The sequence below is a fragment of the Tachypleus tridentatus genome, chromosome 9 (assembly GCF_004210375.1).
Source record: "Tachypleus tridentatus isolate NWPU-2018 chromosome 9, ASM421037v1, whole genome shotgun sequence".
In the NCBI taxonomy this organism is placed as follows: Eukaryota; Metazoa; Arthropoda; class Merostomata; order Xiphosura; family Limulidae; genus Tachypleus; species Tachypleus tridentatus.
Genome location: NC_134833.1, coordinates 98,844,649 through 99,133,006, shown reverse-complemented (window position 1 = coordinate 99,133,006; position 288,358 = coordinate 98,844,649). Strand labels below are relative to the sequence as shown.

Here is a 288,358-nt window from a genome sequence, read left to right as displayed (position 1 = left end):
TGATAAATAACATTACTGGGATTAGGTACAGTGATGCTGCTGAAGGAGTAACAATTTTACTCATTGATGATGTGTTTAGTCTGCATTAGTTTATCTTTATTAAAAAAGAGACGACAAGCGTTATTAAATTTAAAACTGAAGATATAAATAATTGCATTTTTAATTTTATGATATTGATAATTTTGGGACATCAATGGCATGTTATTATTAATACTAGTAAATATTCATGCTCCCTGTAATTTGTAAAAGCTGTATACTGGTGCTACAAATAGTGTGAGAACGAGTGTACAAATTTTAGTAAAGCATATATATTATACGTTGATTAATTTGTTTATGAAAAAATTCATTTGTAAATTTTGTCAAATACAGATAAAAGATACATGAATATTAACAATAACAGTATGATAGAATGGAAAGAAACTGAGAAACCTTTTGTTTTTAATTTCAGTGATATCTTGATTTTAATATGAAGTTTTAATTGAATACTGTACATATTCTGTATTAAAAGATTTTTTATATGGTTGCTTAGTTTGAGATCAGGCAGATGTGTAAAAACGTTTAAATACTGAAAATGCTCTGAATTATAATACATTTAATGATGATACATAGTCATATTCTCAGTAAGCATAATACTACTAACACTCAACAGAAAAGAAATGTGAGATTGAAGATGTGAAGTGTAACTTGGATGTTTGTGTCAACAGAGAAAAAAACTAAAAATATGATAAGAACCATTTTAAAATAACACTTAGTAGTTGCTTTCTCAAGACATGATGTGGAAACACAAATTTGCCTTTAAAGTTTGTTTTTAATTTTTCTTAGAGGTTTCATACTAATGTCATAATGATTAAATTAAAATGAAAACCTGGAAAGTGAAATATTTTGTTTAAGAATTAATAAGACTATAGCAATTCATACTTTTTACATGTTATCATAATTGTTTATTTTTGAGGACAAGTATTTTCAGTTGAAATGTTAAACTTTTTTACTACTAAGGTATTATTCTTACTGATCAGGGTAAAGAGGGAATTCCCAAACTGACCACTTTTCTGTAAAGGGTGGGAAAGATTATTCCATAAATTATATCTACAAACAAGAAAGTTTCAGAATCTTTTTGAGAATAAATATTTTGGTTCTGTTTTTAGTTAATAAGTCACTGGATTTCATTTGTTTTAATTACCAATGTATGACTGTTTTTAAAAAGATAGAACATAAGGAAAAAATTGGAAGGTATATGTAGTGTTAGCAGTGATCTACACGTATCAATGAATATGTGTAATGCATTCTGCAAACCACTTACTGTGCTCTGAAAGGTCATTTCCACTGGCAAGTGAGTTTGTTTTTGGCTGTAAGTAGCAGAACTAAAACTTTCTGTTTAACCTTGAAATATTGAATGTTGGCATTCTTGTTAAAGAAGTTTCTGACTATCTTGGGGTTAGGCTTTCCTGGTAAAACTATTTTCCTAGGCCAAGTTCAGTACTCTTTTTCCAATCCTATGTTGTTTTTTCCTCTTTGTATTGTCCTTGTATTCCTTTTGGGCACTGTACTGAAGTTTCTGTGGTGAAAGGTCTTTCTTCTGCTCTTCCTTCAACTTTTTACTGCCTGGTATGTTTCTTATCATTAAGTGATATATTGGTCTTTTGATGCACATGGTCTCAGGATCTCCTACGTAATATGGAGTATCCATCTTAATTTTTACTATGGGAACATTTCATACTATCCCATTTTTTCCCATTGTTTCATTGCAACTATTTATATATCCATCATTTAGGCCTTCTAGAAATATCCATAGCCTCAACATCAGTAGATTGCAAACACAACATCCAATAGCCTCAAGACCAATGAATTACAAACACAAAATAAATAAATTAATAATACTGCCTGTTTTAAACAAACTTTTATACAGATGACAGATTGTTTGCTGTGTTACAACATTGCAGGATTACAACTTCAGTGCACAGTAGGGAATATTGGAAATGCAGAAAAACTCTTTTTACTAGCTTTTTATAGAATGTCTAGATCCTGGACATAATGTTGGAGTTAGATTCCTACAGTCTAACTATGTTTGTTTTTAATCATACAATTAAAAACCACTTAATGTTTTTAATTAAGTGTATGAATTAATTAAACTGCCTCAATTTGGATATTGAGGCACTGTCCTCAATTGTATCAAAAAACAATTATTTTGATAATCTGTTATTATAAAAGATGTTTTATAATAAAACAGTCATTATAAACATTTATAATGTTTATTATAAATAATAATACATTATTATTTAAGTAATAATGCTTAAATATCCTGTTTAAGCATTACAAACAGTTTGTAATGTTTAAATCTTAAACATCTCACCATGGAAGCATGTAATCTTTTATAATAGTTTGATAAATTAGGATTATAAAAGGGATTGAAGTACCATTTTTACAATCCCCACAAGCAAAATGCCCAATGTGTGATGAAGCTTGTGGTTCAGAGATCTTTTTAACTCCAAGATCCTTCAAATGTTATGCAGTATGTGTATCAGAAGATACCATTTGCTACAGACATTTTATGGACTTTACTGACTGCATTGTTGCAGGTGTGTAGTATTATGCCTGTGTGACTCAGACAAGAAATTCTCTATGCAAGGGAAAGCTCTGAAGTAAATTCTCCTTTATAGAGTACAGCTCTGATTAGTGTTGTAATCTTCTCTGAAACTGGCCCTGGTATCATTACTACCCGATTGGTGTAATCAAATTATTAAATGTGCTAAATCATATTCACTGGCTGATACAGTGGTTCTAACAGTTACCAATGAAGTAGTTAAACAGTGTACATCTAATTTTAGAACATCAGATGAGATTCATACTGGTCAAGAAACAAACGTCAATAATAGGTTGTTTGCTCTGCTAAGTAAATACTGGCTGTGTTGAAGATTCCTATTTCATTTTATTGACGTAAGTTTAATGATTTGGTTGAGCACCAGAGCAACAATCCAGTTGTTCTCCAAATAGTAAATAGTTGATTGTGAAGTTATGCTTCCTGTTGATATCACATGTGACCTTTACCAGCTGTGAAATTTCCACAGTGTCTACAGAAAAATCTGTGTTGACCAATGCCAATGAGTTTGAGAATAAAGAAATGATTTATTGTAAGACAGTGAAAGAAGAAGTTAAACAAAGAGGGATTGTGACTAAGCAGCATGTAAACTACTCAAATTATAGTGAACAAGATGTTCTGCAGTGATACAACATGTCAGGCTTTAAGACTTGATGATTCTAGAGCATGTAATAGATGCCACCTGAGTTTACTACAGTGATGATGTCTCCCCATTTGTTATGACTGAAAGTGCAAATAGGTCTCAACAGTTATTATGTTGTGTAATCTGTATCCTGTGTTTCTATGAGATCAGCAGCTTAAAGAAAATTGTTTGTTATTTTCTGAGGCATGTCATGATGTTCTACAGTGAAATATTTCTAGAGTACTTTGTGTTATGCACTTGATTTAATTTGATAACTTTATGGTAATAGTGGAACAAGGTTGTTTGTGGTTGGTGAACTGAAAACAATAGCTGTAATATTATTGAAACTTAAATGTTTTGTATTCATACTATCTGTGTAGTGAAACTGTTATGGGAAAAGTGGAGGTTAAACATGAGAAATATCTATAATCATGCTTTGAAGGAAGAAATAAATAAGTTTGGAAATAATAATTATACAGTGAAGATGTGTTGTGCAGTTTAATGAATAATTCTCAATATAGTAAAATATACCTTTATATATACACATTTCTGCTTGAGAAAGAGGATAGAAATATCTGAGAGTAAAGTGTGCATGTGTTCTCATTAGGTGTACATAGTGTCCATAAATTATCAGAATAAATTAATAATTTCAAAAATATTATAGGTAGAACAGTACAGTTTATTTAACTTGATGAACAACATAAAGTTATTCTTCTGCAATTTTTTTTGTGATGAATTATTTATATTTCTTAGTAGTAGTATTTTTATACTTTGAAATAGCAAAATAATGTGCTAAACAGTTGGGTTAAGTTCAAGTCTTGCATGAAAATTTGCAGCATTACAGCTTTTCTCTTATTGTATTTAAAATCACTTACTAACCAAAATCTGTAGGTGTGTTTTCTCTGTATATTCATATGCTTACTGAAGTATGGTAAGTATGAATGAAATTAAATAAATCAATATGGCATTCATAGCACCCAAATATAACAGAATAAATACATTAAATTAGAAATAAGAAATATTATTAAGTATGATTGTAAAATATGCAATGAAAATTTGGTATTTATGTATTTGTTGTGCTTATACAGTATTAACACAGTAGAATACAACTTCAGAAAAATAGACAAAGTATGTAGTAGCTTTACATAATTGTGTAAAAGTTTGGCAATTTTTGGATGTTTTAAAACATACAAAAAAAATTTTCTTGTGTCTATGTAGAATGAAATTTGCAAAGTAAAATTTGAATACTCTATCTTCTTATTTCTGTTGTATAAGCTGGAAAGCAAAAATTAATATTAGTGCTCTGGTTACTGCCATGTCTTCAGGTCAAGAGAGAGGTTAGCAGCATGTGATATCATCAACAGGCCAGGAAACAATGCAAGTAATGCTGTATTATATATACAATCCATTCATTATGACTTCTGCTACAGTGATTTGATTTTAAAGTCATGGTTGCATTATTATAATTGCATTTTATTCTCTTTTTAACTTTCTTGTGCCACTTGGTAGAGTGCCATGTGGAATGGTGTTTTTCATACTCTCTGAGAACAAGGCTATTAGTCAGCAGAAAGAACAACACTTAACCACATATCAGTACACATCTAAGTGAACAATAGAAATTTGTTTAAAGTGGTATACAGATCCACTAAAATTGATGCAGCTACAGTAATTTTAGGGTGCTTCAGGGAAGCTCTTGACCATCATTTCAGTGTTTGTTACTAGCTTGGAGGGCTTTTATTATTTTTTTTAAGTTTGTATTTTATATATATGTATATATATATATACGTACATAGTAATTTTTCTCTTACCAACCATTTATATTTTGATTTGGCTCTATTTTTTTATATGTTTTTAGCTCCTGTTTTTTATTTTGTTACTTCATAACATGGTCAGAAGTTCAGCTCCATTTTTTTTGTTTGTCATATTTTTTACACTCTTTCCAATTTCTTTTCATTGTAACAATAACAATGGTTTATTGTGTGTATATACTATTTAAAGATACTTAAGATAGTTTTATGCATTTTAATTTTTTTGTAAGATACTTAAGATAGTTTTATGCATTTTAATTTTTTTGTAAGATACTTAAGATAGTTTTATGCATTTTAATTTTTTTGTAATATGCTTCCAAAGTTCATTTTCTGCATTATAATATAAAGAGTTGGTGTATCTGTGTATGTTTGTAGTATTTCTTGTATCAGAAAAGTTTCATTTATTTTGTTAATAGTTTCATGTAAAAGTCTTTATTTGATAATTTTATGTTTTAAAAGATTTTTATTATTATTGTATGGGTCTGACATACCCAGTTGGTTAGGTTGCTCGACTTGTAATCTGAGAGTTGCGGGTTTGATTCCTTGTCACACCAAGCATACTTGCTATTTCAGCTGTGGGGGCATTATAATGTGATGGTAAATCTCACTATTGATTGGTAAAAGAGCTGGTGGTGAGCAGTGATGAATAGCTGCCATTCATTTATACTTATGCTGCTAAATTAGGGACAGCTAGCTCAGGGCTTGTGTAGCTATATGTGAAATTCAAAAAAACAACAACAAAATTATTGTATGTTAGATGTTTAGTCAGTAGTAGTATTAACTATGAGGATACGTTTGACCTCTTAACATCCTGAAATAGTCCTAACACTTCCAGTTGTCTGTCAGTTTGTGTTATTCTTTTTAATTTATTAACAATGTCTGCTTGTCTGTCTTAATACCAAGTCCTCTGCTTTTTTAGATGTGACAAGTTACTACCGTAATCTTCCACATAAAAGCCCTTGAATTTCCAGTTACTGTTAAAGTTAGATGACTGTATGTTAGGTTTATCCTTAGATTAACACAATAGTAGGTTTGATACCTTATTATTGCAGTTTGTTTTCATAATATACACTGCTGTAATTTTTTAAATTGAGTATTATACTGTATGTTGGTGAGTTTTAAACTTGACTTGGTGTGTATATTATTTTTGATTTATTAAGTTGGAGGTATGGAAATATAAAATGGCAGTTTTGATAGGACAAATTTTATTTTATTGTTTTTTTATTATTAAAAACATTATTCTACGTGTGTATGTATGATATGCACTTTGTAATTATTGGTGATCCTATAGAAAATAATGCATATACTTGTTTGGTAAAAAGAGCAGGTAAATATTATTTAGTATCCAAAAATATTTCAAAATATAACTGATGTTCAAAGGGTTAACATTAGTCATTTTAATCAAATTATTTATAGTTCTTAGTTTATGAAATGAAACAAGTATTTTTATGTTATAGTCACTTTCATTTATATTTTTTAAATTTATTTACTTCCTATCTTGCTGGTACAATGCTGGACATGCCTCAGAAGTTACTGAAAGGAAAGAAAACAATCTTATTTTATCTCTTCTTTCAGATGATTAAAATGCTAACTTCATGTACATGTAAAGAAATAGATTAAGAGAATGTTTTTAGAGCTGTATTTTTTGTGTAATACTTGTTGGTTCAGACATCAAGCTACATTATGGCACATCTATTTGTGTTGTAATAAAAAAACAAGAAACAATACAGTAAGTGTTGACTATATTTGTTTCGACTGTGATAATTCAGGTATAGCAGACCTTTCTTTTAGCATTGAAATATATTCCAGATTTCCCAATTGTTTTATCAACTTAAATCTGTAAGAAAAAAAGAAAAAATTCAAGAAGCTGCATACATAAAAACATTTGTTGTAAGTATCACTAACCAAACAATAGTTTAACAAAAACAGAAAATTTTAAGGTCTTGAAGTTATTTTTTGTGTACATATTTTTCCTCATAGATGCTGGCATAAAATAAAGAATCTTAGAGCATTGGTTAGGTCTTTGTAATTGCTTTTAATTTTAAATAATAAGTTTTCAATTTAAAAAAAAATCATTGTCAGCTACAATAAATTTAAGTCTAAAGTTGTGGTGAGGGGAGAATTTCAGTACAAGTTGTTGTTGAAGTTAATATTCCTTATGTGATGGTTATTATCTGGAATTATGTTTCATCTAGCAGAAACAGTTTCTGGAGTAGATTTATAGTGCATATTAGTTTATTTCTTTAATATGAAAAATTCAAATGTTAATACCTTGCAACCAGTCCCTGCATGTCAGCACTATGTGAAATGATTCTACATCAGCAATAAAAAATGTTGGTTTCTTGTATCTTTAATAATAATGCAGTTGTATGTGTGTGTAATATGTTTATGTATAGCATACTTAGATTTATAAACACAAGTGCTATAAACTTAAGTCCCTTTTGAGGATAAAGTTACAATAGAAGGAGTCATATTTTCTTGGAACTAAATGTAATTAGTCACATTGAAAGCAAAGGCATAAGGTTAATTAAGTTAGATTACTTTTTTTAAAGCAACATGATTTATAAAATGGCTTGTTGTGAGCTCTAGACAGCATTAAGTGTAAAAACAAAGAAGAGATTGTGAGTAACTGTAAACAAAACATTGTTTGGGGAGGGGCAGCCAAGAGAGTAGTTTAGCAGAGATCAAGTTTTTAAGCAACATTCTGAATTAACAGTATTTCAAACTAGTTGAACTGGTGAAAGTAGACTACTATCATTGGCTAGGTTGTACTTAATACTGTTGATAGATATTTTGGTTTTGCAGATGTGTATTTAATGACATCAGTAGTATTTGTTTACTGAATGTCTTGTTATATGAGAACTTTATTTAGCTAGGGTAAGTATATGAGTAGTGCTAAATTTCTGTTTGCTTTTATATCATACCAGTATTGATTTAACCATTGCACCTTGTACTTTATGAGTTAAATGTCAGTGTTTTTAAATCAAAAATTGAATTCATGCTTCAAATGTGTTTAAAACATTGATTTCTATGTTGCAATTTATAATGATAAAACCTAACACAAAATTAATTGAAAGAATGTATACTGCAGAACATTACTAACATACAAGTTTTCATTTTTAGTTTATTGTGATTTTAACTGATGTGGTTTACATGTCAAATTAATTTTTATAACAAGAGAAGAATAAATATTATAAATGTTTCTAAACAGCTAAGGGACTTTCTTTAAAACTGGTTAAATTTATGATTACTATTTTATTAGACTATCAGACTAAACTATAGAAAAAATAATAGTAGAGTAGCAGAGAAAGCATATTTAGCTTTATATATAAAATTGTATACATTTATTAAAGTTTCAGGCTAAAGAACCCTAATAGGTAATACATTGTTGAACATTATTTTGTTTTTTGTAATGATTTTTTAATAAACCAGTGACTAATATGAATACCTCAATAAACTTTCTTTAAAAAATATTAGTATACAAAGATACCAGGTACTTTCTATTTTAACCAATAATAAGGAATTCCAGCATTTAAAAAACAACAGAAAAATTAGGAATTACATTTTAGAAACTCTCTCAGTAATTTTTGAAACATTTTTTTTTAAATTTTGCATTATTGTAACATTTGCTTATACACTGTTACATATTTCACCTTTTACTGCATATAATATTTTACTTGTAATAAATTACTTATGCTTGCAAAGTATAAAGATGATGAATAACAAAAGTGCTGTTACATGTTTAACAAAGTAACAAATGTTTTCTTTTATCAAGTACATGTGCTGTTGTATTAATAATAACCTCATTACATTAATGATTCATTTGTGTGAATTTTCAAGAAGGAATCAGTTAAAAGAAAATTGCTTTGGTAAATAGAAGACTTAAATGGTAAAGAAGGAATGAACTATATAAGATATATGTATCTGAAAAACTTATTATTCAGACAAAATACTTCTTTTACATTCAAATGCAACATTTACTGTTATATGCTGTGTGTTCCTGTTAAACTGCAGCAGTGGCAGAGCATGAAATATGAAAAATTGCATATTTTAGTATAGTTATATTACGTACAAAGTATTTCTTATTCTTTTTACATTTTATTAGGTTACGTTTTAGATATTATAACTGTAAAGTGTAGGTATTTTTTATTGAGTTGATGTTATAAACTTTAAATTGCTGAGAAAGAAAAACCAATTGTAGATGGATAAATAATTTGTCTCCAGCAATGTAACTCATGAATGAGTGAATTATCATACTCAAACAAAATAAAACGTGAAAGGGCAAATTATCAGGTTTTACAGTGTTAACATTAGATAATGGATTATCACATGACATTGATGTAAAATGGAAATAAATGAGTTGTTAAACTTAAAAAATGTAAAATATAAATTGGTACATTGTCAGACAAACTCATAAAATGTTTATAATTGTGTTTATAGATTCCTTTGTATCCAAACTATGGAACTGTTTTCTTTTATAAATAGATTGAACTAATAGTGGATCAAACCAGACATACTAAACATGTGAAATTGAGGTTTTATCCCATAATGGTTGATAACAGCCAAATGTAATTTGTTTGAGTTAGTAGTGGTATGAAATAAGTTGATGAGAATTTGGCAGTAAAATGTTGGATATATTTATGAGTGGTATTTATTGTTTAAGTTAATGGATAATGTTTGCTTAAGCTGAACCATGAAGACAAATTGTTTCATTAAAGTAACAAGTCAATTTATTTTCCTACAGAATTTGAACTGAAAGTGGATTATAGAGTTCATATTCATGAAGTTGATATATTTTCAAATTCTAATCAGCTGATGACAAGTATGATCATGACATAAACTGCATTATCCAAAGATTGTGACTGAAGATGAGCCATATGTACATATTGCCAAGTGCTCTTGCTTAGACTTTAAATTGGTAAACATTGAAAGTCCATCCTAAAAAGTGAAATGCTCAATCTGTAAGCTTGCCACAAACTTTCAGAAAATCATGAAATCAGAAGAAAGTCTTGCTGTACATCTCCAGAACAATCTCAAAGTGAACAGATCACAGAAAGTTGGGAAAAGAGGTTTGTCTAAAAGATCACGACACTCTTTCAAGGTTGTGAGGAAGACTACAGGAGTAGAGGTAGCAGGAATTGATGTTCCTGACCATGTGCTGGTATGTTATTCTTTAAATCATTTTTCAAACACAGTAAAGTCTTGTATGAAAACTTTTTGCTGTTACTTCAAAATGTTTTTAGAATTAAAACGAGGAAAGATTTTCCTTATGAAGTTGCTTTCTTGCTATAAACAAAAGTGACTAAAGTCCTGAATGTTCTTAACATGAAACAGAGCAGGTATCAACTTAATCTTAGTTTTGCACTCTCCTTCCTTCCCCATTACTGATTGTATTTACGTAAAGAGGACATATATTTATGTCCTGCCTTCCCACCGTAATCCAGATATTCTTGTTGATAGTTGCACTGTTAACTTTGCTACAGTGTATTTTAAAATCAACATTAATTCTGGTGCAGATTCTTTCAACAATATCGTAGCTTTTCTAGAGGCTGTACTTATACAGTCTGCATCCTGTATAAGTGTATTTGAGTAATTTATACCAAACTGTCTGCTTTTGTATTTGGCAAATTTAATTATTTTGATGAAACTCAGATTATATAACAGTTGTAATTTTTTCATGATTTTAGTCCCCAAGTAGGGCAGTGGTAAGTCAATGATTTAGAGCTAAAATCACGGGCTCAGTTCCCCTCTGTGGACACAGCAAATAGCCCAATGTGGCTTTGCTGTAGAACACATACTAATGATTAAAAAAAATTAGTCTTTTGATCAGGCCTACTTGCCTTCAATACATGATGACAAGAAAACCACTTGTAGAGAAAATTATATATTTAAAAACAGCTGGTATGGGTAGAGAAGGTCTTAATAGAGGTGCGAACAACATTTCGACCTTCTTCAGTCATCGTGTTCTTAACTTTAATCTCAAAGAAGAAACCGCTGGTCACATTTCTCCTTTTTTTCATATATTTGGTATTTTAAATCTTTAATCAATTTATTTTGCACCTGAGGGTGTACTGTCATGTGCAGACTGACTTACTCCTTCCATCCATTTAGCTTATTCTCCTTATCCACAGTTTGGATAGGATTAGGGTGATGGCAATTTTAACAAGCTATCTTCCTCAACAGGGTTTGCTCTAGTCACAGCTTTGTCTATGGAGGAAAATCTTTGCTTTTAACATCTCTTTTGCATGATTTCACAGGTATGTTATTTTTCATTTTTTTTTTATTCCTCCTGTGCTTTACTACATGAAACTCATATTCAACATTACTTTGTCTTCATTTCTTATCTTGATCTATTTGTTAAACACCTTCTCACATGCATTAATATGCCTCCATCCTCCTTGTATAATTGTTTCTTCTTTTTCCTGTCTTACAGTTATTCTGTATTTCTGCTTCTCAATTCTCCTTCTTTGAAATTTATTTTGCCTGTTTGATAAGGACCCTGCAACTTTTATTTCCCTTTCTAGTGTTTACTTTTTGTGCTTTTATCTTTCTTACCACTGATGTGTATTACCTCTTGATACTTCACCTTTTATCTGAGGCATTTCTTCATGCTCAGGAAGATAAGAGTTTTTCTGGAGAAGTTTGTTCTTTTCTTTTCATCACATTGTCCTGCATTTTTTCTTTCGTTCTCTCTCCTTACTTGGTTTCTTTGCTGTTGGAATGAGATCCTTTTATAGTTAATGTACATTTTCCTCATGCTTACCTTTATTATTGTCTTTGAGTTCCATTTCTTTGCCCTGAACCTTTTTTTGGATGTGTCTGACTCACTGGAGGCCCAAGCTGAGGTGATCTGGTATCAGTTCTTGTTTCCTATAGTTTCTTATCTTTCTCAACCTTACCATTCTGTTCCTGTTTCCAGACCAGACAATTCCATGTCTCTTTCCATTTCAGCTTCCCAGTTTTCTTCTACTTTCCATGGTCAGGATTATCATTTATCTTGTCAGTAGTTACATTTTTGGGTCTAGATTCCATCTATCTCTTTTTTTACCAGCATTTGTTTTCCATTTTTCTGACAAATGGGTTCTTCATGTTTTCATGCACAGCATATCTATCCACTTCTCTACACCCCACCTCTTTTCTGTATCTTTTTATCCTCCTCCTGTTCTCCTTTATCTTCAGAGTCTTGACAATGTCATTTCAGATCTTGTGGCCAAGCACACTAAGAATGAAGGGTTAGAAAATTAGAAAGAATGTAGATGACATGAATTTTTTTGAATTTTAAGCTAAGTTATTTCATGGGCAAGTGTTAAAAGGAGTTACTGCACAAAGAGATTGTGTTTCCCTTCTGTTTATGGGTGGCTGTTTTCACATGATGGTGCCAAAATAGAATAGTGAAGCTTACATTAAACGTATGATTTTTATGTGGGACTTGGATCAAGAATAGCAGCATGGAAGTTTCATAGACAGATGCATGAGTGATCAAGTTGTTCTTTGCATGGAGGTATTTATAGGAAATATATTTTCAGATAAAGAAAATGTTAACTTCAAATATAAACTGAACTACATAGTTTGGATCATGACAGTAAACAAGAGCTTATGTAGGTCTTCCTGATTGAAGTACCATAATTTAAGTGGAAGGAGGGAAGATGGAATATTATAGATAAGCTAGTTATTGCTTGACTTGCATTGTGTCAAAGACATTCATAACTTTAGTCACATTTTTATTGACAGCAGAGTAGCAACTCAACAAGGAAAGGCTTTTCTTATTTCAGTATTAAGTGTGTGGTTAAAATAAATTTCAATTCTAAAATTACAAAATTTAATGTGATTCAGATTAACATTTAAACATACCAGCTTTAAAACTCTTTCTGAAGCTTATGGAATACATAATTTAACTGACTATAATTTTCAGTTGTTTCCTTTATTTTCCATTTAAATTAGTTATTTTTCTAACAAGTAATTCTTAGTTTTACTTTCACTTTGATACTATATATCTCTATAATATTAATAAACATGAAGGAACATGTCCATGTACATCAGGTTAATGATGGGTTACATCCAGTTTGTCCCATTTATAAGCTTTCACACTCTTCACATATAGTGCCTATAAGTGAATTAACTCTGAGTTGATATTGTTACACTTCACTTACTTGCTAGCCTAATACTGTTTACAAGATAATTTTTTTTCCAACAAAGGTATCTAATGTCTTCAAAGAAGTACTAACATCTAAAGTTAATCATGCTTGTAATGTTCAAAATCTATAAACTTTGCTGGTCACATATCTTTAGTTTCCCAATTAATAAGCTTTTATCATAGTTATAATATACTAGCTGTAGTAAACTAACAACATCAAATTGTCTATTCATGTTGCTGTTGGTTAACTTTTGTAAGCTTTAAGGCAAGGTTCTCAAAAGTTCAGTTAGCAACAATACCTGCAATTAGTAGAATTACATACACACACAGTACAATTGATTTTTACATTCAAGAATCTCCTACAGATTTAGAGAACAGGTGTGACTTTTGCAATACACATTTAATAGTACAAGTTATATGCATTTCTAAATATATATTTAACTAAAACAAACATTGATATTAAGATAAATACATAATAGTAAAATTGTTACACAATCATAATCATGTACATGCCAGTGCTACAGAGTCTCAGTTTAGGGTGCACAGACCTCTACCATTCCAAAACGATTATGACTGGGGTGGAGTGGGGTAATGATGCTGTTCCAACAGGAGGTAAATGGTAATGTTTCAGATAAGACAAAAGAAAAGGCAAATTTGCCCTTTCTTTATTCTCTATTCTGTCAACAAACTTGAATTTCAGTGACAGTCTGGTTCCTTCAATAAAATGCATATGGTGGGATGTTGGATCTGTTATGCACATTGTACTCGTGATCTTTAGTATTTTGCAGCTTTGGTAAATACCACTTTTTTGATATCGGAAACAAGTGACTTATTTCCCAAATGATAACTAGGATATTTTGTAGGGTAGTTGAAATGAAGAATGTTATATTTCTATGATTTTTATCCCAACATTTTGCCATCCAATAAATGATCCTGCTTGTGACCTTTGATGATAACTTGGTTGATATAACTTACAAGAATTGGGACCATTCCTGCCCTTAGTTAAGTATTTCAGTGAAGGTTCCATAATTCAGCAGGATGTCATTCATCAGATATGTTTTTCTTTAAGTATTTGATGTATTGTATCATGTTTACCAGTTAATTTCACATCATATATCACTTATGACATGATATGCTGCCAATTTTCTTTACTCATTTCATTATTTTTCTACTTTATTTTTTACAAAATGATGTGCACTGGTTCCAGTTTTGTTTCTGAAGTTATCTTGGGCAGTGTAAATGAACCATTGATCCATCATGTTTATGCATACATTGATATATTAAGAGGCTAAATTTCAAGGAACTTGTTTAAGTAGTTAAAATACTAAAGTTGAAAATGAAGAACATTTTATAATATCAAATTAAAATCTTTATTTAAACTAATCAGTGGTTATAAAAGTTATTCCATATGCTTCAGTGTGATTTCACATGTTTAGAATGTGAAATGTTAAAAACAAAAGTGAGAATTTTGCATTAGCTGAATGTGTATGTTATACTGTACATGTCATCCAATGAAACAAAACTGTTGTTGTGGTTCAATCAAATAATATGACTGCTGGAAATATTAGAGAAGCCCTTGAAATAATGCAACAGAGCAAAAACAACTTATCTTAAATGAGGATAAAGGGTTAGAAAATGAGGAAGTATGTAGATGGTATGATCATTTTTTAATTATAAGCTAATAGTCACATTATCATGACTCTTGTAGTTATATAGCACACACTAACTCTTTTTCATGCTTCTGAAAATGATTTGAAACCCTTGAAACATATTGAGTAACTTTTACAGCTGTTGTTTAAATAAATATTTTAATTATGAATAATAAAACATGTAATAATATTTACTGCCTTAGACAGCTGACAACACCAGTAACCAAACTGGTAAGATATTGTATTACCATTCACAAGTTGATTCACACACTTTCATTGAAATTTGAAAACAAATACATGTAAATCCAGTATAACAAAGACCTTTTTATGTGGACCCATAATCATCTGATTTAAATTCTGTGGTGGAAAAGAACACAACTCCCAGATATCACATGGAGAAATTACATACACTTCGTTCCATGTAGATGAATTTTGTGAACTTTGTGTAATTTATTCTACCACACTTTTGTCACTAATCAGCTAGACAGGATGAGCAGTTTTTGCATAATATCAGATAGCATTTTGCTCCTTGATACAAAGAGATTCAGTACTGCTCCATGTATCACCACCTTCATCAGATTTTATTTGCTCTGATAAAAAAAGTTTAGGCAAGCAAATACAGTCTACCAACAGCACCTTCAGTTTTCCTTAGATGATAATAAATGGCATTGTCCAAAGCGAGGTTTGACCTACTTTGGCATGCAAGTGCTTGGGAGTTATGTAGAGATCATTGTTCCAGTTTCTGACTTGCCAAACCTTGCATTAATGCAATTATTTTTGGCATTCTTTTCTTGTGTGCTGAGGTTAAACCTCAGGCCATTCAGGATGTACCAGATACCAGTATATCTTCTTTTTTTGGCAATTTTTGCTCTTCAGCACCTAACTTTCCCCTGGTTATAAGCCCTTCAACTCTTGGAAAATGCCATTTCTTTGAAAGTGGAGTTTCAACTCAGTAATGTGAGAGCTCATTAAGAGAAAAAACATAAATCTACACAAACACATCCTGTGCTCATGACATCAAAATTTCTCCATCCTACCTACTCTGTGACATTCTCAGATTTGTTGATTTCTCTCAAAGTAATCAGATTGAAGCTATAGAATAGCAAGAGATTTTGATAGAAAATGTTTTAGGGAACAGAATATGAATTCTCCTATCTCAACTGTGTTTTAAGCAAGTTAAATCTGTATTTCCAACAAATGGCAATCAAGGTTTAAAACAAGTCTTTTGCATATCTTTACTGAAGAGCTAAGAAATTAGTCTGTAAACAAGCGAATCATGTATCCTGATTTGTCATCTAATGTTATTTCAGACTGAAAAAAATGCATTATAAAACAAAAAACAGTGCCATTCTTCTTAGGATGAAGAGAATGGTCTTGTGGGATGTTGTATCTTTTCTGGAGTATCACCTTACTTATCAGTGGAAAAGATTTCTGTACAGTGTGCCCTATGTAACTATAATCTTCTCCATGATAAAGTACATGTGATACTGTAATTGAATGTCCTTGTTTCACAAGTAACTGTGGCAAGGGGAACTGAATGGTAAATATTATAGTAAGCTATTTATACTCAAGTTCCAGAACTCTCTTCTTTTTTTTTTCAAGCCTGTCGGTGTGGATTCCTGTACATGATGAGGGAACCTCCCAGGGAAGGTTCTGTCTGGTTACCTTCTCTGGGATCTAAACATCCACCCACGTGTTTGCCGTGCGTGGCTACCCGTGAAGCGGAGGAGAGGATCCTGGTGGTTGAGGGGTCCAACCCTAACACACCACTTTGGCCTTGAATTCCTGTAGATGGGCAGCCTTTGGGTGGCCCCCCTTGGGTCAGTCGGCTGGTCAATTTGGGCTAGAGTCAACCAAGTACCAGTGTTGGAAGTTCTCAACGGGTGTTGTGGACATTGTGCCTGATGCTGGTGTTTGGGTATAGTGCTCACGAAACCCTGGCGTTGCTGCATTGTCCTTGCATGTCTTTGTAGTGCGTCCCCTCGTAGGGCTCCATGGTGGGTGGGGTCAGTGGGTACCGAAATTTTTCTTTTTTCCTATGGATCCTCCTTGAAAAAATTTAAATAAAATAGTGAAAAAAGAGTTAATGGGTAAGCGACCACATCTTGAAGACTCTGAACAGCAATCTTCAATATCTGTAACACACGTACCTCATATTCTTATATTACATTCTATTTTGGAAAAACCTTTAGGGCAATTGTCCCCCTTTTTGATTCAGAAGGGACTAGAGGGACTTGCTGGCTCTCCAAAGTCAGTAAAGAAACTTTGATCTGGTGACATATTGGTTGAAACATCCACATTTCAACACAGTGAACTCCTTTTGAATTCAAAGGCAATCAGGGATATACCAATTGAGGTTACCCCCTCATTCTACTTTGAATTCATCATGAGGAGTTATTGTTGAGAGGGATTTGAAGAACGTCGCCGAGTCAGAGATTCTTGCTGGTCTCTCCACTAAAGGAGTTTCTGCAGTGAGGCGCATCTCCACTCGCAAAGATGGAGTTACACTGCCAACAAATACCCTCGTTTTGACATTTACTTCATCACATGCACCTGCCACCATCAAGGCAGGTTATCTCATTTGCAGGGTACAGCCATACATTCCAAACCCTCTCCGATGTTTCCAATGTCAGAGATTCGGCCACTCAAAGACATCATGTTGTGGTTCCCTGACATGTGCTCGTTGTGGGGGCAAGGACCACGATGCCTATGAATGTGACATGGACCCACATTGCATCAACTGCAATGGTTCTCACCCCTTCTACTTTCGTTCTTGCCCAAAATGGTTGGAGGAAAAAGAGGTGCAACGTTTGAAAATGATACATAACATTAGTTATCCTGAGGCTCAGAAATTGCTGCCCACCACTCCATCTCAGACATATGCTGCTGCACATCATTCCACAACTACAGTGGGAGTGCAGACAGATCTCTCTGTGTTTCCAAGAGAATCATTTTCAGAGCAAATGAAAAGCCTTTTCACCTCCATGGTTAAAAAAAAGGTTGATGAATCAACTTCCACACCCATCTCTGTTCCTCCCATACATTCCAACAAACCTCAAGATCCACATCCTTCAGTTTCAAATACAGGCATTTCTTCTGATACATCTTTTTCTCCCACCCCAAGAGGCAAAACAATCATTCGTTCGCATCCTCAGTCACTGGAATCCCCTTCCAATAATAAAGACCTGCCCACTCAACCCAGGGCAGGATCCATGGAGGTTGATATACCTCCTCCGACTAAGGACAGTAAGGAAAAAAGACGTGGTCGTAAACAGAAGTGTCTCCAGCCACTTCACCTACCCGTTATTAAAAATGGCCACCTTGATACAATGGAACTGTCGAGGTTTACGTTCTAATCTGGATGATATCAAAACACTGATTGCTTCCTACCATCCTGTTTGTCTTTCCTTACAAGAACATTTCTCAAACCTGCTGATACAGTCACCATTCAGCAGTTTTCTCTGTACAGAAATGACAGGCTGTGTGATGGACAAGTACATGGAGGGGTGGCACTATTGGTTCATCAGCATGTGCCCACCCTGTCTTTGTCACTCAACACACCCTTGGAGGCCATAGCCATCCGTGTTTCCTTGGGTCATACCATCACTGTTTGTTCTCTCTACCTGTCCCCTGGAGAGACATATGATCAATCAGACCTTGATGCTCTCGTTGAACAGTTGCCGTCTCCTTTTCTAATCCTGGGGGACTTTAATGGACATCATCCCCTCTGGGGAAGTGCTGCTAGTGATGCGAGGGGTCGCTCTGTAGAGTGTATGCTCTCTGATCACAATCTTTCTCATTTCAATACTGGTTCTTCCACTTATTTTCATGCACCTAGTCAGTCCTTTACCGCTATTGATCTCTCGGTTTGCTCCCCTTCATTATTCACTCATTTTTCATGGAGGGTTGACAGTAATCCACTAGGTAGTGATCATTTTCCTATCCTTTTAAGAGAGACTGGCCGTGGTTGATGCCACCCTACCCGCGTGCCCCGGTGGAAGCTGGATCAGGCAGACTGGTCCACTTTCACTGCTCTCGCAGAACTTGATCCTGCCATCGTAAATCAGCCATCAATAGACGACTGTGTGGCAGCGGTAACTGGCTGTATTATGCAAGCAGCTACTCAGTGTATTCCTTAAACCTCGACACGTTTTCCACGATATCTTCGTCCGTGGTGGAATCCTGCTTGCCACTTAGCACAGAAGGCTCAAAAACGGGCCTGGGATACTTTTTGTAGATATCCCACACTTTTGAACCACGTCGCTTTCCAACAGACCCGTGCACATGCTAGGTGGGTAAGATGTCAAAGCCAGAAGGAATCTTGGATTAAGTTCACAACTAGCATATCTTCTACCACCAGTTTCAAGATTATATGGGACAGGATTTGAAAGGTTAATGGGCAGTACAATTCTGTCTCCCTCTCGATCTTTCTCTCTGATGGTCAGAAGGTGGCTGATGTCCAGAGCATCGCTAATACTCTAGGTGAAAGCTTTTGCCAGGTATCTAGCACTTTTGCTTGTTCCTCCAACTTCTTGGCCATCAAGACTCAGGCAGAGCGTTCACCTCTTTCCTTTCAAGTTGACTGTTTTTTTTACTATATTTGTCCCTTTACACTGGTGGAACTGAAAATGGCCCTTCATTGGTCTGCCAGTACATCTGTTGGACCTCATGATGTTCATTATGACATGCTGCACCATCTATCTCCTGCTTTTCTTGATGTCCTTCTGATTGTCTTTAACCAGATCTGGCAGGAGAATGTTTTTCCTGATGCCTGGTGCCAGGCTATTATTTTACCTTTCTTTAAGCCAGGGAAAGATCCCAAGATTCCTTCAAACTACCGTCCAATTGCTTTGACGAGCTGTCTCTGTAAGACCTTAGAAAGGATGGTTAATGCTCGTCTTGTTTGGTTCCTTGAATCAAACAACCTTCTCTCGCCCACCCAGTGTGGGTTCCGACGACAGCACTCCAGCATAGACCACCTAATTCGACTTGAAACATCAATCAGAGAAGCCTTTCTCAAATGCCAACATCTTGTATCAATATTCTTTGACATTGAGAAGGCTTATGATACAACATGGAGGTATGGCGTTTTGCGAGACCTCCATACATATGGGTTACGTGGCCATTTACCCATGTTTATTAAAAAATTTTTAATGGACAGGAGATTCCATGTTCGTGTGGGTTCGACACTTTCCCGTTCTTTTGTACAGGAACTTGGAGTCCCTCAATTCTGTGTTTTGAGTGTCACACTCTTCAGTATAAAGATAAATGCCATCACTGAACAACTCCCTCTCACTATTGCAAATGGGCTGTATGTCGAAGACTTTCACATCTCATGTCAGTCGTCAAACATGAGATATATTGAGCAGCAACTACAAACTGCCCTCAATCGTGTACTGAAGTGGACTATGGTGAACGGCTTTAATTTCTCTTTAGCCGCCAACGGGGTATTCACCCTGATCCTGGACTTCATATCGGTGAAGTTTCACTGCCAGTGGTCCCTGAGACCAAGTTCTTGGGGCTTATCTTTGACCGTAAGCTGACCTTTATACCACACTTAAAGGAGCTTCGGGTAAAATGCACAAGAGCACTGACCATCCTCCATGTCCTCTCTTCTACCAGTTGGGGCGCAGATCGATGTTCAATGTTAAAGGTATATCGGGATCTTATTCAATCAAAACTCAACTATGGATCAATGGTCTATGGCTCTGCTAAACCTTCGGCCTTAAAGATGCTGGACCCCATTCATCACCAAGGACTTCGACTCTGCACTGGGGCTTTCCGTACCTCTCCAGTTCAAAGCTTATACGTTGAATCTCATGAACCTTCTCTGCACCTTCGCCGTTTGCAACTATCTTTACAATATTCTTTGAAACTTTGTTCCTTAACAAAGCATCCCACCTGGGGATGAGTTTTCCTTCCTCGGTGGGCCATACTTTTTCAGAACAGACGATCTGCCATTGCTCTGTTTGGCCTTCACATTTGGGTGCAATTGGATGAATTGGGTCTGTTCTTGGATAACATTGCAGATTCCACAGGTCAGCCCATCCCACCATGGCTTATTACAGCCCCCAAATGTGACCTTTCTTTCAGTCATCTGAAAAAGGCAGATACTCCAGATTGGAAGTACCGTCTTTTATTTAATGAACATCTTTCGAACAATCATTCTGTTCCCATTTATACAGATGGTTCCAAATCAGGTAATTCAGTGGACTCTGCTATGGTTTGCTGCGGTTCAGTAGTCACGCGTAGAATGCCCTCTACAACTTCTCTGTTCACTGCTGAACTATATACCATATCTCTTGCCCTGGATCATACTGCAGCTGAGCAGTACTCCAACTGCACTATTTATACTGACTCGCTTAGTTCTATACAGGCCCTGGAATCGCTACACACGTTGGCTCACCCTGTTCTTGTTGATATTCCAAACCGACTGGCCCATTTCTTATTAACTTCTACTTCTATCCAGTTTTTCTGGATACCAGGCCATGTTGGTATTTGCGGGAATGAGCTTGCAGACACGGCAGCTAAATCTATCTGCTCCGGCACTATCACCACTGTGCCTATTCCATACATGGACTATGGTCTTGTATTCAAGGCTTGGCTCCATGCCAGCTGGCAGTCCACTTGGAGTGAGCAACGCGACAACAAGCTTTTTCAAATAAAACCCTATATTGGGCTTTGGCCATCTAGCTTCCGTAAAGTTCGGAAGGAGGAAGTTGTTCTAACTAGACTACGCATTGGTCACAGTTTTTTAACTCATCGTTTTCTTTTATCTGGAACTGATGCACCAATGTGTAGTTTGTGTAACACTCAAATCACTATCAGCCACATTTTACTTTCTTGCCATCGTTACAATTCTCAACGACGGCAATATTTTAAACATGTTTTTTCCCAGGGTTTATCAGTAACATTGGACAGTGTTATTGGTGATGGTGACACTGTCCACCTTGATAAAGTTTTTAGTTTTTTAATGGCCATTAATCTTTTTAATCTCATTTAAGTGTTGGATGTTTATTCATTACACCTTTCTAATTGTGGTTCCTTTTTTACAGTTTCATTCTCTATAGCTCAATTTGACATTGGAAAATGGCCAGAACATTAAATAACTTGACACCAGGACTGGAAAGGCCAACTTCAGGTGACTAACGCTGCTGTTTGAACTATCCGTTTGAACTACTCGTTAGTCGTCCTGGCAAGTTGTTATTATACTTTTGATGCATATCATTTAACACTTTTTACTACTTTACCTTTTAGTACTGGCCATAATGACACATAACCCTGAACCAGGACTGGAAAGACCAACTTCAGGTGACTGACGGTGATTCTTATACTTACCTGTTAGTCTTCCTGGCGGGTTATGATCATTACCATTCTGCTACAGGAAGTCCTTTACAACTTTGTAGCTGTTATTACACTTTTGGTGCATGTCATTTAACACTTTTATTACTTTACCTTTTAGTACTGGCCATAATGACGCATAACACTGAACCAGGACTGGAAAGACCAACTTCAGGTGACTGACAGTGGTTCTTGAACTTACCTGTTAGTCTTCCTGGTGGGTTATGCTCATTACCATTTTGCTAGAGTAAGTATTTTACAACTTCTTTTACTCTGCTTTCTCTCTTAACATTGTAGACTAGGTGTCAACATTGGTTTTATACTTTTTCTGTGTTTCAATGATGTTTTGTTTTACCTTCATTTGCTTTTATGTATTTTACTACAAATACTTTATTTTTACCTTTTTACTGGATGTTTGGCACAGATAGCCTAGCTGCTTTGTGCCATAAAACACTAAATCAATCAATCAATCAATCAATTTTTTTTCAAATATCACATCCATTCATTTAATAATTACATTTGTACCTAGTCTAGTAAAGTATTTCAGCATAACTTCTAATTATTGGTTACATTGATTTGTGTATATACACTTATTTTTGTAGCCTGGAGATGATAGAACTAGTTCTCTTGAAGTTGATGAAGAAGAATTTCAGTGGCAGATGTTGGCAGCTGTTCCAAGTTTAACAGTTCCTATGGCTATGAAGAGAGATTTTAGGTAGATTATCATTCTTTTGTATTTAGTAAATGTTATTCTTTTAGTTTCACAGAACAAATCTAAATTGAATAGATAAAATTAAAAGAAAATATGTCAGTTGCAGTAGAACAGGTAACATTTAGAAAACTTTACAAATCAATGAAAGAATACTTTAAAAGTCTGACATGTTACATGGTGTGAAGAAAGGTAAATATGTACAGATGTAGATACAGAAGTTTTTTGAAGGGCAAAGTTCAGCCTGTAAAAAGGGGCAAACATAAAAGAACAATAATATATTTGTGAATTTAAAATGTATATTTGCGAGTTGACAATTTGAATTGGGGACGGAGTATTTAAGAGAAAATTTGCTGGTGCAATGAATAGTCAACCTTGAAAATATAATTTTTTTAACATGCTTGTTTGAAATTTCTACTTATTATTCTACTAAGTATTTTAATTTTTCGAGGGATGTGCTTTGTGACTTTAGGTATAAGATGCTCATAAACCTTTGAAGTAACATACTTCTTGTGTATTAGGGCAGTTTGATGTGTGCATAAGGGTGATATTAAAACATTGTTCATTATTTTGATATTTTTGATATATATCTTACACTACATTTACTGACAAAAGTAATCAGCATTTCAAAATGACATATATATATACAGCTACATACATGAACAAATCAAACTGAAAATAAGAGCTATATATTTCAAATGCATACAAGAGACTTTTTAAAAATAATTTCACAATTAGTGCTCAAAACTTTAAAGTAAAGTATTATTAAAAATAATCATACTATTCAATCATATAAAAGTTCCATTCACCTGAAAAATTAACAAGCAATAAAATTTAGATTGTACTGAATGAGTGCTAGTAAACTTTCCTCTAAAAAAACACTTTAATTATAAGAACTGTCTCTGGTAGTATAAATGCAACTTAATCAAATAACATATCTTTATCACATACATGTATTTTTTTTTTTAGAATATTCTCTCATTACATCACCAGTGTTTATCTGAAGATAATGACAAATGATTATTAAGCATAGACCAGCTAGTCGTGCTTCACCCATTGTACTCCTAAGTACACTTTAGTCTGACTAAATGTCTGAAGTAACAGTTCAACATAGATTTTAAAACAATAAAATATTTTACAGCATTTGCCTTGAAATGAGTAGATGGTCTTAATATGAACAATTCAAATTTATTTTTGGTGAAATTATATGAAAAAGACAGTAATTTACATGTGTTTTATTAACTATGACATTGTAACTACCACAAAGAATAAATCTAAATTATTTGTTTTTTCTAACTAGAATTGCTAGAGATTTTAACAGAAAATTACAATTATTTATAACATTATGGCTTCAGAATTCTTTTATTCAGTTATTCAACTAAAAATCTGAAATGTTTGCACACACACAAAATGAAATGCCTAAAACATGCATATTTTACCTAGCTTTTTAATAAACATAGAAATGATTTCAAATGATTCTCCCACCTGGTTAAGCAGAGCTTCAATAGCACAATTTTGGGAAAATGTCTCTCAAATGTCCAAATTATTACTGAATCTCTCAGACTATTAGACTCTATAGTTGTCAGTTCATTGAAATCTTTACCTTTTGTTAATTACAAGTAATACAATAGCAAACATCAGAGAATATTTATAACAAGGTTAAACATGAGGCTCAGTGGAAGGCATGAAGTTTAACCATTACTTTGTTGCTGATATCTGCATAAAGCCAAAACTTTATCTTGTTAAAAATTTATAGTTTAACCTGAGGATGTGTATAATGTAAGTGAAAAATTCTGCAGGATGTTATAATGCCTTAGAGGGTAGAAGTAAATGCTGAACTGAAAAATTGTTATGCTACATACAGAAAGTGATATTTAGCATGTGTGCATTTTTAAAAATACAAAATTGAAATTTTTATTAAAATTTGATCAATGAGATGTTTTAATGCCAAGTTTATTAATATACATTGATAATAAAGTATTATAATTAAATTTTAAATGTAAATGTAAAAGTTCATGACATATGCACTTTGACCTATTTGTTGAGAAAGGGTTAATATTGTGAGAACAAGTTACTTACTACTAGCAGGTAAATCTGTCACCTTATATGGTAAAATTTAGTATACTAATGTATTTTGAACATGGATATGACCTTTGAATGGATCAAATGTTGTACTCGTGCTCAGAGTACAAGCCACAACCCTCATGTAGTAATAAACTTAGTATTTTTCCAGAACTACAAAATCAACAGCTGTAAAATAAGGAGGAAGAGGCCATAAACATACCTGATTGTCACCAATCCATGCAAGAATAGAACTAAATAACAATAAAGAATTCAAGCAAGTAAAATTGAGAATGGACTAATTTTGGAGTCAAAAGAGACATATTAGGTTAATGTACTTATGGAAATCTTTCATGGACATGCACTTTCAGGACAGACAAATGTTAGGTTAATGGACAAATGGAAAAAAAAATCATAAACAAGCATTTTTTTAAAAATACACAGTTTTGAGGAATTTGTCCATTTAATTGGACAGCTGATGACCTCGAGTCCATCGACAAGTACACATTCAACAATTGTTTCTTGCCAGTTTAAAAATATGGTTACATGAACAAGGGCACATCATGAAAGTGAATGATTTTTTCTGTCATCTTTGGGAAATGGGATTTTTAGCTTGCAGTACATAAGCATATTCAATTTGTTTCTATTTATTAGGATTTCCTCACAAGAGAAAAATGATGTAATGAAGTTGCTTTTAATAGTGATTGTTTTCTCAGTTTTTAGAAAGTCAAAGAATGATAAAAAATATATTGCATACTGTGTGCACTTTCACATAAAAAGGGCAGGATTTGAACCCCTGGAACTTCACCTCTGTATCTGCTGTTGCTATACTTACCCTATAACAAGCCAGTATGACTAATAAAAATAAGTATTACTACATTGATCTTGCTCTATTTTACACCACATGACTAAATTAGAGTGTAGTTTTTGGCATCATTTTAGGTCTAGTACATGCCCAAAAGTTAAAGTAAATGTTAAAACATATGTTTAACAAGTTACAAATGGAAACATCAAGTTATTTTTGTCTTTCAGCTATAATATAAGCATTAGGTATTACATAGTCTTTTGTTGGTAATTCAGAATACCTGATGTTTTTCCAGCATTAAATTTGGAAGCTTTTTACTTGTTTTTTCCTATACAAATGTATTTTTTACATGTAAAGTTTGTCTGCTACTTAACTATTATGTGGAAATTGTTTATGAGTAAATTTCAACATTACAATAAAAGATGTATTTCCTCAAATTTTGTATAAGAAATGAATAATTTTTTTAAACTGTGTCAGAAATGTTCTGAAGGCTTTTCAAAAGGTGGATATGATAATTATAAAATGAGACAAAATAATATCCTTCCTTTCTGAATAAGAAATTTTAGTGTAAATTGTTATTTGAATTTTGAAGAGATTTACAATACAGGAATTATTTGTCATCAATGGGAAAAATATATTTATGATTTAAGAACAGGAAGCAGATTCTTTATTCACTTACCTTTTATATCTGTTGTATTTTTATCACTTTTTTTAAGTGAAGATGATATTGTTGAATAATTTTCAATATTGTTATCTACTCAAACAATTCTTTCATTCTTAGAGATGGTATTGTTGCTAAACCAATCTTACTTCAGCTCTGGTTTTTAATGTGTTAATCAACAATGTTTCTTTTATACACAAACTATTCATCATCATCTGTAATGAAAATTTTAAAGATTCTGTGATTTATGACAACACATTTTTCTAGCATGTAATAATATATATATATATATATTTTGATTTATTATTAATTACTAAATTAAACTTGCATATTTCTTTATGCATGTTTTTAACAAACTAGTGGTCAAACCAGTATTCCTGGAATTATATCTATATGTAGTTAATTTCAATTCAAATATTATGTTGGTTGTTTTTAAGTATGAAGCTTTTTTTCTACCTGGAAAAAAAATATTTCTGCTCTTGGGTTTAAAAGTACTAATTATTCAACTCAGGATGCAGGGTTGAAAGGTCTCCATGTGATTTACAGAGGCTTTAGTGTAATGATTGAGCTCCACTTGGTACCTGATTACATGTGTATACAGCCTCCAGAGTTATTGGGGTGGGGTGGGGGAAGAGAAACATACAATCTGATGTTCACTATCCTTGAAAATTTACTCCTAAACCCCATCATATTTAGATGTTTATTTATTTGTTTTTATATGTGAACATTGGGGTGGGGTGGGGGAAGAGAAACATACAATCTGATGTTCACTATCCTTGAAAATTTACTCCTAAACCCCATCATATTTAGATGTTTATTTATTTGTTTTTATATGTGAACAAAAGGCCGAAGAAGTGAGTAATATTTCTTTTTGTATTTATCTTGTGATTTGTCTATGAAGCATTTTACTACCTCTACTATAACTAAAAGTATACGCTAAACAATAATTATTTGTGCCTCGAAATAAACAGCCTTTTTACTAACCACTACAGAGTTAATTATTGAATTACTTCTTACTAATGAACACATATTGATATAATGTTTACATACGTAAATATAAATATTTTTTTGCAATATAAGAACTGCCATGGATGCATTACACTTCTGACAAATCATATTGTGGTTACATAATTACCATAGAATGTGTAAATCATCATCTCAGTTAACTGTAATTTGACAGTTTACTGCTTAACCATTATTTCTAATTAAATGTTTTATGATAAATCATGTATGCTATTTAAAGTCTAACAGTTTATCCCTATTTATAAAATAATCTATTATACACCTTGCTTAATTTCTTATTGTGGATGTTTTATACAGGCCACTGATGAGTGATTAAACTTAAAATTATTCTTACTTACCAAGTATTCCAAGAAATTTAATATTGCATCAGAAACAATACGTATGATGTAATACAGTTATTGCTGAAAAAATCCACACTGAAACACAACTAATTAAGGGAATAAAAACCAAAATCTTCAATATACTAGAACTTCTCATTGGATATTTTAGACTTTAACCATCATCAACAAAGTTAATAACATTTTTAAGATTATTTCATATCCAGTCATAAAAAAATTGTGGTTTCACATGAAATTAAGACTAATCATGAAATATAAAGCACTTCAAAAAAATACATATAGTTCTGAAAAGAGCGTGGTTAGTGAGAATCAAAACAACACATCTAAAAAATTCTGCTAATGATAGTAATACAACTTCTATTACATTTAATCACAGCTGAGTTGTGACTTTTCTGTCAGTAGAATTTACTTTTGTTAAAATAGCAGTAAAGTATCATCCAGTTCAATCAGTTCTTGATGAAACAAGCATAGGTGTATTTTAAATAAGCATCATAACTTCATAAGCATCCATTTTGTAAGGTGTATCCCTTATCACTTGATACATTAAACCAAATGACTATGTGGTATGGCTAAGTATACAGCTTCACCACACTTAATACTACACATCTCAAAGAACACTTAACTGTTGAAATTAGCTTTCTAATCCATGTGAACCTCTTCAGGTATTTCAAAGAGGCCATTCAGTGTTCCATCAATGCATCAGCCTTAAACTGTACTGAAGTTTTGACCAATGAATAACAGTTTCCTACACACAAGATACAACTAATCTGCAATAAGTAGTACACTCAAGAAGTATTTTGTCAAGAATAAATTGAACATGAACAACAAAGAAAAAGCAAACAAAAATGGTAGGATAGAATAAGCATCTTTATTCATAAATAAATATATATACATTTGGATTTGTTTCAAATTTACCATTTTCTTTATTAATTGTGTGGCATTTGGAATGATAATAATGCTACACTTTCAAGTCAGACAGACATCCTAATACAGTACTGAGCAAGACCAAGTTACCCACTTCAGTTATTAATTCCTATATATATCCAAGAGAGAGAGAGAAGTGTGATAACTTGTGTGAGTCGTTACACTATCCTTTGAAATGAGCCCAACTTAGCTCTACGTGAACATGACACAAAAACATAAATGAGTATGATTCTTACAGAACAATCACTATGGTTTATTACCTAGTGGATTAGCACAAGTTTACAACCTTTCCACATCATATTTGTAAGAGCACTAAGAAACTACATGTAGAATACTTGCATAAAAATTTAAGATGTCTTAAATATACATATGCAATAACTATTAATTGTTCAATGAAGTGAGCAATTCTTTCATCTAAGATGTGGAGAAAGGGGAAGATTTGTGTGGCATGTATGACTTAAAATTGTTATTTCTCAGTTTGACTTTTATTCCATCTATTCTGTGTATTAAATACAAATCAGTGTACTAATATAATCATAGGCTTTTGTATTTCCAAAAATGTAATTGTATGGATGCTAGATGATAAAGTACTATATAATCTAATAATGAAGCTGATTATGTGAATAAATACTTGTTGTAAAATTATTATCAATGTTGTAAGTGTAGCTATTAGTTTGACCACAAATTTTGATTTCATTCCTTTTAATCACTTGCTCAATCCTTTTCTAGCTGCACCTATTTTTCACACCAATAATGTTTTTTGATTAAATTACCATAATCTTACAAGAAAAGATTGTGGTTGATTTTATTAGATTCTAGAATTGTAAAGGAAAAAAAAAAGTGTAGATCACCTTTATGAACTATTGTTATGTCTTTTGAAATAAAATAAAAATAAACACCTATTAACTTTTAAATAGTGTTGGAGTAGTAATTTTTGTGGTAATTGGGAAATCAGTAACTGTCCTACACCTCATTGATATTGGCCTGTAGACTTAGGTTTTGACATTTATGGCTGGCCAATGCATTTATGGCCAATCTGCATGTGCCATCATGATTAATGGTATGATTGGTAAGAACATGAAAAAGTTTCATCAGCTTATTGCTGTCTTCAACTTCATTGACATCTGGGCACAGCACTTAAGTTCAACAGAAGTGCTGTGATTGATCAACAGATCATTCACTTTCCTTAAATTATACATATATATTTATATGAAATATTTATTGTGTCTGTTATGTTTCTTCAACATAGTTGGCAGTTATTCTAGGCTATATGCGTAATTAATGAATAACATAATACACACAAAAATTATATTGTTGATCAACCTGAAAAATTGTAAGCCACACAGCTCTTTGTATTGGGTAATTCATGTTATGATACAAATATGTTTCAAAACACAAAAAATACAGTAAAACAGTTTCATGTAAGCATACATTTTACATATATATATATATTATCAGGCAACTAAGAAAAAATTTATTTAAAATGAAAATTCAATGAAGAATGTTTTTTCTTAATGAAAATTGCTTCTCCCACATAAAGCTTCATGATATGTAGGATTTTGATACTGTATTTTAATTTTTGTTCATGTTAAAAACTTCAGACAATAAAACTGGATTATCTGATGTAATCAAATTGAGATACTGATGTGACTACATATTTTTGACAGTACCATGTTTTTAAAATCTGTGCAAACAGAATTACTGGGCTTATTTAGACCTTTCAATGTTTCATGCACATCTATAGTTCTTTGTATTATGTTATTTAATTGAAAAATTAAGGTTGTAGAAAGTAGTTACAAATTTCAGATTTCTTGTGAACATTAAACATTTACTGCTTTTGTTATCCTATAATTTATAAGCTGTTACAAAGTTTAGCTGTAACTACGACAAATACATTATTGCCATAGCAACTATCTTCCAAATATACTTGAACTTTGGATTACACAATCGCATGCAGTCTTTATCATTAAACCAGTGAGTTAGACAGTATTTTTTTTAGCTCTCTTGCTCTGTTTTAACAAAAGAACATATTACTAAATTGGAAGATTTCTTCAAAACAAAACAAAATGGCTCATAGAAATTTTCAAAACTTTGATAACCATGCATATGAATGTGATGAGTATAAAAACATTCATCCATTTGATCATAGTAATTCAAGATATTGTGTTGAAAGGTTTTCCAGAAGACCAAACATAGATTTTTCTGTTAACTCAAGAAGACCACTTGAATCAAGTTATGAAAGACCATCTGATATTAGACACGGATTAAGAAACTCTGAATTTCCGGTAAATATGGAAAATCCTTCTGCAAGGGATTGTAACATAAATGGAGATCCTGAAATTCTGATTCAGCCACAGAATTTATATGAGCTAGGACCTTCTAGAAATGTATATAATGACTCACATTGGAAGGGCCAACCTATAGGATATTCAGGAGCATGGAAAAAATGGAATTACTTTGCTGGTCAAAGTCCTCAATTATCTGATATCAAACAATCTGACCAAGGAAGTGCAGATTTAAAAAGATTTAGCCGTTATCATGGATATCAAGAACAACTGGACTTCCCGTATTCCACTAACCAAAGGAATCGTCCTGAGATTGATCAAGATATTTTGGATCGACCATCCACAAGTCAAAATACGAGTCTTCAACAACGTAGAAGTAATTCAAAAATGTCAAATTATTATTCAGCTTATGATCTTGTAGTTAATGATGATGCAGTTACTAGAAGTCAAAGTAGCTATACAGACAGACCAAGATTGTTAGATACTTTTCAGTCATCTGACTCAGCAGATAATGTTCTAACTGTAAGAAGACCTCATACAGCCTCAGAACCTGCAATTTATAGTCTCAAACATAGGCAGTCAGCAAAGCACACAATGAAAAAAGCTAGGCAGATTGCAAGAGAACTTGGACTCTATTGCAAAACAGAAGAGGTCAGTAATGTAGACAACAATTCCAGTGAAATGAAACCAGAATCCCAATTTGTCACCACAGGCCATCAAGATGGTGAAGGAACTAAAAGAAAATGCTGGGCAAGAATGTGTCAGAGCACAACATACCATGCTCACTACACTAATGCTTCGAAAGAACTGGAAAACAGGTTAAATTATAATATGGGATTATGTGTGGTTGTTTTTTTATTATAATGAAAGGTCAAAGTGTCTTGTTCCAACAATTTTTTTAATAAGAGTAAGACTGAGACAGCATAGAAAAAAGTTGTCTTAGAAATGGTGTATTTTAATGATTGATCATTTTAGTTTTAAAAGGAAGTTAGACAAAGATCAAGTGTGTAAGTCCCCACTAGATATTCTAATAAAAATGTTATAAAACGTAATAAGTATGATACTTGCACTTTATGTAATGATTCTTTATAGAATTTTTGAAATTTTTGCAAATGTGAATTAAATTTCTTTATATGTAGGTGTAGTGTTAACCAGTTGTTCTGCTTTGCTTCATTAGTTGTGGTGTTTTGTTTTTTGTGAAAACCGTAAGCCTTTTACTTACTGTATTGTTTGCAAATTGATGGTTATTTGTTTTGTTTAACACATTTATATCCAAATTGTTAGGTTAGCTTCACAACTAAATACAATAGTCTTAATACACATATTTTATCAATAAAATATTTTTGAAGTTTAATATGAGGGTCAATACATTAAAATGTTAATAATTTAGGAAAAAAAAATTATGACAGGCTTAGTCGTAAACTAAATATTTAAAGATTTTGTGTAATTTAGGTGACATTTTATAAAATTAAATATGATCTCAGGAATGTGTCTATATGTACTTGTTTATATTTGAAATTGAAAAGAAAAAATTTGGAAAGTAAATTTCAAAGAAAGGAAAATCTGTAAATTAACCTTAACAAAGATATGTTGAAATTGGCATACTGACAAGTCTTCTTTCAATTATTTTTTCATTTTTACCATATAAAACTGACTTTAATAACATGTTTTCTTAAACTTTTAAATCAAAGCGTTTAGGTTGTAACATTGTATTTTACTACAGGAGCTTAGTTTTTTTCTTTACCTTCTAGAAACAAAATTAAACAAGCTCAAGTCAGTCCAGCAGCAGGTTTTGCTGCCTGGGAACTAAGGCAGCAGAAAGTATGTGTGAACTTTCTAATCTGTTGAAATTAAAGTGTAGACAAATAATATTTACTGTTAACATCTGATTTTAGTTCTGCTATAGATTTATTTAAAGTTTTCTGTATTATGGTATTTTGTAGTTAAATAAGGTGACTAAACCTTTCTAGAAAGTCACTGAAAACAAAGCATGTATAGATAGTTGTTAGGAGTCACACTTTATAAATCTGTAAAAGTTCAACTAAATATAACAGATAAATATTACCTTTTTGAGTATAAACTATGTAAACAACAGTTGTATGATAAAGGTGGTATATTAACTTCTTAATAATCATGTTAAAGGCACAGTCACAAGCCTGAGAAATAAAATATTTATTATAGACATTATAAAAATATCCTAAAGTGCAATACCAACATTTTTCACATATTTTGTGATAAGAATTAAGTGTAGCTGCAAAAGAATTGGAAGGACTACTCAAAATATGTTTGTTTTATGGGCTTGTAACTTTAAAATATGGTTCTGAACACATAAGTACTAATTATAGAAATGAACATGTTAGGTGAAATAATACACTTATTATTGTATGACTGTTAGGCTGTCATCGTATGTTGTAATGGTAATATATATATGGTTATTTCATTATTGTTCATTCTTATCTCTGTTAATTACAGTATTAACATTACTATAATAACATGATATTGCATTCTATCAAAATGCTAAATTTATTTTACTTTAAGACTATTATAACTGAAATTAAAGTTCATGGGTCTATGCTGTGCAAAGGATCCACCACTAAGTGGTTTTTACTTGTATATAAAAACATCAGTGAAGCTTAGGAATGTATCTAGTATTGCTCATCAAGTCCTAAAAGAATGTGTAGTTGGTGTTAATCAATTTTTGTGAAGTTGAAAATGCATAGCATATGAGAATTCTAGAAAGTTTGACATTTTACATTGTAGGGTTCATTCTATTTCTACATTTATTTTGGTTATTTTGATATATATTTAATATTGTATTCCGCTTTTGCATGTATTCTATTTTCAGCAACATTATTCACCTTCACAGAACAGTGAATTAACACTTTATGGAACTGCCAAATCTTTTTGAGTATGTGCCAAGCCTTTGCATGAATATTTCTCCCCTACACATAATAACGTGTACTGTGGTGCCATTTTGTGATGCAATCAACATTAAACTCCATGTGTAATACTAATCTAGAGAGTACTGGTAGCTCATTCTTTTTTTAGCAGTACAATGTTCAGTTACATTCGTTTTTCATAAAGAATTACACAGTTTTGAATTTATTAATTTTTACTTTTTATTAGAATTTGAAGCATTATCTTTAACTTCATTTTCTTGGTTTTGAAAGAGGAGGATACAACATTTTAAAGTAATTTCAGTTATAGCTTCTGATATAAATTATTATCTTTACTTATGATACTTTGGCTCTTTTTCATAACAAAACTGTAATAGCTTGGAGCACATTCTTCCAGAGTCTATAATATGACTTCTTCAAGAGGTATCTTCTGTGCTCTTGTTGAGCTAGTAGGAGCCCTAAGTAGCATAGACATATCAGACCTACAGGAAAAAAAATTAAAGTAATAGTAATATTAAAACTTTCCATGATATTTTGCTTTGCGTTTCTTTGACCAGCTCTTCACACAACCTCCATTTGCTTCTGTATGGCAATGATCAGGTAACACCTACTTTTATCCTTCACATTTCTGAAAACTCAGACATGTGTTATTTATTTTATTCAAGTTATTTGTCATGATTATCAGTAGTTGCATTATTTCAGATTTATATTTTATTTTGTGCTGACTCTCAGTTGCCACATCCTTCCCAAACTTAAGACATTTTCTCTGTGTTTTGTGGTTAGAATTGTTATTTTCTAGTGCTCTTATCTTTGAATCTCTTCTCCCCCCACCCGTGCTTGGGAATTTTCTGCTCCAAATTTAATGCTTTTACCCTTTTTATTTGAGACTTTTCATTGCAACTCCAAAAGCTTTACTGGGGAAGTTCTTCATGCTGTCCCATTTACATTTTTATCTGTTGCCTATTTTGCTTATCAACTTTTTTCTCTAGGAGTTGTTTCATCAGGATGCCTTATTTTCTTAAGTTAGGCTCCCTCATTTTTATCTTGAGGAATTCCATTGGCATTTTTCCTTCATGCAATAGTTTTTGGTGGTTTTTTTTGTCCTATGGCCCCTTCTTGGTGTTCAGTGTCCTGAGAATTATTTAAGAAAAACTAGTGTAAAAGCCACATGGTGAACCTGGGTAGCCAAACCTATGTCACACAAGGTAAATAAAAATGGTGGAAGCAGATGAACAAGAAGATAGATATAAAGTGTCATTCACAATGTATGTGTTTGAATTTGGACTGGGAGATTATAATGTGTCTAATATTGGCATGTCAGCTGAAGAGGACTGGCAGTTGTCTGATTTTTTTTTTGGTATAGAATTATTTCAATAGTTATATGCTACAATGTTATAAAAGAGTGGTGTACACTGCTAAGGTCATGAAAATGGGACAAAATAGCCATCAGTATAGTCATGTGGGCAATAATACAGTAAATCTATTAGCAAATTTAAGTCAGTATATGTTTTTCAAGTGAAATATTTATATCTAGATGTAGATCTAATATCAGATGATGGACTTCGGATACTGTATTCTGTGCATGCTTTGATTTGTATGCATACAGCTAAATATACATGAGAACTGGAAGGCAAACACAGCTGGGATCACATTTCTCTACACAGTGTTGTAGCTCTAGCATTTTTTATGTTGCATATTGACATCTCCAATGAAAGTTCACAAAAAAGTGTTATAAACATGAAAAATAGATAAATAAAGCAGGCAATTGTTTGTCCATACCCTTTTTTTGCTAAATAATACCTGAAGGTGAAATTTCATAAACATTTTACATTTTAAGAGATCTACTAGTGTATTTGTAAAACCTGAATGTTTACTGACAATTCTATATTGCACTTAAAACATTAGATAAAGCTTGAGCTTACCCTGTGTGCCTCTCATTATCAAACAGATGATCAGACATGATTATCATTGCTAATATCAGTCAGTAAGTAGGATTGTAATGTGTCCTTTGCATAAGCTTAGCTTTTGCTCACTGCACTTGATGGGTTTCCCTTGAACTTTGAATATACACTGGCCACTGTATCTTTCTTTAGCACCAGCATTTTGCAAGTCCCATATCAAATTTTAGTTTATTTTTGAAGTCTGATTCCAAAAAGTGCTCACTTCATACATGACAGCTTTTGGTCAAACTCTATTTGTCACAAGATGTTTGGTATGAAATTTGATTATGTAATGTACTGTTTTCTGTCTGACCTAGGTGGTAACTTATTCTGAGATGTCTCCCTTTCCTTGACAATATTCCCACATCCATAAACAACACATGCAAAAAACATACTTGTTTACTTGGGAATAACTATATTCACAACATCTGTCAAATGAAATATGCCCAGATGAAAATAAAATGAATTGTTTGTACATAAATAAACCAACAGTTTTACATGCACCACAGAGAGGAATCTGACTGTGACTGGCTTTGTTTACCTTGAGTAACATCACTTGCCTCTGACTAAATTTTTTTTACCAAATGATCACAAAGGCTGGCTGTTGTACAAACTTTGAGAGCTCGCATGATCATGGCAGAAGCAACTTAGTGAAAATTGATTTGTCCATAATTTTTAACATATATTACTATTGCACTATAAATATAAATACAAAAGTACTATGTTTTAAACTGCCTAATGTCCTTAATTCACAGCACCTCTCATCATATTTTTCTCATTTTTCCTTTATGGCTAATGTAATCATAGTTTCTGATCCTTCAGTTCTTGAGTCTTTATCTATTCCATCTTGAAGCCCTTGTTACATTATCCTCAGGCATCCATCTCTCACCTTAGTTTTCCACACCTTCATCTTCACATGTGGTTTTTGTCTGGTCCCTTGTTAGATAGGCAGATTTTTCTTGCAGGTTATCTGATTTCCTTCTTATTCTTGTTGCTTATCCTACCATACAGTTTTTCACCACAACCAGATGGTTTATGGATGTTAATCCATTTGCCATTTCTTCTGACTCTTCCTTATTTTATATTTTACTTGTCTTTTCAAAGCCCACCTATCCATTTTTATGATCACCAGTTAGAAAGCATTCTAGTCAACAACCTTTTGTCTTTGGTCTTGCCATTCTGTTTTTCTTTCTCTAGTTATTATGGACCTCTTCTAATTAGTTGTCCATCTCATCCAATCTCACTTTAGAAATGGAAACTATGTTTAATGGTCTTCATTCAAACCTTTGGTTGTTGTTCTCTGTACCATCTTTCTCTTAAACCTTTCACAGCAGACTAGTGCAATTTACCGAAATAGAATCACAAATTTTACTTGTAAAACAATACATATGGTAACTCTAAGATTTAATATATCCTCTCAAAAACTGGTAAGATTTTATTAAAAATCATAAATATCTTGTACGTGAATGACATTATTATAATTGTTTTTACTAAATATACTTAATTCTCTATTCCAGTTACTTGCATTCAAAATGTTAAGAAATCAAGTGCAAAGTGATTTTCATTTTATGTATAAGAATACTTTTCTTTGTCTTATAGTTTTCATATTTCATTTACATAATCTCTAGAACCTGTTAGAGATATCTAAAGATTTTAAGGTAAATGTATGTATTTCATTCTTTATCGTATCACTAACTCTAGTTGTTATCACCAACAAACTATGAAATGAAATAATTAAAATTAGGAAATAAAAAATACATATCTTTTAGTTTTTAGAACATCTTCAAAGGATTTCTTTTTTTAAATTCATAATTTGAGGCCTATTCTTTTTTACATATAATAATTATTAATGTTTTATTTTCCTGACTTGTCCTTTATCACTTATTATACATCTCAACCCAAGTGAACAGTGCTTAGGGCATTTTACAGTTTCTTTTGGAGACATACTCAACAATTCAGCAAAATTTTCATTCAGAGTGTAATATTGTAAGCCTTGAGAAGAGATACAAAGTATGATATATATTTGAAAAATGTGCAAACCTTTTATTTATGCCTTTTAAAACAAATAATCTGTAATTTCCTAAAATGTAATAGTAAGGCCTAAATTTAAACTATTTCTCTAACTATAGCATATTAAGGAAACAACTGTAAGTGATATAGTTGATCAAGCAGCCAATAATACTACAGTCAGTTACATATAATCCATGACGACAACTGTGTACCAATTTCAGAACAACCATTGTTAGGTTATAGTGTAAAATGAGCTCTTTCTAGTTATTATACACACATTTATGTAACATTTACTTCTAGGCTATAAAGCTCAAATAAGTCTGTTGAAGGTTGGCATAGAACCTGTTGGAGGCTGAAAAAATGTATTGCTTGTTTCAACTGTATACATTCAGAGAACTTTTAATTGAACAAGACAAAAGGTTGTGTAAGCATTTTATTGTCTAGATGCACCTTTACTCAACTACCACTGTAGTACTGAAGATTCAAAGAGCCAAAATAGAAAACTTTCACAGCTTGTTGATCAAGTGATAATACACAGGAAGTTTTAAATAGTTTTTGAAGGTCTATTTTAAAATAAAGGACTTAAAATTGAATAAAATAAAACTCCAAATCATAAGATACATTATAATAGTAATTTCATTCACATACATTAATAGTAAATGTATTTACTCAAATTGAATATAACACAGTGACGTGCAGAAAAGCATTTAACCATATCGTTATGGGTATCTAGGGGTCAGAGAGCATGCCATCATGTTTGAAGACTTGCATTTAAAATTTTATGGAACTACTATTTTATGAATGTATTTCAATAAACTTTGTATCAAATTGTAGATTTTAATTCAAAATTTGATATTATACATCAGTTAATTTCTTACATTGAAAGTAAATATTAAAATAAGCTAAATATTGATGTTTATGTGTCAGATTATATTTTGTGACACACTACAATGTCCATAGTTTTGTATGAATTATAGACCCAATTTCTGATATTGGCAAGCTACAATATAAAATAATTCATTACCATTCTTACACATATTCTTTACTACAGAGACAGGTTGATTTTATTCTCAGACTCTCCTTCCTTCTCAAGTCTGGATCAAGCTTGGTGTGTGATCAAGTATTTTCTTCAAACACTTGAACTTTATAGCCTAGAAGTAAATATTGCATACATATGTGTGTAATGACAAGAAAGAGCTCATTTTACACTATAAACTAACAATGGTTATTTTGAAATTGGCACACAGTTGTCATCATGGATTATACAGTCATGTGAAAAAGTTAGGACACCCACTGAAAGCCTGTGTATTTTTGTAACATTTTTGAATATGTAGATATTTAATCTCAATTTTAACAATACTGAGAGATTATAGGAATATAATTAAACAATTAAAACTGAAGAAAAGACTTTTCAAGATCTTCTGTAAATGTAATTCTACAAAAATGCATATTCTAACTGAGGAAAAAGTTAGGACACCCCCACACTTATTCCCACTTAAAATGGCTCAACACATACACAGGTGTATCACACCAGGTGTACGTGATTAGAAGATCGTTACTCAGCATTTTGAATGAGGTTTGGCCTATTTAAACCTCAGACATTTAGTTTTGTGTGCTCCTGACTGTTGAAGTAAGAATGAGCACCATGGTGAGAGCAAAAGAGCTGTCTGAGGCCTTCAGAAAGAAATTTGTAGCAGCTTATGAGTCTGGTAAAGGATTTAAAAAGATCCCAAAGGATTCTGAAATCAGCCATTCCACTGTCCGGAAAATAGTCAACAAGTGGAGGGCTTTCAAAACAACTGCCAACATGCCCAGGTCTGGTCATCCATGCAAGTTCACCCCAAGAGCATACCGCAAGATGCTAAAAGAGGTCTTCAAACACCCTAACATGTCATCACGGGACCTACAGCAGGCTCTGGCTACTGTTGATGTGAAAGTGCATGCCTCTACAATCAGAAAGAGACTGCAAAAGTTTAACTTGCATGTGAGGTGTGCAAGGAGGAAACCTTTGCTCTCTAAGAGAAACATCAAGACCAGACTGAAGTTTGCCAGAGAGAATGTAGACAAAGACCAGGACTTCTGGAATAATGTTCTTTGGACAGATGAGTCAAAATTTGAATTATTTGTACACCAGAACAGAGGACATGTTTGGCATAAACCAAATACAGCATTCCAGGAAAAGAACCTCGTATTAACTGTGAAGCATGGAGGTGGAAGTGTCATGGTTTGGGGCTGCTTTGCTGCAGCAGGACCTGGACAGCTCACAATCATAGAATCCACCATGCATTCTACTGTGTATCAGAGGGTGCTTGAGGAACACGTAAGTCCATCTGTAAGAAAATTAAAGCTGAAGTGGAACTAGACCCTGCAACACGACAATGACCCAAAACATACCAGTAAATCCACCAAGGACTGGCTGACAACTAAGAAATGGAGAGTCCTGGAATGGCCGAGTCAAAACCCAGATCTTAATCTCATTGAGATGCTGTGGGGTGACTTGAAACGGGCTGTACATGCAAGAAACCCCTCAAATATCTCCCAGTGAAAGAATTCTGCATTGAGGAGTGGGGCAAACTTTCTTCAGATCGATGTCAGAGACTGGTAGATGGCTACAAGAAGCGTCTCACTGCAGTTATTTCAGCCAAAGGGGGAAACACTAGCTATTAGGGGGTAGGGTGTCCTAACTTTTTCCTCAGTTAAAATATGCATTTTTGTAGAATTACATTTACAGAAGATCTTGAAAAGTCTTTTCTTCTGTTTTAATTGTTTAGTTATATTTCTATAATCTCTTAGTATTGTTAAAATTGAGATTAAATATCTATATGTCCAAAAATGTTACAAAAATACATAAGCTTTCATAGGGTGTCCTAACTTTTTCATATGACTGTATGTAACTGACTATTATTTTTGCTGCTCGATCAACTTTTGCACCTACAGTTGTTTCTTACCTGTGGCCAGTTATTTTCTTCAACCACCCTTCTTTCCATTTATTCTCTGTATGATCATTCAGGCTTTGATTATCTCATTTGTCATGATTGATCAGTTAGCTGTTATTTCTTTTGAACTACTGCTTTTTGAGTCAGTTAATTTCTTTTTGCTATGAAATTCCTTTTCTTGTGACTTATCCCTTTTTACCCTCACTTAGTGAATTTCTCTGGCTTATTTATTCCTCTGTGGGAGGTAACTCCTTTAACATTTAGCATTTCACCTTCCATGAAGTTCATTGTCCTACAACTTGTCTTGTCATCAATGTCGCCTCAAAGAGAGATTTTAGGTAAAATGTGGAAGACCCCCAGTAAGTGTACCACATTATTTATACCACATTTTGGTTTCTCCTCTCCTCCAGTGGCCATTCTACAGTCTTTCTAGAGCTGAATTGTTAATTGTTTCATTTTCTCTCTGCTTCAATAAAAATTACACATATATTGGAGACAACAGAACCAGGTATATAGACAGTGTTGCCTTACGGAGAATAGTTCTCTCTCCAAAAAGCTACACCGAGTAGAGAAAAACAGAAAGTGTTAAATTCATCTTTCTGTGCATTGTATTTACTGTTGAGATGAATTTTTTCCAAAAAATTTCTTTGTCAGTTTATACATTTTACATTTAAAATCATACTGCTACTTCTAAACAAACAAGCAAAAATTGACATTGGAAGTAGTTCTCTGTGGTTACACTTGGTTAGGTATGCTGTCCCAGTTTATTGTGACTCAGTATACAGTCTCTAAATGTTGGACTTAATGCTGGTGAAAGATTATTCATGTTTAGTTCACCACCTCTCTGTTCTTCATACATGAATTATTTATTCCCACCTTTTTGTATAGAGGGAGAATACTTGCCTCCAAAATACTAAGGGAGGTTGAAAGGAAGAATTTTTTTTAAGGTTGGTGTAATCCCATTAGTATTGAGACCAAGTAGACATGCCTCTAAATAAGAAGTAGGGCAGGAATGTTAATCTCAAAGTATAGGACAAGCTACTCTCTAAACTAAGAATTGCAACATTCCATTGATTGTGATCAGCTAAATTGGTCTTGCATTCTTTTGATCTGCATGTCTGGGTGATTCATTCCTGTACCTGCTTATTACTGGTAAGTATATTGTGTAACCGTTTCTGACATAATGTATGCATTTACTTATTAACTTTATCCATAGTATATGTAAATGGTGTGCTCACTTCCTAAGATACACAGACTGGTTAAGAAGTCACCATATTCCACCAACTTTTGTGACACTAACACCATTTAGGAAGTTCTTTTGACAGTACTTTTTGGGTGATAAGAATTCCCTACATGAGATGAATGTGATATCCTGCCAAATGTGCTCATATTTGTATTTGAGAGTACACTCCATGAGTCTAGTTGTTCAGAGTCTGTATTGTTAGAAAGAAGCTAATTTTTTTAAATTTCTTTCTCTACATGGGTTTGTTTTTCATTTTCTCTTTGTGAAATTAATATTTTCATTACCTGAAATGTGTATGAGTTGGAGACTTGTTCAAAGGCTTGGTACCTATGCAAAAGGTTCTGTATAAATATGTACATCTATCTGGAATACAATTTCAAGAAAGGAAAACTTTGATTTTTATGTTATTATTAAGTGACTTTTTTCCTGCTTTGGAGGACTAGTGGAAAACTACTGTTGAATGTTTTGTAATTTTCAGGCAAAGAAAAAACTAGGGGAGACATGGAAGGAATTAATTTCTAGCTTGAATATTTGGTCACATCCACTGAAAAGAATTGAAGGTACAAAATGTGAATATGAGTAGAAAAAAGGTTTATATTTACACAACTAACATTTTTTAAATCAAAAGCACAGTGTTAATCTATTAAATTGAAGTTGGTGTAAGTAAATAGCTTATAAAGTTTGATAACTAAAGGTGTGTTGAAATATACATATAGATGTATGTGTGGGGTTAAAAATATATACATGACATGGTTTATTAATGTGTGTTCACACACACACATACATACTTAATATAGGTAAATCAAAATAAAATTAAATCAAAATTAAAGTAGGAAAAAGATGGAAAGACAAAAGTGATGCAGTAGGCACCTTAGTTCATGGCTTTAGTTTTTCATTTTTGTGCATTTATCTTTGTTTTGTGTTTATGCTTTATAAATAATTCTGTATAGGATTACATATTTCAGCTAGAAAGAAGTCTTGTTCTGTCCATTGTTTCTTTACAAATTATGTTTTCAAGTGACAGAGTTTTGCTTTTTGGTAAACAGTTTTTGTTTTAGTTTAATTACAAAATCAAAACAGATTTGTTAGGTTATATAAAAAACAATGAATTATTTAAGCTTTTATTATTGATTGTATTATTATGCAGAATTTGGAAAATGCACTATTTAAAGGGTATGTTTAACAAATAACATTATTAATTTTAGAACACAATTATTATGTTTTGTTTATAAGTGTCAGAAAGGTGTGTTTGTTTCAGGTACAAAATATTTGAACTTGTAGAGTTATTTTAGTTATTCTATGCTTATTACTGAAATGTTAGTATGCAGGGGCTATGATGAAAGGAAATGAGCACTGTGTGTACCAATTTTATATTGTGATAGAATTCATGGAAATTTAAGGCACTGAAACTTTAAATGATTAGTATGAATTGTTAAAATGCAAATAAAATAAACAAGTTTATTAGTGTGAAAACATATGAATATAACTTTGTTAATTATTGAATATAAACCTTCTAGGGAATATGTTTCAGTCTCTTATTTTAAATGTACAGTCCATGTGAGTTATTACATATTTATCCACTTGGGATGTACAGGTCAGAGAGTGGTTATCTTCATAAGTATAAATAAATCACCACTGTTGGTTTGTTTACTTTCAGCCTTTGAATATCTTATAACCCATTGTTGTAATCCAATAAAAATGAAATTAATGATCTATTTTTTTTTAAATTTTCATTATTATATGTTTCAGGTTATCATGGGACTGGAGTTGTTTCATACTTTTTGTTTCTCCGCTGGCTGCTGTTCTTGAACCTTGGAATCTTTTTTCATGTTTTTCTCTTCATTCTTCTCCCATATATATTTTTCAAACCCTTGGAAACCTCAGAGTTAGAAATAGAAAACAAAACCCTTACTACTAGTAACTATTTTCCCAAGCCAGCAGCACTTAGAACTTATTCTTCTAGTGACTTCCTCTCAGATCTTCCAGATGAATTTTTTTCTATCTTCCAAGACATTGGTGGCAAAGCTTTTGACAAAGCATCACAAATGACCAGTCTTTTGCCTTCAGCTTTCAAATCTGATAAAGCTTTCTTTACAGAAGAACGACTAAAATTCAGTCCATTTTGTTCAAAAAATTACACAATTATGGTTAACAATTTCAAAAGTAAAGAGGTTGATCTAGTGCTTCAGGACTTCATGCAAGGAACAGTAAGTGATATTATTGTCTTGGCATTTTAAATAATCAAAATCATATAACACTGCTGTCTGTAGTTTTTTGTGGATGAAATTGTAAGTGACATTAGCCATATGCAGTTTTTATTAATGGAATTTTTCTAGGGAATATGGTAGAAATAATTTTTAATACAATACATAACATCTTATCTCATATTTTCTACATTTCAGTGCTGCTTTCTTTATGCAAACTTTTTCTCTTACCACTAGCCTTGAGGCTCCCATGCAATCTTACACATTTCCATATGATATTAATGCCTTGTTGCATGCCTGCTTACTTGCAATAACCTTCAATCAGTAGGAGTGCAACAGTGCTTCTTAGCATAACTGGATCCCTGTATACTGATTTCTCAATCATTACTTCTCAATTTGGCACTCGTGTGTGAAGACTCAGAATGTGTCTTCTTTTTTCACCACACTTAGATCTTTCAATATCTCCATTTGGTTGACACAGACTTCTTTCCTCCTATAATTCCCATCTATAAGGACACAGATTTTATGCATTTTTTCCTGCCACTTAAATCTGAAAATAATTTTTCCAGGCAGATATAGATCTTTCTCAATATTCTGCATCCTTCTGTACTTTTTCAGGTATATTACCTTTTTTTTTCATTCACTTCTATTTCTTATTATTCTCTACTTTCCCTTCTTCATTTGGCTCTTCCTTCAGAATATTCTTTTTTCTGATTTTCAAGTTCTTGCTGAAAACATTTTTTGTTTCAACTTCATTGTGATATTGGTGTGCCCCATCCTTCTTGACAGTTTGCACATATATATGCCTTGGCGTACAAACTCTGGAGTCTCTTCTTCAGGCTTGGGGTTCTGATCCATTATCATCTGTTAGTCTTTCTGAAGCTCGGTTTTCTTTCCTTTGCCTTACCCTCACTAGCTGTTATGTTATCTATTTTCCATTCACCTGTTTTTGGAAACAATCCACAGCTCACCAGAGAGGTTTTTGATGAAAATTGTTACCTTTCTTTTTTTTCTTTGGCATATTCTTCCTTGACCTTGACTCTGGAAATATATTTCTGATAGATATCTCTTCTCACTCTTCCTGTCTATTATTGTGTTTATTACTTTCTTGCTCAGTCTCAAAGTGATGATTGAACAATCAATACAGAGGGAGCAAACATTTGCATGAAACATGAGGTTAGGTGGGAGCCTCAAAACTGCTGATGAGAAATGAAGTTTACATATGCAGGGAAGCACTAAATTTGGAAAGCTGAATATGAGTAAAGTTGAGCACCAGTTGGAAAGTGTTAACCTTAGTGAAGTGGTAAATCAGAAAATTTCTTTGGATTGCTATGTTGATACTGACTACATTCATTTCTTATTGCTAGACCTTTTTTGTGCCAGTATGAAAGTGATAATAATCTTAATAAACTCTTAATCTGGAATTGTTCTTTAGGTCTTGAAAGATATTGCTTGTTACATTGATCTTACATATGATAAGTGACACTAATTTCATTAACTATTTTTTATTCATCATTAGTAATGACTGACTCCAAGTTTTTAGCCTATAACCAAAAAAAATATATATATTTCATAAATATCAAACAGAAAAATTAAATGTGAATGTGACAGGTTTTCTATTAACCTAAGTAAACAACAACTGACTTAAGAATTTACAGAAAGGTTCTTTAAACAAACATTAAAAGAAACATGTTGGTTTACATAATCTTACTCACCAACAGAAAGTAATTTTTCTCAGTGTATCTTTCTGGTCAAGATAGGTTTGAAGAATTTTTAAAACAATGAAGTTCTGAAAAATTAAAAATTGTAATAACGTATATTATTTTCCCAAAATTCATCAGGTCAGAGAGCTTAAAATGGCACAAATCTGTCAAATTTATATGAATAACACACTTAGATTTATCTTTCTTGGAACTTTCAACTTCCTCAGTTGAATGTTACAAATCCCGTATGATTAGAAAGGCCATATCCAAAGAGCCTGGATTACATATTGACCTTTAAATTCAGAAGTGTCTTACTTGTATCTTGATTTGTCAAACTTTTCAGTGCAATAAGTATGGTTCACATTAACACAATTTCGTTGTTGTCACGTGACAACTGGCTTTGATTTCATCTTTAGTTTTATTAGTTGAAAAGTATTTCATACAAACAACACTTAACCAGCAAGTAATTTCTTAAAAAAAGTATTACACTAAATAAAGTTTCTGTTGGTATTCTTGATTTATTTTGGTATAAAATACGCATGCGAAGTTTGTTCAAAATCATATGCTTGTTACTTTGTAAACATGCACTGAGATGTTTCTGCATATTCAGCTAAGTTTATTTTCATTATGACATCACATTTACTTTACTTTGGAACAATATAGCTTTGGTTCATTTCATAGACCTTTTAATTTTTTTAACACGGGTTTTATTCATTGTTTTTGTGAGTTTTGTTGTTTCAACTTGTAAAACTGTGTCATACACTGAACATTAATAACGGTTTCATATTCTGCACACTGTTAAAAATATCGTTACTTTGCTTTATTGATTTCTTTATATGTAGTTTTATTAAATAAAATTATGTAAGTGTACTTTTATTAAATAAAGTTATGTGTACATGAATTTGTTTCTCTGACTTCATAAAATGTTTTCAAGTAAACCAAGATTTATTTTTCTAACACACAATTCCTGCATGAAAGTATGGCTTAAATGGCATGTGTGATAGTGATAGAATGAAGAAAATTCAATAGAATGGCATGGAAACTACTACAAATGTTTTGCAGGTTGTAGCTAGTATTTATTATTGTTATTGTTAGGTTAGGCAACTTGATACATTTAGCAATCAGCTCATTATTATATTATTACACACATACTGCATTGTTGTTATTGTTTAGCTCAGGATTTTTCAACAGTTGTTGGAAGTAAATATTATAATGATAAATGAACAGGAGCATGCACTTCACTTGTTTTCAAAATAATATATGTATATTCAGAATTAGTTTAACATATGTAGAACATATTATTTGCATTATAATGATCACAGAGATATTATAAATACCATACAGTTCTCTACTTCTAGTCAAAAGTTCTCTTGGGCATATTCAGTTACTTTGGAATTTCAGGTGACAAGCCAAACTACCTTTCCCTGTTTTTATTACACTAGTATTCTGTGTATAAGTCACTTACAAAGTTGGCAAAAGTTACATTCTTATCTCTTTTTCTACTGTTATTCTTACTTTAATGTTAAATGTTAGACCCATGTTAATTGTTAGGCCTATTACTTCTACAGTTAATTTTATGCTGAACTTTTCCTTGGCAGTGGCTTTACTCTCTTCTTCTGTTGTCTTTATCTGTCTACTGTTTCCTACTCATCTCATGCTATTTATATGTTTAATAATAAATCATCTGCTCACTATATTCTCAACTTCAATGAGTTACATACACAACTTCCAATAATCATCTACTTTTAAATCTCTTATAATAAGAAAAAAGTCTAATCAGTCATAAAATACTCATTCATAAAATAAACATTCATAATATCTGCATTAAACAGTCTTTTATATCATGACATATACTGTCATATATGAAGAAATACAACCTTTGTGAAAGTTACATGCCAATACATTATAGCTCCATTGAAACAAAGCACCTAGCCACACACTCAAGTAAGACATTAGCTACTCTGCAAGACACAAATAGAAAATAATACTATTCCTTTTGTAAACATTTTCATAGACTTCTTTCTCTTTCAGTTGCTGAAATGAGCACTATGAAATTGTTTAAACATAACTGATGGGCTTTGGAAAGCATATAAGGAAGAGAAACATGGCATTGGTCTCAGTGTATTGCACAGAGGCTTCTTACATTGAAAATTGTACTGCAGAAATAGTCCATAAATAGTAACAGAAGTGTCCATAAGGCCAAAGGCCCGATTCTTCTTATTGTTCCCGTAGATCATTAACATATCTGTAGCCAGTATATGGTGGGAAGTAATAATTACAAGGCTACAAAAATGGACCTATAAATAATGTAGCAAAAGATTGTGTGACGAATAAGTATGTTTATTATGTAATGTACCAGAGAGCAGTTATATTTTCATCATGTTGTGAATGTGCCTGTTCTTTTCTTTTTATAGACACATAAAAACTCTTTGAAGTTTATTTTCTGCTGTTTTTACTTTTCTTTCAGTTGGTCACTATTAACACTTTTTTGGTTATAAAAATTAGTTACAGTTAAAATAGTTCATTATATATACTTTCATTTTTTAGGGTTGGATGGAGCTGACATTGTTATTCTATGGTTACTATAACCATTCTAAGTTAAACCTGTTTGGAACTGCTTCAGTCTACAACTTCCCACTGGCCTATCTTCTAACAACTTTGGCCTATTTTTTAGTTTCTCTGGTATTGATGGTTGGTTAGTAAGTATTCCAGTACTGGTCTTTTTCTTAAGTTTTTTTTATTAGTAGTTATAATGAACACCATTGACAATTCACAGAATGAATATATATGTATAAAATTTAAAAGGGGGGGTTGAACATTTTTTATGATTTAATATAGAGTGACAAAATTGCAGGCAACGTACATTTTCCTTAAATTGGATATATCGTTTACTTATGAATAGTCCAATGATTCTAGGTACTGCATAGACATGAATCAAGGAATATTGTGTTTCATTTTTACAGTATGACATATTAGTGTTTGATACCTTTCTAACCTTCAGCCAACTCATTCACTAAAATATTAGTGTTACTTTTATTGTGTGTAATATCCTGACAGAAGTACAGATTACTAGAAAAGTTATGGTACTTGTAAATAATGTAAAATGTAGACCATACACCTAGAAGAATGGTACTGTTACATTGTGTGTCTGATATCCAAATAGAAGATTACTAGAGGAGTTGTGGTACATAAAGATATCAATAAAAAATGTGGACTGTAGACCTAGAAAGAAACAGTAGTGCTACTGTAGCTTGTATTTACAGTAGGTAAAATATGACAAATCTAGTCTTTATTTTATAGGTTGATAGGAGCAGACTCTGCTGGGAGGAATTAACTTAAGATATATTTTAACTTCAGACAGAAAACCAAGTAAAAGAACAGTATTACTATATAAACTGAAACTATCTTCAGAAAACAAACCTAATCAAGCAGTAGTAGTATACTTTTTGGAAACCATCTGATCTAACAGCTGGTAATGCTAGAGAAAAGTACTTCATTCTACCTATTAAATAAAAGAAAAATTGTACTCTATAATTATAACTATGTATGTGTATGTATATATATATATATATATTGAATTAATAAATTGTTAATAGCACAACAGAAGGTGTAAAAGAAACATTAATGACTTCAGAAAGTCAGCTTCACAAGTACTGTAACATGGTTTTTGCTGGCTGGGACTTCTGCATTGAGGATAAGAAGACAGCTAGGTTAAAACACAACAGCATTACTCGAGAGCTGAAGGTAAGACTACCTAATGCATTACTTTGAAAGTACTTTTGAACAGAGGTAAAAGAAAAAGTACATCAAATAATATAGATATAGTAAATTTTTCTCATGATCTAAAACATTAACTAACTTCATTATAAACTGGTTTACAAAATTTTAAAAATACCTCTTTGTTAATAAACAAGTGACTGTTTTGTGATTATGGAGGCCTATCAATTAATTATAAAACTGGAAGAGGTTTAAAATTAATGCAACCATGTAGGAGGGTGCATCACTTTGTATGTATAAAATGTTTCAAATAATAAGACTTTAATTTACAGATGTGGTAAAAAGGACACAATGACATTCTTCAAATCCTACTTAGTTTGAAAATTGTATATATCATATTATTATTTGTGTTTCGTTTTGTTTTTCAATTTCAGGTATTGATGACACTAGACTGAAGAATTACAAGACATGATTTTCTAGAAGTGTCATATCTCTTCCCCTCACCAGCAGGTGTCTGAAATCTACTTTAAACAATAATAAATTTCAAAAGAAAGCTTTCATTACAAGAAAAAAAACACGCAATTACAACAGAAAGACAATATTGTGTTCTTTAACCGTGATTTATTTTAGAAAGTTTAATATGTATAGGTGAGATATTTATTTTCTATGAACATATAGAGAAGAAAAATAATTGCATGAATTCTGTGGTTATGATTCCAATAATGTCGAAGTAATACTTTATTGAGTTCACTTCACTAGTTACACTTTAGATATTTATTTTCTGAGAATGTAGAATAAAAAATGTGGGGTTGTTTTCAGTTAATATATATAACTTTTGTTAGGGATGTCTTGTATTTGATATTGAGTTTAATTGAAAATATTTAACAAGAACTTGTAGTGATAACTTTTTAATGATTTCTGTTCAAATGTATTTATCTTTAATGCTATTCAGACTACAGATTATGTTGCTGATGTTTTGTGTATTTTGTAGGGGCACCTTGCTGAAGATCAACGAAATGCTGAACTTTCCCAGTGGACACGCAAAAAGAAAGCAAAGGTGTATATAGTTAGAACAATTGTTAATTTAACTGTACTGGGCCTTTTAATTGGATGTGGATATGCACTTTTAGTTGTGTCCAATCTGTCCTTGAAGGTGAGTTGACAATGTGAAGTATGTTTTATCAGTACAAGGAAATGTTCTATATTTGTGTATGGAAAAAAACCCTTTCTACTGATTGTATTTAACAATAGTACACAAGATTATCTATAGAGTTTGGTAAATTTTTTATATTCTGTGGTTATTCCAACAAATGAGATACTATCTGAACTTTATATTTTTAGTTTATCATTTTATGTACTAAACTTAGATTTCTATTAGTTTTCCTTGATCTGTAAACTGGAATGACAGGTTAGAATTACATGGTAAGGTGTGAGCTTCACTTAGATTGATATGTAATATAAGACAACTCGTGTTTATGTGCTAGACTAACTCTTGGTTGGAGGTTTATTTAGATTCCCTTTATTTTTTGTCCCTCCTCACAGTGGAAATACTTAACCAAATTGCATGAACCTTAGTACAAACGTTTGTTTTAAAATAGTGTTTATTTTCTATTTTTAAAAAGTTTATAATTTGAGTTAGTACTTCTACAGTTATTATGTTGTGAAATTTTTTGTAAGACACTTTAAAAAACATTAAAGATATATATCTTTGTGTCTTAGAATTTCCATTTTTATGTATCTGGTTAGTTGTAACTTCGTTCATATCCATTAAAGTGTTTTTGAATATTTGATACTTTGCCAATAGAAGCAGTTGCTATTTCTAGCTATGAATCATACAACACATGGCAAAACTGATAACAATTTATTACTGATCAACAACTTGACCTTTTCAAATGGTGTTACAATTACTTTTGTCAAACATTATCATATTTTTGCTAACATTATTTTTGGCCAATATCAGTTCATATCTAGTTTGTTTCCAATGAATAAATAATAAACTGCTTTATTTCTGTATATGTTTTGAATACAATAAATTTAACAGTATGTTTAATAAAAAGTCTGATCTTACTTATACTCACAAAATGTAACTGATACATTACTGTAGAAGAATATTTCACTAGCAGATATAATTCAACATAAAATCATTACTAGTAATAATATGAATGTAAAAATAAACAAAATTTTCAGATTTGTAATTTGTTCTTAACTGAATGTTGTAAACTTTGCATTAGAATATTTAAACACCCATCCACAAGGAGTACTTAATGTGTTGCCTGACTACAGATTTATATGTTTGGTATATTTCTGTTGTATGTGAAGTCTGTTAATTGGTGTAATGTTTTTTTGCATGAGATTTATTTCTTTGGAATGTAGTCTGTAGTCACATAGTTTAATAGTTCATGGATAATCTCTTAAGTCATCTTAGTCCAACTGTATGTTTAGCTGTTTTATATTTCAGTGCATAGTCTCAGTCAAAGTGTTTGTGTCTGTTTTAAGTGAGGCAAGTTATATATACATTGTGTATTGTCAGATTAAATAAGATATTTCTGCTGTATTGAAATGAGTTATTCTCAATCTGCATGTTTTCTAAGCTATTTCTTCCACGTATTGTTTTATATGTACAGAGTTATTTTTAGTGTTAGAATGTTTTAGCTAACTTACATATTGATATTAATTATACCTTGTTGTTATTCTAATTTCCTAAGAATTATTTCTATTCTGTCTGTTGATGTGAGTTATGGATTCCTGTTTTATGTGTTTAATCTATCAGTTAAGATTACACTGGGGAACACTCATTTTGTTGCATTTAAAAAAAGACCTTTCTATAGTCAATTTGAGTGTGTTGATTTCAAATCTGAAGTCGGTTTTTGTCTGCAAGCTACAGATTTTATGCAATTTGAACTTCAAAATATGCCTTGTAGGCACGCTTGACGAACGAGGATATGTTACGTCTCTGACGATTGAGTGTGTAGCATCCACATATGTAGCAGAAGGCATCAGGCTTGTTTCTGCAATGATATCTATTTTTTGGAAGCCATGTTTGAAACAAAAGAAGAATGATCAAAATATTAGAAGATATCTATATATATGGACATGAAAATGCTTATACATGGTTTACGCAAGTTCACATTTGTACAATTTCATTAACCTCAAATTGCATACAAACTAGAGCTTGTAGAGAAAAACTAATTTCAGATTTGAAATCAGCGCCTAAAATTCCTTCAGAATCAGTTAAAATATCCAATGCAACTCAAAGTTATTGAAAAAGTGTTCCCCTGTGTTATTTATCTTTCCAGTTAAATTTTAAAGATTAAGCAACTTTGCTGAACTTTCTTTGCCATGTAATTTGTTAAAGTGATTGCATTCTATGTGTGTATGCTACCAGTGTTTGATATCTGTTATAAATATTCCATTAAAGCTGATTCTTTTGCATCTGTTTTATCTGTTGTTTGAAATATTCTAGATTTACTGTATGTTGCAGTGATGGAATATATTGCAAACATCACAAAATATTTCTTAAACTCTAAATTTTTATTTCATACCAGAAATCAGGTGAAGATAATGAAGGTTTTCTAGCTGTGGTTATTCAGTTATTACCTTCACTGACCATCACAGGACTCAGCTTGGTTGTTCCTACAGTGTTTGTAAAAATGGTGACTTTTGAAGAATACTCTAAAGACTTTGAAATTAAGATAACTCTTATTAGGTAATATTTCATTTTAAAGAAGGAAGATTTATTGAGATAACTTATTAGATAATATGTCATTCTTTAAGGAAAGGTTACTGGGATAGCTCATATTAAGTAGTATGTAATTCTTTAAAAAGGATTTATTAAGATAACTCAGGTTAGGTAATAAGTAATCCTTTAACTCTCTCAATGTTGGCTCAGTCAATTTGACCAACCACTTGACCTCTCTGTAATTATTTAGTCTTTAACTTCTAACTTTCAGTGTAGTGTGTTTAACTTCACAAAATTTTGCAGTTTTTCAGTTAATATTATGTCTTTCTCATACAATATATCATACTTTTTAGTGAATAATTTTTTTAAGAAAATAAAGATTTGTTCATGAATATAAGGTGTATTTGGTTTGAATAGTCCATGTGCAAATTAATTTTTATTTTAAAATTAATAATACTTTACCTCATCTCAAGAATCTGAGATTTCCTTTGTGTAATCCTTAAAACCTCTTAAATGCATTTCAAACGTTTTTTCAGTAAAACTTTATAGTTTATCTGTTACTTTCTCTACCCTTATCTGAAAGCAATATTGGTCAATTTGACAAATCTTGTAACCACCAAAAAAGAAATCTAAATTACCCATTTTTATGTCTGGAATGATTTCAAGTTGTAACATGAAACTACATTCCTTTATTTTAAGTAGTTCTGAGTTTATAACAGTATACATTTAGTTATAATTTAATTTTGTTTTATTACACTTTGAAATGTGTCTAACTACTGTCCATGCCATTATAAGTTGTAAGTCACTCAGAGAATGTGCAGCTCATATTATGCTAACAAATTACATTACCCAACTGCATTCAGCAACAGTATTTAGAAACACACACTTCAAAAGAGCAAGTAAACTGCTTTCCCATCTAATCATGTACATGAATACCTCCTTATGCTTCAAGCTGTATTTCACCAAATTCCAACGTTGTTTGTGGCTTCTGACACAAAACAGAGAGATTTCATTATTGCTTTTAACACTTCTCATGAAATATAGGAATGAAAAGTAAGATAATATAAACCTTTGAACTGTAATTTACTTAACAGTAATAATTTCATTATATACCTTGATAGTAAAATGGTCTAATTAAATTTTGAATGTAATTTTGTGACATACAGAAAGGAGTTTAAAAGTGCATTATTGCATCATTGTTAAAGGGTTAAGGTGATTCATATTAGGTAATATATAATTCTTTAAAAGAAGGTTAATTAAGGTCACTTTTAATAATTAACCCTCTTGCTATAGACAGGTCTAAGTGTGCATGTCACAAATGTTTAGAGTTACATTCAAAATTTAATTAAATTACTCTTTTATCATTGTATGCAAATAAAATTTGCATCAAAACTTAGTTAATAAACAAAATTCTATATTATTTAAGTTTTAATGTTATATAAAAATATTTTAGTATGAGAATTATGACATTTGCCTTCTAGATCTGTCTTCATTTATAATTTATTTATGACCCTTCTAAGAAGTATGAACCTTATTACAAGTTACTTATTATAGTGTATGTGTGTGTGTGTTATATATATATATTCATTATAGTGTGTGTGTGTGTGTTATATATATTCATTATAGTGTGTGTGTGTACACACACGTATATAAGGCAAAGCATAGTTTTTATACCCTCCAATCTTATATGATTGTGCATGACCTGACAAGCTTGATATTGAATAGAGAAGTCTCTATCGACTAGCCAAAGTTGTACAAATCTGAGTTTGATTAGTACAAAACACGGCACAGAGTGGTTGGAGGGAGTAATGGTAGATGATAATCATCAGCAGAAGCTTTTTCACTAGCAGTTGAGATAATGGGCACAGACCAGTGGTGGGCTGTGGGGCAGTGGTGAGCTTCACTGTGATGGAAGGTATACTGCCAAGCAATCATGGAAAAACCAGGGATTGTGCAGAGCTGATGAGCAACCTATCACTAGTAACATGCTGTTCTGTGACTTCAAGGTTAGGATCTAACATTTGTCCAAGTATAAAAATTACAGCACTAACACGTTCTGTCACACCCCTAACATAGAGAAGGGTTCAGACTAGTGTGGTTCATGGAGGAGAGGCTTATACTAAAATTAGGGTTAAAGCTGATGGAGGTAAAGCAGATTTTTTCTCAGTGTTTAATGGTGTGTTCAAGGAGGACCTGGACCATTTCTTAAGACATTTCAAGTTTATTCAGGAGCAGGTGATGAGGCACCAGTTGGTCTTTAGATATATTGTTACTTCAAAGGAGATGGTTTTTGTGATGATGAGATTTGTAGTCATGACTGCAGACTGATCACAAGAAACAATCTGTGGTGAAGTGGCTATATGGTGGGCACACAATGTGCAAACACAGATAAACCATCTTGCTGTATATTCAGGCCCTGTTTGTTAATTAAAATATCCTGGGTCATGTTTTGGTGTAATAAACCATTTCATCTTTGATGCCTTATTGAATCAGAGCTATGCTATAGAAAGTTCCACAAGTGACTGAGTACCAAGACTAACTCAGAAAGATCTCTGGAAAAAGTAACTGCAGAACCCAGAACTAGAATTGATACTCCTTGGTGTGCAGCGAGGTGAATTGTTGATAAACATGAGACTTCACATAGTCTGTGGTACACGTATGAGTAATTAAAGGTTTTCAATGACATGTTCTACCACTATTATCAACAACTTAAATGTTATTCTTAGTCTTTAATACAGCTAAGGGTCCCCATTAGCTATGAGGCAGCACATTCTTCAGAATTTCCATAATGCAAGGACTGAATGTCATCAAGACATCACATAGACTTGTGCTATTGTGTGATGGTGGTTCTGCTGGCTGAATATGAATTGAGATCTTGAATTCTGGTGTTGGCATTATAAGGTGTGTGCTGGCCACAGGGGAAACTGGCCTTACAATATAAATTCCAGCAGAAATTTATTGGTTCTTTATCTATAGACATCACTGGTCCTCCATCAGAGACAGAATGGGGTAGTTGCTATATGCTAGTCATTACTGATTAGTTTCACTAAATGGCCTAAGATTTATATGTTGATCCATACATTGATGCAGTTCATGGCTGATGTATTGAATAACATGATTCAATACACTTGAAGAAATTCATGTAGGTCAGAGAGGTGGTATCAGTAGCCAGATGTTTCCTAAGTGGAATAAATTTCTGAGTTTGGTAAAGACACTCACCTCATCATATCAACCTCAATCTGATGGACTGACAGAGTGAGTAATATAAACTATAAATTTAATGCTTGTAAACTTTCTTTTACCTGGACAGACTGACAGGAGTGAGCACATATCATACATCATGATGGTATAACATACAGTGTGGCAAAGATTAATTGGGTTTTCATCAAATATGGTAATATTTGTTTGGAAAATACTGCTTTAAGTGAATACGTGCATATGTGTCTGTGAGCATACGGGAAGTGGCTAAGGTTTGGAACCAGCTGATGGACAAGAGTTTGAGCACCAGCACTACTAGGGAAGGTTGTCATACAGCAGAAGAAATGTTGCAACAAAACAATCAAGAAATAGAAGACCAGCTTGGAAATGGGATATATCTTTGAAAAGCACCAGAAGCAAAGAAGCAATGTATTTCTGACTGGACAAATCCATGTTTAGTATTCTGACATGTTGGTAGTCATATGGCATACTTAAGTAATGGTATGTTACTGAAATGAAACTTTTTTTTTTTTCTGGTTTGACCAGGAATTAGAGATTGAGTCTAAAGTGTTGGAGGAACATGAAAATACTGTTTCAAAGCATGTCAGCTCAGCTCAGTTACAGAAGGAAGATGTTACTGAAAGTGCTTTTTCAGGCACTTCTTCATCTGGCTTATCATACATGTTGCAAAATAACTCTAATGATTGGTCATGTCATTAATAATATTATTATTGGTGTTAACTGCTTGACCAGCAGCTAGACACTCATTCAGTTGAGAAACCAAAGACTGAAAGGATGTTGTGATCTGAGCTGTTAGGTGATGTTTCATATTAAATTTATAGACTTTATTTTGTGATTACTTTTTGATCATCAGTAGTCAGGATATAGATGAATTGTAAGATCAGTAACAGAAAGATATTGAGCAGAGTTTTACTTTAAATGAGATCTGCAGGTTATCAAATGGTAGTTGCTCAATCATTGCACAGTTTAGGATAGCCATGTTTACTGCAAATCTAAATAGAATAAGTTCTTTGAATTTGCCTAAAGTTTACTTTTCTTTGATGCTAACTGAAGCAAGTGAATTAACCTGTGTGTGGTGATAGTGTTTTAAAGGGTCTTGTGTTTGTATTTAAAGAATATGTATTTGTATATGTTAAATGATTTCTTACAATGCATTTTTTTTATTTATTCTCTTTTTCCCAAAGAAAATAGTTTATCATTGTTAAATTGTTTTATTATGCTTACTTTACACTCTTTTGTGTTATTTCTGTATTTTCAGAAGTTAGTTTCACAATGTTGCTGGTTTGTCTTTACAGGCAAGTGTTACAGGGATAAGGGCAGGTTAAGCCCACCTCTTGGCTGATGATTCAAGAAAGTTTAGTTGTTTATTTTTTAAGTTTTGAAACTTAAGGTGATGGGGTCTGATCTGCCTGAATTTAGGGGTTTGGGGGATGAAAAATAACATAATGTTTGGGAACAGCAAAGGACCAATTGGTATATTGTGACTGTCCTATCCTCTAAACTAAAGCAAAACTGTTAAGCAAATAAGTTTAAAAACTCATAGAGCCAATTTTTATTATTCATATTATTATCAAGCTTTTTTATACACTCACTTAAATTTATTGCCTCCACAGCATCCAATGTCAACCTATTCCAGAGACCAACCATCCTGTTATAAAAATGAAACTATCTTGTCAGAAGATGACAACTACCTTATCAAAATTTTATTTGTGTCTTATAGTTCTGCTGTAGTCCCACTGTTCCCCCCATTAAGTATGAAAAAGATGATGCATTAAAGCTATTAATTCCCTCTATAATTCTAAATACCTCAGTCAGAACCATTCTAACTCTTCTCTTTGTAAGAGAAAACAATTTTAGAGATATTCATCTCACCTCATGTGATAACCCCCTCTATCACAGCCAACATTCTAGTAACACTCCTCTGAACCTTTTCTAACAGTTTAATGTCTTTTTTTCATAAGGTAAAGAGCCCAAGTCTGAACACAACAACACTCCAAATATGGCATAACCAGTGTGTCTTTAGTCTTGTATTCAATATTTCTGTAGATACAACCTAAAATCCTATTTGTCCTGTCACTAGCAACATCACACTATTTGGATGGCTTAAGAGACTAACAAACCATTACACCAATATCCCTTTCTTTCATGTTACTGTTAAGGTTATTTCCATTCAAATTATGATAACCTACATGCATTATTTTGCATTCATTATAAATATACCCATCTATCATTTATTTGCCCAACTCACTAAATGATCTAAATCCTTTTGTTAAGGAGCAGTGGTACCCAAGACCTTAATATCATCAGCAAATTTAATTAACTTATGGACCATTCTTTCATCTATATCATTAATATAAATCAAAAACAGTAAATGATCTAAGATTGAGCCCTCAGTTATCCAACTTGTGACATTAATCCTGTTTGACTGAACTTCATTTATAACAACCCTCTGCTTTCTTCCATCCAGCCACTCTTCTATCCATTTAGCTAACTTATCTCACACAATTAGAGAGAGAATTCTTTTTTACAAGTCTCTTATGTGACACCATGTCAAAAGCTTTCTCAAAATCAGGTACACCAAATCTTCAACCTTACCCTCATATAGTACAAATACAAGAAAGCTGCTTTTTCAAACCATTTAGACATTTGAATAGTGATGATGTATTGATATATTAGTCTGCATCAAAAACTTTTGGTTAAGTAAGTATGAGTGTGTTTGTAAATTTTATGATTCTTCTGAGGTATTATAATGCATTTATGAATGATTTGTAAAAATTATAATATATGTATAATACTAACATATATTATAATTTGTTTTACGTATGTTAAAAGAGTCATAGTTGGTATTGCATTTTGAGCATACAGTGTGATCACTTAGTTTGTAATGATTTATATCTTTGGTGATAATTCATGATTCTGCAAAGCAAAATATTTTCCTCAAAGTAATGTTTAGAGCACAGCTATTGTCAGTGTGTAACTATGTTCTCTTTTATTTAGAATTAAGTTATATATACTTGTCTGAATTGTTCAATTGTATTATTAGCAGAAATTATCATGTCAAAAACTGAATTACACATGATGCATGTTGTATTTATTTGATAACCATTTGCTGGTTAAATATAATCAATTTTCTTTTAAACATTTAATTTCTGATATCTAATGAATAATTCTTCAAGACTGACTCATTCTGTAACAAAAGGTAGTTCTTTGATATATGTGCATAAATGTTATTGGAATTGTGTTAAAATTTCAGTATTTATTTTATTATTATTTTTTACAGAACAGTTTTTCTCAGGTTGGCTTCAATTGGAATTTTGATTTATTCCTTCCATCACCAAATCAGCTGTCCTGGAGTCAGTTTAGATTCATGTAAACAAGGAATAAACAGCTTAGGCTGTAGAAAGCCAATGGTATGAATTGATAAAATGTTTGCAGATGTGAGTTAACCTTTAAAAATGAAAAGAAATGTGCTCTTGCTGAACAGAAAACTTAGGTTTTTTTTGTATTTTACAATAGAATTAATTCATACATGAATATAGATTACATGTATGAAAGAAAAATTATATACATTTCCACATAAGATGGTATTTATTTCATCTCTGCTTAAAATGTTGTTTTTTCCACTTTCTTGTCATTTCTTCCAATTAAGTACAGCTAAATTATGTATATATACTTAGATATAAAGGTCCGTATGTCTTTGATTAATCAAGTTTTAATTATCTTTCAGAAGTATTTATCACAATGAAATCCAAAGAATGATGTTTTAGAAACTAAAAATAGTTTCAAGTTTTTTTTAATGGCAACTCATTAGTGAACCTATTTTTAATTTTGTCACTGTATGTTAACCACAAGACAAAAATGTTCATTTATATGTCCTTAATATCAGGAATGGCTAACTTTAATGAAGAGTATAATTAAAATTTAACCTTTTTGTTTGTAAAGATAGTTTTAATTATTATAAAAAATATAATTTTAAAATTACCTTTTTAAAAAAAATTTAAAACCACTTTCATAAGTTCAAGAAAATGATTACCAATCAAGGACTACTTTCAGAATGTTTAATTTTGGGTATAATTCATTATGTTTGTGTGGTTTTATCAAGAATAAACTTAAATGAGATTTTCATGAATCTTATCACAGTCTTTCATTGCCCTTTATCTAGTTTGTGTTTTTCAAATTACAAACTACACTTAGCCTCAGTTCCTTAATTGACTTAAGAAACACCTTCTGTAGTCACATTTACTTCTGGCACTTTCGATGGACAGTTAATTTGTATTGCCCCATTTAGTGAATCTTAGTTTGTGACTCATTCAATTTTCTTTTAATTTAATTATTTATTGTTTGTACACAATCAGTTCTTCATCAGAAGTTTTATGGTGTATAATTTCATATAATTAAACACATAATTTTAGTTACTATGTTGCTTATATCAATGAACAAGATGGAAACATTCTCACCATCTTTATTTTGAAACACTAAAGCTCGATTTCTGAGAAATCAACTCTTTTATTTGAACAGAGTTTTTTTCTACAGAGTAGACATTTAACTCTTTTACACCCTGATGGGTGCAGTATGCTCAAGAGAAAAATTACACAATTGAATAAGAAAAAGTATAAAAAATAAATGTACAGTAATTTCTCCAGATAATAAAAAATAGAATGCTCCAGAGTTGAATCTATGCAATAAAGTTTTATTTGTTTAATTTTTATGCATAAAGCTTTTAAGAAAAGCACAAATTTCAATTTGAAGCCAATTTAAGTATGGTTCCAATAACATTATTAAGTGTTTAAGAATTTACTAAATTTTATTCAAGCATAGAGTATAGCACTCTTTGCCACCTAGGACAAAAGTTATAATAGTTTTGAGTAGAACATCACTAATTTGTTCTTATAATTTGCAAGTGTATTTTAATCAATTTTTAGGCAATCATTGTTCTCAACCTTAGTTGTCATTGATGTGATGTAATACCCTATCTTTCAGTTTTTATTAGGTAGCAGTTACTGATCTAAACACATCATGGAAGCTCTTTTTTTTCATTATTTTTAACAATAAATGCTACTAAGGCTCCTGGTTCAGCAGAAATTTATGTAGAAATTAGAACATAGTGATAAAAGATTAGCTTGGTCATATGTTGATGTAAAAGAAGGGCTTTGTTAACAGTTTCTGCAACAGTTATAATGTTTTTTTTCTAAATCATGCTTTGTCATTTTGTGATATTAATATATGATAGGAAGATAACGTTTTTGTGAAATGAGGTCTGCATAGTTAACTTACCTTGCACCTGATTGTATCACATTTAATTTTGCTTATAAGGCCATTTTTGTTGTTTGTATTAAACCACATTGGTTTGAGTAACTATTTGAATGGGCAAAAATCAGTTAGAAGAAATCTAAAAAGATGTATAAAGGTTTAGAATTCACTACACATATGAAATGAAACCTTTTGGTATAACAGTTTTAAAAAAAGTAATTTAAGTATAATATTAGTAAAAGTTATTTTTATGGTATACTGGTGACTTTTAAGCATAATGAAAGTATGCGAGTTGATTAAATAAAAACTATAGGAAAGTTATAAAAAAAGAATGTAGGAAAACATAAAAAATGTGTAATTTAAATCTACAACAAATGTAAACATTTTTTACTGTTTCTTTAAAAAATCATAGTGAAATCTTATCACCCATGTTTTCCAACTCATCTGTTTGTGTGGGGTAATTTTGATTCTTCTTATAAAGTGATCAGGCTTTTTATACTAATTAAAAACTTCAGTTTTTCATTGCTCCTGTACAAGCTAATTCTTTATGTGGCTTTTCTCTGTTTCTTTGTGTGCTGTAAGTCTCTCTGACAATTTGATAGATTGCTAGTTCTCGTATGCCACAGATCAGTATTTCTTTTTTATTATATCACATGGAAATTTTTTTTTTCAAATGCTACATAAGAAATACCTTAGTCAGCTGCTGTCCTAACACTTGCAGCATTTACTTATGCAGGATGTTGTTGTTTGGTGAGTGTATCTTAATCTTGATCAAGCCTTTTGGCTTAGTGCTTGTTGTGCAAAGCAGGACCACCATTTCTTCTCCTCCTCTTATTTTTTGTTCTTCTGAAATCACCCATAGTAGGTGAGAGATTGGACCTAGATTGATTCCTGTCTAGTTAGTGATGTATCGTTTTTACATTGCTGACACTGATCTCATTGATAAGGTGTTTCCACAAAAGTGAAGGAGACAGAGAGAAAGAAGAGCTCAATAGGTTTAATTATTGATACAACCAGAAGAATAAACACAGTAACTGTATATGTAAATATATATTTTCTTCAACTTTCATTTCACCCTAAAATGTTAATATTCATCTACAAACAGAATTATTTAGTATGATATTTTGTATGAAAATAGAGTTTGAAGTTTTATTTATTTCAGTAATTTCTTTCAGTGTTGGGAAACATACATTGGTCAACAGTTATACAAACTAGTCCTAATGGACTTCCTTGTTACAGTATTCAAGACATTTGTAGTGGAACTGGCTCGGAAGTAAGATTCTTAAGTCAAATTTTGTTTTTTTCCTAACACTTAAGCTAATTATCATAAAAATATTCAACTGGTATTTGAATAAAATATTCAAACTATCCAGCAGACAACAGTAACATTTTTTAAATGGTTAAAAATGTTAATGATTTTTTTATATTGATGAAGTTAGGTAACTGATTTCATAACTTTTCAGTCCAGTTACAGGTCTCTTCATCACTGAAAATATTTCTATACTGTATTTATAATCAAACAGCTTTTAAGTTACTGTGATTTAGAAAGCAATTTGTTTACAATAGCTAATAATTAGTAGAATTATTTGTTGTAAGTAAAATTAATTGTATAGGTAATGAAAATTGTTATAAATATGAACATTTGTACAAATTAAAATTATTTCAATAAAATTGCACTAGATTTATTGTAAAGAAATAGTTATTGACTCTTCACTTTAGTAAAAATTTTAAAAAGGATTGCTGTGAAAGTTTGAATATCAAAATAAATTTTTAAAGAAAAATACTTACACCAAAAAAAATATTAAGTAATATATCCTGGTGTTAAATTCCTTTTTTTTCTTCCTAAAACTTAATTTCATCAAACTCACAGGAGTGGGTAAAATAATTCATTTCTACTTTGAATTTAATCCATCAAATTGATGTTCTTGAATGTAGACTAACAAAAAACCAGTAAGGAAGCCATGTGGTTGGAGATTTTTGTTTGTTATATAATTCAGACTAGAAACAGCATTTTATTTTTTTAGTCATTTTTACTGTAAAATGAAATTTTTAAAAAAATAGTTAAAATAATTTTAGCAAATATAATAAAGAGCATTGATGTAATTGTGTAAACACGTGTACAAGCTAAGTTTGGAAGACATGGGGTAGATCAGAAGGAGACTAGAGGTTGGATTTTATTGTTGATTACACAATGTAACAAAATTTTTACTTTTTCTTGTTCCTGGGCATAAAGTGTTATTTCCCAGTTGCTTATGCCTGAAGTAAATGGAAAAGACCTATTTTTCTCTTCAAACTTTACTTTTGTGACCTAGGAGCATATAAGAAAAACATGATAGGAGACTGTATTTGGGGACTGATACGTGAAAGTGATTTACATTACAGTCGCAAATCTCAAAAACTACTCACTTCTAAACACTTTTGTTCATTTTGGTATAACTTTAGTATAAATACATATAAATCTTCATTCATTTGTTGTTTTATTAAGATCTTATGTAAATGAAAATGTGCAAATTTGCCCATATTTACATAGAAAATAGGTTAATTTCTAAATTTCATTATCCAGGTCACATAAGCAAAGTTTGAAGAGAATAATGGCCATTTTCTGTACTTTTACAACATAAGCAATTAAGAAATAACACATAGTATCCAAGAACAAAATTTATGTTACATAGTGTTATTCATTGTATGATCTTTTCTTGTGAAAAATGAACTAATATGTTAAAATAATAATACTCACTCTTATTTGATATTAAATATATGAATGAATATTATATAAAGTTTTTACACTTTATATTGAAATTGATTAGATTTTAAGTTTAAAATTAGAAAAACAAAATGCTGTTACATATATTATTATACATATACAAAAAATTGAGGAATTTTATAAAACGTTAGATGCAAGAATTGTGATGCATCTTTCATGGAAGGTATCAATGCTTTGTTTAACACTATTTTGGCACTAACTACATTACTAATAGTTGTTAGCTAGCTTAATCATTTGATTAATTTCTTCTAAAACAAGCTTTCAGAATCTGGTTAAAAGACATAATAATATTTCAAAATTATCTCCCAAAACTGTAAAATTTAAACATCTGACAAAATTGTACAAAACATTGTTGATGTAACTCTCATGCATGAAGCAATTTTGTGTAAAACGACTCTGTTGATGTATGCATATCTTTTAAAATTCTGTAGTTCAAATATTTATTAAAGATGTATGTTCATTTTTTTCACATCTTGGATCTACAGTATTGTACATTTCATATAATGGACTATAAATGCCAGAGAGTAAATTTATAGTTTAATTGTATTATATATAAAAGCAAAGTTTTTCAGTTTCAGATGCATGAATTAGGAATTTTATATATTAAATAGCACAAACATATATAATTGATACCATGTATTTTTATATTTCAGGTTAATTGTCACTCATTGCACCTGTGCTAACAAAATTGGCAGGCAGGAGTTTGATGTTACGTCTAATGTCTTGGATCTAGTGTACTCTCAGACACTTTGCTGGTAGTAAAAAGTATTATTATCCTAAAAGTGTAATAACATATGTATTCTCAAGTAAATGACGTAGATTTATCTTCAGTATTCTAAAGTTGCAATATCTATATTTTTCTGTATGTATAAATTCTACTGTAAAATAATCCATCGAAGTTCCTTATTCTGAACCCTAACCAACTTTACATGTGTATACTTAAAATATTCCACCAAATTTCTTTATCTTAAATTTGCAGTAATTACATTTACCCTTATTTGTGTATATATATAGTTTAATCTATAACACTGCAGGTGCCAACCAAACATGTGCTTCTAACAAGATGTATTAATTTGATTTGTGTGTATATATACATTGTATACCACCAAACACAATGCTGGCATTGATCAGAATTTTGTATCAATCTAAATTTATGTTTGTTTATGTGTGTACCTAGCATTAACTCAACAAAACTTGTGTGCTCTACTATGCTGAAGCTATAGTATTTGTATTTAAGTACTGGTGTTTTCTCAAGAAGTTTGTTGATATTAATATGAATTGTGTATCTTGAAGCCTTAAAGATGTATCTGCATAGTCCACTCTCACCACTGCTAGTGTTGATTGAACTTCTATATACCTTAGCTGTATAACCTGCATTTGTTTATACCATGTATTCAAACACCTTTTATTTTAATTGAACAAGTAGTAGAGAAGTATGTGAAAAGGTCTTGGTATAAGATTTTCCTTTGCTCCTCCCCACTAAACCATCTCTTATGGCATACGTTCAAACTGTTTTCTTCTAATGATGTCATGAAAGATTACATATTAACAAATATTTTACAAGTTCACTCACTCCTAAAAGTCCTTCTAAACAATGATAGCTTTAACTAGATGTTGATGCTTGCAGCTTGCTTTCTTTGAAGGCAGAACAGATATCCTTTGGCCACCCAGAAGTAAATACTACTCATTTTTGTGTTGTTTTTTTGTAGCATCTTCAATCTTAACACAGAATTTACAATGTTATTTTAATAATCAGTGATGTCGAGAAACCCACTTGTTGAGAAATTTATATGCAAAATAAACACAAGTCAAATAATAAGTCAAATAAACACAACATAACCATAGAAAACACTCAAATACTAAATAAAGAAACAAACATAAACAAACGCAAAATTAAAGAAGCCTTACTTATACAACAACTTAAACCCAAAATAAACCAATATAAAGGAACGCCTTTATACCTATATTAATATAATAAAATAAATGAAATTATACATTCAAACATCTAACACTGCCCTCTATATTCCAACACTCAGTTACACAACCCCTTTCAAACATGTGGTCAGCTTCCGGTCAGTTACCTCTTTCTTTGTGAACCTGACGATGACCGAAGAAGGTCGAAATGTTGTTCGCTCTTCTATGTAAAATATTTTCTCAACCCAAACGAGCCGTTTTTGCATATAAATGTTATTTTAATGTTCTTTATCATTTATTTTTATGTGAAACTTGCCTAGCATTTGGTACATACTTTGAGTTCCTGTGTCTCTGAACCCTAGAACAGTTTCTTTCCCCATTTGTCTTATCTATTCTTGTGCCACTGGATCAGATTTCTAGTATCTTAAAGGTGGACTAGTTGTGTTTCTGTGTGTGATGTTCTCAAGTACTTTGCTGGCTTTTATTAAGCTTCTGTACCCTTAAAGCATATTAACTGTTTCTTTGACTGGAAGTGTTAGAACTTCTTTACTCTGAAGCTGTAGTATAAGGTACTACTGATATTGATTGTCCTGAAGATTTGTTTGTGTACATAAGCTACTCTCTAAAACATTATTCTGTTTTTACTGAAATTTATTTTGAAGCTATGTGTGTGAATGCATACTTAACTTGTGTAGAAATTTTTGTATTTTTATATTCTACTCTAATTAATGTTCTGTTCTGATTAAACTTCTATACCTTGAAGATGTGTTAGCTGTGCAGTCTCAAACATTCATCTGATTGAAATTCTGTTTACTAATGTTTTATGAACTACATTTTTTTTGTGTGATATACCATGTACATAGTATGTTCTCAAGCTCATGTGCTATTGATTCAGTTTTAATATCCTAAAAGTGTCATAACTATGCTTATCTGTGTATGTTATGTACCACATACCATTAAATGTTTTGATATTTAGTTGAACTTTTATATCCTGAAGATGTTTCAACTGTATTTGTCTCTGTGTATGCAGTCACACTGCTGGTATTGACTGAACTGTCATCCAAAAATTACTAATATTACCCTTGTTATCTGTTTGTGCATATCAGACTCAGAAATACAACTTCTACTGAACAAATTTCCTAATCCTGAAGAAAAAAAAATGTGCATGTTTATTGTGAAGAACTATGCTGATATTGATTATGTAGTAGTTAATGGTATTTGTGTTTGGATTTAATCATTAACACATGCTTGCTGACATTTATTGAACACCTATATGTGGGTGCTTTAGTTAATTTGTCAGTGTGTACATGCCTAGTCTACTCTTCAACATTTCACTGATATTGATCCAACTTCTGTATCATGAGGCTATCATACCTTTATCTCAAATACTCAACTCATAATGACTGGACTCTTCTTTTAATATATCTTTGTCTTTATTGGTCGAACTTGTGTGTTCTGAAGTTTTAATGGTTATTTGTGTAGGCACATCCTATATACTGTCATGCAATTTGCTGATGTTAACTGTATTTCCAAATCTTAAAGCTACAGTAGTTGTCTGTGTATAGTTTTATCACATTTTTTTTATGCTGTTGTATTTATGGCTATACTTGTAACTGTTTCCATAGTTTTAACATTATTTTGTCAGCTGAAGTTGATGTTTAAAAATAGTTATAAATATTAATATTTATAAATATTTTATAAATCATTGTCCAAATATTTTGAAATCACAAGAATGTGTAAGACCTGTGATGTTTCATAAATTATTTCAGTTTATATAACAAGTTCTATAATTTTCTTCATGAACATATAGCCATATAAAAAAAAAATTGTTAGTTGTTGTTGTCAAATATTTATGTGACCTTAAATATAAATTGAACAAAATTATGACAAATTACATTATTTCATTTCATTAAATAAGAGATATGGTAGTCACATAGTTAATAAAGTTGAAAAACTTTTAAAGCTCTGTTAGTGGAGAGTTGTACCATTGGCTCAGCAGTAAGCTTCAGAACTTGTAAACTTAAAAAGTGGGGTTTTGCTACCTATAGTGATTATGACACAGATAGCCCATTGTGTAGCTTTCCACTTTAAACAGAAACAAATAGTATAATGTTATTTTGTCTAAAAATGTAGTTGTTTTGTTGATACTTTGTCATTTTCTTGTGATGTGTTATCATCAAACATTATTTTTGTATTGGTATGTAGTTATGTTAATTTGCTTGCATTTTTTATGCCTCTAGGCTTGGTACTTTCTATAGTCCACTGCTTCCAGCTATCACTGTAATTAAGCACTTCATTTTGTTCTATATCAAACAGGTTAGTTCTCTGTTAAAAGTTTTATTTTTATTAAGTCACATTAATTTTATTAAGTATTTGTTCTGCTGCAGATATGTTTATGATTTTAACCTTTATACTTCTGTTTCAATACTTGAAAAATTTAAAGTGGTTTGAAAAGAGAACAATTATAGTAAATTGTGATTTTTGTAAAAATGTAGACAGCAAATTATTTCCTGGGTTGTATTTTGGGATAATTAATAATTAATAATTACTGAAAGTGAATCTAAAACACCTTAAGTAAATACATTTTTACTTTAGCTATTTTTAAAGTATTTATTGTAGGTTGCTCCTGAACAATAAAACCAATTCTATTTAGGGAAGAATTAAATCATTTTGTAATTTTACAGTTTCTTGTAATATTAAAGTCATGTTATATTACCAAAATCTGATTAACTAACCTATGAATGGAATTAATCAAATGATCAGAAATTAGATTATGGTGTGTAGCAAAAACACAGCACTCATATCATGTATGTTAATTAGTTTAACAGCACAATGATTAACTGTCATTCCAAAAATCAATGCAAACTCATTTAGAATTGGGAAAGTGATACTACTAAAAATTGACAGATATTTCTCTATTAGGATGGGCTTTCCTCAGAATCTCTCTTGGGCCTCCTGTTGCTGCTGTATAATGTGCAGAATAGTATTTCTATGAATCAATGTAACTTTTCAAAGTCAGTGATTTAAAGAATATTTCTATAACTATCATCGTCAAAAGTGGTTAAATTTTTAGAACCCTAAAATGTAACATATAGAAGATAGTGTAGAAGTCAAGTGAATAATTCAGAAATTATGATGTTGTGAACCTACCCTATGGCAATTCAGGTTAATCAAGGTCATGTCCTTCAGAAAATTTAGTATATATCAATTACTTAAAATATAAATAGGAAAGGTGTTTACAATAGCAAATAAAACATTTTAAACCAAGGATTACCAAGTTACTCCCCAAGAACAACATTTTGCACCCATTCTATGCATAAGAAATAGTGCCAAAGAACAAAATCTGACCATAGCAAAGCTAGGTTTCAGATACAAGATCAGAAGTTTGTGCAAGTAAGTCATTGCATTTTAATAAAAGAAACAGAAGCTAGTGAGTTAACCTTTTTAGCCCAGTTGATAAATAAGCTTGGAGGTATTAGTGATGATACTTTATGGAATACTAAAATATGTTTATTGTCATAGTCTGTAAGTAGCATAAAATCAAAACATTTTTCAAAAGCAACAATATAGTATGGTTATGGATAATATGAGCCAAAAACCCAATGTAAAACAAAAAAATATTTAACATCCTTTTGCGAGTATAGACTCTAATGCACTGGAAAATCATAAATAGACATGCAAGACTGATCTATTAGCAACACCCAATTGATTCAAGGAAGACCATACAATAGATAATATTACTAAAGTAATAAACTACATTAGAAAAAATATATATAAAGGAAGCTTTTTACATCCACCTAAATGATAACACAATAATTAAACTACTGTTGAAGCCATAAAAACATGGATACCACTCTTAAAAACATTTGAAAGGTTAGTTGATTGAAGTCCCAATTAAGTGAAAGCCAAGATGTAGAGACATCACTCTTAGCTTTCTGACAGAAAAACCAGGGATTGAAATTGAGCCACAAGTACTAAATACAGTTCTTTGGAACATCCTGAAGACAGCAGTAGATTAGCTGTAAAATATAGGATGTAATGTAAATTGGTAATTTGTTTTTAGTTAAAAGAATTACCTTACCTTAAGTGCTCTTAATACACATTGGTAGTAACATTTGAATATAAAAAAAACTTGCTAAAAGTTTTTAATACACTGATTTTTTGTTTTTAAGTTTACTGTGATGGTGAACTGCATTCCTTCTCAGATTCCATACAGAGCTTCCCGCTCCAACACTTTCTTTATGATTGTCTTGATGTTATCATTTGTCTTATGCATCATTCCTTTAGGATATTCTATTGCTGAGTAAGTTTCAAAGTTGCTTCAACTTATCTTTATTCCATCCAGGACGAACTGAACTAGTTAATCATTGTACCAAGAAGCCTTAAATAGACAGTAGTTTGTCATACACGTAACTTATTATATGTTTGAAAATCTGCAATGATGAGAAATCCACTTGTAGAGAAGTATATATTTAAAAACAGGTAGTATGGGTAGAAAAGCACTAGTAGAGAAGCGAACAACAAAGAAGGTCGAAACGTTGTTCACTGCTCTACTAGTGCTTTCTATACTTATACCAGCTGTTTTTAAATATATAATAGTTTGAAAAATAATTTTTGTTCTAAAAGTCACTGCATCCTGAAATTATACATTAGGCAAATTTTCTTAATCAATTTGTTTTCATGTGGCACTACAGATAGAAAGCATAATCACAAAAATATTACGTTAAAGCAGTTTATACTTCAAACAGAACATTAAATTAGAATTTAAGAAAGTCAAAATGTATTCTCTTTGCATCTCCCATCATTCATATGGGTAAAAGGTTGGAGAAGTAATTTAATACTAAATATTAGATTAGGTAAATCTAATATTTTAATTAAATAAATCCCATTTTTCTACTGTTTATTATTTTAGTATTCCACATGTTATAAAAACTTAAATTTATATATAGTTTGTAAATATAATAATTTTTGTGTATGTGAAGGGTTTCACCATCTTTTGGTTGTGGTCCATTCCGCATCTACTCAATCATGTGGTTACCAGTTAAAGAAATGATTCATACTAGGCCAACTACCTTACAGAGCATTTTAGACTTCCTTACAAGTGCTGGATTTGCTGTACCTTGTTTCATTATCTTGTGGTACGTTTGAAGTTTTATTTTTAGTGTCATAGGTACTCCTGAAAATTATTAATGTTGCCAAATTCTATTAGGTCGTCAAAAAATTAATGTCACTTTGTTTATATGAAAAAAGCCAAACAATATATATATCAAAACAAAACATTTATTAAATGAAATAGTCTTCATTCTTATTGATGATGCTTTTCCATCTTACAATCAGGATGCATTAATACCATGATTAAAGGAATCACTTGGCTTTGGAACAGAAAAACATGTTGATATCCTCTTTAACACCTTTCATATTTGCATACGTTTTTTTTCCATTTATATGGTATTGCAGCAAATGAAAATGATAGTCTGATGGTACCATATCTGATGAGGAATTTCTGGTGTAGGACTTGATTTAAATGCTCCCATTGCTGACTGTAGATCTCTGCATTGATAATTCACTGTGGATTGAGGAGTTTGAAATAAATTATCACTTTTTGTAGATGGAGTTCAGGTTTTAGGGTTAGAAGTAGTTTTTGTCTGAGGCTGAGCCATCATTTTTGGCACAGAGAATCCATTTTTCATCACCAGTGACAATTTTCTTCAAAAATCGTTCACTTGCATTATGCACCAGAAGAGATGAAACAACATTCACATGTTGAAAAACTATGATCATCTGAGAGTTTGTGAGGCACCCAACACTTTCTTCATGGTGTTTTCCTATACTCCTAAGATGTTTACGTATTGTTTCATAAAATACATGCATTTTCAGGGCCATTTCATGAGTGTATTACCTTGGGTTAGACTTAACAAGTGTTTTCAGATCATCAATTTCAACATGTCAGCCCCTGTTACAACAGTTTTTAAAGTAACCTGTAAAAAATTTGCTGAACCATCATTGACACTTAGAAATGTTCAAAACATTTCCATAAACTTGTCAGATATTATTTGTGGCTACAGGGACATTGTTTTCCTTCTTGTATTCAAACAGCATTACGTGCCCAATTTGTTGTTCCGTCATCACTATAAGGTATTAGAATGTACTAAACTTTAAACATTACGTAAGCTACACTAATATAACATTTAGGAACTACTATAAATGATGTACATTTGTTTGGGGTTGGTTTATGAAAGTGTTAAAAAATGTAGCATTAATTTCTTGATGACCTAATATATATTGTACAACTTCAATTAAATATTACATCAATAAAAATATAATCAAATGCTCACATACAATCCAAGTGAAAGTCATGTTCTTGTTGTGAGAGAGTACTTTTATTCAAAATTATATTTGGTTCTAAAGAAATAGTTGTTGCACATATAACAGTTATTTTTCTAATTTTTTGAATCTCGAATGCCCAAAGTGGGAAAATTTGTTTATGGATTTTTATTTCTAGTGCCATTCAATACATGGCACCACAGTGATAGATAGATATATTTAAATGAAGTTAAATAAGTAAATAAAATCATGAGGAAGGATTGTGTTAGAAACAGCAAATCCCAGCCTCTGATTAACACTCCTACGAAAAGACGTTTCTAGTCCTGATTTCTCCAAGCCCGTTTCCCTGGCTGTGGTTTCGCTAGATAGTAGATAGGGACAGTGGGAATCTCGTTAATCCATTCATTAATGGATTTAAATGGCAATTTCATTTAAATACAAAATTATTAGCCTAATATTAATAACCTTTCAAGTTGCTCTGGGGCCTATTAGGCCCCACTTTTCGTAGGAGTGTTATTTATAACCATAATTTTTAAAAGCCCAAAGCAAAACACATTAAAATTTTAAAAAATTAAACAAAATATGGTGCATTTTTAAATCTTTTTATTTTTTAAGTGCAACATATTTTAATTTTTTTCAATTTTACTGTGTTTTGGTTCTAACTTTTACAGAATTATGGTTACAATATACACACACACAAATACTACATATACATTATAGTGAGATGGAGCAAAAATATGTGTAAAAATGAACGTATGGTAGAAACAAACATTTTTGTTGTTTTTTTGAGTAATTGATCTTTTATTATTCAAGCAAAATATAATGAAGTTTTAAACTTTAAACAGCATTTATTTTATATGTGGCACAGGTCAGACTGCATTAAACTATAGTAACATAACCAACTGACAATTCTAGTTTTGACTAATGTTACATCTCTTCAGCCCATTTCTGCTCCTATTAAGAACTTTATAAATGGTATTAAATGTGTTTAAGAAAGTTTTAATATAATCCATTTTGTTTTCCAGCTTGGCTTTGTATTATTATTCTGCCCAGACTTCAGCTCACAAGCATATGGCTAATGTTTTAAAAGATCAACTTGTTGATGAAGGAAGAGACAAACAATTTCTATTAGAGAGATTATCTGAAGTTGCCAAACAGCGAGAACTTTTAACAACTTAGCACAAGGAAGACTTGTATTAACTATAACTTTTGTGCATACATTTCTTATAGTATTTTCACTATACAGGAAGTTGTTACTACAATTATTTTTTATATAATTAAAATTTTAGGATACAGTTTAGTGTAAATGATGTATGTCATACTTCATATGTTGTACTGAAAGAAAATAATTTCTGTTAAGAGATTATCCAAGTGTACTTCAAATTTGAGATGGATATCAAATGGTTGCAGCCAAATCAATTTTATATATATATAGTATACACAAACAAAGATGGAATATAATTTTTTCAGAATCAAAGTTGTGTGTAAAATCAAAATGTGATTTACTGACACCCAATATTCTAGAAGGCTAAGCTTTTTATCTTTAGATTTTAAATTTTGTCCAATATTACTTTACAGGAGGGATGGAGTAATAAGCTGTGAAGTTTTCAAATTTTTATAGTAAAGAGGTGTTCATGTTTGACCAACAGTACTAAGACTAAAATATTTATCTTATTCAAGTCAAAACTATAAATTTTGTATAATTTACATCCCCCAATGCAAAGGTATTGAAAAGCAAATTAAGCAGTACAATAGATTATTAAATCACTGAAATCTGTTGCTGTTGTATGTTTTTATAAAATTACAAAGTGTTAAACTACACTTTGTGGAGTGTTTTATTGCACTAGTACAAATTATTGTTTATAAAGGAACTTATGATACCAGATTTTAGATATTTTAATTTTTTCTTTAGTGTTGCACACAATAATGGTAGATTTACTATATCTTCTAAAAACAAAGTTCTTATAAAATTTTATATTAATCAGTTCCACAGAGTTTTAGACAAACTTCTGTTCAAATTATAAGAAACATTCCCACAGTTTTCTTGGTGACTTTATACAATGAAAATATGCTGAAACCTTTAAGAAACAATACTACTACAAATTTAAACTTTACATCCTCGAATTTTACTTAAGAAAAAATAAAAAAAAGGTTTAAATACAATTAATAATTTAGAATGCTAGCATGGGGTTATTATAACCCCATACTACCAGGTGTTAATTACTGAAAATTTAACTCTTAAACTTCTATTCAAGCAAGCAAAGTAAATTACAATTTTTTTATTTCTGACATTTGCAACTTTTGAGCAATCAAAACCAAAACAATACCCTGCACTGAACTATTCTTTTACTAGAGGTATAAGTAATGCCTAACTTGATACAAACTTTAGCAAAAGATTGCAAAGCACAAGCAAGTAATGTCTAGGTTCATGTATAATTTATAACATACAATTTTAAGAGTTATGGTATGAATTGATCATGACCATTCAAACTACATTATTTTAGTTTTATTGAATAACAGGATGAACTTTACTATTTTACCTATAATACAAATTTGACAAAATGTTTAATTTAAAACTCAAGTTAAACAGTATCAACCAATTTGAATTTTTTTTCCTGGGGTTCAGTAATTACATGAAAAAATTTCTTATACACCACATCTGTATTTCTATTTGCATAAAACTTCTGAACCCATTCATGATCCCATCTTGGTCGAAGCTTCTCACAGGTCACAATAACTGTACCTTCTTCTAAAGCATAGAGGGTGCGATCATGACTTATCCCAACCTAAGTAAAATAATATTACCAACATTATGAGTATGAAAACAGGTAGTCTTGTACAGTAGCACAAACACATTCATTTCATCAATGCATTAGACCAGGTTACTATATAATCTACACTTAAGTTCTTATCATTTACACTGAAAAACAAAAACTTCAGACTTTCCACACAATATATTTTAACTATGCATATAAAATTTAAACATTAAGCTTTAGAGCTTTCAGTACTTAAATATATAGTAGATTCCTAATTCCTGGAGACATAGCTGATAATAAAATTGCAAGTAGATCAAGCATTGAAACACATGCCTAAATCACAAAAATCTTAAAATCCTTTTTTGTTTCACTTCTAATAGCATATCAATTACCTAGACTAAAGACTTGAGTATTGAAAATTCTTGAATATGAAAGGGATTATTCAGTTTGGTTCTTATAGCCTAACTAAGATATACTGTTAAATTAAATGTTATATAAAAGTACTTAAAAATTCCTTACTAGTCTGTATATTACTTCTTTCATTATACAATGCTGGCTAAAATCTTAAGGCCAATGAACATAAAGAAAAAATGTGCATTTTGCATTGTTAGACTCAACCATTTATTTCAGTAGAGCTTCGAAAGATGAAAAGGGAAAATATAAACACTATGAAATTAGCCAAAATACTAGCTGGTCAAAAGTTTAAGACTATACCAAAAAGAAGTCCTAAACAGGGCAGGAAATGCCCAACAAGAGGTCTTAGTAGTGAGTTGCACAGCTGTCATTGTGAGTAACTTCAAACATTCGCTTTGGCATGGTCGATATAAGCGTTTGCAGAAGGCTGGCTGGAATGTAATTCCACGTGGTGAAGATAGCTTTACAAAGATCATGCACTGTTTGGAATTGACGTCCATTTCTATAGACTTCCCTTGCCATTCACCCCCACACATTTTCAATGGGGTTCAGTTTGGGCAAACATGCTGGATGGTCCAAAAGAATTGCATTATTTGCCATGAAAAAGTCCTTTGGATTGCAGCATTGTCCTGCTGAAAGATCCAGTCATTTCCACACAAGCGAGGGGTTTCAGTCAATAAGGATGATCTATTCAACATGCCAGTGTAGCCAGGTGCTGTTTGATGCCCCTGTATAACCTGAAGCTCCATTATTCCATGGAAGGAGAAAGCACCCCAGATCATGATGGAACCTCCTCCACTGTATCAGGTAGAAAATGCCTCCAATGGGATATCCTTATCATGCCAGTAACATTGGAAGCCATCTTGACCATCCATAAGAAAACAAAACCTTCTTCCGCTCTTCTACGTCCCATGTTAGGTGCTTCTCAGCAAAGTTTAACCAAGCTGTTTCATGGTGTGGAAGGAGGTGTGGCCTTTGAAGACATTTATGGTTTTTAAAGCTTTTTTCTTGTAGATGCCATCTTATTGTTCTTGAGCTGCATTCTGCATCCATGAAGGCCTTAATCTGGTTTGACAATCGGTTAATGTCTTGCCAGGCAACCCGTTGAATCCTCAAGCTCAACGATGGCGAAATTTTCTTGGGCCAACCACTTGAAATTGTCGTTCTGTATCCCTCAGGGTCTTTTAAGAAATTTCTAACAACAATTTTACTACATCCAATCTCGTCAGTGATGGCACGTTGAGAGAGACCTTGCTTTAGCAGCTCGACAATTCTGCCACGTTCAAACTCTGTCAACTTTTTAGACTTTGCCATGTTTTTACCCAATGTAACACAGGAGAGGTCAGTGGGAGATGTTGATAATGCTAATGCTTGAACACAAATGACTAAATTTTGTTACGTGTTTACCGATCAATGCTTCGTTTCAGTATGGTCTTAAACTTTTGACCAACTAGTATTTACGCTAATTTCATATTGTTCACATTTTCCCTATTAAATGCTTAATTTTTTTTTCCCCCTTTTCTTATTTTCATCTTTCAAAGCTCTACTCAAATAAGTGGTTGAGTCTAACAACCCAAAATGCATAATTTTTCTTTATGTTCATTGGCCTTAAGATTTTGGTCAGCAGTGTATACAATTCCAAATTTAAGAAAGACAATGTTGCAATTCTTTATCATATTTCACATTTTCTTGTGGAAAATCATAGGGGTTGTTTTGAATATATTTAACCATGTGTCTATAATGCAGCCTTATACAGTAAGTTACAATACTTACATTTAACCCAGGATGAAATCTTAATCCTAACTGACGAACCAATATCATGCCCTTTCTAACAAAGGTACCATCTTGTTTTTTCCATCCCCTGTGTTTTCCCTTCTGAGGTGGTCTCTGGTTCCTGGCACTACCTCTAGCTTTCTTACTAGCAGCTCTGACTTGAGCCTGTTGTAAACCTAGACATGCAAAATGGAACACATTAGAAGTCTAATAAAATCATATCTGACTCCTCACAATAAAGTATCTGACCTATACTATGTTGAAGATATATAAAGACTGCAATAAACTAAAAACAAACCACTTCACAACGATGATCTACCTTTATGCAACATTAAAATTTAGTATTCGTATTTTACAGCTGTCAAATTTTTACTCAATGTGTATATTATACAAAAATGGAAAAATTTCGAAAACACTTTAAACAGAACTTTTAAGAAAATATTTTTTTTGCTTAAATTTATATGACTATTCTTTCCATAGATAGCATCACATAATTTCTTGTCAAAGAATACTAGTCCACATACTGTAATAAAGTACACAACTTGCTAGAACAAATTATGCATGCAATGTACATATACCACAATGTACAATACATTTCATAAGGTATTGTATGTTGGTTGCTTATGCATGTAGCCGAGTCACATATCACACAGAGTACAAAGTATATCCCAGAAAATATTTCACATATTTTCAAACTTCTTAAGAGAAGACAAAAATGTTTAAGGTTATTGGTTTTAATGTTACATTAATGCAAAACTGAGAGTAACAAATTTCAAATGTAACTTGCAGGTTTGGAGTACTACAACTCTGAATATTTAAGAAAAAGACTATTAGCTAACTTTTGTGCCACACACAATATAAAGAGTGAATATTCCCTAATTCCATCAAGACTCCAGACTGAGAGTTGGTACAAACAAAGGACAGTGTGCACCTCATTGTCCAACCTTACTGTGGTCCTCTTGACAGTACAAGTGATGTTTAAGAGCAATGATTCTGAGGTTAAATGCTATAAATTTGGCTAGAGCATAAAGAGATCTTTCCAAAAATTGTTTAACATTTACTGTAGCTTAAAAAATACAAATTACTCATATTTTTATTTCAGTGGTTTCATACAGAAGCCATTTTAGGTCAAATCTTTGGGGTCCTGCCAAATAAAACACCATTTGACTTAGGGATGTGTAACCTAAATCTCTCATATTTTTGGCACCAATATCCCTGCTAAATAGCATAAAAAGCAATCAGGCTTTGGTTTTGAGGGCTAATGGCATGCCATGGAACTGATCCTATTGTCAAGATGCATGGTCATCATACAAAACATTTCAGACTTTGTGACATGAATTATAACAACATGGTAAGGCTCCAATGTTATTTTAATGTAACATAGTAAACCTTTTTTATTTACCATATTAAACAGGTATATTCACTGAAAAAGCAAAATTTATACTGAAAATATATTTATGAATGAAATATGAAATCTTACAAATCATTGAAAAGAAATGAAAATTACAATAGTGGAATACAGCAAGAACTGCAAAGACAATGTTGAAAAAAAAGGTCTTGGGAATGTTTGGATTAGCAATGAATTGGAGTATAAAAATAAAAACATTTACTTCAGGGAATAATCATGCATATAATAACAAGAATCAAGAAATTATATTTTGAAATAAATTATCATGTTGCAACAAACTGGAAAATTATTCTCTTTGTATGAAACAACAGGAATAACTAAAGCTTTCTGTCTGTAACTGCTTTTTACTATACTTGTACCCGAGATCAAACAAAGTGATAGAAAACTAATAAGGCTACCATGGTTACTCATTCTTCTATGAACAGCCATAAAGTGTAACATTATTAGTATATGAGCATAATGTGCTTCTTTCCTCAAGTAACCATGGAATGTCACCAACAACAGAAATTATGAAACATTTGCCTCCCATGGTATTTTTCATATGCATTTCACAGTGGTCACTAGATATTAATTACCCATTTTTATTTCAGCTTTCATATACTTAACTCATTATCTTCATGTACAATTGTTACATGACAACAATGAATCACTGGGAGACATGCAATAATTTTAACTATTTTTAAAGATAGTGGTAAAAGTTGTACTGGAACTTGTAGGCCAGTTCTGTAACAGGAAAATGAGGTTGTTTACTAGAGTTGTGAAAGGAAATTCTATTCTTCTCATTTAATCATAATTTGTAGATGTTGTTATTATTATTATTAATTACAAATTTTCATACTAGTCTCATCTGAGAGATCTTAACCATGAAACTTGTCAGTATGTAATCAGTTAGCAAGATAAGTACTTAGCTATACTGAAAAGATTAACCCAATTTAGATAAGTTTGACAATCTGTCTGATGTTGAACAAGTTCAGCAAGATAAAAGGACTCAGGTGTTATGGATATTTGAAATCAATTAAATTCACAAGCAACTCATGTGTAAACCTTGCTCAAAAATAATTTTTATATAATATTTTTCATGTATTATTTTAATTCAGTAAGTTTCTAATTTTTACATTTTAGTTACTTATATAACAATAAATGAAAAAAATAATAAATTTAATGCTTAAGCAGGCCTGTTCTATTGCTCTGCTACAACTACACTATAAATGTGTAGTTTACTTACAATATCACATAAGGATAGTTGAAATCAGGAAAAGCATAATTTGTAGCAAATAAAGAGTAATGCAGATGAAATTTTAGAATTCATTTAAACATTTCCTTTTGAAATTAAGGAGCTAAAACAAATAATGTTAAAATGTGAACTATAAACTTTCTTAATGCCAAGTTTATTGACATACATAAATTACAAAGCAATCTAATTCAAGTTTGAATATAACTTGGTAATGTGGATCAAGAACAGAAGCAAGACTGAAGCTTTAGTTTCTAAAGAATCTTGATCTTTGCAAGGAAAACTTGTATCTGTGAATGTAAAAGTTTTCAATAATATATTTTCTCTTCCAGTCACAAAATAGAAAACTAGGTGATCTTCTAACTGTTTAAAACACATGTACAAAGTACAATGGGAATGAAATGGCTTAAAGGTGAATTTTACAGAAAAAAGAAAACTTTGCAGTCAAAAGAACTACTCATACTAATTAATTTTGTAGGTTCACATTTTTTATAAAAAATATGTGCTAATAAATGAAACATAGAACTTGGTGCAAAAAGAGCCCTTTCCGAGTGGCAATCTGAACGTTTGCCACTAGGAAAAGCACTGTGACGTAATAGTTGCCAAACAAACTGCCAATGCCAGCTCGTTGAATGTAAATAAACATGGCCAGTGCAAACAGAGAAATAGAGGCGGAGTCTGTTTTGACTTTGTGTTCTGAACAGTATCGAGTAGCGCCATATCAATTTGAACCTACTCTGAACGAACCTAGAACAGTTACTTTTGACACAGATCTGACAAGTTCTAGTGATGAGGGCAGTTCCACGAGCGAGAGTAGCAGAACTGTGAGTGTTACTGATAATGCCCAGGCTGGTTACGAGTTGGTCATACCTCCAGTGGAAGAATGGTAAGCCTAAGTCATGACAACAATTATGGTCTGTACTATTTCACGTGCAATTTTAAGCATCTTGAAACCTGTTTGGTGTTTATAAATTATTGGTATCACAGACTGGGTTTTATTTGTTTATACTTTACTGACTATGGTAACTAATAATCGGCCCATCCACGTTCATTGTACCGGGTATTTATGACTCGTAACAAAATGAATTTAAATTATACCTCATAATTTTGTCTATAAAATCAAACTAGATGTAGCAGTCTGAATTGTTAATTTAATATTTACCATAAATGTATAATTTATATGACACATTCCGTATGTTTGTGCAAGGTGTAGGTGTGGTTTATGCAAGCAGATGCCAACCAGGAGAGAGTGCGTTTGTTGTCGCTCATATGACAAGGTGTCAAATCGATTAAAAGATGAAGAGTGCATTTCCCAGACTAGAAGCTTTGATGGAAATTGCCTGAATATAGATGTCTTGGAAGCATCATACTATGAATTTGTTGACTTGAATGGTCCCTTCGGTGATGAGGAGCCAAGTCACGAGTGTGTATTTATCAAGATGCAGTTAAACCTATAATAGTATATTTGAGTGTAACCTACAATTAAATATACTGTTTATCCATAACTGTGATCCTACTTAAAACCCATGGAATCCAAAACAGTGGGATCCGACACAAAACATGAGCGTTCAAAGTGATCTTGACAAAGCTTTGCATGGTGTGAAGGAGTCCAGTTCTTCCTATTGACCATCCGCACCCACTGTCACCACCTTGCCGGTTCCTTCTCCTTGTACGGAAATGAAAAGAAGCTTTTGCCCGATGCCAAACCGTTTTTACAACCATAAGCAATGCAGTAAACCATGTTATCATAAAACAAACATAAAGTAGCAATATCAAGACAAAAAATAGTCTCACAAAGTATGTAATCCGAAAAAACACCGATAGATTTACATAAAACACCAGCACTGAAAGGAACATAATGGTCAGAACGCAACGAAGCGTGTTTGGCAACTATTACATCATAGTTGTAAAATGTCATGGAAACAGCCGAACGACCGAGAGGAACTTGAGTTCAAGGACCCCCATATTTTGTTTCATTTTTTTCCTCAAAAACTAAAGTGTTTAAAAATATGGCAACCACACAGGAATTATACCCAACCAAAGTACAGTTTTTAAGGCAATTATTAAATCTTTTGAAAATTCACCTTTAAGGGTTTGTGACAAAAGATCCTCAACAAAGAAACTTATGTGGCATAAGATGGTATTCTATGACCATTTTTGTTTCTTTCTGGACTACAAAGAAGCAAATGGCACTTTTAGGGTTCAGTTAAACCTTATTCACCAAATGTATACCCAATGTGTTAAATTCATTATGATTGACACTGTATATGTCACATACATTTTTGAAGTTTTGTCAGAACAAAATGTTTTCCATTAAATGTTTAGCTCAAATTTGCTTTAAAATTCTAGATAATTTTAAACAATCTAATAATTATAATTTAACATTAGTACAAGACCATAAACAATTTTTAAACCAGAATTTGTCTGCATCTGCAGATTGTTCCCTTGAGAGGAAGCATGTACTATGAACTCAGCAGTAAGTAGGGTTAATTTGTGAGAGTCAACTGAAATGCTCATCTAAAATATGCCTACTGTCTAAACAACTGTTCAGAAATTGGCTTATTTTCTATTTACTACAATACATTTTCAAAAACTGAGGTCAAGTTAATTTTATAGGTTGCCTCCACCCAAATTAAAATTCTAGAAATGCTACTTGCCTTCTCATCATATTGTTTTCAGAACTTAATACAAAGAGGTTAGAGCCCTTGTTCTATTAATTTTCCAAGTAATCTTTTGTACTTCAGTAAGGTCATCTCATACCCTTATTTTTTCTGAAGTGAAAATACAGAGATTTTCAGAAGAAAACTCTATCATTCCCAGAAACATCCTAGTGGACTTCCTCTAAATCCATTCTAATATGTCAATATCTTTTCTTAGATGAGGAGACAAAATTTATAAAGTGTTCCAAGTAAACCCCAACAAGTATTTATATAAATATATTTCTTCTTTTGACTTGAAATCGATGTCCATAAATATGCCCTAAAATTTTATTGGCTTTAGAACTACCAGCAACAAAGCAATACCTCGGTGGTTGGTTGATTTAGTGTTTTATGGCACAAAGCAGCTAGGCTATCTGCGCCAAACATCCGTTAAAAAGGTAAAAGTAAATGTAGTAAAATTCATAGAAGGAAATGAAGGTCAAACAAAACAGCATTGAAAAACATAAATAGCATAAAAACAATGTTGACATCTAGTCTACAATGTTAAGAGAAAAACCAGAGTAAAAGAAGTTGTAAAAGACTTTCCGTAGCACAATGGTAATTATCATAACCCGCCAGAAAGAGAGAGGTAGAAACAGGTAAGTAAAAGAACCACCGTCAGTTACCTGAAGTTGGCCTTTCCAGTCCTGGTTCCGGGTTGTGTGTCATTACGGCCATTATCAAAAGGTAAAGTAATAAAAGTTTTGAAAGACATGTCACAAAATTGTAATAATAACTTGCCAAGCATCCGGTAAAAAGGTAAAAGTAAAGTAAATGTAGTAAAATTCATAAAAGGAAATGAAGGTAAAACAAAACAGCAATTAAAAACATAAATAACATAAAACCAATGTTGACATCCAGTCTACAAAGTTGTAAAGGACTTCCTAAAGCATAATGGTAATTATCATAACCTGCCAGGAAGACTAACAGGTAAGTACAAGAACCACAGTCAGTCACCTGAAGTTGGCCTTACCAGTCTTGGTTCCGGGACCTCGGTGGTACTGCATGCATACTCACCACTAAGTGAAAATCATTTTCCTCATAGTTATGCTATTGAGTGGATTCCCACCTTTATTGAACCTGGGATCCAAATTAAAATAACTAAATATAGTATCTTAATCTTACTGTAATTAAATATCATTTGCTAAATATCTAACTAACCACTATATTCAAGTCATTTTGTAGTAGCTCACTTATTTTATTTACTGATTCACTTTAATGATGTTGATAAGATCATAATTAATAATATAATGGAAAGGCAAAACTACTGACTGCTGAGTCACTACAATAATAACAAGGTTCAGTTTGACTAGACTCCATCAACCACAATTTTTTTTAACTTTTCCTCATACAGCCATCCTACAATTCAATTTATTGATTTTTCCCTACTTCAACCAATAGGACTGTCTACTGTCTTAGCTAATCTTTTGTGTGATAACTTGTCAAGCATTGTGAAAATCTGAATTCACAAAATCCATTCAACATGTAACATCTTTGGAAAAAGGTTAATAGATAGGTAATGGAAGATTTTCCTTTAATGAATACACAGCAGTATTTTTTTTCACTAAATTATTTTATACATTATGCTTTATCATGTAATCACTATATTTAAAAAATTACAAACATATACCTTATTAAGAGAAAATGTGTGTAATGTTTTGCACAAGGTGTTAATTGGCTTGTAATGTAGTGTTATGAAAATTACACTAAACATTTGACATGAAGTTGGTGCATTGGAATTTTCCTACACTGACAGATACTGCTCTCTATCACCACAAATTTTCAGCACACTCCACAAGCCTTCCAACTCCTGTTTCTGTATATCCACATGCAACCAGTTGATCTCCATCAGTAAGACCACTACACCACTCCTATTGTAACTAGCACCCTCTTCACACCTGCACTCATTAACCACTTTAACAAGACTGGCCAGAAAAGCTGCACCATATATCATCAGATGCAAGGAAGCTGTGTAGGAAATGGGAGATAACTATCTATTGGAAATTCAATTCAAGAAAATGCTAACTTCTGATACATCTTACCTCATCTCACAAAATAGCTTGAATCCCATGCTGAACTTGTGGAGGGTCAATAAAAACATATAATCCCCCTTTAGAAGGTGCCCAAAGAAAGACCAGGATGTGTGGAATCAAGAGAGTAAACATCACATTTCAGTGAAAGGCCACACCACATCTGATCCAGGTACACTCTTTGCTCTTTTATGTGAGTGTCATGAAAATAAAAGGTGAAAACATTAAGACATTACATAATATGTATGATCGAGGAATGGGACTCTTGCATATTGAGTGGTTAGGATACAGACTGTTATAGTTGTTCAACCTCAACCAACACTACATGGTATCTAGAATAGAACATCAGATCTTCGATAAGTAGAATAACAGCTACTCTACCCTTTGAAATGGGAATTGGTCAAAAAGATGAACTTCCGTACTAAACCTCACTACCACTTGCACTCATTTATAACTCAACCAACACCAGCAGATGATAGGAAGGTGGAAGGCATCTTGGCTTACTGGTAAATATCTCGATACATCAATATATAATATGATGCTAGTTGCAAAGATAACATAATATTAGAATGTACTTAGACGTAGAGATTACAAGTCAAAATAGGTAATTACCTTTCTTTCTCAAAGCACTAGTTAAGCTTTGTGCAGAACACTACACATTTTTAGTCTCTTTATCTATGAAAAAATACAAATTAATTGGAAAGAGGTACTAGGATGACTCCAAGGATGGAAAAGTTATCATTAAGGAATAGGTTTTCTTAAGCAGTACTATTCTTATTGAAGTTTATAAAATTATTCAGGGGATCAATAGAACAAACAAATCTGGTTTTTCTGTGCAACTATCCCAAGGGTGGGTGTTCATGAAACAAATGATTTTTTGTTTCCACAGGTAATGTTATTTCAAATTTCAACTCGCCATTATGAACTTTATTCACCCTATAATATAGTGGTTTATGATATATGTACTTAACTTTAATACACACATTCTTCAGCTGTGGGTTTCCTCAGAGCCTTTTATTTGACTTTACAACTATTATTTAGTATTCCATTCAATTCTAAAAGTTGATTTCACAATATCCCATACTTATGGATAAAATAAGTAATTTCCTCTACTACATTTACATTAGTACATCATTTGTGAGTAACTAATTACTATACATGTAATTTGACAACAATCCTGCTATATAATTTGTGAAAAAATAAAATTATTGAATGATAAACTTGCAACATTTAAACTGTAAGATACACCCAGTGAAGGTTCATAAAACTAAAGGAAGAGATTGGACAAAAAGGATAAAAAATGGATTAAAAGACATTATATAAACAGTAGTTCTGGTAATAATGTTATACTTTAGGCTTTCAACATCATTATAGCATTCAAATATATATATATGCACACAGTTGCCACATTCATTACAACAGACTATTAACAAGGTGCCATATAAAAAATTGGTAAAAAATGATATCTTCAGGTATGTGGGATAATTTAAGAAATGGATAGAAGAGTAGCTAGATGGAAAAAAAGAGTTGTTATAAGTGGAGTTCAGTGAAACTAGAATAATTTCACAAGTTCAATACCTCAGGGTTCTCTTTGATTTAAGGTTGTGGGGTTACTACCTGTGAAGAAGATGAAACTGGTTTACGAAAGAATTTAAATCATTCAGCAAGTTGGGCAAATAAATTGCAAATGGATTTTAATTATAATAAATGTAAGACAAAGCATGTGGGTTATCATAATTTATATAACTTAATTTTGACAGGAATAAAAAGTGTCAGAAAAGAAATGGATCTTGGTGTAATAGTTGATCAGTCTCTTACGCCATCTAAGTAATGTGATGTTGTTAGTAGCAAAGCAAATAAGGTTTTACATTGTATATACATAAAAACTGAATACAAGTCTAAATAGGTTGTAATTTCATTGTATTGGTTAGGCCACATTTGGAGTATCATGTTTAATTTTTGGTCCTTGACTTAGAAAAACATTGAATTATTGGAAAGTGTTTACAAGAAGGTTTCTAAAATTATGCCTAGGATGGAAAGGTTATCACATGAGGAGAGATTAGAATTTCTGAAATTTTCTCTTGCAAATAGAAGTTAGAGGATGTCTGACTGAGATACTTAAGATTTTAAAATAAATTGACAGCACTGATGCATCATCTTTTTTCATAATTAATTGTCAAGATGGTAGGGCGAGGGGACACAAATATAAATTTTGATAAGGTAGGAGTAATCTTCAGATAAGACAGGGTTATTTTTCTAACAGGGTAGTTGGTCTCTGGAATAGGTTGACCTTGGATCTTGTGGAAGCAGTAAATTTAAGCAAGTACAAGAAAAAGCTTGACAGCTATATGAAAAATAAAGGCTGGCTTTGGGAGGGGACACAAATATAAATTTTGATAAGGTAGGAGTAATCTTCAGATAAGACAGGGTTATTTTTCTAACAGGGTAGTTGGTCTCTGGAATAGGTTGACCTTGGATCTTGTGGAAGCAGTAAATTTAAGCAAGTACAAGAAAAAGCTTGACAGCTATATGAAAAATAAAGGCTGGCTTTGGGATTTTTTGGTTTATTTATTTAATATTTTTAGTTAATTTCAAAGGATGAGACAACCAAAATGGGTCAATAGGTCCCTTGTTGTCCCTTAGTATTTTTTTATGTTATTATACATGAATAAATAAAATGTATTTCACATCTTTAAACATAATAATGCAATGTATGCTACACTGTATTAACAACATGAAAAATAAAAAAGTGCAAACACAAAGAGAGATAGAATACAGACAAATGTAATCCCTTCCATCAATTGGAGAATTATTGTATCAATAGAAAAACAACATAATAAAACTGATTTTCTCATGAGTTCCTGTACATCCTGGTATTATTAGATTTTACTTGAACATTTGTAAAAAAACTAACCACAATTAACAATATTACTAATAGTAATAACTAATACCATATAAATATTAGTAATTTTGGTGTATTAGTACATGAAATTCACTTCACATTACCAGTGTATCATTACCACTGTACCAATAACAAATTTAAACATAAGAGGTTATGAGTAAGTAACTACAGTCTGTGTATTTGTCTAGTAATATGAAACTAAAACTATAATAGGCTAGATGGTTAGTTTTCATTTCGTAACCCAAGTGAGAAATACTTCAACAATGATAAACTATTAACATACATGTAAATAACATACAAAACTACAATAATGACACTATACTTAACACGTTCACAATAATAAGTACAAAAATGTCATAAAATAAACATCAGCAAAATACCGTTTACTATGGGAATGTGAATACTAGATTTTCCAAATAAAGCATTAGCAAGAGGAGACCCATATCTGAAATAAACCGCCATCTTTGTTTATCTTGAAGCATGCGTAAAGCGTATAAATAAGCAAGTCAAGAAAAATATAAAATAGAAAAATTATTAAATGTTTGTTTTAAACAATACTGTTTAATATTTAGTTATTTTAAACTTATTCCAATAAAATTCAGATGACGTTTATATAATAATCCATGTTAAAATTTGAATATGTATTATTGTTTGTTTGTTTTGAATTTCTCGCAAAGCTACTCGAGGGCTATCTGCGCTAGCCGTCCCTAATTTTGCAGTGTAAGACCAGAGGAAAAGCAGCTAGTCATCACCACTTACTGCCAACTCTTGGGCTACTCTTTTACCAACGAATAGTGGGATTGATAGTACATTATAACGCCCCACGGCTGATAGGCGGGCGTATTTGGTGCGAATCGGATTACGAGTCGAGCGCCTTAACACACTTGGCCATGTCAGGCCCGAATATGTATTATTCATAGACGTTTTATGAACCAATATTATCTGACTTGCCGAGTAAATATGCAATACAAAAATTTCATGAACCACTTCCTGTATTAATAATTATTTAAAATACTTTTATATTACATTGTAAAATAATATACTTTACGAGATATATTTTAAAATGCATTAGTTGTAATTTTTTGTTTAACTGTCTTGCGAGCCGACTGAAATTCTCACGTGAACCGTCGGTTGGGTGTGTGTGTGTGTGCGCGCGTGTGTTTTTCATATAGCAAAGCCACAAATGGCTATCTGCTCAGCCCACCGAGGGAAATCGAACCCCTGATTTTAGCGTTGTAAATCCGGAGACTACTGTACTAGCGGGGTGCCCGTCGGTTGAGAACTACCGCTCTAAAACACATTTTTTCATTTTTTTGCAAAAAATGTTTATTGGTATATTGTTGTTGCGAGCTATATTTTCAATGTTTTAATTTATAAGTTAACTAAAATTCGCAAGTAAATATGTGAGAGTACGCCTAAATTGTTCTAGATGACGACAAGAATATTTAGCAACTTTGCTACAATGTAAATACAGTGATCAGCTAGCAGCAAGTCAATGTTTAGCTTTTAGTAGTAGACCACAACTGAAGTATTTAGATTGAATGAAGCCCCAAGAGTTACAGCTGTATGTGTGTGGACTTACGTTGCTAGAAATTGAGTTTCGATACCTGTAATGTGCAGAGCGCAGATAGCCCATTGTGTAGCTTTGTGCTTAACTACAAATAAAAAGTTTGAGTAGTTTGAGTGAAATATTTGGATCACCAGGATCAGTATTAGTAATCACGTGTGTTCAGGTATTTGATTTATTAAGCGTGAATAAGCATATTTTACATTAATCGCAGTGCCGTTAACTTTGTATTTGTAAATGTAAACTTATAAGTTATTACAACTTCAAGTTGCAACAATTTTTCCAGTTTGTAGAAACATTAAAGAAAAAATGCACTAATCTGTCATTGTTATTTTGGGAGAACTTTAAATTATTATCACCAAGTAATTTATGAGAATCAGCTCAATCAAATAACATCGTTACATGGCTGTGGTATCTTCAGACTTTGCGGCAAAGCAGAAAAGTCCAGGCGCAAAAACAAAGTATTTGCGAATATCATGTGAGGGTGTGTTTTCCGATTGGTACTAACTGACAATTCAAGGTGACACCGCAGATTACACAGGGTAAGTGATCGTGCAGCTGTAAAAGGTGAAAAAAAAATGTGGCTAGGAGAATCGTTGAAGATTTATTAAAACAAAAACTCTGCTAACGTATTTTCTTCCTCCTGTAACAGACATCAGCATAGAACTGACTCTTACAATAAGAGAGAGAGAATTCATATTAATCTATAGATCCAATTTTTGAAAAGAAATAAATAAAGAAAATAATACTAAATATACTAAATAAAGTTACTGCATATTCACTCACAGGTGAAGTTATATACAATAAACTAAACTTATGGTCGAATCCATTAACCCATATAAATACAGTAGCCTAAGCTGGAGTTAACTCCACAGACACTGGAGGACTTGCAACATTTTCAAAAGTAAACTATAAAAAAGTAATAATATATATATATCCTTGTTACGAGAGAGGAAGGCAAGAACTTTAAAAATTTTCAATAATCGAATTTAATTTTTTGGGGTAACTCACTGAAACTTAGTAGCAGTAAATCATATGTAAAACTGTCAAATATCAATGTATAACCCTTGTAAAATTCTATGGCAGATTCTCATAAACTTGTTGACGTTTGTGTCAGAATCTAGGTAAAATCTCTGAAAAGTTTATGGAGAATTTAAATTTGAAAAAAAAACTGTTAAAAGTCATGACAAACATTATGCCTGATTTATTAACGAGAATAATTCACTATACTAATGAAAACGCACATTGTTATTCCTGCAAGAAAATTAGATAATAAGGTGCCTAATCTTACTTGAAACAGTTAGACCCTGGGAAAAGTTAAAGTTAGAAGCTAGTTGAGAAATGCTATGCTCTAATACAGTGAACTATATGAAAAAGAAGAAAACTTTGTAAACGTAACTTTTAAACTAAAAGGAGTAAAAACATGTAGCCCAGCTCGATACTACAGTCCCCCTTTCTTTTCACACCATCCCAAACCTAAACATTAACATAACAGTTAGATTAAGTTTTACTTGCAGAGTGCTCTGTTGCAGCATGAGTTGTTGTCATATCTCATTTGGGAGTTTTACCAGAAAATTTACCTTCTATAATCTGTCCCCTGCAGCCAAGAGTAATAGAATAGTCGATTAAAACATCTTGGCACCAGTCATGGTGGTCCATGAATCATCCCTTGAGAAAGTACTTTAGTTGCTTACTGTAATGTTCTAACTTACATTGTTTCTTATTCGTTTTATGTTGTTTTTTCTGTCATCATCTTCACGTCAGTATGGAGAACTGTTGGGGTAAACAGTTGAATGATTGACACATTGGACGTCGTGGGCTCTTCTAAACTCACTTTCTATGACTCCTTAATGTAATTTGGTGATGAAACGACCAACTATTAAATGGCAAGTGGTGTTTTAGAATGTTCTTGAGCGATAGATCTGCAGTTGCTGCCTTCTAAACCCACACGTCTCATGCATTGTATAGTGGTGTATCTTCCTCCATTAATTTAGAGAAAATTAAAACAGACCCAACCCTAGGCGTGAAAGCCAGTATTAGAGCCTCCACATTATCACAGATAAAAGATTCATCAATATTTCATTCCGTGTTACAATTCCAGGGGGCTATCTTTAACAGAGAACACTAAAACCATAGCCGGCTGGTTTAAAGAATGAATAGAACAGTTAGTTTTAAAAACTGCTATTAAATAAGCAGTCATGATTAAAAATGTAGGATCAAACAAACTCAATTGGATCAGATGAACTGAGGCAAAAGTGTGGGTTAAAGCAATACCATCTTCATTACAAAAATAAATTTCATTCTGGATTATTCGTCCTAACAAAGCAAAAAATAAAATTAAAACACGGAATCAAACTTCATGTTAATGAGTAGCTTGTGTTCACATGCGTATGGTCCATATCTTGAGCCCTACTCCTTATTGACACAGGCATCCTTTGATAACAAACTCAACCACAGCCTTAGCTGCGTCTGAAATTAGTGCAGCCTCACTAATGCTCTGAAGCTTCATGTTATCCTATTAAATTCCCTCCACTACCATCGGCCCGGCATGACCAGTGGTTAGGGCACTCGACTCGTAATCCAAGGATCGCAGGTTCGAATCCCCGTCAAACCAAACATGTTAGCCCTTCCAGCCGTGGGGACGTTATAATGTGACAGTCAATCCCACTATTCATTGGAAAAAGAGTAGCCCGACAGTTGGCGATGGGTGGTGATGAATAACTGCCTTCTTTCTAGTCTTACACTGCAAAATTACGGATGGCTAGCGCAGATAGCCCTCGAGTAGCTTTGCGCGAAATCTAAAAACAAACAATCAATCCACTACCATCTGAATGTTAACTAACAGAGCCCAAATATTCAGGAAAAAGTGGAGCAGCGAGAGCTTCCATGCTAGTGACCAATAGTGTTCAACCACTATATAGATGTTGACCTGATTTCTGTCTCTATGAAAATTCATTATCACGACCTCCCTAGCTGAAACGGGGAAGATGCTATTGTGGTTGTGGACAACCAATTATTACTCATATAGATGTTGATCTTTTCTTACAAGATCATATAGGTGCTCAAAACATAAGATCATGTTTCCTTTTCAGACGCCAATTTTTCAAACAAATTATAATTCTAATTTGGTTGTTATCTCAACCAAGTGATCCGCAAGTTGTCACGAAGCTGCTGCTTTCTATTGACATCTTGGTTAAAACAAGCCAAGAGCCTTGCAGGCCCACTTTAAGAAATTTAACTACCTGTTTCCTGTTCTACTCATATTAAGCAGTACTCTGTCTGAAAACATGCAGTACATTTCCCCGAAATCTTCAGTGACTTTTCTCTCCACTGTTGTCAAACAGATTAGTCTTGACTCTATCACAGATTGGATTGGAAATGTCACCAAAATATCTGGCTTCGTAATACTCAGAAATCTCAAAGCATTTCTACTCTCATTTCAGGGAGGATTCACGCTTCACACAGAGATTAGTTGTTGCCTCATTGGCAGATAAAGTGACTCCCATCAGCTGTACTTTTCTTCTCCCACTTTATATGGAGGAGGTAGTATATGTTATTTTGCTAAATGATGAAACAGACTACTTAAATATACCTTATTCTTTCTCCATGATGGATCAGCTGGTTATCTCTCTTCTTAGAAGAGTTTTCTATCTCATAAGGTGCGTACCTCAGCACCAGAGTGTTCTTCACTTTACTTATTGGCAAGATAGCTTCTTGTGGTAGAATTCACTCACCCTCAATGTTTTTCGGTTTTTGTTTTTTTGCCGATACTCTCTGTACATGGGCTCTACTACTAAGGTTTAATCTCGAGGAAAAAATATTGTGAGGCTCTCTGGGTGATCCTAGTAGCACTTTTCCCTCTGATTCCTGGCACCAAACAAATGACCTTTAGAGGTTTTTTCAGCAATAGTAAAAATCCCACGTCCAGAAGAATGTCCTCTAAAACTGATCACTCTACTTTTCACCATTCTTAAGCTCGTGACTCACCTTTCAACAGGCAATAAACCCCTCAACGTATCTGGTAAAGACTCTATGGAAAATCTAGGTAAAAATCTCTGAAAGTGTATAGAAATTCCATGACAAAATATTTTTCTCAGGCCCTAACGCTGTTTTAAATTGGTGTTTGTTAAACCGATTGGTAAATTGCAGTGAAGATCATGAATAAAGCCAGCTACAATTACGTCCTAACTTACAGACAAGAAAGAGTAACTCATTGTGTAAATTAAAAATCACATTGTTATACGTGCAAGAAAATGAGAGAAAAATGCACCGAGTTTCCAACTAAATCAATTAGCCCATGAAGCAAGTTAAAACTATAAACGTACTTCAACAATGCTACATTTCAATGAGAGGAACCATAGAGAAAATAAAAAAAAATGTAAATCTAACTATTAAATTAAATGGCGTGGAAATCATATAGAACAGTCCAGCACTACAACACTATTTAGATAAGATAACATAATATAAAGTTGGATTGAAAAGTAATCTTTTTTTGGATTTTAGCCTTTTTAACTCATTTTGGAATTATATGGTGTGCAAAGCATACTTGTGATTTCTTTCTCTCTAATGATCATCGAAAATGATTTTTCATAGATACATACACAGAGTCGTGAATGTATGTTTAATAATAAAAACTAATTCTACAATATATTGAACTTGTAATTGCCGTATCTATTCATTGTTATAGGTCATTTCCCTTTGGCTTCCCTAAGACTATTCCATCGAAGTTGCTGTAGAACTATGTATATTAGTATACAAAATATTTTGTGCAGTGGCTTTATCTGTGTCTCAGAATTTATTGAGATGAAGAGTTTATATCCTCCTTGATTTTGCTGATGGAATGACTAGTGAAGTGTCTAAAGTGTATGCTCCAGAAAAAATGAAATTTTTGTGTTTTTCACTGTCATTGCACTCTCTCAGTCTCAGAGGAATTGTTAAAATCCCTTTTGGTAAGAGTCCTCTTTAATTTAGAAATAATTGTTATATTGTGTTTTCTGTATTAATAAGTTTTGATCGTTTATATTGTAAATAAAGACTCCTTTTGACTTTTTTACATTTTGTTTGATCTCTTTCTTCAAATTCAATCAATAAAATATTCAGAATTGATTTTACGAGTCCCCTGTTGAGACAATGGTAAGTATATGGTTTTGCAATGCTCAAGTTAGGAGTTTGATTCCCATCGGTGGACACAGTAGATAGCCCAATGTGGCTTTGATGTAAGAAAAACACAAAACATTCTACCAAATATTCTTACTTATTATTTCTGCTTGTGCAGTTACAATTCTGCCTCTAAGATAAATTGTTGCACATGAAAATTCTACAGAGTAAAGTATTAGGTAATATTTGGGTGCCATGACTATAGAATCACTTGATAAATTTACTTTTCTCGGTTCTTCTTAACTCTTATGTAGCATTAGTTTAAAACTTTCATATATGACGAAAATGATGCTACACAACTTGAAATAATTCATATATTTGGGCTATACAAGAAAGTAGTAAGGTACAAGAGAAATCTCCAAGGTGCAGAACCTTTTCTAATACAGTGAAGGTCCATGACTAAGATCTTAATACAGCCACAGGTATAGAAACATGAACCATGACATGGAATTTTCAAAATTGCTGAACAGATTCTATCTGCAAGTTTTGTCTCAGTTCAGAAAAAGCATGGATGACTGATAGCCAATTTGATTAATTGTAGGTTGATGGTCTTTGATGATTGAGTGTGGGAGGTTTTATACCCAAGCTTTCACCAATTAAGATAACCCACCCCATTGCCACTTACAGCCAGCCAAAAGAGGCTGGAGGTATTACTGATGGATAAAGTTCTTCAGCCAGAACTACTATTTTAACAGGAGAAAGAGCAAACACTGAGTAATGAAGATATTGATCTATGGTAAATAAGATATCATAATAAATTATGAGAAACCCTGTGGTCGTGTAGAGCTTAAAATAAAGTTTTCAATGATTATATATTCTCCCAACCTCGATTATGAATCAAACACTGTAATTGTATGTGTCCCAAATATTCAATAAAATACTGAAATTGTCATTTAAGGTATAACAAAAAAAAAGACTTGGACAATTGCTTTAAACATTTCATATGCGTCACTTCTTCAAATAGTTGAACTAAAAACAGCCAATGCTACCACTGTTGAGTTTTAATGGTTAGGTGTAGAGCAACATAGTGAACAGGACATAGTAATTTGTGTCAATATCTTGACTCGAAGCAGGGTTTTCTATTCTAGTTGTCCAAACGAAATACCACTAACGTATGCCTCTCTCTCTCCATATGATGTTTGTATCTGAGAACCAAAACATCCTCTTTGGTTGTGAGCTGCTTGTCACTTCTGAATGAACTGCTTGTAAAAGTAAAGTAATTAGCTTGAACCAAAAGTTTTAGTTTTTAGCCAAGTTCATTTATGCTGACTGGTGCTTGGTATGTACCACAAAAGATACCTAGATATGAGGCGAAGTTCTTACTTAAAACACAGAAGCTTTGGTTGTAACAAGCCAGTTGATACATGGTTCTTTCTCGTAAATGGTAAATTAACTAGGTTTGAATAGAAAGGCACTTCTCTCAGTATGTATTGGTAATATCACTTGTAGGATGAAGATGGTTGTTCTTCAGTTTATGTTTAATTAGTGAGCTCTTGAGGATGGACCAACAGTGGAAACTGTCACTAGGTCAATTCTATCCAGATTGGATCTAAGGGTGATAAAGTGTATGAACATATGTATAAAAGAGTTACAGTGCCTATGAACACATAAGTGTCATACAGTTTTCTATGAACAGATTCTAGCGTATTACCACTAGTTGTGGTAATGGGGCCAATAAATTTCAGATGATTTGTATAGATTTCTCATTATGTCATTTGGCATGTATATTGTACCCACCACTTTTTGGTTCACAATCAGGTTTACACTGGGAAGGAGGCAATGATAAATAAACCTAATTTAAATCAGCGTATAGTCACATGTTTCAATGTGATACTGTGTATAGTACTTCAAAGGATAAGAAAAGCAGGTTTGATATTAAAACTAGGAAAGTGTTTGTTTATCCATGTACAAGTAGAATTCCTCGGTAAAATTGCATAAAGAGATAGATTGATTAATAACTCTGTGAATATTGTACTGGTAAAAGATTGGTCCGAACCTGTTATTAAATAAGAGACTTACCATGTCTGCTCTCAAAGCTTACTTTACTGTTATTCACTCTGGCTAAAGTCATAATGGATTTTTAGTGGACTGGATGATGTGCTCATTCATTTACAACATTGAAGTGTATTTTAGTAGAAGCTTTAATGCAGTGGTTCCCAACCAGGGGTGCGAGATAGGTTCCAGGGTGTGCGAGATAACATTTGTTTTGGTCACCTTCACCTTTATTTTTAAATAAATGATTACTGTGAGGGGTGCGAAAACATATTAAAAATTTTTAGGAGTACAGACCATAAAAAAGGTTGGGAACCACTGCTTTAATGCTAGCAATCTCGGATGAGACTGTGTTTGTACTGAATATTGACATTGGCAATAGTAAAATTCGAATGGTGTTATTACAAATTGAGATGGAGTAAAATGTTTAATGACATATACTACTTGTAAATGTAGATACTGCATGACAACTAAATTGACACTTGTAGTTATAAATTTTAAGTTATATTCTTTATGCTGTAATTTGTATATTAGCCAGAGTGCATATAAAATTAAAATCAAATACATCTGTGAAAGTAGGCCTAGAATATTATAAATTTACATCACAATACCTGAGAATATCTAAAGGATTAGACACAAAATACAGGTGAACTGATTCATAACTTAAATAACCTTGCAAAATGAATAAATAAAGCAAAGAAGATAAATAAATAAAGAAGATAGTTCAAAAGATAAAATGTTATTTTCTAATTGGTAGAGTAAACCGACATGTTTTTATTTGTTTGCCCTCCCACCAGTGGTTCAGAAGTAAATCAGTAGGCTTGTAGCACTGTAAAAATCGAGTTTGATACATATAGTTAGAGAACAGTTATATCATTTTAAATTTTGTGCTTTACAAAACAGGTAATTTTATTCGTGTTAGCTATAACTCACATGAAATTACTTTTTACAGATAAAGTGATTTTTTTTACATTAATATAGTGCATTAAGCATTATTTCTAAATGTGATCTAAAAGTTTCCACAGTATTCAAACATGTAAAAACATTAAGAAAGAAATTAATTAATTTGTTTTCATTTACACTGATTGAATATACCATATAAAGTAATCTGCCAACGAAAAAAATACGAGGTGTAATCAAAAAGTCCTAAGACTTAGCTGTTATTCCGAATAATAATGTACATACATCAGTATTAAATGCTACGTCCTTTAAAGTAATCTTCCCTCAGTTGATACACACTTGTTCCAATGTTCCTGCCATTTTCGGAAGCAATGCTGGAATTCTTCAACTGTTATGCGACTAAGTTCTGCTTTCACATTATTATGGGTGGTTTGAATGTCATCAAATCTCTTTCCTTTCAACTTAATTTTGATTTTTAGAACAGAAAAAAATCATTCGGAGCAAGATCGGGAGAATATAGAGGTTGTGGTATCACAGGAATGTTTTTTCTTCCAAAACTTCTTGAACAAACACAACAGTGTGTGAAGCCGTGTTATCATGATGAAGACGCATACAGAGTTTTTCAATTAAAATCGCTTGACACGATCCATAGAAAATGTTCAGTTGAGCACTAATTTCGCGAATAGTTAACCATCGATCACTTCGAATTTTTTATTTTACCTGAGCGACCATTTCATCAGTGGATGATGTCGACGGTTGTCCAGAACGTAGGTCATCTTTGACCAATTCCTGGCCATCTTGAAAGCATTTTATCCACTGATAAGTGACAGCCGTACTTAATCAGTCATCACCAAAGACAGTTCTTAACATTTCGAGAATTTCTGTTCCTCCTTTACCATTTTACACAAAATATGATGTAAACACGTTGCTCTTCTTTTCTGTCTATTTTTATTACAACAGTGGCAAGAAATACGTCTGTTTTTGAACACGTTTTTTGCAACACGGGTATAAGGTCTGCAGAAATGGTTTGTTAGTGGGGTAGATCACTATTTGTACTTTGTACACACCTCAGTGAAGCTCACTGCCCCTGTACTGGGCACCTGTAATAGGAGAAGTCTTAGAACTTTTTAATCAAACCTCGTAATGTTACAACATAAGTATTAGAAGTGAGATTAATTTGGTGAAAATGAAAAAATACTTTGAATGTGCTTGAAATAAAACTTCAACTGGTGAAAATGACGGTCAAAAGGTCAAATAGTGAAAACTGAGCATTGCTTCATATGGTACAGTTATGAAGAAAAGACCAGAAAGAAAAAGATGAAAAATGAAAAAAAAATCAGAATGAATGATTCAGGGAAAAATGACAGAAAATTTAAAGATCTGGGAACGCAAGACAGAAAATGTAAAGAAAACAAATAATAAAATTACAGAACATTTTATAACTACCAAGAAGAAAATAAAAGATCAAGAGGCAAGAGAAAATAATGTAAGAGAGGAGTTACATGAAACAAATGTGCATCACAAAGTTTAGTTGGTTTTGAATTTCACTCAAAATTACTTGAGGGCCATCTGTGCTAGCTCTCCCTACTTTAACAGTGATGGACTAGAGGAAAGACACCCCACTACCAACTCTTAGGTTATTCTTATATTAACCAATATTGGGAATGACCATCAGATTATAATTTTCCCACAGCTGATAGAGCGAGCTTGTTCGTTAACGGGAAATCGAACCTGTAACACATATAGTGAGAGTTGAGCTCCTTAACCTTCTAGCAGTGCCACACCATGATCTAAGGAAGACTAAAATCAAAACTAAATCTGATAGAAGAAAGCATAGATGAAACTATTGGAGATATACAGAATGTTTTAAGAAGTACAGAAAGATATCCATAAAACGAAGAAAGCTGTGACGATAGAATTCCACCAACTGTAAGCCAACAGTTTCAGCATGGAAATACTCTGGCTAAAGGACGTCCAACCGCCGGAAACAGTCAAGCTGAGTTGGCGAACAAACCTTCTCAAGCAAAAGTCCAGCTGCCGAAGTCGTATGCAGAAGTGCTCGCAAGATTAAAAGCAAAACGATAAGAGAGGGAGGTTCGGTCACCTATACAATATGTGAACTTGTGTGAAGTTATAATCTATTTTGTAACTGAGGTTACAGAGGCATCAAAAAGAGACCCGTCCCTTGCAACGGTCTTCTATCGTGAAGTTTGCCAAGCAGCAAGTTTCTACTTCCAGCTCCTAGGAAACCGCCACGAGACCCTGAAAATGTTTATAGAGGAAAGACGCTATATAGATGCTAACAGTCCCAGGTAAGTATGGTTTCCATTCTACACGTAAATATTCAAGGAGGCTTACATCACAAGAAGTTTGGACTATATGAAACATGTCGCGTATGGGGAATTGATATCATATGTATAAATGGAACTTTTCATAACAAAAATAGATTATACCACTATTTCTAGCCACAAAGCCAATAACAGAAGAGGTATTGCACTACTTCACAAAAACAATATCAGCGTAATATACGATGAAACAAGTAGTGCCAGTCCCAACGAAGTTCTAGTATGTAGAATTGTCCCTGTTAACACACCTGTATTCACAATAGTTTCAACACACGTATCCTCACGTTTGCCTGTAGACATAAATCTATTCCAGCAAATTTTCAACAGCAAAACATTAGTAATTTTTATCGGAGATCTCAATTCTAAACACAGCAACTTTCTCTGCAACAAAACAAACAGGAACAGAACTATTCTTAATGACCTCATTGAAACAAATGACCTCTCGATCCTTAACGATGGTACACCAACACACATACATGCAGACGGCTCACAAGACATTTTAGATCTCGCCATTTGCACACCGAACCTCCTGCCACATATATCTAATTTTCGTGTACTTCACAACATCGGAGTGATCATGACCCCATCCACTTTACATTATACAACCCAAGGTCAATAAATTGCGATCCACACCTTTAATTTTCGATAACGCCAACACTGACTGGGACCAGTTTCACACATATCTTAATTCTGCTTCTATTCCAACAGAATACAACTGTCTCAACGAAGCCACTATTAACAACCTAACAGACAATATAATCTCTTCTATACATAACGCGATCACGGCATCTGTCCCATTTAAGAAAATATCACGTGAATTCAATTCATGGAAGCTAACAACTGAAATACACTCACTTAACAAGCAGAGAAGGTGGTTACGCCGTCAGTTCATTGTCACGCGCGACCAACGTATTAAAATACTCATCAATAAAGAAAACAACCTTATCAAATCACTCGTAAAAAGACAACAAGAAATCAATTGGGAAAACATTTATATCTCAATTAATGAGAGTAGACACAATCCAGCAGCTTTCTGGAAAAAGTTCAAATCAATATGCAACAACTCTACGATGCAAGCCAACTATGTCATTACATTCCGCGGCGCAACAGTTACAACAGACTCAGGTAAAGCCAGTTTATTCGCACAATATCTCGAGTCTGTCTTTCAGACACCAAACCTACCGTCTTTCGACATTAACCACTATCATACAGTCAATACCTAACAACCAAGATATTTTCCAACCCAAATTCGCACACTTATCTGACAAGGATGCAGCTCACACCCACGCTGATATACCTCGCCTTATATCATGTGTTGAATTTAAAATACACGTTTCTAAACTCAAGAACACTGCCTCTGGCGAAGATAAAATTAAAAACATTATTATTAAAAACCTCCCAGACACATACATACGCTACCTCACTTTACAACTTATTACTCTCAACAGGGTATTTCCCTAAACACTGGAAATCAGCGATAATAAGTCATCTCTAAACCAAGCACTGACACACAGAATCTCGCTAGCTACCGACTTATAAGTCTTCTGAATTCCACAGGTAAACTGTTGGAAAAAATTATTGCCAGCCGACTCCTGTTTTTCTTAGAAATCAATAATATCATTAACGATACTCAAAACACACCCCGACACAAAAGACAACATAGCGGCTATTTAGTTCGACTCACTGAAACAGTATTTCAAGCTTTCAACCGCAAACACATGACAGTAGCAGCGTTTTTAGATGTCAAAAAAGCATTTGATAGTGTCTGGCATAACGAACTACTATTCAAATTACACAGTCTACAAATCCCACACATAATCATACGGTGGATATCAAGTTTCGGCAAAGGTACGAGTGAATCAGGCACTCTCACATAGTTTCGCACTTAAGACCGGCGTCCCGCAGTGGTCTGCCATAAGCCCATTACTCCATATTATTTACGTTTGTTTGTTTTTTAATTTCGCGCAAAGCTACTCGAGGGCTATCTGCGCTAGCCGACCCTAATTTAGCAGTGTAAGACTACAGGGAAGGCAGCTAGTTATCACCACCCACCGCTACTCTTGGACTACTCTTTTATCAACGAATAGTGGGATTGACCGTTACATTATAACGCCCCCATGCCTGAAAGAGCGAGCATGTTTGATGCGACCGGGACTCGAACCTGCAACCCTCGGATTACGAGGCGAACGCCTTAACACACTTCGCCATGCCGGGCTCATATATTATATACGTTAACGACATCGCATATTTAAAGCGGATCGGAGGCACCCTTGCTGGATGTTCTCCGGAATCCATTTTCATAATTTATAAGGCATATATTAGGTCACTAATCGAATATGAATGTATGGGCACATGTAACATGTCACACAATATCTTGAACAAATTAGAATCCCTACAATACGGTGTGATCAGAATAGCTTATCGCTTACCTAAATATACTCCCCTACCATATTTACACTCCCTGCAGACACTACCTAAAATAAACACCAGGATCCGCAAACTTGCAGTTAAATATTACAGGTCTGCGAAAATAAGAAATTCTCTCACGAAACAGTTTTCTAAATTAGCCGCTACACCAAGCTCATGGCGCATCTACAAGTCTCCTTATCACGTTCTTAACACCTAAATTCTATATGTATGTACTAACCTCATTCGCTATTCCAGGTTTCACCTCTAGTTCCTCGATCCAGCGAATCAGCTCAGGCACTTCCTAAATAAATTGGTCTGGAAAGTGAAAGTGGGTTTTCTCGGAGTTCTTCCGTTTCCCCCACATCAAAAATTTGGCATCGGATTTATAGATCCACGCCTCCCTGAGTGACCCTAAGTCATATATCAGCCGTTGATTTTGTGATATTCACGAAGATAGGGTGCATGTGGTCGGTTTTTCGCTTATATCAGCTTGCCTACTATCACGATGTCAGTGTCATTTGTTTTAGCATGATTTTTTTTTCAAATAGTTAATTTTTTTAAAATTTTTCCCTCCAAAATTATATATATATATATATTTGGGTCGCTCGATCAAACTCTCAAATCAAGAGTGAAGCGAAGAGAAAGTTCATCTTTCTGAGGGTGAACACAACAATGTGAAGCGATTCCAGAGCCAGTAGAGAACTAAGCGAGTCAGTATAAATAGTGCAGTTGGAGTACTGCTAAGCTTCAATATGATCGAGGGCACGAAATATGGCGTACAGTTCAGCAGTAAACACAGAAGCTGTAGAGGGGATTCTGCACGCAACCACCGAACCGCAACAAACCATGGCAGAGCCAACAGAGTTACCTGATTTGGAACCATCCGTATAAATTGGAATGGAAAGATTGTTTGAAAGATATTTAATAAATAAAAGACGGTACTTCCAATCGGGAGTAACTGCCTTTCTCAAATGACTTAAGGAGGGGTCACATTTGGGGACTGTAATAAGCCATGGTGGGACGGGCTGACCAGTGGACTCTGCAGTGTTATCCATGGACAGACCCAATTTATCCAATTGCACCTGGATGCGAAGGCCAAAAGGAGCAATGGCAGATCGTCTGTTCTGAAAAGGTATGGCCCACTGAGGAAGGAAAACACATCCACAGGTGAGATGCTTTGGTAACGATCAAAGTTTTGAAGAATACAGTAAAGACAGTTGCGGACAGTGAAGGTGCATAGGAGGTTCATGAGACTCTACGAATAAGCTCTGAACTAAGGAGGTGCGGAAAGTCCCAGTGCAGAGCCGAAATCCTTGATGATGAATGGGGTCCAGCATTTTCAAGACCGAGGGTCTGGCAGAGCCATAGACTATTGATCCACAGTCGAGTTTCGATCGAATAAGAGCACGATATATCTTTAACATAGAACATCGATCAGCTCCCCAACTGGTGGTAGAGAGGACAAGCAGGATGTTCACTGGTCTTGTGCATTTGACCCGTAGCTGCTTTAACTGTGGTATAAAGGTCAGCTTATGGTCAAAGATAAGCCCCAAGAACTTGGTCTCAGGGACCACTGGCAGCAAAACTTCACCGATACGGAGTTCAGGATCAGGGTGAATACCCCGTTGGCGGCAAAAGTGCATGGAAACGGTTTTAGAGAGAGAGAAATTAAAGCCGTTCGCCGTGGTCCACTTCGTGGTACACGATCGAAGGCAGTTTGTAGTTGCTGCTCAATATATCTCATGTTCGACGACTGACACGAGATGTGAAACGTTGACATAGAGCCCGTTTGCAACAGTGAGAGGGAGTTGTTCAGTGATGGCATTAATTTGTATACTGAAAAGGGTGACACTCAAAATGCAGCTCTGAGGGACTCCACGTTCCTGTAGATAAGAACAGGAAAGTGTTGAACCCATACAAACATGGAATCTCCCGTCCATTAAAAGATTTTTAATAAACATGGGTAAATGGCCACGTAACCCATATGTATGAAGATCTCGCAAAATGTTATACCTCCATGTTGTGTCATAAGCCTTCTCAATGTCAAAGAATATTGATACAAGATGTTTTCATTTGAGAAAGGCTTCTCTGACTGACGTTTCAAGTCGAATCAGGTGGTCCAAGGTGAAGTGCTGTCATCGAAATCCACATTGAGTGGGCGAGATGAGGTTGTTTGATTCGAGGAACCAAACAGGATGAGCATTAACCATCCTCTCTAAGGTCTTACAGAGACAGCTCGTCAAAGCAATTAGACGATAATTTGAAGGAATCTTGGGATCTTTTTTAGGCTTAGAGAAAGGTAAGATAATAGCCTGGTGCCAGGCATCAGGAAAAACATTCTCCTGCCCGATCCGGTTAAAAACAATTAGAAGAATATCAAGAGAAGCAGGAAATAGATGGCGCAGCATGTCATAGTGTACATCATCTGGTCCAACAGATGTATTGCCAGATGGATGAAGAGCCAGTTTTAGTTCCACCAGTATAAAGGGACGATTGTAGTCATAGAAACAATCAGTTTGAAAGGAAAGAGGTGATCGCTCTGCCCGAGTCTTGAAGGCCAAAAAGGCCAGAAGTGCTAGGTACCCAGCAAAAGTTTTCACCCAGAGTATCGGCGATGCTCCAGATATCAGCTACTTCTTGGCCATCAGAGAGTAAAATCGAGAGGGGTACAGAAGTGTAGTTACCCACTAACCTTTCGAACCCTGTCCCATATGACTCTGGAACTGGTGGTGGAAGATATGCCAGTTGTGAACTTAATCCAAGATTCTTTCTGGCTTTAATGTCTTACCCACCTAACATGTGCACGGGCCCGCTGGAACGCGATGCGGTATGAAAGTGTGGGATATCAACGGAAAGTATCTCAGGCCGTTTTTGAGCCTTCCATACCATGTGTCAGGCAGAATCCCACCACGGACGAGGATATAGTGGAAAACGTGTTGAGGTTTTAGGAATATATTGAGCAGCATTTTGTATAATACAGTCAGTTACTGCTGCAAAACAATCTTCTATTGATGGCTGACAGACAATGGTAGGATCAAGTTCTGTGAGAGCAGTAAAAGTGGACCAGTCTGCCTGATCCAGCTTCCACCAGGACACGTGGGTTGGGTGGCATCGTTCACGGCCAGTCTCTCTCAAAAGTTTTGGAAAACGATCACTGCCTCGTGGATTATTGTCAACCGTCCATGAAAAATTTGAAAATAATGATGGGAAGCAAACTGAGAGATCAATAGCAGTAAAGGACTGACTCGCTACATGAAAATAAGTGAAAGAACCATTATTGAAAAGAGGAAGGTTATGATCAGAAAGCGTACGCTATACAGAGCGATCCCTCCTATCAATAACAGCACTTCCCCAGAGGGGATGATGTCCATTAAAGTCCCCCAAGATCAGAAAGGGAGACAGCAACTGTTCAACGAGAGCATCAAGATCTGATTGATCATATGTCTCTCCAGGTGACTGGTAGATAGAACAAACAGTGATGGTATGACCCAAGGAAACACGGATGGCTACAGCCTCCAAGGATGTGTTGAGTGACAAAGACAGGGTGGGCACATGCTGATCAACCAACAGTGCCACCCCTCCATGTACTCGTCCATCACACAGCCTGTCATTTCTGTACAGAGAAATCTGCCAAAAGGTGACGGTATCGGCAGGTTTCAGAAATGTTTCTTGTAAGGAAAGACATACAGGATGGTAAGAAACAATCAGTGTTTTGATGTCATCCAGAGTAGAAAGTAAACCGCGACAGTTTTATTGTATCAAGGTGGCCATTTTTAATGACGGGTAGGCGAAGTGGCTGGAGAACCCTTCTGTTTACGACCACGTCTTTTTTATTTACTGTCCTTATTCGGAGGATGTCTATCGACCTACGTGGATCCTGCCCTGGGTCGTTTGGGCAGGTCTTTGATGTTGGAAGGGGATTCCAGTGACTGAGGACGCGAACGAATGATTGGTTTGCATCTTGGGGTGGGAGAAAAAGATGTATCTGAAGAAATGCCTGTATTTGAAACCAAAGGATGTGGATCTTGGGGTTTGTTAGTATGTATAGAAGGAACAGAGACGGGTGTAGAAGTCGATTCATCAACCTTTTTAACCATGGAGGTCAAAAGGCTTTTCATTTGTTTTGAAAACGATTCTCTTGGAGGCACAAAGAGATCTGTCTGCACTTCCACTGTAGTTGTGGAACGAAGTGCAGCAGCATATGTCCGAGATGAAGTGACGGACAGCAATTTCCGTGCTTCAGGATAACTAATGTTATGAGTCCTTTTCAAACGCTGCACCTCTTTTTCCTCCCACCATTTTGGGCAAGAACGAAAGTAGGAAGGGTGAGAACCATTACAGTTGACACAATGTGGGTCCGTGTCGTACTCATAGGCATCGTCGTCCTTGCCACCACAACGAGCACATGTCAGGGAACCACGACATGATGTCTTTGAGTGGCCGAACCTCTGACATTGGAAACATCAGAGAGGGTTTGGAATGTACGGCCGTACACCGCAATTTAGATAACCTGCCTTGATGGTGGCAGGTGCACGTGGTGATGTAAATGTCAAAACGAGGATATTTGTCGGCAGTGTAACTCCATCTTTGCGAGTGGAGATGCGCCTCACTGCAGAAAACCCCTTGAGTGGAGAAACTAGCGAGAATCTTTGACTCGAGGACGTTCTTCAAATCCCTCTCAACAATTACTCCTCGTGATGTAATCAAGGTAGCACGAGATGTAACTTTAATAGGTATATCCCCAATTTTCTTTGAATTCAAGAAGAGTTCACTTTGTTTGGATGTGGATGTTTCAACCAATATGTCTCCAGATTGAAGCTTCTTTACTGACTTTGGAGAGCCAGCAAGTCCCTTTAATCGCTTCTGAATAAAAAAGGGGGACATTTGACCTAAAGGTTTTTCTGAAAGAGAATGCAATATAAGAAAGTGAGGTACGTGTGTTACAGATGTTGAAGATTGCTGCTCAGAGTCTTCCAGACGTGGTCGTTTACCTATTGACTGTGTTTTCACTATTTTATTTAAATTTTTATTAGAAGAATCCAAAGGAAAAAAGGGAAATTTCGGTACCCACTGACCCCACCCACCATGGAGCCCTACGAGGGGACGCACTACAAAGACACGCAAGGACATTGCAGCAACTCCAGGGTTTCATGAGCACTATATCCAAACACCAGCATCAGACACAATGTCCACAACACCTGTTGAGGACTTCAAACACAGGTTCTTGGCTGACTCTAGCCCATGTGGACCAGCTGATTGACCAAAGGGGGCCACCCAAAGGCCGTCCATCTACAGGAATTCAAGGCCAAAGTGGTGTGTTAGGGTTGGACCCCTCAACCACCAGGATCCTCTCCTCTCCTTCACGGGTCGCCACGCACGGCAAACACGTGGGTAGATGTTTAGATCCCAAAGGAGGTAACCTGAAAGAACAGAACCTTCCCTGGGAGGTCCCCTCACCACGTACAGGAATCCACATCGAGGGTAGTTCAATGGAAATCTATCCAGAGAAAAAAAAACTGGAACTAATCACAACGTAATAGAATCGATTTATTTTTTATTGCAGTGTATGCATGTGTATTTTCTTTTTGTTTATTAAATAATAAAGATTATCTTACTTTACCAAATTTTACTCATACAAAAAGGGCTCAATTAAGTTATCTGTTCAGAATCATTCCCTTTATTTCCTGAACAAATTTGCAGTTACTTGCAAATTTATCTGTTTTATAATTGCCCCCAGTGACTCAGCGGTATGTCTGTGGACTTACAACGCTATAAACCTGGTTTCAATATCCGTGATGGGCAGAGTACAGATAGCCCTTTGTGTAGCTTTGTGCTTAATTCAAAACAACAACTATTTGATAATAACCAGAAAATTGGCATTTTTATTTGAGAACATCACATAAGATATTCTTGGAAACTGAGTGTATCTGTTAATTATTTTCTTTAAAACTCACGAGAAAATACTTAAATTTTAAATTGTACTCATTCAGAAGGTAGGAAATTTTCATGGAATGATAAGAGTAGCAAAGAGGCTCACAATACATTTAATAATACATTTATGTAAAATAAAAATACTTTTATGGTAAAAGTAGTGCAATATATTTCAAATGAATTAAATTAAAATAATTTAGAAGACGCATTTACCAGTAATATGTGAAATTCCCACACAATGGCTTAAATTCATGAACTCAGTATACCCTGTGTCTTATTTATTTGTAACACAATATTTTCAACCATGCAGATGAAAATATTTAGAAAATTACACATTATTTTAAATATTTTAAAGATTACTTAAGTACAAGAAAAGTATAAATGTGCATGAAAATACAGACTATAACTTACTAGGAAAAAGCTGAAAATAACACTCATGTAGAGAAATCTTGTAAATTGCATCATCAGGATTAGTAAATTCGTAACTGAAAGGAGATCCCTAAGGAAAGACAATGAAAGTGTTAGTACATCATAATGGTTAAAGTAATGGTTAGTATTGACTAATCCTAGTAAGCAAGGTGTTTTAATCCGGTTTTATAATATCCATGCTTTCTATTGCTAAGACATCGGAAATACAGGGCAGCACAGTTAGCAAGTTATTAGTCAAGTGCAAACCCAATTAGGTCCGTAGGCAAGCAGTTCACAGGGGCACTAGGAATACCATAGAAATATCTCTTGACCAAGGTGGTTCACATATATTTTTCGCCCCTAATGGTACATCTTAAAAGAGAGAGAGAGATGGTTGTAACTAGGTGGTTATGACTCTCTCTAAACCTACATACCTGGCTGACCTTTGAACATTTGGATTTTTGCTATTTAACATCCAGTTTCAGACTATTTTAGACTTTTTTTAAAATTAGCAGTGCTATTTTTCTGTATTTTGTCCCAAAGCATCCGTTATTTTAAGCTGATATAGATGGATAAAGTTATAATGAATAAATCTACACTCAGAATTTCATGTTTAGCAAGGACATAAATTTCTTTGCTGGCCTAAATACACTTGAAACTACCTTTTCATTTCATGTGACAAAGTCTATAGATTGCGATATTTATTATCTTGCCAATTCGAATTTTAATATAGCTCTGAAGTATCCAGAGACCAGGTAACTCGAGTGCAAAGAACTATCCAAGATACCACCCCTGAATAAAAACGTCAATATCAAGTTAGTCAAGCCTATCAGTCTTAGTCATTGCCACAGGATGGAAAGACATCAGTAGTAAAGAAGGGGAAACAGTGGAATCTCACCATTGGGAGCCTATCCTTATATGCTCCATCAGAAGGTGTCTGATTATGGTAAAATTTAGACCCAAATATGTAGCTATCTTTATATGGGTCACTAAATCAAAAAAAGGAAGAACTTACCTGTGTTAAGATTATTTCAAATGATGGAAAGAAAAGACAAAAAAAGGACAATGCTTGACTACACAACTACTTTCTTCGATGGCGAATTAAGCAGATACCATTATAAGGAGCAACTCTGACACTGCAAACTCTGTACCCACAACAACTCCACCATCATCAATGACAATGGGAACCTCTGAGATGAACCAAATGGTTTACATCTTGAAAGTTGACCACAAATATCACAAGGATTACAATATTCCAGGCCCAATAAATCATGGGATACTGAAAGTCAAACAAGCTCCATGAAAAAGACCCAGGAGTTGCCTCAACAACAGCCAAAAGTCAAGCTGCTGATTACCCCACCAATCACCATCACTTTAGTACTGATTGTAGTTCAGAACCAGCTACTGAAGTAACATAGCTAAGAAATGGACAGAGAGCTAGGTTTTTTATAACTGGGAAAAAGGACATATATTACAATGCTCAATACCACCTTTCACTAGTTTTCCATAGAGGTAGAACAAACCAGGCAGACTATGGCCAAGGCCAAAATAATTATTCCAATAGGATAGTAACAGTCAACTGTTACTTTAGAAGATCTACTGTTTCACACAGTAAGAGTGAAAGAAGTTGAGCCTTGTACTGGTCAATGAGATAAGTATATATTTTACATGTATTTCTCTTAATTTAATGGTATTACATTACAATTGCATTTTGTCTTTCTTCATTTTCTTTTATTACAAACCTGTATAACCTTTTCATATGAGTTATGCTGTATTTTGTCTCAAAAGTAGTAGTTGCAGTGTTTACATATGCAAAATTATTGTTAATTTAACTTTCTACGAAATTCCAAGGATGTTTTTGTGTAATAATAAAAGATTTTTATACATGTATGAGTTATTCTTAGGGCGTTTCTGGTTCTTTTTCTTTTATATATGATTTTGCTTCTTTTAGAGTTATATATACTTTGGAGGATTTATTTACATATGTGTGTTGCATTTGAATTTTTATATTTTATATTTTAATATTTATCTTTTGATTTAAAAAGTTATTTGTATTGAATTATACTTTTATGACATGTTCTGTCATTGGGTGAAATCTTGTGGATTTGGTAATGCAAGAAAAGGAATAAATCAATTTTTCAATAGCATTTGTCACAGTCAAAACTCGCTGGTGGGTCTTCCTTCAAAAACAAAATTTCCAACAAAAATTTAAAACTAATGCACATCTAACTTATTTATAAACCTACTTGCAGAATTCCAAAGCTAATCAACGACAAATTCCCAGACCATTTCACTATCTTATCAAATGGATCAATAGATGAATGGATTCTCACTGGGTAACAACTAAAGTGAATGACTGACCTATTATTATTATTTCACTTTAATACAGACTAGAGGCTTCTGGATACTTCAAAGGTTTTAATTTTCATGAAATATCTAGATTTCGAGTCATTACAATGTTATAATAAGCACTTTCTAGCAACAAACATCTAAATTAAAATATTAAAAGTATAGCTTATAATTTTACATAGAGCTGTTTGTTTATATGATTACTGCGGAATTATGTTTTTGTTAAGGGATTTTTTTTTATAGTTGAATTTTCAACATAGTATATTAGACGTCCTCTCCAAAAAAGGTGGGTAGGTAGTTATTGTTAAAATTGTTCTCATGTTATTTTCTGTGTTAAATGGTATTTCACATATATGTGTGCGTACACGTAGTCTTTACAAACGTTTTTTATATTACCTATCTTTCTTTGTTCGAGTGATTTATTTTTGTATCAAAACACACTATAGTGTGTCTTGTATCCCCCCGAAGAAACAACAACAACAAAAGCTACAGGACATATTATATGTTATTAACAAAAGTTTATCGATATTCCACCTTCTGTAGATCGGGCACTGGTAATCCAGATTACCACATATTTTCTGTGGTTGTGTTCTACTGCATTTTTACTTCACGTACCAAAGTTCCAGGCAATCCATTGAAAATACCTGAGATATAACATTTCCAATTTTGATTAAGTTTCTTTTTTCTTGGCATCAAAAGTACGAAAGATTTTTTTGATAGATAAAATACTTAACTCCTTGATGACGAGAAAACCCACTTGTAGAGAAAAATATATATGTAAAAATGGCTGGTATGGTGGATAGAGAAAGCACTACGTAGAAGAGCGAACAATGTTTCGACCTTCTTCCGTCATCGTCAGGTACACAAAAAAATACACCAAAAAACATGACGATGACCGAAGAAGGTCGAAACGTTGTTCGCTTTTCTACATTGTGCTTTCTCTACCCATCGCCCGGCATGGCCAGGTGGGTTAAGGTGTGCGACTTGTAATATGAGGGACGCGGGTTCGCATCCACGTCGCGCTAAACATGCTCGCCCTTTCAGCTGTGGGTGCGTTATAATGTGACGGTCAATCCCAGCATTCGTTGGTAAAAGAGTAGCCCAAGAGTTGGCGATGGGTGATAATGACTAGCTGCCTTCCCTCTAGTCTTATACTGCGAAATTAGGGACGGCTAGCGCAGATATCCCTCGAGTAGCTGTACGCGAGATTAAAAAACAACAACAAACAAACAAAATCTCTACCCATACCAGCCGTTTTTACATATGTAAATATGCTTAACTTTTATAGATTTTTTTTTTAATTTGGTACATTGATAGATTTTTACAATCTACAATTAGGAGTCTCATTTGGTGTAAGTATAAGCCACACGTGCAAGGTTATTCAATAAAAACTGCTCAAATTTAACTTAAATTTTTAGCACATTTACGCAGGCCCGGTATGGTTAGGTGGTTAAGGCACTCGAGTCGTAATCCCGCCCTCCTGTAGCTTTGCGCGAAATCCAAAAACAAACAAACACTTACTTCAAAGCTCAACTTCAAAATACATTTAAAACTCACTCTGATCCAGATATGAATACATATTTCTACAATAAAGTCACCAACCATATACTAATTTGAACCAATTTTCCCAATAAACATAACTGAGACAAACACAAGACCTATCACAAACTATGAAAACTATAAAAACACGATTCTAACGAAAGAAATATCCCTACAAGAACTACTTGAAGCAATAAAAAACATAAAAAACAAATCTCCAAGTGAAGATGAAATACAAGCCATCCTTCTAAAAAATGGCACTCCGAAATTGTTTGACCACCTAAAAACGTTTTTTAATCTCTCTCTATCCTCAGGATACATCCCAGTTTCTTGGAAGCTCGCTTATATATTAATGTTCCATAAGGAAGGAAAACCAGCAGATACACCTAGTAGCTACCGACCAATCAGCCTGACCAGCTGTATAGGCAAAACTCTCGAAAGAATAATCAGTAATAGACTCTCCACATTCTTGGTGATAACATCAAAATTACCAAAAGAACGAAATGGATTCAGGAAATTTAGACAAACGACAGATCATTTAATTAGATTAACCGAAACTATAATAAATAGCTTTAATAAAAAAGAATGCACTGTCGCTTGCTTCCTTGATATCGAAAAAGCATTCGACACTGTATGGCACGATGGTCTAAGGTTCCGAATGAATGAAATGGGACTACCGCGTGGAATTATTCGCTAGCTATCTAACTTTTTGGAAAATAGAAAGTGTAGAGTGAATGATGAGGGTACATTTTCTGAGTACTTTACTCCAGAAGCTGGTGTCCCTATGGGAGGGGTAGTTAGCCCTATACTCTTCATCATGTATGTAAACAATATGCCATTGAAGAATCCAAATCATGGATTCTCTTCACAGTTCGCAGATCATGTGACAGTCTGGAAGTCACAACACCAACAATAGCAACCACCAACATACAACAGTAACTAAATAGAATAAGCTAAAACTGTCAAAAATATAGGATAAAAATAAACACAGCAAATACACACAGCTAGTAATTTTACAAAATTGACAAAACATAAAAATCAACAGCCAGAAATATATATGAACGGCACACTACTTCACACTGCCCCATCGGAAAATTTTTTAGGTCTAACCTATGATTCAAAATTAACTTGGATCAATCATGTCAACAAAATTAAAAATAAAGTCTGGCAAAGAACTAACTATGTTAGGAGTCTAACTGGCAAAAACAGTGGAGCATCTACAGACAATATACTACAAATATACAAAATATATGTTAGACCAGTAACAGATTATGCAGCTCCAGCATGGGTAACTGTAAGCAATAAAATAATTAAAACCAAACTACAAAAAAAAACAACCAAAACACACTCCTCACAACAGCATACAGAGTTCCAAGAACTATATCATCTCAATTCATTCACAAATATTCGAACATACCAACCATACCAGATAGACTCCTACATAGTACAATAACGTACTTCGATAAGAATTGGATGAAAAATGAATTACTATGCGAACTAGACAGGTACCTCATACATGATGAAGTTAGTCCTAAATATCTCTCCCCAGTCAATTTATATTTTAAACATAAATATAAAAATAGATAAATAAATAAAAATAGTAAAAATTAAAAAAGTGCCACCAACAAACTTGACATTCTGCTGATAGAGCAAAATAACAACCATATATGTACCACAATACATGGACATTGCCCTGAAAATGATCAGAATAATATTCAGTTCACTCTGACCTAAAAATAAAATAATTACAAATTTCAATACTGCAAAACCACATAAGTACGGGGAGGAGGAAGAGGCCAAAGAGAACCTGATTTGTTTGTTTTTGGAATTTCGCACAGAGCTACTCGAGGGCTATCTGTGCTAGCCGTCCCTAATTTAGCAGTGTAAGACTGGAGAGAAGGCAGCTAGTCATCACCACCCACCGCCAACTCTTGGGCTACTCTTTTACCAACGAAAAGTGAGATTGACCGTAACATTATAACGCCCCCACGGCTGGGAGGGCGAGCATGTTTGTCGCAACTCGGGCGCGAACCCGCGACCCTCAGATTACGAAGCGCACGCCTTAACGCGCTAGGCCATGCCAGGCCTAAGAGAACCTGAACCTCCAGGGTATGAACATATCATACCCAAACACCGAGAGAGAGAGAGATAGAGCGAACTTACGCAATGAAGTCACATGAGCTATTAGTCTAACATATTTACTACAGCTTCATGCAAGAGTAAATTGTTTTTAGTTTTTTTTATAATTCGAATTAAAAACGGATGATTTAGACCAACAAAACTATAAGGAGAAAGGGAATAAAGATGTACAAGTATTGATCAGGCTAAGCAAACTATATTAGTACTTTATAGCTCAAGTTTTCAAAACAATCATACGGGTGGACATTATTATTGATTGCTAACTTTTTAGCACATGTGTACTACGTGTTAAGAAATTTTCTTAATTAAAGAGCGTTTAGCGACACTTGATATTAGCTTAAACAATTAGCGTAAATAACAATGCTTAATGTGGTTGTTGTCAATGCATGAGTGTGATGACAAGAAACTATTTATATAAATTCCATGGTGTTAGGTATTAAAGAGTTATTAACACTTTTTTAGACAGAGAAAGTTACCACCAAATATTTTAAATTATCTACTTGGTTCTGTAAAGTAAAGGTCTGTTCCAAATAATAGGGTTGTGATCTTTAGGCTATCGTCGGTTAGTATGGAGTGTCACGTACTTTATTATTATTATTATTATTAAGGCCTGGCATGGCCGAGCGCGTAAGGCGTACGACTCGTAATCCGAGGGTTGCGGGTTCGAGCCCGCGTCGCGCTAAACATGCTCTCCCTCCCAGCCGTGGGGGTGTATAATGTGACGGTCAATCCCACTATTCGTTGGTAAAGGAGTAGCCCACGAGTTGGCGGTGGGTGGTGATGACTAGCTGCCTTCCCTCTAGTCTTACACTTCTAAATTAGGGACGGCTAGCAGAGATAGCCCTCGAGTAGCTTTGTGCGAAATTCGAAAACAAACAAACTTTTTTATTTGATGTGTATTGACACAAATTCATGGAATATAATCAAATACACCTTAGCTTTGAAAACCCTTGAGCCAAACTTAAAAGAATTAAATCAAAACTGATGGAGACACTTGTGGCACTGACTATAATTTTCATAAAACGTTCATTCATTAGCAGGGGCGTAGTCAGAAATGGCCATTGGGGGTTTAGTTTGCGTGTTCGATGCAAACGCCGCAGGCGCGAAGCCATGCTAGGGTTTAATAAAAACATAAAAGAAAAGCCTAAATTATGCATTCTGAGACCACCTTTTTGGCAAATTTCAGAATGGCACACTGAGGTGTTTGTCTTATTTTTTTTAATCATAAATAAATATATAGGCCTATATATATAATATATAACTTAAAGTTATCAGGCCCAGCAAAGTAGGCCTACAGTCCTGTCATCAACATATGAAATATAGAGTCAGTCAGGAGAGTGCAAAATATATGTAGTGTCTATAATCTGTATTCAAATATCATGGACAGTGTATGTTCAGATTCCCTGGATTTCAAGGATTAACTTTACAAATAAACAGTGGGTGGCACCGTGACAGGCTGACAGCACCATGGCACTAACCTATTAACATTGGCGCCATCTATAGTGATCAGTCTGCAGCAGCCAATCATGTTGAATCAGAATTGTCAACTGAATTGTCAGAGTCATCACTGTGGCCTTCTACCAGTGCTGCCACTACCACCTCAGGTCCAGTCTGGAACATTGGAAATTACATTTCTGATGATGTCAGCATTAATAAACAGGTAAGTCGACTTCTCATTATATTAATTTTGTATTAAAAATCATGCAAACACTGGTAAGTTTTAGACTGAATATTCATTGCTGCTAGTGATTGTAGGCCTACAGTCACAGGATGTTAGGCCTGCTCTGTGAAGTACAGCTCTAAGCCTTTCTCTTCAAGGTTATTGTACTACCATAACAAACTTTCCTATGTGCAAAATAACTTAATTAGAACTATGTCTTTCTGTTTCTTTTAGAAAAACGCTGAAACCAAAAAATGCCTCCTTGGAATGCCTGGAAGCCAGGGAGTGATTATGTTTACCCCAGTGTGGTCCAAGAAAGCTGCATTTTCAGCATCGTTGGCTTTCACAGTGAAGATGGCTACTCTACAGTCAACATGCAAAGGGTGCTTTCTGCAAGTACTGCTGTCTTTTTGCTCCTGATGGTGCTGGTGTTGGAAGCCAGAGATTGGGACAACTAGTGAAATTTCCATACACAAATTGTAAGAAGGCTGTTGAAGACTTCAAGGCGCATGAATTGAAACAGTACAACTAAGACAGCAAAAAAAGTTAACAATTTTCTACAGGTCGTAAACACCAGTTCATCTGTGCACTTGCAGCTTGATGCAACTTACAAGCAAGAAATTGAACAGAACCAGCAATATTTAATCCCTATTATTGATACTGTATTGCTATGTGGGAGACAGTGTTTAGCTTTGAGGGAAAAATATTCTGATCCAATGTTTGTTGGTGAAACTCATGAGAAGCCCATCAATAATGATGGGAATTTTCAGGCAATTTTGCGCTACAGGGCAAAGGGTAATGTCAAGCTTTCAGCAAGCCTTAAGAGTACAAAGAGGAATGCTACGTATCTGAGTCCTCAAATTCAAAATGAAATCATCAATGCCTGTAATACTCATATTCTTGATGCTTTGGTCAACAGGGTTAATGCTGCAAAGTGTTTCTCAATATTAGCTGATGAAACAACAGATATTTCAGACATTGAACAGTTTTCACTGTGTGTTAGATATTTGCATGCCAATGAGAACTCTGTTGCAATGAGAGAAGATTTTTGTAATTTATACCTGTTTATGATGTGACAGGCAGAAACTTGGCTGATGTTATCATAACCATTCTGACAAAATATGGTATTGACATAGCTAACCTGCGAGGACAAGGGTACGATAGTGCTGCCTCTATGAGTGGGAAATTCAATGGTGTCCAGAGACACATAACTGATAAATTCCCACTTGCACACTATGTACACTGCAGTGCCCATTCCTTAAACTTGGCAATTTCTGATGCTTGTAAATAAGTTCCTGTGCGAAATTGCATGGGAGTAATTTCTAGCATTGAAAATTTTCTCAGTACACCCAAACGAAAGCACGTTTTGGCTCTTTCGATGGAGAATAAAGCACCTGAATCGAAAAACAAGTTTGAAAGGTCTATGCCCCACCCGGTGGGTTGAGAGACATGACTTAGTCATCGTCTTTCTAGAATTAATGCATTAAGTTGCAGATGCGCTTGAGACCATATCAAGCTGGCAAGACAGAGATTCTGTCACGCAAAACAATCAATTGTTGTGTTCCATAATACAGCCAGAATTAATCATCACTCTACTTACCATTGCTAAATTGTTTTCCTTTAGATTACCTCTGTGCAACTTACTGCAGCAACAGAACATTGATTTTGGTGCTGTGATGCATCACGCAGAAATAGTGGAAGATTTCATCCGTTCACTCAGAAATAATACTGTGAATGAATTTAACAACATTTTCTGTGAGGCTCAAACTCTGTGTAGTGAGCTTCAAATTGACATCATAATGCCAAGGCAGGCTGAAAGACAGATGTATCGTGCTAACCTACAAACCACTAGCCCTGAGAAAGTACTTTTGCAGTGTTGTATTTGTACCATTTGTTGATAACTTTCTTTCACAAATATGTGACCGTCTGTCCAGTCACAAAATTCTCCTTACAAACTTCATGTGTCTACTACCATCAGGATTTACCACAGAACGGTCAGAACCTACAGCACAACAATGTGACCAAATTAGAGTTGGTCAATATATACAAGGCTGACATTGACAGCACTTCACTAGCTGCAGTAGGTGAGCTTAGGGTTTGGTACAAATCAATTTCGAACAACAGACCACATCCAATGTGCAATGCAGAAATGTTCCCAGTCATTTCTAGACTGTTGAAAGTATTTGCCACGCTACCTGTGTCAACGAGCTCAGTGGAGCGTTCGTTTTCAACTCTCAGAAGACTCAAAACGTATTTGAGAAATACCACCACTGAAGATCTATTGAATGGCCTGGCCTCATTATACATTCACTGTGATATTAAAGTTGAACCAAACTGTATTGTAGATGTCCTGGCAAGAACGAACAGGCGTTTGAACCTTTCATAGATATTCGATTGTATTTCTCTATTTCTGAAAAACTTGCACTATTAAAAGAGTGTTCAATCAGAAATTTGCATTTGACCATTTGTTGTGTGTAAAATTATCTGCCATGCAATCACTGATCTTTATGAAATTTTACAGGTGGCAACTGAACTTGTCTAAAAAGTTTGGGTCCATGGGTGGGTTAACCCCCCCCCCCCCTGGCTACGCCCCTGTTCATTAGTTTCCCCTCGGTGGACTCAGCAGATAGCCCGATCTGGCTTTGCTTTAAGAAAACACACACACATAGATTCATTAGTTAACTAGGCCGGCATATTTTACATTGTTTTTTCTTTCTTGTTTGTCATGGAGCACACAGCTACACAAAGGGTTATTTGCCCACCACAAGTATCGCAACCTGGTTCATAGCATTATAAATTCGCAGACATTACGCTGTGGTAGTGAAGAACTTACTTGACCTACCATCTTGATGCCTAAATGGAACAAATATTATTTACTTGAGTGACCTTTTGGGTCAAAATTGAACTGAAAGAAAACATATGATTTGAAAAAATTACATATTAACAAAGAGTATAAACATACAGTACCCACCATCATTATGCACAAATATGAACAAATGTTATTTACTCGAGCGACTTTTTGGGTAAAAACTGGACGGAAAGAAAACATATAATTTGAAAAAATTACATAATAACAAAGGGTATAAACATACAGTACCATACCGGCACTAATTTATCTTTTCATTTTAATACGATATAAATGGCCTATTATTAGGTCGCTCGATCTGCAATGTACTGATTGCGGCATCAGAATCTGTTCCTAGTATATGTTTGCCTTTTCAGTTATGTGGGTGCTGTAACCTTTCACTCAATCCCATTATCTGTTTGCCCCTGAAGAAGAAAGGTTTTACTACTTAAAAGCGCTTGGATTATTGGGTTTCTGTCATTTCATGTTAAGACTTCTTGAATCTACGTGTTTTTGTGGTATCATATTTAAGGGGAAAAAGTAGCCCAAGCTTTTAAGTACTAAACATTACTTATTCTTTCATACCATTTGTACGTAATCCCAGGCCCGGCATGGCCTAGCGCGTTAAGGCGTGCGCTTCGTAATCTGAGGGTCGCGGGTTCGCGCCCGAGTCGCGCCAAACATGCTCGCCCTCCCAGCCGTGGGGGCGTTATAATGTGACCGTCAATCCCACTTCTTTGGTAAAAGAGTAGCCCAAGAGTTGGCGGTGGGTGGTGATGACTAGCTGCCTTCCCTCTAGTCTTACACTGCTAAATTAGGGACGGCTAGCACAGATAGCCATCGAGTAGCTTTGTGCGAAATTCCAAAACAAAGCACAAGTCTAATCCCATAAATCTTGACAAATGGCACTTTTGATAATAATCTATAGTTTTAAATCATCTTTAGTGAAATAGATGTAGTATCATACAACAATAAGACTGATAATAATTCTAATGACACTCTTCTTTTCTAACTTAATACATGTTTTCAAGAATAATGTTATTTGGTTAGATTTTAGAGTAAAGCCACATTGGGTTATCTGCCGTGTTCATCGCGGGAAGTTAACCCCTGAATTTAAGTATTGTGATATCGTAAATTTACCGCTTTCCTTGACCAAGCATAATGTATAACAATGCGTTTAACTCTACGTTATTAGCAAGAACGTTTGAAGTAAAGTGTGATTGATCAGCTTTTGAAAGTGTTGAAATCAAAAGTACTAAACAAATATCTGTCTTATTATATAATAAATAAACGTTTGTTTATCTATATCGTTTACTATATGAATAATCCTCTTTAATACAATAATTAGAATTGATTGTTTTAAACTATGTCAATGGTTTTGGACTTCATAGAATGATATAAATCATGACCGTGCCATCTAGAATACACATATAGAAATATGGCAGAAAGTGGCGAAGAGGAAGATGAAATTGGTAACATAGCACATACATCGACAAATTTAACGTGTTTTGATAGTTTTTGTCTAATAGGCGGTTTTGGTGTTATACTATTATTTATTTTCTTTGTAATACTGTCGAGGTAAGTTTTTGTTTTGTTTGGAATGATTATAATTAATGCTATTAACTTAACAACTTAAGAATTGACTAAGTTATAAGTGTATACTATATCAATTCAATCATATAGTGTGAATATGATGTAACAACAATCAAACATACATTAAAACATTTGCGTATTCTGCTTGGAGTTTGCGCGTTATGTTAGTGAACGGCTTGCACTTGCATTTTAACGAGAACAACCGCTAAATTGAGTGTTGACGACTGAATTATATTACTCATTTCTGAGTTCCTTAGTTTTGGGGCAGAGTTAGATGGAGTAGCTGTTACTATAACAGAAACTTGTTTTAACTGAAAGCATAAAAAGTACAAAGTATTTTTAATTTTAATCACTCCCTAACTCAGAGTTGATACAAACGTGTTAAAGGTATTTATTAATCTGTGAAGCTATGCTTTATGATGCAAGTACTGGTGTATAACAAAGTTGCAGGTGTGATCTTGAGATGATATTCGAGCAAAACCTTTAGTAATATAATTTTTCTGGTAATAATGGTAGTAACTTTAATGGCAAAACAATGAAAAGGTGAATAAATACCTTTTGATAAATCTTGCCACTACAGTAAAACTTTTCTTCACTATCTTGAACACTTTGCTCACCTGTAACAGAGTCCAAGTCATTAAGTTACACTCTACTGAAGTGTTGAAAGTTGTCACTGAGCTGATCAGTAATTTTTGTGCAGTATCAGTATGCCACGGTTTGTTGGAACTTAAAGGATTCACTAATGTTACCTGTACATAAGTGCTTGCAAGTTTTGATTAAAATATTTAAAATAATAGAAATATAACATATATATATATATATATATAATAATTTGGAAATTGTAATTCACCTGCTGTAATTATTACTTTTATTTTTTAATTTCAATTAATTTACTAACTACAAGTGCCCATTACCAGAGCTTAAAGACTGTCATCTTTTGTTTTATAAGTCAACATTTAAGTTTAACAACTAATCATTTGATGGATTTACCAATAATGGAAGAAAATTATAAATATGTTGTATGATGCATCTGTCACATGTATGAAATTAACAAACATAAGGTTATTTTATATTGCAGAGGGTAAGAGCATTTGTAAAATTAAAAATAATGAACAAAAATCTTTTGCAAGTTTAATGTACCAGTAGAATTAAAAATTGTATACAAAATTAAAAGAATAAATAAAAAGTCATAATTTAATGTGTTTGAATTTTATTACAGTTTAATTTCATCACTGGTCCTGGTGGCATCTTTCTTGAGTGGTGCTATTTTTATTCACCTTATTCTCAGGTAAAGTGTACATGTACCAGTATAAAATTTGAAGGGTTAAAATGTTACCAAATGAGTTGATAACTTTGACTTCTAATTGTTTTTTTAAAAAATGACTAATGTTAGGTGGATATCAAATAAATTTGAGTGAAAAGTTCAATTAATATTAAACGATAATGACTGATAAAGTTAGCACAAACAGCAAGGATCTGTTTACAAACATTTAAACTAATAGAACTGTTAAAATGGCCATTGGGCTCCTAAAGAATGCCATTTGCAGGGTGTTTTTTTTTTTATGGAAGACTGTGAGATAGCTGAACTTTTAAAGTTTTATCTTCTATTTTAACAGGAAAAGATATAAGCACAAAGCTAATAGAATTTTGACTTGAATTTATAGGTGTTTTGATTACAGATCACAGCAGGTAATTATGTTCAAATCACTTGTTAAGTGTAATTTGCACCAGTGTGTACAGTTTGGGTTTTCTTATCTAAAAAGAATTAGAGGAAGGTTACTACAGGAATAATTCAAGATTTCTTTGTTTTTCTTGAGGAAAGGGTGACAGATAATCTTATTGAAATTTACACAGTAATCATGCAGACTGATAGGATAATGTTCTTTTAATTTTTTGGGCTGTATGCTGATGACAAGAAGAAGAGAGGAAATGTTTTAAGATTTGAAAAAGATAGGCTTGGGTCCACTTGAAACTTTTATTTTTTAACATGGTGATTGGTTTATGGAATAAGTGACTGGTCTACTCTGCTTTAGAACATATACAAAAGCAAACTATCATTTAAACCAAAACTTGTATTTCACTATCAATTCAAATAAGGTTCTTTTACATAGATACTGTTATTATGACTAAGAAGAAAAAAGTAATAACTATGCAGATTTCTTTCTCCAAAATTATCCACTTAAGGGAACAATAATAATTAAAGGATAGAGAAATGAATTAGGTAATTAAGAAAGTTTGAGAATATGGTATGCATTTAGTTTGATTGAGATAAGGAAAAGTATTTTATACATATCTTATGATAGACAATGTTGGTATTACCTAAAGTTTGATAAATTTATTTTAATACTGTTACAGATTTTGTGATGGACAGTTACCAAATGTCTTTATTCATAACATCAGGAAAACAAAAGTAAGTTGTTTTTAAATACAGACTTCTATTTACATATATCAAAAGAGTTTCCATGAAAGGTTTGATTAAAATTAATTTTTCAATGTATTTATACCCTGTGTTCAACATAAAGGACCAAGTTGTCCTTTGTTGTCCATAGGTTGTTGTTGTCTTTTCACACTCATCTTTGAGAAAACTCAATTTTAACTCACTCGATCACTACAAAACATGATGGTAGTTATTCTATGAGAAATATTTATGTTCATGCAACCTTCACCATCACATGAGGAATATTCTGTCATGCTTGTATTTGGAGTGTCTGACAAGGAGGACAAAAATTTGGACAGCCTAGCCCCCTTCCCCCAGTTACACTTCTCAGTAATGATTGATATCAGGGGAATTACCCAGACCTCCTTTACTTTTATTAGAATTAATTAATCAGGTTTGTGATGCCTTATTCATTATTTACTATTTCCTAGAGTTCTTAGTCTGCTCTCCTTGGTGAAGAATCTATGAGCTAGTATTTCATGTTCCCTACCTCACCTGATGTTAGGGTTCATGCATAGCATTTTGGAGATTCAGCTGAAGGCTAATATACCTCATCCACCTCGTACATCTGAAGATCATGTTTATGCATTTCATATATCTTCCTTCCCTTATCTTGATTCCCAAAATTTGGTATCTCTCATCACCTTATAGGGTTTAAACCCTAATGCATTGTTGAATTTCTCACAACCTCAATTTTCCCATAGCAGCATGATGCTGTGTGCATTACTGACTGTGCACTTACTGATTTAGGCAATAATTCACAAGTCTCCTGAAGAGGTTTCTGAATATGTTTGCTTCTTCTGTTTACTATAATAGCATTCTCTTCATGCTTTTCAGATGTGGCTGATATGCTGTTGGGTCCTTCTGGGTCAGGATGCTGTTCTTTTTTGTATGTTTACCCACTACTTCTTCCCTGTACTATGAACTACTTGTGCATAACACTTTTCTTTTTTTTGGGGGGATGCTTCCAAACTTATTGGAAGTCTGAATTGAGTCTTCTCATCTGCATAATTCTTCATCCTTGTTAGCTTCCCATTTATCCTCCTGTTCCTGTGCCTCCCTCCCCTTGTTTGACTGCCCTACCTTCTGTTGTTCATCCTTTCACTGTTGCCACTCAAAGACATTTCATGGGATTATAGTGTCAATTGCTTGGCCCCAGGTCCAGTGGGAGCCAGGTGTTTCCATTTTCACTACATGTGGACATCATTTACAATAGATCCATGGGTTCTACTAGTTCTTTTAGAAGGTCTGGCCCTTCACTTTTATCCCCATTCCCTGTTGCCTTCCCCTCAACATGGTATTCTTTTTCTCACCAGTGTCTACAGGAGGTGGTTTGGAACTTCAAAAAGAAGCCATAAATTTGGAGAACCAATCTGTTTCTTGTACCAAAAAAGACAGCAGATTGGCAGTCATGTATAGAATTGTTTCTCCTGAATTGTTTCCTGGTTGCACCAAATTCACAATGGAGTCTTACTTTACCTTTTGGGGGGATTTTAATCTTGGTTTGTGGATGACAAAGGTCAGCATTTTGGATGACTATCTGCTCATTCTTATCTCCCAGGTATCCTGGCATTTCCTCCTTTCTCTTTACCTGTTTCATGCTTTATCATTTGGCCTAACCTTAGTTCTCTTTGCCATCTGTTGACTAGTTAGGTTGTTTGCTTGACTGATTCATGCCAGAGGTTTTTGTTTCTACTATTGCATGGACGACTGACAACTTTTGGCTTCCTCTTAGGTTGAATTTGCTATACCTTCTTAGTTCCTTCTTTAACAGGCTGTCTTAGTGAGTTGGCTCCTCAAGATGAAGAAGTCATTTCTTACATCCACACTATCTGATTCATCTGGTTGTGTTTTTCACTTCCCTCATCAGTTAGGCTCAGCCTTCTCCCATCTGTTTATGGGATATGAAAGATGTCATTCACAGTCTATTGGCCTTCTTTTCTGCATGAGAGATTCTATCTTTTTGAGGATGTGAACTTCTATCAAAGCTCTCTCACCCCTTTTTTGCACCCATGTGCATCATCTTTGGTTGGTGTTACTCAATCAGTGAAGCTTCATTCAGGATCCTTTAGATCAGGGGTGGGCAACTCCATGTTATTCAGCAACTGCACTGCTTCACATCATCGCTGTTGTTGTGCCCTTCATCACTGCCACAGATTCTGCCCATTTTGTAATATCAGTCTGGTTTAGATGTTATTGAGTGTGCATTGTTTTGCATGCTCTTGCAAACATATTTTCATTGTGCAACTTTTAAATGTTTAAATATATTTTATTTTTAATCCTATAATATGGATAAATGGATAATTTAAAAATAAAAGAATCCAGATGATAGTGAATGCTCAGAAAATAAAGACAATTTAATTGATTCTGACATTACAGCCAAAGAGAGAATGGTGCATGACTGGAAAAACGTGAAACGAGAATTTAATGAAAGCTGGGATTTGAAATTTGCAGTGATTGAAGCAAATAATAAGCCAATGTATCTTTTGCATAATAAAGTTTTTAGGAATAATACAGTATGCAACCTTAAACAACACTTTAACAATTTTCACAATGAATTTGATGTAAAATTTCCAGGTGATAGCAAAAATCTTATGAATGAAATTAGCCTTCTGAAAGCACAACTTCATGAACAAAAGGGAGGCCTGGAAAGATTTTTATCATTAATAGCTAGCTATAAAGTAGCTTAGATTCTAACTCAAAAAAAGAAATCATTTTCTGATGCTGAATTAATAAAAGAAATATTGATTGTGGTCATTGAAACTGTTGGAGAATTATGATTCAAAAATAAAAGATGATATTCTTGAAAAGGTAAATAATTTGCAATTAAGTCAAAGACTCCCTATTCTGATAAATGAGAGTCTTCCAAATTTAAAGATAGCAATTTCAAAATTATTTTCTATGTTTGGATCCACATTAGTGTGTGAATCAATATTTTCTACGGTAGGTTTTTTCAAGTCTAAATACAGATCTCAGCTTATTGATGTAAATTCAGAGGCAGAGTTAAGATGCTCATTGATCATAGATATTAAGCCAAATTTCTCGAAACTTGTTGATGAAAACCCCCATCAATTTTCACATTGAAGGTTAGTTGAAATGTAATTATTTTGATTAAACTAACATCTTTCTTTTTCTTTTTTTTTGAATAGTGTGACCAATGTTGTTTTCATTAGCCACAGTTGTGGCCACTGTGAAAAATAAGTTGTGCTTTAGATGCTCCTACCTCTCCACCTATGAATTGACTTTGCTTGGTGATTGGATTGGACTAATACTACAACTGGAGTTACTCTTTCACCTCTTTGACTGGATTGTCATCTTCTTACAGATACTTCATTTATGGGTTAGGGTGCAAATCTCAACACACAAAAGGTTTTGAGTTGTTGGACATTGGCTGAATTGTGTTTCTATGTCAACGTCTTGGAGTTTCTGGTAATTCATCATGCTCAGCTTCAATTTTTGTTGGATGTTCAGGGAGATTCCATGATGGTCCATTCTGACAATTCCATTGTAGTCTTTTATATCACCAGGTACCTGGTCCCAAATGAGGAATCTCCTCTACTTTGAAGTCATCACATCAGTGTATTAGTATGTTCTCTTCCCTGAAGCTGATAGTGAGCTAATTATCTTGGTCCATTAGGTCAGCAGGTGTTTTATAAGTTGTGTGCTCATTGGGATATTCTGGATGGGGTTGTTTTTACTCACATTTCAAAACACAAATTTCCTATTTTTAGTCTCTTGTTTCTTATTCTCTTGTAGGAGCTGTAGATGCTGTTAGTCAAAATGAGAAAAGATATTACCTGTATGCATATTCTTCTAGTCATCTTCTTTCCAGGGTACTTTCATTGATTTAGACCACTTCATGTTGCATACTCTAAGTGGCTCCATTTTGGCCTTTTAATATGTGGTTTTCACTTATGAGCAGGCTTTCAGTGTTACCTTCCCTTCCTTTACAAGGCACGTGTCATCAATCCATTCCTGCCCTCTAGCTTAATATATGGCCTTTATCTGGTTCCTCACCAGCCTATCCAGACATTTTCAAGCTTGTTGCCTCTTTGATTGTCTGTTCTGTACATCCTTCCCGCTTGGCAATTTATTAGTGAAAATGATATACTTTTTGCTGCTGGTCACTCAGCAAGGGATATTATTTTTCACAACTTTTTCTACCACAATTGACTATGATTTTACATTTGGCTCTTTGAAAGAGGATTGTCAGTTTTCTCAATTACCAGCTATCAAACTGTGTTATCTTGTGTATTTAGATCTAGTGAGTTTGTCTTTCTCTTCTAAACTTCCATGTTGTCTTGAATATTTTGTTTGTTTTCCTTTTCCTGCCCTCCCTTCCTTGTGTTCCTCTCTTAGATTAGAATCTTAGTGTTGTCCTTTACACTTTAATTCGCCTTCTATATGAGCTTTGTCTTCATGTTCTGTGTATCGCTCGTACTTAAAAATCTCCATTTCTCATATTACTGGCATGTGCTGAAACAATTATGTTGCAGGATTAGGTTATGCATGCTGTAGAGATGGGGTGTTATGTAGGACAGCTAGTAGTTCTCTTTAGTGTTTTTTATGCTCTATAAATATGTTTGTTCTAGACCATACACTCCTGGACACCTGTGATTGAAGCAGACAGGTATTGCTGTCTATCTCTGATGCCCTATGACAGTGAGACTCTCTGACTTCTCTTCCTGTTGTGAACCTGATATGCAATCTCAGATGCTGCTGGGTTTTGGCTGATTGACTCCATCAACTGGGTATCTCTGCTTTTCAGAACAGGGCATTTAGGTCATCCATTGCACACTCTCTGGTGATGTGGTCCTTTGTACTTTCAAACATGTTTTCTCCTTTCTTCTAGTGGATTATGGGAGTTCTTGCCACTCACCAGTTCCTAGCTACTTGGGTGATGGATCATAGAGGTCTGCCCTCCTGAGTGATACATCATACTAATCAGTTGAGAGTACGGTGGTAGCATTCTGCAGGTATCTAGAGTGTATAGCACATCCTGTCATGGGTTTGATGAACAATTCTAGATGCCAGGTTTTTGTTGTATTAATATATATATACCTGCCAGATTACTTGAAAGGAAGTAACATATTGTATCCAAATTTAACATTTTCCTAATATAAAAATGGGTTCCTGATGAACGTCTCCATCCTCCATATTTTAATGATGGATTCAGCACTTCTTCATGTTTTTCGTAATGAAACGATTCCATTGCACCACACATCATTAATTTTGTTTTTCTTCTTTGTCTTAATTCAACCAATCAGTGCACATGTTCAGACTTATATTCGACCAAAGACAGTTGTTTTAAGCAATACTATCAAGTGGTTGTTAATATCATGTAAATATTCGCATGTACTCTTTGCTGTAATAGTAAATAAATGTACATTTCACAATACAAGCTGTGAGGAAGTTAGGCACACCTGGCTCTGGAGTCTTTTGGTTGGCTCCTAGATCTGAAAATATTTCTCAAGGTGCATTGTAAGATAAACCTTTCGTCTAGAGCTAGGGATTCATTCTAGTAGCCCTACTAAAAATCTTTTCACATAAGTTATTCTCCTTCTTTTGGTTAAAAAACTAAAACTATGCATTATTCTAAATGAGACCTTACTAGTGATGTTCTTAAAGAAATTGTAATCAATTTGACTAGATAACATTAATAACAACATTTACCTTCTCCCATCCAGCTACCCCCTCCTCAGTGTGGAGGATTCTTGTACATGGTGAGGGGACCTTCCAGAGATGGTCCTGTTCTTTTGGTTTACCTTCTCTGGAATTTAAACATCCACCAATGCGTGGCGACTTGTGAAGGGGAGAAAAGAATTCTGGTGGTTGATGGGTCCAACCCTAACATACCGCTTTGGCCTTGAATTCCTATAGATGGGCAGCCTTGGGATGCCCCCTCAGGGTCATTCGTCTGGTCCACTTGAGCTCTGGTCAAACAGGTACCAGTGTTAAATGTTCTCAATGGGTGTTTGTGTATAGTGCTTACAAAACCCTGGCTTTGCTGCAGTGTCTTTGTTTGATACTGTAGTGCATCCCCTTATAGTACTTCATAGTAGGTGGGGTCAGTGGGCACCAAAACATTCTATTTTTATTAGGGATCTCCCTAATCAAATTTTAAAAAAAATAGTGAGAAACAGACTGTTAGTAAATGATCATGTCCTGAAGATTCTGAACAGCAATCTTCAACACCTGTACCTTGTTTTGCTAATATTATACTCTTTATCACACAAATCACTGGGGCATATCTCTCTTTTTTTATTCAGAAGGGACTAGAGCAGGGGTTCCCAACCTTTTGGCACTCGCGACCCCTTACCTAACAGTTTGAAACCCATGTGATCCCCTACTTAGGGCTTACTATCAGCAGCTTAATTTTTATTTTATTTTCTGTGAAGGAGAGGGAAAGAAACATCTAAAAAAAATATTTAAAAATTCTGTAATTATTTATTAGCAAATTAAATCACATTGGCCCAACCTGAATTCACAAAAAGAACATATATTTCTTAAAATAATATTAACATAGGTTTGAACAGCTATCCAACCCAGCTAGTGAGATGCCTGATGTTGCATTTCAGCAGCAAGCTTTGAAATTCGTGGCCGAGTGTTTGTTAGAGCCAGTCTCATGTCATCTCCAACATCCAATCTGTTCCTATTCTTTGTTTTTATATTGACAAGAGTGGAAAATCCTGCCTCACACAAGTAGGTACAAGCAAATGGAACAAGGACACGTAAAGCTATCATGCTGACTTTGGAGTATGACTGATACATAGCGCACCAGAACTGAGTCACGGATTTCACCTTGAAGAGATCACGAGCTGAAGAGTCATTCCTTAGATCCAGAAATTCATCTTGGATATCATCTGGGATGCTGGATACATCAAGTTCAGTACAAAATGGGTTCCTTACCAGGGCCTCCTGTTCCTGTGATAGCTCAGGAAGTAACGCCGACTTCCTATTCTAGAGACTGAAGATGTTCGGTAATCTCATCCTTGAGGAACTGATCCAGTTGGATCTGAGACTCATCCGTCACTCCACAAAGTTTTTCAAACATAGCGATGTTTCCAAGATTGGATTTCCCGACACCAGTTCTGCAGTTTGGAAACAAAGGCATGAAGACTATCTTGAAAAAGGAGAACGTGTTTCCCTTCCTTGAAGCTTCAAATTGAGCTTGTTCAGCTGGTCAAAAATGTTGACTAGGTACGCAACCCTTTTATTCCATGCTTCATCTTCGAAGTGAGCTACAAGATCTTTCCTTTCTTGAGTCTCCAGGAATAGCTTTATTTCATCTTTCATTTCAAAGACACGATTAATAACGTTTCCTTTCGACAACCAATGTACTGCTGTGTAGAAGAGAAGGACTTCGTGGTCAGCATTCATGTCTTTGCATAGTTCTTTGAATAGGCGAGTGTTGAGTGCTTGAGTCTCCACATAATTTACAATTTTGATTACAGATTCAAGCACTTCCTGCAGAGAGGCAGGGAGAGTCTTACTGGCGAGAGCATATCGGTGAATCATGCAGTGGATGCCCTTTGCTTGAGGTGGTAGCTTCTTCACTCACGACTGGAATCCTGATTTCGATCCCAGCATAGCCGGTACCTCATCCGTACAAACCCCACACACGTTTTCCCATTGAAGATCTTCGTCTTGAAAAAAAGTTGAAACTTTTTCCATGACATCATCAGCTTTTGTTGTGGTTTCAAGTGCACTGCACCTGAATTAATGTATCTCACGAAGACAAGCAACTGAGAACATGAACTTACATCTCTTGACTTCTCGAGCTGAAAGGAGAACAAAGGGGAACCCTTGATTTCAGTCAAAACCTGTTCCTTCACATCCATAGACATTTTAGAAATGTGCCTCTGTTTAGTATTATTTGACAGGGATACTTGCTGCATCTTCTTTGCACTGGCTTCTCCAAGAATAAGATTTACTGCTTTCATCATGCAGGGTTTAAGAAGTGTTTCTCCAATCGTTTGAGGCTTTTTTTGTTTAGCAATTTCGAATGCAATCTCATATGAAGCTTCCACTACGGCTGCTGAAACGACCCACTTCTATCGATTCTTTGGCTTTTAAGACACCGTTCATGCCGTTTGAAGAAATCCAAACCCTTCTTTGCATCTTCTGGATGTTTCGTCTCGAGATGACACTTGAATTTTGATGGTTTCATTGACTCTGCACTCAGGACAGCATGGCACAAAACCACTGTGGTTTCTCGATGCCGTCGTTGGCAAGCACAGTGATGAAGCCAATGTTGAGGTAGCATTCTGAGTATCTGCGCCGTTTAGCCATGGACACAACTCACCTCTACTGCTTACTTATCTCCTTGTTAAAATAAAATAAAAATGTTGAATAATGAACGCTTTGGCAACTGTAGATCTTACACTGACTACTTGTGGGGGGTGCAGGTAGAGTAATGATGGGGTAAGTATTGGGAGGGAAGGGAGCGTGGCCAGTTGCGCGATTCATCATCCACCAATCAGCAACAGACATGTGACTCGTGTCGACAGCAAGCACACACACACACTTAATCACAGCTAAACAGACACACAAGCATACGTACATGCGCGTGCACTCACGTACTCACTACTCACTAGTACACACATACACATTCACACAGGCACATTCACTCACAGGCACGCATACATACACCCATAATATCACCTAATGACATTGAACTAACGTAGCACACGTTTTGCTTTGCACCGAAACAAAAAAAAATGTAAGAGCATGAAAATGTAATTGATGAAATAAAATTAATGTTATCCCAAGCTACTTCTAACAAGGCTTCGCGACTCCCCTGCCAAGGCTTTGCGACCCCCCTGCCAAGGCTGGGAACCCCTGGACTAGAGGGACGTACTGGCTCTCCAAAGTCAGTTAAAAAGCTTTATTCTTGTGATGTATTGGTAGAAATATCCATTCCTAAGTACAGTGAATGTTTTTTTGCATTTGAAGGCCATTGGGAATATACCCATTGAGGTATACTTTGAATTCATCAAAAGGAGTTAATGTCAAGAGTGATTTGAAGAACATCTCCAAGTCAGAGATTCTTGCAGGTTTCTCCACCCAATGAGTTTCTGCAGTGAGGCGTATCTTTACTTGCAGAAATGTCCTAATTTTGATGTTTATTTCCCCACCTCCTCTAGCCCACATTAAGACAAGTTATCTTAATTGCAAGGTATGGCCATATATTCTGAACTCTCTCAGATGTTTCTAATGTCAGTGGTTCAGTCACTCGAAGACATCATGTTGTGGTTTCTTGACGTGTGTTTTTTGCGGTGGCAAGGATCACGATACCTGTGAGCACGAAATAGATCCTCATTCCATTAAATGTTGTGGCTCTAACCTGTCTTACTTTCATTTGTGCCCAAGGTACATGACAGAAAAAAAAAGGTACAGTGTTTGAAAACGATTCAAAACATTTCATACCCTGAGGCTCAAAAGTTACTGTCTGCCACTCCATCTCAGATTTATGCTGCTGCACTTCATTCCACTGCTACAGTGGGAGTGCAGATGAATCTCTCTATGCCTCCAAAAGAATTGTTCTCAAACCAAATGAAAAGTCTTTTGACCTCCATAATTAAGAAAGTTGATGAATCAACCTCAATATCCATCTCTGTCCCTACCATTTATTCCAGCATACTCCCATATCTACTTCATTTGGTTTTGGGTACAAGAATTTCTTTGGGTCCATCTTTTTCTCTGGCCCTGAGATGCAGAATGATCATTTGCTCATGCCCTCAGTCACTGGAATATTCTTCCAATGATAGAGACCTGCTCAATCAACCCAGGACAGGATCTTTGGAGGTCGATAGACCTCTGTCGAATAAAGAAAATAATGAAAAAAGATGTGAAAAACAGAAGATCTTTCCATCCAATTTTGCCACTTTGATACATTGGAATAGTCGAGGTTTACGTTCTAATTTGGATGGCATCAAAGCACTGATTGATTCATACCATCCTGTATGTCTTTCCTTATAGGAAACATTTCTGAATCCTGCTGATACAGTCACCTTTCGGTAGTTTTCTTTGCACAGAAATGATAGGTTGTGTGGTGGATGAGTGCATGGAGGGGTGACATTGCTGGTTGATCAGTATGTGTCCACCCTGTTTTTGCCACTCGACACACCCTTGGAGGCTATAGCCGTTCGTGTTTCATTGCGTTGTACCATCACTGTTTGTCCTCTCTACCTGTCTCCTGGAGAGACCTATGATCTACATACCTTGATGCTCTCATTGAACAGTTGCCATCTCCTTTTTTAATCCTGGAGGACTTTTATGGACATTATCCCCTCTGGGGAGATGCTGATATTGAAGGGTATGATTTCAGATCACAACCTTTCTCTCTTCATCACTGGTTCTTATACTTATTTTCATGTGCCTAGTCAGTCCTTTACTTTTATTGATCTATCTGCTTCTCTTCACTATTCTCCCACTTTTCATGGAGGGTTGATTGTAACCCACAGCGCAGTGATAATTTTCCTGTCAATTTGAGAGGAACTGGCTATGGTTGATACCATCAGACCTGCATGCCCTTGTAGAAGTTGGATCACGCCAACTGGTCATCTTTCACTGCTCTCACTGAACATGATCTTGCCATTGTCTGCAAGCTGTCATTAGATGACTGCATGGCAGCAGTGACTGACTGTATTATCCAGGTGGCTGGTCAATTTATTCCTGAAACCTTGACACATTTTCCAGGGAATTCATCTCCATGGTGGAATCCTGCCTGCCACATGGTGTGGAAGGCTCAAAAACGGGCCAGAGATACCTTTTGTAGGTATCCCACAGTTTTGAAGTGCATCACTTTTCAACAGAATTGTGCACATGCATGGCAGGTCAGGTGTCCAAGCAAGAAGGAATCCAGGATTAAATACATATGTAGCACATCTTCTATCACTAGTTCCAAAGTCATATGGGACAAGATTCAGAAGGTTAGTGGGCAGTATAATTCTGTCCTCCTTTCAATCTTGCTCTCTGATGGCCAGGAAGTAGGTGATGCCTGGAGCATTGCCAATACTCTCGGTGAAAGCTTTTCCCAGGTATCTAGCACTTCTTCATCCTCCACCTTTCTAGCCATTAAGACTCAGGTAGAGGGGTCACCTCTTTCCTCTCAGGGTGATCGTGTCTCTAATTGCTCCTTTACACTCGTGGAACTCAACCTGGCCCTCCATTGATCTGGCAGTACCTCAGTCTGACATGATGATATACACTACGAGATGCTGTGCCATCTCTCTTCTACTTCTCTAGCAAGAGAATGTTTTTTCTGATGCGTGGCATCAGGCTATTGTCCTTCCTTGTCCTAAGGTTGGGAAGGATCCCAAGATTCCTTCAAACAACTGTTCAATTGCTTTGATTAGCTGTTTATGTAAGACCTTAAAGAGGATGGTTAATGCTCATCTTGTTTGGTTTCTCAAATCAAACAACCTCCTCTTGCCCATCCAGTGGGCAAATCAGTATTCACCCCAATCCTGAGCTCCGTGTCAGTGAAGTTGGGCTTCCTGTGGTTCCTGAGGCAAAATTCTTGGGGCTTATCTTTGACTGTAAGTTGACCTTTATACCATGCATCAAGTAACTATGAATAAAATGTACAAGAGCACTGAACATTTTCTGTGTCCTCTCTTCCACCACTTTGGGAGCAGTTCGATGTTCTGTGCTTAAGATATATTGTGCTCTTATTTGACTGAAACTGTATTATGGGTCTCAAATCTATGGCTCTGCCAGGACCTTGGTCTTTAAGATGCTGGACTCCGTTCATTATCAGGGGCTTCGGCTCTGCACTTCCCCAATCCAGAGTTTGTACATAGAGTCTCATGAATCTTCTCTACACCTCTCCTATTTGCAACTTTCTTTACTGTATGCTTCAAAATTTCAATCCTCACCACAGCATCCCACCTGGGATGTGTTTTTCTTCCTTAGTGGGCCATGATTTTTCAGAACAGACGATCTATCATTGCTTCTTTTGGCCTTCGTATTCAGGTTCAGTTGGATGAATTGGGTCTGTCCTTGGATAACATTGCCATATCCACTGGTCAGCCCATCCAACCATGGCTTATTGCCATCCCCAAATGTCACCTTTCTTTAAATCATATGAAAAAAGCAGATACTCCCAATTGGAAGTACCTTCTATTATTTGCTGAACACCTTGCAAACCATCCTTCCATTCCTATTTATACAGATGGTTTGAAATCAGGTGACTCTGTGGGTTCTGCCATGGTTTGTTGTAGTTTAGTGCTTACACACATAATCCCCTCTACAGTTTCTTTGTTCACTGCCAAATTGTATGCCATTTCTCTTGCCATGGATCACGTAGAAGCTAAACAGTACTCAAACTGCACTATTTATACTGACTCTCTTTGTTCTCTACTGGCCCTGGAATCACATTAGTTCTCATCCTGTTCTTGCTAATATTCAAAACCATTTATCTTTAACATCTACTTCTATCCATTTCTTCTGGATACCAGGTCATGTTGGTATTCGTGGAAATTAGCTCGCCAACACTGCAGCTAAGTCTGTCTACCTTGGTGCTCTCACTGTTGCACCTGTTCCATATGTGGACTATGGTTCTGTATTCAAGGCTCGACTCTGTGCGAGTTGGCATTCGACTTGGAGTGAGCAATGTGAAAACAAGCTTTTCCAGATAAAGCCCTCTATTGGACTTTGGCCATCTTGTTTCTGTTAGGAGTGGAAAGAAGTTTTCCTAACTAGACTACACATTGGTCACAATTTTTTAACTCATCATTTTCTTTTATCTGGGACTGATGCACCAGTGTGTGGTGTGTATGACACCCAGGTCACAATAGTCCACATTTTACTGTCATGCTGTTATTATGACTCTTAACGATGGAATCATTTTAAACATTTTGTCCCAAGGTTTATCCCTAATGCTGTACAGTATCATTTGTGATGGTGACTGTGTCCACCTTACAAAAGTTTTCAGTTCTTTAAGAGCCATTGGCCTTTTAACTGCTATTTAAGTTTTTAATTAAAAATTATATTTTGTTCTGTTTTAACATGATTCCTTTTTACAAATTTTTATAATTTTACTTTACTTTCAATTTTTTTTACTAGTTGTTTGGTGCAGATAGCCTAGTTGCTTTGTGCCATAAAATGCCAACCAACCATCCAACTGTCCTATAATTAATTTGAATAGTCTTTTACAACTGATGTGTTTCTCTTAGCTAATTTTGTGTGCATAATCTTATGAAAGTTTTTTCAAAATCATAATTATACTAATGGTTACTACTTCCATGTTCCAGATAATAAGAAAACTGATAAGTAAGGCAATATTTTCCTTTAGTGAATCTGTTTTGTATTTCTATTATTATGATATATTTTGTTAAGTGCCTTTGTAAAACTGTTTTTATCAGAGCCTAGAAGAATGTAAAAGTACTATGTTAATACATATCAGAATTTTAGTATGGAAGCTTTTATCACTACATTTATCTTAAATAGGCTAATAAATAATATTCTGAGTAAAATTAAAAATAGTACATCATACCAGTTTTGTCTTTATTTCAGAAAATTTTAACTTTTGTTGAACCATTTGCCTGTTCAACTTTCATACTACATGATGTTGAGCTATACTTTACCATTTAAAGGTTTGATTTATATAAATATTGGTAGTTATAACTATTTTTCTTAACTCTGATGATATAATATTTATCACATTTTAATAAAGTATCTGAAAGCTATTATTTGAATAAAAATTTGTATTAAACAGTAGTTCGGGAAGTGTATATGAAACCATGATTATTTTGTTTTTCATAAGTTTTAGGAAAATAAATTATTTTCCAGGTAGGAAAAGTAAAAAATGTACAAAGTTAGTTGTAATTGTTAGTCTGTTCATAAATGATGAGATAATAGTACGCTTGTTTACATTATTATAAGATATTTAAATAGTTTCACAATCAAACTTTTGTTTTTTAAAATACTGCAACATTAAAAGTTATTTCTTTGTAAGCTTAATATTACATCGTCACATCTTATATTCAAAATGTTAGGCTTAACTAACTGATCGTTTTGATGTAGTAGGTTATAAGCATTGATAATTATTTATGAAACTGGTATCATTTCTATTAAATACTAGACTGAAATAATTATAAAACCTGTTCAGATAGTTTAAATTATGTATAAATGTAAGGGGGTTAACTTGTTGCAGTATTTTCAATAGCTCTACCAGTTATTGTATTTAGCCTTATAAGTTACATATAGTCTTGACAGAAAAGGTGAAGTAATTAGTTTTGGATAATTTATAGTTTTGGATTTTATAATTAAGCTAAGAAACAAATTAAGCTATTAAAATTAATATTATTATATATTGTATTACTTAATGTAAGATAAATAGAGAGGCTGGTAAAGAGACTGTTTGGTTAGTATGTGTTTGAGATAATAGTAGGAGGAGGTTAAAATCAAAAGAGCTGTTTGAAAAACACAGGAAATTTATAGGTTAATTAAGGTTGGCATTAATTTTATATTGGGCTAATCAACCTGTGGAATAGTTTGCCTTCAGGTATTGTACAAACTGTAACATCAGATTAACTTGAAAAAGGATGTTGTGTAATTATTTGAGATCACTATGGATATAAAGAAATAAACTAATTAAACTACTAATTTTAGTTCATTGGTTTCCCTTGTTCATGGTGTTTATAAAGTTAAAATTGGTTTATTAATGTTATTTCTGAAATGCTGTTTGTTTTATCTTTTTATTTTCTTTATCCATAGCCTGTGGAAGATAAAACTTTGTCAAAGATATGCACAGTATGTGGAAACAAAAAATGTAAAAGACATCAGAATGACCTGAGTATCTATGTGGTGAAGCCATGGACTGATTTGCTAATTCCACAAGAAATAGATGAAGCCATAGAGCAGGTGAGAGTAGGAAGGTGGGATGTTTTGTTAGTGAAATAATCCTACAAGACTAGTAGTGGGTGTTATTTTAGGCTTTAAAATATTATAAATTATAATAGCAGTACTAAACCTGTAAACTAAATTTGCTTTTTTGTTTAAAAAGTAGAATGTATTCTTCAAAGTCTCATGTCAATAACATTCATAGTTTCTTGGTAGCATGTTTTATTATCCTGATATGGCTGGCTTTACACTCAGCAACATTCAAGTACATGCAAGTGTAAATCAGATAGTAGTATAAAATAGTATGTATATAAGTGTCAAATATATCATTTTTTGTTTAACAGTGTTAAAAAATTGTTCTCTGTGGAGAAACACAGCAGTCTTTTTAGTAAACAAAAAGTGAAATTAATCATAATATAATAGTATAGGACATTGAAACCATCAGTTTTATTAATTAATCATTATTGTAATTGTAATTAGGATTTGGGGTAAATCAGAAGTAGTGAGGTTTGATTTGTTTATTCCTTTTGCTGCATTGCACTTAGTACAAAAAGAGAGGTTTGACACAAGAAAAAAATTGATTTTTTTTGCGATATAACAGAAATTGATAATTTGCACTTGTATTATATTAAAAACTTTAATATGCTGGCTCTTTAAATGTCCAGTTGTTTGATTTCTGGTTAATTTGTATAAAGTGCATGCATACTATGTAAAAATCACAATTGTTATCGAATTACCTTGACATCAGAAGTCTTGTTATTTGATGTCAGTCACCAAAATCTCTTTGTAAAATAAGTTTAAATAATACAGTATATATTTTTTAAAAAATTAATGGAAAATTAAATTACTGGTTACATAAATTTCCCTGTTAGTGTAAAAATTCCTCTGCTCACATGAATAGTTATTCTCATTCAAAGGTGCCTCTGCATGAAAAATAAAAAAATATTGCATGCCACAAGCCTTCTCTATCCCCTTCATTGGAATTGAATGATTCTAGTGTATCTCTCATGTAAATTGTCATGTGTCAATTCTACACCAATAAGAATATGACATACTCTCATTACGCACGTGACTCCCTCTATATCACTATTCAGTTGGCAGTACTCATGATCGGAGGTTTTTTTCTTTTGATGCTCTTAATGTGAATCAAGATTTTAACAGTTTAGTTTCCAAAGTGAGATTTCTTCATTATTGTTATTTTGTTCTTTACATTGAAAAAATTTTCTATTATTATTATTTTTTTTTATTTTTTTTTTTTATGGAGTTCCAAAATTAATTCTGAGGTTTATGTTCCCACTTCTGATGTTATACTTCTAGCACTATTTTCAAAGGCTGCAGGTAGGGGAGACCTATCATTGAATTTCCTTGCATCTGTCCAAGGAAGTACAAGATTTTGTGTATCTACAAGCTCATGTCTGTTCATCATCTTTCTCCAGGATTTTGTCCTTGTACCAAACTAGAGACTGGCAACCTGTAATAGGTTTGTTCTGTTTTATTCTAATTTTCAGTCTTCTTCATTTTACCTTGGTATCATTTTTTTATGGGTTTATTGATGATAGAGGTGTGTCATGAATGATTATTTGCATAATTTGATATTTTCCACTCTTGACCCTCATTTTGGCACTTTTTTTTTTTTTGGAGTGTTCAAAGCATTCATTCATCAGTTATATGCTCTCAGGTTGTTTTTTTCTTTTCCTTTGGTCAACTGGCTCCTGTTCACTTTCTGAACAGGAATATGCCTATCACCCTTACCAGCTGCTCCTGGAGACAGCTATAATGAGCTGTTATTGAGATTGGAGAAGTTCTTACTGTAACCTATCCAACATCTTGTCCATTTGGGTGTTTTTCTACACTCATCTCAATCAGATCCATCCATCTTCTCTTCAACTAAGTTCTGTGGGTTTTCAGTCGGATAACAGCTTACAACATTCTGTTGCTTTTTGGGATATGACCTTCTATGGCAGCCTTTATCCCCTTAAGTAAGGCTCATATTTCAGCTTTATCATGAGCTTTTCACAAACAGTGGAATTTCACAGGGATTCTTTGTTGGCTTTTATTACACTTTTTTATACCCATATATATTTCTGGTGCTGATTAGATATTACTTACATGTTGGTAAATGTCCCACTACCTCCTCCTCATCTGTTTTTTTACAATTCATAGATGCATCCCTCTGGGGATGGGTTGAGCAACAGGAAGATTCCTGGTTTTTGGCCTGCAGCCAAGATGTCTTATCACAGTAACCCTTTCACAATGGGCTCGGTATAATATACACAAGTTCATACACACCTTTGCACTTGCTAAATATTTGCACTATAACTTTTGATACAGTAAATGTACCTTCACAAAATTTGGTAGACTTTTAGCAAAGATTACATGTTTTTTCAAACAGCAAATCAGATTTTTAAATGAAATATTTTTACAAATGTTTGTGAAAGTATTGAACCTGTTTACTAGTGCAAGATTTAAGTGATTTTGTATTATTATTAAAATCTATTCTCTGTCCCAAATATCTGATATTATTTGTGTAATCTGTAAAACCTCCTAAATGCATTTCAGACATTTGTTTTCAGTAAGACTTTCTGTTTGCTTTTCTTTTTACCCTATGTGGGGTCTGTCAACTGACCGACCTCATAACCATCGTAAAAAAAATATATATATAAATTTTTTTTAGTCATAGAATGACTATATATTGTAAAACAAAAATACAAATGTTGAGTGTAAGTAGCATAAGTCTCTTCCATTATATATTTATTAGTTTTTAATATATTGAACTTCTAGTCATGCCTATCTAACAATACATAACTTGCACTGACATGGTGCACGTACACTTGTTACTATATCCAATAATATAAAACTGACTTGATCTTGGCAGTGTTTTAGTGGAGTAGTATTTTGTATTATACAGTAACATTCATTATACATTATATATGAATATAGATTATTGCTATTTAGAAACAAGTAATAAAACTTAAATTTCTTAAAATATAGAGCAATATATAAAGATGTAAAGCAAACAATTATCTATTCTGGCTATGACCTTTGTATTTGGATGCTGCTTGATGTAGGTTGCTAAGCCTTTTAATATTTTGCAAATGGAGAATATGAAACAAAACATTTTAGGTTTTACATACACACACAGTTGAATAAAGAACAATTTATAAATAACTATACTCATACCATAGAATGCCATTATAATTTACTAAGCTTAGTAACTAAGATGTATTTAGGTATTAAAAAAGTATGAATCGAATCTTTGAGTAGACAACCTGACTCTTTCTAATCTTGGTTTGAAAGAATGTGGTAGTCTTCTCACAGATTAAAATAGCTGAGAAAGCCACTAAGGACATTCTGATCTGTTAATTTGTTATTCACACATCATATATTGTAATAAAGAGTATACAAGGGACTGTTTTTAAATAGAAAGAGGTTAATGGGGCCACTGTGCTTGATTCAGTAGATAAGCCACAGCAAGGCAAAAAAAATGTTCTTATTTTATATTTTAGATTGACAATTTTGATTATTTGAGTTCTTAATTTGTTTCTTATCTCAATTACTAGGGCAGCATCCATTTTCCATTCCTCTGTATTAATGTGTTGGATATTCTTTTGGGGCCCGTGTACTCAGTATTTTTATCCTTGCATGTCATGTTCTAGATTCCTTTGCTCTTGTTGTGGATCAGATTCCTGTCCAGGCAACATTTATCCAATAGAGTGGACTCTCAATCCTTTTTTTTCTAGTGACTTTGATTTCAGTGGGATGCTCTTCACATTGAGGCTTCCAAAACATACTTAACTTGTCATACAGTGTAGCTTTTTGTTGATCTTCAGGTTTTCCACTCTTTGCACATCTAAATATTGAGAATGCTTACTCCAGTCTTTTATACGAGGGCTGTTAAAAAATATGCGGACTGTTTGAATTGCACGGCTCCAGTTGGTTCCAGGGGAATCCGCTTGGTGTTGCTAGGTTCGCACAGATCAGCTGATTACGACGCCATTTCCCAATTGCAGATATCTGTATTTGTGTATTAGCTATGCGGTTTTAAGTGAAGTGCGATTTTTTCGTTTGGCGGATTTCAGAATGAATGACCTGAAGGAGCAACGACTTGCTGTGAATTTTGTGTTAAACTTGGAAAACCTGCGACTGAAACTTTTGCTATGCTTAACACGGCTTACGGTGATGTTGCTATGAAGCGTACGGCATGTTTCAAGTGGCATGAACGTTTCAAGGATGGTCGACAGTCCATTGACGATGATGAAGCGTCCTGGACGTTCTTCCACGTCAACTGACAACCCACACGTCGACAAAATCAACATTCTGGTGCAGGCAAATCGACGTCTGACTGTCAGGGAGCTTGCTGAAGAGTGTGGGATATCAGTTGGATCTTGTTACAAGATTTTGACCAAACAATTGAAGATGCACCGCGTTGCTGCGAAATTCAGCCCTCAGAACTCGTGAGGTTTTGGCCAAACACTCGATCACTGTTCTTTCCCACCCCCCCTACTCACCTGACCTTGAGATTTTTTCTTGTTCCCTAAACTCAAAAGACCCTTGAAAGGAAGAAGATTTGAGACGATTCCCGAGATTAAGGCAAATGCGACGAAGGAGCTGGAAGACATTACAAAAGAAGCGTACCAGGACTGTTTCAACAAGTGGAAACACCGTTGGGATAAGTGTGTGCGTTGGGGAGGAGAGTACTTTGAAGGGGTCCCAGACCTGTAACTTCTAAATAAAGTACATTTTGTTTTATGACGTCAGTCCGCATATTTTTTAACAGACCTCGACTCCACTTGAATGCTTTAGGCCATTGGTTACCAAACTGTGCATCATGGCAAACTCACAGGGGCGCTGTGGGATATTTCAAATTTTTGAAGGAAACACAGCGACATAGACTACTAGCTCAAGGTAGTTCATGGTTTTAACATTGTATCGTGCTACATTTCTTTCAATGATGTTCTAGAATGTTTGTGATGTTTTTGTTTACTTGTACTTTCGGTTACACCAGTAACTTCTCAAACTTTTTTGTTTTTGAGATTTTGTATATAAATACCTGTCGACTCTCTGGGTCCATCAGTAATTGAAATAACTAAAGGGTGTTGTTATCAAGTGTCTGTAATTTCTAGCAAAGTTCAGTGAATTATTTTGTTCATTTTTAGTTCTTGTGCATAAAAATGGGAAGATTTTTGAGCATTAATAAGAAGTGTGGGAGTAAAGAAAAGGATAGTGTACTACAGACCAGTGGGAAAGTTGTGAAGAAACGGAAATATGACAATAGTTATCTAGATTTTGGTTTCACTTCGGCAGATATTAATCGTGAAGAGTGTTTGCAGTGTGTATTATGTCTAAAAGTTTTGGCTCCAGGGTGCATCCTTCCAAGGAAACTAAAATGCTACTGAGAGACCAGTCATCCTAACATGACTAGTAAATCATGTGATTATTTCACCAGAAAGTTAAAATAAATTGAAAGAACAAAAAGGTACATTTTTGAAACAACCATCAATATCAAGCAACGCTTTGCTTGCATCCTATATGGAGTTGCAAAATGTAAGAAGCCTCATGCCATTGCAGAAGAACTGATTTTATCGGCTGCAATGGATACGGTGGACATTATGGCTGGTGAACCTGTGGAAAGACTGCTTTCAAAGGTGCCTTTATCCAACAGTACTATCAGTCATAGAATTCAACACATTGCCAAAGACCTCAACGATCAGTTAATTGAAAAAATGAAAAGGAAGGAATTTGGGTTATAGCTAGATGAGGCAACGGGTAATAACAAGGATGCTCATTTGATTTGCTACATACAGTTCTTGGATAGTGACAAAATTGTGGAAGACCTTCTCTTTTGTAAAAGTATCACTGTAAGTACAAAGGTTCAAGACTTGCCTGAGATCCTTGACACTTTTATATGTGATAATAAATAAGTGCATTGGTGCCTGTACTGATGGTGGTCGCTCTATGTCCAGCTATTATGGAAGATTGCAGGCACTCATATGAAGCAAAGGTCTTGATGTAATGTGGACTCGCTGTATAATCCACAGGGAAACCCTTGCATCAAAGCACCTGAGTTCTCCACTGAATCCAGTCCTGAAAAGTGTGTTGAAAGTAGTGAACTTTATAAAAACTTGGCCACAGAAGGCAAGGTTTTTAAAAAACTCCAGGGGGGTTCTGAGATGGCTTTTGCAAATGACCCATGAACAACTAGCAAGAATTTAGACTTGCTTTTTCTGACTCATTCTTTTGCTAGGCCATTCTCAACAGAGTATCATCAGGGTACTATGAAAAGCTCCTTTTTTCCATTCCATGTTATTTGCTGGAGTTCCAGAGATGTCAGTATCCCAAATTGATATTGCCTTTTTTATGTTTGTCTTTATCATCCTTGCCTTCTCGTCTTTCTAGCTCTAATTTGGGAATATTGGACCACAATGTTTTCCAATTCCCTCCTTTAGATTTCAGGTTTGTTGGTTCCCATAATAGGGCCCTTCCATATTCTTGAGGAGCTCTTTCACCAGGGATCCACAGGCACTTCAGGGTTGGTCATTGAGTTTACATCCTCTCCACCTTACCTTTGCTCAGCCTGCTGCCTTTTCATCTCCTACAGACAAAAGACAGATGGAGCTTCATTACTATGCACTAGAGAAGGTTGATCCTATTCTTCCAGGATTTTGCTTCCATTTATTCGTAGTACCCAGTAAAACAAGATTGGTATTCAATCATCAATCTGTCTTGGCTCAACCAATTTTCAGAGCTTCCTCACTTCCACACAGAATCTTTTCTCACCCTATGATGGCACTTTTGCTATGGCTCTGGATGACCAAGTTCAAGTTACTGTTGCTCTTTTACATATTTGTTTGTTTTTGAATTTCGCACAAAGCTACCCAAGTGCTATCTGCACTAGTTATTCCTAATTTAGCAATGTAAGATTAGAGGGAAGGTAGCTAGTCATCACCACCCACTGTCAACTCTTGGGCCACTTTTTTACAAATGAATAGTGGGATTGACCGTCACATTATAATGCTCCTACGGCTGAAAGGGCAAACATGTTTGGTGTGACAGGGATTTGAACCTGCGATCCTCGGATAACGAGTTGAAATTCGTGATTATGTTTTAGATTTGTTCCAAAGCTATGGCCATTCTCTTTTGATCAATGTTGTTTTAGTCTACTGGTTATGGAAGGTGGTTCACTGTCTTTCAAATGTGATGTGGTCCCATTCTAGGTCCTTGGTTGAACATGAGTTCCACATTGCTCCATAATTCCAAGGGCAAAGGGAACACTCCTTTCCCTCTTGATTGGAAAATGAGAATAAATGTACATAATTGCAGACCATATGAGTTCTTTTTGGCATACATGATGCAGTCATTCTGAGCCTGAAGTGTTGCCATTTGGACCTTTTCTGATGGAGATGCAAGTTTGTCCACGTAGGTGTTGCTTACTTTCTCATCATGTTTCTGGTGTTGTGAAATACATCACTCTATGGCTGCGGTTGAGATCTAATATCAGTATACTTATATCACACTGAGGTTCAGTCACCCTAATTACTAACTTGTGATGTCAGTACCATGACCCTTCTATTCCAACCTTTAGTTGTTGATCCTTAGCTGTCTGGTTGGGTCTGGTCTATACTGATGATTATTCATATTCTATTCCACTTTTGATATAGGAACTAGGTTCCAAGTGAAGAACATACCTGTTCTGGATATAGTGTAGTTCCCCCATACTTGCACAAGCTTTTCTTTTGGTCCACTACTGTTTCACTCAGACACTTCACCTTCTCAATGTGGAATTCAGAAGATGGTATGTTTTGGAAGTTAACATTTTCCTAAACTGAAAATGTATTTCTAGTAATACTTACCTCTCCTGATAATTTCCTGCCCTTCCTCCCCACAAAAAGCCAGGTTATGTTTCAAAGAAGTGATTACATTATTGGGATGAGGTGATTATACATAATGCTCAAATAAAGGGTACATTGAAAGTGGTCACAAAATTTGCAAATTACTAAATGCCTGAGGCATTTGAGTAGAGTATAAAAGACTGGAGCAAGCATTTTCAATAGATGGGCAAAGAGTGGAAACCCTAAAGATTGAGTAATAGCTATAGGTATGAGTGGATGTAAGTATCATTAGAAATACACTTTCAGCTGAGGAAAATACTTTTTATACATTCCATAACAACAAATTGCCCTCGTTTTGGTCTCCAGTTCCTTGTCCTACTCTGACTGTTATTGTTTTCAATCAGGATTGGACCTACATATTTGTCTATCCTCCCGTCTTCCTCCTTCTCTGGGTGATTTTATTCATCCTTGACAGTCTGTGTTTGGTCCTTCAGAAATCTTTCCTGGCCATTTCCACTCTAGTTTTCGTGGTTTCTGCATCTCCAACTTTCTCCTTCATGAACGTTTCCTTTGTTTCTATCTCTTTTTGCTATCTTCAGTCATTGGTATTTTTGTCCTCCTTTTTCATGCCTGGTTTTTCTCTGATCATTGGCGATGGGATTTGGACCTCTCTCGATGGTTAGCCTCTTTTGTGGCTTATTTCATTTGCCTTTCCTGCATGGAAATTTCTCAATGCAAATGGAATTTTTCTATTGTTTCTGTGTCCAGGTCCTTGGTCAATCCACTCTTCTTTGTTATGTGAATTTACTCTTTGGCTTTTGGATTGGGGAATATTCTGTCTCCTTAATCTCAGATTTTCTGGCAGTCCTGTCCCACATCTTTTGATTTTCCCTCTCCTGCTGGTATATACCTTTTTTCTACTATACCTCTGGATGTGTTTCTTTCAGATTTGCCATCCATTGTGGTGGACTGCCCTTCCAGATAGGGATATTAATGTTATCCTGCACTCCCCCCATTTTGTGTTTGGACCACTCTCCCAGTGCTCCTTGTTTCTCCTTCCTTTGTGTTTTCTTTCCTTTTCGTTGTTACCTGTGTATATAAGTGATCTGTTTATTTACTATCAATGTTTCCCATACTCTTTATTCTTCTGCATAAATTCTCCTTCCTCTGGATAATTTTTCTTCCCTAACACTTCAGTGACTCATGAGGATATCTTTTCAATTTACCTCTTTCTCTTCTTTCCATTATCCAGCTTTATTCCCATCATGATCCAGATAGATTTCTATGCTCTTCTCTCTTATATTAGCAGCTCAGTTTCCTTGTTTGAGGTTCTTTCCCATCTCTTTGTTGTTTGACAGCCATTCTCTGTTCTTGTTTTTTTTTCCTTCCTTTTTTGTTCGTTGGGTTCAATTCTTCATTAATTTGGCTTCTTCCTTTTTCATGTCTTCTTCCCATACTTTGTTCTGAGTGTCTTTTCACCCAAGCCGATGCTTTACTTTTTCATTTGCATTTAATCTTCAACATTTTTTAAAGGTACTTCTTCAGTTGGGCATGTGGACCACCCATGATATGTTCATCTTTCACTATTTGCATTGGATCATAGTTTTATTCCTGTTTGGTTTATCATCTTTCACCCATATCCATTCTAAAATATCAATTTTGTGAGACTTTGATTGGGTAAACTTTTTTTTTTAATTTTCTTTTTTCAGGGGCCCTTTTTTCCTTTTATTAATGTTTATTGTTTGGGATTCTGCTCTGTGGCACAAGGTGCATGATTAGATATTGTTTAATTGTTCAAATCCAAACTGTTAAGCCATGCCATCTTACATATTATAATTTCATGGCCACACATTGCATGCTGCAGAGATGAGGGTGTTACACATTGGTTAATTCTCACAATAGATGTACTTCATAAATTTGCTCATCTAGGACTATATCCACCCATGAACTACATGGATAAAGCTAAAGGTGATAGCAGCTCATTCCTGCCATGCCTTGTATTCAGTAAATTGATATAGTCTGCTTTTAAGAACAATGGGATTTTGTGGTTACTCATTGCAGTTTAACAGGTGTTGCCATTCCTTTGGACTCTTCACTTCATTTTACCTCCCTTTTGTTTGAGTGGAATTTGAGGGTTCTTACCACTTTCCAATTCCAAGCTGCTGAGGTGATGGACCATGTAGACATCCTCTTGAATGGGTTAATAAATAAAGAGTAAATACAAAAATACCATTTAGTGAGTTGTTGGGCAGTGATGTTCTGCCTTTTCATTTTACCCACTTTTATAATTTCCATGATTGAAGTTCATAAGTATTGCATAGTTCATGGTTAATTATGTTTCATGCTGTTGCATAGGACACAGAAACTATCTTGGCTGCTGAGTTTTTGGTTTTTGGATTTTCACTTGTTACTACATGCTGTACTTTGCTCGCCACACTCTTCTTAAAGCTATGCATTTTTGTTGACTTCTCGCTTCCTGCATAATGCAAAACAATATATAAATGTATATCTAGTATATTCCATTCTATTGTAACTTTATATTTGTTGTACTTTTTATATGAATTGCTTATTTTCATATTCAAAATTCATAGTTTTATGTAGTCAGTCCTTTATAATTTCAAATTGATTTTTTCATGCTTCTATAACTGCTCTGTTAATAAATTACAAACCTTATTATTGTTTGGAGTGTAAAATTTTGAGAATGTTATGCTTATCAAAAATTTTTCAATATCATTCTCTTTTAATAGATTTTGACATTGACCTTGAAGGAATATGTATATTCATGGTACAAGTAAGTATTTTTTTCAGTACCTAGAGCATATGAAAAATTATATGCTTTCTCTAGTGTTCTCTAATGGGTATACTCTGTGGCTTTGTACAACCATTGAACACAGGCTAGGCTAAAATTAAAAACCTAAGTACAAAATTTAAATCCATATTATTGATAAATGTAAAGGTATATGTATTTCATTTAAAGAAAGAGAAATTAATTTGTGATACATTTAGATTTCAAAGAAAAAAAAAGAAATTCAAGTTATAATAACTGTATAAAAACATTGACCAAAGTTTGAAATCTACCTATGAATTATGTGAACAATACCTTCTGTCCGCATGAGTGTGTGTTTAATTTTTGTTTTGTAAATTTGCACTTAAGAAATATACATATTCAAAGTATCAGTCAAAGAGAAATATTTTAGCCAGGCATTTGGATTTAGTTAGCAAATGTGAGTTAGTTTGTTTTTTTTTATTTATAAGTCCTATACTTTTTTCAGTGAGTTTGAATTAATGGTACATATGACAGACAGCCCCTCTCCATTTAGAAGAACAAATAATACCATAAAAACACATGTAGAAGATATGGTAATTGTCTTTTGTTAACTACATAAAATGTTTTTTGTGTGTTAAATATTCATTAAACACAAGTTATTTGTTTAATTCCTCATTTAGTGAAACTATTTTGGCCTAAAATGTTCTGTATGTTTGAAACATAACAGTTTTGGTTGATATTTACTGAAAAATTAACCAACTCTCAAAATTTGATAGTGATTATCAAGTTTAATACTTTGACTATGGCTGCTTTAAATGTATGCAGAATTTTTCAACTGCTAGAGGCAGACCATACTTTATATTGCAAATCAGCAGTAAGTTAATTGTTAACTATACATAATAAAGTAGCCAGGGTTGCCAGATTTCTTTTAAAAATGTTATTCTATATAAGTGATAGTCAAGAATAACTAAAGCTACCATTTAAATAGTCTTAAAAGTTTTAGTGGCTAAAGAAAAATTCTATAAATATAATCAGTTTTGCTGTTTCAGTACATTATTCTGTAAGTTTAACTCCATCACTGTAATGTTTGGATGTGACCACTACAACACATTTCCTTTTTTCTGAAATCCAAAAAAAAAAAAAAAATTGAACTTTGGCACACTATTTTGTTGAATTTAAGAATGTGTTGACAAGAATATACATTATGTGAACTATTATTTTTCCAGAACACCACCGCCAAATGTCTTTCATCTGTTAATAATTGCAATACACTGATGTAATTAACCTTTACTTTGTTACTTGTATGTAATATTGTTTTTTTCTTGTAATGCTTAAGTTTTATGTCTTTTCTCACACATACTGCTAATGGAAATACTACATTACTTGTTCTTCTGCTTCCAATATGGTACTCTTCCCTCCACTCACAAAAATAATTTTACTCGTTTTGTGCTGCTTTCTATTTGCAAACCTTTTTGAATGCATTCCACAAGCCTTCATCATCCCATCATTGGAATCCAAAGTTCTAACACATTCCTCATGCAAATCATCATGTATCACCTCTCCACCAATAGAAAAGCACTGATTCTATCACACGATTCACGTGACTCCCTCTTTGTGCTACTATCAGGTCTTGTTTGGCAGTGCTTGAGTGCAAATGTCTGTCTTTAGACCACTGATTACTTTATGAGTGGTTTAAATCTATTTACTTTAGTTGAACATATTTATTTTCACTTTTCTTTGAGAGCATTTGATTTGCATGTGTTTACCATGCATTTTTTGCATGTTTATTATCTAATCTGAATTTCAAAGTCTCTTTTATCACTTCATGTATATATCACTCATCTGTCACTGCATGTTTGACCACAGGTATGGATGACCTTTTGGGGAATTTCTTGACCACTGTTTTCTTTTCAGAGTTTTCCATGCCTTTCCACACCTGACATAGTTAATCTGACTTTCCTTATTGTTTCCACTTCTCTCCCTTATGTTTGGGTTTGCACTGTGCTATTGCCATCCTGTTGAGTGGTGGCATTGGTATGTTCAGTCCTCACAGGTTTCATTTCAGTGCACCTTTGTGACTTTTAGGGCAGGCTCTCAAATTCTTGACTGCTAGTTGTGGGTTCAGTTTTACCTGTTTGGGGTAAGGGGTCACAATTTTTTTGTTCATTCTACCTATGCCCCATTTTCCTGCCTTTGTCTTCCTTTGACATTCTTTGTAATACCTTAATGCTCTTGCTGTCTGCGTATCTCCACACAAACCCTATGAATTTGCTAGAGACATCCTCTCCCTTTTCCCTTCCACTGTAGGCTGAGTGTTGTCTTTTGCTCTGGCCCTACACATGTGGTTCATGTCTCTTTAGGACTTTTTAGTTGTGACAATGTTCTTGTGCACCCATCTCTTGACTCTGCACATATGGGATCTTCTTAGGGCCCTGTTTTCACTATGTGCAAGTCTGACATGTTTACTTTATCCTTGAAGTCATGGTTGGCTTTTGTCCAGCAGTGATTCATCTTTCCCATTAGTCCAGCCATGTATGGCTGTGTGGCATCTGCCAACCTGATCCTTCACAGCCTTGCCTATCCCAGCTTCCAGCTGGACCACAGTTTACATTGTTCTATGGTGAGACACAGTGCTCATGCATCAGTTTTGGTGAATTCAGGGATTGGAGGTAGCTCATATGATGAATTTCATTCATCAGAATAGCTCTTTCCTCTCTATTAAGGGGTTTTTTAATTACCTTTTCCCCTCTTCTCATTTCATTCTTCTTCTTTGAGATCCCTGGCCATGCTATGTCTATCTAGCACATACTTGCCCTTTTCACCCAACAGGTTATTGTAACTGTTCCATTTGGGCTATATGGGTTTTACTCTTGCCAGTTTGCCCACTGTGATGTGGTATATCTTTTAGTATACCCTTTGGCTTTTGTGTCATTTATTTGTGTTGAGTGGTTCACACCTTTGCTCAGGCTATTTATATTCTGAGGCTGCATTTTCAATGGGAGTTGGTCAGCCCTACTCATTTGATCCTTCTTGAAGCTGTGTGTGTGGATGGTTGTTTACATTGGGGTAATCCTTCCTTTATCCTTCTCAATACTTTGTCCATCTGGATGTTTTTTTCAACAACTATCCCAGTAAGCCTAAATCTGCTTCTCTTCAGCTCCATTCCATGGAACTAGCCATTCAGACAGCCATTTTTGTTCCTTTCTGGCATGGTTTTATTGGTCATGACTGACACTTATCATACCCCTAGGCAGTGCTCATATGCATTTCTTTTAATGGGCTCTTCATGACAGTAGAACCACACACAGGATCCCTTGGATGCTCTTTTTCTCCTTCCCATCTCTTTGATGGATGATCTTCATTAGTGGTTGGGCAAGGCCCATATTTTGGCTGGTGTCCCACTTCCTCCTTGTGGCCAAGCTTACATCTGTTCATGGATGCATCTGTTTATGGCTGAGGTGCATGGGTTGATTACCAACAGGTTCTGGGTCATTGGTCTGCATAAGAATGTTCTCTTTACTTGAGTGTCCTGGAACTTCTGTCTCCCAGTTATTGGACTGTGTTTCACATATTGGACCTTATTTATTGGGTCCATTTCCATCACATTCCTTTGATAGCATGTCATATTCCAGATGCATTCAATCTGATGGCAGATAGTTTTTCCCACACCTGATTGAGTTGATCCTACAGAGTGATCCCTACATCCTGCTGTTTATGGTGGAATTGTCATCATTTGGTACTCCACATATTGATTTGTTTATCACTGCTCTCAGTCACAAGTTATCTCACTTTTCATTCTCAGTTCCTCATCCTAGGTCTTTGGCAATAGATGCCTTCAGCAGGGATTAGTCCCTAATGTATCTCTCTGTATCTCCTACTATCCTTACCCTTGCCACTCCATGCAAAGTCTTTCTGATTGCTCCTTACTGTCCTGCTAAGCCACAGTTCCTTTTATTGCTTCGGCTTCTGGTGATCCCTCCTTCCTTACTTCCAGACCTGTTACATCAACCCCATTTGCTCATTATACATCCTACTTTTCTTGTTTAATGTCTTTATGCCTGACTTTTGTCCAGTCCCAGGCAAGGAGTTCCAGATTCTCGTGCACAGTAACTTCCCACTTCATCCATTCTGCTTATCCTTCTTCTTTGACTGTTTACCTCAGGAAATGAAATGTTTTTCACTCCTGGGCTTCTCACCCTCCACTCTGTGTCTCCATGTTTTTCAAGTGGCTTTTTGAGAGAGGTTATTCAGTCTCATTGATTGTGGGTGGCATTATTACAAAACTTCTGTTTTTCGTAATTCTGCAGGGTCTTTGCTTCTCTTGTCTTTTCCTTGTTGATCCATTCTTTCTGTCCCCATTATCTATTGAGAATCTGTCTCTCTAAGACTAGGGCATTAATGTGTTTTTCCATGCCCTCTTTTTACCCCTGTTTGAACTGCTGTCTACATGTTCCCTGTTTCACCTTTCTTTGATGATGTACCTCTTCTTGGCCTGCGAATGTCAGAGGTTGGATATTTTCACTCTCAACATTGACAGGTTTTCGTACTACTACTCCTACATTATGTTTTATCCAGATTGTGCTTTCCTTCCCAAGACCTCTGTGTATTAAGAAGATCGGCCCTCTTTTTTCTCTATTTGTCTATCCTCTATTTCTGATCTCTGCCCTTGTCCTGCTCCCTCAGTTGTTACATTGCTTGCATGGCTTACTTCCAAGGTCCTTGTTTTTGCCTTTTTATTCCTTGACAATTTTCCTCTTCATGTGATATTTACAGGGTTACCCTAACTAATTCAGTTCAGTGTTTGATACAGTTGGTGTGAGTGAAACAATCAAATAAGTCCCCACATGGGTTTTGGGTTGTCCATCTTCTCATCTTGATGGGTCTTCTGTGGAGGGAATCAAAGAAGGGCTTCATGACATGTGTCTGCTTCTGTCCTGGATTTTCCCTCATTATTACAAGGTTGTTAGTGACCTTGGTAATTTTGGGCCTGTTTTGCAGTTGTGAGGATATAGTGCATGCAGTGAACTTCCTTCGGATTCTGGATGATACTTTCAGAATCACTGGTATTAGGCCACCCTGTGCTTTCCACTGGACTCTGGAATTTGAGGTGAAGATGACATGATCCTCATCCTACTCTTGCGAGGATATTGGCACCCAGCGAGTAAGGTTTTGGATGTAGTTGACTTATCAAAAGTGGTCCATTGCACCCTAAGTACTCTAAAGTATGGGGCACACTCCACATTTTTTGCAAGCATAGGGCAGCACAAAATGAAAAAAGCTAATTTTGTGATAGAAGGTAAGTACCTATCAGAAATAAATTTTCATTTAGGAAAATTATAACTTTCAAGTTGTATTATTTTTATTTTCATTTTTAGTACAAGTATTGATGTAATGTTGAAAATAAAATAATGATCAAAATCTCTGAAGTTTTACATAATTTGACTGAAAAACAAGTGTATACTGTGCTTCAGTCAGTAATGCATGGTTTTAAAACTTCAAAAAAGTTATTTTGATGTGTTTTTCAGCTGTATTCTTGTGTATGTAAACATACATTAATTTGTTCAACAATATTTCTTTCAATCTTGATATCATGCATGGTGTATCTTCAACAGAAAATGTAGAAAATTAAAATCTTAAGCATTTCTTTTAGTGTGCTTTAACAGATACACTTCCAAGGTTTTCATGTATTTTTTTTTAATTTCTGAAGCTAGAAATAAATATTAAAATGTATTCAATGCTTAATAAAAGCTAATATTTTAAAATTTATTCTAAGAACTTGCAAGTGAAAATCTTATAATATATTAACAGCTCAATAGCTTCTATATTCAGTACTAACAAGGTATTTAACCAGACAATTGTTCATCAGAGTGGGTGGTATATCACAGATATAGTAGTTCTCTAGTCATTATTTATATCATCAATTGCTTGAACATAATTGTTATGATGTGAACTACATTATGTAAGTGAAGTGTAATTATTATCAGTTTATTATTTTAAATGATATATAAGTCATAATTATGGTGAGGATTATTAATACATTATTTTTAGCTTTTACTGGCATTATTTTTCAATATCATTTCTGTTGTTATTATTATTTTAACTTGAATGAATGAACTAGCACGTTTTTTTTTGTATAGCAGACATACTTGTGTTTTAAAGTTTTTATTTAAGTTGGAATATAACCAGTTAATTAAATACACGTGGTATTTATGTTATTTATTTTGATTTGTTTAACTTTTTCAGAGATATCAGTAGTGATGATTCATTTGTTCAGGAACTGAGAGTGGCCCTACGATTTATGGGAGCTTCACTGATACGTCGAGTACGACAAGTAGGAAATATTTTTGCCTAAGAGCTAGAAAGTTAATTAATTAGATACTTGAAGTAATTTTTATTTGGAATATAAATTTAGTGAAAATTACCCAAACTTGGTAACATTTATTCCTAAAATGGTGCTTTAGTAATTAATAATAAGTTTTAATTTCAGATTGATTTACAAATACAATGATGAAATAGGTGTAAAAAATTTATTAAGTTTAAGAATTGCTGATAGCCCCTCACCAAGGTGTTAGGTGCTATTCTATGTATTGTTATACAAGGTCGTGTGAATTATTAATAAGCCATGCTGTTATGAAACCTTAATGGGTTTCTTCTTTTCTTAGGAGCAATAATTAATTACTTGAAGCTATTTTGTTAAGAAAGGTTTTTCTATATTAATTTTAAATCCTTAACTTTCTATGAGTCTTTAATTGTTTAATTTAGACCAAACTAAATCATTATTGTTAAACACATACATTTTTTTATTTTTGCTGTTCTCGAAAAAACAGGGTTAGATTGATTGTTGATTTTCAAATATTTTCGTAACAGTATGTAAGAATGCAGTTGGAAAGGTTACTGATATTACTACTCAAATATGGTTATGCAGGCACAAAATCTTTATTGTAGTAATTATGTCCAAAAGCTTTGGTAGTGAACATTGGCTTGGTTTTTAGTTGTTTAGTTTATACAAGTTAACATTTTCTTTTTATGTGCATGTCATGAGGTTTTAATAAGTTGCATTTAAAATTTAATTAAACTACTATCTTATCATTGTTGTATGAACAAATTTAGCATAAAAATGTAGTAAATAATCCAAATTTTAATGATATATAAATTTAAAGTTTTTTAATCTTACAAGTCTTTTAATCTTAAAAAAATCCTGAATTTCTGCGAGTAGGAGAATTTTGGCATTTTCTGTCTAGGCTATCTCTCTTCTCTAATTTATTTATCACTCTGCAAAGAAGTACGAAATTTTATGTAAGTTACTCATTGTAATGTTTTCTTCACTCAAGCAAAGAAAATGTTTTATGTCCTTCAATCTCATTTAATTACAAAGCCAGAAAATACAATACCAGACCTCTCTTTCCATGCCCAGCTGTCACATCCTTTCTTTTGGAAATTGCTAATAGTTCTCTTTAACAGATAATACTATATTATTTATACATTGTAGAAAGCCAAGGGTTTAACTTATCGAATGATAAGTAGACATTGTCTACTTTTGATATTTTATTATTCTGCATTCTTTGGTGCATCATTTAATTAAATAAAAAAATTATTTAGTGCAGTAGTACCATTTGTATAAAGAATAGGGTTAAGTTTTATTAAAAGTTGACAGAAAGAAACAACAACAAAGAAAACAGGTAAATACTTTATTTCTTGTATTTCACTTGTATTCTTTATTTATTATTATAAAAGTAACTAAAATGTAAAATTTAGGAACTGTTCAGGTTATATTGGGTAAAATAAAGGAGAATTTCTAATGAGATATGATTGGCAGCAATCTTCAAGTAACCCATGCATTATGTTATTTGATAGGGTAACATGAGATACATCTTTGCCAATTAATTTACAACTTATATGACATGAGTATTAGTTAGACATGGTTCAAGGGACAATAAAACAATAATAAAGTATAAACAGATGAATATGTTATAAGTTTAAAGCTATTTAGAATAAACAAATGTAGTTTCATTTTACAATTTGAAGTCATTCTAGAAATTAAAAAAGGACAATTTTGATTTCTTTCTGTTTCTTTTGGTGTTTAAGAAGTTAGGCAAAATGACCAACCTTGTCTACAAGGTTTTTTAAGGTAAAAAATATCAGATGAAATATAAAGTTTTACTGAAAACAGATTTTTTTTAATACAAATGACTTAATGATTATTGAAAGCTTTCAAAATTTTGTGAAGATACACAAACATATTATAAGTTATAGTATAAAAACTTTAAAGATCAATTTGTAGTCACAAACTCTGCTGATTTGATTAAGCAAATAGTGAGAGACTTGAAAAGTATTCATAGAAATACTCTCAGAAATAAATTTTGAAGTGTTAACAAAATGTACAGTTGGAACTACAATAACATAAGTTTGTATAAGAGAAAATAAAAATATTATTGCTTGTTTCCAAAAATACAAATAATTCTAGTTTTATTTGCAACCTTAATTTTTTGGCCAGAATAAATATTTGCCTTATGTTACCCTTTCTGCCAATAAGATCGTTTTGGATATTTGATGTTGATGATGTGATATAAGAACCTTGATGAAAAATTAATGTTTTTCTCATGAAATAATCAATTTTAAAAATTTGTGACAAATTGACATTTAAGAGATTTTATTTACTAACTTTTGCTACCTTTGCCATCATTTGACAAGCATCTTAAAGGATCATCTTATCACATGGAGCATGCATTAATAGTGTCAAATTTTTCAAAGGTTGTCATCTATTGATTCAAAACTGTTAAAAGTTCACAGCTCAAAATATTGTATTTACTAAGTCTAACAGTGTTTCAAATAATGTATAAAAAAGTGATTTACAATTTACAGTAGTGTTGATTGATAGGTCCACTTTACACATGCTTAAAAAGTTTCTTGTTCCTTTGTCTTATTTATTTTTAAGACATTCTGTAATATAAAGTAAAATATTACTTTATTTGTGAATCGTACAACTTCAAGATATTTACTCCAGTGATGTAAGTTGTAAGGAATTAGTCATTTTTTATTTTCAAAGCACAGTAATTGTTTTGAATAAAAAACATAAACCATATTAAACTTAAAAGTCTACACACAATTTCTAAGTGTTAGTAAAATAAAATCAGCATCATACCAAAGTGTTAAAAAATGGTTTAACAATCTAAACATTTTTTTTCTAAACTTGGTTATGTGTTATATATAAATAAAAAAAATATTTTCTTTAGAGATCTTCACCATTTGATGGTTAAATATATTTTTTGGACATTTTGATAATCCCAGCTAAATTTATTAACATTACATGAGCCCTTTTGTTGTAGCTGTAGTTTAGATTGAAATGAGGCAAACTGTCTTGGAAAATAATACTACTTTATTAGTGATATAAAGTTGGAACTAGTTTAATCTGTAAAGAATGATCTTGGTAGTTAAAGTTAATTTTTACAGCAGAAAACAACTTGTGTCTTTTTAAATCTAGTTGCATTACATAAAGTTTCTAATCATGCAGTTGTTCCAAACCAAAAGAAATTTTTTAAAATATTTATTAATGCATTTTTTGAATTTTTTATTGAGGAAAATACACACAATGTTGTGTTGCATAAAGAAGTTTTTTTGTGATAAGCAGTGTACTGTGTAAAATTTATATATTTTTCACAATCATAATGTGTTGCTTTTACATCTGTTTCCAGAAAAACATGAAATTAGAAATTATTCTAACAAGCAATCCATAAGCTGAAAACCAATCTTGTACTGGTATCATGATTATGCAAGTACCAGAACAAAAGAAATTTAATGACTTAAGAAAAAATGGTCAGAAGTTATAATTAAAATTTTGAACTCTTAATAGGTCAGGGAAGAAATTTAGTCATGAGAGCCAGTTTTTAGAAAAAAGTATGTTGAACACTTTTTGTTAATTAGATTTAATATAAGAATTCATCTGATGATCCAGTCAAACTGGTAGTTGCATTCCTTACACAAAAAGATTTATGTTGCTATTTAATTGGTTTATTGTACTTTTATTGTAAGATAATTGTACTTTATTTGAATGATTTTTATTTGTTTATGCAGTGGCATGTCACTGCATATGTGAGCTGTGGCACAACCAGCAATATGTTTAGTACTTTAGTATATTTGGTTCAGTGAGATAAGACAATGTAAAGCTTCAAGGAAAACTGTAGTGATTGACAGACTTGTGTACCAGCATGTTTAGAACAGTGATAAGTTTGAAAGATTTACACAATCCATGCAGTGACCAGAAGTCTGTATGAATCAATACTCCCACATGTGTTAGGCCATTTGCATCCTTTATGAGTGTGTACATTGGTATGTGGTATACCAGTTTTTGATTTGGTTACATTTTCATCACAGTCTTTATTAAAAAGATCCACCTGTGACTATCAGGTTATGACTATAATTCTGTGTTACTAGCTGAACTTCTGATCCTCTAGATGCCAAATAAACCAAGGTCATCAATCCTCACTTTTGCTGTGTATAGTTAAAAACTTGAATAGTGACATCATGATTGAAAGAAAGTTCACAAGATCTGTGGAGGCTCCAGCTTCTATCTCTGCTTAGACAAATAGTTTAAACAAACAAGTGTGGATTTTGAGAGATAATTTACTGATGAAAGAATATTATGCCTCTGTTTCTCAAGAATGTCATGACCAACATGCAAGAATGTTAATGGTTCATAATAATTTAAATGCAAAAATAAATCAGGTTTTAAAAAGTAGTCTATCTTTTTGAGAATGTCAAAGTGTGTAAAGTTTAAGGAAACAAACTCATGTAGTTAGAATATTCTTGGAAGTTGTAAAAACAGAAGAGGTAAAAGCTATGTAATATAATATGAAGTTTGGAGGTATCAGTAGTTATATACCTGAGGTGTGGAAAGTATATAAAACTAAAAGTCTAAGATTATGGAACATTAAATGTAACTGAAGATGTAAAATTATATATTCTTAATATAAAAATGTTTATATCTAAAATTCTCAGGACTTGTATACTTAATATGTAGATAAAAAATTTAAAAGTTTATATTCAGAAGGTACAAAAGTTGTCAAAGTTCTGTGGTTAAAACTGAAAAGTATACGAGGTGTAAAACTATAAATATTCATGTAAGTAGAAAATATAAAATTAGGTAAAAATTTATGTTTGCAAAAGAGTATATTTAATTATGTTTACCCTTTCCTTTTTTATCATCTCTGTATTGGTTACTGACAGTAGTAAAAGCTTTCTTTGATTTTAGTTTTCATAAGTTTCTTGATATATTTGTTTGTTTGTGCAAAGCTATGTGAGGTCTATCTACACTAGCTGTCCCTAATTTAGCAGTGTAAGACTAGAGGGATGGCAGCTAATTGTCACAACCCACTGCTAACTCTTAGGCTACTCTTTTACCAATGAACAGTGGGATTGACCACACATTATAACACCCCCATAGCTGAAAAGGTGAGCACATTTGTTGTGATAGATATTCGAACCCACATTGCTCAGATTACGAATGGCACACCCTAGCTCTGTGGCCATGCATTATCTTTTTGATATTTATCTATATGTATGCACATATTTGTACATAAATATATATTAATACTGGTGATATTGATTATACTAATCATAGTATGACACAATGAAGAAAAAAAATTGTGTTTTCTATCTTGTATTTTATAAACTTTGTACTAATTAAGTTTCAACTTCAAGAATCGTATGCAACCTCCCTGTTTTGAGATATCAAACAGAACTACCTGGTGATATGGATGCACTTATTTTTATTAACTGTGGAGCTCTTACAAGGGCTAAGTGAATGTAATTTTTATGTGACTATAAAACAATCTTTAACAAAGATATGGCACATTTATGCTGTGAACCATCTCACAATGTAGATGTGTATTTGTTGGTAATTAAAGGCCTACAAGGATTATGCTATTACCCAAGATTTTTCCTGTTTGATGTGAGAATGTTCATATTCATCTTTTTTACATTACTATTGTTTCTTGGGTAGTGCAAGTTCTTTCTTCAGGTCAGTCTTGCTTTTTTTATTCTACCTCCTTTTTCTCCTTATCCTCTCATCTGTTCTTCTCTCTCTGATCCTCTGTCTTTTCAACACCTTCTCAAAACTTTTCTTAATCTTTGGAGTGGGTTCATTCATCTCCCTTGCTTCTTCAGGTCTTGGAGATCTTGATATAGTAGGATTTTCACTCTTCTTTCTGCACCATAGGTTCTCTTGTTCTCAGGGACTCTGACTTCTATCTACATGAGCATCCCCTTTATTGGTCTCTGTAGCACTTCTCCTAATTCCTTATATGTTCTTGCACTTCTCCATTCATTTTTCTATTTATCTCTGTTATATGGGGCTTGATCATTTCAATACAACTCAGGGTCCCCCCCCCCCCCAATGTACTGAATTATTTGGATAGATGACTGAACTAAGAAATTAGATACTTGAAAACAAAACAAAAAACAATAAGTAACATGTAAAAGAACCAACAAAATTATTAACCAGATTAGAGAGTATTTAACTGACCTCATTAATGTATCTTGTAGGTTGACCTGGTAAATATAATCTTAGGAAGGATCAGTAGAATAGCAGCTTGTCACGTGGATGGCTGTATGAAAGGCAAAGATATTTCTGGTAATTTACATGTGGCTCTACGCAGTAGGGAAGAAGAAATCCAGTATTTGAGACATTTAGTAGAGAGACTTCTACCTTATACCTTACCCAGAAAATCTCTTCAATGCAGGTATATAACAATATTAATCTTTTTTTTTTCATCCTATATGAAGATCAACTGTCTTTTTTATACTACTGTAAACTGTAATAGATCATTACTTAAATATGTTGATATTTTATTGTAAAACCTTGTTAATTTGTAATGACCACATTATTCACTATTGTTCTTCTTGCCTTGTTTTCAGAGATTAATTTGCAAAACACATTATTTTATTAAGGAAATGATAAAAACTTACTGTTAATTTTTTTTTTAATTTCATATTATTTTCACCAAACAAACTAAAAATTTAATTATCAAATTTCCATTAATCATAAAAATTGTATTCAGTGGAACTGAACTTGTAATACTAAATATGTTATTACAATTCTTGTTTTTGATTTAATAATTGAATTTGAGAAAATCTTACCCTAGGCTTAATAAATAACATTCTGTAATTATATTTAAGCTTAATAGTGAACACACAAAAATTGGGAGTAATTTGATAAATGGTCATAGATTATTAACTGTGATCATTCATTAAGCAGTATCATTTATGATAAATTTAGCCACATTACAAATTATTTGCTCTATACATGTGGACTGACCAAAGCAGTAAGTTTTTGAAGTTCTATTAAATTTTAAGTTTTTTATTACAGATGTGGTATTCAGATACACTGGCATCTTACAGATAGTTTCAAATATTGCTAAAATGCAGGTTCTGACAAATATGCAGAAAATTTCAAACACATATAGTAAACAAAATCTTTATTAATTACAGTATAATTTGGTTTATTACAGATAAAGATGAAAGCAGGAATAATACATCTATACAGACCAGAGATCGATTAAAAAAATACAAATATTACACTGTTAATTGAAACATAGGTCCTAGTATAGTATTTCACAATCATTAGATTACTTAAGTAATAAATTACTCCCATAATACGTATTTATAAAAAGGATAAACACCCAATTCATTCTTACTTGTACAAGTCTTTGTACTTTTCCTTATGTCAGTGTTATTTTATTCCAGGAACACATGACAATAAACAGGGCCAAGTAAATATAAGCAAGTGGAACAATTCTAGTAATATATAGTCTATGTTTGACGTAGAGGATTAACATAAGCCTACAATCTACTAATGTGTGACTTAAAAGGATATAAGTATGTGCATAAAATTTGTACACAAATTTATAAAATTACTTCAGTATATCTAGATAAAGATCTGTTTCTTACTTTCTATAGAAGGGTAAGATGTGTATATATTATTTCTAATTACTTCATCTCAGTGTGTTGCTAGCACACAACCTTTAAAATTAAATGTTAAAGGCCAAATTAGAAGTTAACCTTAAAAACACCATTTTAATTTAATATTCCCAAAATTTAATTACATAGTGAAATTAAAAAAAAAAGAAAGAAAAATGATTGTAAACAAAATGCAGGTAAAATTTGGCATACAACCACAAATAATCATGAAACTCAGTAAAATATCAAATGGGCAGATTGTGGTTTAATGGTTAGTATGTCAGTTTGTTGATCTGCAGGTCTGCTTTTCATGTCTTTATACAGCTCTCCAGAAAAATCACACAGTACATTTTGGGGCTACGGATGCATTAAAAGAAGGTGATGGTTAAATTTCACTAATCAGTTAGACATAAATAATCCAAAAGTTGGAAATGGGTGCTGTGTTGACTATCTGTGTCTTACTTCTAGTCTATCAGTTTGAAGCTAGTAATGGCTAGTGAAGATAGATAACTCTTAAGTATTTTTGCATACACTTAAAAAAAAATACAATTAAATGTGTAAACTAGACCTATTTCCTTGAAAAGCTAAGATTTCGTACATTAAAACTCTTAGAAGTTATGACAGTTTTGGACAAATGGTTTTGAGTACTTCATTAATTTGTCAAGAAAACTCTTTAACTCATTATTGTGATACTGCAACATTTTAGTGAACAACAGTGTAAAAACTTTTATCATTCCTTGTCATATGAAGGAGGATCAGACATCAACATCTATTTGATGAAGTAAGTCAATATGACGATTGATAGCTTTGATACTTGGTGATGATTTGTATTGTGTCTGGGATGTCTAATTTTTGCCTTATATGATGGGTCACTTTTCATGGATTTGATGTCTTGAGGATTGTAATGGAATTTTCCGACATTCTGGTCATAGCCTTTAGTTCTGTTGACAAACATGTTTTTTCCTCGATGTGGAAGTGCTGTTTGTTCTGTTTTATTATCTTGTTTCAACATCAATAAAGAACTACAACTTTACATACCAAAAGTCAATATTAAAATCATAATCATCTCAATTTCTGTTAGGTCAGAAATTCACTAAGCAGGACCCCTTGATGGTTGAGAGGTTCCAACCTTAACACACTGCTTTGCCTTGAATTCCTGTAGGTGGATGGGCTTAGGGTGTCCCTCCCCCAGGGTCAATCTGTTGGTCCACTTTGGCAAGGGTCAACCAAATATCAGTGTTGGGCATTCTCAAAAAGTGTATTAACACTTTTACTGATAAGGAGAGAACAATGTTTCGACCTTCCTAGGTCATCTTCAGGTTAAGAAAGAGAGAATTTGAGTGTGACTGTTGATGGACACATGTCTTAGGGATGGGAGTATAAATGGGTATGGGATTATAGGGGGCATTGTAGGTAGATGTTAGATTATTAATTAGTACAAGTATAGAGGCATTCCTTTATATTGGTTTTAGTTACTGTATAAATAGGGCTTCTTTGACTTTGCATTTGTTTATATTTGTTTCCCTACTTAATTTCTGGGTATTTTCTATGGTTATGTTGTGTTTATTTGACCTGCAATGTTCAAAAACATGTGAAGGTGTATTTTTGTGTTCTTTAAATCTAGTTTCCACTTTTCTGCTTGTTTCTCCAATATAGAAGTCATGGCAGTTGTTACATTGTATTTTATAAATTATGTTGGTGTTGTGTTTGTCAGTATAGTTTTACACAGTATGTACTTTAGTTTTGTACCTGGATTGTTTGTTTTGTTATAACTTTTTTTTCCAAATGTTGGTTATTTTTTTGCTGATATTGGGAACATATGGTATGCAGCAGTGTTGTTGTTGGTCTAGATGGGTGCATATAATGTTTTCCACTGTTTTTTGAGGAAATTTGTTGATGTTGATGAAGTTTTTTTGTTTTGTTTTTTTTGTTGATTTTATTGTTAATTTTATTGGGTGAGCATAGTTTTGTGGCTCTGTTTATTTGGTTTCTTAGTATGTTGAGTTTTTGTTTTGTTTGATGTGCTGAGTCCCAAGGAATGTATAATCCAGTATGAGTGATTTTCCTGTAGATTTCTGTTTTGAATTGTGTATCAGTTCTAGTAATCTTGAGGTTAAGAAATGTTGTTGGTTAGTTTTTGCTGTTTACAGGTGAACTTCATGTTGGGGTGTATTGAAATTGAAAAAACTAAATGTATGTCCTGTAGATGTGAATCCAGCAATTGCATCATCAACATACCTGTAACAGTATAGTGGTGGGTGTAAGGCTGAATTGATTGCTTGTGATTCAATCTGTGTCATAAGAATGTTGGCTAGAACTGGTGATATGGGATTTCCCATACTAAGGCCATTTATTTGTAGGTATTTTTGTTTATTGAACATAAAGTTAGTTTTGGTGGTAGTGAATTCTATAAGGGTTGCTAATTGGTTACTGGGGAGGTGTATCAATGGGTGGGACCTTGGATATAAAGTTCTAAATCTATCTTTTAGGCTTCAGTTGTTGGGACTTCTTTGAAGAGGGAGATTACATCAAAACTGGCCATGAAGGCTTTATGATTTAGTTGAATAAGAATATATTTAAAGTTAAAAGAGTATTTGAAAAAGTAGCTGACTGATGTTACATATTTATAAAATGCTCACGCTATAAATTTAATGAGGTTGTAGTTAAATGATTCATAGGTCGACAATATAGGTTGTAGTAGACAATTGGGTTTGTGAGGTTTGGGGTGCCGTATAATTGTGGTGTGCATGAGTCGATCTTTTGTAGGTAAGAATAAATGTTTTTTGAGATTGTGTTGGTTTTCTTCATTTGTAGTAGTATTTTCTTTAATTGGTTTTCATATGTTTTTGTTGGATTTGTTTTAGTAGTTTAAATTTGTTTATATCTCATAAGATGTTCATTTTTTGAATGTATTCATTTGTGTTCATTATAACTATAGTATTGCCTTTATCCACTTTTAATGATGTTACTTTTATTTTTACTTTTTTATCAGTTATTTGGTGCTATTAAATGCCAACTAACTACAAAGCAGATTTTAAACATCACAAACAATCAGGCCACAACATAATCTTTACAACAAAAGGTTTATTGTGATAAGCTGCAGCATATGTGCTGTATGTAATAGTGTCAGTGTTCAATAAAAAATATTGAGACAGACATAACACTTAGACAGCAAAGGACCACTTGGTCCTTCAAGGATGTCCTTACACACAACCAGCCTTTATTTTACAGAAATTCATCAATTACACTTAAGCTACTGCAAGATGCTGGCCTCAGTTACTACTTACAGCTCTTCATTCCACAGTATAATCACTATTATTTGTGTCATTAATTCAAATAAAGGAAGAGGAATTGGGTGATAACTTCTGAAACACACAAATAATAAAGGTCCATTTTGATTGAACTTGTTTTAAAAAAAACTTTTATTGTAGCTTTCTCTCACCCAGCCATTCCATAATGCAGTTAGATAATCTTTTTCCCATCACTCATCATTGTGATTTTATTAGCTAAAATTTCTTTGAAAAGCCTATTAGAAAAAAAATGTAAGTACACCAAATCCACATTATTTTCATCATCTAAGTAACAAGTCAATAGATTTGCAGAACAAGATTTACCTTAGTAATTTTCAAGTTAGTTCTCTTTAATGATATCATACAACAGTAAATTATTTTGCTAAGCTTCTTTTATCACACACTAGAATTATTTTTACTAAGACTAATTGAACTATAATTTCCAGAACAACTTTATCATTCCTTTTTAAAATAGGATTAATTTAGGCCACACTCTAGTCCTCAGGCTTTTTACCACAGTGTGCTGGCATACAAAAAATGAAAGAGAGGGGAATCCATGAATGATCTTTGACCAAAAAAAAAACATTGTTTGGTCGGGATATTTAATATGTGTTTAATTGTTAAATCTTTCTTCTTGATGTTAAATCAATTCCAATACTTACCTTAGAATGCCCCCTCGGTGTAGATTCCTGTACGTGGTGAGGGGACCTCCCAGGGAAGGTTCTGTTCTTTCAGGTTACCTCCTCTGGGATCTAAACATCCACCCACGTGTTTGCTGTGCATGGCAACCCGTGAAGGAGAGGAGAGGATCCTGGTGGTTGAGGGGTCCAACCCTAACACACCACTTTGGCCTTGAATTCCTGTAGATGGGCAGCCTTTGGGTGGACCCCCTTGGGTCAATCGGCTGGTCCACTTGGGCTAGGGTCAGCCAAGTACCAATGTTGGATGTTCTTAACAGGTGTTGAGGACATTTTATCTGATGCTGGTGTTTGGGTATAGTGCTCACAAAACCCTGGCATTGCTGCAGTGTCCTTGCTTGACATTGTAGTGCAATCCCCTCTTAGGGCTCCATGGTGGGTGGGGTCAGTGGGCACTGAAATTTTCTTTTTTTCCTATGGATTCTCCAAATAAAAATTTCAATAAAATAGTGAAAAACAGTCAATAGGTAAACGACCACATCTTGAAGACTGATCAACGATCTTCAACATCTGTACCACCCACCACAGTTGTACCTCATTTTCTCATCCTGCATTCTCTTTCAGGGAAATATTTGGGTCAAATGTCCCCCTTTTTTATTTAGAAGGGATTGGAGGGACTTGCGGGCTCTCCAAACTCAGTAAAAATGCTTCGATCTGGAGACATATTGGTTGAAACATCCACATCCCAACACAGTGAACTCTTCTTGAATTCAAAGAAAATTGGGGATATACCTATTAAAGTTACATCTCGTGCTACTTTGAATTCATCACGTGGACTTATTGTTGAGAGGGATTTGAAGAACATCCTCGAGTCAGAAATTCTCGCTGGTTTCTCCACTCAAAGAGTTTCTGCAGTGAGACACATCTCCATTCACAAAGTTGGAGCTACACTGCCGTCAGATATCCTTGTTTTGACATTTACAACACCATGTGCACCTGCCACCATCAAGGCAGGTTATCTAAATTGCAGGGTATGGCTGTACATTCCAAACCCTCTTCAATGTTTCCAGTGTCAGAGGTTTGGTCAATCAAAGATGTCATGTCATGGTTCCCTGACATGTGCTCATTGTAGTGGCAAGGACCATGATGCCTATGAGTGTGAAACGGACCCATAGTTGCAATGGTTCTCACCCTTCCTACTTTAGTTCTTGCCCTAAATGGTTGGAGGAAGAAGAGGTGCAGCTTTTGAAACGACTCATAGCATTACTTTTCCTGAGGTTCGAAAATTGCTGTCCACCACTTCATCTTGGACATATACTGAAGCACTTCGTTCCACAACTACAGTGGAAGTGCAGACAGATGTCTTTGTGCCTCCAAGAGAATTGTTTTCAAAACAAATGAAAAGCCTTTTGACCTTCATGGTTAAAAAAGTTGATGAACCATCTTCTACACCCATCTCTGTTCCTCCCACACATTCCAAGAAACCCCAAGATCCACATTCTTTGGTTCCAGGTACAGGCACTTCTTCGGATACAAATTTTTCTCTCACCCCAAGATGCAAAACAGTCATTCATTCGCATCCTCAGTCACTAGAATCCCCTTCCAACAACAAAGACCTGTCCAGTCGACCCAGGGCAGGGTCCATGGAGGTTGATAGACCTCCCTCGAATAAGGACAGTAAAAATAAAAGACATGGTCATAAACAGAAGGGTTCTCCAGCCAATTTGCCAACATGTCATTAAAAATGTACACCTTGATACAATGGAACTGTCAAGGTTTACGATCTAATCTGGATGATATCAAAACACTGATTACTTCCTACCATCCTGTATGTCTTTCCTTACAGGAAATATTTCTGGAACCTGCCAATGCAGCTACCTTTAGGCAATTTTCTCTGTACAGAAATGACAGGCTGTGTAATGGACGAGTACATGGAGGGGTAACACTGTTGGTTGATCAGCATATGCCCACCCTGTCTTTGTCATTCAACACACCCTTGGGGGGCCATAGCCATTTGTGTTTTCTTGGGTTATATCATCACTGTTTGTTCTGTCTACCTATCACCTGGAGAGACATTTGATCAATCAGACCTTGATGCTCTCATTGAACAGTTGCCATCTCCCTTTCTAATCCTGGGTTACTTTAATGGACATCATCCCCTCTGGGGAAGTGTTGTTATTGATAGGAGGGGTCGCTCTGTAGAGTGTATGCTCTCTGATCACAATCTTTCTCTTTTCAATACTGGTTCTTCCACTTATTTTCACGTACCTAGTCAGTCCTTTACTGTTATTGGTCTCTTGGTTTGCTACCCTTCATTATTCTCCCATTTTTCATGGAGGGTTGACAGTAATCCACTAGAAAGTGATCATTTTCCTATACTTTTGAGAGAGACTGGCTGTGGTCGATGCCACCCTACCCACGTGCCCAGGTGGAAGCTGGATCAGGCAGGCTGGTCCACTTTCACTGCCCTTGCAGAACTTGATCCTGCCATCGTCAGTCAGCCATCATTAGACGACTGCGTGGCAGTGGTAACTGACTGTATTATACAAGCAGCTGCTCAGTGTATTCCTAAAACCTCAACACGTTTTCCATGATATCCTCGTTCATGGTGGAATCCTGTCTGCTACATCGCACAGAAGACTCAAACACGGGCCTAGGATACTTTCTGTAGATATCCCACACTTTCAAACCGCATCGCTTTCCAGCAGGCCCTTGCACATGCACAAGACATCAAAGCCAGAAGGAATCTTGGATTAAGTTCACAACTGGCAAATCTTCTACTACCAGTTCCAAAGTCATATTGGACAGGGTTCGAAAGGTTAGTGGGCACTACATTTCTGTCCCCCTCTTGATCTTTCTCTCTGATGGCCAAGAAGTAGCTGATATCTGGAGCATCGCTGATACTCTAGGTGAAAGCTTTTGCTGGGTACCTAGCACTTCTGCTTGTTACTCCACCTTCTTGGCCTTCAAGACTCAGACAGAGCAATCACCTTTTTCCTTTTGAACTGACTGTCTCTATGACTATAATCGTCCCTTTATACTGGTGGAACTGAAACTGGCCCTTCATCCATCTGGCAGTACATCTGTTGGACCAGATGATGTACACTTTGACATGCTGCGCTATCTATCTCCTGCTTCTCTTGATATTCTTCTAATTGTTTTTAACCACATCTGGCAAGAGAATGTTTTTCCTAATGCCTGGCACCAGGCTATTATCTTACCTTTCTCTAAGCCTGGGAAAGATCCCAAGATTCCTTCAAATTATCATCCAATTACTTTGACGAGCTGTCTCTGTAAGACCTTAGAGAGGATGGTTAATGCTCATCTTGTTTAGTTCCTCGAATCAAACAACCTCCTCTCGCCCACCCAATGTGGGTTCCAATGAAACCACTCCACCATGGACCACCTGATTTGACTTGAAACGTCAATCAGAGAAGCCTTTCTAAAATGACATCTTGTATCAATATTCTTTGACATTGAGAAGGCTTATGACACAACATGGAGGTATGACATTTTGCGAGACCTCCATATATATGGGTTACGTAGCCATTTACCCATTTTTATTAAAAATTTTTAATTGACATGAGATTCCAAGTTTGTGTGGGTTTAACACTTTCTCGTTCTTTTCTACAGGAACTTGGGTTCCCTCAGGGCTATGTTTTGAGTGTCACACTTTTCATTATAAAGATTAATGCCATCACTGAACAACTCCCTCTCACTGTTGTAAACGAGCTCTATGTCGACGACTTTCACATCTCATGTCAGTCGTCGAACATGAGATATATTGAGCAGCAACTACAAACTGTCCTTGATCATGTACTGAAGTGGACCATGGTAAATGGCTTTAAATTCACTCTCTCTAAAACCATTTGCATGCACTTTTGCCGCCAACAGGGTATTCACCCTGATCCTGAACTCCGTATCGATAAAGTTTTGCTGCCTGTGGTCCCTGAGACAAAGTACTTGGGGTTTATCTTTGACCGTAAGCTGCCCTGTATACCACACATTAAGCAGCTACGGGTCATATGTACAAGAGCACTGAACATCCTCCGTGTCCTCTCTACCACCACTTGGGGAGCAGATCGATGTTCTATGTTAAAGATATATCGTGCTATTATTCGATTGAAACTCGACTATGGATCAATGGTCTATGGCTCTGCCCGCCCCTCGGCCTTAAAGATGCTGGACCCCATTCATCATCAAGGATTTCGGCTCTGCACTGGAGCTTTCAGCATCTCCCCAGTTCAGAGCTTATTCATAGAGTCTCATGAACCTCCTGTATACCTTCACTGTCCGCAACTGTCTTTACCATATTCTTTGAAACTTCATTCCTTACCAAAGCATCTCACCTGGGGTTGTGTTTTCCTTTCTCAGTGGGCCATACTTCTTCAGAACAGACGATCTGCCATTGCTCCTTTTGGCTTTTGCATCCAGGCACAGTTGGATGAATTGGGTCTGTCCTTGGATAACATTGCAGTATCCACCAGTCCCCAAGTATTACCTTTAAGTCATCTGAGAAGAGCAGATACTCCCGATTGGAAGGTACTGTCTATCTCCTCTGGCACTATCACCGCAGTGCCTATTCCGTACATGGACTATGGTCCTGTATTCAAGGGTCAGCTCCGTCCCAGCTGGCAGTCGACTTGGAGTGAGCAATGCAAAAACAAGTTTTTCCAAATAAAACCTTATAGTGGGCTTTGGTCGTCTTGCTTACGTAAGGATTGGAAGGAGGAAGTTGTTCTAACTAGACTACGCAATGGTCATAGTTTTTTAGCTCATCATTTTCTTTTATCTGAAACTAATGCACCAGTGTGTAGTTTGTGTGACACTCAAATCACTATAAGCCACATTTTACTTTCTTGTCATCGTTATGACTCTCAACGATGGCACCATTTTAAACATGTTCTGCCCCAAGGTTTGTCCATAACATTAGACAGTGTTATTGGTGACGGTGACACTGTCTACCTTGATAATGTTTTTAGTTTATTAAAGGCCATTAACCTTTTAAATGTCATTTAAGTGTTTTATATTTATTCATTAAACCTTTTTTATTGTGGTTCCCTTTCAAGAATCACAATCTCTCTAGTTTGATTTGAAATTAGAAAATGGCCATAACATTAAATAACTCGACACCAGGACTGGAAAGGCCAACTGTAGGTGACTAACTCTACTGTTTGAACTATTCGCTTGTACCACCCGTTAGTCATCCTGGTGAGTTATTATTACAGTGTTGCTGTATGTCTTGTAAAACTTTTATTACTATGCTTTTTGATAATGGCTGTAATGACACATAACCTGGAACCAGGACTGGAAAGGCCAACTTCAGGTGACTGATGGTGGTTCTTGTACTTTCCTGTTAGTCTTCCTGGCAAGTTATGATAATTACCGTTATGCTACAGAAAGTCCTGTACAACCTCTCTTGCTGTGGTTTCTCTCTTAACTTTGTACACTAGATGTCAATATTGGTTTTATGCTATTTATGTTTTTAAATGCTGTTTTGTTTTACTTTTATCTCCTTTTATGAATGTTACTACATTTACTTTAGTTTTGCCTCTTTACTGGATGTTTGGCACAGATAGCCTAGCTGCTTTGTACCTAAATCAACCAACCAACCAACTACTTTAGAATGCTGAATATCAGGCATATTGTTAACATCATTTCTTCAGAATGCACTACACATTATGTAAGGCTTTGACTAATCCTTGGTGCCAGATCGGTAGGCAACTAATCATTTTATTGTGACACATAGTATTTTGTTCATGCATAGGGCTGTGCTAAATAAAACTCCAATCTCAAATATTTCTGGACTCTTGCAAATCTGGAACTATATTTGCATTCTTTGAGTCTTAAATCTAATTTTGTTTCTATAATTTTAGTGGCAGATTCAGATTTTTTTTTTCAGAAATGAACCACTGTGGTTACACAACACATTACCAATTTCATTCCATTTTCTCTTTCTTCTTTCTCTCAACTCAACTAATTAGTGTGCTTGTTTAGACTTGGATAGGACTAAAAGCAGTCAGTTCAGGTAATATTATCAAGTGATTGTTGATATCATATTATTGTTAGTATTCACCTGTTGTTGGGGAAGTAAAAAATGTGCTCTGATGCCTTGATTACCTGTGCTGGTCCAGAGAAAGCAAAATATTACAGGTAACGTAAGCAGTTGATAAGTGAGACACTAGTGTATCGCACTAGTTTTAACCCATTGTTTAATCAAAATAAAATTTTTCAGTATATTTAAGTTTCTTAATTTAAACTATAAAAGTCATCATAATCATAAAAGCCAAGTGTCTATCAGTTAATCACACTGAATTTTTCCGAATTTCATGAGTCGTGTGTCCAATTCCTTTGTTTTTCCCATAATACTTCTTATTTTGATTACCCATTCCAATCTTACTTGAATTTAATCACAAACATTGGTGTAAATGGATCCTAAATTTCAGCACTTTTTCTGCAGTAGGCACAGAAGTTCATTCATACCTTATCAATGTTTGTGAAAAATAAGTCAAAAATTAGCTTAAATCTATGCTTCAAAATTATTATGAAATAGCCTTTGTTAAAACAGACTGAAAATAGCAATTATCTGTTTGGAAGAGGACAGTGTGTAACTGGTCAACATCCCTACACAAATTGAATGTACATTTATGGTTAGGGACACCTACTGTGCAGTATAGAACAGTTGGTAACAACTAAAGTAGAATGAAATCATTAAGATATTTTAATGTGTATTTGGAGTGTTTTTATATACTATGTTTTTAATTACTCATCAAATAAAGTTAATCAAGCTGCAAATACTTTGTATTCCTATCTTAACAGCTAAAAATAAGAGAGGCAAGGCTAGGCTTGAATCAGGCAACTTATGATTTGCCAGATCCAGCATGCAAAAACACTGGATATCATGCAACACCTGAACTTTTACAACCAAAATTAATTTGAGCAACAATTTTTCCAAATCATGTAAGTTATTTTCTAGAATTGTAATAGTACTATTATTTTGAAAAAATCTGGAGAAGTGAAAAATGGTTAATTGAGTTACTAGTGTAGCCCCATTTCTTAGTACAAATAGTAATAAAGTTAGTTTAGGCCCACTTGGCTCCTGAGTTTATGGGCTGGCTCTTACATTTGAAAATATTTTTGTTGAGACTTGCATTATATGGATTTAGGATAACCTATGTTTCCTTGGCTGTCTGAACCATGTGAGATGTTACTGAGTTCACAGCTGAAAATACTGTTAACAGTAAGGGTACCCAGCTGTTGAAACATAATAGTTTAGTTGTTATACGTAATGTAATTTGGACATTATAAGCTTGCTTGTTAGTGAATATATAGCTTTAATTCTGATCTATATAGGTAGCTTGGTTTGATCACAAGTTAATATTGTATTTACCTTTATCATTCTTAAAAAAAGTAAAAATCATTGGTGTTAGTGTTACTGTTATCATTGAGATATTTCTCATGTATTATTTTAATTTCCAAATTAATACTTTTAACTAAACCACTAGATGTCCTATATTTTTGTAAGTCTTCCATTCTGTCTCAATTTATACTTAACCCTCTAAAATCAGGTAGGATCAAAATGCACACGTCACAACTTTTACAAAGTTGCATTCCAAATTTAATTAAACAGATATTATCAATGTATATCAGTATAGATGGCATCATAATGTAGTTAATAATATGAAGTTAAGAACATATGATTTTTAATTTCTAAATTTCTAATTTTAATTTGTAAGTATCACATGACACTTTGGTGTGAATTGCCCATTTGCAATTTTTTCTAGCCATATATGACCTCTTATTTTGCATATTCCCGAGCTAAACTGGTAGTATAAAGCAATAATGTTTTTGCTTTATAAAGATATGAGTAATAAAATGAAGACCACATGCCACACTCTTCATAGAACATCCTGCTTTTAAACATTTTTATAAATTCTGCATGGAATTTTCTTTTGATTATTTGTAAACAATAGAAGGCAAATGTTACAATTTGCTGACAACTATGAGACTTCAAGCCCTGAATAAGCAAATTTGAACATTTTGGTATTATTTTTTTTGTTTGTCAGTGTTGGAGCTATGCTTAACTGATTATGGTACTTATTTAAACCATTTTTAGCTTAGTTAGAAAATGAAGTAAATTATATTAGTTTTAGGTGTTTTATATGTAAGGCAATATTTCATATTCTAAATTGCATATTTGGATGTTTCGAAACATCATTTTTGTAACCATGTTACCATGGGCTAATCTCTGATATTAACTTCTAGTGTACGAGTTCAAAAGCTTAAAATTGCAAAGGTAAGTGCTAAATTTTGTGTTGTTTTTATGTATATTATTTTATCTATTCGTGTAAAAGTAACTACAGCATAAAATTAGTGACTTATTAGATCAGATAAGGAAACTTGAATAAAGTACATAAGTAGACTGTGTTTTTCAGCAATGGCACACTCCAGATACAAGTGTGATTGTGTAATTTGATGTGAGTTTGCTGGTAACTGGATTTATTGTTTACATAAAGCTGGTAGTGTAATAAATGGCTATCATCTTAGTCTGAGAGAGTCTAAGTGCAACTGTAAAGAAATAAAACTAAATAAAATACTGAATAACTTTGCCCATAAAAATAAATGGTGTGTAATATTCTCTTAGTGTGCAAATAATAAGAGGAAATCTTCGAGAATTGCAGCACTTGAAATTCTTTTAGGTAGGATTAGAGTAAATTAATATGTGAGACCTTTTTTTTCCCTTTCTATTAGCTATAATTTTGTGAGCCAGCAGTACCAAGTGTAGGGTGCATGTGTAGCCATTTCAGTTTTATTACTCATCAGGACCTTTACTCTCAAATTAAAATTCTTTTAGGCAGAATTAGAGTAAATTAATATATGAGACCTTGGGCATGGCCAAATATATCACTCAGAAAGGTTCGACTTCCCGAGGACAAAAACTATAATTAAATCTCAAATTGGTCAAGAGATGACAGAGCTATAAGCTAAATGTTTGTACTTAAAAAACCCAGAATGTTTTATGGGTTTATTTGCTGGGGCTAACAAAAAATAGGATAATTTATATTTCAATTTTATTTTTATGTGATTGTCAAAAGGACTGATTCTGTATGCAATAAGAGATATAAAGTTTTACTAAAAACAAACTCTTGATATTTATTTAGGAGTTTTTAGAGGTTATGTAAATAAAATTCAAAAACTGTAAAATGAAACAAAATATTTTTAATCTTAACATGAAAAATTACCTTACACCCAAACTAGTCAAAGCCTGACTCCATAAATTCACAGCCAAATCTTTAATAAAAGTATTCAACTTAAAAAAAAATCTGACTTTCTGTGTGCGGAATACTTTGAATATTTACTAAAAGCTTGCCAATGTTTGTAAAGATACATTTACTAAATTAAAAGTTGTTGTATGTATACTTTTATGGTTATCTAGTGGTTGCAATGCTGGTCAAAATGACAACACTCAACTACATTTCTGTTTTGTTTTTTTCCTGATTTTCTTTTTTTATTTCCCTAGTAAGTTATTTAGGGTTGGTCTTCTCTGTTATTCTTTCTCTCTTTTTACAAACATGCCTATTTTGAATTAAAATCAGTTTATTAATTTAACTTTACCAACACTGTCCTAAATCATCTGTTAACTTCTTATTCTAATTCACTGATGATTAATCTTATCTTGTAGGCTCACAGGTTACTTTCTTAAAATTAAAAATTAACTTTTAAATTTTTATCTCAGCACAAAGAAAAACATCAAACTTAATTATGCGGTTATTACTTTTCTCCAAATGTTTTGACATTTCAGTGGTTGTAATCACAAACCCTTATTATTGGTAAACAATAAGTTTAAAATGAAATCCATTCTCTTTGGCTTATGACCTTTTGGTATATAAAACAATGTAAGTTACTTCAGAAAATCTTTGTTAATATTTTTTCCACACAATTTTCATCACTTGTCCAAAGTTAATCTCCTATGATTATTCATCAGTGTCTATGCTAGTAAGAACCCTAGTCACATTATACAGTCAGTACTTTATCAGGTGGCCTGTAACAATTAACAGCTTATAACTTTGTATAATTGAAACCCTTTGATTGTAACCACTCATATTCAACTACACTAATATACAATTATGGCTATGAAACTAGGAGTAACATACTTGAATAACTTTAGGCCTCAGCTTGTTTATGAGCAAGCTGTCTTTTACACAGATGTTCATCACTTGCCCTAATTAAGATCATAAAGCAGTGTGAGTGGATGACTTCATGCTCATTGGACTCGTTCCAGTATGCTTAATCTATTCTAATGCCTTACATTTGGATGTTCCTTCTTACAAATTAATAGTTTACTTACAGTGTAACTTGTATAACCATGCTGACAGTAAGGACAGGTGCATTTATAAATGACAATTGATAAATTCGGTAAAGGAATATGATCTTTAAAAATGAAAAATTATTGTTTGAAGCAGTCAAGTTTAAAATTATATCTCAACTGTATTTGAGAATACACATTGTGAAGTATAGTTCATAACTGATTGTTTATACTTAGAGAATACCAACATTTAGGAAAACTACAACTAACAGATACATGGAAATTTCATACCTTAGTGATTTAAGAAATTTTGCTTCTTCAAAGAGTTTTGAAATATTGGATCAGTGACATATGATCAGATTTATTAAAGGTGGTGAGAATATATTGTATGTACAGTAGCATAATGGGTTAGAAGACATTGGACAGTTTTCCAGCCAATTTTTTCATGATAACAGAAAAAAAGGATTGACCAAAGAAGAAGTCAATCAACCATCCATAGCCACTCCATCATTCTGATCATAAATATTACCATCAAGAAAAAAATACAATTCAGTAGTTGCAAGATGTACCAAATTTGTGTTGAGATCAGATTGTTAGCATGACCATCAGTTAGATCCTTTGGGTGTTCTGAAAGCTGTATAATTATTCATGGATACAGTGCAGTGAATATGACTCAAGCTGTTTGCTTTTTTTTTTTATTGATAATGCTTCTGTTATTGTACTGATGACAATTCACTTAGGAACAGTATGCACATAGTTACAGCCCAGCACTATATTAACCCATAGTTACAAGCAAGCACTGGTATAACTCTTGAATAGATCACTGTTCAAGTAATAGAGCAGAATATGTGTTTTGTGCATTGTTGTTATTACTAAAGGAGAGAGGTACAATGCACAAAACTGCATCTGTAGTACTTTGTGGAAAAACACTTGTACATGTAACAATATCATTACTTCTTTCTTATGATGCTTGCTTGAAGTCTGCTGTTTTTGGTCCAGACTAGCTGGCTTTGAATGGTTTGTCTGTATAACTGCTGTTTACCAGTTGTATAAGTGTAACTGTATAACCATTTCCACAATAACTCTATCTCAATGATACTAGCAGAGTAAAATATTGTATATATCCAATTACCACACAGGTAAATGTACTTTATTATAAAACCCATTATCAAGTGCTTTAATTAGTACAGGATTAAACATGTTGTTAACTGAGATGACAATCAAGAATGTAGTGTGAGATGCCAGTGAAAATGCTGACCAACTTCCACTGTTATAAGATAAAATAGTAAATTTGAGATTTTACTCTCTTTTTTTTTTTCTTTTTGCCATGAATATATTTGTTAAAAGGATATGCAATAAACTACCAGAAGTTGAAATTTGGTATGCAGTAAATTACTTGTTTGTAGTTTGTATGGCCACACGTTAATAGGTAAAAGAGCAAATAAACTTTTGAATCATATTTTTGTATGATTTATGGTGGTATTAATACAAGTTTATGGTATATGGATAATATTGCTATGTCAAGTTGTATGAAAATGTTTTTATGCCAGTTGTTAAAAGTATTATGTTGTTATGTAGTGTAAAAAGTTAACAGTATTTATAAGTTATTGATGATGCTATTTTATATGATTTTATGATCACTTGTAGATAGAGTTTCTGCTGTATTATGGTGACAGTAGAATTGATGTGGTGATACTAACCATTTTTATAAAATGTGAACAATATCAGTAAAAGTCATATTCTTTTGCCCTCCTTTCAGAAGCCTTAGTACACTAATTCGGGAAGTATTGTGCAGTTCAGTCCTCTTGCCAGCTATGGATGTCATAGCCAACCCTGTAAGTTTGAAGTTAACAATGGGAAGATCCTGCAGATTTAATAACCAACCCTGTTGAATCTTAGATTACCTCAAGAAGAATGGGATGAATTATATATATATGTAAAAATGGCTGATATGGGTAGAGCCATACCAGCTATTTTTACATATATAATTTTCTCTACAAGTGTGTTTTCTCATCATCTTACTTAAATGTGGTATTTATGAAAATCATTGCCTTCTCTTTAAGATTTTAAATTATTGACTGGAGAATCTTGTGATTATATGAAACAACCCTCTAAGTCATATATTACTAATTAAAGGATTCCTGTATTTTATATCAAAGCCAATTATATCATAAGTGAATAACTCAGAAATCTTGTGAACATTACAGTGAATTCGAAAAGCACTATATTCTCATAATAGGAGGGTCAGTGATTGTCATTGCTGATCTTTTAAGTCATATGTTAGGGATTAGAGGATGTTTTGGTTATTTCACCTATCTGTGTAAAGTTGTACGTTTTAAATTACATGTATAAGATTTCACGAATGTGATACTCATTCTGTGGATTTTTAGATTATTATAGTTGAAATGTTGGAAAGTGACTTCCTAGCTTCTGAGTCAGTAACGGGAGGATCATGAACATTCCTTTTGGTCTTTAGTTACTAATTCAAGGTTTCATTGTGGTAGTCATAATCTTAAGTTCTAGAGTGAATAGTAGCCAAGTGCGTAAATTCTAGAATATTAATGGAAGGATCCTCTTCATGTCAGGAATAATCATGGGTCTTTACCAAATGAAGGCTTTTGAATGTTATAACTTACCATTTAGGTTTAATTTGCACACTCGAGGATCTTGTAACTCATAAAACACAGTGTTATACCTCCCATGATAGTTTTCCATCATAGTCTCAATTGGGTAACTTTGTTGAACTGACTACTTAAATTCTGGAACTTTATTTGGGACTTAAAAAGATTGGAATAGTCCAGGACGGTCATGCAGTAAAAGATGGAATGGTACAAGAGTTAATAAGCTAAACACCACATAGGTTTTCCCGTCTCACATTTTATAGTAGATGGTGTATCGTTACAGCTTTTCTACTTCTTCAATCTTCTGGTTTTAATCCCTCTACATCTCCAGTAGATTGATCAGTCTGGTCTTCATTTTTTTCTTAAATCTTTTTGAAATGCTACATCTTGTAACTTCTCTTGTAGTTGGTCTTCCTTATAACTTCCAATTATCTCTTCTTGTTCATGTTTTAATAATCTTTTTGTTTTCTTGACCTTCTTTTAAGTTAAGTAAAAGTTCTGTTTTATTATTACCACCAAAGTAATTACACTTTTGACAGTTGGGTTGTAACATGTTATGTTGTTGGTTGGGTTCTTTTGGATTATTTGGTAAAAACAATGTCATCTACTCCATGTAACAATAACAAATTTACTTATTTCTTTAATACAGATCTGCTAAAATTACTTTTACTTATAGGCCTGATTTCTTAAATATGTTTCTCAACCAAAACTGTGCAACTAAATCTAAGCGTAACATCAAATATGACATGTCAATTTAAAATAAAAGACATGCATCAAAATTAAACAGTCAGTAAACAACACTAACACACTGGTTAGCTTAATAACAGAAAAGATATCATAACTCTTTCTTGTAGCCTTGAATAAGTTTTCTTACCTTGAATTGAATCAGTTATTTTCTGTTAATATTTATAATACTTCCCTGTTTCCAACGTACAATATTTTCAATTTCCAACCTTTGTGAACCTTCTAGATCTTAGTGCTATTGTAATAACAAACTCCCTCTAGCATACATCTAAGTTATTTATTTTTAGTACTGAATATTTGAATACACACAATCCTACCTAGTAAATCAGCTATAAATATAATGTTTTTGTGTGTATTAAGTAATAAAGATGAAAGATTTATTTTGGTTATGTAGACTTTCAGTTCATTTTTTATCTCTCCAAACAGGATGTTGTTAACAATCTACTGATCTTGTTTTTTGACAAAACTCCGGTAAGATAGTATTTCTTTTTTTTATATACTTTTAGATATTTAACTGTAACTGGAGGCAAAAAACAATGTGTATAAAAAGTTAAAACACCTACATTTTCATGAGTATACTAAGAGGATTTTATAAAAATAAAAAAATGTTCAAAACATGTTTCCTTCCACTACCACTTAAACTGTTACCAAACTACCAGGATTTCTTCTTTGCTTATCTAAGCATTGGTCTGGTTTTTCTCACTTGCTCCAGTTTTTTTTATATCCCATTTATTGCACTGCACAAAATTTGCCTTCTGCTACTCTCCACCTATGTCAGTGCATTCTCTGTCATATAAGTACCTCATTCAGATAATTGTATTCTCCTTAACAAAGCATTTAAATGCAAGTTTCTCTAAAGAAATGCTGCAATAGTAATGCCCGTTATTATTATTCTTATGTCTCTTAGTTGATTTCAGTGCATGATATATTCAACAATTCTATAACAATCAAACAAAATAAAAATGTGACATCATTTTCAGGAATGAATTCACAGGTTACTCTCTCCCACACCCCTATTTCCACCTCTGTTACTTAGCATTTCTCATCATTTGGGGGCTCGCTCTCTGTGTTTGGTTTGAGACTGCTTCTGCTGATGATCTAGGACATTCTGGAGGAAATGTGGACTCTGTATTTTTTTAGCATTTACTAGGCTGGCTTCTCACAAGGGTAATTAGGATCAGCCACCTCCTTCTCCATTTCTTCAGCTTGTCAGTCAGGTTTGTGAGGTTTTGGGGATTTACCTGGTTGTCTTTGAATCTACTACTACCTTGATGGTAGAAAGGTCTGTGGACAACTACAGAGTTTTTTCTCCTTCACCAGATGTTGCTGTTCATGCCGGGATGTTTACTACTCAGTTATGTGGCAATATAGCTGTGCTCTGTCTCGTACGTTTGTTGGAACATCATGATTTGGCCTACCAGTGCTAGGAGGATGTATTTAAATTCCCAAAGATTTGGTACACCTTTTGACATATATGGTTTTAGACTGGACCCTGTATTCACTTGGAACAGATTATAGTTTTGTAGGTTTCATCTGACTCTCACTACTGTTCCGAGATTCTTATCTTTTCTCCAAATTTTGTTGAAAGGTTCTCAGCATCCCCACATCAATTTGATAAAGAACTGGGTTCTACACCCTTGTGCAAATTAATTGAAACAAGATTGAAAATTACGATTGTTTTTCAATTTTTTGTGTTTTATTTCTGAGAATCCAAAAATTACTCACAAATTAATACGTGATATGACCACCTTTATTTTTCAGAAGATTATTAATCTGCTTTGGCATCGAGTCCACGAGTTGACTGCAATCTTTACTAATTTTTGGATCGCGGTACCACACTCAATTAGGGCCTCAATTAGCTTATCTTTCATAGTACAGTCTTTTCCCAGAAGTCTTTCTTTACAAAGTGCCCAAAGATTTTCAATAGGATTTAAGTGCAGAGAGTTTCCAGGCCAGTCCAGCACCTTTATTCGTGTTGTAATCATAAAATTCTTCACAAGTTTCGATGTGTGGCACGGAGCCAGATCTTGCTGAAAAATGCCAGATCCATCTGGAAATCTCTTTTTTTAATTCTGGAACAACTCCTCTCTGCAAAACTTCGATGTACTGTGGTCCTTGCATCATACTTTCTACAATATGTAAACCTCCGATGCCATAGTAGCTGAAAAAGCCCAAAAACATCTTCTTCAAGGGATGTTTTTACGAACTGATTGATGTGAGATTCTCGAAGTTTCTCACCTGGAGATCTGTGAACATGCAGACTTCTTTGACCCTGTATGAAGAAATGAGTCTCGTCACTGAATAACACCTTCCTCCATTGTTCTTCCGTCCAGTTCTTGTATTTCAGACCCAATTGATACCGTTTTTTCTTCACTGAGTTGGTGAGAAGTTGTTTTTTGACTGGTCTCCTTGTCCTTCTAACGCAATTTCGAATGACTTACAATCGTTACACATCATTTGTCCCAAAAGGCCTTTTTGGTTACTTAACTGAGATATTAAGATGGTATTACATTTTTTGTCTTTACAGCCATTCAAACCTTTAGCCTTGTGTGCTATGTATCACCTTTTCCTTAAAGTATATTGTTTGTTGCTGCTTGTATGTGGACATTGTGGGTCAGAGTTGTTTTTACTACATGTGCATCACGCTACTTATGTATTGCTACATCCTAAATAGGTAATTTCTTCCTAAGATTTTGACAGCCAGAGAAAGAGAGAAATTCTTGTCACCAATTTATTCACCAACTATTTCTCACCTCTGTGTCCAGTCAGATCTTGATAATTTATGTCCTCTCAGAGCCCCGAGGTGTTATGTTGCTTGTACTAACTCTTTTTTGAGGTGGTAGAAATCAACTCTTTATTCAGTGGGATTCTTTGATTTCCCAGGATTTATCACTGATTACTTTGACAAGGTGGCTTTGCAAATTGATCCATATCACTTATTCTGGACTTCCTTTACAGGTGAGTCACATTTCTTTGTCTTCCACTACATGAATGCATTGCATGGTGGAGGACATCATTGCAGTCTGGTATGTGGACTTCTCCCAGTACGTCTCTTTCATGTTATTTACATGATCTGTCAATTTGCTAAATTATAAGGAGGGGTGTGTGTTTTTCCTTCCTTTTGTCTTTTTTACTTTACAGGGTGCCTTACCTTTTTCACTGGATCACATTCTGTGGTGAGTGTTGCCAAGACAGATTTGATTTTATCAGTCCAATTTCTCCCTAGCAATCAAATTTATGAAACTTACTAGCAGTTGCAACAGGCTCTGTAGAAATGAGATGTTCCATAAGAGCATCTAGGAGCTCACCAGATGGTATTACCATACTGTGCTGAACTGCCACTCATTGATTATCATGAGTAAAGCTAAAGGGAATCCTGCTCATTCCTGCTAATTATCAATTTGAGTAAATCAAGGTTGGTTTGCTTTTAAAAATTTAGGGAACTTGGTTCACCTATTGTAGTGTTTCTGGAGCATTGTTTGTCAGGACTCCCTAGTGTACAATACTCCTCAAATTATAATAATGGAGTTAGGTAGTTCTTATCACACTCAATTTCCTGTCACTGGAGTGGTGGATAGAAGCTTTTCCTTCTGAGTGTTTGAGTGAATTCCTCCACTCTTGTAGAAGACGAAGATGTTGGGAGCCCTTCTACCCAGATCCCTGTATATAAGAGCAGCACCAGCCTACATGGGAATGTACTTATAACACCACTTTATATTTGATACTAAGCTATCTGTTTGGGGTGTGCATGGCTCTTCTCTTTGGTCAGAATTGGTTCAGTATATTGTTCATGGAGGGAGGTCCATTATCTCCTTATAATTTTGAGCATGGGATGGCCCCATACCGAGTTTTTGGTTGAACACAATTGTTCCACATCCTTCCCATCATTCTTTAGGCAATCAAAAGGCTCCTTTCTCACTCAGTCAGGGAGTAAGGATGAATGTTTGTAATTCCAGATAAGATGAGTTCTGTTTCCTTGGGTTAAGTAAAGTATACACAGTCCTATTATTCAGCCTGGGGTATTGCCTTTTGGATGTTTTTCATGTCGAGAAGAAGTTTTGTTCCCTTAGGTGTTGCTTACTGTCTTATCATGATTCCAGTGGTTCAGAACTTGTCACTTGATGGCTATAGGGTGGATTTAATTGAATTTAAAGTATATCAGTGTATAATATTGCAGTTCAACTTCCATAGCTATCAGTGTGGGATAAAGGTACTAAGGCTCCTTAATTCCAACCCCTATTAGTGAAACATCAGCTATTTGGTTGGAGCTGGCCTGGGATGATTATTATTAATGTTCAGTTGTACTTTGATATACGAACTAAGTTCAGGGTGAAGAGCATACCTGGATATAGTGCAGTTCACCCACTCAGGTACCACTCTTATCTTGGTACTCCCATGATCTATGCAGATGCTTTCACTGGCATCTTTACCTTCTTGGTGTGAACTTTAGCTATAAGTAGCAGCAGATGTAAGTGTATATTTTGGAAATTAACATTTTCCTGAAGTGAAAATGTATTTCCAATAATAATTTCTTTCACTGACACTCCTACATTTTCTTCCCATGAAGAGTTAGAGTTAGGGACTGGGATTGTATTAATCTTGAAAGAGTGACGAAATTATCTGAATGAAGTGTTTATATACTGTACCATAATAGAGGGTGCATTGATGTACGTGGAGAATATCGCATGACAGATATCACCAAGAACAACTGAGTGGGATGTTAAGGACTGGAGCAAGCAAGAAAAAAAAATCAGACATATGCTTAGATTGGCAGAGAAGAAACCCTGGCATTCAGTAGTAGCTATAAGTGTTAGCATAGGTAAATATTATTGTAAGTATATTTTCAGTTTAGAAACCTGTAACCTTTTAATGTGTATCTTTTTAATTTATAGACTTTAATGTAATACATGGCCACTTTAACACTGTCTCCCAAGCCTATTTTGCCAATATTTTCCAAGGTCCAGAAAAGAAATTTTGTCCTGATGTCACACTTTCATCTGTATATGTAACCATTGTGTCTCAGCCAGTAAGGGTCACCCCTTTAAAAAGAAAATAGAGCACGACTCACTAGTGGGCCTCACTGAAAGACTATTGCAACCCATTGGTGGGTTGTATGGGAGCCAACATATTAATGTTATCATAACATGACACGACTAATGTAACCAGTAAATTAAAATTAATAGTTCTAAAAGTTTTTTTAGCAATTTTCTAATTATGTAGGCTATTAGTTTTTCATATAGATGTTAGAAAACTACTTAACGTGTGTTTGTCATAGGAATTTTATTAGATATAGAAGGAGTAACAGTGATTGAGATTCATATATTTTGAGTATTAAGATGAAATCTGGAGATGAAGGTGGAGCTCTCCATAATTGTGTAAAACATTTTAGTATAAATTATTCCTGTTTTTACAAATTAAATTAGTTTTTTTAGCTTTTAATTCTAGAAAGACATATAGCTGTATCTTCACAATTCATATATTTCCTATTACTCTGGTTTTTGCAGTACAAAGTCAGCATCAAGAAGGTCTTGAACTGTTTCAAATTTTTTTTATCTTATTAAAGTTTTTTTTTCATTGTTGTGCTGATGTTATTTCTCATATAATTGTATTTTTTCTTATAACTCAGTAACTGTACTGATTTTAAATTTTTCTAATCTGAAACTTTAATGCCCAAAATTTTTTTTTTTTTTGTAAATTTTCATGTCTCAACATTTAATAATTAGTATACTGTTCTGTTAGTAAAACCCTCAATATTAGTGCTTTATCCCTAGATGGAAGAATATCCAGACACTAAAGAACCAAAAGTGGAATTTCTGAAACACTTTATCACTTCTAATGTTCCAACAAATAATTCAGTAAGTTTTAAACATCTTTTGTTTTCATATATTTTGGTTGTCAATAATGCCATTAAGAGTGTATTATTAAACCTTTTTGTAGACAAAAATTACAAATAAGATAGATATACTCAGTTCTAAGTATTATATATCAGAAATCTAAAGGTAATGTGTTTCTTCAGTTGAAGTTTTCATTTTGACCCCATTTTTGTGTTGTGATAATCTTTTTGTTTTGTAGTAATTTTGATGTTAGACAGTGAGTTGAACTGCTGTCTGTAAATTAATATATTTCTTTGGTGCCTTTCATATTTTTTTTGCAGTTTCACAAAATTTTAAGTAATTTGTTCTTTTTTAATAATTTTTTATGGAAATTGTTTAAAAATGAAGGTCACAGGTAATGTGCTGTTCCAGATGTCATAAAACTATATTCCTGTTGGTTTACATAAGACCTAAAGAATTTATAACATGCAGAACTGTTCATTAATTGTGAATGTTTTTTTCTTTCTTTCTTGTAAATTGTTAAGTTTGAATTATCATTTTAACTCTTTCGACCCAGGTATCCTTTACTGCTCATGACACAGTCTTAGTGTCTTGCATTTAGAATTTTAATAAACTAGTAACCAATTAATATGGCATGAACACTTGGTTAATAATCCATATTTTAATAGTATATAAGTTTTAAGTTCTTAATTGTGTTAGGAAATCTATAAAAAACATCCTTGAACATCGCACATGAAAATATTTTCTCTTGACATCTTCTCCAATTTATCCATCATCCCTTCAAAATGTACAAAATTGAACATAAATTGCTACCTATAGAATCATTGTTACTCAGAAAAAACAATTTTGGCTTTGCTTGGTTACCAAGCTATAAATAGAAAATCACACCTCTCCTGTCACATCCTCTCTCTCAGGCTTTGTTAATAGTAATCTTTTTACCTTTAATTATATCATACCTATAACCAATAGAACAGCTTCGCATGGCAAGGTGGTTAAGGCACTTGACTTGTAATGTGAGGGTCTCGGGTTCAAATCCCCATAATTCCAAACATGCTCACCCTTTCAGCCATGGTAGCATTATGATGTGATGATCAATCCCACTATTCATTGGTAAAAGAGTAGCCCAAGAGTTGGCAGTGGGTGGTGATGACTAACTGGTCTGACATGTAAGACATGGTTCAAGGGGACAGTAAAAGAATAAATATTAATTATCAATAGATGTATACTGTTACAAGCTGAAAGCTACTTAAGATAAGTTAATGTAAGTTTGTGTTACAAGTTGAAGTAATTTCTTGAAAGACAAAATTAGTATTTTATATGTATTTTGGTTTTCTCGGTGGTTGTGAGGTCAGTCAAATTGACCAATCTCGTTTTAAGTTAGGGTAGAGAAAATAATGGATGAAATATAAAGTTTTACTGGAAGAATGTTTGAAATGTATTTGGGAGGTTTGGGGGATCACACAAAGGAACTTTGAGATTTTCCAGATGAGGAAAAGTTCTTTTCATCTCAGCCAGAAAATTACTTTATACATTCAAAACAAATACTCCATATAATCATGGACAAACCTTTATTTAGGGTTATTAAAAATACATCACTAAAAATTATGATTTTTTATATGTGAAGTACTTGTAATATTAACTGAAAAACTGTCGCATTTTGTGAAGATTTACACACTATATTGAAAGTTAGAAATATTAAATCTTTGAGACTTTAAATGAGTTTAAAGAGATTGCATGGTCAATCATATTGAACCTGTGGTAAGGCAATTCTTCTTTTAACTGCTTATTCCTTTGACATGCAGTTATATTAAGTAAATGGTGATGAGTATCTTCTTTCATGAAATAATCTTGCTTAATAAATAAAACAGATGGCCAGGTGGTTAGAGTGGTGCTTGGCATGTAATCTGAGACATAATCTGAGAGTTACTTTACTGAAGTGTAAAAATTATTAACTTATTAGGTTAGATAATGAAAACATTAATACTAATAATTTCTTCATGAGATGTACTATTAAAGTACAATGTTAAATATTGCAACTTGTGTGTTTGCATTGAGTCACAGCTTTTTTCATCGTATTATTAGTTATACAAGTTCAGAGAACATGAAAGTAGTAAATTAAATAAAAAATGCAATCTGCTATGAGACTTCAGCTGTTAAGGATAAATTATTTTAATTTGTTGTTGCAAGCTGCAGCCATTCTAGGAAGAAAATAGTAATTTAGATTTATTTTGTATTTTTGTAGTGATTACAGATTCAGTCAAGTCAACCAAGTCTCTGTAAAGTAAGGATATAGAAAAAAAAATGCTTTACAGAAAAATCTTTTGATACTCATTTAGGATATTTTAAAGGTTATGCAAATGTAAGATTAAAAGATGTATTTTTAATCTTTGCATGAAATCACCTTGCACTTGAACTAGTCATGGTCTGCCTTACATACTGACTCTGTATATTCACAGAGACATCTTTAGAAAAAATAACTAAATAAAAAAATATGATTTTTTATGTAAAAAAGTTATAGTGTTTACTAAAAGCTTGCTGAATTTTGTGAATATACTCTTAGAATATTAGAAGTTATACTATGTATAAGTTCATTGTTATATAACTGCTGAAAGGTCAGGCAAAATGACCGAGCAGTATACAGAAAGTTAAAACAAGAAAAATATGTAAATTTTTACTTTTTTATTGTATCATGAAACATATATTTCACCAAAGTAAATAATAATTTTCATTATATTAAACTTTTTTAAACTAGGGAGTATTAGGAGTATTACTTTAGATCTGTATTCTTATTTTCAAGGTTATTGTGTTGGTGCAGAAGCTTACTGTAAAAGTTGTTCACTATTTAACATAATGGCAGTACATTTGATTAGTTTGTTTGAAGCAGTGTAGGAATAATTCTGAAATATCAGTATGGTCAGTGATCTCCTGGTTTTAAAATCCACATCATAATCTACACAGCAAAGACACAATTTTGTAAATAAAAGATGTTGCTTAAGTACGTCATTAGGCTTGGTGTGGCTAGGTAGTTAACGCACACTTGACTCGTAATCCAAGGGTCATAGGTTTGAATCCCTGTTATGTGAAAGATGCTTGCCCCTTTCAGCTGTGTGGGCATTATAATGTGATGATCAATCCCATTATTCGTTGGTAAAATAGTAGCCCAAGAGTTGATTGTGGATTGTGATGACTAGTTGCCTTCCCTCTAGACTTACACAGCTAAATTAGGAATGGCTATCACAGATAGTCCTTGTGTAGCTTTGTGCAAAATTCAAACCAAACAAGTACATCATAAATTTAGTTTGTAAACCTAAGGATGAGCAGCTGTTATATAATTTGTGAAGCTTTGATTTTAGATCTTTAGCTCTTTGTGAAAGATCAAATTTTATTTTTCTGTTTTTTTCTAAAATTGTAAACTAGTTTACATTTTGTATCATTATGATGTGTAGGTGAGCATAATACTTCACTATGGGAAAAAAAGCAAGTGTTAAAGTTATTCTTATATCTCCTACCCTCCCTCTAAATATGCTAAGAATGTTACAGGAATAAACTTAGTTTAATAACAGAAGTAAACCTTTATTTTTCCTTTCTAATATAGTGCTTTATGTTAATATAAATGGTTAACTGATAAATATTCTTTTTCTCATCTTTCAAAGTTTATAAGATATGCTTCCTCCTTTTAGCAATTTTCACTTGTACTTGCATAATTTTATCTCTTACAGTTTCATCAGCAAAGGTTACTCCTTTCATTCTAACATATTTGTTAAAGCATTTTAAATTTACTCTTTGCAAATGTTAATTTGATACACATTTCCTTTGTTACACCACAGACTCTTTTATTGTGACACTGTAAGAAACTTTCTTGCTTATCACAGGTGCTGAATGTGGATCTTGAAACTATCCTCAACAACCAGCAATTACTTTTTCCTTTTATGCAGTTTTTAAAAGAGCATGCTGTGGTGAACATTTTACAATTCTGCTTGAGTGTTGGTAAGTATTGTGAACAAGGTCTCAAATTCATATAATTTTATATATTTTCTTCCTAACTTTATAAGTTATCTATGGATGTGAAACTTCATTAGCTTCCTGTGTAGGATTACCAGATTTTGTGCCCTCACTACAATGAATTTCTCATGTCGAAACCCAGAAACAGTATAATTCTACTTGTATCAAATGTACAAAATCAAACATGCTAAATAATTATTTTTTTAATGCTATATCTTGTTTTTCTTTTTCAAAATGAATATTTACTCTCAATGAACATTTTGTAAAATTGGTAGCCTGTTTATCTCAGTAGATTAAGACATAAAAAATATCTGTTTGTAACTTGTAAATTAAAATATCCAATTCTTGATTATCTTCACATTCATAACACTGCACTTCCTAACCTCTGTAGTTTGTTTATATTTTCTGGGCGAGAGAGTGATTTTATTTAATTGAAGTGACTTGGAACTTCATGGGTTTTTTCCTGTCTATGATAGAAAAAGGCAAGGTGTTCTATATGTTATATCACTATATTGTTGTTTTGATTTACCCATATGTGTAGACTGATAACCTGCCCAGAAGCTTTGCAATTTCAGTTATTCTGAATTAATTTATGTTATTTTCAACAGATCAGAAATACTAGTCTGTCGTATGTACACTGGTTGACCTGTCTGAAATTTTATGTTTGTATGACATTATACGCTATAGTGAATTGTATTATATTTAGTTACAAAAGAAGTCATTGCAGTTAATATGCTCATTCCTATATGTCAATGTTTCTGAAACTGTAGTACATGTTTCACTAGCCAAACCAGGTAGGAGCAGAAAATAAATCAGGATCCCCACTCTAAAAAACGTTTTGTCTCTGAGACTGACACACAGGAACTACATCTTTATCTTAAGCTTACCAACAATGAACTGGATGTTCCTAACCTCTTATCTGGTCACAAGCAGTTCCACCCATCACACCCCTCACATGGAAGAATTATTAACTTCTTTATTTCTAGGTACATATGCAAATTTGAATTCAATGATTATCACTTTAAGCTACATTTAATAGACATTATTAATAAAGTTCACAAGCTTCTATACATAACTATTCTCCTCCCTCAGTCAGCAGTTGGGCACCACTAATAACAGCACCCCACCCACCCCCTCACACACATATTGATAAGGCTGAAGTCTCAAAAGTGCCACATAGTAGCTTAAAGTTTGTTTAAAGGTTTGATACAGTAGAACCTCTGTTCAGGCTAGTATTTTTTCATGTGTATGACACAAACTATATCTACCAGACTCAAGGAGTATGCTGAAAATGGCCCTTCAAACAGTTCTAAAACTTATAAACATCTAAACAAAAGCTGTAGTGAAAAGTCAAACATTGAATATTTTAAAATAACATACTTAGTGACATATGATTGAACATTATGGAAAAGAAAGGGCTCCTAATTCAAAATGTAAAACCAACACTGAACAACTAGCGAGCACCTTCATTGTGTATCAAACTGTGATAAACCTATCATATCCTGATATGGGTAAAGAGTGAAAACTTTGAAGCCATTGTCAAACAGCCCTGTCTTAAGTGCATCTAAATGTATGATCTGTGTTAATTCCTGAAATACATCAGCATTTAATCTAAAACTTGCAAGATATGACTTGCCTTAACAATCAGGGTTTGAGGTGTATAATATTTGTTTTTCTTTTTAAGGGGTGATCTAACTGATTTCTTTGCCACATTTAGCCAATTATGTTGTTGCCTGTAATATATATATTTATTAATGTAACTAAGCTATAACTTCATTTACATGGCAGATATCATTCTATTTTAGTTTTTGATTTTCAGTGTATGATATTAATAGACTATTTTATGTGGAAGTATCTTGAACATTATGTGAATTACAGTTGAAATTTCACATATTCTCATACTTGTAAACAGTATTCTCATTCTCTCTCTCTCTCTTATTTTTAATTCATTCTAAAAATTAGATTTCGAAACACCTCCTTGCCACAACTGTCATAATAAATCATTGTGATAATTACACATTAAAGTCATGTAGCAATGCTGAAAAAACATACATAAAATTTCAAAACAATTTGTTAGACATTGATTTTCTGAAAGAATGTAAAGTTTTTTATCTATTTCCTACAATTTTCAATTTTAAAATGTTCAACATCAGTTTGAGGTCCAGTAAAAAATATCATATGATCCAAAAAACATTTAAATAAAGAATTAGCTACTTGGATTGCATATATTTTTTACAAACCATTGAGATTTAGAACACAAAAAGCTTATTACAATGTAAGTTGATCAAATAAAAAAAAGCACCCCATAGCCACATTTACTGAGAATCCATATGTGTAAGAGGTTGGATTTGTCATGAGAACAAATTAAGATTATTAGGCTTTATGTACTTTATGACAAACGGATTGTGGAGAATGTTAGGGGGAATCAGTTTGGCTTTTACAAGCTCTTACTCTTAATTTTTTTTTATGTTAGTTATGTGTCTGTTTCAATGAAATAAAAGCTCAGATTTTACAGGTTTATCTAAGTTTTCAAAAAGACTAATTAGGTGGTGAGGAGAAGAGGATTTATTCATAAATTATATCTGTGTGCTCATTTTCCTTTGGTTATTTCTTTAGAGGGAAGAATCATTACTTTAGTTAATGTGTTTTATTCATGAGGCACTCTTTAATTTTTTCTTTGTTGTTCACTGTTAAACAGTTTGAGATTTACCACTCATGGCATACATTGCAGCTGTCATTTACAGATGGTGCCCATTTGTAAATATGTTTATTCACAATTACTTTTATACAGGGATCAGAATAATGAATGTATCATAAATCCATTATTTTATCCAATAAATCATGCCAAGAGCATTTTGTGCATGTGACTGCTGACTCATGGCAAAAGATTAATTTGGTTGGAAGCAGCTGTAAATTAGGAATTATTCAATAGTTTTTGTCAGCAGAAAAAGTATGAGAGGCATAATCACAATTACAGATTTTTAAAAATAATATCAGTTGAGAGTGTGGCTATATATCAATGATCCTAGAATATTTTTAGGTTAATTAAAAGTAATTGAGTACACTTCACTTTTGAATTAGATGTTGAGCTAATGTTATATGTGATGTAAGATTGTATAAAAAATATTTACTGAAAAAAAGTATTCATTCCAACTATCAGATGTGGTACAACATTTTATTATGAATGACATAATATATATTGTTTTATGTATGTATTTTAAAATTTTAATAAAAACATATTCTCCTGAAAATTATCTAATATTCAAGATTAGTTATGTTATAATGATGCTGTTAGCAAACAGAAACATTTTTTGGAGTTGATTCACTAAATAATCTGTAATAGAGTGGATTGTGTAATTTTGATGTATGTATTATATAAACTTTTAAACATAATTATTAAAGCAAATACATTTCTTTTGTTTTATTTATTTCTGTTTATTCATATGTTTTGTTAATGATATATTTACCCTTCATGGTCAGATTTATGTTTTTGGATTTAAGTTTAGTCTATGTGATCATATAAGGACTAATTTGAAATTCTTTCAGTTCTTTTATTTATTGATAGATTTTGAATAGCTAGGCTATTTGTGGTAGATAATTTTCACTATGTTATAAGCTTAATTCTTTGTTATACATAACTCTTAAACTCTGTTATCAAAACTTAGACTTTTTAAATAATGTTTAGTGACAGCAAGGAACCTGTTCCTGTCCCATTCTCTAAACTAAGTTATTGGCATGGCATGGCCAGATGGACAATTGACTCATAATCTGGGAAACGCAGGTTCAAATCACCATCACACCAAACATGCTCATCCTTTCAACCATGGGGGCATTATAATATGATGGTCGATTTCACTATTTGTTGGTAAAAGAGTTGTTCAAGAGTTGGCAGTGGGTGGTAATGATTAGTTGCTGTTCTTCTAGTCTTACTCTGCTAAATAAATGATGACTAGTGCAGATAGCTCACATGTAGCTTTGTGCAAAATTCAAAACAAACCAAATCAAACTAAATTATTAATTTTTTTTAATCTTAGAAACAACCCTTATAATTCATATTGTTTTATCTTAAAATCACTTAAATTTACAGCCTCTACAACATACAAAGGCAACCCATTTCAGAAACCAACCACCCTGTTAGAAAAATAAAACTGTCTTATCTGGGAATGACTCCTACCTTGCCATAATTTGTATGTCTCCTGTAGTTTTAGATAAAACTGTTGTCAAATGTAAACTTTTTATTGTAGGTAAAGCTATATTATTAAATCCATGATGACGAGAAAACCCACTTGTGGAGAAAAATATGTATGTAAAAACAGTCACATTAATTCTATACATCCCAACATTAACTTCACATGTGAATAGGAAGAAAACAATCAAATATCATTTCTTAACCTCAAAATTACAAGAACCGATACACAATTTAAAACAGGAATTCAATGATAAATCATCCATACTGGCACCAATACTCAGCATATGAAACAAAACAAAAGCTCAACACACTAAGAAACCAAATAAACACAGCCATAAAACTATGCTCACCAGATAAAAGTAAAGACAAATTAGACAAAATGAAACAATACTTCATCAACATCAAGAAGTTTCCTCCACAAACTGTATAAAACATTATACGCACACACCTAGACAGAAAGCAAAATCAACCAACAAAAGTAAATATATCCCATGAATTAAATAATCACAAAACCGTATACTGCTGCATACCATATATTCCCAACATCAGAAAAATAACCAATATTTGGTAAAAATTAGTAACAAAATATGACATTCCACTTAATACCAAATTTATTCAAAAACCAGGCACAAAACTAAGGTCTATACAATGTAAAAACTACACTAACAAACACCACATCAATATTATTTATAAAATACAATGTGATAACTGCCATAACTTCTATATTGGAGAAACAAATAGAAAAATGGAAACCAGATTAAAAAAAAAGTCACCTTCACACATTTTCGAACACTCCAAATCAGATAAACACAACATAACCATAGAAAACACCCAAGTACTAAATAAAGAAACAAAGATAAACTTATACAACAACTCATGCCCAAAATAAACAAATACAAAGGAACTCTTTTATACATATATTAATAATTATAATCAAACATCTAAGTATGCCCTCTACATTTCTACACTCAGTTACACAACCCCCTTCAAATATATGGTCAGTTACCTCTTTTTTTCTTTGTGAACCTGACAATGACCCAACGAAAGTTGAAACATTGTTCACTCCTCTACATTAAAAAAAAAAAATTCTTATCCCATACCAGCCGTTTTTACATATATATTATCAAAATTAAAATTTTTGTTGTAGATAACATTTAAACTGTGTTATCAAAGTTTTGGGCTTTGCTATAAGAGTTTTAAACTATGTTATTTAAGCTCTTTGCTGTAGGTAAGTTTCAAAGTGTAGAATTCTTAAATTCTTGTTCTTTGTGAGGTTATGTGTGTATGTATGTATGTATTATGTTTGTGTGTGTGTATATATATATATATATATTTTGTTATTATCTTTAAAAGTAAAAGATATACTTAGTGAATATATACCATTTTGTTTGTTATGCAACAACCCTGTTATTATAAATGTTAAACTAAAGTCTGTTCAACAGTTAGAGTTCTCATTCAAGCCAAACTTGTGTCAATCTGTGTAGATTCATCTCAAGACATTTTGAATATACCCATATATGATATAAATACTTCTTTTTCAGCCTGGAAACTAATTAACATTATTCTTGTTTTAGTTTCCAGTATGAATGTTTGACTAAACAATTTATGTTGTTTTCTTTAACATTATGACAACCAGTGTAAATGACATGTAACTAAATGGAATTTTTTTCATCTGTACAAGTTTTTGTTTTTCTTTTTTTTAAACTAATGATACAATGTGTAAAAAGAAATTATATAAGGGAATAGAACACTATTGTTTTCTTTTAAAAAGAACAACCTAGAATTGTAAGTCCTAACTATAAACTGAAATACTTAAAACAAATTTTTACACTGTTTTTGTCATTTGATGAGGTGTTATTTCCTACTTTCTCTTCTTGTTTCTTACATTGTCAATTTAGATGCTTTCCCAGGCTGAAATATTGCTTGCATTTATATCAAAATTCTCACAAATTTATTCATCAATTGGTCAGATGATTTCAATCAGCGCAGCATGAATCCTGATATGACAACCGAGCAATTGACAACACTCCATAAAGAAGCCCAAGCACTGTATAAAACCTACTTTGTACATGATGCTGTTGATAAGGTCAACTTTGATGAAGATATTGTACATGAAATAAAAGCTAGTAAGATTTCATTGTTTGTGTGTTTTTGATTTATTGAGTCACTTATCTAATAGGTTGTAATTATGTTGTTTTATCTTGATAAAAAAAATTTTAAAATAAATTCAGTATTGCCATGGCAAAAATTAAGTTTTTAGTTGTGTTGCTCAAATGGAGATCAGAATAATTGATAGTTTTTGTAAATATAGTTGTAGATGTATTGGCCTATCTCATTATTTTAATATGCAGACTTTTATAGAATGTTAAATGTACAAAAAAGTAATTACTATGAAGTTCAAGTTTTAAATATTATACAAAATATTGCACATTATTTGTATTTTGAATAATAGTTTTCTTATGGACAATATATAATTTTTTCCATGTAAATGGATGAAACCTATTTTGAATTTGAAGGTTTTTAAATGTGATTTTAATGTCTTCATACCATCTGTGTGATATTTATGTAAATGAAGAATAGAGTAAAAAAATATTTGAAGTATACACTTATTTTAAAATCTTGTTCATTCAAAACACTTTGGTAACATTGTTTGTCCTATTTTTAGTAATGAGTTATAATGATTCTAATAATGTGTTTTTTTATTTGCGTAAATCTATTCTTGCTATTACTTGTCTGTTTAGTTTCAAGAGCTAACACTAAATTTGATGCTATTGCAAAAATTAAGACAGTTAATTTGAAAAGATCAATTTTGTGTTTTTTTTAATATTTTAAGTTGTAGATGGCCCAGTAGAAAATGTGATTAAACTTCGGACTACACCTCCTTTGTTTAGAGCCTATGAATATGCCTACAACTTGCTGGACCATATTTATTGTCCATTATTTCAGCACAGTGATAATGTAGGTTTTTTTTTCTCTAATACATTAAACTTTTGAATAGTTTTGTTGGTGTAAATGTTATTTGTTGACATATGATTGCTGTTTTGCTCTTGTTGGAACTGATAAAGTTTTCTATCTTGTCTTTATAGTTATTAACTTCCATGTCTTCATTTTGCCCTTATTCTGGAACTATTCAAAGACAGATATTTAACATGTGCTTTATGCTACCACGAATTTTACCACAGTAAAATAAATGAGACATAATATTATAATGTAATTTTCACATGTAGTGAACAGCATGTTTTTGAAAGAAATACAAGCATGTTCATAAGGTAGGCTATTTTTGAAGAACTTTGTAGACCTTGGTATTACTTCTTCATTGAGTCTTCCCAGAAAGTTCATCTTTCAGTTGTTTATGCCAGTAAAATTGTGATAGCAGAAATTTGTTCTTAATTACAATAAAGTACTTACTTTGTAGTTGTATACAGAAAGTTTTGTAATAACTATAATTTCGTCACATTATACTAAGTATTGCGATGGCATATGCTGTTTTAACAAAAGAGAAACTTGGCTATTTAGTGAGTTAAAAACTGTTTATATTAAGCCTAAGTTTGGGCCCAATGTACTATTAATTACCTATCTTGAAGAAGATAAACTTTTGTCATTTCAAAAATATATATACTTTTCTCATCTTGTGTTTTCTATTTCATTTTGTTTCCTTCATTTTCATTTCTGTTGATCGTTTTCCCTGACATCAGCATTGAATTATAAAATATTTCTTTTGCATGCAAGTTATTTTTGTATGCTAGTTAAGCCCACTCAGTAAATGATACAGATGTTATTTGCTGATTATTTCCTAAAGGTTATTAAATAAATCATTCTCAGATCACTTCAGTAGCAACCAACAATGTTTTGTATTTGAGATGGTTTTAACACTACATGGCAGAATTCTACAGTGTACTAGTTTGAGAGTCCCAAACCTAAAGCTGATTTTCATGTAGCCCACTCAAATAACTATTTAATTTATAAACTTGAATCTTAACTTATCTTTTTGAGTGGCCACCTTGGTTGCAGCTGCATACACATATTTTGAAAGAATTTTTCAATTTTTCTTTTTTGAGTAAGTCTTCTCAAACTTGTTTTTAGTGATATTACTACAGTATAAAATTCACTTATAAAACTTTTTAATGTAAGGTAAAACAATTTTTAATCATTAAATAAACTTGAATCTGTTTTAGAACAGAAATGCCCACTGTATATAGTGGACACTGTTCTTTAAATTCAGTGAATCATAGGCATAAAATTAGTGCTTAATTTTAAAGAAAAGGAAAAAACAACCATAATTTGGAATTTTTAACAAAAGACATATAACTCGCTTGTATTTCCCCATTCTTCACCAGTCTATGATGCATGACATAATACATAGATGAGTGTTATCGATAAATTAGTGTTTTAAGTTTGATTTGAGGTGGAGTGGTAAATGCAAAGATGTAATATTTGTATATTAGAATCGCATGTGAATGATTGTTTTGTTTTCACATATAGTACTTTAGGCTTCTATGTGGAGATCGTTGTAGTGGACCTGGGCAACGAAATTTGACCAAGTATGTAAAAAGTCATCATTTGTCCCTCTTAAGTAGCTGTGTTATTGCTATGTGTGAATTTCAATTTAAAGTCTATCAGTGTGACAAGGTAATCATTTTCTAACAAAAAGTGTTTTATATTAAGTTCTTATTGTTGATGTTTAACTTGTATGAAAAACAAAATGTCAGTTTTTTCAAATTTTTCCCTTTTTCTATTTGCAACGAATAAAAACCCTTCTTCTTCAGGAGCAAACTGGAAATCAGTTTGTTACTGAAAGAGAAAGGTCCGCCTTTCAGAAACACTCGGGTTATAGGATTTTTATTCATTACTGTCAAGACTTCTTGAACCTACATCCTTTTTAACATTATGGGTGTAAAACAAGGTAATATTATGTATTTAGTTATAGGTCCTTCAGTAGAGTCTTTTGAATATTACTTTTAAGTCATCATTGTATAGTTTCTTACCAACAGCTTTATAAGCTGAAATTAAGCAATTTCAAATAACAAGTAAATTCATTGTTCTCTTATAAAAATCTTAATTTATTTTAAGTAAATGTTTTTGCATTTACAGAGGCAACAAAAGAGGAACTGGAGAGTCATCTGTCTCCAAACTTGGGAACAAAATTAAAGGTGTTTTTTGGACTAACACAGGTATGGGGTGAAATGTTTAATCATCAGTACCCTTAGAATTTCTTGTGTTGCAGGTGTAGTAGATATGAGAAAAGTGTGCACTAGCTATAGTTTAGACCTTATTTTGGTAAAACTGAAATGCTTTGACATTGTTGAGATCATTGAGCATGGTCCATGTATCAAGTGTAGACTTGCTTATCAAAACTTAAAAAACATAATAATTTTAACTCTTGTCAACATTTTTTTGGCTTAAAAATAGCTTGTAGTTAACATTTTGTCATATTTAATGTGATTCTCAAAGAAAAAGGAAAACAAAATTTTAAATTTACATATTTGAACAATTCATGGAAGTCTTGCACTTAAATGACACAGATATTAATTATTTTAGAAATTTTCTACTCATCTCAAAACAGACATACAATAATGAAACTAATTATATATGTAAAATGAAATATTGTATTTAATAGATTTGGTTTAACTTTTTTTTTCAAACCATTTTTTTGTGGATTCCCAACTCATTCATAGTCAAATATGGCTTCAGAATTTTGTGTTGCAGCATCTGCTACTGTAACTATTATTTTGAATGTCATGACAGAGGCTTCAGGTATGGGAGTCTTAGCTTTTTTTCACTGGGAGATTGAACTTTACACAGATTGTCCATCTTATCCTGACCAGGTGCTTCTAGTACCAGTGGGATCTACTTTTGATGATGAGAATTTTGATATCCTGTTTTATCCACTCTATGTTATTCAAGCTCGTGCCTTTCCTGAGGAATTAGTCAGACCTCTCTCAGCTTTCTCGAATCAGGCTAATATTTCTTTCATGGACTCTCATTTTAGCATTTTAAATTTCTTTTATCTGTATATGGGCTAACCCTGAGGGTTCTGTGAGCTTTTCTCAGACTCAGTTTCCCAATATTGTCTTACCCTTATTTTCCTTCTTTGGTGCCTTTCATCCATCATTCTTCATTCTAAGGCTATCCACAATTTCCTGAGGGATTTCTGGAGGATACCTGCACCCAAATTTCCTTCATGCTAATGTGATTGTCCTCCTCTACAGTTTTCTTTCACGTGATTTTTTCTATTGGATTATTCTAGGTGAGGTCATTCTCTTGTTATTGTGACCTGCAGATGGCCTATATTCTGTATGCATCTGTTTTTGGTAATATCCCTGATTCTTTGGAGTTGCATGTGGAATCCAAGAGAGGACACTCAGCTGTTCTCTTTATTTGCTCATTTTTCTCAACCTCCTCCCATTCCAGCCTCCTATCTTGCCTGTTCTCTCTTTTGGAGGTCTTTTGTTGAGGCATTTTGCTCACCATTATCTACCCAGTGCCACCAATGGTTTGGGTGACTGCTGTGTGGGTACTGACCCAGTGGGTGGTCTGCATACTCTCAGATGGACTTTTAATCAAACTCTCATCCCAACCTCTTATCATATCTTGATCCTGTTCTTTCCCTTTTCTTTTGGATCCCACTACGTGTCTTTTTGAGAGGGTTCAGACTCTACTATTACAGCATGCTATAGAGCCTGTTTGTCTTCCTTCTCCAGGATTTTACTTCAAGCACTTTGTCTTCCTAAAGATGGAGCTTGCTTGGCACCTTATACTTTTTGTTTGGTGGCCAATCCTTTTGCCTGACCTATGTACACTTGAAGTCTGCACTTCCACCATTTTGTGGATGACTGTCTTCTGTTAGCTCATTCCAAATCCATTGCTTTTCATCTCACTTTGTCAATCTGTGGTGCAGGCATCTTTTCCACACATTCCACCTGTTGAGGTTGTGCTCTGTGGTTGATGGTATTGCTCTAAGTGGTGCACCTTTGTGGAGTTAAGGACTAGAAGGATGATGTTTTGCAGAGTAGCAGTGTGAGGGTTAGTTGTGAATTCCTACTAAATTTAGTTTGGATAGAGACTGAAGTCATTTCATTGTATACCCATGGCAAATAACACACACCATAAGATGTTTCATGCAACCACTTGTAGGTTTTCTTTGCAGTGGTCTGATTCATAAATCTGTTTGTTCCACATATGATACTGACTCGTGTACTATCATGAGTAAAGCAAAAGGGGAAAGCTACTCATCCCTGCCTCCCCTTTGATTGAATAACTTGGGTTGAGGCAGAGAGATTTTGTGGTTACTCATTGCATTGTCTCTGGTGTTGGTGTTCCCCTGGACTGCACAGTATGGTTCCTCCTCCTCCTCTTATAGTGGAAAAAGAGAATTGTAAACACTTCCCAGGATTGTGAGCCATAGAGGCAACTTTTTGTATTTTCTCAATTCTGTTCAGTTGTAAGTAGGGTGGTGGTGCAAGTTGCAAGTATTGATGGTGTATATCCTCCACCTGAATCATGTGCTATATCATGAACAGATCCCCCAAAGTGCAGTTCTCCCATTTGGTTGGGTTCTCTTGTCCTACCATTGAATGAATATTAATTACCAGAGGCTATTTTTGAATTAGAGCTGGATCAACCATCATAACTTTTCACGTGTGGATAGCTGATGTTGGGAGTTGCATATGTAGTCCCTCCATGTGATCCATCTTCATGGGGCTCAAGCTCAGAGGGTGATGTTACCATGAATGGAACTGGTGTGATTGGTTGTAGATTTGAGTAAACTGCTACACTGGCACATCCTTTCCTACCTTTATTTGGATGTTGGGTTTCCAAGTGACTAGTGTTGCTTGTGGATTTGCATTTATGCACCCTGTTTAGTTGGAGAGTATGAAATTTCTTCCTTCTGTTTTCTAAACTTGAGGTGAAGAGGATGTAGACCCTCCACATACCATGATATGAGTGAACAATACATACTCAGTGCTGTCTAGTTTTAGACTGTTAGGCTTTCTGGGTGGGGATTTCTATGAGATGTAGGGCCAGATCAACTGTCTATTCTGTCTAATTAATTATTCAACATGTACTACCATACTGGGGAAAGGATATACCTGGTACAATGGTCACTTTCCATGTGTGTTCTTTAGATGCTTTTGAGTAAGGCTCATCTACATCACTTGTATCAGTTCTTTCATCTTTTCAATGCTGGATTTTATGTGAGATAAGGAAGCATTTGAGAAGTCATTTTCACACACTGAAAATATTTTTAAACATATATTTACTTCTTCTCATACCTGTCATTCTTCTTAACCACTATTAATGTATTTTCTGCCTAATCTTGAAGTGATTGTTAAAGGAAATTGAATATAAGGAGTAGCCTGCATCAGGAGAGTGTGTCGTACTTCTATTGAAGGAAAGTTGTTGCACCATAACTTACATATGAAGAAGAAATACACAACATTTATCTTGGATTAGATGGGAGTTTCAAGGTTTAATAGTGAACAAAAACATTGTTGAATAAAATTAACATACTCTTCGACTGTATCATTTAAATCATCAATTAAAAGATTTAGTTCTGTCACTTTGGAAATTTTTCAAATTAAATAAAAGTATGTTTCTAAAATAAATATTATTTACTTTAAGTAATTTATTTGTAACTACAACCTGTACATTTTTCATTAATCAGGCTCAGCAGTTTGACAGGTGCAAAGGAAAATCTTTTCAAAGGTGGAAGATTTAGGATTTGAAATTACTATAATTAAATATATTTGCAACTGTTAAGCTACTTCTGTTTTATCAAAGAGATTATCTGTTGCAGGAATCAGAACTTGCTTGTTGTATAGGAAAAAGGTACCATACCATTACCAAACCTGGCTTATACTTTGAGGGAGAAAGAATTTTGAATAATACAATAAGACTTTCATTTTCCTTTACCTTGTTTAGGAAGTTGGCTGCAGTAATTTATAAATTTTGTTTCAGAAATTAATTTTCATGGTCTTACGTTATTTTTGTGAAAATAATTTAAGCAGACACTTACACTTATTTAATAAACAGTATCTTTGTTAGAGTATAAAATGAAGCCTTAAAATTTGATATATTGTGTATATTAGATATTCAGTATTTATGATTTGTGCTTACACTCTTCATTTAGCATTGATAGTTTGAAAGTGTGTTTTAAGTTTTCTTATAATGAACCAGAGTTCTAATGTAAGGTGTTTTACATTGGATCTCAAAATAATTCTCAATAATTGAAATATATATAACAACAAAATGTTTTTAAATATTTTTTTCAGTAATTATATTTCTTCATAATTTTGTGTCTTTCACAATTAGTTTAGTTAAATATGACTTTCAGGAAAAAATAGATAATTATAATTTGTAATAAAATCATGTCACTTGTACCTTTATGCAAATATAGTTACAAATTATTGATGATTAAACTTGTATTTTTACGTGTACTTTTTCTACACAATTTTGTCTCATATGTCATAGCATTTTAATGTGAATCACTAAATTTTCCTAAGTTATTCAAAAAACATGGTTTGATTTTAGATAATAATTTTAATGTTTTAGTTGTATGGGTATCTATCAAACAAATATAAGTTGGGTAGTCTAAGCAGACTGTTGCAAGTTGACTACAAGTATCTCAAAATGTATAACTGGTTTAAAAAAAATGATATAATTGTTCAGACAGCTGAACAACACAGATCATCATCTGCAATGCATGCAGACAGCTGTTAACTCTTGTTTCTGGCTCATCATGATTGTAGAGTACTTACATCAGACAGAACCATATACTTGCAGCAAGTACAAACGATCAGTAGAAGACTAACAAGTATGCTCTACATGTTTTCATCACAGCTAGTAGTAAAGTAGATAGTTCAGAATGGTGTCAAGGACACAACCATTAAACCAAAGATTTGTTGAACAATAGTATTTTTACAGATGAATTGTGCTTCATCCTGCAATGAGATAATGTGTATATACTTAGTTGGAGAGAACCTGGAACGAGGTTCAGCTCCAATTTTTTATAGGAATGTTATCTATGGTAATGATGGAAGTATGATACAAATAAGAAGAGAAATTAATAGGTATATAGACTTCTGCTTTCTGTGGAATGGTACCATTAATACCACACATTATAGGAACTACATCTTATAATTCTTTGTACAGTTTACCTTGACTTTAGTAATGGTTAATAATGTCCTTTCACACCAAATAAAACGTGTCAATGCATTTTTGAAATAACATGATTGACCAAATGCTTACCAGTTTTCATTCCTACCAAACTTTTATGCCTTCAAGAAACATTGCCTGTCCAATGACTCTAGTTACTAAAGACTTGCTGAAAACAATTCTTTCAGAATGGTATCTTAGGATAGCTCAGGACCTTATTCCCACTGTTTTTATGTTTGTGTCAATCTGCTCTTGCTGTTTATGATTAAACTCCATATTAAAGTGAAATAGCATAAAAACAGCAAAGATGTAATATGCATGTTTACCAGGTGCTTGTTTACAAGCATATGCTGTATGACCAGCCAAACAAATGCATTTGAGTTCATGTAACACAGGGGTTCCCAACCTTTTGGCACTCGCAACTTGAAAATGTAATTGATGAAATAAAATTAATGTTATCCCAAGCTACTTCTAACAAGGCTACACGACTCCCCTGCCAGGCTTCGCAACCCCCTCGGGTCGCGACCCACCGGTTGGGAACCCCTGATGTAACAGGTTGTCAGATGCCTTACTTTGCATACAAATGAACTAATGAGTATTTCTAGCAATGGTTTTGCCTATTTTTCATTGCTGTTATGTTTCAAATTCTAATAATAATTTCATTTTGTTGTTGTTTTTACAGAATATGTATGTTTTTGATAGGTATGGGTTTCTTTGATCAATTGTTTCTCCCTAGCTCTGTAGATTTTTTGATAATCCTTCAAGCTTGTCCTAACTTTTTTCCAGATGAAGGGCGGGTGTTTGCTGAAGAGTCAGCCACAGATCTTGGTGAAGTTTTATTGGTAAATAATATCTAATACATCTTATTTTGTTAGACATATATTTAACTGTTTTTTGCAGTGATGATCCATTTTGTAAATAAGATGAAATTGCCTAAATAAATAACTCTTTAGGCAAAAGTAAAAGAACATTTGTGAAGTTTGAGGTAAAGAGTAGTTGTTTTTAGTATATATTACTGCATCTGTAATTTTTTGGTGGAATAAGATACAAGTGTTAATTTGACTTTGCAGTGATTAATAAGAATGAATCTCATGGAAATGATGAATAATTATGAAAGAGAGGGTAAAGAGGATGCATGTACCATAGAGCTAATTTCAGATCAAAATAAAGACATGTTAACAAAATTAGGAACTAAACAAGAACTAGGCTAAAGCCAGTTATTAACTACTCAGAAAAATGGTCATGTTACAGAAACAGTCAGCAATATTGATGCATGTTTGGTAGAAAATGTAGAATAAAAATGAAACATTTAAAATTAATAATGTTAAATGCTTTTAACATCATCTTATTTTTCATTTCTCTTATTTTGTTCTGTATGTATATATATTTATTCTTTAATCTGTACTTAATAATATATAAAGTGCAACATATAGTGCCTTGCAAAAGTACTCACCCCCTACCAGTAATGCCACATTGTGATGAAATACAAATAATGTAAAATGAACTTGTTTTTATTCAGTACGTTAATGATCACATTCAACCCTGTTATGCATGAAGGAGGATGAATGTCAGTAAAACCTGCAAAGAATTTATATAAATTGAAATTTGCTGATTGCATAAATATTCAGCTCTCTAATTCAGTACAAGATGGAACTACCTTTGGCAGCAGTTACTGCTGTGAGTCTCTACCAGCATTGCACAATGAAGCAGTTTAATTTTTGCCCATTTTTCCTTGCAAACTTTCTCCAGTTCTGACAAGTTTGTTGGGAACATTGATTGACTGCAATCTTATAGTTTTATCATAAATATTTCATTTGATTCAAGTCAGGATGTTGATTGATTTCTCCAGTGTGTCTTTGACCTTGAGCTTCAAGACATCATCTTATCAAAAAGTGAATTTTTGATGCAAGTTTAGATTCTTGGATGATCAAGCAGTCTCATCTCACCACATTATATTTTGCCATGTGTCTGTAGTATCATTTACATGTTTTGTCTGAAATTCCATATAAAATTTTAAATTCCTCTTTTTATTCAATAATGGCTTCTTCCTTGCCACTCACCCTTATAGGCCAGTTTTGTTTATGGACCAGGATATTGTCGATGTATGAGCACTGACTCCCATTGCAAACATGAAACTTTGCAAATCTTTCAAAATCACTTTGTCTTCCCAAACCAGTTTCCTGGTTGCCTAGCTGCTTAGTTTGGAAGAATGGTATGAAGCACATTTAATTTCATAATAATGGACTTCACCTTGCTGAAAAGGATAATCAGTGGCTATGAATTTTTCTTGTAACCTTCTCCTTATCTGTACTTCTCTACCACTTTATCCCTGACACGTTTGAAAAGTTACTTGGTCTTCATGGTCAGTTTATCATATAACTATACAAGTTGTGACTAGAACAGATGTATTTCCCTGAAATCAACTTCAATCACTTTGATTACACAAAGACAGAAACCATTACACTAATTTTGTGACCTTTAAAACTGATCTTTTGTACCTGAACAGATTTAAGGTTGCCATGGCAAAGAGATTTAATACTTATACAATACAGAATATTCCAATATTCTTTAAAAATCTTACTTATTTACATAATACCAATGTTTTTTAGCTTTCTCACAATAGATTGTGTAGATTCTAAATATTAAGCCATATTTGGAAGCATCATGATTATAAGCTCAGTAAACAACAAAATGTGCAAACTTTGCATAGGGGTGAATATTTTGCAAAACACTTTATATATAAACATTTATTTTTTTGCAGTAATATACATATGCTGTATTGATTTAACATTTTGTGCAAATGTGTGTGTTTAATTAATGCCTTGTAAGTTTATAGCACTTCAAAGCACCACAAACATGATGTATCTAAGCTATGATTGTTATATTCCAAAAACTTCACACAATGTGCTATGCCTAAATAGAAATTATTATGTAGAGATTGGTAGATTATTGAAATAACGTATTTTGATTTATTTTCGTATTAGGAATATACTTCAAATACAATTATTATTGCAAAATGCTTAAGGAATATTGGGAGGATACAAAAACAAAAATATTATTATTTTGCTGTTTTTAATATGATGTTAAATAGTTTTAAATCTTCATTTCTGGAGTGAGTTGTAAGGTTTTACTATTTTTACATTCATACTTCTTTTATAACTTACTGCAACTCCTAATGGAGATTCAGTGTTTCTTACAGGGAGGAGATTCTACCCTGGATGCAACAGTTTTGGAGGACTCTGAAGTATATAAGTTTGAGGGTGATCCACGACTCAAGGATCTCAGTGCTTGGCGTGTCTCTATTCCTCGAGTGGAGACTCGGATGGACATACATTGCAAGTACTACCACGTGTTTATCATAGAAGTACAACGTATTGATGTAAACTGTGAAGGTTAGTAGAATATGTAAGTTTGATTTTTAAGATGTACAAATGATTGGTTGTCTCTTCAATATGTACAGAGGTGTGTGTGTTAACTCTGTTATAAAATAAATCATTTTTCTTGCAGTAAAACTGAAAGTTTAACATAGTTTGATTCATATGTACATGTTTTTTACATATTATTTTATATAACATTTTCTGTTCACATATTTCAGATAATCCTGATGAATTACACTGGACAGTGGAAAGGTAATTCTTTTTGTAGTTCTAAGTTAGATGTTGTGAAATATTTTGATAATTTTATATGCATAAAGCTACCAAAATACAAAGTAATTCTACCTTTTAAAATTGTTTAAAATATTATCACTTTAATATAATATTATTGATATAGGATTTATTTCTATTCACAGATTAAATTTTCAAACCATTCTTCTAGATAGTGGCATTTCAACTCATAAACTGCCCAACCACTTATTGAATCATTGTTATTTCTACTTGAGAAAATTGAATTTTTTATCATTTATCTAGACTGATATTTCTTTATGTATTAACTTTTTCAACCAGTTATCTATAACCTGTAAAACGAAGAATGCTACACATTTTGATGTCATCAACTTCAATATTTATTGTTTTTGAACACTATCTTATATATTATCTGATAAACAAGTGTGTAAAAAAAACAATAACAAAAAACACAGGCATACAGGTTTGTTTCATATGTTGACAAGACTCTTCTGCACAACTGGGAAGTTTAAGCATTTCTGTTTTTCAAGTAAAAATTCCAGATAAGGCAAGTCTAAGTTGGATTAACATGTTGTATTTTTTATTACTTCACAAAAATGAATTTTAATAAATGTACATCAAAACAAACTTTTAAATCTCAGCAACTCAGTTTTATTTTGTAGGTAATTTGTGGGGAGAGATCTTGGAGAATTATTTAAACGTGTGATGCTATTTGCCTTGGTAAAATAAGGTAAAATAAATCTAGCTGGAAGGGATTAAAACAAAGCAAGAAAATGTAATATTATAGTTATTTGAGAAAAAAAGACTGTTGTGCTGAAGTATATCATGTAATAAATAATACTTATAAAATTTCAACTCTGCAGATACATTAATATGATTTTGGTGACGTAAACAGAGGCTCAAACTACAGCAATCCCTGTTCAAGCTGTAACTATATGTGGTTAAATAAGCCATCATTAGTTTGAACAAGATACCACATACCCATGACTACATCTACAGGTGGAACTCTAGTTCTGAATAATGTTATAATTTCCAACTATAAGAAGCAACTTACTTAAGTTAATCTCTTTAAGTCTGTGTCACAGTATTAGTGCAGCTTGGTAACAAGTAGTATCCCTGAAACACAGACACATTTCTTTATCAAATTCTTACCCAAACTTACTCTTGGGCTACTCTTTTACCAATGAATGTTGGGATTGCTCATCACATTATAATACCACCACAGCTGAAATAGCGAGCATGTTTGATATAATGGGTATTCAAATCCTTGACCCTTGTGTGAGTTGAGTGTTCTAACCACCTTGCCATACTGGGTCACTTGTGGAAAGAAATAGCAAAGTACAAGCTGCTTTAAACATTCAGTTTGAGACAAACAAGCATAAGTGAATAACAAAGAATATTTTAGTTTTGACAACTCTTATATTAACCAATTAGAAAACATTTTTATGTTTTTAAAAGTGTCATGTTTGGTTTGAATTTCTGACTAATGAATTTCACAATTAATTTCTAGGAAGTATCATGAGTTTTATGTCCTAGAAGCCAAACTTATTGAGTTTCATGGAGAATTTTCTTGTGTTCAGTTGCCCCCAAAACGTTCATTTGGTAATAAAAGTCGGCAGTTCATGGAATCACGGAAATCTGCCTTTGAAAATTTTCTTCAGGTAAGATTTTTATTATTTACTTTTCTAGAAAGTACTGCATACATTTTCTCTAAATAGGGATGTTTGCCAGCATAATTGAGAGTATTCTTGTTTAACATTAATATTAGAACAAATAACACCTTAAAATGCTGAAAAATGATAATAAAAATCTTACTGTTTTAAAGCTAGTAGTGCCGTTGAAAAGTGGTCTCTTCTAAAGTGCTTAAGTATTTGATTTTTTAACACTGAATATATTGGACAGTAAGTTTGATCCAAAAAAATATGTTTTGGAAGGGAGGTGGGGTTACAAAATATACAGAGAAAAATTTTAATATCACTTATATTTATTTCCATAATAATACATTGTTTAAAAAAAGGATTCCTGATATTTTTATGTATATTTTGTGGTATATGTAAAAAGTCTTATTGTCTTAGCTGTCACTTTGAATAATTCTGCATATTTTTTAAATTTTATGATATTTTTATTTTTATGATATTTCCTGATATTTTTATGTATATTTTGTGGTATATGTAAAAAGTCTTATTGTCTTAGCTGTCACTTTGAGTAATTCTGCATATTTTTAAAATTTTATCAAATATTAAAGTACTGTATAGACAAAAACAACTATGTTCAAAGTAAAACTATATTTTTTACTTCCAAGTGAGGTTTGTGTTGATACAAAAACTATTGTGTGCAGTTGTTGTACATAATAATTGAAAAAAACAAAAAGTACATTTTATGCTGACCTAACTTTTAATTTATGTACATGTTTTAATCTTCATGACCATGACGTCGAAAGAGAGGTTATATAACAAAAACAAATGTATATGTATATATAACCCAGGCCTGTATTGTAATTAAACAGTTCAAAACAAATTTTCTCTGTTTTTAGAACCTTCTATCAATCCCATCACTTAGAGGCAGCCAGCTGCTTTTCAGGTTCCTTAAGTCACCTGTAGAGTTTTCCACTGGATTTTTGCCTGATATTAACTTGGGTAGGTATTAAAGTTAAAATGTTTATTTTGTATGACTTAAATCTATAAACAGAGCTGGCCTTAAGGCAAAGCCATTGTGGTTATTGCTTCAGTGGCTGAGTTGATTATATATGTCTAGTATCTAAACTCAAGATCCTAATCCTGAGTATTCACCTCAGGCCCCACACCCTCCTAAGGCTGGCCCTGAATATAAATTCATATATTTTTGTACTTTATCTGATACAAACTATTTTTGAAAAGTGATTAGTTTTTCTTCTTGATACAAACATTACTTGTACTAACTTATTACACTTATGAGAAATTTATATTTTCCAGTGCATTGATGTAATATGTAGTATTTTTAATATAATTTAATCTAGTTGAATATCATAGGTAAACTTTTATTTTTGTACCTTTGTAGTCAAAATATATATTGGTATTATAATTTCTTACTATTATTTTTTATTAATCTAAGATAGTTCAACTTGATCAATTAATATCATGACTTCTGAAAATGATCAACTAGTTAAAATTAGAGTTTCCAATTATTGCTATTTTTAATTATTCCAATTCATTGAAATATTAATTTTTTCCCTTTCTGTTAGTATTATGACAGTGTTTAAATATTCTGCTTGTATATAACATGAATGTGAGGGTATGTTCCAGTGTTATATAACTAGCTAGTGTGATTCCTGTTGTTTTTGTTGACTTAATATATTGCTTACTTTATTATAAGTTATAAATGTAACCAATGTTCCTCAAGCTAAGTTAATTTTAATAAAATAGAAAAGTTAAAGCAAGTTAACATTTATTCTTATTTATTTGATCAGAAATTGTTGATTGCTGAATAACTTATTTAACTGAAATTACTAGGTATTAAGTAATAACAGTAACAATATGCAATACTGTCATGTTGTTAACCTGTTTACGTAAACAGAACTCATGTGTAATTATGACTAACTCTAGCTAGGTGAGGATCACTGAAAAGGATGAAGCAGAAGTCTGATTGTCATCACATGCTTTTTAAACACATTTTAATATGCTTTTTCTAAGCTTATGATGTTGTTATACTTGTATTCACTAATTATTTAAGTTTTTCATGCTGATCATGGAATTTGAAAACATTTTGCCCTCTTTAATTAGATATTTTTTCATATTATTGTGATTTTAATAATGCAGTCTCTTCAAAGAAGTCGTCTACTATCATCACAAGTTCTCTTGCCAAATAGTAAATGTTGTACATTCTTTTTCTTTTTTCAACAATAGTTTGTCTTTTAAAAACCATGCAACAATAGACACTGGTTGTTACTGTGGTGCTAAGTTTCAAGTGAATCTGAATGTTAGTGGCAATAAGTAATTTCTTTGTGAGTTTAATAAGTTCAATACACTTTTACATTTATATGGAGTGTTTGAAAAAAATTATAACGTTTATTAAAATTGATTTGTGAATATTTCTGAAACATCAGTAAATAATTTTGTAAACATAATATCTGGACACTTATTACTCAACATTTTGCTATAATTTCCAATAATAAATGGATTAAACCCACTATAAGATAGTGTAACTCGTGGGCTACTGTAGTATAATATGAGCAATAGGATATATATATACATAAGTACACGTGTATATAGTTGATCCTTAGGTTTACGGGTGAGATGTGCTGTGTATGGAACTAAGATTAAAAATTCAGAAATATGTGTATTGTGTATTTTTAAATTAAGGAAATTAATAATTCTAGTAAATATTTTACTCTTGAAATTGTTTTATTCAAAATGGTAAAATTTTAATCTTGGAATTTTTTGTTAAAATTTAATGTTTAAGCTATTTGAAATTTTGTACTTTTGTTGCCATAAAAAAAAATATTGATAACCTATTATTTAGTATAAATCTGATCTCCTTGACGTTGGCCTGAGTCTAGTGGTTCATCAAGAAGCTGATCATTGTAAACAGCTTCTCTTTTATTTGAATGTCACATCTAACAGACTTCTCAATGAACCAAAATAAAATGGAACTTTTTCTTTTTAAGTTTAAACAAAGAAATATTGGCCTGATTGCTTTAAATTACTTGTGATATGCAGTGGAAACACTTATTATAGTATTAATCATTCACGTCTTTTTAAGGTATTAAGATTTAATACCTTCAGTGACACAGTGGTATGTCTGCAGACTCGCACTGCTAGAAACTGAGTTTATGATACTCGTGGTTGGCAGAGCACAGATTGCCCATTGTGTAGCTTTGTGCTTAATTCCAAATAATCAAATCAAATAAGATGTAATCAAGGAATTTTGTTTTATACTTGAAATAGTATAAACAATTAAAATTTTATCTGTTCTCATTCAATATTAGTTGGTGTTCATCATCAACATTTTGCCACACTCAACTGTCTTGAAAGATTTAGTACTGATCATAAATGAGCTGCATTCATTAGTTTTCTAGTCAGCTTTCTTTGAATTTTGAAATAACTGAGCCAGATGTTATCATAATGATTTGTTCAGTTACTTGTTAAGCTTCAGATTTTTATTGTGCAATTTAACCTAGTACAGAAGATCAGTAGGTAAAGTAGTGCACATCACATTTTACAGCCTCCTCAATATATTGCATTCATAGATACTCAGATTCTTTTGTTAATATGAAAATTTATAATTGTTTTGTAGCTTTGTTAATTTTAAGTCACCATTGTTTTATTAAGTATAGATTATTGTAGCTACATATATGTATATATATCATCAAAGATTGTGACTGTGTTCATCATAAGTTTAAAACTAATGTAAAGAGGAAAACTAACAACTACATTCACATCTTATATTTTAGGTAGAATGATCAAAACTGTACCCATGAAACTCATGAAAGAGGTAACTTTGTTTGTAGCATCAGTTCCTAAATTAGTCTTATATAATAATTGTAATTAACCAATATTAGATAAAGGACATGATGACTTAAGAGTCTGAGTATGAATGTTTTGAAAATAGTGCTAAATAAACCTTATGTCTAAAAACATTTGTAACTCAAATTTTATTTTCGAAATACTAACATTTTTGGATTTATAACATCATAAATATGACCATAAGCTAACGTCAAAATAAAAAAACCTATTTCTTAGATTTTGTGATATATATTAATATTTTTTTGAAATCCCATTGTTTTGTAATTATAATAAACCAAATAACATAAGTTTAATTTTTTTTAGTTATAATTTATCTGGGTAAATGACAGTTTGTGATAAGAATGAGGTACAAGTTATATAAAACATTCTGTCATATGACTGGCTTTTATATCTCTAACAAATGTCTTAAATTTTGGTGTTCATAAAACAGCCTTTTCTGAAATAACTCAAAATTTGCTTGATAAAATAAAACAAATTAGAGAGGAAGGGGTCTGGGACTGCTTTATGAGTGTAAAGGTCATGTTTTTTTCTATCCAATGAAAAGGTACTTTTCATTCAAGTTATGATCTCTGTAATGGAGGAACTCATTGTAAAGGCTTATTAAATGTTTAGTATGAATGGTAATGATGAGATACAATGCATTACCTCTTCATAATTTCATACCAAAAAGTTCTATTCCTGAAAATTGGCTTTATCTTATAACTTAAGTACAAAAACCTTTGTTTTATTATGTAGTATTTTGATTTATACATGTTCAAAAATGATAAATCCTCTAATTGTTATAACAATAAAGCTGAAAACATCATTTCATAATGAGAATGATGCAAGGGAAAGAATATATATATATCATCTCACAGTAATAGATTCTCACTAATATTCAATTAACTGTTTCTCCATAATAATCTTCTATATCTATACCACAAAAACACAAGTGACACTCATTCCACTTCTGATTCCTCTGCAAGAATACATTCATCACAAGTAATCAAGAACTGGTACTGTACATTTTATCTGTGTTTTACTTCTTATGTTATGTACTGTATACAGTATTTAAAAATTCTTTTTTAAGAAATAAATTAAGAGCACTACCAATAGAAAAAAGGTATTATATTACTGTCCAAAATGGATGTGTATTTAAAGTTAAAAAATTACTGTCTCATTAACAAACTGGATGATTGCACAATATAAACTGAAATATTCCCACCATTCTTCTAATTTATTTATGAAATTGTAACTTATCAGTCTTAAAAACATATAAATTGATATACTACATAAAAAAAAAGTCCTTACTTGCAGCAGTACTGCCACATAGTGAGCAATCATGGAGGGATCACTCACTGTGTATCTTCATTTACCATTCATGCATATATTTAACAAGTCTTTATATTGTTTTCCTAACAAAGAACAAATTGGAACTTAGTTGATCAAGCATTATCACTTTGGTCAGTATGATTTGGAGAAGTCATGATATCTAGACTCAGGAAATTACCAAACTCCTTCCTATTCAGTTTTCTTCAAATTAAGATTACTTAATTACTCTTAGGATTATTTCAGAAAATTATCTTTGATCACACTGTTGTTTAAGTAGTTTACTTAATGTTTAACACATCATATGATTGGCTATTTTATACAATTTTTAACTGATTTTTCTCTGGTAAGTGTTAATTAAACTCATGAAAAGTATTATTGTCATGTTATTTGATTTGTTTGAATCATAACAAAACAACGATATTTCAACAAAAAGTATTTGTATCCTCTCAAATCTTGAAAATAGTTCTTGTTATAGGATAAGGTAGTGTTTTTGACATCATAACTCTTAAATGGCAAACATATGGAAAAATTAAACAATGAAGAGAGTGAAAGTACTGTTGCCATACCTTTTGTAAATAAGAAAGTCTACAAGGTATATGTTGATGATAATTTTACCATTTTTGATTCCAAAGAACAAATTTGTAAATTTTTAACTATTTAAGCGGTATTCTAAATTTAGTGAAGGATATAAGGTAATTTTGGGTCCATAAATAACCTTTTCCTTTATGAAATATCAAATCCCTTTCTTAAAGGGGAACCTTAATAATGCTTAATAATTTCAAAATCTTATTGTTTGATAACAGTAACTTATGAAACTTTTCAAGCTATATGTGATATGTTTTATGTTTTTATTTCCAGAAAGGACAGCATTTAGATCCTTTCCTACAAGCTTTTATAGCATCAACAGAATCTGGAAAGCCTAAGCCAAGGTGAGCTTAAGTATGTCTTACTCAAGTTTTTATAATCTCAGCAGATTCAGGGAAACCCAAGACTAAGTGAATTTACTTTTCCTTTTTTTTTTTCATGTATAGTACATTTTTAAAATTTGTACCAACATTTTTTCTTTTGTTGAGCGTAAAACGAATTTGGAAAATTGCATTATTCAGTTTCTAAAATCAAAAGTTAGTTGTTTAAAAATGGTAATTCAATTGGTATTTCTTTTAAACAAGAACATTTTAATCTCTAACTTAATTTAAAGTTTCAGCAGTATCATTAAGTTCAGGTTTGTTTCAGTTTAGTATCAAATATTAAAGTTTTTTAATCGTGTGTGATAATGAAACAAATATGAACTAAATCAAATGTTTAGTGTAACTTTAAATTATTGTGCGTGCACTACTTTCAACTCTTAGCTTTTTTCTGAAATAAAGGTATGAATGAATTATTAAATAAATTATTTTTTATACCCTTCATAGTAAAGTAGAGTGGAAAGACATCTTTGAAACACCTCCACCTCCATTTCTCAAGAAGGTAAGAGATAGGATATACACTAAAAGTGAAACGTGTTATAAGAACTAAAACATTTTTGGTCAGCAGTTCTGCCTTTCTTTCAGTTGAGAACTATTAACTCTTTAATTTGTTGTTCTCTGGGCATTGGCTTCGGTAACTTTTGCTTCAGACTACATGTCATTTCTTTGAGTTAAGAATTATCAACCATCTAATTTGTTCTAAATTTTGGATAGATTAATCTGTGAATCAGTTATGATTTAAATTATCATTTTTAAATCAGGTCATTGAAAAGAGCTTGGAAGAACATCAAATTTTACTTCTTTCACATTAATAATTTATTCAATGACTTTGATAGACCTAAAGTTTAATGTTAGCTCTGGTCATAAGGGACTGCTTATGTTTACAAAAATGCCACAAATTGTACTTTTTAATTCCATAATATAATCATAAATAAATGTTAGCTAAGAATAGGAAAGGTATTCAACTTAAATAACTTTTCACGATAAATGCACCAAATGAGTTTTCTTTAAAGTATTATTGGCACTTCATTGCCTTACTTCAGTTGGTGTTGAAATTAGTTACTGCTTCTGATAGTTTGAAATTTAAAATTAGTGATACGTGCAGTATATTATTACAAATCCCTGTGCCTGTAACAAGAAAAATGTGTTGGCATGAATACATTTTATGAAAACATATGTTCAAATGTGTGCATAAAAACTCTGTTTTTGTGCTTATATGTATAATATATATATTATGTTCCTCAAGATAAGGAACCCAATTTTTGACAACTATTATTCTAAGTGGGCTTCACATACAGATCATGAAGTAACATCTGAGAAAGTAGATGGTTCTGTGGAAACTCTGAAGGATGTGTATGATTATGTTCTCTATGTTGGTAAGTTTATTTTTAAATATACATTTTCATTGTGGTATTTTGATATTCCTGAGTACTTGAGACCCACTAAACCAAATGCAGAAGGGCATTTTCTGATAAACTGTTAATCTACGTAAGAGCTATATCATAAACCACAAGTATGTGTTTATTTAGTATTGATTTAGTTAGATTTTTTTATGTAAAAAGAAAACACTAAACAGAATGTATGTGTACTTCTAATGTTACCAGTAGTATTGTGATTTTCAGTTTTAATATCTGTTTATATTATAACTCGAGATGGTGTCCATCGGTGGTATTTAACAAAAGTGTATATTGAAGGTGCACTAAACTTGTAGTTAATGATTAACTACAATTTGTTTTTGGGAAGACTGTTATAAATGATATTCTTAAACTATCTGAAATACTCAAATACAGTTGAATATTAAAGTTTTCTTTGGATACCAATAATTCAAAATATTGTTTCTTTATTTCAAAACTGCTGTTTTAGCAACAAACTTAAAACTGTCTAAAAGTGATCTTCCAGTTGAGTCTTTATTCTCATGGGAAACACATCAGCAAACTTAGTTGTATTTTTAATGGCTTTTATAACGTAGTCAGAAAGCCAGAAAGATTTTGACAGTTATAAGACATTGTCTTATTTTTATTATTCTGAGTTCTTATGTGCATTATTTAATTTTAAAAAAATTTAATGCAGTAGTACTGTTAGTATGAAAATTAAAGAGTTAAATTTCATCAATGGCAAAACACCAAAGTAAGTATTATATGCTTGTTTTTCATGTGCATCCTTTATTTATTATTATAAAAATAACTAAAATGTAAAAATTAAAAATTAAAAAAAAATTTAAATGATCATTAACAAATCTTTTTTATTTAGCTTACTAAAAACATTTCACTAAAATGAAAGTCTTACAATGTTTACTGAAAGTCTGCCACGTTTTGTGAAAGTATACTTAATATATTAAGCATTAGTAGTGTCATAACTATAAAAATTTTAAAACAAAAACAAAGAGATCACGTGGTCAGGGCCCGGCATGGCCAGGTGGGTTAAGGCATGCGATTCGTAATCTGAGGGTCGCAGGTTCACATCTCCATTACGCCAAACATACTCGCCTTTTCAAGCGTGGGGGCATTATAATGTGACTGTCAATACCACTATTCGTTGGTCAAAGAGTAGCCTAAGAGTTGGTGGTGGGTGGTGATGGCTAGCTGCCTTCCCTCTAGTCTCACACTGCTAAATCATGGAGCAGCATTGATCAGAACAGTAGTTATTTTAACCATATAAATATTTACTGCAAAGGTTTTAGATATTTTTGTAAATATAAAAATTTTCTTAAGATGGTACTATACTAAGTACAACACATTTAAGCTCTTCATGTCTACAAACTTCCTGGTTGGTGTGTCCAGTTGCTTCGAATGTTTGACTGTCTTGTACGTCAGTCGCTACAGAGTTATGTGGAGTGGTATCTGGATAGAAAGATAGAACAAGCCATCAAGCCACAGCGTGTTGCAGAACTTTTAGGAATTTTGAAAGGTAGGTGAAAATGTTGTTTTTATTTTTCTTCAGCTCTGCTAATATATGTCAGAGTAATGCTTGTTTTTAAATACAAAGAAACTTTTGCCACATGGTTTTGCAGCTCTTGGAAATAATTTCTGAATATGACACATGAAATCATTTCTAAACAGATTATACTATAAAATAAACAAGGTACATTTTAAAATGTCAACCATAGGTTATGTAAATGTATGTATTTTTTAAATGCAAGCCATTGTTAGAAATTTGGCTTTAACAGACTACTGTGTGTTTCTAGAGTAGGAAGATATTTTGGTTTCTTTACTGTGGGTCTTCTTCATGTTCAGGTTCACTGAATATAAACTTTACCATATTTATACTGGCAAAATATCCTTGAAACTCTAAGACAGTGTTGTTTTAAACCTCTAGTTATATTCTACTTTTCTAAACTATACAATAAACTAAAGAAGTATATTAATGCTCATTTCTTGTATATTTGTTGTTGTTTTTTTTATTTTAGAGTCACCAAGTTTGTATCAAAACTGTCTCTTTTTTTTGTGAGAAAATCTGCTGTTCTTGCAACAAAAAAAGACAAAAACATTGGCAATTTCCATTTCTTTAGCAGTCTACCTTGTATTTACTTGTGTCTTTGTAAAGCACACTTTTACTCTTCTGCTGAAAGAGAGAATCTTTTTGAACTTGTTGAGTGGCTGGAGTTAGGTCAAGGACACTACCTTGTCTGCTAGTGTTATGCAAACTTTCTTGTTATTATTACCAGATTATTCACATAGTTTTTAACTTCAAGTCATAGAAGCAGATGCTTCTGAATAAAACTTTATTCCACTGGCTTTTGGTAAATGTGATGTCTTCTGCAAAGACCATAGTGCTGTAGATTTTTCCTGCTAGTAATAAGATGCATAAACAGCATCAATTATACTTTTCCATTATGTGTCAGTCATTATCTTCATAGTTTGCTGGGAGCTTGTTGTAGTATTACTTCTGAGTGATAAGTCTTAGAAAAGAAGTTAGTGTATATGTTTTGAATGAAATTAAAGAATATCACTACCTTAGTGCAGAAGCTGACTGAATCATTCACTAAAGACTCGCAGAATGTGCATTACATAGTACATGAAAAGAACTTGTGGATTTAAGTACTGCCCATGCCCTTACAGACGGGTATTTTAGGAACAGTACCATTTTTTCAAGTTTATTCAGAACACCTTCTATCACACTAGTAATAATTGTTTCCTTAAACATAAAAAAAAAATCCAAGAAGGAACTATTTGATATTGACCTTCTCTTCAGTCAAAAGTGTCTCAGTAGTTGTCACAAATCAAACAATATTTGCTATCTGTTCTGTTTGTCTTATGTGTGAAGTACAATCATATACAAGTGAGTGACACATTGCATTTGTAGCAGCAGTCATCACATAAATTTAAATCTTGTTTGATAGCAACAGCTCATTCTGTATACCCTGCTTCCAAATAGTGCTTATGGAATTTCTTCATCTTAATTCTTTTAGGTTGTTCTTTCATGACAGGATACAATATTCAACAAATGCTTTTTCATAACTTTTGTAAAGACTGTTATCAATGTAATAAACCTTTTAATGATAGCTTGCCTGTTTTATAATCAGGTACAGATATTTCATATTTATTTTGTGGTTCATGTTTTCAAAATACCCTTAGATAATCTCCTAACTTTTAATATTGACTCAGAACTGCTAACAAACTTTTGCAGCCCTTTGTTCTGTTTAAGGACATTGAAAAATTGTCTGTGCTGAAAACATTACAGCAAAGGCAAAATTCTGAATCGCATGTAAGTAAATATTGAACCTGTTGTTTTGGTAATTTTGATGTTGTTTGGGAAATCAATGTGTAATAATTTGTGACTTTTCTTCCTTTTCCTTCTCTAGGAAAGTCAGATGTCTGCAACCTATTTCAACCAAAACCTATCACACTTTTAAGTTTTTCTTTAGCCATTTAGTTGGATCACTCTGGATAAACATGTATATATTTTTGTTTCTGTTTGTTTTTCATCATAAGAGTTGTCTTTACATTACCTCCAGTGACACAGTGGTATGTATGCAGACTTACACTGCTAGAAATCAAGATTTGATACCTGTGTTGGGCAGAGGTCAGACAGCCCATTATGTAGCATTGGGTTTAATTCCAAACAATCAGTCTTTTCATATAAAGTTGTGGTTTCTCCAACTGTAGAGACAACATTGTAGAAATCATTATTGCTGGTCTTTACACTAGTTTCAGCAGCAGTAGTTTCTTTACTTATTCTGTTGGTTCCCTTCACTTCCTTGTAATGGTCCTATTCCAAAATCTTGTGAAGAACATTTGATTTCTCAAATCTACCTTTTATCCTATATTGTCTTCCAATAATAAGCACTAGAAAGATCCTCTCCATCACTTGTGATTTTCTTTTTAAGTATTCTGTTAATCGTGTTTTGGTTATGAGTGTTTTAATTGTGACTTTCTTTAGCTGTCTTTCAATCTTTTCAGACATTTACAAACATAAATATTATTTCATAAAAATACCTTTATTGCGCACAACTCCCCCCCTCCATATGTAACAAAAGAACTTGTTTGTCAAAATCACACCATACTTACATGCAACTGTTTCCAGACTTGTTTTTAAAAGCTTTTAAATAAATGTCTTTCAAATATCATTGACTGCACAAACCTAAGTCAAATAGTCACTTTGTAGAGAAATTCTTTCCCTGCGGTGTTTACTCTATTTATTAATTCTAAGTAACTAAATAACACATCTTTTATAACTTTTAAGCATTTCTTACAATAATATGATTGTAATCAATCCTCAACAGCTATTTAACAGTATGACTGTAGCAGCAGATGTATACAATGTATAAAGTTGTTGTCATGTTCTGTTAAATTGTGGGGGATCTGACAAATCAGTCATGTATGCACTAGGTACAGAAGTCCACAATCTTAAAATAAGCATCTGTGTTATAAGTGTTATAAGGTATTGTAGGTAGATAAGTTTGCAGTCTTAAAATAAGTATTTGTACTCATATTTGTATGAGAAAGTCCAAGTAGAAAGGTCTGCACCCTTAAAATAACCATTGGTATTAAAGGTTGTGTTATAAAGACTGTATAAAAAAATCTACATTCTTAAAATAATTGTGTGTTAAACTTTGTGTGAGAAAATACAGGTAGAAAAATGTATAATCTCAAAAATAAGTAAATCAATTAATTTAGTGTCAGTTTTATTAGTTGAATTCATCATAGTGGTTATCATATTGCTCATTGTGTAGAACAACTTATGATACATTATATAGTATTGTAGAATTACTCTGTAGGGTTGGACATAGTAGAACAACAGCCTAATGTCTGAAAGGATATTTTTTTGTAATATTTTCATTTAGTTTAAGTTAGAGACTATAACAAACACTTAATTAGAAGTTAGTAGAGACTACATTAGACATCTTATTACAAATTATAAACTATAATCAAATACCTGGCTATAAATTAGTGACCACATCAAACACCTGATTCTAAGTTATTGACTTGTGTGTCTTTTTCTTTCACACATTTTTTTAATACTAATAACTGTAAAATTGTATTTCTTCATGAAAACTGAAAATGTGGTTTTCTACATGTCAGAATGTGCTATTTTATAATGTATTAAAGTCTATCACCCTATGTTAGTGTAGGTTATATATACTTTATATGTAAATTAGTTTATATAGACAAAATTAACCTAATATTTTATTGAAATAATAATGTTACTGTGATTTTACAATACTTTCTCTGAACTGATTACACTATTTCTGTTATTTCCAGATGTCTTATTTTTTGACACCAGTCCTCCCAGGTATGTTAAAGGCTGTTTCCTTAATTTTGTACATTCTGTTTTCTCTTACAAATTTTGACATATCTAATCATTTTATTTAGAACCCAAGGTTGTAATAAGGGCAATGTATTTTAGATTGTCAAGATTTATTTACTTGCATTGTTTTACAGGACTGATGAACAGAAAGCTGAGCGAGCCAAGTTGGCATTACAACAAGCGACAGAATATTTTACTGGTAAAAATGTACCTTCTTGTTATCTGGTGTTTTTTTTAAATAAGAGTTTAATCAAGTTTTAACATTATTTGTAGTCTTTGTATCAGAATATTTTACAATGTGAAATATGCAGTTTTATATAGCTGATTAGTTTAAAACTCATTATTAAATTTATATCACTTGTTATTAAAAGAACATAAATATTAAACATTTAAACTACTAACTTATTGTATCCTAACACCACAAATGTTTTCCAACAGTGATTAATTGTAATGTTTAGTCATTTTTACAAATGAAGACTTTTAACTTTAGATTGTAGAAATTATCTTTATTTTATACATTAAAACTACATATTATCTTTGACCTCCATGTTTTCAACACTAAGTACACGTGAAGATATTTGTCCTTCCTTTCTTCCAATGTGAGTAATTTCATTATGTAGAAAGAAATTTGCTTCTTCTCCCACTCAACACTGTGTATTTCATCATTCAGAAAGACATTTGTTTCTCTTCCCATCCAACACTGGATATTTCGTTATATAGAAACTATATGTTTTTCCACACAACACTTTGTATTTCAAAATTTAGAAAGACACCTGCTTCTCCTTCTACCAAACACTAACTGTTACAGTAAAAATAAAGATTAGCATTTCTTTCTACTATTCAGAATAAATGTAATACACAAGATATTCTTGTATTATTTTGTAACTTGTTTTTCTCTAGACCATCTTGGTTGGTTGACTGGAGAGCAATGTTTAGAAGAAGGAACTAAGTTACTTTTTACATACCTTCAAAAACCTATTCTCAACAAGCATGTAAGTGATATTGTTTTGTTTATATGATATTAAAGCAATTTTAAGATATGAAAGTGCTGTATACCTACAGCTTTATTTAGAAAATATTTTATTTTGTCTTTTGAATGTTTTTCAATCACATAACCGATATTAACTGTTGAAAATCCTGAAACTGTATAAAACTTCTAATCTCATGGTTATGATGACATTGAAAGTTTCTGATTTTAGTGTTGTTGTTTTTTATCTTCGTCTGTTGTAACACACATATTTAAAGATGCACTTTGTGCTTGGTTGTTTTTTCAGCAGTGATGTAAATTGTGGTTTGACAAGATGCTATGTCCATATTCAATTTTATTTGGTCATAGAATATACAATTAATGGTGCTTTTGTTGCAAAAACACATAATCTCAGAAATTTCATCAACCATTTATTTCAAACACCAGTTACATTGGAAATGTAGTTGTTAAGTGGCAGCACAATTTTAATTTGGTAAAGCCATTGGAAGTAATAATTTATGTATACTTTAATAAGTCTTTTTACAGTTAATGTCTTAGGTGTGAAAAAGAATTTTGTGGAAAAAACTTGGGTTAAGCAAAAAATTTTGTCATAAATTTAAATTTTCATTTCTCTTGGAATATTTTTGGAAAGACAGGTATGCTGTTTTCCCATTTAAGAAGGTCCTTCATAGACCAGATAATACTGAACTATGGTCAAGTTGTATTCATTGTTTATTTAAGCTGAGATTTGTGTGTAGTTAACTAAATTTAATCATACTGGTCCTTGACATTTGTAAGTTAAGGTTACAGGGAAGTTTCTCAAAAACTTTGTCAGAACATTTTTCTTTAACTGCTGTAAAATGATAAAACATTTTGTTCCACTTTTTAAATTATGTTTGTTCTTATTGGATTTTTTTTATAATAAAAGTGAGTAAATTTCTCAAGATAAGCATCACTGTTTTCAACCTCAAATACATAATGTGACATATCTTGTCTGTGTTAAAGTAATGGTTGCCTGACTAACACATCAAGGACAGAAACATCTAATAATGAGTATTTCCACATACAGCTAGTTTTTCTTGCACTTTCAGCATTTTACTGTATACCAGTAAAAGAATGTCATGATGGGATATGTATTCTGTTGTGCCTGTATAATATACGCAGTTTCCATTCCAACTACAAACACTGAGTTACAGCTTAAATGCGTTAGGTAAAGCTGACCTTTATTAGATGGCAGAATGAGGTGTAAAGACATATTTTGTTTACATCAAAAACAACAAAGCAATTCCACATGTGGGTGTAAATCTAAAACTTGTTTGAGCCATAGAGTGGTGGGCTCTGTTTGTACTTTAACACTGCAGTGAGTGCTTATTTTTAAGTTATGTTGCTCAGAGTGTTTCTTAGAAGGCTTTGTATGGTCATTAATTCTAGTGTTTTTAAAGGAATTTTAAACTGTTTTCAGCTTGTTTTACTTTTATTTAGCAGTGAATACTTGTACATTTGTAAATTCAAGGGCAAGGTCACATTCTTAAATAATTAAAATATAGTAGGGATAAACATAAAGTTTTACTTAAAGCTTACCTTCATTAAATGAAGTGTGCTGTACTACTACCTTTGAAAGTGTAAGCTTTAATTAAACTGTTAAATAGTTTTGAGTCTGGGAAGATAGATATTTCCATTCTGGAAACTCCTTGAGTTGTTTTATGATTAATTATATGAACTTCACATGGTAACTGGTAAAGAAGAAATTTAATTTTTGGAACAGTTGCAGTTTATTATGTGTGACATTATATTTGTTACATTTTTACAATAATTACGGTTCTTTTTGTAATCCTATTATTATGTTATGTTTGAATATTGTTGCAATTAATTGTGACACCAAATTTATATTACATTTTTACAATAGTTGTAATACAGTATATCATGCTGTATTTATGTTTAAGCTAAATAACATACTCACCCTCTATAAAGTTGGTATGTTTAAACCGTTTTTGCAACAAAAGAAGTCTTGTTCTGTTATACTCATGACCATTTTATTAAGTAGTTAGAAAAATAAATCTTATATAAAAGCAGTGTTTTTCATAATATATTAAGGAACTAATAGGAACTTGAAATTTTCTGAACATTTCTCACATGTTTAACAATATTTACTGAATACATGACAATCAACATACATAGTGATAATGGTATTGGACATACACATATTCTATCATATTTTCTTGTACTTAAAACTGATTACAATATATATTGTATAATAAGTAATACTTGAAGAATTACATTGGAGTATGTAAGTAAATATAACAACAAATAACTACTTTAACATAAGCTCAAATTGTAATGCTCTTTCATTGTTGCATTTATCATTTTAGAACCCATGTATATCATTGATAATATAATCCAGTTAATGTATAAATGTATTTCACTGAAGAAGAAAAATTTGAAGTGTATCATTTATAATTCTTGTTTGTTGGGTTAAGTTATCTTCTGTGCATATACAGTGAGTGTTGGCCTATTTCTTGCTTCTTTTCTGCAATATAAAAAACATTTTGCAGTGTAGACGGTTGACATGAGCTGCATTGTTGTCAGTAATGATAGCACAGTTGGTTGGCTAAAATGTGTTTTTAGTATTAGATTAGAAGAATTAAATGTACAACTTGTGTGTTTCAGTTCTCCTATGTTCTTCTGGATGTGGTAGTACAAGAAGTATTTCCTGAACTACGACCAGATTACACACCCAGCCCAGATGTGTGGGCCTAATCTGTTTTCTCAGTATCATTCAAAAACAAAAAAATATTCTTTTATGATAAATGTGAACTTTTTTTTTTCGTTACTCATTGAAGTTAAAGAACTTTTACATGAAAAGCATAGTAATAATCGAAAGAAAATATTGTAACAGTACATTGGTGCACTTTTCATTAATTTTGTTATGCTATTGATGAATCTTTTAAAGGTAATTCAACCATCATATAACTAATCACAGTGTAGGTATTTTTAGTCAACTAGAACTGTGTGCAGAGGGGGTTGTATTTGTAGAAATTTTCCATTTTCATAATCTATAAGATGTAATTTTTCAAGTACTCTATTAGTACTTACTGTATGATGTTAAATATAATTTGAGAAATGTACAGTTAATAACTTGTAATTTAAATGCTCATTCAAATAAATTCTTGGTGAAAAATTCATTACATTTTAGAAGAATTTTAAAAACAAAAGACAGTTATAAAATACCTGAACATAGAAGGTTCTCATATTTTTCTCTTCTCTCCTTCTCAGTAATTTCCTATTTATCCTTCGCTCTTTTTCAGTTTTTTTTAGCTTTTTCCAATCAAGACAGTTTTAGCAATTAACGTTTAAATAAAAATCTCTGTTTACCTACTTCTATATTCATGCTGACTATAACTTATTATTATTACATTTGTATAAAAGTTCAGAATACCATATAGTGTCAACACAATTTATTAATAGTTTGTAACATTTTATTCAAATTTGGAATACCACTTTGTATTAAAACACTTCAGTGATAGTGTGTAACATTTATTCAGATTTCAAATACAACATGGTTTTAAGACAGTGATAGTGTGTAACATTTTATTCAAATTTGGAATACCACATGGTATTAACACTTCAATGATAGTGTGTAACATTTTATTTAAATTTGAAATACCACTTGGTGTTAGGAAAACTTCAGTGTGAAACATTTTATACAAATTTGTAATACCACTTGGTGTTAAAACACTTCACTAATAGTGTGTAACATTTTATTCAAATTTGGAATACCACTTGGTGTTAAAACACTTCACTAATAGTGTGTAACATTTTATTCAAATTTGGAATACCACATGGTGTTAAAACACTTCAATGATAGTGTGTAACATTTTATTCAAATTTGGAATACCACATGGTGTTAAAACACTTCAATGATAGTGTGTAACATTTTATTCAAATTTGGAATACCACATGGTGTTAAAACACTTCAATGATAGTGTGTACCATTTTATTTAAATTTGAATACCACATGGTGTTAACACACTTCAGTTATAGTTGTGTAACTTTAAGCACTTTTAAAAACAGTATACAGAGTATTGTAACTTAATTTGGCTATTTGAAATATTTTGCAAACGTGTAAAGGATATTGAGGAAGTTGTTTCACTAGTTTCTTGAGATACTGCACATGGTTATTTGGAAATTTTTTGATATTTAGTTAGAAGACAAAAGAAGCAATCATTGTGCAATAGTATGCGTAAAAACTTAATATGGCTACATACTGCAGCAGGGTTTCGATAGAAGTAGTGGGCACAACACAGATTATTGTGTAGCTTTGTGTTCAACTACAAGGAAAAATGTATACACATATACCATGAAAAGAAACTACCCCTCCCTGAGAAAATCCTACCAACGCCCCTGCTTTCGATTCACAGTCAAGCATGGTATCCAGTTGGCCATGCCTAGCCCTTATCGGCAACTAATGATAATTGTACGATATAAAGAGTGATCTGTGATATTGTTTGTTGAGTTTTTCTTTTTAAAGTCTGTAGTTGCCTAGACGACTTAAGATCTTTTGTTTACGAATCCCTTGATACGTAGGTTAATAACATCAGAGATAACGCGTAACGATCAAAATGTTTTGTTTGTTGTTGTTTTTTTTACAAAATAACATTTGAAATATCTATGGTATAATATCTATATAATATTAACTTTTATCATTAGATGGCAGTGCGTTCGCTGTGACTTGTATGAGCTAAAGAAAATTATATACATGTATGTGGCAAATATTTTTTGAAATTGTTATATAGATGACAAACCTTTAGTAGCATTTTTACTTAATTAACCAAGTAATATATGACGTGTCTCAGAATCATAACGTTTATTTGAAGAAACATGTCAAAAGCGAGAAACGTAAATGGGATTCTGATAATGTATGTTACTTTAATGAAATATACCATCAAAAAGAATGTTCAACCTTCAAGAGAGTGACTACTTTGTATTGGTTAAAACCATTAAAATGTATTGAGATATATCAGATGAAGAAATTTGTTTGAGTTTTAGATAATTACTTGAACACTGAAGTGCATAGTAGTCCAGTGGCTAGTGCTTTGGCAGATTCGAAGGTTGCTTGAAATGTGTTATTTATCAAGACATTTTAACTCGGTTGGTTCATTCTACTCAGCTCTGTAATAAAACCAGCGATTAGCTGCGGAAATTAACCTCCGATAGACTGACTTCCTGTCCAGGGGAATTTGTTTTTTCACCATTCTTATCCACTTGTAATATTAAAACTGCAAATTCTACGCGCCCTCGGCATGTAGAAGATTTAATTATTAAATTATCTTAGCTACATGGAAGTCGTAATTAAGCCTTTAATGTCAGAGTTTAGTTTAAGTGATCAATAATTAAAATTTAACATAAAACGAAGCTATTTCTGCAGGAACGGGTCTTGTATCTAGACATGCTTTACGATTTCTACCCCTTTATAACGATATTTTAAATATACACACGCGCACGTGTGTAAAGTTGTGCAAACGAGAAACTACAAGCTCAACTAATGTAATTGTGGTAGAAATCTCAGTTGAAGCTTTTATAGTCCCGTTAACTGTAAACGTAGCTACTATTGTGATTGTTGTAACTTAAAACGTATTGAAACATTACATAAGTTATATTTAACAATTATCAACCCACATAAAAGTAGCTCTACTTGAATCATTTATCTGAATTCGGTATTTCTAAAATGTACCAGTTAGGGAAGCGAAACACTTAAATCTGCATATTAAAAATTGACATCTTGATGCGCCTTGAATTCACATTATCTTTAGTGTTTCGTTCCGTCTTTTGTGGTATTCATATAAATAAAAGTTTTGTGCGGACTTAAGTAATTTATTAATTTTTAAACCCAGCAAAAATTTAAGTTTACACTTTGTCATAATACAATTTGAAAAGAAGTATTGGTACAACTTTTATGTTACATAATTAACTTTATGCAACACGTCATGAATATTTAAGTACGTAACGTTGTGTTAGTACAAGTGCCAATAAATTCAGAATTTACTTCGTTTCTGGCTGCTTTAAAGCATTCTAGTTTATTGTAGAAAGATTTGTAAACAAATTGTTATAACCATCAGCTGTAGCTATTCATAACCGCGCGTGACAATCATTGAAAGTTAAAGTAAAAGTTATTATCGAGAATCTATTTTGAGAAGTGGTTTAAATATCGTTTGATTTTGTTCTTACAAGTATTCCTAACGAAACTTTACTCATATAAATAAAGTCAAAGTAGTGTAAGCTGGGCCAGATTAAACCCACAGCATCTCACTTTCTCCTTCACCCCTGGGTTATATTGATTTTTTTTTTTTTTTTTACATTTTGACTAACAAAGCGACATTGTACTAAATTTAATGATTTTAAAATACAATGTTCCAACTTTAAATGTCTAGAAGGCTATTGAAACAAGAAAAATTACCACTGTGGACCATTTCACACCGCGGGATTGTATATTAGCAATATGTACCCAACCTTTTGTTTATAAGGAAGGTTATAAATCTTCTGAAAGCCTTTAACACTGACTATGAAAGATAAATTTCCAAACTAGGATGTTAGAAATTGTAAACCGTTGCATTTCAACGTTGTTCATGTTTATTTATAATGTTAGAGTATTTGTGATACAGCTTGTACAACTTGTATAAGACCACGTGTTAAGGGAGGCAAAGCAGTTTAAACTAACAGAATGAAAGAGTGAACAAAGAAAACCTTAAAATACTGAACCAAATCACACACATGCCTTCCCCAAATTTTTATTAAATATTTTATTTTACAGAAAAATATGAAATATTTGAAATGATCGAACTTCTGATGTTAATAAATACGATTGCTGAGCTACATGATCAGTGGGCAGTTATGAAAAGTTGAGATTCTTTGGCCTACAGTTCCCGAGTCTCTGATTGGCTGGCAAAATCCCTGCTCCAGGGTTTCTACACCAGTCTGGGTTATTCTGGGGGAGGGGAGTATCCACGCGGAAGCAAAGGGGAATCAACATAAATACGAAAAAAGCGACAATCACGTGACTACAAAATACAAAGTTTAGAAGCATTTGCGGTGGACAATGCTCGGGCCCGATTCATCGTACTCTTGTTTGGAGATCCACATTTGTTGGAAAGTGGACAGAGAAGCCAAAATAGATCCACCGATCCAAACAGAATACTTCCTCTCAGGGGGAGCAATGATCTTAATCTTCATTGTGCTAGGAGCAAGAGCAGTGATTTCTTTCTGCATCCTATCAGCGATACCTGGGTACATGGTGGTGCCACCAGAAAGAACGGTGTTAGCATACAGGTCCTTACGGATGTCAATGTCGCACTTCATGATCGAGTTGTAGGTGGTCTCATGGATACCAGAAGATTCCATCCCCAAGAAAGATGGCTGGAAGAGGGCTTCAGGGCAACGGAACCTCTCATTACCAATTGTGATTACCTGGCCGTCAGGCAACTCATAGGACTTCTCGAGGGAAGAGGAAGAAGCAGCAGTGGCCATTTCCTGGTCAAAGTCCAAAGCGACATAGCAGAGCTTCTCCTTGATGTCACGAACGATTTCTCGCTCAGCTATGAACATTCGAAAATACAGAATAAATGAAGGGAACTCGAACGCACAAAAATCAATCATCATACAAAATTACTTATTAGTCATTCTCCATAGAACTAGTATGTTTGTCACTAGAAAATTTAGTGTTCGATTTTAATTTGAACACATTTTCAATAATTATAGACAATACAACTTAATGTTTCTTGAAGTAGTTTTTTTGTAAAAACAAAACTAGACGTACCCGTGGTGGTGAAGCTGTAACCACGCTCTGTCAAGATCTTCATTAAGTAGTCAGTGAGGTCACGGCCAGCTAAGTCCAATCGGAGGATGGCATGAGGAAGGGCATAACCTTCGTAGATTGGTACAGTGTGGGAAACACCATCTCCACTGTCTAGCACAATACCGGTAGTACGACCGGAAGCGTAGAGGGACAACACAGCTTGAATAGCTACGTACATAGCGGGCGTGTTGAAGGTTTCAAACATTATCTGGTCAATGAAAGGTCAGTTTAGTTTAGTGTAAATATGTTAACGCTTGTTAAAAATCACAATATTTTGCGACTATTTATAGTTTTGATATCAGTTGAAAAATATGAATAAATATATATAAAAATCATTGTATATCAGTAGAATGACATACTTGGGTCATCTTTTCTCTGTTGGCCTTCGGGTTAAGGGGTGCTTCTGTTAGAAGAACAGGGTGCTCCTCAGGGGCCACACGAAGCTCATTGTAAAAGGTATGGTGCCAGATCTTTTCCATGTCATCCCAGTTTGTGACAATACCATGTTCGATAGGGTATTTTAGGGTCAGGATACCACGTTTGCTTTGGGCCTCATCACCCACGTAGCTGTCTTTCTGACCCATACCGACCATTACACCCTGGAAGAAAGATTTATTTTCGAATAAACATAAAAGTATATCCTGTTAACCTACGTTACTCCTACTAAATAACTTTAATCATTTTTTACCTATAATGTTACTAAATTGCTAAAAAAAACAGAATACACGAAGAATTTTAAATGTCTATAAACAGAATTTCCTTTTTGCTCGGAAAGCTGACTTTATAATTATTTCAAATAAGTAGTTTTTATATAGATACTATTTTGAAGTAAACTTTTATTTAAAGCGTTAATAAATGAGCGTCAATACTAACCTTAAATTTGAGTGTTAAAGTACAATCTGCATTGTACCCTCCGCAGAGACCAATCCCCAAAGTATAGCGATATAAGCCCTCAAGCTTACCGCTGAGCCACCAAGAAGGTCTAAGTGTTTAGTGAAAGGAAAACAGAGAAACTCGCGTTATATAAAAGAAGTACCTGATGACGAGGACGGCCTACGATGGAAGGGAACACGGCACGAGGGGCATCATCACCGGCAAAACCGGCCTTGCACATTCCGGAGCCATTGTCAACTACAAGAGCGGCAACCTCGTCGTCACACATGATGAATTTTAATTACTGTACACAAACAAGAAAAACAATACGATGTCTTAACGAGTTTTGAAATATGAAATCAGTTATATATTTTAAAATTGTTATTTGAGGTTGAAGTAGTACATGTATATAATAAACAATTAAAAGAAAAGTATTTGTTAAAAGTTCGCCTCTTGTTAGTAAGGGTAGGCAAGAAATTTTTCTTCAGATAACCGTCACCCTCGCTTCTCCACAGCCTTACCCACAATTCCCTACCAGACTTACAAACAATCCTAGATTTCCACTTTACGTGGACATTTATGGGCATATCCATGCCATATTACTGTAGAGAGGCACGCACCACGTGCATCGCACTCGTGGAAGAGATTCCACTAAAACAAAACTACTTTTTTAGATTTATGCCACGAGTGAACATAAAAACTGGAAACCTCTTTTTCATCTTCATAGGGAAGGCCGCGCTCAACATTAAAAGTTTGGGTATTAATTTAATTTAAGAGTATTAATATTCTAGTTTGATATATTTCTATATTATATCTGCATTTCATTTATATTTATGCACTCTAGAACGTGATATTACCATTACATGCATTTAGGGTTTTGATTTGAAAAACATCTCAATTTACGCTAGCACCTTTGAAAGTTAGTTTCATCATTAACAATATTGGAGATTGTATGTTGTTGGAGCTGATTTACAAACTAACTATGGATGTAGAAACCCTTAGTTGTAATAACATTCAGATAGTATAGCGAAACATTTACGATATTTATCTCTACCCATCCTTCAACTGAATAATGATTACTTTCTATCCTCAACTACTTTCCAAAACTAGAAGTTAATTATTCAGTTACTCACAATCTAAATTTAAAGTCAATCTAAAATAAACCAGTTAATTTACTTCGTAAACATAAGACACCATTATAATGCAATACAAAAATTAATATACATCTTGTTAGAAAAAAAACCTTCAGGTACAAATACGTTAAGCGGTATATTATTATTATTTATCAAACTGGCTATAATGCATTCAAATACAAATTTTTACGGGTAGCATGTCGTGATTTGAGCCTTAATCGATACAAAAAATTTCAATTGCTAACGTACGAATAACACAATTCCATATACAGAAGGGATATTCACAAACGATAATCCATAAAAATGGAAAGCAATAACTAATGAAAATCTCAGAGTTTATAATAATACAAGCAAATTCTCTTAAAATTATAAAGTTGGTAAAGGATCTAATCCAGGTACATCGCACTAAAAATATTGTAGTTAGCCTACCGACTAGAAACTCGTTCCCTTCCAACTAAAACCACACTAGAAACTGCAGCCACACCAACTGAGTTTGTCTCAAAAGTAACAAGAACGTCGCAGAACAACTCATTTTGTAGCATGCGGTAACCGGGACGTCTTTATGACGTCACGGTTGCTCCTGATGATGATTTCATGGCTGTATTCCGCCATACACCCAAGCGCTGTTTTCATGCTATGAAAGGAAAAGAGTGTGGCGGCGCCCTGGTGCTTCGTCCATATACGGACACAGGGGTTCTGAGGCGAGGTACTGAGGGCTTGGGGGAAGTTGTTGCTATTTCTGTCTTTCTGTTCTACAGCCAAATATGAAAGCTAGCTGCTGAGAACTAGAGCTAGGTGTAACGTTACAGTAAGGAGCTCCTTGCTTCCCGACTATGAATGGTTTATTTCGGAATTAGGTGCTATAATTAGATTTGCTCTGTTTTTGCCATCGTCTTCCATTTATGCCCCAGTTTGGTTTCTTAACTCGGGCGGGAACAAACGCGCGCCAATTTCAAAGACAGTCAGGCCCTAAACATGTTAAAATCACAAACCATAAGACTCACGTAAAAAACAAAACTGAAAACATTTATATTGACTTTGGAATAAATAAAACGGAGTAACAGTATTTTTTTTACCTTAAAATGGTAAATATTCTATCATCGAGAACTAAGTATCTGTATAATCGGGGGTGGGATCATTCCCTAAATGGGAAATAAACTTGTGTATAACAATAACCGAAAATCGCTGTTTCGGTTTAGAATTCAGTTTTCCACCGATACATAGTAAACAAGGTGCCCTAAAAATTCAAACTTGTTCTGCCATCTACATTTTTATGGTCGAAAACATAGTTAATGTGTATTAAATATGCAGCAGATTACAAACAAGAATGAACAAATGCGGTTTTATGAATGTAATTTAGTGGAAACATGAACAACGTGTGAATATTTCTGTACGTTGATATTTCGTAGGGATCTTCATTCGCTCATAAGATATTTTATTATTTGAAGGTAGCTCGTCTGCACCTTTCAAGTTCAGAGTAAAATGCCCATATAGGCAGCTTATTCTACGAACTTAAAATCAAATTTATTTCGACAGTTTCTTTATTGGTAAACACAACATATTTAACTTGAACGGCGGAGTATTCTTACCCACCATATCTGTCACATTTAATGAAGCGGCCTACTCAACACAGACTCATGTACGAGAGTACTTTTCAAGCATCATAAGACAAGGTTTTAGAAGGGGGTTAGGGTATTTAGGGAAGACTATGGGAATTGTCGGTTGCTTCTTGTATACGTATGTATATTACTGAACCGAATCAAACAGATTTGTTTTATGTATTATATTCTCACGCACAAGTCATTTTAACTATGCGATGATTACAAGAATATTTGTAATATATTACGCAAACAACATTTTCGGACTGTTCTGAATATTGTTGTAAGTTGATAAATGATAACAAAATACAAAAATAGGTTATAAATATATATATATATATATATATAGCCAAATGTCTGTCTGTCATGATCAATATCTCCTCAACGGTTCATCTTAGAAAATGATTCTATGTATATATATATATATATATACTACGAGTTTCACTAATACTAGTTTCCACAAGCAATCTAGCATATGAAGAAGACAATCTAGTATACGAAGAAGACAATTTATATATATATATATATCAAAATATTTCTTTTCAAGAGTATTTCAGGAGAAGGTTGTTTTTGTTGTTTTTTTTACATTCCTAAAATTTCTTTTATTTATTAACATCGATTCACCAGTCTTCGTAAGTTCGAAGCCGTCAATCTGACCGAAAAACAATTAAGAACAGAAATATTTCTTTATGTGAGGGAATTTCATGCAAAAACAAAGAGGATTTCCTTTGTCGACTGATTAAAAGAAATATTTCGAAGAGAGGAGCGTGAACAGCAAAAATACATTAAGAGAAGAACGTATTTGAGTTATTATTGAGTTTATATACAAAAATTTATTTATTTATTTTTCATGTCAGTATTATATACATTCCTGACTTTATTGTAGCATGTCAAATAAATCGATTTGAGTTTAATGTCTGCCTTTTATACTTTTTATAAAAATGACAACTGTCAAAAAGTGCTCTCTTCCATAATGGTCTTTTCTTGCACTCAGTAAAATAACAAGAAATGATAGCATCTAGCGAAAAAAATTCAAGTGGCAACTTAACAGATCTGAGCACTTTAATGTGCTGGATGAATTCATTGCACTACAAACCTTTTTTTCTCTTCCAACAATGCATTTTTTTACAGTCTCATTTGCTTAAAAACAAATACAATGCGATTTTATTTGTTTAAATAACACATGGAATGACAAAATATGATTGATTATTTGTTTTCAATTTTCGCGCAAAACTGCATGAGAGCAATCTGTGCTAGCCGTCCATAGTTTAGCATTGTAAGACTAGAGGGAAGTCAGATAGTAATCACCGCCAAATCTTGGGCTACTTTTTTACCAATGAATAGTAGAATTGACCGTAACTCTATAACGTCCCCGTGGCTCATATCAGCGACCTTCACATTGTGAGTCGAGCACCCTAACCACCTGGCCAAATTTGATTGTAAATAATCCACTAGATAGTCATGTCGTATATACACTCTGATTCAAGGGGTTAACTGCACATTTTATACTTGTTGATCACAATTGTTAGAAAAATTACCTTTGAATTTTTTCAAGGTTAGTATATATTATAAATATTATTTAAGCGTAACTCCTTCTTGCAGTTTTTATCACAGAGTACAGAGAGTTGAGTATATTGTAGTAACACTATTTTGAATGTAAAAAAAATCACTAAGTCATATGACAATTACAGCTGTTAGAATATCATAGTGGAATGGCATATTATAAGAAGTACATTTTGACATTGTTTGGCACTAGCTCGTAATGAAATGCCACCAAAAATTAGAAAGAGCATAATAATGAAAACTATTCATACTTTCAGATTATAAAGATGTGTTTAGATTGGAGATTTAGAATTTCCCAGAGAAAAATATATCTTTTTTTTTTCTTCATGGTGTTCCAAAGCGTATAGTTATGGATTAACTTAGGAATCTAGGACCATCCATAAGAACACCTGAAATAAGTCGTACTCCGCCGCTGTAAGTCGAGTACAGTGTCTTTTACGAATAAGAATCAACGAACTCAAAGGTCAATGACAAAAGTCGTCTGCATGCCCCAGGCAGTAGTACGTAACATAATCAAAAAGGGTTTCCGTCAGTAATATCAGTTCCACCGTTTTATATCTCTATCAGCTGGTGAATGAAATGGGTATTCATGCTATTCCATACAAACATACTGCTCAAGTCGCAAGACGCAGCAACTATGGATCTCTGTGCGATCATGCAGTTGAAATTGGCGTTGAAAAATTGTCCTCTTCGTATACTACATTGTCTTCTTCATATACTAGATTGCTTGTGGAAACTAGTATTAGTGCGCATTTTAATCATTATAGTTTTATAAGTGAGCCTTTTGCAATGGAAACTTAGCTGTAAGATTGTTATAGAAATGAAAGGTCATTAAATAGAGATAATCATAAATAACGTCATGGGCTGTAAAGATGTGACGAGGCTTCAACATCGTTTTATTATAAGTACCATACATTTATACAGTAACGTGCAAAAGAACACTGAAAAAGGTAATATATTATTACTGAGATTCAACCTTATGTTGTTAAGACATGGGAGAATGTTGCTTTGAAGTAAAACTGATATTTAAGGAAAGTTATTAATTATGTTATTTTGATAGGGTGGTCAGATTTCCAAATAGGAAATCCTGGACAGTTAGCTCGGCCCTTGCCCCCAGTTTCAAAATGGTTATTACAAATTTAAAATATCTTATCTTTTATTTAATTTACTTTAACTTTATTGATCTGTTCCACAATATTTACAAATATATTAATATTGGCCTTTTTTTCTGAAACTTGGTGTGTGTGATATATCCAAGAAATCGTAAATTATTCACTTTGTCCAATTCATCTGAATATGGGCTACTTCATACCTTGGGTTTATTTAAGAATCCATAACATTTTCAAACATGCTAGTTTAGCATTACTTTGAAACTGTTTATACGTATTTTTGTGAAGAATGAACGTAAAAATTCTATATTTTTCTCATTAAATAATCTTATAAAAGAATAATCATCCAATTCAGTACATGAGTGAGTAAAGTGTTTGACCATAAGCGCTTCCTTAATAGTAGCTACATTGAGATTTGCACAAACGCAACGTTCGAATAGGTCTGTTACATTCGTGATTTGATGTTGAGACTAACAGTCTCATGTCTTTGTTATAAAACCGGGAAGTTTTCTCGAGACAATGGGACAAACTATAAAAAAATCATATATCACCGGCAAAACCGAGTAGTAATGCGTAATGTGTATTTATTTTGTATATAATAAAACAATTTAATATTACAGAAGTATAACTTATGCCTGTATTATTTGAACAGGACAGTTTACAATTACTCTGTAGCTAGTATTTAAATTTGAATGTGAAACTATGTTGTTGAAGATGCAAGAATAGTTTGTGTTGTGCATACAATAATATTCAATCATATTCGACCACAACCATCGATCATATCGTTTGTATGAAACATGTATTGAAATAGACGTCTGAACCGAGGGTCACGTGCTCTTGATAATTAAACTGGACCCATAATATTACCTACCCCCATCTCAACTATTTTGGTGACAACAGTTTTTATTTAGCCAATTCTATGTATTCGTCTGATTTAACCAGTTAGCAACATTTTGTTTGTCTGTATAAAGTGTATACTGTTTATTAACGGAAACATTCTTATTATTTGTATGACTTATGATTTTATATGTATATCAAAGAATTTCATTAGTATTTTTATATATCTTGTTGTTGTGTGAAGCTATTTAATAATATTTTAACAAATTTCACTGATTTTGACACAAGTTTTGTTCAATTATGACTACCTTCCTATCACACACACACACACAAAAGTACGTCCTAATATGCCTTATAAAGTAGGCGGTAACATTGGTTTTATAGGAATGGCTCTGATTATTCATCGAAATGGTATTTTAAATATCTCCTCAATAGATCATCATAACTTTGCAATATTATACAGTGTTTCCTTTCTCAACAATATATGTCTAATGACTGAGTCACGAGTTCTGGAAATGCCGGTAAATATAATAACAAGAGGTTTGAATCTTTTGTAATTATTTCTTCTGCTTCTTTTTTATTACATGATAATTCAAAAACCAAAACAATGGTGTCAACCAATTTCACTATGGTGACATAGTTTCAAACAGAGTATTCGGTTTTATGAGTGTTATTAATAACTAGTAGTAATTAAAAGACAATCGTAATTCTGGTGTCAATTATGTTATCATTACCCCTTGAAGTTAGCTTCTTTATAGAAACGTGGTGTTCCTTTAAAAATCTTAAATACATGGTGAAAGAGGAATTACCAACAAATAACAGATGAACAATAAATATTATAGTTGGAACCTCACTGTGTTTATGACTTAGTTATAAATACAACCTTTCTATGTCTATTGTAACACCGCATTAAAAAACAAGCAAAGTAAAACTTTTCAAAACAAGAAGTAAATTTTAGGGATAGCTAATACCAATTCCTCAAAAACAAGTCAAACAAGAGAGTAGGGATCGCATTTACATCATTCTACATATTTGGTTTTTACCCACCATCATGTCCAAAGTTAATCAAAAACACACGTCCTGGCTAACTAATAAATTAATATATAATGTAAAGTTCTTAAAGTGTAGACTTCAGTTCGAGCGCTAATTTTGATTTCATTCCTTTAAATTTCACACCCAGTCCTTCTTTGGTCGTACATGTTTTCACACCTAAAGTGTTTTTGGTTAAATGTCATGACGTTTTGTCAATACACACCAGCAAACCACAGCAAGCAAGAAAGTGACATTCAGTAGTAACCTACATGAGGCTAAGTATCACAATTCTATTATTTGGAATAGACTTCACTTTACAAAACCAACCAGTTTTTATTTGGGATAATTTTATAAATCTTAGTAAATTTGTGCTGAAAATTTGGAAATGAATAATTAATAATCGTCCACCTGTACAATCCAATGACTGATTTTATTTTCTCATATGTATAGCAAAATTTATACACTGTACACTGTTGGACAAAATCTTAAGGCCAATGAACATAAAGAAAAAATATGTATTTTGCGTTGTTAGACTCAACCACTTATTTGAGTAGAGCTTCGAAAGATGAAAATAATAAAAGGGAAAATAAAAATAAAAAGCTTTTTTTAGCATTTCATAGGGAAAATGTGAACACTATGAAATTAGCGTAAATACTAGCTGGTCAAAAGTTTAAGACCACACTGAAACGAAGCATTAATCAGTAAACACGTAACGAAAGTTAGTCATTTGTGTTCAAGCATTAGCGTTGTCAACATTCCCCACTGACATCTCCTGTGTTACATTAAGTATGAACGTGGCAGAATTGTCGAGCTGCAAAGCAAGGTCTCTCTCAACGTGCTATCGCTGGTGAGATTGGGCGTAGTGAAACTGCTATTGCAAATTTCTTAAAAGACCCTGAGGGACATGGAAGAAAATTTCAAATGGTCGGCCCAAGACAGTTTCGCCGGTGTTGAGCAGGTGGATTCAACGTGTTGTCCGACAAGACACCAGCCGATCGTCAAACCAGATTAAGGCCCTTACGGACGCAGAACGCAGCTCAAGAACAATAAGACGGCATCTACGAGAGAAAAGCTTTACAAACCGTAAACGTCTTTAAAGACCACGCTTCCTTCCACACCACGAAACAGCTCGGTTAAACTTTGTTGAGAAGCACCAAACATGAGACGTAGAAAAGTGGAAGAAGGTTTTGTTCTCTGATGAGAAACAATTTAACCTAGATGGTCCAGATGGCTTCCAACGTTACTTACACGATAAGAATATCCCACCGAGAACATTTTCTACACGACATAGTGGAGGAGGTTCCATCATTATCTGGGGTGCTTTCTCCTTTCATGGAACAATGAAGCTTCAGTTTAAACAGCATGTTGGAGAGAGCATCCTTATTGACTGAAGGCCCAAGCTTGTGTGTAAGTGACTGGATCTTTCAGCAGGACAACGCTACAATCCACAATGCCCGCAGGACAAATTACTTTTTCATGGCGAATAACGTGATTCTTTTAGACCATCCAGCGTGTTCACCCGAACTGGACCCCATTGAAAATGGTTGGGGGTAGATGGTAAGGAAAGTCTATAGAAATGGACGTCAATTCCAAAGAGTGCATGAACTTCGTGAAACCTTCTTCACCACTTGGAATAATATTCCAGCCAGCCTTCTGCAAACGCTTATATGGACCATGCCAAAGCGGATGTTTGAAGTTATCTGCAATGACGACCGTGCAACTCACTACTGAGACCTCTTGTTGGGCATTTCCTACCCTGTTTAGGACTTTTTTTGGTATGGTCTTAAACTTTAGACCAGCTTGTATTCAGGCTAATTTCATAGTGTTTACATTTTCCCTATTAAATGCTAAAAAATGTTTATTATTTTTATTTTCCCTTTTCTTATTTTCATTTTTCGAAGCACTACTCAAATAAGTGATTGAGTCTAACATCGCAAATTGCATATTTTTCTTCATGTTCATTGGTCTCAAGATTTCGGCCAGTAGTGTATGTAAATACGTGACTTACAATTTAATGAAAATTGCACCTTGAGAATTGGAATATGTAATTAATTGTTTCACAACTCATTAAAACCCTGAGTTTTATGGACAAAGTAATATCTTAAAATTTTAAAACTGTATTGATTATTTTTAGGGATAGCTTAAAAACGGGTCTATATTTTGTATTCATAATTAACAGGTTTAGGAGTGTTTGTATATCTCAATTTTTAATACATGTAATAACATGATATACATAATTGAAAACTTTTGGTTTTGGCTGATTCTGAGATTTTTCAAACATTGATATAATACACATAATTTCAAAAACTCACCCATAAAATGTCCGGTAACAGCCAAAGAATCTAAACTCAGTTTTTTTGAGAGCTGTTACATTTTGGTTAACGAAAACGAAATATAAACGAAAAATATTTACTCTCCGTTAACTGAAACGAAAAGATATTATTTAAACGAAATGGAAACTAAAAATAAATGGTTCTTCAAATTTATCACGAACAATAATTAAAAACCTCAGAAAAGCAACAGTAATTGGTAAAAATATCTTCACTTGGATAGGTTTCAGCTTTCAACTAATTTTTTCTCAGAGACAAATGTTTTAAGTTTCATATGGTATTGGACGGAGGAATAAAAATCAGTCTGAGAATGTTACTGAATTTACTAGGCATAACAGTCAGCATAGAGTAAGCCTTTTTGTAACATACAATCACAATGGAGAGTAATTATTATAAATAACGATGTTTTCAAAATTGTTTTGTAAGCTGTATATTTTAAGTTAAATATTTATCTCTACTGTCTGGTCACTAGCCACAGTAATCGATGTTGTAATTATGGTCTAGACTCTGTATTCTGAAATGTAGATAACTTGTACATTCATATGTTTTCTTTTCTTTTTTTTTTGAAAGAAAGGGGCTAATTACTAAATTCATATTTTTATTACTTTTCATTTAATTATTACATTGTCCACATTACAAGATATAAGCTATCAGAGTAGCTACTAGTAATTATACACTTAAAATAATTACTATATAAACAGATGATTTTGATTTAAAACTCAAAACGGAATGGAAACTAAAGTCAACGTCAGAAACTGAAAACTACAATGAAAACTATTATTAAATTAAACAAACGAAAGTTTGTTTTGAGATGCACGCAAAGCTACACGAGGGCTATCTGCGCTAGCCTCCTTAATTTAGCAATACAAGACTAGAGGGAAGGTAGCTAGTCATCACCGCGTACTGCCAACTCTTGGGTTACTCTTTTACCAACGGATAGTGGGATTGACCGTAACTTTATAAAGTCACTACGGCTAAAAGGGGGAGCATGTTTGGTATGACGGAGATTCAAACCCGCGACCCTCGGATTACTAGCCAAGTACCTTAACCACTTGGCCATGCTGGGCCTGAAAAAAAAGTAAAGCGAAAAGTGTAACACCAAAACTAAAACTATTAACTACTACTTATAAGTAAAACGAAATAAAACTAATATAAAAATTATAAACACCAGAACAAGACTTACTATTAACAAGCAAAATGAAATTAAAATTATTTTTTAAATAAAAATAAAAATACTACTGTCTTACGGGATAGAACTCACGATTACTTTCGTATCAAAGTAATTATTACCCCTGGAAAGTAAGTAAAAAATGTATTTATCGGTTAATAGTTTAGTGTCCCTAAACTGACTATATCGTTCTATTAAATGTTCCAGTGTTCATTTTGGGATAGATGGTAAAAATGGTTTTACTGTACGAAAAATTTGTGTGATTCACAATGAATATTATTAATGTTATTTTATAATAGTTGACATTTATATGTTTTACGAATTAAGCACTTGTTGTTATATGTAAAATATACTAAACGTTTCTGTTTTAGTGTAAATACTTGAACATTTCATACTCAGGAAATTTTCAAATTATTTCATACGTCTTTGTTTTTAGACCTGCACACAACTCTAACGCAAAGTAAAATTAGTTTCATAATGCGGCTAACTTGCTTGTATTGTAGTTATTCATTGTCATAGTTCATTTTTGGTGTCACTAAATTCTCCCACGGAAGAGGTCGCTGCAGAAATACGTGGTTTATTATCATGTAATTTCTTTAACAAGATCAACAATGGGCCTGGCATGGCCAAGTGTGTTGAGGCGTTCGACTGGTAATCCGAGGGGCGCGGGTTCGAATCCCGGTCGCACCAAACATGCTCACCTTTTCAGCCGTCGGGGCGTTATAGTGTTATGGTTAATCCCCACTATTCGTTGCTAAAAGAGTAGCCCAAGAGTGGGTGGTGATGACTATCTGCCTTTCCTCTAGTCTTACACTACTAAATGAGGGACGGGTAGCGCAGATAGCCCTCGAGCAGCTTTGCGCGAAATTCAAAACAAACAAACAAACAGATCAACTGTGTGAAGAATTAATGTTACTATCTAGTCCTGATACATGTCATTCCACCTTTATAACTTTATGGTAACTGTGATTGCCACATAACTTCCTAATTTACATGTTAAAAGTCATTTCAGTATAATAAAATCAATCAGGTTAAGTCTGGTTTCTTATTATATATTCCGAAGATAATATGGCGAGAAGCCATAAGTTTAAAAATCGTGAGACAAATTCTAAGCCACTGGTGAGGTATTATTAATTTTCTAACTGAAGATTAGCTTATGCAATGAGTTGCCATCAGCAATGATAGGGATCTTCGTCTTACAGGCTTAAAAGGGAAATCGGTGAGTTTTTTAAGCGTAAGAGTGGGTTTAATTTCTGTTATTTCCGGTTGTCTTTACGTGTGCAAGAACAGCCTGGTTTATTAAATCAGTAATGTTTGTAGGAATACCAACAAATATAAACGTTTTTTGCACTGTGACTATGATATGGAAAAACTGTGTTAATCAAGTTTGTGTTCTTTTCTAATTTATTAAGTTATAATACATTATGATGTGACCAGGTCTGAAAAACAGTTAATTCCATCCTAGATGTTGGAGTATTTCTTTCGATGCAATCATCATTGTGAGAACTCCAATTGTACTAGTTTGTGGTAGCTCGGTACTACAAGTACGTAAGGTAGAGTTATTTTTCTAACAGTTTATTAGCTTGTACAATGAGCTGCCATTAGTGAAGATGAATGCCTTCAATGTACAGATTAGCAGCACCCAACTATTTTCATTCAAGCCCAAGGCCAGAGTATGTGACTGTTTATAAACAGCTATGATTGCTGGCTGTACTTATCTCTGTTGAATGAAGTTAAATTCTCATAGTATTCAGGTTAAGAGGAAGAGATCCAATTATCATTAACGATCTTTAAAGCAAAGACATGTACCAATGTTTGTTTTAGTTTGTGATGTTTGTGACCTGTATATACGACACTTGGAATCTTACTTTGTTTGGAATACAAATTAAGCGTGTCTTTCATGGCTCTTTTTTGCCAATTACAAAAGACGCCAGTGAAGTTTTCTTGTCATTGGATATAAATTTATAACATGCCTCCTGTATATTAATTGGCTAGAAATGTTTGGCAGGGTAGCAGGATGTCAGGAGATTCTTCCTCTTAAACAGTGGTTTAGTTGGATGGATGTAGGATAATGATCTTATGAGTGGTCTTGCTTGTGCTGGAATAAAGTTGTCCAGAGACCTGCCAGCATCAACCAATCACAAATCTAAGATTTATGTTTCACCCAAGCTCGAGACCATAATATATTACTTTGTGTGAGTAACTCTGACTGGTGGCTGAACAATCCAGTTTGCTGAAGACCAATTCATATCTGTCCAAAAAGTTCTAACTTGGTTACACGATGATCAAGAATAGCATTTGAATCAGATGGCAAAAATGGTATGAACAGCAAAATGGAACTTGTTTGATTCTTACCACTAGTAGTGGGATGATAATTAAGTAACACTTGGTTTGAGTTAAGGTCAGTTGAATTTATATAACCAATCACAAATGTATATAGGCCTGCCCGTATCCAATAGGCAACAAATGAATTAAGTCAAAATAAAGAAAGATATGGGACATTCTGTAAAATATAAGCAAATACTGGAGGATAACTCTGAATTCGTAGGACTTGATTGAGTTCCTGAGCTAGTTTAATTGACATATAGCAAAAATTATATTTCAGTAAGGCACTGATTGTTGCCTAAAACAAGTCAACTCTCCTAACTGCAAGTTTTCCAATGATGTTTTATTAAGTTAGAAGTGAAGTGCGTGGACTAAAAGTCAATCCATCTAGCATTCTTTACTGGGTATAAACAGACCATCTAAAGGTGCTGTTGAGCACTTATTAAAGAGTAAACAAACTATATTCATGAAGAAATGAATACAAATGATGTGTTGAACATTGATGTAGTTACAAAATTTGGGCTTGCAAACCAAAACTTCAGAAAGTCTCCACCAATAAATCTAAATACAGCAGGATTATAGTAAAGTTATTTTGGAGAACCACTAAGTTGTTATTAAAGAAACAATTTTATAGGCTATCAGTTGTGTGAAATCTTCAATTATATATACACTCTCATATTAAGAGATAACTCGCATCCTATAATGGCTTGTATTGTTTACATAAAACAATGATTGAGTAAAATGGCATTAGTTGCTGAGTGTTGTGTGTCTTACATGAAACTATTAATCCTTCATTACCATATAATGTAAAAAGATTAAATTGATTTTTAAAACTTTTTTTTTCAAAATCTTAAGGTTAAATAATTTTATAAGTGTAAGGTTGATGTTTTTCTTGAGAAATACATTTCAAATTGTGTAGATCAGAGGTTCGATCCTAAAGTAAGGTAGAACAAGAGAAATAAATACAAAAACATTGGTGTAGCTCCAAAATTTGAGTCCTTAAAACAAAATCTCAGAATGCATCCACCTATACACCTAGATACAGCAGGATTAAAGTAAACTTAGTTTTAGGGGACCACAAAGTTATTCCTAATGTACCTACTTTCATGGGCTTTCAGTTGTGTGAAATTCTCGATTATATATTCACTCTCATATTCTTAGCATGTGACTTCAACACAAAACAATTCAAGTCTCTTCAGTTTATTTTTCTGTTATTATTATTCAGTAAGTTTCTCATACAGTTGTTTATCATTTCGAGGAAAAGAACCTCACTGTTAGAATTAGAAATAAAAATGAAGCAGTACATTGGTAGAAGTTTAAGAGAATGACAACGTACTCAACTGATAATAAAGCAGAAAGGTCCATAAATGAATCTACTCTAATTAGAAATATACCAGCTGCCTGGAGAATGTTGGTGATGGATTACTCGAGTATTTGTGGCTTTTTATTGCAGTCAGGTATATTCAAGTAAACATTTCAAATTTTAATGCAAATGCTCTGCATTTAATTAGCTTATGTCCTTATAAACACGTTTCTTATATTAATTATTAAGTAAGACTTATATACTTACTTGTATTTAATTTCATCATTGGGATACAAGTCAAATTCAAGCTGAGTTGTGGTACATAGACTTGTACAAGTTAGTATGTGCTGAATGTTGTTTCTCTTGAGAATATAATAAAATCTGTTTTAGATTAGGGATACAACAGCAGGGTTTGGTATGGCTTGATAGTGCAAGGTCGCCATCATCATCCTAGTGAATTCCTGTCTTTATCTTGTCAAAACGTATAGAATTATTTCTGTCCTCAATAAACTACTTGAGGAACACATAAGCCAGTCAGACTTGTTTAAGACCCTAATAATGATCATTTTGTCCAAAACTAAATACTTTATTTTTTTATTTATCTGTGCTTGCTTCTCTCTTCCTTTTTTTTCTGTTCATGTTCAATTTATTCTGCGCTTAACATGTTTCAGATGTTGTTTTTTGAAGATTATTTGTAATTTTACTTGTTGGTCATCAGTGTACCTGAGCATTACATTTTCAATACTTCATCACCAGCATTGCTTAATTTGACTGACTTAAGGATATTAAATTTGTATGAAACCAGAATCAGTACTCAAAACTATAAGTCTAGCTGCAGACGCTTATTGTTTAATATAGAATTGAAGTGGCTGGAAAACTAAATCTTGTTCAATTTAATTGATCAGGTACATTTAATCTACTTTTAACTTTCAAAGACTATTTCAGTCAAGGCTTTCAAGATCAGTCAGAAATATGAGTCAATTGACTCATTATGTAGAATTCAGTTTTTTTTTGTAAATTCTGATTTATACTTAAATGATAATAACATATCTCATTAGTTGTTTATTTGACAAAAAAATTAGAAGCACTGCACAAAAGCACTCAATTTTATAATGCCTTTAATAGTATCATTAAATTAAAAAATGTGAATTATTAAGGTCAAGGTTATTTTTTGTTTTCACATCGTATATTATGGTGGTTTTAAATATACTGCTAATTTAGCAATGTACCATACTATCAGTTCAATGTTAAAGAACTACTACCACACCCTTAACTAGCCATGGATAATGAGTGAGTAGTGGTAGTATGACTTAAGGCTGCTGATGAGACACCTGTGTCACAATCTCTTAACACCACCTTGTTTAGTTGCTGATGAGACAGAACATTCTTAACATCCTATGTGTTGTTATTGCATTATTTATTTTTTAGGATTGTACCTTTGGCACTTTTCTGTAGCTAATATAATTCTTATTTTTTGTATGTTGTTCAAAATCATCAGTATACAGATTAAATGGAAACCCTTAGATGAATGTGTCCAACTTGACCTAAACCCTTAAGTATCTGTCTTGGATGCTTCAGTAACACCAGTTAATAAGTAAGCCTCTTCCCTTGTATGTTCATTCTATAAAAATGATTGTAAAATATTCTAGAAAAGTGGGCTATACTCAGAGATATTAGTAAGAAAAAATTATTTAATCAGACATTTGCCTGCCATGTACAACTGTGGATAGCTAGTCTGATTGAGAAGAAATTCTAGTGGATGTAGCAGCAACCAACATAACTAGGCAAAAAGATTAATTTAAGTTGCTCTGATGTTAACTGGTAACTTAAAATCCTTGTGACTAGTAAAGGATCAATCCTGATGATCCTCGTTTCCTGAGACCCATCCTTCCTCAATTCTAATCGTGCATTTCTTTTGTGAATGTGCTTTTCTTTCCTGTCCATTTATTTAAAATGCATGGTTTATTTTCCTCTGCATCTCCAATGCTACAGGGACTGAGCGTTGTCTAGTTAGTGTGCCAGACTACAGTTTGAAAGGTTCAAGATTTAAACTGAAAGATGCCTCTGAACACGCTCTGTATTTTTAAATGTGAGAGCACTATAATGTGAAAATCAACCCTTCTGTTCAGTTAAAAGTAGTCACATAACAGGTATTGGATTCTTTTGATTAATTTCCTTCATCTTGGCTATGGCTGTGCCTGAAACTCAGGGTTTTTGACCGGGTCTTTTACCAAACGTGTAGCATAAGACTGAATGTGGTCGTGGCATGTGGTAATACTTCTCTCTTCTTGTATGTATGTGCTTCGTTGTGTAATTGGGAAGAAATGACGAAATGTCCTACTAAGTTATAGAGATGGTGAAATGTTTGTGATGAAAAAGGAATCTATTCTTGATGCATTCCCTTCTTAGAGATATTTTGTAAAACCTGTCATCATTTCTATAATATTTTCTCTAGTGACGAGAAATGAGATAACTCTTGATGCATTCCATTCTCAGAGACACTGTGCAAAACCTGTTGTCTCTTCTATATTTTATTGTGACGAGAAAGGAGAATACTTTTGATGCATTCCGTTCTTAGAGGCATTATGTAAAACTTGCTATCACTTCTATAATTTTTTTCCTTAGTGACGAGACAGGAGGTTAATCAAAGTTATTATGTGTCCAACTAGACCTAAACCCTTAAGTATCTGTTTTGGATGCTTCAGTAACACCACTAAAATTTGCCCGTCAGATACAAATTATTAAAATTGTTTTATGATGTCATCCTTCTGTGTCAGTACTTTCCGATTTTGTTCATCTACTTAAAATATACGACTTGTTTTTCCTGACACTCCAATGCTAGTGGGGATAAGCAGGAGGTCCGGTTGTCAGTTACTATATCAGACTGCAGATCAGAAGTCAATCTCACTTAATAGGAGTTACATAATAAGTAACATTTGCTATTAAGTGGTTGCCCGTCCTCTGACTACGACTGTGCCAAAAGTTCAGGGGGTTTCTGACCTGGTTATCTAACTGATATGTTGCATAAACGATTCGTTCATGTTAAGTGTACATGTGATGTATAGTACTGTTTTCTTTCTTATTGCATTTATGTGATCGCTTGTTTTAAATCTGTTTATGTGCTTATTATTTAATTTATAATTATTTTTAGGCGTGGTCGTTGGCTTAAACCTTATATATTTATTTGACTTATCAGTAATTCACGTATTTGTTTGGTGAATATGCTTTTCACGTTAAGATCTAATTTATGTAGTTATATAAATATGGTTCCTACAGGGTGTTCGGAAAGTCACTGTGCAGTTTTGTAATCATATTTTATTCAGTCCATTTCAAGCCAGTAACTGATAGCGATGTTTAGAAACAAAATAAGAAGGATCCAGGCTTGTATTTATGCCAACGGGGGTCAGTTTCAACATTGTTTATAATTGTCATTCATATTTACCTCCTGTATTCTATATTGAAACATGCCTGTTAATAAATATATAAGTGCATTGAAATTTTTATTAAGGTATTGCTTTCAAGTAACTCCAGTTTTCATTAAGAAGAGTCGCTGTAGTCAAGATCTGCAAAAACTGTTTGCTTTTTTTTCTTTCAAATGAGTGATCATCACACATACATTCCACAATAATGTGTTTTTTAGTGTTTGTTGTTCACACTAATGCAGACTACACCAGTGTAAGTTGTCTGATAACCAGCATTTGTTTTTGTGTGTGACATTTCCTCACGAAAATCTTCCCAGATACAATTTGCCCGTCAGATACATGGTATGTCTATTCACTTACCAATTTGTCTAATTACTTATTAAGGTGGTTATATCGAACAACCTTAAACCTGCTATTACCAGTGCTTCTCACCATTTTAGGTTGAGCAAGTGTCACAACATCCCACCCGTCAAATTCACAGTTTTTACTTTCTATGTTAAAAAAACTACCTGATTCAATTATTCAAAACTTCATCCTCTCCTGCAATTCCAAAATATTTAGACTTTTCTTGTCCCACAACCTCTAATACTGTTTATTCTGCTGAGCCTCCAGTTCCTCAGTCCTCCTCTGTGTGCTCTTTTCCATGCATAATTACATAATTCCCTTCTAAAAGTTTTTGCCTCGAAATGTTTAATTTGCTATTATCCACGCCGTTCCTATTGGGTGTTTAAGAGTATGACGCAAATTATTAAAATTTCCAGACGACATGAATGCACGAACAGATATTTTCCTTAACCCTTTTATGTCTCATTTATTTACCTGTTTTGACAGGTATGTTTTGGTAGAAAATAGATTCATGAAACCTTTTTCTTCTCAAGAAATTTATTGTAGTTAAGAAAATAGCTGTACATTGAGCTATCTGTGCTCTGCCCATTGTAGATATTGAAACCCGGTTTATAGCATTGTAAGTTTGTAGACATATCACCATGCCACTGGGGGCATCCTCAAGAGAAAGAAATAAAAATGTTGGTTTATATATATTTTAAGCTATTTTTTTAATTTCGCGTAAAGCTACTCGAGGGCTATCTGCGCTGGCCGTCCTTAATTTAACAGTGTAAGACTAGAGGGAAGGTAACTAGTCAACACCACCCACCGCCAACTCTTGGGCTACTCTTTTACCAAGGTCCCCACAGCCGAAATGGAGAGCATGTTTGGTGCGACGGGAATTTGAACCCGCGACCCTCAAATTACGAGTCGAATGCTTTAACCCATCTGGCCATGCCGGGCCTATATATTTTAAAATTATATATTTCAATTTATATAATTTTTATTATATACCTGATACATAAAGGATATTATATGTTTTATATCTGTTAGCAAAATTTAATAATTATTTTTCTTTGTTTTTTTTATTTTTTCACGGATCAATTAAATTTTGGAACGACATCCTGTATTTGTTAGATGAAATCTCTCGTGCTATGGCCCGACATGGCCAAGCGTGTTAAGGCGTGCGACTCGTAATCTGAGGGTCGAGGGTTCGCATCCCCATCGCGCCAAACATTCTCGCCCTTTCGGCTGTGGGGACCTTGGTAAAAGAGTAGCCCAAGACTTGGCGGTGGGTGGTAATGACTAGTTTCCTTCCCTCTAGTCTTACACTGCTAAATTAGGGACGGCTAGCATAGATAACTCTCGAGTAGCTTTGTGCGAAAATAAAAAAACAACAACAAACAAAACAATCTCTCGTGCTATTTATCGATTCTGTTTAGTAAATGTCATAACCAGAATAGAAAGAAAATTTTAAAATCTGGTGAATAATATGTGTTTGCTTTTTGTAATTTACATTTTAATACTAACACAAATTTACTCTTTATTATCATAGTTAATAGGTATAGATATCTTAAGGTAATTGTGAGATAAAAATATTTAATATATTAATGCAACTTAATAATTAAATTTCATTATTAACAGTTCTTTTGTATTCCAGTACTTAAGATTGATTTCTTGAAATAATTTAACCTACAAATAAATAACTTTTTAGTTAGATTTAATTTTAGTTAGACTTAATCTATATTAATAATTATACAAACAAAATTATTATATAAATATTTTTCAGAAGTCATTATTAAACAATCAATTTGTAAACATTTTCAGTATGCCTCGTTGTTAGATTCTTCCTTAGCATTTTCTACAAGTCGGATCTTCCACCATTCCTGAACAAGACATTCTCTCAGAAGTTCATTTTTTTTTCCAATTTACAAACTTCCTTTTTTAAGATTTAAGTTTGACTATGTTGTAAAATATTTCAATTGTAATATTATTGGATAGTGCATTGGCACTCTATATGTAGGGATGATATGGACGCCTGTATTAAAGCAACACAAAGGTCATCTGGATATTCTTCTCTACAGATCAGTCAGAAGCTAGATATAATGACCCACCTAGCATTTCGCACTGTCTCTGGTGTATATGTCACTTTTCAGCTATCCAAAGCGTCTCAAAATCGAAAACCTTCTAGTAGCCAAAACCGAGACATTGTCATCTTTCGTCTGCAGACCTAGCGCCTTTCTCTTAATAGCGGTGACTATAACATTATCTTCATTTTATAGATCAAAACAGTCTTTACACAATATTTGATTACTTATCTTTTTATTATTTTAAAGCTTTAAGAGTACACTCTATAACCTTATAACCCAACTACGCCATCTAGTAGAAAGTTTTTGTTTGTAGTTAAGCGCAAACTTATATAAGGGGCTATCTGTGTTCTTCCCACTACAAGTATCGAAGCCCGGTTTCTAGTGTTGTATATCTTCAGATATATCCTTGTGTCACTGGGAGGTTAAAAAAAGGTAAACAAACAAGTGTTAGGGGCTAGCTACTGAGCTTGAAGAAAGGAGCCAAAGAAGATAGGGATAAAAGGGGACTTATCACTTGATCTAGCTAATGATAACATAGCAGTAGTCTAAAGTTATAACTAAAAGAAGATACAATGATGAAAGCTTTGATTATTCTCAAACATCAAGCTCTCGATAGACAAAGGGGAAAGCCAGTAATTTAGGGTTTTTATTTTCTATATAAAGTTCAGAAAGCTTAGTCTAATATATGATCATTAGACTGGTCAAGTGATATGTCCAATTCCATCCTTATGTTATTTGGTTCTTTTCTTAAGTTTAGTAGCACAGCCCTAGAGAGTTTTTATTTATTTATTTAGCGATAAATGTGTATGATACTTGTGTATATATATATATATACTTGAGTGTGTGTATGTGTTTATTTGTGTGTGTGACATGAATCATACAATATATAAACTATAAACTTCGTACATTATCTTTATTTACAAAATTCGGTATTGTAATAAAAATGTCTGTATTAAACTTCACTATGGTAAACAATATATATTTACAGATACCATTGCTATTATTCGCTCGTACCGAATTATTCCTCTTTCAATAGAAAAAAACGTAAGCTAATTATATTTTATGCAGTCAGATTCCATAACACGTACAACAACTGCAAGTTGCTAAAGTTCTGGGCAACACTTACTGTTATGTCAGGACACGACACTTTTAATACTCGCTAATCTGATCACTTGTCCTCTTTAAGTGCGACCTGTAAATGCATTAAAAATAATGGTTTAATTGACATTGTCCGATAGTTGTTTTTACTTCGCATTCTATAAAACTCAAATAAACATTATTTATGTTTTAATTTATGTATGAGTGCAGTTTGGCACTGTAGTATAACTTTTGGATTTTTAGCTGACGAGCCGATTTTTGAATCCATGCGATACCATAAAATATTCCCTACACTTTACATTGTCGGTTCGTTTTGAAAGTGACAGTCAATCTTTAAACGAGAATGATGGATTATAGAGTACTGCCAACTAACCATCTTCTCTCTGGTCACTAATTCAAAAATAGAACAGCAGTAGCTAGTCTTAGTTTATTTGCCATAAACACTTAATCTTTACTTTTGGTGTTTTAAAGAGAGAGAAAACTTTTAAAAAAGGAGCACTCGTTCTCATATATATATGTTAAAAACACGTCACTGTGTGACTTTATGAGGTCTTACGTGTCTCTTATTCTTTAAAATAATGCCATTTATTCCCTATTTAAAAAATAATAATTTTGGGCATTACTTTCTGATCTTTACAACCTTCCTCGCCCCATATATATATTAATTTATTTACTTTAAAAATATAATACATTCGTTAATCCATATATGATATTTATGTAAAAAGCTTTTCGGACATTGAGCAGTGAGTGATGAGTTACATAAAACGCTGGTAAACGTCAGACCACTAATAAATAAAATCAAACGGATCGCTGAGCTATGGACAATGCATTTCGGAGACATGAAGAGACCTTTGTAGCTACCAGAACATACGCCTAGTGAAACAGAGACACGTTTTAGTTATTTCTTGAGAGAGCGAACTAATGATCAGTCATCATTGGATAGTCGTGTGTTGAAGCCACCACCATATAATGTTACGTATTATAATTTATTTCGGATTTATTTCAAATCGTTTTTGATTTGATATTAGAAGTTATTAAATGTTAATATGTATTAAACTTGTGTTATTCGCCAACAAGATTGATAAACATAATCACAAATACATTTTAATATATAATCAAAAAAACAATACAATTTGTAATAACAATTATTACTAATAATTGTTACAAACGATGGTTTATATACATAAGTTTTACAAACTGTACTAAGTCATATATCCGATCTGGAACTGAATATTTTATCGATGGTCCAGGTCCATTCTGAGTTGATAACGCCGTTGTTACGACCGTGAGCAACAGTACCACTGTAAGCATATTTTTACTACGGGTTTACCTCTGACGTTGGTTAGTGTCACTGGTGATGGTGACAATATCCACCTTACAAATGTTTTAAATTCTTTTTAAGTGTCATTGGCCTTTTTAATTCTATTTAGACCTTATCCGACGTTGGGCCACTGTTTGTGTTTTACTTTAATTTCCTTTTACACTTTATAATCAAAATGATTTTACACTTTGCAGAAAAACTTAAGGGAACTGGAATTAATAGTCTGTATAATGAAGTTATCCATGATATGTCATATGATTAACAAGCAATTGGATGAAGTTTAAAACTTGCCTTTTGGGGTATAATTTAACTCATGACAAGTGAATTACAATCCTCAAATGAGTTGTATGTATTTCACGAAAAAATAACATGTTTGAATCAATAAGCATATATGTAAGCCAAAATAAATTAATAAACGGACAAACTGCACAGTTTATAAGTTCAAAACAAAAATATACTGATAAATTTGACAATCGTTGTAATCAAATTATTTCATTGTTTTGGGTTAATTGATTACATTTTGTTTACAGTTCTTTTGAAGCTAGTTGTGTTTTATCCTTCGTGATAAAAGTTTCATGAACAACTTGTGCTTTATGTAAATTCAACCAGATTGAAAATAAGTTCCTTAAACGTAAGTTTTATTTCTCATTGCCCACCTTTATTCTTTGGATGGGCTAGACCGCTAGAGTTCTCTCAATGATTTATTTTCGTTTTGAAAATTATGTAGCTATTTTTTTATTTTCTTACATTAGTTACGTTTAAAATTTATTTATTGCCACCCCAGTGGCTCAGAGATAAGTCTTAGGGCTTATGACGCTAAAATTCAGTTTCGATACCCGTTCTGGGCTTAGCAAATATAGCCTATTGTGGAGCTTTGCGTTTAAGAACAAAGACAACCCTACTGACTAGAGTGAAAATATTTACCCATTTAAAATGAGTAAGTTGCTATAGCCTCTTACGGCTATACGTAAACTTGTACAGCCGTAAGTATTAAACATATGTAATTTAATACTATATCTGATGTTCTGATATAGTAGGAGCAAATATTCTCCATTTTATTCGCTTAACAACAAAGACAGATTTACTGACTGGAGAGAAAGGTTTAGCCAGGTAGCTCCAGCCTATGTTCTTTACTCATAAGTTGTATTTCAGAAAAATAATTAACGTAAAAATTATTTTGTTTGTAAATATATATATATATATACATATATCGTAATTTAGTACAAGCATAAAAATTCCATGAGGCATAAAATGGTCTCTGTTTCCCTAACAAAACGTGTCCCACTTTCCCACGAAACTATGCCATAACCGCTTCTTTCCACATAAGGTACAATGAGAGAGAGATTGTGTGATTGGCTCTCGGGACCCTGACAACAAACTACATACGTCACTTTGCTGCAAATAGCAAATACTATGTTCATCGTGCTGTAATGACGTTTAAACTTTACTTTCAGAAAGAAACAGTGGTAGCTGGCTGTATGTTCCTTATCAAGCCCTGGCGTTAGTTTTCAGGTTTGATAAAACTTTTACTTAAAGGACCTGCTCACCTTCCTGAACATAAACATATATTGTTTATACATTTGTGTCAAGTGACAAAATCAAGTACATAATATGTATTAATACAAATTAAGCAGAGTTCGTGCATTTGGTGGTCGGATTTTTTTAGATGTTTTACAAAATTGATTAGGTATGTTTTACGATAGCAAAACCCTGAAACATACTTTCTGTTCATGTTTTTTTTAAGTATATTAATTATTACCTATTTATCGTCATTAGTTCTTTTTTGTGTGTTTTTACAGGAACTATCCGCAGTGTAGAAAAGGTTTTTAATTTGACGAACTTAAGTGTATATATATATATATTAAATGGGGTTGTTTTCTGTTAGGACACAGTGTAATTTCATAATTTAACTAAACTTGGAAAAGTTAATTGTAGGAAAGAAATAGTATTTTATAATTTTGGGATAGTTATTACTTAATTATACCATGGTAACTGAGAACTTATAATTACATATTGTTACAATAGTTATATTTTGATTTCCTATACGCGTAACACAGCAATAAATGAAGTGATATGTGCTTCTTATCATGTAGATTTGTTTATAATAGATGTTTACAACTCAAGCAGAATTATCAAGATACTTTTTTGTTGTTGTTTGTTTATTCAACATAACGTTCGAACTTCGGACTGTCGACGACCTTGTTGTTGGGAGATTATTTTAGATATTGTTGAGTTGGCCTTTGGTTGGTTTGTACACTAGAAAACGTTAAGACAGAGCATAGTAAAATAATGTGGTGTAATTTAAATGTATTATGAAATTAAATTTGTTCAAAGAAGTTTACATTAAACCTGTTTACCATAATTAAGCTTCTGTTAAACTGAAACTGTTTTAAATAATATTCATAGTCTTAGTTGGTCACAGTTTCATACACTTATTTAGATTAATTTTTACAGTGTTATAAGGTTTTTGGTGGAGGAGTGGGTATAACTTTCTAAACAGTTTTTAAATAAGTTTACTTAATGATCAGATTTTGGGTTATTAGTAATTGTAGTGTTCAAGTTTCGAACTGCAATTTGTCCTGTACAAAATATCTTAAGAAACTTCTGGGGTAGGCAATTGCCCTCTAGTTACAAGTAAAAACAATAACAAAAGTTTTCCAAAAATACAATTTTTCTTTCTTTTCCATTTCAGCTGCAGAAAGGCCAAACTTAATATACAAAGTATTTTTGTTCGTTTAAAATAGCAAATGATGAGACTTACACTTTGATCTTATATTATTTTTCTTTTTAAAAATATATCATGGTTTGTTTCCAAAAAAAAAATATGTCTATGAAATGATATGATACTAGCTTGATGTTTCCTGTCTTTTGCTGATACTTTGACTTAAACTTCAATGTACTTGCTTATCTTAAATAAATCGAGGTATGAAGTAGCCTGTTTTAAGGAGAATTGGATAAAGTACATAATTAAAAGATTTCTTGGATGTATAATTGACTATTCTGTTCATTTGTTTTGTGTCTATCATTAAAGTTGAAAATATTTCGAAAACAGTGCCAGCACTAATATATCACTTTGGATATATCTTGAAACAGTTCAATATATTTTTTTTAAATAAATTATATAAAAGTTAAATTATTTCAATATTTGTAATCACCACTTTGAAATCAGAGGCAAAGGCTGTACTATTCGGTTTTTTGTTTGGAAATCTAGTCACCAAATTCAAGAATTCTTAAAATTTTCTTAAATATTACTTTTAGGTTTTAACATTACTTTGGCGTATTTTAGAAATACTATTCGTTGGTAAAAGAGTAGCCCAAGAGTTGGCGGTGGGTGGTGATGACTAGCTGCCTGCCCTCTAGTCTTACACTGCAAAATTAGGGACGGCTCAGGTTTCTCCTCCTGGTTGGGGGTTGTGCAGCAGGCTAACAATTTACTCACTTAAAAAACCAGCCTGTTAATGAATCCGCAAGCGATTGCGGCCCTATGTTCCTTCATAGAATCGAGAGGCATAATAATAATAATAATAATTTTAGAAATAATTTTGCAAAGAATGGCTGGAGTGTACAATTTCATTTTTTGTCATTAAATAGTCATAAAACTTAGTACATGATAGTGTAAAGTGTATTTTCTCACCACGCCCAGGCAGAGTTTTTGAGAGTTTGGCGGCAGAAGTTACAAATTTGTGTTGAGACAAAATGTTATGAATCATTGTCGTTTAATAATTTAAATAATTTAAAAATGCATTTCTTCTCGTCACGCACAGACGGGACTTTTGTTAAAGCTTGGTAGTAGGAGAGAACGTAAGTTACAAAAATGAGCAGTTCGAGTACGCCTATTACATTCGTGATTCAGTGACAGTTTGATATTTTTATCGGAGCATTTTGTGTGTCCCGAGAACATTTTTCGGAATACTGGGACAAGTTATCCCAAAACGGGATTGTCCTGACAAAAGTGGGACGTTTGATCACTAAAACCCACATTAAAATGGTGAGTGATTAATAACTTACAGATAAGTATATGTTGTTGAGCTTTGTATATTCTAATACGTTTATTTTTTCTTTAAAAACTGTTTTGAATTGATTTATTTTTGACACTGCAAGGAGAAAACTGCCCATAATGAATTTTCTAAATACGTTCCTCAGTAGCTATTGTCTATGTCCTTACATGGAAATCTGTCTGGACGTTAGTCTATTTTCGCGGGAAGACCCGTTAGTGGCGTCATCTATTTTATGTTCTCACATAACTACTACAGAATGCATTTAAACTAACATGTAAGTATTATATATTAAGTTCCGTGCAACAAATCCATAATTTTAGTTTATAGTGAAGTAAGATATGTGGAAAATAAAATATTATACACTGAAGTGGTGTAGGAAGATTTTAATGTGTATATATGTAAACATTATACACTGAAGTGGTATAGAAAGATTTTAATGTGTATATATGTAAACATTATACACTGAAGTGGTATAGGAAGATTTTAATGTGTATATATGTAAACATTATACACTGAAGTGGTATAGGAAGATTTTAATGTGTATATATGTAAACATTATACACTGAAGTGGTATAGGAAGATTTTAATGTGTATATATGTGTGTGTGCGCGTGTGTTTGTGTGTAATTGCAGATTTAAGTAACCCTTTACATTATTATAGTTACAGTAATAACTGTGATGTATATATGTTTTAATGTAAATACTGACAGTCAGTAATTTTTACCTTCTAGCTCCTTAAATGAAAATGATATTCGTTATTCTGATTTCATGCTCTTGAACAAAATCTCAAGGTGCTTTGCTTATATTGGTTCTTTACATGTAGATCTACATAATATTTTCCCTTTAAAGTATACTTTGAAGCACTTAAAAATACAAGTTAATTACAGTCACACTTTCGAGGTAATTAAGCTATTTTCAGGTTTTGTACGTGATCAAGGTTTCCTCCCTTTATAGTTGCAGTTTAGGGCGCAACCACAATCTTTGGCTTATAACAATTAAATATATATAATTTGGGAATTATGAAACTTTATATTATTGTGGTCTATTACTGTATTTTCTAATTTTATATTAACTTATTGTTGTAACATTATTCTATCACTAGGTGAGTTAATTTGGATTATTCCATAAAAATAATACCAAGTCCAGTCCACATGGAAATAAGAAATGAATTAATTTCTTCAATAATATTTTAGAGTGATTTTTACTTGTAGGCTTAAATTCATAAGTACACTCAGTGAAATATAAGGCCTCGTTTCATTTACAACGAAACATATTTCTAACTGAATTATATCTGGTAGACAAACATGTAACTGTCACAGCAACTGAATAGTAGAATAGATGCGATAACCCTCTCTGAAAATCTCTTACTGAATACTTACTGAATTCTCATTCAGGCTTCACGCCTTCTTAATCCTATTTATAATATACTCCCATATCTTCAAATTTCATGAAATTTTTTAGAATGTTACATCATAAAAAGTTTTCTAGGTATTCTAGGATTACTTTTATACATTTCCTAGATCAAGTTTTATCATTCTGAGTAGAAGCGCTTCCTCTAGAGAACAAGTAAACAATAATATTAAATAAATCTTATAAAATATGAATAGTCAATTGAACCGATTCTTTTTATCATACCGTTGCAATATCAAAACGTGAAAATGATTTGTAAAATTTAATTTATCATCATTTAATATATGAACAAGATTGGGCAGATTTAAATGTTCTTTTGTTGGCACTAGGGGTTTGTTTGTGAGTAACATAAAAATAATACGAAACTAAGTAATCAAAAATATAAATACATGTTACTACTAAATTAATATTAATCCTAATAAACTTCTTTATGATATAAAACTTTGTAATATATTTATTACATTAAGAACTTCGTGCTGATAACTGTAAAAGTGACTCCCTTTTTTACACTGTGTATATTATATAAGGTTCTGTTCATTCAGTTTACCTCCTCTTGGATCTAAACATCCACTCACGTGTTAGCAGTGCGTGGTGACCCGTGAAGGGGAGGAGAGGATCCTGGTGGTCCTTAACACACCACTTTGGCCTTGAATTCCTACAGACGAGTGGCCCCCTAGGGTCAATCGGCTGGTCCACTTGGGCTAGGGTTAACCAAGTACCAGCGTAGGATGTTTTCAACATTGTTGTGGACATTGTATCTGATGGTGGTGTTTGAGTATAATGCTCACGAAACCCTGGCATGGCTACAGTGTCCTTGTTTGGCACTTTAATGCGTCTCCTCGTAGGGATCCATGGTGCCTGGGTCAGTGGGCACTGAAATGTAGCTTCTTTGTTACAAATACCTCTCTTTCTGACAAAATAAATAAATATGAAAAAATTGAAAGAAATAGATCATTGGAAACGACCACGCGTAGATGACTGTTGTACAGTAAATATCACAGCCAGATTCTGCGCTTCGATTTCTGATTATTCATTCCTTATATGAGAAATTCTTAGGGCAGGTGTCTCCATTTTTTATTCAAAAGGGATTAGAGGAACTTGCTGGCTCCCCAAAATCAATAAAGAAGTTGTGCTCTGGAGACAGTTTAGTAGACACATCTTCACCACAACATACCAAACTTCTATTGAAATCAAAGGCCATTGGGGATATATTCATTGAGATTACTCCCAAGCAAATTTGAATTATTCCAGAAGAGTTATAGTTGAGAAGGATTTAAAGAACATTTTTGAGTCGGAGATCCTCGCTGGTTTCTCCAGCCAAGGCATTACTAAGGTGCGCCGAATCTTCACTCGTAAAGACGGAATTATGGACCCAACCAATGTTCTAATAATAACGTTTACATCGCTACGTACTCCTACCACAGTCAAAGCAAATTATCTAAATTGCAAGGTACAGTCTTACATTCCTAACCCTCTCAGATCTTTCCAGTATCAGCAGTTTGGTCACTTAAACATCATTTCGTGGTTTTTTATATGTACTTGATGTGGTGGTAAAGACCACGACACTTACAAGTGCAACCTAGAACCATGTTATGTTAACTGTAGTGGCCCACACCCCTCTTATTCTATTTCTTGCCCTAAATTGGGTAGATGAGAAAGAGGTGCAATGCTTGAAGACTGTTAATAATATCAACTTCCCAGAAGCTCGGAAATTATCGTCCCCAACTCCATCTCGGACAAATGCTGCTGCACTCCATTCCACTGCCACAGTGGGAGTGCAGACAGATCTTTCCATGCCTCCAACGGAGGCCACTCTAATCCTGTGGAACTGTCGAGATTTTTAATCAAATATAGATGATATTAAGGATTTGATTGTTATATATATGTAAAAAGGAGCCGTTTTTACATATATATTTCTCTACAAGTGGGTTTTCTTGACATCACTGAAGGATTTGATTGATTCTTACCATCCCGTGTGCCTCTCCCTACAAGAAATATTTCTGAAACCTGTTAATACAGTCACCCTTTGGCAGTTTTCTTTGTAGAAAAATGGCAGGTTGTGTGATGGACGAGTGTATGGTGGGATGGCATTGCTGGTTCATCAGCATGTGCCTGCTCTGTCATTGTCACTTGATACACCCTTGGAGGCTGTAGCCATCCATGTTTCCTTGGGTCGTACCATCACTATTTGTTCTCTCTACCTGACTCCTGAAGAGATCCATAATCAGTCAGACCTTGATGCCCTTATTGAGCAGTTACCATCCCCCTTTTTACTATTGGGGGATTTTAATGGACATAATCCCCTCTGGAGTGGTGCTAGTATTGATGGGGAGAGGTCATCCTATAGAGCATGTGCTCTTGGAACACAACCTATATCTCTTCAATACTGGTTCTCATACTTGTTTTCAGGCACCCAGTCAGTCTTTTACTGCTATAGATCCTTCTATCTGCTCCCCTTCACTTTTCACTTACTTTTCTTTGAGGGTCGACAGTAATCCACGGGGCAGGGATCATTTTCTTATCATTCTGAGAAAGACTGGCCGTGGTCGATGCCATCTGACCCACATGCCTTGATGGAAGTTGGAACAGGCCAATTGGCCTTCTTTCACTACTCTATCAGAACTTGATCGTGCCATCGTGTGTAATCCATCGATAGATAACTATGTGGCAACAGTAACTGACTATATTGTTCAGGCAGCTGCTCAATGTATTCCTAAAACCTCGACACGTTTCCCACGGTATCGTCGTCTTTGGTGGAATTCTGCCTACCACAAAACAAGAAAAGCTCCAAAACGGACTTGGGATACCTTTCGTAAGTATTCCACATTTTGAAACCGCATTGCATTTCAGTGAGCCCGTCCACATTCTCGGCAGATCATACTTCAAAGCCAGGAGGAATCTTGGATTAAATACACCTCTAGCATCTTTTCTACCGCCAGTTCCAAAGTCATATGGGACAAAATTTGAAAGGTTTGTGGCCAGTATACTTCTGCCTCCTTTCAATCTTGTTCTCTGATGGCCAGGAAGTTGCTGATGACCAGAGCATCGTCAATATTCTTGACGAAAGCTTTTCTCATGCATCTAGCACTTCTGCTTCATCCACATCTTCTTAGCCATTAAAACACGGGCAGAACGATCACCTCTTTCCTTTTTAGCTGATCATCTCTATGACTATAATCGCCTCCTTACATTGGTGGAACTTAAACTTGCTCTTCATTGATCTGGCAGTACTTCCACATTTCGTGTCAGTTGTAGAACATAGGTTTATTGAGCAGCAGCTGAAGACTGCCCTCAATCACTCACTGAAGGGAATTACAAGAAATGGTTTTAACCTTTCTCTCTCCAAAACTGTTTGCATGTACTTTTGCCATCAACGGGTTATTTACCCTGATACTGAATTCCGTATTGGTGAAATTATGCTTTCCGTGGTCCCTCAGACAAGGTTCTTGGGGATTATTTTTGACTGTAAGCTGACCTTTATTTCACACATCAAGTAGCCACGTGTCAAGCGTACAAGGGCACTAACATCCTCCGTGTCTTATTCGATCAAAACTGAGCTATTGATCTCTGGTCTATGGCTCTGCCAGGACTTCAGCCTTGAAAATGTTGGACCCTGTTCACTATCAGTGGCTTCGGGTCTGCACAGGAGCCTTCTGCTCTTCTCCAGTCCAGAGTTTGTACACAGAGTCCCATGAACCCCTCTGTACCTTCGTCGTTTGCAACTGTCTTTAATGTATGCTTCAAAACTTCAATCTTTACCATAGCATCCCACATGGGGTTGTGTTTTTCTTCCTCAGTGGGCCACACGTTTTCATAATAGACGGTCTGCCGTTGTTCCTTTTAGTCTTCGTATCCAGGTGCAGTTGGATGAATTTGGTCTACCTTTTGATGACATAGCGATATCCACAGATTAGCCCATGCCAACATGGGTAATTACTATTCTCAAATGTGACATCTCTTTGAATCATCTGAAGAAGGCAGATACTCCTGATTGGAAGTATCACCTTCTATTTGCCGAACATCTTTCAAACCATCCTTCCATTCCCATTTATACAGCTGGTTCGAAATCAGATGATTCTGTAAGCTCTGCCATGATTTTCTGTGATTTGGTTGTTGCACACAGAATCTCCTGTAAAGTTTCTGTGTTCACTGCCGAAATGTACGCTATTTCTCTTGCCCTGGATCACATAGAAGCTATGTAGTACACGAACTATTTATACCGATTCATTTAGCTCTCTGTTAGCTCTGGAATCGCTTTACATCAGTTCCTATCCTATTTTCGTCGATATTTTCAAAACCGACTGGCCCATTTCTCTCTATAGTCTACTTCTGTCCAGGTTTTTTGGATACCAGGCCACGTTGTTATTCGCGGGAACGAGCTCGCTGACATTGCAGCTAATTCAGTCTGCTCTGGTTCTATCACCGCCGTGCCTGTCCCATACATGGACTACGGTCCCATATTCAAGTCTCGGATCCACGCCAGTTGGCAGTCAACTTACAGTAAGCAACATGATAATAAGCTTTTTCAAATCAAACCTGTTGCTTTTTTGCCGTCTTGTTTCCATAAGAATCGGAAAGAGGAAGTTGTCCTAACAAGACTACGCATTGTTCACAGTTTTTTTAACTTATCACTTTCTTTTATCTGGTATTAATGCACCAATGTGTGGCATTCAAGCCACAATAGCACACATCTTACTGTCATGCCACCGTTATTATCAAGTGCGACGGCACCATTTTAAACATATTTTTACGGCAGGTTCACTCTTGAAATTGGTCAGTGGCATTGGTGAGGGTGATAATGTCCATCTCAATTGTGTTTTTTAAATTTTTGAGGGCTATTGGTCTTTTTAACTCTATTTAAGATTTTAATTCGAAAACTGAACTATGTTCTGTTTTAGCATGATTCCTTTTTAAACATTTTACTTTTTACCAGCTGTTTGGCGCAGATAACCCAGTTGCTTTGTGCCAATAAACACTAAACAACCAACTAACCAACTGTGACGCTGTGTGGCTATTTTTTATGAACAAAGAAAAACACATTACAATTTGATGTTTTCTATTCTTGTTAGATATTTTGGTATATAAAAATAAAACATTTCAGTTAATAATGTAATTGTTGTAACCCATCATCTCTCTTGATGAGCTATGATCTTAAGCTTAGAGATTTTGCTGAAACGCTTGTATACACTTTTCTTACTGAAAAATTTGTAACGGTGTGGTTAAAGATAAATAGTTTAAAATGTTTCTACTCATTTATGTATGTTGTTCTCGTTGCTCTCCGGGTAATAGTGAAGTTTACTGTTAGTGTGGTCCAATTCCATTAATTATTGTAAAGAGAAAAATCAAAATCCACTCAACCCAGTTGGTGGTGAATAATTATAGAAGTATACTGATAATAAAAGTAACATGCCTCACAAAGTCCCGTCTATAGCAACTTGAACGATGTATTACAGTAAGTTATCATTTGAAGACCTGAGTGGCAAATTAAGCTCTTTATTGCAGTTAATATTTAAATAGGAAAAATACAGCAGTTCACAAAAAAGAATGAAAATAGATGCCGACGCAGTTCTGTCAAGTGAGACATTTGGATGATTAGGCATAGTTTTAAGTTTATCCAAAGTTGCAATTTTAATGTGAAATGTGAAAACAAATTATTAAATTCATAAAAGAAGGAGACGCTGTACTGTATTTAGATAAACCTTATAGGTGACTGATGAATTAGGGATGGCTAACGTACATAACCCTCTTGTAGCTTTAAGCGAAAATTTAAAACAACGAAACTACTCTAATATCTGACAGAAAAACTGTTGACTCCATACGTGCGTTTATTTCCCTATCATATAATAGTCAACACATAACTTGTAGTACATGATGTCTTTTCCGACTAGCTCCATGGTTTCTATGGCAACTGATAGTACCTGTTATACATTCAACGTACTTTTTAAAAATGCACTAAGGTGATGACTGCAGCCATCACACATTGATTTAGAATTATTCCAGTTCCATTGCAAATTAAACAACCACAGATGGTTTATATGCTTGTAGTTACACCGTGAGTATCAAAACCCGGTTTCTAGCGCTGTTAGTCTGCAACATACCATTGTGCCACTAAAAGGCACCTACTGACGAAATGATCAAATAGACTATTCTGCTAGATCATATTTCTTGTTGCAAACCACAAAAAGGCCTAGCATGACAAGATGATTAAGGCGTGCAACTCGCAGTCTGAGGGCTGCGGGTTCGAATCCTCGTCACATCAAACGTGCTCACCCTTTCAGCCGTGAGGTTGTTATAATGTTACGGTCAATCCCACTATTCGTTGTTAAAGAGTATTATTTTATTTATGTTATTTTGAATCTTAAATGCTCAAAATTATTATTTCTACACTAGTATTATACACTCTTCAAAACAAGAAACGCAAAAGGGATATTTTTTAAAGAGAAATATATGTAATAACGTTACAAGCTCAGAGTATGTGATGTTACACGTGTTAGGGCACTGATTGTCAGACCAAAATGACAATAAAAGTTGTGCACTTTGAAAACGGAGGAAAACATCGGATTTTTCGCCAAAACGCATTCGTGTCCAATAAATTTGTTTGAGAGATCTGCATGTTCTGCAAGTGCAACATGTGCAAAATCCCTATAAAAGTGACGGGTTCTCGGTTTCCATAGCTCAATGTTAAGCCACTGACACGCAATACAGTTACACCAAGACTGACTGAAGCACAACGCAACAACGCCATTGGTCGTTGGAAGTAGGCGAATCTCGATCAGATGTTGCCAGAGCTGTGAATGTCCACTCAAGTACCATCACAAGGCTATGGAATCGTCACCAACAACATGGATCAACTCGTGACCGTCCACGATCTGGCAGACCTCGTGTGACCACGCCCGCACAAGATCGCTACATCCGGTTTCGTTACCTTCGGGATAGGACCACCACTGCGACGTCTACTGCCTCAACCATACCAGGGCTGCATAGGATTTCCGATCAAACCGTACGCAACCGTCTACGAGATGCAGGAATCCGACCTCGACGTCCAGTCAGAGGCGTCATCCTCACCCAGCAACATCGTCAAGCACGGCTGCAGTGGACTCGGGCACATCGGGTATGGCATCATCGACAATGGAGGCATGTTTGGCTCAGCGATGAATCACGTTTTATGCTTCGTAGGCAGGATGGAAGGACCCGTGTTTACCGTAGCCGAGGAGAACGTTTTGCAGCAAACTGTGTGCAGGAAGTTGACAGATTTGGTGGTGACAGCGTCATGATGTGGGCTGCCAACGCCTACAATGCCAGAACAGACCTTTTGCACATTCGAGGGAATCTTACGGCTCAACGATACGTCGACGAGATTCTTAGGCCCCATGTGCCTAATTATTAATTAGGTTCATCATGGTGAACGTCAACGACGTTTTTCAACATGACAACGCCCGTCCTCACACAGCCCGACTCACCACTGTCTTCTTGAGACATCACAACATCAACGTTCTTCCCTGGCCCTCCAGATCACCAGATTTAAACCCCATTGAACATCTTTGGGACGAGTTGGTTCGACGTCTGCGACGGCGACAACCTCAACTGCAGACTCTACCTCAGCTTGCAGCAGCTTTGCAGACTGAGTGGACAGCCAGTCCACAGGATGTGATTCGTCATCTCATCGCTTCCATGGGCAGGAGATGCCAAGCAGTTATTGATGCTCACGGAGGACATACTCGTTATTGACGTTGAGTGACGTTAAACTTCAACCAGTGAGCGTGGACTTTGCCTTTGCAGACTTTGGATGTTCAGCAGTGAATGTGCAAAGTTTCACACATGTCATACAGAACTACCCGGAATAAACTTTTTAACAATTTGTCTCAAATTTTGCCTTTTGCGTTTCTTTTTTTGAAGAGTATATATTCCTTTCTGCTCTGATCGTAAATTTATCAGTTCATTGGTGATATTTACCACTTGTTAATCTTTTAATTGTGAGAGACTAACGTTTCATTCAGTGAATTCATTATAAGTGCTCGCTCACATAACAAATTTATCATTTTTTTTTTCTATCTGCTTTCCTGTTTAGTTTCTGAAATACTTCCTACCACATTGATCAGACCTCTTTTCGTTTTCAGTCCTAATATCGTTTAACTAACGAAATATTATTAAATTCTTGGTATTATTTCTGGTATAATTTTCTAATTATTTTTCTCCAACTCTCAGTACTTACATAATTGAAGTTCCCGTATGGTCACAGGTTTCCTTCCTGTATTAAAGTTCTTGTAAGGTCACGGGTTCCTTTCCTTTCGTCTTTAAAGTTTACATTTGTATCCATTTCAGTGATTTTGTAAGTTAATTGAACTTATCTTTTAATTTCATTATCAATCGAGAATACTCTTGAAACGATATATTTTCTACAATTATAAATTTGTCTCCTGATAGTATAAAATTTTCTTATATAGCTACCTTTGCCTCCAGTAGCACAGCGGAATGTCTGCAGACTTACAAGGCTTGTGGCCCGGCATGGCCTAGCGCGTAGGGCGTGCGACTCGTAATCCGAGGGTCGCGGGTTCGCGCCCCCGTCGCGCTAAACATGCTCGCCCTCCCAGCCGTGGGGGTGTATAATGTGACGGTCAATCCCACTATTCGTTGGTAAAAGAGTAGCCCAAGAGTTGGCGGTGGGTGGTGATGACTAGCTGCCTTCCCTCTAGTCTTACACTGCTAAATTAGGGACGGCTAGCACAGATAGCCCTCGAGTAGCTTTGTGCGAAATTCCAAAACAAACAAACAAACAAAATACAAGGCTTGAAATCTGATTTGGTTAGGGCACAGGCAGCTTTGTGCTTAACTTCAACCAAACACAAATAAAAGTTTACCTCAATTCCCTTTAATTACTAATTATTTGTACTTCTTACTTGCCAAATGGGTTAAGACGTTCGGCTCGTAATCTGAGGGTCGCGGGTTCGAATCTCCGTCGCACTAAACATGCTCGCCCTTTTAGCCGTGAGGGCGTTATAATGTGACGGCCACTCCCACTATTCGTTAGTAAAAGAGTAGCCCAAGAGTTGGTGGTAGGTGGTGATGGCTATCTGCCTTCCCTTTAGTCTTACACGGCTAAATTAGGGACGGCTAGTGCAGATAGCCCTCGAGTAACTTTGCGCGAAATTTAAACCAAGCAAATCTTACTTACAGCTACTTCAACTTATTTATTTAGTTTTATTTTATTAAATAATCTTAACATTTTATAAAATGTTTTTTCAAACACATACGAGTCGTTATTTTACTATTACTTTCGTATACTAGAATTATTTCATTGCATACTTTGGCGTGCTTATATAATTGTGAATTAAATCTAACGTATGCGGGACTTCTAGCTGGGGGATCCAAAAACCATTTATAATTAGTCACTAAACCAACCTAATAAATACATACATTGTGGTTTGTGCTCTTGAATAGAAACTGTTTTCACTGTCTATTGGATTGCATCTAATTTTTTTCTTTCGCAAACTAAGTTAGACTCAGAATAATTCAGAAGTACTTCATAGTAAATATGTTGTTCGAATTCCCTGTTATTCCGCGAATCTATCTTATTCATTTTTACTTGAGAATACTACATAAGGAATGTTACTTTAATTTTTTTGCATTATTTGTACTTTATAATCCTCATATAGTGGATATAAAAATATCTTGTGCTGGTAAAATAATCTCTCCCATGTAATAAACAGAAAGTGCTCTCTTGAATAAATTCATTTGCAGCACTTCTGTACACAAAAACTACCAAGGGAATCTGTTCACCCCACGTTTTCTAATCTGAATCAAAGTATTTTGATACCTTACATTTAATAAAATTCTGTTAAATCACTTCACCAATTCACTAGTACCTAGGTGTGGAATGCCGTTCCTCTTTTTCCCCATTCGCCTGAATGTTCGCATACTTTTTCCATTAAAAAGAAATAAATTTCTACCTGTAATCATCAGTAAATACTGTGAATTCCGTCTCAACCCACAATATCATTCAAGACAATCATAGCTATAAGTCTGCTTTTTTTGTTGTTGTTTTTTCAAACAAACATAAGACTTTAGGGAGTCTTGTTAAATAACTTGAAACAACTAATATATATTAATGTTTTAGCTATTGCATCGGTAAAAAACCCAAAATTCCCCCGGCAACCACCTGAAATAACATACGTTACAAACAACTGGATATTTGTTCCCATATTATATTAAAAGAACCTCTTTACTTTCCATTTTAAACTTTGACATATTTCTGCTAATGGTGCACTTACCATATAGTTTACACTTTTATACTTTCCCGCATAACACATTTGACTCTAATTCCTGTTCAGTTTCTTACTTATCCTTTAATGAATTTATCACCACATTCTTCTTTTCGTTTTATTAATAACGTTATACAAATCCCTAACAACGTCATAATAATTTTTCACTTCTTTTATTTTGTTAATCATTTGCTTTTAATTAACCATAAAGTATCAATTTGAATTATTCTATACGTACATCAGTGCCTTGTACTCTGTCTCTTTATTATGTCAAAGTTGTACTCTAATGACAGCAACGACCACCTCACTAACCTTGAAGATGGATCCTTAAATATATTCACCATTTTAAGGGTACATGATCTGTAACAAGTAACAATGAAACGTCCTATTAACGTGTAGTGCTACAAGAACTCTTGCTCGCTTAGAGAATAATTCATCTTAACTTTATTTAGCTGACTACTTTAATACGCTGTAGTCACGATGTTAGAAAAACACCCAAGTTCAATGAATGAATTTAACACGGAAATATAGTACCATGTAACCCAAGCGCTTTCGAAAGATGAATCTTTGTATCTGAATAAAAAAGCCTCACCTTTCCAAAGACTCTGATTTATAGGGAATTGCATTTATGTCTTGATACGCTGTGTGATGTTTCTTCCATCTCTGCCAGAATGTGATAATAAACAACTCTTACTCATAAACTATTTACTGAAATCTGACTATAACAGTTGCCTTGATGACTATCTTAAGTTCTTAAATGCTTCTATCCACTGAAAGCTACACACTTCTTTATTAATTCCATTTATGGTATTGCGAGTGTTGCAAAATACATGTTGTCCTAACATCTTTCACAACTTTTGGTACTGGATACTTTTTATATACGTTTACCTCTTTCATGATCGGTTTTTACACCATCTGTGGTAACTACATAATTTAAATAACCAACTTCTTTCTTCAAACATTGGAATTTAGAGGGCTTAAACTTTAAATTTGCTTTGTATAAAGGTTGAATATATTATAACAAACATATGGGAGCTTTGTCACGTCATCACAGTCCATTTTACTGCGACTGGTCATGCTCTGTCTGATGATCATGTATGTTTACATTGGAAGACTATTACCAGCCTATGGATTTTCTGATCGGACTTTTGAAACAGATGCTGGAAACAGCCGTCTTCGTAAATTAGATGGAAAACTTGTAGGGAGGATCCTGGTAACCCGTGTGGCGTTTCTTCGTACGGGATAAAATGAATACCCAATTTCTAGAGGTATGTGATGGTTTAAAGGACATGTCATGGAAGCATATTTTTGTGCATGTGACTTGTCACTTTTTAGATGAAGCTCCTTCTTTAATATATTGTGTACTGTTGCCTCGGAAAAGTGGGTGCTTTAATTCACTGCTATTTGTGTATGTTGATTTTCGACTATTGCAAGATGCCACACTTTGCTTAACACGGCTGGCATACGATTTGTTGCAGGTCTTCTTCTGGATGGTCCTGCTAACCCAAGTTGATCCATATTCCTTTGTTTCTCAGTTCCATTAAATACAACAAATGTTTCTCTCTTGGACAATTCTGTTTGGTACATTTATCATTTTCTCAAGATGAAGAAACACAAACGATCATTGTTAGCTACCTCTGATACGAAATTTATTTTGTACATTTTCATATATCATCATAAATACTTCAAATAACGATTAGCGATAACCGCTTAATTCAAGTTACCGGTATCTGTATACGAAGTTTGATAAGTGCAGATGGACTAAACTATTAAATACGCATTTCTTGCAAACAGAAATGTAAGCTATATTTTGAGTGATACAACGTATATTACATACAAACACATTAACATATCTTTTATCTTCACATACTGATTATAAAAATAGTTTTGGGCGACTCGTAACTTAGGGTATTTTACTTGAAGTGGAACAATTCCGCTTTTCTGTATTGCTATGGGAAAAAACAACCGATTGTGGCACCACTGTCAATATTTAGGCCTAACATGACTACGTGCATTGTTGGTGTTCGCTCACCACATTAAATCTTTAATAACACTGCACAATTTTTTAAAAAAAGTTTTTGCTGATTGTGACAGGTACCTGGTGGGTGAGCACAAATATAGTTTTGGTTTTGCTCCATCACGTAGAAATTGAGAAATAGACAGTTAACTGTTCACCGGCAATAACGTATTTAATTGCGTTTATGTTTCTAACACGCTATTGAGTTAACATAATTAAGTGTTTTGCTCCTGATTTTCGTATGTATTCAATATCCGGTGCATCACGTTGCAATGTCCAACAGTAGTCAGCAAGCATTGACGGATTACAGTTGCCCCGATATCGTTTTTCCATTGTAGCAATATCCCGATGAAACACTGAAGGTTTCGATGAAACGGTACGTGATGGTTAAATTTGGATGCGATTTTCGTGATCAGCAGCCAAAAATCTATAAAGGACACTCAATAGTGTTCAAGAAGCAAAAACTGTTGTGCAGTGTAATACCTATATATTTGAATAGTTAGTTTATTCAGCTAAATTTGTCATTTAGCAAGTTGTTTACAGATACTTGCTCATTATCGTGAATTAAAATTCTCTTAGAAGTTTGCAATCTTTATGTGTCATTTGTTATTCTTGTAGTATATTCAAACGTCATTAATTTGTTTAGCTTTGTTTCAGTTGTATTTGCGCAACATTTTGTAAAGAATTCATTTCTATGAGTAAGTTGAAAACACAAGCTGCACTGTAGTTAAAGTTATTTATTGAAACGTTATTGTATAAACATTTTCAACAGTTAGAATGCTGTTTAGTTACAAACAAAATTGTGGTTCTCGTTCATACATTAATAGTTATCAAAGCTGATACAATTGTAACAAAACCCAACAACATGTGCAAAGGGGGCACACCTTAACTCTTACAACTTGTCAAATATATATAAATGTAATCATATTTATGACATTTAACTTTTAAAGCATAATACAAAAAGCACCATCAATTTATCAAGCTATTCTCATTTCATACATAGGTATGAACTGATTTTTTTTATTTTGTTACAAAAATCATATGCATTAATATATATACATTCAGCAAACTGAAATTTCTTTCTGGGGTTTGCAACTAGTTGTCAGTTGAGTAATAGGCGTATACACTGGTAATTCATTGAAACATACTTTAAAGTACTGTATATGTATGTGGTAAGATTTATAAAACTGATTTAAAAACAAGACATATGACAAAAATTTTGAACATTTTTTAGGCACTATATACATTATGGGAAAATATATTATTACTTTTTGCTGTTACACCATGCGATATCACCACAACATGAATGGCAAACAATTACCAAATTAAACTAAATTTATCTTTGGGAATAGTGGGGGATAATTCGTTTGCAGATTAAGCAATTTTTCCCGTAAGAGTTAGTCATAAAAATCAAAATATTGACACTACTTATGACGAGGTTTGATAAAACAATTTATTTTTTTTAACATTCTGATTATTTTCTTGTGTATAATAAATTTCTTGCAACAAAGGCTAAAATTTTAACATAACATTAAAATGAAAATAGGAGACTCAAACAATAATAGCCATACATGGCATAGTTGTAATAATGACAATCTGACCACAAAACTAGCCAAATTTAAGGAGTGGCTTGTGTTCTCAGTGAAATTTTACTGAAATAACTGGCTTACAAAATGTGCCATCTTGGTCATAATGAAACACAATATCACTCCTTAATAAATTATCTTGTATTCTGATTACTATTATTGTAATAATGGATCACATCTGAAGCTCAAAACTGTTTATAAATGTAGAGCTATTATTTAAAAAGAATTTAATAGTGTTATTAACATTAAATATCAGAATGATGTTTAATACAGTAATATTAAAAACTTAGAAGCTTAATACATTTCCTCATCTTTATTCCAGTTTTGGAACAAAATACTAGGTACACAAAAATAGCAATGCCCTTACACAAATGTATTGACATAAAACAAGTAGTTTCTTATAAAAAGATACACAATGATGATACACATTTAATTAACACAAGATTACAAATGTAATACCTTACAATGTCTGTTTAAATGCAGTTATCAATATGTATATAAATATGGTATGTTTTAACTAATTAGTCTAACATTATTTGCATTGACAGAAACAATTTTAACATTTCAGGAAGAATATTTCAGTCTTATAAAAAGGTTTGTGGTCTACTATAAAACATGAGTGAATCAGGCTTTTTTTAAATACCTCTCATTATGGATCAATTGATTGTTTAGAAAGAACTTCACAACATCACACACTTCTTTTTCTTCTTGGGCTTAGGCTGAGGACACAAAACAGCACGAATAGCTTCATCAAAAACATTCTTCAAACCCTTTTGAGTGAGAGCTGAACACTCCAGATATTTGATGGCTCCAACCTCCTTAGCCATAGCCAATCCTTGGGGGTAGGTGATGGGGGCAAGTTTACGGTCTTTCAACTTGTTGATGGTATCCTTGTCATCTCTCAGGTCTAGCTTGGTTCCTACCAAGATAATGGGTGTGTTTGGGCAATGGTGGCCAACCTCTGGATACCACTGTTGGGATTTTAAAAAAAAGATCTAAGTGTAATTCTGCAACAGAAAACATTAATAAAGTGTTCTGTTTCAAGAGCAAATAAAACCAAACATTAAGAGTAACAAATGTTCTATTCCTTGCTTTTGAAGTTCATATGTTATGCTGTGTTGTGGTTAACAAAGTGCATTATTCTTCATGATTTATGGTATGCTCATGTTTCACTGATGCCATAACAGTACAAACTGTAATGTTAAGCATATCTTATGTGATGCCATTTTAAATGTCCATTAACAATGACAGACAACGCATCACTGTACATTGGTACAATTAAAAACACGTGGTCTTCACCCTCTTTCAGTGAAATGATTTTAAATAACTTTTGTAGGTTAATACCATGATCCATTCCACTTGAAAAATTGTTATTAAACAAAAGGTGTCACAGCAATGGGCAATAAACATCTAGCTGATATTTTAAGATTTCTCAAATGATTGTGACCATGTATGCATGAATGCATTAGGTTACTAGCAATAGAAATATTGGAATTTGTTTTCACAATAATTATTAATAAATATTAAAGTACATAAACTTAGAGATTTAAGTTTTTTTTTAAAGGAATGTTTACAAGAATTTTCTTTCTTGTTTATAGAAAGTAATGTTATCTATGTAGCTGAATTTGCCTAAAATGCATCTTAAAAAGTGTCCACCCTAGAAGTAAAAACATTAATATTAAAAACATTGAATAGTTAAATTTTTTGAATAAGAGAAGTCAGGAAATTTTCTATGAAGTTTCACCAAACTATGTAGAATATATTATAATCTAGTGTATTTTTACAAACCTCTGGAACAGAGGTTGTGTGTGTGTGTGTGTGTGTGTGTGTGTGTGTGTGTGTGTGTGTGTTTACTATTGGTATGTAAAACTTACCTTTGCTCTAACATTTTCAAATGATGCTGGATTCACCAACGAAAAACAGATCAAAAAGACATCCTGGAAAAAAAAAAAAAAAGAAGTTGTAAAATATTCTTGTATTATCATTCAGATAAAATTTAACACTTAAGGAGTTCAATTCTAGAAGAAAATTGTGCAAACTGAAATAGTTAATGGAAGCAATACATACAATAAAATGAAAACAAATATCCTTGGTACAACTGGTTCAGTTAAGCCAAGAATCTTAACTAAGCTAATGGATATACGTAAATAAATAGACTTGAAAGAATTACATGAAATTGGGTCTAAAATTTGACCCAATTAAATACACACATTTTCAGGGTCTCAGTTTATTCTAGAATATAAATGCTCCAAAAATGTGAAAGCTTTTATCTCTTTCTTTTGAAGCAAACTGTCATTAGTATTTAGCATGAAGAAAAAAAAAAAAAGAAACCTAGCAATGTATACTTCCCTGGGTTGTAATTCTTATCTTTCACAAACTAAACATTTATAGTACAGAAATTAGAATCACACACACTTTATAAAAATAAACAAGGTATTCTTACTGTCTGTGGATACGACAGTGGTCTTAGTCTGTCATAATCTTCTTGTCCAGCAGTATCCCATAAGCCCAGATTGATAGGTTTACCATCCACCATAACATTGGCTGAGTAATTATCAAACCTATAGAAAGACGTTTTGCTTACCAAATGGAAAAGTTACCTTTTAGCATAAATTGTTAATTCATTTTCCAAAACTTGTGAAATGTTCTGTCATATGGAGTTGTAATAACACCCAAAAAATTTAAGATTGTATTTCAACAGATTGATCAAAACCATTTGCAAAGTTACAATAATACATACTGTTAGATCAAAGTTATTTTGAACAATGTTATAAATAAATATTCCAAATTGTCGTTAGGTCTTACTAATTAACAAAATACTGTACTGAAAAATAAAAGTTTTGTTGTGTAACAAAATAAATGTTTATTAAGAAGAAAGAATACCACTGTAATTACTATTAAATCAACATAAAACATTACAAAGTAAGGATTTCAAAACTCAATTGCACTACCTGAAATTATTTAATTTTTCATAGAAAAATCTACAGAATATTCATAAGCATTTATGAGTATGTTAGAACTATTACAAGGTATGTACATTTCAAATTCACATTTAAATAAGATTATTTATGTGTAATCAGCTAAGAATAATCTACTACATACTTACACAGTTGGGATATATTCTCCTGGGAAAGCATTTGTTGTATAACTTATAAGAAGGCATGTTTTACCAACAGCTCTGTAAAAACATTTTACATTGTTACTATAATTATTTAGACAAATTAATAGTTCTGTAAAACATTAGCAAAATTTTAAATATCTCAAATATATATTATTAAATCAGTAGTATAATTTCTTTTTTTAAACATTTCGGGCCAAACATTTCATACCATCACTGATTAACAAGTTTTAGTACTTAAAGATATACCAAAGGTAGTAATGTTTCATTAGATTTTTTAACACTAGTTATGGACTTATCTTATCATGCAACAATGATTTATGAATTGGACAAGCCTTTCTTCAGAGGTTATTGATAATGCATGGACAAGAAAGAACCATATTGGCCTTTAAAAGTAAAATTTTAAACCCATGTATCATTTTATAGGAAATTAGATTATCTTCTTAAACTCTTGTAAAGTGCCAATTTAAGCTACTGTCAATGGCAATTCATTCCATAGGCCAATAAAATGGCCAACTGTAGCCAAACATTAATAAATGAATTTTATTTTAAAACAGCGAGTCTTGCCTTCACCTTAATCAAGACAAATTACCAGTTTAAATTCTGCAATGTATTTCTTTACTTCCTCCAACTGTATGCGATTACTATTCTTTTATGAATGGTATGTTTCATTTTGACATTAAGCAGAGAGCAGTAATAATAAAATTGGATAGACAATTGTCTTGCAGTCAGAAAAAAATAGATGCACTGAATAAAACTGATAGAAAAGAGATAACTGCTTTAAGTATTATTGTAGACCTAAGTTATTATTATAAAACACTTTACTGTCAAAAGGACAGGATTTTGCAGCACACCAACATGTTAAACTAAATTATGGTTAGTTTTTATATGGATAAATTAAACTGCAGCATCTAACTACACTAACAAGTGTGGCATCACACAATAAAATTCATTTTTTAATTTTACAGTACACTTTCAAAATTATGAAGTTACAGTATGTAATAGTGTGCAACAGTATCAGTTTAAGTGTTTTCCAGTTATCTGAGAAAACCAAACCTACTGCTACACAACTCAAATATACCACTGTTGTCTATAGAGTAACAACAGCATCGGTTAATCCCATTGCTGTGTAGCCAATGTTGGCAGAGTAATATTTACATTACAAGCAATGTCTATTGCAATTTCTATTAGTCAACCAACTTGTTCAATCAAGTGAGAATGACTAGTTTATTTTAGACAACCATAATTTACCCAAAAAGACATTTGCTAAACAAACCAATCTGGGTGTTGATTTGAATACAGAATTATATACAACTTTTGGAAACTGAATAACTTGTGCGAGACTTCGAAAAACATCTACAATTTCATAGAGTTTACAGTCTGACTTGCTGCAGTATTTAAGTTTGAGCTGAAATTTATCAAGTGGATTTGCCAAACTGCTACAAAACCTACAAAAGATTACCTTGAATGCTCATCATAGTCTAGGTCATCCAGAGCCAATGATCACGTTTTACTCTAAATATTAACCACTCTTGGTATACTGAAAGCACAGATGAGTAAGGATCAGTATAGTGACTATAAAAAACACACCCAAAATAGGGTGTGTGTTTACATACTAGCATATGCTTAAAGACACAGCGTGAACTGAAAAAACAACTACTGTACTAATTTTAAGAACGGTCTGAAATCCAGTAAATATGGTCACAAAACAATGTTTGGTATTTGAAATGCGTGGTCAAGAGGAGCAGTGAAATTGAGAAACACGATTTCGTAATCTACATGTACGCGGTGGAAATGTGTAACGTAAAATGAATGAGTTACATAGACATTACAACTACTACAGGTATTCGTGATTAGTTTCCGAAACTAAAGTAGAGGGTAACTGTATTATAATTACATATGAATTAAAAATAAAAAAAATACTGTTAGTCACGCTTCGAAAGTACATTTCCTGTCTAGTAGCAAATATCTTACGAGTGTATTAAAAAAAAAAATTGTACTGTTGCACTGACTACCTATACTGTATACCACATACTAAAAATTGTTACGATAGACATGCTTAACTTTTATATTAACTATGATAGAGTCCGAACAAGACTTAAATTTAAAAGAGAATTCAGAAGCAACTTGAAGATGCAAACATTAAAAATTATTTCCCAAAAACAACTATCAACAACTAGAAGCACTTCAAAGTCTTACAACGGTGAGGGTATTATGACGTGGCATGACGCAACACAGTATTAGAGGAAGTCGCTTCCTTTTATAGCCGTGTTAAGAAAGGCTCAACAACGACCATGACTTACTTTAGCTCCCTTGGGATTAAACTAAACGAATATATAGATTTAAAAAAATAGGAGCATACATTTAGCTATGATATAAGACAAGAAGTATTTCTTTCACGAACCATAAACACGAAAATTTAATATATAAAATCAGCTGCGTAAAAAATGAAAGTAAATATGGAATTTCGACAATAACATTAACGTGTTGTTTACGACAAAACACCTTAAAGTTGCAATTTTAACAACGTAGGCTGGTTACAGAAAAATTGTTTAGAAAAGTTGTGAGTTATAACACACGAAACTTAAGTTCCAATAACCTGAAGTACAGTTCCCAAAAATCTACATACGAAAATAAACAGGTCCACTGCTGTAAACACATTAATATGATAACATTACGCAGTATCACTATTTACATTTTGAATCTTTTTACACTAATTGTAGATATAAAATTCTTTTACCGAGTGTACTTACATTCTGAAGTACACCGGTTTCTTAAAATACGCAATAAATAACTTTGATGAGGTGCTTTACAAGAGATTAATTTGTAAGTTATATGCATGTTGAATTAGTGGAAAAATAAATAAACAGACATGACAGTGGTTTTGTAATAAAAAAAAAAAGAACATTATTAACAATCACTTTTCCAATTGAAGAAATGTAACTAGCTTATAAAATGTTATAAATAACTGCAAGGTTACTTAAAAGTTTAAGGTCAACAATATTAAATGGCAATTGAACCCTTAAAAGTATGTTGAAGACAATTTTTATTCAAGACATGATTAAACTTTTAGATGTTTTCTTTTGTTTTTACAAGAGGGATGTTAGAAATATTACTGAAGTGCAATTAGGCAGCGACTAACATTACATTTGTATTACAAAGTCAAATGATGAATATTAAAAATAATGTAACAGAATCAAATAGTTGTATCCTCAGGGTTTTTTAGGAGGTCAAAATATCAGATACACAACCTTCTCCGTTTTGGAAGAGTAAAACTGAGGATTAAGAGAGTCACTAACATTACATAAAATTTCCTATAGTGAGGCAAAGGTAATAAAGATGCCATGGAAATTCTTTCAGTTTGTCTTATATTTAGAGGAAAATTCTAGACATTTTCATAAAAGAAGCTTTAAAATAATTCTGAAATATTATAAAGCCAATACAGAATGGTAAAGGGATATCTTGCCTTACTAATCTGTTACCATTGAGGATATTATTTATCTGTATGAACGAACTAGTTTACAGGGACTGCTCTGCCTCAAAAATTTGGACCAAACAACTGCCAAACTAAGGATCATGTTATCAGTTTTTAAAAACCAAGCTCCAACAAGAAGCCAACTTTTGAACAGTGAATTTGTGATATGTACATACTCGTATGAGTAAGACTGAGATTTATGAACAATGTAAAGGTAAATGAGTATTTAACATTGCACTACTTGATGAAAGCATCTGACACATAACACTACATTTATATATGAACTACTCATTTCAATACAATAAATTGTAAACTGCAATACAAAGAGAGGGAAAAAGTATGAAAATGTTCTATTTACAGGATAATTGTTATTACATCAGTATACGAGCGAGTTCTACAAAAGTCCCCTTAGAGAAAGTCAAACAAGGTTTCATAATTATCACTGACTAAGCTCTCCATGGTAACTAAATGAAAACCTAAGACATACAGTTTAGAAACCTTTGCCTACAATCGAGTAGTTTAATTTATGCTTTACCATGATGTAATTACATGGATATTAAGCTAAGAAATGTCTGGATTACATTACACAATTTTTCCCACATTCAACTGTTTTTTTTTTTTTTTTTTTTTAATCACAATTGGTCAATTTAGCTGGTGTGAAAATATACACAAATATGGAAAGAAATAGCAACTTCCTATATGTAGTGATGATAAAAGTTCACTTGGACATAATTATGGTACATATTAGCTTTGATTGGGTTTTACTACTGCCAACCCTTTTTTTTAAATGTCTTCAGATATGACATACTTGCCATAATTTTAACAACTTTATAAAATCCTGTTAAGCTGATACATGCATGCCACATGTAAATGGTTAAATTTAATCATTAAATCACCTCTGATTTTACCTAGGTAGTAAACAAACAAGTTATAACTACAATGTGAATAAAACAGATGTTAAAGTTTTACTGACATCAAATTTTTGCATTAAAACAAACATTCTCCACACACTGAACTTTGTCACCCACACAAGCTTCGCATGACTAGGTTTATTTTCAAACAAACATTCTTTTGTGCTGCACTTTTTATACAGATTTTGAAAAAGCATTTGAGAAAATTTCACACTGATAGTATTGGAGAAAGAATAATTAATTGGATTTAAGAATAGCTGGGTAATGGAACTGTTTTTATTATTATTATTATTTATTCATTCGTGGAGTCCAATCACAATAAATATTTGTTACTAAACAGTGTGCCTCAGGGATCAGAACTTAAGTCTTTGGTTTTTCTTACATAAATGTCATTGACAGGGACATACTTAGTAAATTAGCAAAAGAATGTTAAAAGGACAATGAAATGATCTATATCTATTGGTAAAATGTACAAATTATAGTAAGTATAGGTAATATATCTAACTTGTAATTTAGATCACACACTTAATAAATGGGAAAACACTCAACAAGGCACTGAAAAAAAAAAATCTTGGTACTGTGGCAGATGGCTATCTTAACTAACTGAGTCAACCCTTTCCTCTGTTGTTAATAGTAAAGCTAATTTAGTTTTAGGATATAAAGACAGAAGAGGTAAAGTATTTGCCATGTGTAAAATGGTAGTTAAACCTCTTTTAGAATACAGATAAATTTTGGTTTTCTTGTCCAAGGAAGGATACAGACTTATTAGAAAGGGTTTAGAGAAGTGTTACTCAGATAATTCCAGGAACAAATGGATTATCATCTCACAAAAATCAGTTAATATATTTTCTCTTAAGAATAAAAATCTCACAAGGTCACATTATTGAAGATTAATTGGAGAAATGAAAAGATAAAGGCCATAAATTTCTTCTATTTATTTTTTCCAGCAATGTAAAAACAAGGAGTTAATAAATGAAGTAACAATTTCCTGAAAAATATAAAGATGCATACAATTTTTACTTGTATTTGTGGACCCACAAATCTGATAGCAGCAAACAAACTAAGTGATAAATTCAGTAATTGGATACTGTGTCCTTGCATTTTATTAAAGGTGGATAATTTAGGTGTCATTTGCTTGACAATTATCTGAGAGACTTGTTACTATTGCATTTAATTATTCCAATTATCCAAGTCTCATGTTAGAAAATTACTTGAATGTAAAAAAGACCCAAGAAGAATCAATCAATTAGCAAATTCCACTAACTACCCAGCATGATGTTTGTTTTATACTGGTTCAAAACTATTAAGATTTTAAAGATTCTTGTCATTAAGGCTGTGACTATCACTTAGTATGAGAACTGCTGGCAAAATAAAAATTGAATGTATTCTATATTTTTACTCTAAATTTTCAAATAGATAGATGTGCAAGGACAGCATCAAAAAACAAATGCTTCTTTACTGTTTGCTGTGTATATGCTACTGTTGTAGGTAAAGATTCTTAGTATACAATATCCCTAAATTATTTTGTCTGTAGGAGTTCTCATACTGAGCAATAGTCACAGCCTTAATGACTAGAATCTTCTTTAAAATCTTAACACTTTTGAACCAGTATAAAACAAACATCAAGCTGGCTAATTAGTGGAATTTGCCAATTAATTGATTCTTCTTTGGGTTTTTTTTACATTCAAGTAATTTTCTATCATGAGACTTAGATAATTGGAATAATCAAACAGTATAATAAAAAATGACTGATTAATTTCACATCAACCAATTTAACCATAATTATTTGATAATCAGGTAATTGATTGTGTCATATAAATGAGTAAATCATCCAGCTTTAATAAAATGTGAGGACAGAGTACCCAATTACATAATTTATTAAATCAGTTTGTTTGCTGCTATCAATCAGTTACAACAGTTTTGTTTTAAACAAATATTATTTCAATGTGGTACCACAAATACAAGACAAACTACACAATACTTTGAAAAAGAAATTTGCTGTGTTAGCAGCACCATACACCTTAAGTACATCAGTGAAAATTTGTACAGCTAACTGGTATAACTTGAAGTCAAAAAATAATACACTTATCAGTAAGTAAACTGAGCTTTACATTATTTTTGGCAATTTATTTAATAATCTAAAAGAAACCACTGTAACAATTTCCACAGATTTTGGTCAAGATTTCACTATTATGTGTTCTTGTACGTCATTTGAGTTTGTTTTTTCCCCACTATTAAAAATAAATTCATACAAGAGCTCTTTACAAAAAATATAAAATTTTGCTGCTCACCAAATTCTGAAGTTCTTCTATCCAAAGAAGAGAGAGAAATATAAAACTATTTTTTAAGTTTACATTCACTTTCATTCCCAGCTTCCCCCCCAAAAAAAAGAGAACAAATACAAAAATAAATTGCAATTACATTAAAAAAACAAAAACATTTACAAGTCTCATAATATTCTAAACCTATGCAGTTAACAAGTTCATCAAATATTATAACAGTATTTTAACATACCCATCACCGACGACTACACATTTGATTGCTTGCATGCTCTTGGACAAAAGAAAAGGTTCTCACAAAGACAAATATATATAAATGTTATAGAGAACTGGGATGCTTCTTGTTCAAATAAAAATAAATGAATTATCAGTAGCTGTCATGAAGAACGGAAACTATTCAACTTTCTGATACATCCACTCGTCACCTCCTGGCTTATATAAGCAGCAAACGAAATTTTTAAGTCCAACTGAACTCTAAAACATACTAAAATTTTGTAAACACCTGTTAGTATTACTGTAAGTGTAACTCGTATTGAAAGTTTCAGTAAACTTCAGTGGAACCTTACAACTTACAGATTCACACACTAATCATGTACACATTTCCTAAATATGACAAATTACAAACAACGCAATGAATTAAGCCGTACAGAACACTAGTGGGTAGTGGTTGTAATAACTTTAAATATGATTCACTTAACATTCCACAACCAATAACAGCCTCAAAGGATGACTATTTCCTAAGCTTATTTAGAATGCGCAGACAGCCTACTTGCTTTGCGCCATAAAACACCAACCAACCAACCAACCAACTTATTTAGACTTTATACTATGTTAGCGTCACCTATACTACAGCAAAATCCGCAAGGTTATAAATAGATTGTGTATTACGAATAAATGAATATGAATTTATTCATTACGAATATAAAAATTTGTATACTTTTAAAACACTAGAAAACACATACAAATAACTATGTTTGTGTGGCAGCAACTTTTGGCTCTAGGTGCTGGATACAATAATTACAGAACTGCAAGTAATCTAAATTTTACCAAATTCGGTTTTAAAGTAGTAACATTTGGGGAAGTGTACAATGTAGCGTATGTTTATTAAGTACTGTACTGAGTTATAACTTTCAAAATTTTGTTTACAGATAAAACAAGGAATATGTTTTTAAACCTTATTTAATTTAAAAAACACACACTACGTTTCGCAAAGTTTATCTCGCATCATCAAAAGGACACGAATGATAAAATAGAACTGTTGCGTTATGTGTATTTCATTGATTGATTTATTTTTACCTAGGGTTGTACGATTGCTCTTAAGGCAAAATTGAATTTATTTTTCTTAAAAGTCGCTATACGAGGTCTGTTCAAAAAATACGCGGACTGTTTGAAAATCGCGGCTCCAGTTGGTTCCAGTGGAATCCGCTTGATTTCGCTAGGTTTGCACAGATCAGCTGATTACGACGCCATTTCCCGATTGCAGATATCTTCATTTGTGTATTAGCTACGCGGTTTTAAGTGAAGTGCGATTTTTTCGTTTGGCGGATTTCAGAATGAATGACCTGAAGGAGCAACGACTTGCTGTGAAATTTTGTGTTAAACTTGGAAAATCTGCGACTGAAACTTTTGCTATGCTTAACACGGCTTACGGTGATGTTGCTATGAAGCGTACGGCATGTTTCAAGTGGCATGAACGTTTTAAGGATGGTCGACAGTCCATTGAAGATGATGAGCGTCCTGGACGTCCTTCCACGTCAACTGACGACCCACACGTCGACAAAATCAACACCCTGGTGCGGGCAAATCGACGTCTGACTGTTAGGGAGCTTGCTGAAGAGTTTGGGATATCAGTTGGATCTTGTTACGAGATTTTGACCGAAAAATTGAAGATGCACCGCGTTGCTGCGAAATTTGTGCCTCAGAACTCGTGCGTTTTTTGGCCAAACACTCGATCACTGTTCTTCCCCCCCCTACTCACCTGACCTTGCTCCTTGCGATGTTTTCATGTTCCCCAAACTCAAAAGACCCTTGAAAGGAAGAAGATTTGAGACGATTCCCGAGATTAAGGCAAATGCGACGAAGGAGCTGGAGGACATTACAAAAGAAGCGTACCAGGACTGTTTCAACAAGTGGAAACACCGTTGGGATAAGTGTGTGCGTTAGGGAGGAGAGTACCTTGAAGGGGTCCCAGACCTGTAACTTCTAAATAAAGTACATTTTGTTTTATGACGTCAGTCCGCGTATTTTTTGAACAGCCCTCGTACTATTTGAGAGTTGCGAGTCGCAATTTTCAGGCTTACTTTATTCTGAGGCCATTTGTTTGAGTTTTTTGCAGTAGATTATTTTAACACATAATAGATTGTTTGTAGGAGAGGTTTCTGTGATTGACTAGGTTGATAAATAGCCCACCCATCGTTACAATTTGTGTTTATTTTGAAGGCAGTGCCGCTAATTCTTGTCGCGATCGAGCTTTGGCAACACTGGCGTTGGGGATAAATTGCTCAATTGGGAAGAATCAGTTTTCTTTCAAAATAAATAAATCTCCTCGGTGACTCATTCTCCATTTTTCGATCTCTCCTTCTCTTCATATATATATATAGAATAATATTTTTGAGTTGGTTTGATTAATGCCCCATGAGGGACAAAGCCCCCCTCATATTTATATGCGCGCTCCTGAGCCTAGGATATAAAGATCATTGCATGAGTGTGCTGGAGAAATTGGGAATACAGTTATTAATAGAATAATTAGGTCAAAAAGGGGTTTTGGATTTTAAGTAAACATTCCTAAAGATAAATATCATACATAACATAATAGCGAAACAGTGGATCATACGCACGGCATGGCCAGGTGGGTTAAGGCGTTCGACTCGTAATCCTAGGGTCGCAGGTTTGAATCTCCGTCGCACCAAACATGCTCGCCCTTTCAGCGGTGGGGGAGTTATATTGTGCAGTCTGTCAATGAAGTGTTCTTAAAACTTTATTGTGAAATAAGTTATTTAATGTTGGCCTAGCGCGTAAGGCGTGCGACTCCTAATCTGAGGGTCGCGGGTTAGCGCCCGCGTCGCGCCAAACATGCTCGCCCTCCCAGCCGTGGGGGCGTTATAATGTGACGGTCAATCCCACTATTCGTTGGTAAAAGAGTAGCCCAAGAGTTGGCGGTGGGTGGTGACGACTAGCTGCCTCCCCTCTAATCTTACACTGCTAAATTAGGGACGGTTAGCGCAGATAGCCCTCGTGTAGCTTTGCGCGAAATTCCAAAACAAAACAACAATAAACAGTGGGCCATTTGGTACTTCATGTTGTTTAAGACTGTTACAACATACTTAATTGTGAATGAGGAATAATGAAAAGTTAAATCTATTATTCATTTTTCAGGAAATTATCGTTCTTAATTTCAAACTTTTGTGAAGTACTGGTCTCCCATTTCACGAATTAATTGTCCTGTTAGCAAAATAAAGTGTTTTTTTTCAAAATCTTAGGTTCATCATAGTATATTCAGAATAAAGCAATAAAGAATTAGAAACATTTGTCCTATTTGTACCTTGAATCATCTTATAAACTTCAATAACATAACCTTTAGAAAACAGGGCAATCAACCTTTAGAAATTGGCCCAGCATGGCCAGGTGGTTGAGGCATGACTCGTAATCCAAGGGTTGCAGGTTTGAATCTCTGTCACACCAAACATATTCACCCTTTCAGCCATTGGAATGTTATAATGTGATGGTCAATCCCACTATTCGTTGGTAAAAGAGTAGCCCAAGAGTTGGTGGTAATAACTAGCTGCCTTCCCTCTAGTCTTACACTACTAAATTAGAGATGGCTAGCGCTGATAGACCTGCAGTAGCTTTGTGCAAAATTAAAACCAAACCTTTAGAAAATTTATTTAGAGTACCTGTGTGACAGAATCGAAAGAATTCAAGAAGTAGATTGGCATATATTTGGAGAGTCAGTACTGGATACAGGCAAAACAACGAGGAGCCCATCATTGATGTCCCATGTATTTCACCAAACAATGTGGGCCAAGAGGACTCTTGTTGTCTATGAAATGTTACATTGTAGTTTCAATCAGACATCTAATATAGGTGGGAACAAATCATATAGCATGATACTTCTATCTTTTTTGATAAAGTTTGAAAAATAAACTTGCCCAATTTACAAAGAACTTGTACTCTGCTGTGTCTGAAATTAATTTTTCCTAGGCCCCAGTCACACTATTATAACCATTGGACACAAAAAAGATAATGCTTCAATACTATATATTCCATTTATAATTTTGAACATTCAACTCTGATCTTCTCTGTTCTTTACTTTTACAAGTTATAATAGTTCTAAGGACATTCAATTAAGACATAGCTAAAGATCTGTATAAAGAAACAATAACCTCCTTTGACTTGTATT

At 33.4% G+C, this 288,358-nt stretch overlaps 5 protein-coding genes and 1 pseudogene across 18 annotated transcripts in view; 2 read left to right on the top strand and 4 right to left on the bottom strand.

Annotated features, from left to right (window-relative positions):
• Positions 1-1,687, bottom strand: part of LOC143227439 (uncharacterized) — an 11,132-nt gene extending 9,445 nt beyond the window's left edge. The window contains exon 1 of the mRNA XM_076458885.1: positions 1,481-1,687. Coding sequence (XP_076315000.1) covers positions 1,481-1,687 — 207 coding nt within the window. The remainder of the gene's footprint in view (positions 1-1,480) is intronic.
• LOC143225856 (transmembrane channel-like protein 7) overlaps positions 1-74,641 on the top strand; it is a 75,095-nt gene extending 454 nt beyond the window's left edge. For 4 of the 9 annotated variants that reach the window (XM_076455997.1, XM_076455996.1, XM_076455993.1 and 1 more), the window contains exons 2-17: positions 9,771-10,187; positions 22,753-22,865; positions 32,708-32,777; positions 42,461-42,542; positions 43,732-44,189; positions 48,437-48,588; positions 49,486-49,633; positions 50,598-50,759; positions 53,152-53,312; positions 59,785-59,914; positions 62,930-63,027; positions 65,172-65,273; positions 68,673-68,748; positions 70,605-70,735; positions 71,415-71,570; positions 73,782-74,641. In XM_076455997.1, coding sequence (XP_076312112.1) covers positions 10,017-10,187; positions 22,753-22,865; positions 32,708-32,777; positions 42,461-42,542; positions 43,732-44,189; positions 48,437-48,588; positions 49,486-49,633; positions 50,598-50,759; positions 53,152-53,312; positions 59,785-59,914; positions 62,930-63,027; positions 65,172-65,273; positions 68,673-68,748; positions 70,605-70,735; positions 71,415-71,570; positions 73,782-73,935 — 2,364 coding nt within the window. In that variant the 5' untranslated portion in view covers positions 9,771-10,016 and the 3' untranslated portion in view covers positions 73,936-74,641. Of the gene's footprint in view, positions 1-7,706; positions 7,904-9,770; positions 10,188-22,752; positions 22,866-30,628; positions 31,775-32,707; positions 32,778-42,460; positions 42,543-43,731; positions 44,190-48,436; positions 48,589-49,485; positions 49,634-50,597; positions 50,760-53,151; positions 53,313-59,784; positions 59,915-62,929; positions 63,028-65,171; positions 65,274-68,672; positions 68,749-70,604; positions 70,736-71,414; positions 71,571-73,781 lie in introns of those variants that run through there. The other 5 variants (XM_076455994.1, XM_076455998.1, XM_076455992.1 and 2 more) reach the window with 5 other exon arrangements.
• Positions 74,568-88,480, bottom strand: mRpL27 (mitochondrial ribosomal protein L27). The gene is made up of 3 exons (XM_076455999.1): positions 88,350-88,480; positions 77,700-77,875; positions 74,568-75,542 (listed from the first exon to the last, which is right to left on the bottom strand). The coding sequence occupies exons 1-3, from the start codon at positions 88,429-88,431 to the stop codon at positions 75,339-75,341; spliced, it is 462 nt and encodes a 153-aa protein (XP_076312114.1). The 5' UTR covers positions 88,432-88,480; the 3' UTR covers positions 74,568-75,338.
• Positions 88,481-120,619: 32,139 nt separating this feature from the next.
• LOC143225854 (sorting nexin-14-like) lies at positions 120,620-226,714 on the top strand. 5 transcript variants are annotated; one of them, XR_013014108.1, is made up of 29 exons: positions 120,620-120,788; positions 122,023-122,091; positions 123,159-123,213; positions 137,965-138,111; positions 148,667-148,710; positions 154,930-155,017; positions 161,227-161,423; positions 178,633-178,708; positions 180,665-180,709; positions 186,010-186,093; positions 189,945-190,059; positions 196,234-196,389; positions 197,097-197,221; positions 198,746-198,804; positions 199,355-199,434; positions 205,205-205,260; positions 207,606-207,810; positions 208,014-208,047; positions 209,552-209,702; positions 210,575-210,681; positions 213,474-213,510; positions 215,712-215,782; positions 216,266-216,320; positions 217,065-217,194; positions 218,599-218,725; positions 222,520-222,550; positions 222,700-222,764; positions 223,466-223,557; positions 226,200-226,714. XR_013014108.1 is itself a non-coding variant. In XM_076455989.1 (29 exons), exons 1-29 carry the CDS (start codon positions 120,649-120,651, stop codon positions 226,287-226,289), a joined length of 2,721 nt encoding a protein of 906 aa, XP_076312104.1. In that variant the 5' UTR covers positions 120,620-120,648; the 3' UTR covers positions 226,290-226,714. The 5 variants fall into 5 exon arrangements, 4 of the variants coding, with proteins under 4 accessions (XP_076312104.1, XP_076312102.1, XP_076312103.1 ...); XM_076455989.1 differs by having other exon boundaries at positions 207,618-207,810; positions 217,101-217,194; positions 218,561-218,725; XM_076455987.1 differs by having other exon boundaries at positions 207,618-207,810; positions 218,561-218,725.
• Positions 226,715-230,527: 3,813 nt separating this feature from the next.
• On the bottom strand, positions 230,528-234,041 carry LOC143225855 (actin-3-like; annotated as a pseudogene). The gene is made up of 5 exons (XR_013014109.1): positions 233,817-234,041; positions 232,418-232,558; positions 231,741-231,980; positions 231,343-231,589; positions 230,528-231,121 (listed from the first exon to the last, which is right to left on the bottom strand). The product of XR_013014109.1 is annotated as an actin-3-like (transcript).
• A 39,271-nt stretch (positions 234,042-273,312) lies between these two features.
• Positions 273,313-284,809, bottom strand: LOC143225853 (ras-related C3 botulinum toxin substrate 1). The gene is made up of 5 exons (XM_076455985.1): positions 284,195-284,809; positions 277,283-277,354; positions 276,620-276,737; positions 276,051-276,113; positions 273,313-275,147 (listed from the first exon to the last, which is right to left on the bottom strand). Exons 1-5 carry the CDS (start codon positions 284,227-284,229, stop codon positions 274,857-274,859), a joined length of 579 nt encoding a protein of 192 aa, XP_076312100.1. The 5' UTR covers positions 284,230-284,809; the 3' UTR covers positions 273,313-274,856.
• Between the last annotated feature and the right edge of the window lie 3,549 nt (positions 284,810-288,358).

Excerpts from the sequence above, each read along its gene's own strand:
- LOC143225853 (XM_076455985.1), bottom strand. The coding sequence starts at position 284,229 with ATGCAAGCAATCAAATGTGTAGTCGTCGGTGATGG. Across the intron at positions 277,355-284,194 it reads TGTGTAGTCGTCGGTGATGG|AGCTGTTGGTAAAACATGCC; the intron begins GTATGTTAAAAT and ends ATGTTTTTACAG. Across the intron at positions 276,738-277,282 it reads GGAGAATATATCCCAACTGT|GTTTGATAATTACTCAGCCA; the intron begins GTAAGTATGTAG and ends GTCTTTCTATAG.
- mRpL27 (XM_076455999.1), bottom strand. The coding sequence starts at position 88,431 with ATGGCGGTTTATTTCAGATATGGGTCTCCTCTTGCTAATGCTTTATTT. Across the intron at positions 77,876-88,349 it reads TCACATTCCCATAGTAAACG|GTTTACAACAGGCTCAAGTC; the intron begins GTATTTTGCTGA and ends TTGCATGTCTAG. Across the intron at positions 75,543-77,699 it reads GATTTCATCCTGGGTTAAAT|GTTGGGATAAGTCATGATCG; the intron begins GTAAGTATTGTA and ends TATTTTACTTAG.
- LOC143225854 (XM_076455986.1), top strand. The coding sequence starts at position 120,649 with ATGGCAGAAAGTGGCGAAGAGGAAGATGAAATTGGTAACATAGCACAT. Across the intron at positions 208,048-209,551 it reads TTACACTGGACAGTGGAAAG|GAAGTATCATGAGTTTTATG; the intron begins GTAATTCTTTTT and ends ATTAATTTCTAG. Across the intron at positions 222,765-223,465 it reads AGCGACAGAATATTTTACTG|ACCATCTTGGTTGGTTGACT; the intron begins GTAAAAATGTAC and ends GTTTTTCTCTAG.